The 240,650-nt window shown below is 52.6% G+C and overlaps 5 protein-coding genes and 2 long non-coding RNA genes across 26 annotated transcripts; 2 read left to right on the top strand and 5 right to left on the bottom strand.

The window, feature by feature from the left end:
• Positions 1 to 23,905: 23,905 nt before the first annotated feature.
• On the top strand, positions 23,906 to 25,176 carry LOC123578411. The gene is made up of 2 exons (XR_006702378.1): positions 23,906 to 24,053; positions 25,058 to 25,176. It is a non-coding gene; the product is annotated as an uncharacterized LOC123578411 (long non-coding RNA).
• Positions 25,177 to 28,545: 3,369 nt separating this feature from the next.
• KIFC3 (kinesin family member C3) lies at positions 28,546 to 106,426 on the top strand. 8 transcript variants are annotated; one of them, XM_045442903.1, is made up of 23 exons: positions 28,546 to 28,748; positions 29,998 to 30,505; positions 66,962 to 67,169; positions 69,754 to 69,896; positions 73,754 to 73,892; positions 76,931 to 77,133; positions 94,278 to 94,349; positions 94,489 to 94,554; positions 95,082 to 95,225; positions 95,364 to 95,603; positions 96,128 to 96,301; positions 96,958 to 97,105; positions 97,187 to 97,317; positions 98,477 to 98,588; positions 99,820 to 100,001; positions 100,808 to 100,912; positions 102,615 to 102,745; positions 103,297 to 103,420; positions 103,631 to 103,760; positions 103,851 to 104,080; positions 104,302 to 104,436; positions 104,817 to 104,925; positions 105,727 to 106,426. In XM_045442903.1, the coding sequence occupies exons 2-23, from the start codon at positions 30,275 to 30,277 to the stop codon at positions 105,750 to 105,752; spliced, it is 3,183 nt and encodes a 1,060-aa protein (XP_045298859.1). In that variant the 5' UTR covers positions 28,546 to 28,748; positions 29,998 to 30,274; the 3' UTR covers positions 105,753 to 106,426. The 8 variants fall into 8 exon arrangements, with proteins under 8 accessions (XP_045298859.1, XP_045298857.1, XP_045298856.1 ...); XM_045442901.1 differs by lacking the exons at positions 28,546 to 28,748; positions 29,998 to 30,505 and adding exons at positions 62,970 to 63,105; positions 105,509 to 105,537; XM_045442900.1 differs by lacking the exons at positions 28,546 to 28,748; positions 29,998 to 30,505 and adding an exon at positions 62,970 to 63,105.
• On the bottom strand, positions 61,023 to 65,341 carry LOC123579223. Its single transcript, XR_006702685.1, has 2 exons — positions 64,880 to 65,341; positions 61,023 to 61,832 (listed from the first exon to the last, which is right to left on the bottom strand). It is a non-coding gene; the product is annotated as an uncharacterized LOC123579223 (long non-coding RNA).
• A 988-nt stretch (positions 106,427 to 107,414) lies between the features above and the next one.
• Positions 107,415 to 128,347, bottom strand: KATNB1 (katanin regulatory subunit B1). 2 transcript variants are annotated; one of them, XM_045442909.1, is made up of 20 exons: positions 128,208 to 128,347; positions 126,755 to 127,059; positions 122,463 to 122,593; positions 119,295 to 119,412; positions 113,962 to 114,062; positions 113,297 to 113,338; positions 112,575 to 112,658; positions 112,238 to 112,353; positions 111,740 to 111,811; positions 111,429 to 111,579; positions 111,138 to 111,328; positions 110,893 to 111,023; positions 110,440 to 110,490; positions 109,519 to 109,586; positions 109,260 to 109,379; positions 109,020 to 109,169; positions 108,659 to 108,735; positions 108,504 to 108,578; positions 108,127 to 108,243; positions 107,415 to 107,819 (listed from the first exon to the last, which is right to left on the bottom strand). In XM_045442909.1, exons 2-20 carry the CDS (start codon positions 126,792 to 126,794, stop codon positions 107,687 to 107,689), a joined length of 1,968 nt encoding a protein of 655 aa, XP_045298865.1. In that variant the 5' UTR covers positions 126,795 to 127,059; positions 128,208 to 128,347; the 3' UTR covers positions 107,415 to 107,686. The 2 variants fall into 2 exon arrangements, with proteins under 2 accessions (XP_045298865.1, XP_045298866.1); XM_045442910.1 differs by lacking the exon at positions 128,208 to 128,347 and adding an exon at positions 127,187 to 128,163.
• A 3,119-nt stretch (positions 128,348 to 131,466) lies between these two features.
• DRC7 (dynein regulatory complex subunit 7) lies at positions 131,467 to 153,405 on the bottom strand. Of its 4 annotated transcripts, none has more exons than XM_045442895.1 (18): positions 153,306 to 153,405; positions 149,582 to 149,813; positions 148,765 to 148,939; positions 147,618 to 147,743; positions 146,663 to 146,857; positions 144,796 to 144,954; positions 143,731 to 143,949; positions 140,874 to 141,002; positions 138,502 to 138,574; positions 137,611 to 137,739; positions 137,296 to 137,424; positions 135,563 to 135,783; positions 134,557 to 134,772; positions 133,864 to 133,974; positions 133,664 to 133,774; positions 132,573 to 132,767; positions 131,841 to 131,980; positions 131,467 to 131,748 (listed from the first exon to the last, which is right to left on the bottom strand). In XM_045442895.1, the coding sequence occupies exons 2-18, from the start codon at positions 149,776 to 149,778 to the stop codon at positions 131,655 to 131,657; spliced, it is 2,619 nt and encodes an 872-aa protein (XP_045298851.1). In that variant the 5' UTR covers positions 149,779 to 149,813; positions 153,306 to 153,405; the 3' UTR covers positions 131,467 to 131,654. The 4 variants fall into 4 exon arrangements, with proteins under 4 accessions (XP_045298851.1, XP_045298852.1, XP_045298854.1 ...); XM_045442896.1 differs by having other exon boundaries at positions 146,663 to 146,821; XM_045442898.1 differs by lacking the exons at positions 148,765 to 148,939; positions 153,306 to 153,405 and having other exon boundaries at positions 149,582 to 149,691.
• A 5,243-nt stretch (positions 153,406 to 158,648) lies between these two features.
• Positions 158,649 to 186,567, bottom strand: ADGRG3 (adhesion G protein-coupled receptor G3). The gene is given in 13 exon segments (XM_045442894.1): positions 158,649 to 159,497; positions 161,378 to 161,661; positions 162,973 to 163,066; positions 163,262 to 163,396; positions 163,399 to 163,541; positions 165,578 to 165,690; positions 165,824 to 165,924; positions 166,094 to 166,133; positions 166,658 to 166,792; positions 167,650 to 167,796; positions 169,344 to 169,479; positions 181,586 to 181,745; positions 186,284 to 186,567. Coding segments are annotated over 13 exon segments (1,659 nt in total). The 5' UTR covers positions 186,342 to 186,567; the 3' UTR covers positions 158,649 to 159,384.
• A 3,465-nt stretch (positions 186,568 to 190,032) lies between these two features.
• Positions 190,033 to 229,424, bottom strand: ADGRG1 (adhesion G protein-coupled receptor G1). 9 transcript variants are annotated; one of them, XM_045442885.1, is made up of 14 exons: positions 229,310 to 229,424; positions 201,653 to 201,750; positions 200,453 to 200,890; positions 199,699 to 199,831; positions 198,979 to 199,126; positions 198,304 to 198,435; positions 197,832 to 197,948; positions 197,576 to 197,621; positions 197,230 to 197,333; positions 196,333 to 196,451; positions 194,365 to 194,633; positions 193,309 to 193,417; positions 192,641 to 192,909; positions 190,033 to 191,424 (listed from the first exon to the last, which is right to left on the bottom strand). In XM_045442885.1, exons 2-14 carry the CDS (start codon positions 201,714 to 201,716, stop codon positions 191,294 to 191,296), a joined length of 2,079 nt encoding a protein of 692 aa, XP_045298841.1. In that variant the 5' UTR covers positions 201,717 to 201,750; positions 229,310 to 229,424; the 3' UTR covers positions 190,033 to 191,293. The 9 variants fall into 9 exon arrangements, with proteins under 9 accessions (XP_045298841.1, XP_045298840.1, XP_045298847.1 ...); XM_045442884.1 differs by lacking the exon at positions 229,310 to 229,424 and adding an exon at positions 221,911 to 222,351; XM_045442891.1 differs by lacking the exon at positions 229,310 to 229,424 and adding an exon at positions 221,911 to 222,351 and having other exon boundaries at positions 200,453 to 200,875.
• Positions 229,425 to 240,650: the final 11,226 nt, after the last annotated feature.

The following is a 240,650-nucleotide window of genomic DNA, read 5'->3' as shown; positions in this document are numbered from 1 at the left end:
TTCGATTAACATAATACCTTCTAGTTCCATCCATGTAGTTGCAAATGGCAAGATTTCATTCTTTTTGATTGCCGAGCCGTACTCTATTGTATATATATATACATCTTCTTTATCCATTCATCCATCGATGGACATTTGGGCTCTTTCCATACTTTGGCTATTGTTGATAGTGCTGCTATAAACATTGGATGCATGTGCCCCTTCAAAACAGCATACCTGTATCCCTTGGATAAATACATAGTAGTGCAATTACTGGGTCATAGGGTAGTTCTATTTTTAATTTTTTGAGGAACCTCCATACTGTTTTCCAGAGTGGCTGCACCAGTTTGCATTCCCACCAGCCGTACAAGAGATCCTCATTCTCTGCAACCTTGCCAACATCTGTTGTTGCCCAAATTGTTAATGTTAGCCATTCTGACAGGTGTGAGGTGGTATCTCATTGTGGTTTTCATTTGTATTTCCCTGATGATAAGTGATGTTGAGCATTTTTTCATGTGTCGGTTGGCCATCTGGATGTCTTCTTTGGAGAAATGTCTATTCATGTCTTTTGCCCTTTTCTTCACTGGATTATTTGTTTTTTGGGTGTTGAGTTTGATAAGTTCTTTATAGATTTTGGATACTAACCCTTTATCTGCTATGTTGTTTGCAAATATCTTCTCCCATTCCATTGGTTGCCAAAAGTTTTGCTGATTGTTTCCTTCACCGTCCAGAAGCTTTTTATTTTGATGAGGTCCCAGTAGTTCATTTTTGCTTTTGTTTCCATTGCCTTTGGAGACGTGTTGAGTAAGAAGCTGCTGCAGCCAAGATCAAAGAGGTTGTTGCCTGCTTTCTCCTTGAGGATTTTGAAGGCTTCCTGTCTTTCATTTAGGTCTCTCATCCATTTTGAGTTTATTTTTGTGTATGGTGTAAGAAAGTGGTCCAAGTTCATTCTTCTGCATGTTGCTGTCCAGTTTTCCCAGCACCACTGGCTGAAGAGACTGCCTTTATTGCACTGGATATTCTTTCCTGCTTTATCAAAGATTAGTTGGCCATACTTTGTGGGTCCATTTCTGGGTTCTCTATTCTGTTCCATTGATCTGAGTGTCTGTTTTTGTGCCAGTACCATACTGTGTTGATGATTATAGCTTTGTAGTATAGCTTGAAGTCCGGGATGGTGATGCCTCCTGCTTTGGTTTTCTTTTTCAAGATTGCTTTGGCTATTTGGGGTCTTTTCTGGTTCCATACAAATTTTAGGATTGTTTGTTCTAGCTCTGTGAAGAATGCTGGTGTTATTTAAAAAAATTTTTTTAATGTTTATTTATTTTTGAGAGAGAGAGAGAGACAGACAGATTCACAGTGGGGGAGGGACAGAGAGAGACACACACAGAATCTGAAGCAGGCTCCAAGCTCTGAGCTGTCAGCACAGAGCCCGACACGGGGCTTGAACTCACGAACCGTGAGATCATGATCTGAGCCGAAGTCAGACGCTTAACCAGCTGAGCCAGCCAGGTGCCCCATGGTGTTATTTTGATAGATACTGCATTGAATATGTAGATTGCTTTGGGTAATACTGACATTTTAACAATATTTGTTCTTCCTATCCAGGAACATGGAATATTTTTCCATTTGTTGGTGTCTTCTTCAATTTCTTTCATAAACTTTCTATAGTTTTCAGTGTATAGATTTTTCACCTCTTTGGTTAGATTTATTCCTAGGTATTTTTTGGTGCAATTGTAAATGGGATCGATTCCTTGATTTCTCTTTCTGTTGCTTCATTATTGATGTATAGGAATGCAACAGATTTCTGTGCACTGATTTTATATCCTGCCACTTTGCTGAATTCATGGATCAGTTCTAGTAGTTTTTTGGTGGAATCTTTTGGGTTTTCCATATAGAGTATCATGTCATCTGCAAAGAGTGAAAGTTTGACCTCCTCCTGGCTGATTTGGATGCCTTTTATTTCTTTGTGTTGTCTGATTGCTGAGCCCAAGACTTCCAATACTGTGTTGAATAACAGTTTTGAGAGTGGACATCCCTGTCTTGTTCCTGACCTTAGGGGGAAAGGTCTTAGTTTTTCCCCATTGAGGATGATATTAGCGTTGGGTCTTTCATATATGGCTTTTATGATCTTGAGGTATGATCCTTCTATCCCTACTTTCTTAAGGATTTTTATCAAGAAAGGATGCTGTATTTTGTCAAATACTTTCTCTGCATCTATTGAGAGGATCATATGATTCTTGTCCTTTCTTTTAGTGATGTGATGAATCCCATTAATTGTTTTGTGGATATTGAACCAGCCCTGCATCCCAGGTATAAATTCCACTTGGTCGTAGTGAATAATTTTTTTAATGTATTGTTGGCTAATATCTTGTTGAGGGTTTTTGCATCCATGTTCATCAGGGAAATTGGTCTATAGTTCTCCTTTTTAGTGGTGTCTTTGTCTGGTTCTGGAATCAAGGTAATGCTGGCTTCATAGAAAGAGTTTGGAAGTTTTCCCTCCATTTCTATATTGTGGAACAGCTTCAAGAGAATAGATGTTAACTCTTCCTTAAATGTTTGGTAGAATTCCTCTGGAAAGCCATCTGGCCCTGGACTCTTGTTTTTTGGGAGATTTTTGATTACTAATTTGATTTCTTTACTGATGATGGGTCTGTTCAAATTTTCTATTTTTTCCTGTTTTAGTTTTGGTAGTGTATATGTTTGTATGAATTTGTTCATTTCTTCCAGATTGCCCATTTTATTGGTGTATAATTATTCATAATATTCTCTTATTATTGTTTCTATTTCTGCTGTGCTGGTTGTGATCTCCCCTCTTCCATTCTTGATTTTGTTTATTTGGGTCCTTTCTTTTTTTTCTTTTTGATCAAACTGGCTAATAGTTTATCAATTTTGAAAATTCTTTCAAAGAACCAGCTTCTGGTTTCATTGATCTGTTCTACTGTTGTTTGTTTGTTTGTTTGTTTGTTTTTTGTTGTTGTTTGTTTTTGGTTTTGATAGCATTGATTTCTGCTCTAATCTTTATTATTTCCTGCCTTCTGCTGGTTTGGGGTTTTATTTGCTGTTCTTTTTCCAGCTCATTAAAGTGTAAGATTAGGTTGTGTTTCTGAGACCTTTCTTCCTTCTTTAGGAAGGCCTGGATTGCTATATACTTCCCTCTTATGACCACCTTTGCTGCATCCCAGAGGTTTGGGGATGGGGTGTTATCATTTTAATTGGCTTCCATGTACTTTTTAATTTCCTCTTTAACTTCTTGGTTAACCCATTCATTCTTTAGTAGGATGTTCTTTAGTCTCCAAGTATTTATTATCTTTCCATTTTTTCTTGTGGTTGATTTCGAGTTTCATAGTGTTGTGGTCTGAAAATATGAACGGTATGATCTCAATCTTTTTGTATTTGTTGAGGGCTGATTTGTGTCCTGGTATGTGATCTATTCTGGAGAAAGTTTCATGTGCACTGGAGAAGAATGCATGTTCCGCTGCTTTAGGATGAAATGTTCTGAATATATCTGTTAAGTCCATCTGCTCCAGTGTGTCATTCAAAGCCATTGTTTCCTTGTTGATTTTTCTGCTTAGATGATCTGTCCATTGTTGTAAGTGGGGTGTTGAGGTCCCCTACTATTATGGTATTCTTATCAATGTTTGAGTTTCTTTATGTTTGTGATTAATTAATTTATATATTTGGGTTATTCCACATTTGGAACATAAATGTTTATAATTGTTAGGTCTTCTTGGTGGATAGACCCCTTGATTATGATATAATGCCCTTCTGCATCTCTTGGTACAGTCTTTATTTTAAAGTCTAGATTGTCTGATATAAGTATGGCTACTCTGGCTTTCTTTTGGTGTCCATTAGCATGAAAGATGGTTCTCCATCCCCTTACTTTCAATCTGAAGGTGTCTTTAGGTCTAAAGTGGGTCTCTTGTAAACAACATATAGATGGGTCTTGTTTTCTTATCTATTCTGTTACCCTATGTCTTTTGATTGGAGCATTTAGTCCATTGATGTTTAGAGTGAGTACTGGAAGATATGAATTTATTGTCATTATGTTTCTTGTCGAGTTGGAGTTTCTGGTGGTGTTCTCTGGTCCTTTCTAGTCTTTGTTGCTTTTGGTATTTATTTATTTGTTTTTTATTTTCATCTTTTCTCCCCTCAGAGAGTCCTCCTTAAAATTTCTTGCAGGGCTTATTTCGTGGTCACAAACTCCTTTAATTTTTGTTTGGGAAACTTTTTATCTCTCCTTCTATTTTGAATGACAGCCTTGCTGGATAAAGAATTCTTGGCTGCATATTTTTCTGATTCAGCACATTGAATATATCCTGCCACTCCTTTCTGGCTTGCCAAGTTTCTGTGGATAGGTCTGCCACACACCTGACCTGTCCTCTCTTGTAGGTTAAGGACTGTTTTTCCCTTGCTGCTTTCATGATTCTTTCCTTACCTGAGTATTTTGTGAATTTGACTATGATATGCCTTGTTGATGTCGGTTTTTGTTGAATCTAATGGGATTCAACACTAGATGAATGTGCTCTCTGGATTTTGATGTCTGTGTCTTTCCCCAGGTTAGGAAAGTTTTCAGCTATGATTTGCTCACATAACCCTTCTACCCCCTTTTCTCTCTCTTCATCTTCTGAGACCCCTATGATTCTGATGTTGTTCCTTTTTAATGAGTCACTGATTTCTCTAATTCTTAAATCATGCTCTTTTGCCTTAATCTCCCTTTTTTTCTGCTTCATTGTTCTCCATAAGTTTGTCCTCTGTATCGCTGATTTCTCTGCTCTGCCTCATCCATCCTTGCCACCATGGCATCCATTTGAAATTGCAGCTCAGTTATACCATTTTTTATTTCATCCTGGCTAGCTTTTACTTCTTTTATCTCCACAGAAAGGGATTCGAATCTATTTTCGACTCCAGATAGTCTTCTTATTATCATGATTCTAAATTCTGGTTCAGACATCTTGCTTGCATCTGTGTTAGTTAAGTCCCTGGCTGTCGTGTCTTCCTGCCCTTTCTTTTTGGGTGAATTCCTTCATTTCATCATTTTGAAGGGAGAAAAGGAATTAATGAGGTAAAAACATTTTTTTAATTAAAATAAAAAAATTAAACTTAAAAAACTGAAAACAACACACACACACACACACACACACACACAAATTAAATAAATTATGCTAGATCCTAGGTGTGTTTTTGGTCTGGGTGTTGAAAGGAGCTTGATTAGAGGAAAAAAGGGAAAGAAAAAAAGGAAATCTTTTGAAAATTTGAAAAAATGAATACACTGCAATAGAAATAAAATGAAATGATGGAAGTAAAATAGAATTTGAAAAAATTTACACAAAAGTAAAATATATAGTAGAAAAAAAATAAAAATATTTTTAGTAAAAATTGAAAATAAAAATAAAGTTTTTCTCTTTCTGTATTCAAGAAAAAGAAACGAAAAAGAGAAAAAAAAGAAAAAGAAAAAAGAAAATTGAATAGATGGACCAGCAAACAGACTGAAATACGATTGAACTTACTTTATTTTCCCCTAGAAGTCAAACTATGAATCGCTTTATAGTCCGCAAACTAAGCAGGCAGAGAGACTAGTGTTCCTGAAGAACGAGGTTGGCCCCGTTGGGTGGGGCTTGGTGTAATGGCTCTGTTCTCCACTAGATGGCGCTGCTTAGCTTACTGGGGTGGATTGTGGTGGTGCTTGTTGGTGCGTATGCGCATGCGCGGGATTGGTGACAATGGCGGCACCCAGGTACCCATTCTCTAGGATTGGAACTCTGTTCTACCTGATAAGCAATCCCGCACCCATCCTTTGTCTCTGGCTTCCATCCACTCCCCACTTTCACACTGTCCATGACCAAGCTGTCAGGTTCCCAGGCGGTACCTCCCTCCTGAGTTTCATCTCAGATGCGATTGTGTTTCCTGACCCCTTGTTTCTGAGGGACTGTGGTTTGACTTGCTCTGCCCCTCTGCGGGAGGGTCTCACCGAGAGATGGCCGGGTGTGGGTCTGGAACTTTTGCGGGTCTGTGCTGCCACTGATGCCCAGACTGCGGCCGGGTGCCAGCCCGCCCCAGAAAAAGTTCACGCGATCGTGTAGCAGCAGCGTTTCAGGGGTTGTGGCAAATCACAACATGCATCTGGCACCAGGCTTCACCCCCGATGACCTTGTTCCAGCACCAGCGAATGTGGTTGTTCTCCGGGGTCTGCTGACACCTTTGCCTGTGGGGGGGAGGGGCACACAGCCTCTACCCGATGTCCTGCCAGCAGGGGAACCACCACTCCCCATGCGGCCCGAGGACCGCCCAGACTTCACTCTGCTCCTGGGGACTCGCCCTTCCCACCAGAGCACTGCCAGGTATCAGCTGCGGAGTTTCCGACTCTGCACTCCCCCTGTTACAGAGTCTTAGTGGAATTGAAACCCTCTCCTTTCTCCTTTCTCTCTTTTTAATTCAGTCCCTGCAGCTGTTTCCACTTTTCCACTTTCTCTCCAGCTGCTTTTGGGGGGGTGCTTTTCCCATATTCCACCCTTCCCCCCCCACCCCACCGCCATCTCCTACCTCTCTCTGCAAGCAAAAACAACTCCCTACCCTCCATGGCTTCTCTCTCCCCCAGTTCACCTCTCCATGCCGTGTACCTGCTGAGTTCTGTGGTTTAGGTTGTGCAGATTGTTGTGTTAATCCTCAAATCAGCTTTCTAGGTGTGCAGGATGGGTGTTGATCTGGCTGTACTTCATGGACGCAAAAAAAAAAAAAAATTGATTTTGAAATGAGATTAGCAGTGTCTTAATTTAACTGTGATATTTCATTAAACTTGATGCTTTCACAAAAGTTAGATATTAAATAAATTGAATTTGAGGCTAGCATTATTCTCCAAGCAGAATTAGACTGGGTGATTGCCAAGGTGTGGATGGCATAGCTCAGAATATTGTAATTCTGCAGCTGAAACAGAATCTTTATTTATGTGTGTTGAATCTCTACTAATTTAAAATGTCTCAGTGTTCCCTGTACTGTGGTAGAAAATGAATAGCAAGCTATTTTTTTAACTATATAAATATTTTAAATAAAATTAAAACCAAGAGGCTGTTTAAAATTCCATTATCAAAATATATTTGGCTACCTGGAGTATTTTCATCTGTTTTCTTAGCAAACATGAACACTGCCTTTAAACTCCAGCTTTTATCCTATTACAGTGCATTGTAATTAAAGTATTTAGACAAATGTTCCAGGCTCGTGGGTTCCTTTCAGAAACTGTGTGACAGACCCTTTTGTGAGGAAAACTAAGTTTATTTCCTGGCTCAGACTCCCTAGCTTATTTGTGATTGACATCCTTGGAGCTATCATCCACCCTGCATTCCTGTTTGCGGAGGGATATCCTTGGATATCCTAGGATACCTGTCCATGGACCCTAGGACTCTAAGACCTTGAAAAACAGTCTGGTCAAACCTACTTCTTACAATGACCCCAACTCCATTAGACTTGTCCAGTTCCATGGAGTGCTGATAAACATGGACTCTGGATTCAGACTGCCCAGCTTCCAATCCTAGCTTGACCATGTACCACAGATGACCTGGAACTCTCTGAGCCCCAGCAACCTCATCTAGAAGATGGAGATAATACATTACACTGCACGGGGTCATGCTGATGATCAAATAACACACAGCAGTGCCAGGTCTGAATGGGCACGCGGGGTGAAGCTGGCTTGCCACCCCCCCCTTCCTCTGCTGCAGGTGGGGTACAGTGGAAGCTCCCTGAGAACCTGTGTTCCCTGAATTCTGCCTCTGTCCGGGGTTATACACCCAGAAGAGGTGTGATCACCTCTTCCTTTGTTCTTTAACTGAGAGTTTGTACAAATGCCTGGACATATGTTAATTATACCAATACAAATCACAGTCCTCCCCACCATCCACGAATGTATTTAATCCAATTTCATACAAACACAGACCCTAGGGGCACCTGAGTGGCTCAGTCGTTCAGCATCTGGCTTTGGCTCAGGTCAGGCTCTCATGGTTCGTGAGTTTGAGTCCCACATTTGATGAGCTCGAGCCCCACTTTGGGTGAGCCCCACTTCTCTCTCTCCCCCTGCCCCTCCTGGGATTCTCTCTCTCTCTCTCTGTGTGCCCCTTGCACCCTTGTACCCTCTCTCTCTCTCTCTCGAAAACAAAAACAAAAAAATAGACCCTAAAACACCACACCTCAGGCTTGCTCTCCTAGGATGATGGCTGCTTCCATTCTGGGCTAGGCCCAAGGCAGGCCTTATGGTTGTGTGACCCGCACAGTCACACACGGCCCCATGTTCAGAAGTGTCTCAGGTTTGTTTAATGATCTTCTACCCACCATCTTGAAATTCATAACAGTTTTTGAATAAGGCATCCCACATTTTTATTTTTACTGGGTCCTCCAAATTATAGAGCCTGTCCTTGCTAGGCTAGAGTACCTCCTGATATCTGAAAAGGCCAATGGGAGAGAGAGGGAGAGATGTGTCCTTTTTGTACTCAGCTTTCCCACCCCCTTCTCCCAGCCATAGGGTCCTGCTCCTTTTTGAAACAGTACCTTTCACTCATGCCTTCTGACTCAAACATGGTGACCAGAGCTATGTTGGCTGCCTTTCCAGGGAAGATGAATCCTGAGAGCTACTGCCCCTTCCTTCTTGCTAACAGAACTCTGATTTAGTTTTGTGCAGCAATATGCCAAGCCCCAGGAGATGAAGCCCTGGTGTAAGCCAATCACTGCTCTTCTCATCACTTATGCTAGCTACTCACTTTCCCAGCCTTCCTTGTGGCTAGAGGTGGCCATGTGACCCAGTTCCAACCAAAGGATTATAAAGGGAAGGGTGATGGGAGGCTTCCTTAATAAAAAGGAGCACCCCCTATTTCTGCTATTTATCTTTCTTTCTGCTTGCAATATTGGGGAAAGAATACATTTGGAGCTGCAGCAGCCATTTTGTGATGGAATGGCCAAAGAATCAGAGATGTAGACTGTGACTTGATCGACCAACCACAAACCACTCATCTCCAGAATACTTGTTACATGAGGCAATGAAATAGCTTTATTATTAAGCCATTCTTAGTCATGATCTCTTATCTGCAGCTGAAAACATCCAGCTAGGAGGGCAATGAGACGGCGAGGAAGAGAGAGAAAACAGAAACAGGTGCATCATGGTCCCGACACCCTGACTGCACACACCCTTTGTTCCCGTTGCTCAGATCCCTGTTACTGTCGTGTTCCTGTCCTTCCTGGCCTGGTCTTCAGCTTTTCCTTAATTACATGGGCTACCTTGTGCATTTTGAATAAATTCACCCCAGCCTTAAGTCAGCCAGAGCTAGATTCCATTGCTCACAATGAAAGAAACCTCCCCGATGCAGACAAAAATACTTTGGGGAGTTGTCTGGATGTTAAAAATTCAAGATCTAGGCCACCCACCCTGGGTGTGATTCTTTGGTCCAGTACAGGCCCTTGTGGTTTCTAAATTCAAGCACCAGGAAGAGACCTTCAGAGGAGGGAACGGAGGAGAGAGGAGGCTGTTTTGACCAAGATCAAATTCAAATGCTTCTCTGTGGATGGGAGACCCACTGGGAGGCAGTGATTTACCCCACAAGAAGAACTTGGGTATTAAGGTCCATTTCCCACAGATTCCTCCCAGCTCTCCTGTCCTGCAGAAGGAAGCAGCAGCAGCGATCCTTGAGACAATCCCTCCTCGTTAACAACACTTTAGACTGGTCTGCCTCTGCCTGCTGTGTTTTGTGAGTAAGACTAAGAACACAGTTGATTGTCCTCCCCCTTGTTGGAAGAGCCTTCTCCTTCAATTAGTTTTGTCCACTGTGCTGCTGTGAGGTGATCAGGCCGGGAATTAGTAAACCCAAATTAGAGATGAGGACATCCAAACGTGCTCAGGCAAAGGGATTTATCCTCAGGGAATCCGCAGCCCTGGGCTGGAGGCAGAAACAGCGAAAAGACCCCAGAGGCCACTCTCCCGCCTCTGCGACAGACGTTCAGTGCCACCTCAGCTGGGTAACTTTCATTCATTAAATGAGTATTTCTAAAAATTCTTTCTATGTGCTGAGCACTGTCCTATCATTTTCTGAGCTTTAGGAGTTCTATCTCCAAGCTGGGAGAGAGAAAACAATCCCTCAGGGTGGTCGTGAGAGGATTCAGTGGATGTTTGCTGAGCTCACTGTACCCATATTGCCTTGGTTTGCTCGGGCCGCCGTGACAAAGCACAGACTGACTGGCTTAAATGACAGAAATTTATTTTCTCATAGTTCTGGAGACAGGAATACCCAAGATCGCAGGTTTGGTTTCTGGTGACAGCTGCCTTCCTGGCTTGCAGATGGCCGCTCTCGCACTGTCCTTGCAAAGCCTTTCTTCTGTGCGCATGGAGAGACAGCTTGAGTTCTCTGCTATCTCTACTTATAAGGGCACCACCCCTATTGGCTCAAGGCCCCACCCTTATGACCTCATTAGCCTTAATTATTTCCTCAGAGGTCTCATCTCCAAACACAGCCACACTGGGGGGTTAGGCCTTTACATGGATTGGTGGGGGGACACCTTCGGTCCATAACACATAAGGTATGGGGGTCAACATTTCCCGGATTCAGTATCTGAGCACAGTCTCCAACATCCCTTCAGAAATGAAAAGAAAGGTCTATGTGGCCTTTTAAATTTATTCATTCAGGGGCGCCTAGGTGGCTCAGTCTGTTAAGCGTCTGATTCTTGGTTTTGGCTCAAATCATGATCTCACACTTGGTGAGATCGAACCTGGCGTTGGGCTCTGTGCTGACAGTGTGGAGCCTGCTTGGGATTCTCTTTCTCTCTCTTCTCTCTGCCCCTCCCCTGCTTGCTCACACACATGCTCTCAAAAATAAACTTTAACAAATAAATAAATTTATTCCTTCAATGGACATGAGTTGCTGGTATCTCCCAAGAGGTCACTGTCGTCATAGTAGAGTGTCAAATTTAGCAAATAAAAACACAGGATGCCCAGTTAAATTTCAGTTTCAGATGAAGAATGAATAGAGGTTGGTTGGTTTGTTTGTTTGTTTTTAAAGCATACGTATGGTCCATGCAATGTTTGGGATATGCTTATGCTATTAATTATTTATTATTTATCCCAAATTCACATTTGATTGGGTGTCCTGTATCTCATCTAGCAACTCCACTCAGCTCAGACCAATTGCACTACAAAGGGCTGCAGCCTCTATTGTTGACCTTGGCCCTGAGGCATTCTGGGCACCTCCCAGCCTAGAAAGGCAGGACTAGGCTTGTGATTGGACATATTACTCCCTCCCTTCTCCTGAGCTGGTTGTAACTGGTGGATGAGGAGGGAAAAGATCCACCGCAGTCTAATAACCCAGTCTGTCAGTGTTTGGTTTTTAATGTTCAATGTTATTAATTTTATCCTGAATGCACACATACAAGGTGTTCTGGATCTGAGACAGATTTCTTATTAACCGTCTTAAAGTAAGAAATAAGTATATCACCACCACCCCCAGTTCCTCCAGAACTTACCTCTCACCAGGGGTCAAATGTCCTGTGCCAGGAAAAGTAATGGTTCTCGCTCATAAAGAGGAAGGAGATAGCTCTCACCTCCCTTTATGAAAGACTCTCCTTGGATACTTAATGGGTCTGAAACCTAAATCCAACCCTTTGGTGTGTAAATAGTCTCTCCAGGAGCTAGACCACCTCCGATGTCTCTTTTACCACCTTGTACATTCTCCAAGTTCTCAGACTTCATTCCTTTTGATGTAAATACCTACCTATAGATGTAGCACTGCAGTCTTCCTGTGCCTTGGGGCTTAACCTAGGGCCCTAGGTCCAGCTGGAGCCATTTGGCCCTCTCCCTGAGATAAGAGGAACTTTCCCATCCTCTTAGAAGAGCAATCAACTAGATTAATGACTACAGATCTAATTATCAAGGCATGTGAAGGGCCCCAGGAGGCGAGGGCTTTTACCAGAGCATTAGCACCGGGAAATCCAGGAAAGTTGTATTTCCCCATAACCAATGTGTACAGAAACGTGCATATAGACTGCTGTGGTCAACCCCCCCCCCCCCTTCACATTCCCAAGTTTCTGAAACCAAAGTGTTTTTGCTCCTTAAAGAAAGGGACAAAAGAATTCAATGTGTTTCCAGATGAGTCCAAAAGAATAATTCAGATAAGACTGCAAACTTCCATAGATAAGCCTAAAGTTTTTAAAAGCAAAAGGTTTTAAAATCAGATTTGCCTCATTTCTACAGAGGAAAATATATTGATGACTCTGGGCAAATTTCTAATGAACAGCACTTAGCAGGAAAGAAAGCTGCTGGGAAGGAGTATGAGCCACAAACGTTTGTACCAAAAAATAATATTCTGCATTTTATCGGAAACCATGTTTATCTGAAAGGGTAGAACTGAAGACACAGATAGATCCCCTTTTAAATTACCCTTTTGGAACATTGCACGACAACAATGGAGAAGAGGTTTTGGAAGACAAGGAGATCAGACAACTTTGTATGATCCAGATTTGAATTAACCTGGGGTAATCCTTCCAGCTATGAGTAATGCCCCTGGAGACAGTAAACCGAAACAAGGAATAATGCTTGCTGAATCACAGAATTTCACAGACTTGCTTACAAGGAAATCAAAGGGCACCCACCTGCCAGAAACAGCAGGAGCCTAACCATACATGCCCAAGGTTGCTAACATGAGAGAAATATGAATATTTCTCTTAAATTGTCAGCAAATGCTGGGACAGTGAATAGCACAACCAGAAACAGCACTCAGTGCTCGGGTGCTTGGGGATTGGGAGTGGTTCTCCTTGGCATTTCTTCTTGGTGTTTGTAGAGTATCTAGTAGAAGGGTCCGTTGCTCTCTTAGAGCAGCAAAATGAAACAATGAAGTGGTCAGCTCTAGAGACGTTGTGGGTTTCTCTAATGTTTTGTTTCATCATGAACTTCAGTTTCTGCTGAATGCGTGTTTAAATCTCTTCATCCTCCCTGCATTTGTAAGCTGGATATTTGCGGTATCTTCGATGAGCTTTCTTCTTTTCTTCAAAAATATTTTTTCTTTTTTTAAATGTTTATTTATTTATTTTGAGAGAGAGAGCATGTGCTTGTGAGCTGAGGAGGGAGAGAGAGAGAATCCCAAACAGGCTCCGCACTGTCAGCGCAGAGCCCAACACAGGGCTCGAGCTCACAAACCGAACCATGAGATTATGACCTGAGCCGAAATCAAGAGTCTTAACCAATGGAGCCACCCAGGTGCCCCCACAGTTTGTTTTCTTCCTTGTATTCGGTCGAGGATTTTATTACTTAGCCTAGACTCACTCTCCTCAAGGCCATTAGAATGTGAATGCCATCCACAACGTTCCTATGTTGCGATTGGTTCTTTATTGGGTTTTTGACCTTTAGTCTTGATGTTGCTCGAATTTGGTATTTATAGCACCTCAATGTCCCTGCTTCATCCTAGTCCTCAAGTCCTTGAGCTTGGCCTGGCTGGTCCAGCCTCCACCAGCCCTGGAAACACCATCCTGCGTTTACTTTCCATGAGATGCTGTGTCTAGCTATTTTGGCTCTAGGCTTCTATTCCCTTTCTTATTATTTAAGAACATTTTAGATTTTTATAGTTAGGGAAATTATATGCCATACTCTAGTCCTTGTTTTTTTGAGGTCTACAGTATATACATATATATCCCCAGGCATTGAGACAATGTGTTTTTTGCTTTCCTTCTTTTATTGGGGTCCCAGCACGGCATTTGGTGATTTCCTTTATTTACATTGTGGAACACGCTGAGGTAGTCCACTGTTTTATAACTTTGGGAACATTGGTCTTCATAATACCCTTGAAATTTATTCTATCCAGACAGTTATGTAATTTTTCAAAAATATTGTCTATCTAGGAGAGCCTGGCTGACTCGGTCGGTAGAGCAGGTAACTCTTGATTTTGGTTGGGGTTGTAAGTTTGAGCCCCATGTTGGGTATAGAGATCACTTAAAAATAAAATCTTTTAGGGAAAAAAAAAAGAATATTGCCCATCCAGAGGCTCAGAGTTGCCCATAATTCTGCTCATTTATAATCTCAGGGCTCCGATTCCTCCATTGAATGGATTCCAACCACATAAAAGCACATGCAAAAATGACTTTCAAAGCATACAGCCTTAATTTTAACTGATACTCTGTCTTTGACTTACTAAAGCAGAATAATTTCATTTAAGGACTTGATTTTTTTTTTTTTTTTCCTCCCAAGCAACTCTATTCTTGCCAGGCTTTAACTCCAGGCAGAATGGAGACAAAAATGAATGTTGTTTATATTGATCTATACATTGATGTAAATGGTTAGGTAGCAGTTCAGCCGACAGAAGTGAAAAAAAATAGGAAGACAAAAACCACACTCCATCATATGACGCACATTGTTTGAACAAAAGAAATTATTTCTATTGGATTAGGTAGTTCAATTATCTACTTTCATGTAACTTTCTTTATTATTAACCAAACCCAAAACGAAACACTAGGTACGTCTGGTAGGTGCACAAAGCTTGTAAACCAGAAGTGCTTAGGCAGCCAGGATAAGAAGTGACATTTTTCAGGCTGAGCCTTTGTCATATGATAACCGCTGATCGAGTTGACAGGTCCATTAATCAAGGGACACTTACATCCAGCAAGCTGAAAAGACTGGCCTGAATTGTTGAGTATTCATTACAGGAAAGATAACTCTTATAAAAACCTCTAAGCAGAGCACACTTATCAACAAAAAAGAGGTAATGACTGTGACATCGATAGATCCACAGTTTCCAAATGGAATTTCGGGAGGAAAAAAAATGGGGGAGTTTGGAGACTAAAGAAAGAACACATTTACATTTCAATGGGTGCCAGTCCAGAAGGTAATTTTTCACAAGAACCTAATATATTTTAAGTCCCCATGAAATTAATTGCAGGGGTTTCCCTTAGTTGGATTTTATTATGAAGCTGATGACTTTGCATTGAGCTAGTGGACCTTCTCCCCAAGTGCTTTGGTGACCTATTTGAGCATTGTTAGAATTTAAATTTTTTGTTTATTTTGAGTTTGTTTTTCAAGGCTGTACCTGTGAAACTCTTTTTGAATTTGTCAGGTAAAACTGAGCTGATCCAAATAGAACATATGGTCTTTTATGTAACTGTATTAGATATAAAAGAGATACCTCTAATAAGCTTACAGGTTGAGGCATATATTCAATGGCAGGTAAAATGTAAAAATCAGGCACAGACCTGCCTCCTGAGTCCATCATTCATAACTGCTACATTCTTTTATGTTGTTAATGCCTGAACCAATTGCACCCGGCCAGTCATTCTCTTTCTTCAAAGCTGCCTCCGAATCCGGCCCATTTCATTCTGATTCCAGTCAGAAAAGGGCCAAGTCGTTTTCTGGTTGCAGTTTTTGCCTTTTCCAGACACTTCTAGATTACACATTTCCCAAGACAGAATGCAGAGGTGATATGCCCTAGCAGGGCCCGCTTCCCCCTTTGCGCCGGTGTGCACATACGTTCTTGTCAATGCAAGTGGCCTTGGTTTTGGTTTGGAAGATATGGTCCCTACAGTGGGATGGTCTGGTTTCGGTGTTATACTACATGCGTTTCTGGGGTCGTGCGATAATAATTACTGCATATCAGTGATGTAAGTAGGTGTCAGCCAGTAAGCAGTTAGTGGGAACGGGTTTATAGAGTCATGCGCTCTGCAGATGCAGATTACTTTTTGGCGAATGTGATTATGCTCTACAATGGGATCTGCCTTCAGAGACAGTTTATACATAGGACCGGTCAGTCTTGCTCCCCACTCAAAGGCCCTTCTTCCCTCAAGTGTCTGTAAAGCAGCCACCCTTTTAAATGTTTGCTTTGCCCAGAAGGTGGTCTCAGGAGCACGGCTCCTGGGGACAGATCATACAGCAAAGACACCGCATCATTCTCCTTCAGTTTTCGATTAAAAAAAAACAAAAAACAAAAACCTGTGTTTATTTGTTCCATTGGTTGGTTGAGTCTTGCTTTTGGCAACCAGAAAGTAATTTAGAAAACAAAGATCAGGTTGATAAAATGTTTTGGTGAGTTTTAAGGAGATGTGCCCACGAGCATTCCATAAGCACTAAAGTTTTTGATATTGTTTTCCTTCTCCCAGAATTGTCTTTAATATTTTCTATATTGCTAGTCAACCATATTTGGATTTTTTTTAACGTTTATTTATTTTTGAGAGACAGAGAGATAGAGTATGAACAGGGGAGGGGCAGAAGAAGAGGGAGACACAGAATCTGAAGCAGGCTCCAGGCTGTAAGCTATCAGCACAGAGCCTGACATGGGGTTCGAACTTGTGAACAGCAAGAACATGAACTGAGCTGTGGTCAGACACTTAACCGACTGAGCCACCCAGGTGCCCTGACATGTTTGGGTTTTTAACATTTCTTTCTTCTTCTTCTTTTTAAAGACTTTCTTTTAAAGTTTATTTATTTATTTTTGAGAGAGAGAGAGAGAGAGAGAGAGAGAGAGAGAGAGAACTCAAACGGGGAAGGGGAAGAGAGAATTGAAAGCAGGCTCTACACCACCAGTGCAGAGCCTGATGCAGGGCTTGAACTCATGAGCCGTGAGATCATGACCTGAGCCAAAGTCTGAGGCTTAACCAACTGAGCCACCCAGGCACCCAGGATTTTTAACATTTCTTTCATCACACTCTGGTGAAGGTTAAAAAAAAAAAAAAAAAAAAAGACATTTGAAAAGACATATATACTCTTAATGAAATAATTTGTGCTTTTATTGGGTTTTCAGAGTTCTACACCATTGATTCTTCAAAAGTACATTTCCTCCCAAGGAAAAGAGTTAATCGGGACAAGCGGTGACTTAATAAAGGAACAAGTGGACCACGGCACACAGGTGTTGTTTTCTTGACTTTTTCATGTTTTAAGGATCCTAGTTGGCCGTTTCTTACATGTTCTGAGATTTACTCATGAAGCCATCACCAACAGAAAGGACTCTGAGTCACCCAAGTTGGGCCTCTCGGCTAACTTCACATTTGACCTAATTTCTTGCTGCTTTATAAAATAATTAAGCTCAGGGTTTCCTTCTTGAGCCTACAGTCAGTCCCCATTCCCCAGCCTTTCTCCCCATTGCTACTGGAGCTCTTTATCACTAGATGGTGCTAAGACTCGGGTTATAGCTGCCAGGACTCAGGAGAACAGTTGTTCTGGAGCCCGGCCAGCTGTAATTGGAGAACTGGAAGATTCCTTTAAAGCTCCTTCTGGCAGCACTTTTGTTTCACGAGTGAGGAAATAGAAACTCCGTGAAAATAAGTAATTTGCCAGAGTCTCCTCCACTTCTCCCCTTCTGTTGCTACTTCATTTTGTTTGTTTGTTTCTTGTTTGCTAACAGCTCCCATGTAAACTCATTGCCAGAGAAGGAGCCCGGGAACGAATGTAATTCAGAGAGAGACATGGTCAGATTCAATTCGCAGAAGGAGCATTCTGGCATCTGCAGGGTACTGTTAATTCATTCATTCGTTCACTCATTCATACATCTCCAAAGCAGCTATTGAATACTTACCTTTTGGTTTTTGTTTTTTTAATTTTATTTTGAGAGAGAGTTGGTGGTGGGTGGTGGAGAATTCTAAGCAGGTTCCACGCCAAGAGTGCAGCCTGACTTGGGGCATGATCCCATGACCCTGGGATCGTGACCTGAGCTGAAATCAAGAGTTGGATGCTTAATTAAGCCAACCAGGCACCCCTGGATACTTACCTTTTGTTTTGCACAATGCTAGGCACTGGGAATTAAAAAAAAAAAATTAGACAAGGGTTCTATGAATTCATATTCTCTTAAGAAATACAGAAATGGAAAAAAAAATCACACCCTAAATCAAAGATGCTATAAAAGAGGTGATTATAGTATGCTTTGGTCACTCAGAGGAATGTGCAAGCAGCTGCTTGAGGAGCTGAAAGGGAAGATTTGGGGGAGATAATGTTAGAGGCTGAAGGACACAAGGGCTTGTAGGCTGAGAAATGGGAGGCAGGGAAGAGAGCATGGGGGAAGGTGGCTTGCTGGGGAACTGCAGGCTGTGGCTGAGCCCAAAGGGCAGGGGCAAAGCTGTGGTTGGCAATCCTGGAAGCAGGGAACAGACTCTGAAGCCCTCATCCAAGGTGATTCGGGTTGTAACCAATATCTTTAGAGGCTTGTTACAGGTCTCGTGCTTGATTTACTTACGAAGCATTGATGAAATTAATTTTTAATTAAATGCACATATGACTTGGATGACACCTTTGAAATATTTTTAAAATGCAATTTAATGGCATTCCAAATTAAAGAACAGAAAATCCTCCCATAGAGCGCTCCCCCCATAAAAGGATAAAAGGATGGAGAACCCCTGTTCCTCACCTCCCCCAGCACTGCCTGATAAGAATTAGGGAGAAACAGACCTCCCCTGGCCCCCTTTGTCATCTCCTTCCTCTTCTGGAACATGCTACTGATGTTTTCCTCTTAGCTGTCCAAATCTGCTTCCACCAGAACTTTTCTCTTCTGGCTACCACATTATTTCTCTCTCTTGGACTCACCACGACCAAGACCAGCCGGAAGTGGCCCGCCTTGTGGGTTGCAGGACCTTTTCTTGTAGCTGGAGGGGCAGGACTTTTGCGGCCATTGACGGGGGCTGCTCTGGGTAGGCTCTGAGCTGCCACTTTCCCCTGGAGGGTCTTGTCTTTTTAAGAATCTCCAAGTTCAGAGCCATCCTGTGTTCCCTTTGTCCTACTCAAGCACTAATTATATTTGTTACTACTGTGAACATCACTCAAATTAAACGTCCTGTGAATGGAATTACGTTTCAAATGTGTCCTGGGGGTGAGGATGGGGGTGGGAGGGGCTGTGGGTGGAAAGAGGAGAAGCAGAGGCCTGGATAAAATGAAGACCCTTGAGGGGCGCCTGGGTGGCTGTTGGTTAAGTTTCTGACTTCGGCTCAGGTCATGATCTCATGGTTTGTGAGTTCAAGCCCCGTGACGGCTCTGTGCTGACAGCTCACAGCCTGGAGCCTGCTTCAGATTGTGTCTTCCTCTCTCTCTTCCCCTCCCCCACTCATACTCTGTCTCTCTCTCTCTCTCTCTCTCTCTCTCTCAAAAATAAACATTTAAAAAATTTTTTAAAAATGAGGACCCTTATAATGTTCTAAGCACACGATAATTTCTTTGTTTCATTTGCATAGATTTCCAAGTTCGGTGTTTCCTTTAAGAGGTAATAAAAGTTCCTATTTATCGAGGGCTTACTCCCTTACCAGTGTCAGGCATTTTTAGCATTTTGTCTCTAATCCTCGGGGATCCTCCCCTGCCAAGAAAGTTCACCTCAGCTCCTCTCTTTGGCTCCCCACCATACCCTCAGAGCCTCACTCTGAGCCAGCACATTATGGGGGCTCAGTGAAGGTCTGCCCCTATTGACTGTCCTCATTACAAAGGAGGAAATTCAACTCACTTGTGGGCCCCATTTCTTCATTCACATGTGCATTAACTAAGCACAGTAAAACCCTGGACTGCAAGTAACTTGTTCTGCGAGTGTTCCACAAGATGGGCAAACATTTCTAATGCATTTTAACTTGATAAATGAGCGAAATCTTGCAATACGAGTGACACCGAACATCACATCCTCACAACTGAGCCAATGGTTCTCTCTCTCACTCGGGATTGTGGGTGATTGTCACTGCAATGTCACATTTCTGCAAAATCCTCAAAAGGAGGCAAAAGCAAGTGTCATTGCATAGGTTCCCTGTTAAAATTGCACGAAAAGAAAAAGATTCCATTGAGCCAATAGATAGCAGTGATTCCGTTAATGATGGTGAAAGTCATCCTACACAATAACCCTCCTCTCTCTTGTCTCCCTCACACCAGCCACGAACGTTTTCCAAGGTAAGTGCAGGCTAATTTGTTTATTTTTCTTTAGATTTTGTATTTTCTTTATTATTTTGTATTATATGACAGTATTGTAATCATTTTCATATGGATATTTTTGGGTTGCAGGATGAATTGTCTGAGTTTCCATTATTTCTTATGGGGAAATCCGCTTTGACATACAAGCACTTTGGATTACAAGCATGTTTCCGGAACAAATTACGCTTGCAAACCAAGGTTTTACTGTACTTAGTTTAGAAAGAGGTTAAGGGAAACATCTCTGAGGTGACCTGTGAGGAACAACAGAAGAGATCCCGGACACAGGCAGCCCGAGATAGCCCAGCCCACCAGGATTTGCACCCCGAAGCTCATCCTCACTCTTTGATGGTCCTTACACACTACCGTACTGCCATTCCCTGAGCTGGAGACAACTTTGCCTGTAGGAAAAGGTTATGTTGCTCACATTGTACCCTTGTGCCCGCCCTGCCCCCTTTGTACCATGGTGAACGTGCCACATCACCAGCGACTGCCGGGGAAGTGCCAGCTCCCTGGACCACGGTTCTTCCTGTCACTGGTGACGTCTCCTTGAGAGCTTCCGGGGATGCTCTTCGCCCCAGTAGACCCTGTGGGATCTAGGATACCGACAAGTTAGTCATCAGAGGAATCAGAGGGAAGGACGTTGAGATGAATTGATCATGGTGATGAGTGCAAACACGTAAGTTAATTTCATTCGTATGCCCAGTTTGATTTTCTACCCTTCACTCTGCCCGTATGTGATTTCCTTGGTAGGCACGAGGAGCCCTTCATCTGCCGCACTCATGGTTTACTTGTTTGTGTGTTTGTTGTTTTGTAGGTCACGTATTTTGAAATGAAACCAGTAGTTCAGGGTATTTAGTTACCTACACATTCCCCGCCCCCCGCCCCCATTCTCACTGTCTATCACTCAGGGTGTGGAAGGGGAACGGTGTGGGGGAATTTCTAAGGCCAGTGTAGACAACATAATCTTGGGGTCTGTAGCAGCTCGGTAGGGATGAATGAGCCCCCTGGGGGAGCTTCTGAAAGCTTGGGGTGAGAACAGTTATAATTAGTGTATCTCTTTCACTACTGCCCTTTTTACTCCTAACTAAAGTCAGCATGCCATTTTAACTGCTCTGCCGAACTTTTCTCAAATTTGGAAGTGGAGGCAGGGAAAATAAGCAGAGAGCACACATTAGTGAACTATTTTTGGTGTGTGGAAAATAAGTGTCTTTAGTGAAGACATTTCTGGAAAGGCTTGGTCTCTCCTCTCTGAATCTTTTTGCCCACCCCAGTAAAAGTGGTAGGTAGGGCAGACATGGCTTTGAGAAAATCTAACTCTGAGGTGGCCATGGTCCTATATATTACTTTAAGACTACAAGAATGTAAAGCAAAAGTGTCTGTTTGTTTACCTTCTTTTCCATAAACCCAGAGAATATTTGGTAAAATTTATTTATGCATTTGTCTGTCTTGATACAAATGGACACTAAGTTTGTTTTGAGAATTCAGTTATATATTTTTTTTCTTAAAATTTTCAAGGGAGCGAGGGATACAAAAAAGGTGTGCTTATGAATTCGTGAGCAGTGGAAAGTAAGCGGCGTTTAACGACCCACCAGGAGCAGAATAACAGAGAAAGACAAGGCCGGCTGCCACGTTGCGCACTCCATTTCTCTACGAGTGGTGCCCAAAACTCAACATCGCATGTCCGTCTACTATGGGACAGGAAGGAAAAAATAAAAACAAATGACACAGAAACAATGACAAAACACAAACCTAAAAGCTGTTCAGCTGCTTCTGAACTCTGGGGAAAAGAAAGTTTCATCAAGCGGAAGCGTGCTCTTCATCCTGGGGACATTTTATCGATGGACCTTCGGGTTGCGCAGCGAGGCTCTGAGACCAAACTAAACTACAGTTCTCTGCTTGCTAAGTGTTAAGTTAATTTGAAAAGGCAGAGAAAGGAAATTTTTGTTGGGCTTGGGGGAGGCAGGGGAGGTGGGGTCCAAGGAGACTCTGGGAAGTGAAAAATGAGAGAAGAATCTCAGGAGGCCCAGGCTGAAGTCAGGGGACTGAGAGCAAGGCTCAGAAATACGCTTTCCCAAGGAGGGAGGGCTGGCGTCTCAGGGATGCTGATGCCTGGCCTTCAGGTTCACTCTGTTTCCTGGGGAGGCTGGCAACAACCAGGATAATATGTACTTCCCTCTGGAGTTCCTTGGAAAGACACACGGCACCAGGGAGGGTGGGCCTGCGCCACCCTACCTGGAAAGTAAAGCCTTGACCTATCTTTAGAAAATGGATTTTGGGGCGCCTGGGTGGCGCAGTCGGTTAAACGTCCGACTTCAGCCAGGTCACGATCTCGCGGTCCGTGAGTTCGAGCCCCGCGTCGGGCTCTGGGCTGATGGCTCAGAGCCTGGAGCTTGTTTCCGATTCTGTGTCTCCCTCTCTCTCTGCCCCTCCCCCGTTCATGCTCTGTCTCTCTCTGTCCCAAAAATAAATAAACGTTCAAAAAAAAAAATTAAAAAAAAAAAAAAAAAAAGAAAATGGATTTTATGACGTATGAAATGTTACTGATATTACTAATACCAAATTCTGGGCTCATTGGTTTCCGTGATGCTGGCCTCATAAAGGTACTTGGGAGGTGTCTCGTGCCTATTTTCTGGAAGAGATTGTGCAGAGCAGGTGTGACATCTCCTCTCAATGTTTGGTAGAATTCCCCAGTGAACATCTGGTCCTGAATTTTTGTTTTGTTTGGTTTTGTTTTTCCAGAAGGATTTGACTGTAAATTTAATTTCTTATAACAGATATATAACTGTTTAATGTGTCCATTTCTTCTTGGGTGAGTGTTGGTAATTTGTGGTTTTAAGGAATTGGTCCATTTCATCTAAGTTGTCAAACTTATGTGAGTAGAGTTGCTTGTAATATTTCCTTAGTATTATCCCTGAAATGTCGGCAGGGGGTCTCATTTCTGATATTGGTGGTTTCTGGCTACTCTCTTTTTTCCTTTGTCCATCTGCGTAGAAGTGGATCAGTTTTATTGATCTTTTCAAAAAACTAGCTTTTGGTTTGACTGGCTTTTCTCTATCATTTTTCCAGTTTAAATTTTATTGATTTCTGCTCTTAACTTTATTATTTTCTTGCTTTTGCTTGCTTCAGATTTATTTTATTCTTATCCTTGTTTCTTTTAAAATTTTTTTTCTTTTTGAGAGAGGGAGAGACGGAGTCAAGAGCAGGCTCCAGGCTCTGAGCTGTCAGCACAGAGCCTGTTGCGGGGCTCAAACCCACAAACTGTGAGATTATGACCTGAGCTGAAGTTGGACACTTAACCGACTGAACCACCCAGGTGCCCCTATTCTTATCCTTGTTTCTTAAGGTGGAAGCTTTGCTTTCGGGACTGAGACCTTTTCTAATGTAAACATCTATACATTTGCCTTGAAGCACCTCTTATTTTCATCCCACAAACTTCGTATGTTGCGTTTCCATTTTCATTCCATTTCAAGTATTTTCTTTCTTTTTTTTTTTTTTAATTTTTTTTTTTCAAGGTTTATTTATTTTTGGGACAGAGAGAGACAGAGCATGAACGGGGGAGGGGCAGAGAGAGAGGGAGACACAGAATCGGAAACAGGCTCCAGGCTCTGAGCCATCAGCCCAGAGCCTGACGCGGGGCTCGAACTCACGGACCGCGAGATCGTGACCTGGCTGAAGTCGGACGCTTAACCGACTGTGCCACCCAGGCGCCCCCCAAGTATTTTCCAATTTCTATTGAGACTTCGGCTTCGATTCATGTATTATTTAGAAATGTGTTTACTTTCCAAATACTTAGAGATCTTCCAGATATTTTCTGTTGATTTCTAGTTTAATTCCTATATGGTCAGAGAACATACTTTATGGGATTTAAATTCTTTAACAATTATTAAAGTTTGTTTTATGACCCAGAACACAGTCAATCATGGAGAACCCTCTATGGGCGCTTCAAAAGAATGTGTGTTCTACTGTCACTGGGTGGAATATTCCATAAATGTTAATAAGAGTCAGTTGGCTGATGATGATACTCACTTCTATATCCTTGATGATCTTCTGCCAATTGTTCTATTAATTACTGAGAGATGTGTTGAAGTTTCTAACTATAATTTGGGATTTGTCCATTTTTTTCTTTTAGTTCTGTCAGTTTTTGCTGCCTGCATTTTGAAGCTCTGATCCCAGGGGCATAGGCAGTGAAGATTGTTACATTTTCTTGGTAAGTTGACCCTCTTATCATTATCTAACGTCTGTCTTTTTCCCCGGAAACTTCCTTGCTCTAAATTTGCTTTGTCTGATATTGCTGTAGCCACTCCAGCTTTCTGTCAGCATGGTATATATTTTTCCATCTTTACGCTTTTAATATACCTACATCACTATACGTAAAGTAGGTTTCTTACAGGCAGCATAGTTAGATCTTTTTAAAATTCCAATTTAACAGTTTCTGTCTTTTAATCCATATGTTTAGACTATCTACGTTTAATGTAATTATTGTTATATTTGAATTTAGGTCTACCGTTTTATTATTTGCTTTCTATTGCCCTCTCCAGTTTTTGTTTTTCTATTTACCTTTCCTTTTAGGTTATTTGGACACTTTTTTTTTTTTTGTATACCATTTAAATTTATCTATTGGATGTTTCATTATATTTCTTTGTACAGTTCTCCTATACAAAAAATTTCTTTATTTATATATTAAGGCATGCTAGTTTTAGTTCTATACAAAAAAGTTCTAGATTTTCTATTCAAAGAAATATTCTACAAAAAAATTTTAAACTTTGCACAGTCCACTTAGAATAGATATTCCACCACTTGAAGTGGAATGCAAAAATTCTTTTGGCACGTGTGTTTTCTTTACTCTTTCCCACTTGGGCCCATTGGAACTTACGGAACAATTATTGTTCCTAACATGAATGCGCATTGCACCAACCCCCTTGAAGTAAAAATGAACGTGTAAGACTTCTAGTTAAGCAAAAGGGCTTGAGCATACGCATCTATTTCCATCCCTTCCTGAACCTGAATGAAATGACTGTAAAAGGTGTAAAATGTAAAAACCTATAAGGATGGAGATAATAGAAGAGGGCAAACATTGGACAAAAGGTGTCAAGAAATCTGGACTTAGAAAGACCTGGCATGGAGGAGTGGGCTGATGAGGCATCGAACGCCAAACAGGGATTAAGTCAAAATCTGACTCTGAACAATGAGACCTCTGGCCTCCTCTCTCAGGTCTCAGAATACCGGCGCCCAGGATTCTATCCAACCTCTGCAGGAGATGGGACTATGTGCTTGTGGGGAAATTGACCAGCTCAAGAGAAAGGACCTAATAAAACTGACAATCGAGCCTCTCCAGTGAAATGTCCCAGCCATCACCCGTTAGGAAGCCCTCCAACCAGAAGCTCCACCCACACAAACAGCTTCCAATTGCCTTTGTAATACTCCATCTGTAAATATGAACAGAGAGTCAAGAATAATCTAATAGGAAGTCTGGCTGACAAATAGATACCAACACAAAGCAAACAGGAAAAAAGAAAGAGAAAACAGGCAATCCAGATGGCAGGAGACAGAGAAAGAGAAAACCCAAACCCTATAATTAATAGTCCCAGAGAGATGAGACACAATTGCACGCTTGGAGTGCAATAAATTAATAAATAAATATTCAAAAACCAAGAAAAATCTCTGGGGAATTAAACAAATATGGGGCGCCTGGGTGGCTCAGTTGGTTAAGCGTCTAACTCTCTGTTTTGGCTCAGGTCATGATCTCACAGTTTCATGAGTGTGAGCCCCACATCAGGTTCTGTGCTGACAGCATGGAGCCTGCTTGGGATTCTCTCTCTCTCCCTCTCTCTCTCCCCTGCCCTGCTCATGCTGTTTCTGTCTTAAACTTAAAAAAATATGTGAGGTGGGGGAATCGATAGGTACGTTGGAAGATAGGGTTGAGGAAATTTCTCAGGAGCTGGAACAAGAAGATAGAGATGATACATAGAAGAGAAAAGAAAGGTAGAATCAAATTAGGAATGCCAAAGGGGGATCCAAGGGAATTCCAGAGAAAACCAAGAAAATGGAGGGAAGGAAAATATCAGAGATATAACACAGGAAATTTCCTGAAACCAAAGCATATGAATTTCTAGACTGACGATGTCCTGCTGAGTTCCCAGCACGATGGATGACTCATTCTTTAAAGAAGTCACAAATCTCAGGTGCGTCCTGATATTTTCCCAGTGTGTTTTACTCAGATGTTCATCGCTAAGTGAAGGAGGAAAAGAAAATTCTCTCTCCCTAAATAAAGCTTCCCCCTTAAAAAAATTTCCCATTACAAACAAGAGTGAAAGCCTTTGAATTTTGACGTCATGCTGTGAGGAACTTTAAAGGTAACTCTAGCCAACATCTTCTAGTCCAGAAGCATGAATTTTGTGTCCTTCCCTTCATAAGACAAAAGGTACTAACTGTAGTTTAAAAGGCTATACTGACTTTCAGATTTTTTTTTAAGTTTATTTATTTGGGGAGCGGTGTAGGAGAGGAGCAGAGAGAGAGAGAGAGGGAGAGAGAGAGAATCCCAAGCAGGATCCACCCTGTCAGTACAGAGTCCAACTCGGGTTCCATCTCACAACCTCAAGCTCATGAACTAAGCCAAAATGAACAGTCCGATGCTTAACTGACTGAGCCCACCCAAGCGCCCCCTGACCTTCAGATTCTTAAAGTGCCACTACGTACCCACCGAGCACATTAATAAGTGTTTACCAGAATTCCGTCAGTAACGGCAAAGACAGTGCCTTCACAGATACGCACACAGAGAAGTTTATCACAGTTGACCTGGGGTAAATTTGCCTCGTCATTTTCTACAAGGTAATTTATCGCAATGAACCCGATATGCAAGCAATACGTTGATGCGTGAAAACCTGGGTTTCATTTCTGGGCTTATTTACAACTCACCCTTTCTGCTGGGACCACCAATCACTAAGAAGTTGTTATGGTATTTGCCTTGAATTGGTTAATAGGGTTTTTGTCTCCACCAATAGGAGACCCAGTTTCAGACTAATGGAGCTATAGGTATAAACCTCTGAAGCTTATTGCTAACCTCTTTGCTAATCCCTCCTACCATCTGATCACTCAGTACTATTGTTTTCTGCTTGTTAAAAAGCACATAAAAAGTGGGTTACTTATCATGAATCTGAGGGGAGAACCATTTTAGGACTTTTGGATTCATGTTTCATCGAGGGGAGAAAACGATGACGTTAAATCATCGTAGAATTCTTACAAAGCTTAGTTTTCTGTGACTATTTTCCTTACACAAAATGAAGTTGAAGATCACTGTCTCCAGGGAATCTAAATTCTTTAGATTTTTTTTTTCTTCTAGCAGAATTTTCACAAACATGAACAATTACGTCTGCACCTCCACAGTTTTTCCTTCAGGCTGCCTGAAAGTATCATAAGCATAAAGACGCAGTACATCTTTTTGTTAAAAACACTATGTAGTGATTCTTAGGGTTTCTGTTTAGCGAGAGAGATGCTTTGGTGGTCTGCACACAGAATAGAAAATGAGATTCACTAGGCGTCTTAACACGGGTCCTGAATTTCATCTCTCTGTGTGGTCCTTCTTCAATCAGATAAATCACATCTTGTTCACTCCCAGCTTTATACTAAAGAAAACAATGACTCCCAGACACCTCTTACGTCCCAAGGGCATCAAAATAACAAATGAACACCCAAGGGGACACAAATGAGCTAATAACTCTAGTAGACTCCCCCAAATGTGTGGCGATTTTGAGGTATTGGATAAAAAAATGACTTAATATTAAAACGTGGGTTTCTGATTTATTTTTAAAGACAAAGATGCTACAACAATAAGTTTTCAGATTCTTTTTTTTAAGTCAATTTTTTTTAATGTTTATTTATTTTTGAGAGAGAGAGAGAGTATGAGCGGGGGAGGGGCAGAGAGAGAGGGAGACACAGAATCCGAAGCAGGCTCCGGGCTCTGAGCTGTCAGCACAGAGCCCGATGTGGGGCTTGAACTCACGAGCTGTGCGATCGTGACCTGAGCTGAAGTCGGACACTCAACCGGCTGAGCCACCCAGGTGCCCCAAGTTAATTTTCTTTTTTTTGTAATCTCTACACCCAACGTGGGGCTCAAACTCACAACCCTGAGATCAAGAGGCTCATGCTCTACTGGCTGAGCTAACCAGGTGCCCCCAGAGTGTTTCAAAATTGCTCTGTGAAGGAATCTTCTGGCATCTGGCCTTAATCTGAAATATATACTCTTGAACAATAAGATGAAGGAAAAGAAGCTTTAAAATTCTCTTACACGCTCATCTCTTCGGCAGACCCTCTTACAGGATGTACCTGCCCCGCCTACAACAGAAAGCTGGGCAGGTCCCATCTGTGTTCTGCACGTACAGACTCTATTCGGAGTCGCAAAGGAAAACAAACTCCTTTCGATTGATCATTTCTTTGTTCTGCTCGTAAAAGAGTTACCCCAGGTCATAGTTGGGCTCATGAAATTCATATAAGGAGAAGATTTTCAGAACCCAACACCTGAGTGTTTGTTTGGGGAAGGAAATTACACCTGTCGGAACGGAACGAGTGTGGACCGACGGTGCAGCTTGGGGCCAGCCACGCGAGTGACATTTCTAATCTGCTTTGCGCCTTAACACCCAGATGGAGAGGGAGAGAGAGGAGGGAGACCGGCTGTCTGTGACCAGATTCATTAAAGAGTTGGGGCCAGGATGGGTCGGACAAGAGACGGGGCCGCTCCGGCTTGGAAGGCTACGTTTCCCAGCAGGACACTATATTCCAGCACCTGCAGACAGCTCGCTTCTGCTAGGATCACTCTGTACCGTTCTCTTTCTTCAGCAATCAACATGTTTATTTAGAAAAGCTGACTGCCTGGAAAGCCAGGTTGGAGGCGTCTGGGAGGCCACAGGTAGGGAAAGATGTACCCTACCTCTCTATCTGCTTCTCCCAGCCTGATGTTGGGTTTGGAGCCAGGAGCCCTGCCAACTGAGGACCCAGTGGGTGGAGGGAGTCCTCCATTGCCCAGCCCCATCCAGGGACACGGGTGGAGCTCTCCCTGCACCTAGCTAAGGGCCCCTAGAGGTCAAGGACCTCCCTTCTCTGTTGGAGTGGGGGTGGGCATAAGCTTATAAATCGCTGTGTGGGGGGAGAGGGTGTTTACCTGGTCTCCAGCCCCTCCCTCACTCCCTCTTTCCCTTCTAAGCTCCCTGAAGAGTTGGAAAATCCAAAACGTTTCCTCTGTGCTCTATCTCATCTTGGTTTGACAGAAATTCTGTGTCTCGAAGGGCCTCCCCTTCCTGTCACAACTTTACCGAGCCCCCTCCACGTGCCAGGCTCTGTACAGCTGCCTAAGATACAACGGCAAACAAAATAGGCAAAGATCCCCACCCTGTATGACTTACTCCCCCTCATAGAGAAGAACAGACCTGAACATTAGGTACAACCACTAAGTATATCATTTAGCATGCCAGGGGTATTGAGTGCTATGAAGGTAAAACTAAGGCAAGGTGGGGGACATGGGAGGGCAAAGATGGAAGAAGGGGGTGAGGAATGGTAAGGCCGTCAGGCTCCATCTCCTTGAGAAAAGAATCTGAGCCATGTGGATATCTGGGGAAAGGGTATCCAGGTAGAGGAAACAGTCAGTGCAAAGGCCTTGAGGGTGCCCGGTGGATGTCAAGAGCAGGGTGGAGGAGTGTAGAGCGTTGGCAAGTTCAGAGCAGAGAGGCCTCGAAGGCCCCCGTGAGACTCGGGCATTTACTCCCAAGGGATATGGAGGCCATCAAAGGCTCTGAGCAGGAGTGAGTTGATTTAAGCACGACGGTCTGGCTGCCGAGCCGAGACGTAACAGTAGTGAGTCAGGGACTGGAGCCAACTGTAGGCGTCAGGCAGGGAAGGTGGGAGCTGTGGAGGTGGTGGTGTGAAAGAAAGGAGGAGTCCACAAGTCATGGGAGGGAGGCAGCTACTATTAGCTGGAGTGGGAAGGCTGGGGGTGAAGCAGGATTTGGGGGGAGATGAGAATCAGGGTTCCCTTGTGGACATCTTGCGTTCCCACTTGAATGTCAGGAGCCTAATTAACTTTATTCTTGCCACCCCCCGCCCCCGCCACGCCCCGTTCTGCCACAATACCAATTCTTCTCAAAACCGAATGGACCTCAAAGGAGACACACCGGCTAGAAAACCCAGAAGACAACATTTCAGGACCCTTGCTTGCGACCCAAATCGGTCCCTGGAGGCTGAAGGAGATCCTGCCCTCAAAGCCTTTTAATTGCCGCACTAGAGACTGAATGGCCGCCTTGTTCAGCACCAAAGCTACGTCTGGTCCAGCGAGGAATTGGTGAACCAAGCAGAAAATTCCAGGGCACAGGCTATTACAGGCTCCAATTTGGAAGCTTCTTCTCCCACAGCCTGACAGAGCAAGCCGGGCCACAGGCTGCCATGTTTGTGGTTCCAGCCCTGGTGTGGCTGAGCTCGAACAGCTGGGTCCTGCGGAGGGGGCAGAGAGAGGAGGGGGAGAGAGACCCCAGTGCAGGCCAGGAAGAGGCCCCTGGCTGTCACGGCTGGCACTGGCCTGGACCCTGCATCTCCAACCGAGCTGTCCTTGCCGAGCTTCAAGCCCCCTCCCTAGGAAGCATCCTGGTCTCAGAGCCAACGGGCCACAGTTTACAGGTAAGGACGGCTACCAGATGTTGCCAAGGGGGTTATATTGTCTTTAGATAAAGGAAATAACCTTCTCCAGAAAGGAGCATGGATGTTTTCCTTCAAGTCCTGCAAACACGTCTCAAGGTGGCCAGATTTAGGTATATCTAGTATCTTCTGTACTCAGAAACTCCTGCCAACTGACAAGATTTCACAGAGTACTAGGTTTTTCCTGTGGTGAGTATCTGTTGAGCTAAGGCCGAGTTGAGCACCCAGCTCCGTCACTTCCTGGCCGTAGGACCTTGAGCAAGTTACGTAATCATTCCATGCCTCAGTTTGCTCATTTGTAAAGTGGGGATAATAACACACAGTAATGAGGTAATACATGTGAAGTGCATAGCGCAGCATCTGGTGGAAAGGAAGCGCTCAGTAAATGATTTATATTCACCTTCTGACGATACTATGGTTGGATCTCTGTCAGGTAGTTCAGAACTCTTTGAAAATCCTTTTATCTGAAGCATCTCAATTTGCCTGTGAGATCATCTGTCTTTGAAACTCTTTCTCACAGGGTTTCTCCTACACAGTAAGTGCTCCATGATGTCTATTTAGAGGAATTTGAATACAATTGTGTGGCCCAGCGTGAGGACATTGGCCCTGCCCTATACTGGCTGTGTGACCCTGGGCAAGTCGCACAACATTTCTGAAACCCCAGTGCCTGGACCCTATTCAGATGGGAGTGACGGACCATCTCACTGGGTTGTCACAATGAAAAGAGATAGCAAATGCCAAGGGCTTTGAATAAATGCCCAAGTGACTTGTGTTCTTAAACTGCTTTTATTGAATTGAATTATGAGATGGAGTTATTGAATTTTTATTTCTATTGCTGTTGTTGCCTTATTGTTGATAAAATGGCAGAGCCTGAGACAGGGGTCGATTGGTTTTTGAGTGATGCCCAATTTGTTGCCTGGGATCTCAGTAATTATTTACAAGTTTGGTAACTAGTTCTCCTTGACTGATTGATTGCTTCACTCAGTAAATATGTATTGAACATTTGCTCTGAACCAGGCCCCGTTCCAGGCCGTGAATAGGCCACCACGATTCTCTCCGGGAACTTGCATTCCCTGTAGCTGAGGCAGGCAGGAAACAATTTCAGATGGTGATAAGAGCCATGATGAAAATGAAACACAGAAAGCAAGCAGGTTGAGGGAGGCTGGGCTGGTCAGGGAAGGCCTCTCCCAGGAAGTGACATCTTTAAGACCCGAGGATGGGCAGGAGCCGGCCTTGAGAAAAGAAGGATAAAGGATGGGTATGCGTACATGGAGGGGTGGATGGGGTGGCCCAGATGGGGGAGCACCCACAGCAAAGACCCTGGGGGGGAGGAACCTGGCAGGGTGACAACCCAGAGAGATGCCCGTGTGGCTGGAGAACAAAGGGCAGAGCGCATTAGAGAGATGGACTGGACACGTCCTATGGGACCTCAAGGGCGGTTGTAGGGAATTTGGATTTTATTTTCACGTGATAGGGGGCCACCGGAGGGTTGCAACTCTTCCCCCCAGGTATGGTATGGACCGCTCTCCCACCTTCTCCGGGTCCCAAAAGCCCCTTTCAGCGACGCTTTCCCTGACTACCCTACCTAAAGTTGCAGTCCCACCATTTGAAGCTCTGGACTGAGGTCAGCTGCTCACCGCGCTGCATGGTTCTCCTTCTCTGTGTCATTTTTCTCCACAGCACTTCTTATCCTCCACCACAGTCTATGTTTTACTCTTTAATTTCGGGGGTCATCCCCTCCCTGACAAGCACGAGACGTCTAGCAAGGTCAAGAATTGCTAGAACAGTGCTGGCCCAGAGGAAGTGTGCAAATATTTGTCAGATGAAACCTGAATAAAGTGACAAGCCGTAGATTATGCTTTTACAAGGTCCCTCTGGCTGCCTCGTGGAAGGAGGACTGGGGGACACAGGGAGCCTAGTGAGGCGACTTCCAAAGCCCCCTGGGATGAGGATGGTGAGGGGTGGTCTGGTTTAACATTATCCTGCACGCAGGACCCAGCGCTAACAACTGGGTTGTGGGTTTGGGTAATGAGTTCTCGCTCCAGGATTTTGATTTGAGCGACGGTGGCCATTTCTTGAGACTGAGAAGGCTGGGGAGAAGAGGACGGGGGAGGGGACAATTCGACGGGGGAATCAGCTGAAGGGATCTCTGTAAGATAGCTAAGAGTGCGTTGTCCATGGTAAAAGGTTTTGACGCAAAAAAAGTACTTAAAGCAATGGAGAAACTGTCAGGTGGACAAATGCGTGTTGCACAAGCATCATGCAATTTTAGGTTCAGGAAAAAAAAAAAATCCAAAACCTAGATTGAAATAAGTTTGGGTAAATAAGCTTGACACTTTGATTACATTTGAGTATCAAGCATCAAATAATAATGTTAGCCAAAATGCCTAAAGTTATAAGTCACAGGAAGTGCTTACAAATTTTTTTAATGTTGGGGCGCCTGGGTGGCTCAGTCAGTTGAGCGTCCGACTTCGGCTCAGGTCATGATCTCGCAGTTTGTGACTTCGAGCCCCGCATTGGGCTCTGTGCTGACAGCTCAGAGCCTGGAGCCTGCCTCGGATTCTGTGTTTCCCTCTTTCTCTGCCCCTCCCCCACTCATGCTCTGTCTGTCTCTCTCAAAAATAAATAAACATTAAAAAAAATTAAAAAAATTTTTTTTTTAATTAAAAACAATTTTTTAAAAAATTTTTTTAACGTTTATTTATTTTTGAGACAGGGAGAGACAGCATGAACGGGGGAGGGTCAGAGAGAGACGGAGACACAGAATCTGAAACAGGCTCCAGGCTCTGAACTGTCAGCACAGAGCCTGACGCGGGGCTCGAACTCACGGACCGCGAGATCATGACCTGAGCCGAAGTCGGATGCTTAACCGACTGAGCCACCCAGGCGCCCCTAAAAACAATTTTTTTCATGTTTAGTTATTTTTGAGAGAGCGAGAGAGCACCAATGAGTGAGGGAGCAGGGAGGGGCAGAGAGAGAGAGAGAGAGACACAGAATGCAAGGCAGGCTCCAGGCTCTGAGCTGTCAGCACAGAGCCCTACGCAGGGCTCCAACCCACATTCTGTGAGATCATGACCTGAGCCGAAGGCGGACGCTTAACCGACTGAGACACCCAGACGCCCCTTGGGAAATACTTTAAAATAAACTTCAAAGGCATTTAAAATAAAGTTAGGGAATGACAACGTGGGAGGTGTCCTATTTATAGATTTTTTTTTGGCCTTTCCTTTACAGAGACAATTACAAATAACCTTTAATATTTTAGGAGGTAGGCACCACCCCAGAATAAGTGTTATTTCCCAGAATGCTGCTCTCACTATTTTTTTTTTAATGTTTTTATTTTGAGAGAGAGTGCACAAGCAAGAGAGAGGCAGGGGTGTGGGGGACAGAGGATCCGAGGCAGGCTCCGCGCTGACAACAGAGAGCCCGATGCGGGGCCCAAACTCATGAACCATGAGATGGTGACCTGAGCCAAAGGCAGATGCTCAATGAACTCAGCCACCCAGGGGCCCCTCAGTTGTTTTTTTAAGTAAGCCCTAGCCTGTATGTGGGGCTTGAACTCATGACCCCGAGATCAAGATTCGCATGCTCTGCCACCAACTGAGCCAGCCAGGTCCCCTGCTCTTGGTTTTTTGGAGGAAGCCCACTGAGCTTTTTAGGCCACCCCCACATTTCCCAGAGACCATTTCAACCCAAGTCACCCTTTGCCCCAAGAGCTTCATGCACCTGCCTGCAGTGCTGCTGCCTTTTTGTTGTTTGGTGTTCAAACGACACCACGGACGCTGCAGATCTTTTTATGATGAGATTTTGCGGGAACTATAAAGCTCAGGAGTGGTTTCAGGAGCAAAGATAACAACGCCCAAGCCTGTGAAGAAAGGGATTAAGCCAAGCTATGACACTGGCTAACCTAGATGGGCTTCTAGAAAGCAGGTTGCTTTTTGGAAAATGGAAGCTGCAGCATCATAGCAGTTTCAGCCCCTTCCTTCTTTACGGGGACGTCATCTAAGCACTAGTCCCGCCTGAAGATGTTCCTGCCCCCACGGAAATGATTTGCTGACGGCTCATGTTTTCCCATGCAGAGCTGTGCTTTGCGAACACTGTGTGTTCAGATGCTGGGTAACAGATATGCGTGAAGCCTCGCCTTGGAGAGAAATTGCTGCAGACAAGTGCGGGCAGGGCTGTAACCAGGTGGCCGTGTCGGGAACTCCCGGGGTGTGTTTAGTATTCTGTGTGCGTGGAGGCTTTGAGGGCCCAGCCAGGGCTGCCTCCGGGATTGGGATGCAGCTTGCGGGGCACGTGCACTCCGAATCTCACAGACTGCTCGGAGGAGGTTTGTAGTTAGAACATCAGCTGCTCCTGCAGGTAAATCCTCATTTAATTCCATCTCCAATCGCCGAGCTGGAGGATGTTCCCGTTTCTCTGTTCTTTGTTCCGTGGCAGCAGATTTGCTGATAATGCGTCGTCTGGTGGGGAAAATGATTGCTGTTTGGGTATATCAAAGATGGTCCTGTTCTTTCGGTGGGTTTAGGCTGTGCCATGCTGCCTCCTTGCCTCATCACCCCTCCCCCCCCCCCCCCCCCCCCCCCCACCAACCCCTGTTAATTGACCACAGTTCAGCAAAGCCAACATGGAATAGCCACCCAGGTCTGAAACCAGGCTCTGCCTCAGTCGCTCTGTATGACCGTCTGCCAGAGCCTCAGCATCCCATCCAGGCAATGAAGAAGGTCAAGAGTACCATCGTCTCCACCTCTGTTACACGGTGATGATGCTCTGCCTGTCATGGGTGACACAGGGTTCTCTGTGCCCACTGTCCAAGACCCCGATTCCAAGGACCTTATCTGGGGGCAGTACCAGCCCCCCAATCGTGAACTCTGACCGAGGCAAATGGGCACACCCTCATCCTCCCACATTCCTTGAGGACGCATATCTGTCCACACCTGCCCGGAACAAATGCGGGGAAAATGAAAATGTCAATTAAATGGTTGCCATGGCAACACAATCTCATGTTTGCTGCTACATTTTCAGTGTTGTGATTTTTTTTTTCCTATTGAGCTGATTGAATTCCTGAGTTGCTGCCTGCTTCCCCAACTCTGTCACCCTTTCCAAACACACACTTACACACACATCCACACATGCACACATTCACAAATACACATAATACACGCAGATGACGTTGTCTTTAAAGGACTGAGCTGAAAGCCGGAAGAATGCTTTTGGAGCAAGAGGGCACATTTTTGTGATTTTTCTGTGCCTGTTTGGGGTAGTTCAATGAGATAGAGTTTTCAGCCCAAGAACAGAAAACTCTGCCATGAATTCCTTTTTTGACCATGTATGAATTCAACTTTTGGAGCGGGAGCCTTAGCTCTTTATCAAGAAAAAAAAGAATGCTCTTAGCCCCACCAGGGGACTCTGATGAAGACTGGTAAGATAATGTCTGCAGCTTTCGTGTCCCCCTCACCCCCCGCAGGACTCACCTGTGCACCCGTCCAGGCTCTGGCGTCCAGAGCCACCTGTGTGAGGAGCAAGGGCCTGGGTTGGAATGGAGTTTTCTTGGCCACAATACTCTGAGCAGGTCACTTACTCCTTCGGTTAGGACAAAACGGGCTGAGTAGTGCCCCCTCATTGAGCTGTTCTGAGAATTTCATGAAAGGCCAGAGAAAACGCTGGCATGTAGTAAGCACCCAATAGATGATAGTTCTTATTATAGTCATGTTGGTTATTTCAGAAGATCCACAAAGGAAAATTGTGCTGTCAGCTTGTCATATATCTAGCTGCAAGATTCGTGCTCCCAGTTGCCACACCAGTGTTTTGGCTGCTTTTTGGAACGCGTTCCAGCTTCCTCTTTCATGACGAGCCGGGATACAGTAAAACACACTTTCGAGTCTTCCCCCTCCCTGTGGATAAAGGGGTTGATTTGATTTTGATATTTTTTTTTTTTAAAGTTTATTTATTTTTGGGACAGAGAGAGACAGAGCATGAACGGGGGAGGGGCAGAGAGAGAGGGAAACACAGAATCGGAAACAGGCTCCAGGCTCTGAGCCATCAGCCCAGAGCCCGACGCGGGGCTCGAACTCACGGACCGCGAGATCGTGACCTGGCTGAAGTCGGACGCTTAACCGACTGCGCCACCCAGGCGCCCCTGATTTTGATATTTTTAAATTGTGTGGGTTTTCTTGTGTTTGGTTTTTAAAAATTTTTTCAATGTTTACTATTTGATTGTGATATTTTTAAATTGCGTGGGGTTTTTTGTTTTTGTTTTGTTTTTTAGATTTTTTTTTTTTCAACGTTTATTTATTTTTGGGACAGAGAGAGACAGAGCATGAACGGGGGAGGGTCACAGAGAGAGGGAGACACAGAATCGGAAACAGGCTCCAGGCTCTGAGCCATCAGCCCAGAGCCCGACGCGGGGCTCGAACTCACAGACAGCGAGATCGTGACCTGGCTGAAGTCGGACGCCCAACCGACTGCGCCACCCAGGCGCCCCATGTTTTTTAGATTTTTTTGAAATGTTTATTTATTTTTGAGAGCCTGAGCGGGGGAGGAGCAGAGAGAGAGGGAGACACGGCATCCAAGGCAGGCTCCAGACTCTGGGCTGTCAGCACGGAGCCCGACATGGGGCTCGAACCCACAAACGGTGAGATCATGACCTGGGTCGAAGTCGGACGCTTCACTGACTGAGCCACCCGGGCACCCCTCGTTTTGTTCTTAAAAGAAGATTTTTTTTTTTTCCCTCTGTTGCCAAAACCTTCTGATGACGAAATGGCCTATCACCTACTCAGATACTGGTGCTGAAGTGCCTTGAGGGAAAAGGCAGCATTCTCCCATGACTGTGGCTAGAACAAAAGAGGGCATCTTCCTCTCTCTTACTCATGGGGCGGAGGGGCCCTGCAGGGATCCAGTCAGTCTTGGCAAAGAGGAAAGGAAAGAGGGCGCTTTTGTTGTTGTTGTTGCTTTTTTTATCCTCCTGAGCTTTGCTATCACAGGCAGGTATCTCCCACTCTTTCCTAGATGGACTTCCCTGGGGAAGAACAGGTGGCCTGGTAATAGCAGAAGGCCTGAATATTGCTAATTATCCGCTGCTTCTGCGGAGCCTAGTGGCTTCGAGAGATGCCAATAGGTAACAGCCGGTCGAGGGTACCACCTGGTGTTCTGATTTCACGGAGATTCCAGGATTTTATCTCTTGAAAAAAAAAAAAAGAGATCAAGGTGAATGTTTTACTGAATAACGAATGAATTGTATAATGTGTATAACCTTTGTTTCATTCATTCATTCATTCATTCATATGTTGTTTAAACTGTCAGGGAGTGCAGTTTGCTCAGGGACAAACTAAACTGATGTTTCCCGGGGCACCTGGGTGGCTCAATCCGTTGAGTGTCCAACTTTTGATTTCAGCTAAGGTCATGATCTCAGGGTTGGCAAGATGGAGCCCAGCACTGGGTTCTGCACTGACAGAGAGAAACCTGCTTGGGATTCCCTGTCTCCCTCTCTCTCTGCCCCTCCCCCCTCAAAATAAATAAATTAACACGATAAACTGATGTTTCCTGGGCATAGAACAATTGAAACGAGGAGAGCTCCACTGGGAAACAACACTAAAAGATTAGTTTAACAGATGGTAACCTTTAGCGATTTTTTTAATCAGACAGTATATTCAATAACGTGTTTATAAGCCACAGTGCGCGTATGACTCGAAAGTAAAGTGATAACTGCTTTCCTAATCGTTAAACTAAGTATGTGCCATGAGTATGAAACCACTTGAAAAATTGTTAGTGAAAGGGGCACTTGGCTGGCTCAGTCGGAAGAGCATGGAACTCTTGATCTCGGGGTCGTGAGTTTGAGCCCCACGTCGGGTGTAGAGATTACTAAAAAAAAAAAATACACTTAAAAAAAGGAATTAAAATTGTCATTGAAGGTGTCTAGTTCTGTCCCCAATTTCCCTTGAAGAAGGGTGGCCATAAATTCCTTCTCAGTGATTTTGGAGCCCCTCCCCCTTCCGGGTATCTCCAGAATGAGGAACTCACCAGAGCCAGGGGTCGGGGCTCTGCACCTTCTATGTCACCATTTCTGATGCTGGCATTGTAACTGTTCCAGCCTTTGGGTCCCCCAGGGGGATCCGTGGGGGCTGCTTCCAGGTGGAGCTGGCTTGGGGTGGGGAGCCTGTTACGAGGCTGGAAGTTTCTCCCTGAGGTTCAGCTCTGCCTGGTTGTTGCCTTAGCAGGTGCACGGTCTTCCTCCCCAGCTCAGGGAATCCCCTAGGGTGCTTGGCCCCAGCATCCCCAGAGTGCTCTGACTAAGCTGTCCATGTTCAGGAATTAGGGAGGGGTCCTGGTGGAGTTGATAGGGAGGCCAAAGGCCCCCAAACTTCCCTGTGGCACCACTGCTACCTGTCGCCACTCCCTCTCGCACAGGTGGGAAGGGGAGCCATGGTACCCTCCCCCATTCTGGGCCTCTGGGCTTATACATATATTTTTGAGATGTTATTTTATTTTCTGAAGTTTATTTATTTATTTTGAGAGAGACAGAGACAGCACAAGTGAGTGAGGGGCACATAGAGAGGGAGAGATAGAATCCCAAGCAGGCTCTGTGCTGTCAGCACAGAGCCCTACACAGGGCTCGAGCCCACAAAGCTGTGAGATCATCACCTGAGCTGAAACCAAGAGTCAGACGCTCAACTGACTGAACCACCCAGGTGCCCCTAAGATCTTATTTTTAAGCAATCTCTACACCCAATGTGGGGCTTGAACCCACAACCCCGAGATCGAGAGTCACGTGTTCCACCAACTGAGCCAGCCATGCTCCCCTGGGCTTATGTTTTTGTAAAAAAAGAAGAGAAAAGCCACCCCAAGAGGATTCTGCCAAAGTCCCTCTTTAAAAATACCTTCCCTGGGGTACTTGGGTGGCTCAGTCGGCTGAGTGTCTGACTTCTGATTTCGGCTCAAGTCATGATCTCAGGGTGGTGGGATTGAGCCCTGCGTTGGGGCTGCTCTGTGCTGAGTGTGGAGCCTGCTTAGGATTCTCCCTCTCTCTCCCTCTGCCTTTCTCCCCTGCTTGCGGGGGCACGTGGTCTCACTCTCTCTCTTTCTAAAAAAAAAAATTAAATAAAAATACTTTTCCATAAGCATGAAAAGGGGAATCCTAAGGAAGAGGCTTAGGAGAAGGGGTGATAGCAGAGGATTTGTCTTTACCCAGAGCCTTCTCTTTTTAAAAGGGAAGCATCTGACTACTGCAATTCGTTGTAGTTTTAAAGTCTCTGTGGTGGGGGGCCTGGATGGCGCTGTTGGTTGAGGGTCTGACTCTTGATCTCGGCTCAGGTCGTGATCTCACGGTTCAGGAAATCGAGCCCCGCATCAGGCTCTGCGCTGTCAACACGGAGCCTGCTTGGGATTCTATCTTTCTCCCTCTCCCTCTGCCCCTCCCTCTCTCTCTCTCTCTCTCTCAAAATTAAAGAATAAATTGGGGCGCCTGGGTGGCTCAGTCAGTTAAGCGTCTGATTTTGGCTCAGGTCATGGGTCATGAGTTCGAGCCCCACATCGGGCTCTGTGCTGACAGCTGGAGCCTGGAGCCTGTTTTCGAATGCTGTGTCTCTGTCTCTCTCTGCCCCTCCCCCGTGCACGCTGTGTCTCTCTTTCTCTCAAAAATAAATAAATGTAAAAAAAAATCTTCAAAATAAAAGAATAAGTTAAAATCTCTGCGGCAAGACAGCTCCAAAGGGTCTTGCTACCTGCAATGGGTGTGTGGGAATGTGGGCATTCTGGAAGGACGAAAATGAGCCATTCAGTAAATTATCCCGCCACAAATGTTTCTATTTAATTCCTCTTGTACCCCATCCCCCAGCAAAAAAGGGGAAATCATGAGGATCTAGTTTAGAGTAGTGCAGCTGGCTCTGGAGTGCAGATGACTCAGGGTCCCCTGGTCAACCACACGGAGGGCAGCCCCAGAGGAAGGTCTTGCCCTCATGCATCAGCATCACCCGGGAGCCTGTCAGAGATGCACACTCTCAAGCCCCACTGAATCTTAAGCTGCACTTTAACAACATCCCAGGTGGTTCAAGGGTAATTGGAGAAGCACCCCTCGGGGTGGGGGGGGGGGTTGCTGTCACCTGAGGAGGCTGCCTACAGCCAAGCCCTGCGGGGACACTTGGAGAAGGCCCCATGTGGGGTGAGCGGGGCTCAGCCTGCCTGGCGCGCGCAGATGCGGTTCTGACCATAGCACCAAGCCTGGTGGGAGACAGGCTCGCCTGCTGCTCACCCGAAAGGGACCCTCAGCTCTGCTCATCACTCAGGCCTCTGTTCTAGTTCATGGTTTCAGCCTGACATTGTGTAATCCTGGACTTGCGAGGCTCAAGTGTGGCGTAAGTCACCAGGGCTGGTGAATTTCCGACTCTGGTGACACTTTATTTTTTTTTTTTTTTTAATTTTTTTTTTTTTTCCAACGTTTATTTATTTTTGGGACAGAGAGAGACAGAGCATGAACGGGGAAGGGGCAGAGAGAGAGGGAGACACAGAATCGGAAACAGGCTCCAGGCTCTGAGCCATCAGCCCAGAGCCTGATGCGGGGCTCGAACTCACAGACAGCGAGATCGTGACCTGGCTGAAGTCGGACGCTTAACCGACTGCGCCACCCAGGCGCCCCTCTGGTGACACTTTAATTGGAGACAACCCTCTTCTTTTGTTAGCAAGGTGACTATCTCCTGTTTAAACGGTGCCCTCAAAGACTTGGAGGGAAAATGAGGCTGACCTCACAGTAATAGCAGCTTTGGTGGCTTCTTTAAATGTATCTATGTCCTGGGAAAGCCCACAGCATTCCAATTACCCAAAGCCCTAGGGATGTTGGGATCAATTTTTTTCCTCCCCCCAAAATAAATATTCCTCTGGCTTTTAGTTGCAACCACTTTTTTATACAGCAAGCATTTCCTACACAGGAAGCATCTGACTGTTCTCACTGCAACCCTCTGGGGATGCAGGATTGTTACTATTACCATTTCCCAGAGGGGAAATCAGAGTCAGAGAGGTAAAGTAATTTTCACAAGGTCACACAGCAAACTAAGTGGTAGGGTAGGGACCCTAACCCAGATCTGTGTGACTCCAAAACTAGGGCTCTCTGTCTACCTGGGCTATACCTGAACTTTCAAAGACACAATTTCTACCATTGGTGCAGGCTGTTGACTATTTTCTGTTGGGTGAAGAAGAAAAGCTGGAATGTTCTTCTGGATGATCTTTGTCATTCTTCCCCTGCTTCTCCCAGGCAGGAACTTCCAGGGACTTCTATTGTTCCTCACCTTCTCTTCCCGAATGACCTGCCCCTGAGATGTGACACCTCTGCTCTTACAGTCCCTGCCAGGAGCTGAGCTGGGGAAGTTTGCCCGCCAGGGAGAGTGGCCAGCAGGGTGAGCGTCTATGGCCAAGTAGCCATTCTGCCTGAGGGCCTCCCGGGGACAGGTGCACACTGCAGCTCCCAGGATCACCCTGTGTGCTGCTCCTTTGACACTGGGAGAGAGGCTGGGGCATTTCTTTGAGGGCTCTGGCCTTGGGAAGGGAACAGATTTGGGTTCAGGTGCTGCTTACTCAGAGTGGCATGACGACTTTTGTGAGTCCCAGGCACTTTTGCCTTTGTGGTTCCCTTACTCCACTAAAAAGAAAAATCTGGGGGCGCCTGGGTGGCTCAGTGGGTTGGGTGTCTGACTTTGGCTCAGGTCATGATGTCATGGTTTGTGGGTTCAAGCCCTGCATTGGGGTCTGTGCTGACAGCTCAGAGCCTGGATCTGCTTCGGATTCTGTGGCTCCCTCTCCCTGCCCCTCCCCTGCTCATGCTCTATCTCTCTCTCTCTCACTCAAAAATAAATTTCAGAAAACATTAAAAAAGAAAAGAAAAATGTAAAAATATATCTGCTACTACATTGACGTAAAGATGAATATATTAATGTTATATATGAAAACATTTTCATTATCCTGAAAGTTTATTTTTTCCTTCTCATTTTTCACTGAAATTAAAATATTTTCATGGGCCGCCTAAAAGTCCCGCGGGCCCTGAGCATGGTGCCCACTGCTCCTAGTGGATAAGTCGGCCTTGGGCTTACTAGGTTTGTGGTGACCTTGAGCAAGCCGTTTGACTTTCCTAAGTCTCGGTTTCCTCATCCATAAAATGGGTGTAGCGACAGTGCTTTAATCCATAGCGAGGAGCTTGCGTGGAGCTTGCCCTATGGCACCTGGCATCTGGTTAGTGCTCAGAGGTGCTTGCTGTGGAGGGGTGCTGAGTAACTACCCTGGGGAGGGGCCTGTTCCGCAGGCATTTGCTAAAAGGTCACTGTGGGTAAGGGTTGATGCCGTCCGCCCTGCTTCCCACTCCTGCATCACCAAGTATTAGGGCCGGAAGGGTCGGCAGAGCCTGCCCTCCACCTAGACCCACGAAGAGGCTGGATCTGTCCGGGCAGAGCTGGGACAAGAACCCAGGCTTGGACCCCAGCCCAGAGGCACCGGGCCCCACCCGAGGCTGTCTGTTCAGGGTGCCACCCTCAGGTAGACAATGACTAGCACATCTTCTTGGCAGAGACACGGAGAAGGCTTTGCCACAAACCTCCCTCCCGCCGCCCACGATGCCTCCTTGGCCATTGCCCCGCTCACTCCATCTCCTCGTGGCCACGTCTGCACGTGGGCTGCCTTGTGCGGTGCCCAGCGAGGGCCTGGCCTTTCGAGATGGCGCAGCCCCGGGACGGATCCCTGGCTCTAGCACGGAGCTGCTGGGCAGGTCGCTTCGTGTCAGCTTCCTCACCGGGGAGAGGGACATGGCCACGCTTCCTACGTCACAGGGCAATTGCGAAGGTGACATGAGATGATGCAGGTAAAGCACTTGCTCAGTGACAGGCTTATGTGGGGAATCCGTCACGAGGATGAAAGTAATGGGGAGACGGCAGGGACAGGAAGCTGCTTTCTCCTCCATTCTCCTTCAGAGTCTGCTCACAGGAAAGCCCCTGAGGGGTCCGTGGGCAAAGCGGTCGGCCCCACTGCTTGCCAGTAGTGTGACATCGGGCAAGTACTTCACCTTTTTGTGCCTCAGTTTCCTTACCTGAAAAATGAGATATTCCTAGAGTTTACCTTGAGAGGTTATTAGGAGGGATAAATGAGTTAACACATCTAAGATGCTTACATTGCTACCTGGGATCTAGTGAGTGCCCAGTAGATGGTAGGTATTTTTTTTCTTGGTACACAAGCCACTGAGGCTTTAGCCTTTTAGCTAAGGCCTGAAGGCTTTAGCATTCAGGATGGAACTTTCTAGAACTTACATGAAGTTTTCCAGGAGTGGGAGTTTCCAGTTTCTTCCTCTCTAAAGTGTAAGAGACATGTTCTGTGTCCACAGGAAGGTTCGTAGCTCAGGGAATATAGGGGATCCAACCATGGTGAACTCCAGGAACTTTGAGCGAAGGGGGAAGGAAGGGAAGGGACAATAGGTTTTGAGTATCTCCTCCGTGTCAGGCACTGGGTGGCTCTTGGGTTCTGCTCTAGATTTGTGGATATGGCCCCATGAGAGGTGAGTGGCCCAGGAGACCGTCAGCCAGGCTCTCTGGCTTTAGCACTTGCTATGTCTTCACTGTGGGTAGTGTCCTCAGGCTTAGAGCCAGCTGGACACCAAGATGTGGCCCGTGGCCACTGCCCTAGGGAAGCTCCTGTCTCCCAAGGGTACCAAAATCAGACCCTGAGCCTGTTGACATTAGACCAACCATCCATAGGCTGTTCTCAGTTCTGCTTCCTTATAGATTTTCTCTCGTGGACTCCCTTTCTTCTGATGTGGACCCCGAATGACAGACAATGTGCTCTCTGTATAGTGCTTTCCCGAAGACACTTTTGTTACCCGGAGTCCTTATTGGCTGCCGCCATAAAATATTAATACCTAACTGAGCGTGTGAGCTCCCGAGCCTTCCAGACGCAGGGTCTGGTTTCACAGCCCTGAGGCGGCAGCTGCAGGCAGGGTCAGCAGGAAGCCCCGGGGCCCCAGCGCCTCAGTGGGCCACTGTGAGGAACAGCCCCAGCCCAACACTCCTGCTCAACAGCCACATTCTAGAAATCTGAGGTCAAGGAGCATAACGACAACCGTGAGAGGTATGTACCGTGGTGGATGGAGCGTGATAAAGAATCTGACTTCTGGAATCTGAACTGAATTGTGCTAGCTGTCTCTGTGACTGTCAGCAGAACAAACTGGTTGCTTCCTGTTTAATGACCGAATCAAAGCACACACGCACACGCACACACACACAGAGGTGGTGGTCAGATGCAATTTTCTTACATGCATTCTTTTCCCTAACCCAAGATTTCTCCTCCTCCTCCTCCTCCCCCTCTTCCTCCTCCTCTTCCTCCTCTTCTTCTTTTATTCATTTTTTTGAGAGAGGGAGAGAGAGAATCCCAAATCCCAAGCAGGCTCTGTGCTGTCAGCTCAGTGCCTGATGCGGGACTCAAACTCACGAATCACGAGATCATGACAAGAGCAGAAATCAAGAGTCGGATGCTCAACCAACCCATTGAGCCACCCAGGCACCCCTCCCCTACACCAAGACTTCTTAATGTGGAGTCTGTGAGCTTCCTTCCAGAAATTCAATGCAAAAAAAAATTGCATAGATTTTTTTCTGGAGAGAGGTGTCTTATTTTTCCTTAGATTCTCCAAGGGGTTGAGGGTTCCTACCCAAAATTTTAAAACGCTAGCAGTTCCACTTTTAGGAATACCTACGACTACTTGTGAGAGCAAAGATCCATCCAGGAGGACATTCCTTTTGGAAGCATTGTAATCTAAAAGATTAGAAATAGCTCAATTATCCATCAACAGAGACTGGTTAAGTCAACTGGGTCCATTCACCCTTTGAAAGATACACAGCCTTTGGGGGACAAGTCTCTGTGCGATGTAAAGGGCTCTCCAAGAGGGTTAGGTAAGAAAAGCAAAGTATGCGTGCTTTTTTTCCTGCACGCAGAGTGATATGTGTGCTGTGCTAACATCTGTGGGAGCTTATGTATGGGGTCTATCTCTGGCAAGGATCTGCCAGCCACTGGTTGCCATGATTGTCTCAGAGGGGGCAGATCGGGGGACAGAGGTCAGGGGTGAGGGGGAGTCTTGCTTTTCACCAGAATTTGTACTGTCTAGACTCGTGTGGCATTAAGGCAGTCAAACAAGAAAACAGCCCCACAGGGCAACATGCCAACTTGGCTTGCAAAAGACCCTGAGTGGAGAGAGGCATGTGAATGGCGGAACCGAGACCGGACAGGGGGCAGCTAATTTGGGTGGGCAGCTGCTGCTTCTCTAAATTAAGAAGGTGGCCGAGGTCAAAGCTTGATTCACAGCTGGCTCCGCAGTGGCGTCTCCCTTGCACGGTGTTTAACGGCCTGCTGCGTGCAAGCTCGTATCCTTGTCATTATCACAGCATCGAGGCTTTCATGGATGGAGCTCAAAGCTGGTGTGCAAACTCCATTCACCTGTCTCAGAGCCCTCTGAGGCTGGGAGGCCACAGTGCAGACGCTCAGTATCTGTTGGGGAAGGACAGGGAGGAGGGGACTGTGCAGTGACTCTTGAGGACTGACTCTGGTGCCTTGCCCCACCTCACTCAGGGGGAACGTCCCCAGAGGTCACCTGCGTGCCCAAGGGCCCGGCCCCAGGCAGTCATCAACCTGCCAGGCAGGCTGGGCCGGGGTGAGTGGTGCTGTAGGCCACATTCCTCAGCCATGAAGTGCCCTGTTGACAGAGCCAGAGCTCAGACTAAGGACATCCATCCATCCTTCACAAGTTGGGTTCCAGTTGGTCACAGTGACAGCTGAGTAGGCTTCAGATGCAGGTTAACTATTTGCCTGAGGCTGAGTGAGGTCCTGGTCAGGAGGCGTCAGTGGGGCAGGGCTGGCCTCACCATAGGCTCCAATTTACTCTTGGGGCCTCAGTTGTGATCCAGGCAAAGGGCCGCTTGACCACTTTGAGATCTTGTTGTGAGGCAAAACTTTATTTGCCTGTAAGTCTTGGACCCAGCTCTTGCTGAGTGAGATGAGATGTCTGGCCTGTCTTGTGTTCGCTCACAGCAGCTATGCCCGCAGGGCCCCCCACTTCTGCAGGGAGGCTCACTGGACCCACAGAAGCTCACCTTGCGTCCGCAGTATTCACCCACATGTTGGCCCAGAAATAGGGTGACCCCCCCCCACCCCCCATCACAGTTCACACAGGACTGAGGGATTTCCCAGGATGCAAGACATTCAGGGCTAAAGCCAGGACAGTCCCGAGCCATCCCGGACAGGGGATCACCCTCCCCGGAAGGCTGTCACCAGAGAGACATGCTCCCCTCTGGCAGGGGACTATGCCAGAACTTTGCATCCTTCCGAAGGCAAGGACCATGCATTTCTTCTTCTTTCCCTTTCATAAGTAGACATTTTACAGAAAAATTGCAAGAAAAATACAAACAATTCTGAGATACCCTCCACCTAGATCCCATGAGTGTTAACATTTTACATTTGCTATATCTTTTCTCCCTTTCTCTGAGATTAAAGTTTTTTTTATGTTTATTTATTTTTGAGAGAGAGAGAGCGGAAGCCGGGGAGAGACAGAGAGGGAGGAGGACAGAGGATCCGAAAGGGGCTCTGTGCCGACAACTGAGGGCCCGATGAGGGCTCAAACCCATGAACTGCGAGATCATGACCTGAGCTGAAGTTGGACACTTACCCAACTAGCCAGCCAGGCGCCCTCTCTGTCTCTGAAATTTAAGAATAAGTTGCAGACATGATACTTCAGTATATATTTCCTAAAACCCAGAAATTCTCTTTTCTAACCACTGTATGATGGTCACAAGCAGCCAATTACTGCTGAAGATAATTCTACTATCTAATGTCAATTGTCGATTGTCAATTGTCCCCATAATGCCCTTTATGGCAAAAGGAAATCAAGCTCGGGTCTTGCCTATAGCTGCCATGTCCCTTCAGTCTCCTTTGACTCGAATGGTTCCTGGGGCCCCTGAGGGGCTCAGTCAGTTAAGCGTCTGCCTCTTGATTTCTGCTCAGGTCATCATCTCACAGTTCGTGAGATCAAGTCCCACTTGAGATTCTCTCTCTCCCTTTCCCTCTGCCCCTCCCTTGTTTGTGCTTTCATTCTCTCTCTCTCTCTCTCAAAAATAAACTTTAAAATAGAATGAAAGAAAAATTTTTTTTAAATATTAAAAAAAAAAAAGAACGGTTCCTGAGTTTTTCTTTGTATTTCATGACATTGACCTTTTGGGGGAGGCTAGGCCAGTTTCTTTACAGAATGAAGGCTCTTCTAGCAATGCCTGGCCCATAATTCGCTCCTAGTAAGTGCTACCACACCAGGCTCTCACACACATCGTAGTCATTCATCTCTTCAACAGCCCTTTGAGAGACAACGGTTATATCCCCATTTTGCACCAAGGAAACGGGCTCAAGGAGGTTTGGGGGCTCTCCTGAGGTCATTCAACCAGCAAGAGGTGGGCCCTGATTTTAACCCCAGAGCCCATTTTCCTAACCACTGGGCCACTGTGCCCTGGGGGAATTTTCTTGGTCTTTATTTGCAGATGTTGTTTTTGTTTAACTTCTGGAGCAATGAGGTCAGCAAATTATTGTAAGATCTCCAACCATCCCCTACCTGGAACCCTCCCCCAAGCACCTATGGAGATAAGAAGGATGACCCTTGTACTTCCCCCGGGCCTGTAAGATGCAAGGTGGCAATTAGCTTTAGGAGCCTTGGAGAGATTGCATGCAAATGAGTGCAGAGGATTATGGGATGAAAGTTCACCTTTGAGTCTAACCGCCCCTGCCCCCTCATCCAAGTTATGTTATGGGCTGGAGGAGGACGTGGACTAAGGAGCCCTCCCTGGTCAGGTCTCCGTGTCTGTGGCTATACCTGGAGCAGCAGAGGGTCACATGGCTCCCCTTCCTGCCTCTGCCTCTGCTCAGAGCTGCAGCCTGAGGCAGAGCATCCTCTCAGGGGGTCTGGTCACTCTCCTCCAGGAAGTCCCTCTGGCAGCCCCAGGCATCCTTTACCCTATCCCTGTCCCTGACGCCACTGCCCCCCACCCCCAGAGCAGCTCTCCTCACTGGTGGCACCTGACAGGTGTTTGATACTCATGAATGAATGAAGGAATGAGTGAGTGAAAGTGTGCAGGATGCGTTGGGACCTACTTTTTGTTTGTCACCCTAACAAGTAACTTTTCTTACCAGACTCTTCGTGGTCTCATCTGCCCACTGGTTGGCCACAAGTTCTGGTCTGCACGGCTGTTGAGAAAACAGCCTCCTTTCTGCCTGTTTCTGCCCTTGTTTGTGGCCAGGCAGTCCCTCGTGGCTCATACACTCCTCACCTCTCCCCGATTTCCCCAGCGGCTTCCACTCAGGCCTCGGCCTCATGGGCCGCTCAAGGGCCATCTCAGCTGCTGGCCTGGTCTTTTCCCAGGCTTTCTTTGGGTGATCCATCTGTGACTCTGTATCTCTGTTGAATTCAAGCATTTATTTATTCAACAAATACCTACTGAGCACCCGCTATTGTGGGAGGCACTGTGCTAGGTGCTGGGGGAAGCAGGGGAAAAGACAAAGTCTTTACCTTTTTGAAGGAAGATAATTAAGGAGCGGACAATAAATAAACAGGACAACTGCAGGTTAGGGAAAGTGCTCTGAAGGAAAGATAATCGGAGAGGCGGGGATTAGATAGATGATAACTGGGGACCATTGATACTGGATTGGTGGCCAGGGAAGGCACGGTGAGGAGGGCACAGCAGAGCTGAGATTCTGAGGGTGAGGAGTTAGCATGCACCAAGTTGGTGGAATGGTGTTCTAGGCAGAGGGAACAGTAAATGCGAAGGCCTGGTGGCATGCTTGGGGAACAAGAAGGAAGCCTAAACAGCAAGAACTGAGTTGAGCTGAAGGAGGTCATTGGAGCCAGCCCTGCAGAGCCTCGTTGACCACAGGAAAGAGTTTGGATTCTGTTGTGAGCAACATGGGAAGCCACTGGGGCATTAAAGGCGGAAGGTGATGTGGTCTAGCTTTTCATGTTAGGACCTCTCTGGCTCTCGTGGTGGATCAGAGGAGAGGTCCTCCAGGGTCCTGCCTTCCGGCCTGCACCACTTTGTGTCCCCCCCCCACCCCCTTGCCCTGCATGGCCCGGAGCGCACTGGCTCCCCCGGCTGCTGGTCCTCAGTCTGCCTTTCCTCTTTCAAATCCTCCTCCAGTGCCCCCCACCCCCACATCCCTTGCATGTTCTAAGGTGCTCCCCCATCAGTGGTCATGCTCGCAGCCCTGGACGGTCCCTGAGCGCACTTTCTGCAGAGATCAAGACTGGGGCTCTGGACTCAGAGGCCTGGGACCAAGTCCTGGCTTGGCCACTCGCCAGCAGAGTGAGCTTCCTCGGAGCCTCAGTCTCCTCCTCCGGGAAAGTGGGGGAACCAACAGAGCCTACTTTGTGGGGCGTTTGTGAGGATTAGCGGAAAGTGCTGCACTGTGCCTGCAGCCGGGCCAACGGTGGGCTGTGTCTGTGTCGTGACCCCTCCTGTCTGGGAACGACTGGAGGGACGGTGCCCACTGTATCTCTTGCTGCGGCGGGGCTCCACGGCTTACCTGTGGGCTGTGAGCTCCTTCTGCGGTCTTGACCCGGTTTGCCTCTGCTTGGTAACCGCTTGAACAGCTGGCCTTGCTGCTGGCAGACAGCAGTCTGGGACGAGGGGTGAAACCTGAGGAGGTGAATTTAAGCCGCAGATTTACAATACCTTTTATGGGCTTGGTAAGTGTAGCTGAAGTAAACACAGAATGGGCATTGATCACGCTAGGCAAATGGCCTTGACTGGCGTGGCAGAGCTTTGGAATGTTCCCGTGAGACCCCCATTTGGAGCCTATGTAACAGGGAGTGCTGGGCCTGGGGTCCGAAAATCTGCTACTCGTTAGCTGTGTGACCTTGGTCAAGTTAACTAATGGAGTTTCCATTTCCATATGCTGTAACAGGCCCTCAAGATCTGGTGAGAGGAAAACATGACGATGGCCAGGAGAAGCTTTGTGGCCACTGAACCACTAGGCCCCCATGAGGAGATGGTGATGAGGATGTCTGGCACAATATAGTGTGAGTTGTAGAATCAGAGAGACTGCGTTCCATTCCTGGCTGTGTGACCTTGGGCAAGTTGCTCAACCTCTCTGAGCCTTAGTTTTATTACCTGTAAGATGGGGTTGTTGGGAGAATCACAGGTGATGTACTGGGTTGAATAGTGTCTCCTACAAATTCATGTCCACTTGGAACCTGTGAATGTGACCTTATTTACAAATAGGGTCTTTCTGCAGAGGTTATCGAGTTAAGATGAGCTCATAGTAGATTAGAATGAGCCCTAATCCAATTTGACTGATGTCTTTTATTAGAAAAGGGAAATTTCGACAAAGAATACAGACACACAAAGAGGAGAACACCACATAGACCCGGGTTGTGGTAATTTGTTACAGCAGCCACCGGAAATCCATATACGCGATAATCCAGAAAAAGTGTTCAGTGCGGTACCGGGCATAGGGACACGTATTATTGTTAACATTCTTATCATCTCTGTAGTAATGGTTCAAGGTGGGTTCTGTGATGGCTACAGACTTGGTTGGGGGAGAGTCCTGCCACCCTTCTGCCCTCCAGTCTTGATAGGGGTGAGGGTGGGGTGGTTGTCCAGGCCACGGTCCCCGAAAGCCTTTGCCTGGATGGGGTGGCTGCCTGTGGGGACGGTGGCTGGCTCCCATGAATCTCGGGGGTTATGCTGAGGTTTGGGGGTGGGTCTCCATGAGCCCTTGTTGTGGGGAGGGGTGGTGGCTGCCCCGTGGCTGTGGCCTCCTGGGAGCCGCCTGGTGTGGCAAGAGCCCAGGTCTGGTTTCTGGAGCCCATCTCGGCAGATGCCTCATAAACCTGTCTGGCAACAGCATTCCTCCGACAGCCTGAGCAGCCGGCTGTCACTCCACAGCCCGTTGTGGTTTTGTAACGCGTAGACGAGGAATGTCAGCTGTGACTCACTGAGCCCAGAGTTTCCCCTGTGTAGGCAGAACCCTTGCCTCCTGCCCAGCTTCTGTTCGACGACGGAGGTGGGTCTTCTGAGGCCTCCTTCTGAAGAAACTGAGGGAGGGCCCCGCCTTCCCTGGGGACCTGTCATGGCCTCTGGGTCTGGGTTTGGGTTTCAGGTAAGAGTGGGCAGGGGAGAGAAGTGGCCTGGATGCTTGGTTCTGGCACTTTCTTTGAACTGGCCACTTTATCTTTTAGGGCCTCTGTTTGCTGTAAATGGGGATGTTTTGAGGACATGAGGAGCTATTGGAAGAGGCGGGCGCCCTCCCTCCCCTCTGCCCAACGGCACCAGGCACATTTGTGAATGACTATTAGGAGCAGGTCAAATGGCCGGTGACAGAGTCTGACCACATCCTTCCTGTTTGTGTCCAATAATTTACATCAGGGCCTAGGAAGCCTCAGGGAGAAAAAGGCACAGGAGTCCTGACCACCCCAGGTGAAGTTCAAGGATGAAAAGCCAGTCTGCTGGGCAGGGGTAGCCCGGCTGAGTCTATCACATGGATGCAGGGGCCCCGGGGCAGAGCTCACCACAGGACACGGACTTAATCTGGGTGCCCAGCACTGCCTGTGTGCCCGGGTGGGGCAGTGGCAAAGAAAGGAGCGTGGGGGTTTTGGGGGTGTTTCTGGGAAGCCAGAACATTGCGACGCCATGAACCCAGGCAGCCTTACTGTGGGACAAACCAGGCCAGGCATAGTTGAGACTGCGGACCATTCTCTCCTCTTCCCTGCCACGAATGGAGTGTTTCTCAGAAGTGTGCTTCGCTTTTACTTTTGGACCTGGTGTTTCCAATGTCAAGAGGCAGCAGCACCCCTTTGGGGGTGGCCCCAGCTTCCCTGGTGAGGGGGTTCAGATGTTCAGGTTGAACAGTCAGGCCAGGACCACTGATGTGGTCCCAGCTCAGCCGGTGGGGGTGAATGGCAAAGATCCTTGCAAAGTAGCCCCTAGGGCTTCTGAGAAATGGTGGGGGGTGTGGGGGTCCTAGAATTCACTGGGGTGTTTAGAGCTTGGGGCACGAAGACATGGGGCATTCCTTGAACTGGCAAAACCAACCCTGAAGCTATTTTAGTTATAGACGTATGCAGAATTCTGCCCCCGGTCAACCTCCCAGGACCCTCAGAGCCTCAGTCACCATCCACCCGGGAGGCCTGTTCACCAAGGGGCTCCGAACACTGCAGGGCGGGTTTGAGCAGGGTCTGTTTCTGTCTGTAAAGGCAGGGCTGATGGCAGAAGTGAAAACAGGCCACCCACCCCAGGTCCCCAGCCTCAACCATTTGCTGGCGTCAGCCTCCAAAGATGGAATCATCCCAGCCGGGACAGGGCTGGGCTGAGCACTCTGGAGCGCTTGGAGGGCACTGTTTCCTCTGGAACTCTTTTTCTATTCAAGTCCCCTCCCGTTTTCACCACATTTGAACTTAAGGATCAGGATTTGAGTATCTGTTTCATGCTTGGCTTCGGGACAAAGAATGGCAATAATGTTAGTGGTGGTAATCCTAACAACAGTGATGGTTTCTGCATCTGTAAAATGAGGCAACAGTACCTACTTCCTAGGGTGCTGGAAGGATTAAATGAGATCATGTACATAAAGTACTTAGCACATAATGCCCCGATCATAATAGTGCTTAAGAAATCATGATATTTATTATTATTACGGCTGCCATTTATGAGGACAACGAGGCTCAGAGACATCAGATGCCTTATTAAGGTCACACAGCATAGGAGCTCCATGCCCAAAGGAGGATCCTGATAAGTTCCCCACAAGCTCCGACCCAGTGCACCAAGTGTGTTAAGGGAAGGTTCGGTGGTCCTGGGGGAATTCTGACTGGGTAGTGTCAGGAAGGCGCCATGGAGGTGATATTTCCACTGGGCTGTCATCATGGAGGTACAAAGGTGAAAGGCATAGACACACGGTAAACTCGAGGAACAGAGAGAGCCGCCTTGGGGGGATCGATGAGAAAGAGGGCTGAGCAGGTCAGCTGCAATGGATGATAAAGAGCCTTGAACGCATGCTGAGAATTAACACAGGTGACCAAAAGCACACTGACAGCACCCTTGAGAGGCAGTATGGTGCAGTGGTTCAAGACCTGGACTCTGGAGCCAGCCGCCTGGGGTCAAAGGTACAGAGTGGGGCCGATAGCAATGCACCCCTTAGTAGGAAGAAGCAGGCAAGGGCCCTCAGCCCAGGGCTGGGGTATATTCCCCCTCGGCCTGTATGCCAGGCCCAGCATGGCTTTTATGCCGAGGGAGCATTCAGGTCTCCTCCCTGTGATGAAGCCCACTGCAGAGGACTGAGCCCATCCGGGTGAGGGGTGCCCCGCCCAGATGGCAGCGGCCATCCAGTGCCATTTGCCCCAGGAGGCTCACATAAAGAGGATGTGAGCCGGGGGAGGTCTGTCTGGGAGAGGCGCCTGCAAGGTCATCTGCCTTTGGAGATTTCCACCGGGAGGGAGGCCGTGGCTCCCAGACCCTCTGGGCGTCTCCCTTTTCAACAGCAAGCTGCCCTAACAGCAGGAGTGGATTGGGCTCCTGCCTCTTACGGACCAATTTTGCCCTCATTTTGGGTCCCCTGCACCTGTGCCCCCGGCTCGGGGTCAAGTCTGGGCTGCCGTTGCCTCTGGGACAGCTGCATCCAACTGTTGGCCACTTCTGCCAAGCAGAAGACAGCGGTGCCGGTTTGCAGGGTGGGGGGCAGGTGGTGCCCGGGAGCGCAGGTGTCTCTTGTGCTCGCTTGCTGGTGCACCACAAGGGTTCCAAGCAACCGAGAGAGAGCCCCTGGCCGGCCCCACGTTTCCCAGCCGGGGTCTGTGTCTGGGCCCTCCCGACCGGAGCAACACTGTGCCCCAGCTCAGGGCCTCTTCCGTGACACCTCCCTCTGCATTGGCTTTCACCCATTTTCTTGGCATCCCCACCCTTCTTCCCCTATTCCTCCAGCTCTGCGCCTGCTCTTTCGTTCATGGGTCCTTCGGCCTTCAAGGACAGCAGGAGCTCCTGACACTTCCAGTTAGAACCTGGAGCCACCTCCTGCCACTTGGGTGTCTTCTTCACAGACACCCTCCCCAGGGTCTGGAGCGTGGGTGCTTGGAGGAGAGAGAACCGGGGAAGGGCTGGGTGCCGAGGGTCCCACTCCCAGGAGGTAAATCCCAAAGACAGCTCTGGCCCAACCTCTATGCGGGTCTCCTTCCTCCCTCCCTCCTGCCCTCCTCTTTCCTTTCCTTCCTTCCTACTTTCCTTTCTTCCTTTCTCTCTTAAACAGCTTTACTGGGATATAATTAACATACCATAACATTCACCCATTTAAAGTGTACAATGCAGCGGTTTTTGCATATTCGCAGGGTGTGCAACCATCACCGTAATCTAATTACAGAACATTTCATCACCCCCAAAAGGAACCCCATTAGCAGTCACTCCCCATCCCCACCCCCGCCCCTAACCACTAATCTCCTTACTCCTTACTGGCACTTATTTGTGAAGTGACTGGTAAACAGTGAAGCCGGAACCAGGCTGGAATGACCCCTCCCTTGGCCCAGGCCTTCTGCGGGTAGAATCTTGGAGTCATCCCTTCCATCTTGCCCACTCACTCCCTCATGGCATTGGTGCTGGAAAGGTCACGAGCCCACCCTTCCCATTTATCCAGGGAGTGACATGAGAGCCAGAGCAGGGGAAGAAATCTGCCCAAGGTCCCTCAGTGGTTGGGAACAAGGGCTCCTGCCCCGGAGTACCTGCCTTTTGCAGCGCCCAAAGCCATCTCCCCACAGCTGCCCCCTACTCATGCATGGGCCTCCCCCTAGCCATTCTTAAAACATAGTACCTCAGTTTCTCCAACTATAAAATGGGATGATAACATTGCCTGTGTTGTTGAGAGGATTAAATGAAACCGAAGGCAATCTTTCCTGTAAAGAGTTCAGCCCAGTGCATGGCACTGTTAAAAAACAAAATTCGGGGCAACTGGGTGTCTCGGTCGGTTAAGCGTCTGACTTGGGCTCAGGTCATGATCTTGCGGTTCGTGGGTTTGAGTCCCGCATCAGGCTCTGGGCTGACAGTGCGGAGCCTGCTTGGGATTCTCTCTCTCTCTCTCTCTCTCTCTCTCTCTGCCCCTCCCCTGCTCTCGCTCTCTCTCAAAATAAATAAACTTAAAAAAATATTTTAAAAAATATAAATAAAGAACAAAATTCATCTGAATAAATTTAAAGATCAAATATTTAATGATTGGTGAATCAGGCAGCATCCCAACTAGAAAATGGAAACGAACCCTGTTGAGCTACAGACCAGAAAGGTTTTTAAAGGCAGAGAGGGAATGAGAAAAGAGGAAATTATTAGCAAACAATGCAGTGTTAGGCAAGGTCACCTTTCTAAGGTGTCCGGAAAGGGTCTATCAGCAAATCTAGTGCTGACCAGGAAATTCCTATATTGCCTGGTTACAGATTACATTCTTGGGGGTCAGGGAGTGGAAACTGTAGTCAGATCAAGTTTAGGTCTTGGTGTACTGATACAGGGCCTCTGACACAAGTGACTGCATTTTGGGCCTGTGGTTTTCATTTTCATAACACATAGCTGTCTCTCAGCACAGGCAGACCGAATCAATTTAGATTAAATTCCCGCTGTGGCATTCCAGGCCCTGCGTGCATTCCAGTTGTTTGGGATGGGTGGAGGTTCTCTCTCCCCCCTCCCCCACCCCCCCATCCCTAAGATGACGGATGAAGGCCACTGAAACTAGCGAGCTCCTAGTCATTTCTTCGCCGTCACTGTCACCTGAAGCTGGTGATGTCGGAGGGGCAGGCAGAAGGTTGAGACTTGCCACGATGACTAAGAATGCAGAGCCGTGGGAGTCTGGTTAATCAGCAGCGTCAAAACTTCCTGTGGCTGTTTGCAAACAAGGGCCACCCCCAGAGGCGAGGACCAAAGTGGGGGGGCGGGAGGGGAGGCCTCGGGGCTGCCGCAGAACCTGGGCGAGCGATGCCCGCAGTGCCAAGGGACTGACTGGGTGGTCCGGAGCTGTGGCTGCAGAGCACACGGCTTCCCTTACCTGGAGGCTGCTCTGTGTCCCCCCCCCCCACCCCCCCACCCCCAGGAATGGAAAGCTGACTGCAGATCCCAGAGCCTCTTGAGGGATTCTCTTTCCAGGAGTGACAGACTGACTTACTGTAAGAAGCTACAGAGAAGTGCCCGGCTGGTGTCAGAGCAGGGATAACCTTAGTAACACTAAGGGTCACCTGAAGGGAAACTTCCAGGGTTGTGGGATGGCCCGAGACCCACCTGGGCAGGTGTCTGGGGGCCAAAAAGCAGGCAGGGAGAGGGTGCACTGACTCAGTGCTCCCAGCCCCACCCGGCCCAGCCCAGCAGACAGCAACATTGGCAAACAAAGCAGACACTCCTCCCCTCTTGACAGCCATCATTCAGACATCTTTTTATATGTCTCATGCTGCACAGGGGAACCAGCCGGGGCCGGAATCTCAGATCCAGGAGAAAAACTGTAAATTAGCGTAAGGAATAGTTCTCGTCAGAATTGCTACCAACGACAGCGTAAAGTGTAAATTTGGTACGGCCCCGTCTGATGGCAATCTGGCAACATGTTTAGAATGTGTAAAAAAATGCTCAGATTCTTTATTCAGAAAGCGTTTATGAAATTAACAACACCCCTTCCCCTGGGAATGAACAGGCTGCGCGTAGGGAGATGTCAACAGCAAGGCTGTTTATGCAAGTGAACATTTGGGAGCTACTCACATATCTGACCTCACAGAATGATCAGCTCAGTTGGGGCACAGCCATTCAGGGAATATTATGCAGTCATTTAAAATGATTGTTCTTTCCAGGTGTCTGGCTGGCTCAATCGGTAGAGCATGTGACTCTTGATCTTGGTGTGGTGAGTTTGATCCCTACATTGGGTGTAGAGATTACTTTAAAAAAAGAAAGAAGGAAAGAAAAGGAAAATGATTATTCTTTCCAGTCATTTTTACTGAGCACTGGGCGTGTCCCCAGATACTGGGATCCCAAAGTTGACGGGACCTGGCTTTATCCTCAGTCTGGAGCATGCAGTTCAGAAAAGAGCAGGACATAGTAGAAACAAATAACTCGGAAAATGCTTATTATATGATTTTAAGTGAGAAAAGGCGAAGTAGAAAATTGCATTCACACTTTACCTCCCCCTATACCTGAGCTAGTGTTTGTGGATTACTGAACATGTGCCAGATGCGGGCACATGTTTACCTCTTACAACGATCCACACACAGGGTTAGGTATCAGGGCTACTTCCATTGTCACAGGAAGAAACTGAGGCACAGAGGAAGTGATTGAGCCAGGGTTCAAACCCAGGACTACCTGACCCCTAAACCCAGGTTCAACCATTTTCCTACACGTCTCTCCTTAATAGGGAAATAATGTCTGCTCAAGGTCAAATACTGAAAACAAAACCTGGGCCAATGACAATAAGATAAGGGTGGTGGGATCTGTTTTTTTTCTTTTTCTTTTTCTTTTTTTTTTTTTTTTTTTCCTTCCACTCTTGATTTCTACCACATTTGTGCTGGGGAAAAAAAATGAAGTTAAAAAAAATGCCAGCCACCTAGAATTTGCAGCAGATGGGTAAAAATGAATGGAGAAGCTGAAAAAAAAGTGGGAACGATGTTAATAATGCATGCCTTGGCTTCGAACAAGGAGCTAGAATGATTTAGGAGCAAAAAGCGAAGCGGGGTCAGGGGTTGGGGGGGTGGCGGGGAACGTTTGGGTGAGGAAGACCAGGCAGCTTCTGGATGGCGGGCAGGCAGGATGCGCAGACTCAGGGAGGAGGGGCAGGGGCAGGGGCAGGGGCAGGGGCAGGGCTGATCTCTCATGGCCATTCTTGCTAAATCTTTTTATTACCTGGCGCATGAGTACATATCTTCTCAGTGTTTGCATTCCTCTCATTTTTTTGACTACAGGAAATGATAACGGAAAAAAAAAACCCCTCTGTTTGCTTATCACCCTGGAGTGCCAGGAGAGGTATCTGCCAAATTTTTTCTCAGGTCAGGAAGAGGTTTCAGTTTTCCCTCACCTGAGAGCCCAAGGAAGCACTGCTGGGTTCAATCTCCCTGGCAAATGCAGAAAGGTAGTCACTGTCTAGACATTCTAGGGCAAGGTGGTTTTATTGAGGGAAGAGTTGCTTGGTTCCCTGCAGAGACTTTTGTAAATAGGGGAACTGTTTCCTCTGTTAATACAGCTTTTAGAAAGAAGGCACCCTTGGGCAGGGATGGGGGAGGGGGCGGTGCACAGAGGGAGCTGGAAGGGAGAGGAGAGAGAAAGGTACCAATTGTTCAAGTGTCTATTGAGCATCTAGTGCCTAGAGCTTAGTGTGTAGCAGATGAGAACGACGGGAACTTACAGACCAGCCAAGGGTTGTCCCAGCCCCCACCCCTTCATGTCCACTGAGGAGCGTGGCTTCCTGAAAGCTGGCAGGTGTGAGCCAAGAGCCGAGCCCTCCCTTCCCCCCACCCCCACCCCCCAATATGCTCAGAGGTTAAGGTGCCAAGTCCTGCAGCTGGGAGTCAAACTCATGATTGCAGGGCTGGGTTCAGAACCCATGGGATCCTCCGTGGGATTCCTCCCCAGCTCTTTCTGCGCTGTCCATAACAAACTCTTTCAGGAGCATTGGAACATGTGGCTTCAAAACAGTGGCTAATTGAGTCAGGACTGCTTAAATATTTGACTCCTAACTCTAGAATGTTGCTCTTCAACTTCAAGAAACTGTTACCCAGAATCGTGCAAGGATATATACTTTTCATAACTGCAGGGTGCTCCTTATTGACCACATTGAAATAATTGTTTAAGGATTTATCTCTTATCTCCTTTTGATAAGAATTATCATTAACTTACACAAGAAGAAAGTCTGTTTGCAAATGCTTTAAAGTACCTGTTCTTTCCCTCTGAATTATATGTAATCTATTTACGTAGTCAACGAAAATTTACGTGATACCAGGCACTGTAGGGGTTTTCCTTGGATCAAGTCAGGAAAGGGCCCTGTCCTTCCAGAGCAGTGTAGACAAAAGAGGCCATTATAATCCAGGGTAGTGGTGTGGTGGGGGGATGGGCAGTCAGGAGATATACTGCCTGGGAGGGTCAAAGAGCGTGACCTCTAAGCTTGAAGGACTTGAACAAGCAGGAGTCAGCCAGGTGGGTGGAGGCAGGTGGGAGTCGGTGGAAGGAGAGAGGTCTTCCCAGCAGGGAGAACAGCATTGCAAAGGCCTGGAGGTGATTGAATCTCAAGGTCAATCATTAAAACTGGAAAATCATGGGGCGCCTGGGTGGCGCAGTCAGTTAAGCGTCCGACTTCAGCCAGGTCACGATCTCGCGGTCCGTGAGTTCGAGCCCCGCGTCGGGCTCGGGGCTGATGGCTCAGAGCCTGGAGCCTGTTTCCGATTCTGTGTCTCCCTCTCTCTCTGCCCCTCCCCCGTTCATGCGCTGTCTCTCTCTGTCGCAAAAAAAAAAAATAAATAAACGTTGAAAAAAAATTTGCAAAAAAAACTGGAAAATCATGTAAATCTTAGGTGGGCTTTATTCTAGCTTACTGTGAGAACCAGATCAAACCCAATCCATGTTATTCCCCCTCTTTACTTCCCTCTGGGTGTAGAGGTCTTGGGCTCCTGGCTACGTCTCAGACACAGGCCTGAGAGTGAAGGAGTTTCGGGCTCTTTGAACACAGAGATGGTGCTGCCGTCCCCCGGCTGGAGGGCAGGGTGGATACGAATATGGACCTGCTGTATTTTGCCTACTGCGTCTTGTGTGGCCCTTCCTATGTTTCTATATTTCTGCCAGAAGGTGGGCAGGAGGTCAAGGCCGAAGGCTGAACCGAAAAGTCCTCACTCCTGGGTTCAGGACCTCAGCATTGGGATGGCCAGGTTTCTGGCAAATCTCTACCTTCCCTGTGGCCAGGAGAGAGTTAGCAGCCTCCATATCAAGGCATCAGTGAAGTTTCTGGCATAGAAATGACCTTGAAGTCATTGGTATGTAGTTCTTGGTAACATTTTATATTTTAAACTAAATTCCAACAATCATAAAGCAATTTGCTTTTACATTTCAAGTCAGAGTTTTGTGAGCATTCCAAAAATGTGTCCATCTAATACCTCAATTTTCTTTTTTCTTTGGTGCTTTGATCTTAATAAACTTGCATCTGATATCTGAAACTCATTACATATCATAGTATTATTTGTGTGTACTATGTATTATACATACACACATACCTATGTGTGTAAGGTACATTTATCCTATGAGCTCTGTCACACACTGGGTTTGTGAATGAACTAGTAGAGGCTCAGTTTCCTCTCCTGAAAACTGGGGATATAATGGTGTCCACCTCCTAGGGTGGTCAGGGTTAAATGGGGTCTTGTTTATAAAGAGCTTAGCCCAGTGCCTGGCACAGTGTTAGCTTTGGATAAATGGTAGCTATTATGTGCATACAAAAAAAAAAAAAAGACTACTAAAATGTTGGCAGCACTTATCTCCAGGGGGTGGGATTATGGTTACAATGAACATTTATTACTTTTGCAATCAGAGAAAACGAACAATAAATGTTATTATTAATTTAAAAATCTGTCTTTGGCTTTGTCGGAAGGAACCTGCAGTTAATGTCACTGTACCAGCCTGCAAGTAAGACAAGGCCTCCAGTTTCATATGAGGACTTTAAAGACAAACAACCTTGTTCAGTCGAATAATAGAGACTGTAGCAAAGGGAGATACTTAGTCAGGATTCTAGAGAAATGCTGCCCTCATCCAACCCTGCAGTCCCCCTGACCACTCTTGTCTGGAGAGCAGGCAGGGGGTTCAGAGAAGGTAATTCTCAAATTACAGCCTTCTCTCCTATTGGGAGGTTATCTGGGGTTCTTAGTTGGAAATCTGTAACTCTCCAAGGAACCATTCCAGGAGAGTGACATTTATCCTCTTCTGGGCCTTTACTTGGGTGTCTCAGAAAATAAAACACACATTAGCCCACTTCCAGTAGGGGGATTGTGAGTGTCCTATTCTGGCATCCAAAACAATCTGAGGCCCAGGACCTTGGCTATGTTTCCGGCTGAGATTCTTGACTGCCAGCCCAGTGCCTGGAGCGGCAGGAGATAGAACTCTCCTTGATCTGAATGCCCCACTCCAATCCTCCTTGCACCTCTTGGGCCATGACCTGAGAAGCAGGAAAGAGCCAAGTTGCCCACCCTTTGCCGATTATCTGCAGAACCATCAGCCTGCACTGGGCTGGTTTCTGAGCTTCTTTCTCCTCCTTCTGCACCCTGGAGGGAGAATACTGCTGCAGACTCTGGAGTAAAATGCCGCCTCTGTTTGGGAGACAAAGAACAGAATAGCTCCTCTGGGTCAGCTGTCTCTCCTTGGCTGGCCGGCTCCCTGGCCTCCCCTGTGCTTCTTCTGAGACATAAGGAGGGACTTCTGGGCTACCCTGGGAGCCGCTGCCTGCTCCTGAGTGGTTGCATTCTGGACGTGTTTTCACTGGAGCTCAAAGGAATATTTTACTTTGAAAAATCTTAAGCACTGGAAGACGTTAATTTGGGGGTGGTGCTGTGGCTGGGGAGGCAACAGGCATGTGTATCCTTACTAGAACTAGTGAGAGCATGTGTGCATGAACAGGAGTGGTAACGTGTGACACGCATGCGTACCCATGCATGCTAACCCGAGTGTGAGAAGTGTGTATGAAAGCGTGGACTCAGGTTTAAAAGGATGTGTATGTTACAGTGTTAGAGAACGTATGTGAGCAGGAAGGAGATATGTGCACTAAGGAGCAAGCAGACCATTTGTGGGAAGGCATCAGTCTGAGCGCCAGACCATAACGTGAGTGGGTGTGTAAAGTGAATAAGAACGTGGAAGTGTACACATGTACCATCTAGAGTGTGTGAGAGCATGTGTGAAAGCGTGTGTGTTAGAATGTCAAGAAAACGTGCTCGCGTATGGGAGTTTGTGAAGGGCAGCACGGGAGAAGCCTACGTGTGAGTAGTAACGAGTGTGTGCGAAAGTTCCGTACGAGGGTTAGCAGATGTGCGCGTGTCGGAGTGGAAGTTTACCTGCAAAAGCACGTATGTAGGACTAGCGTGGGGACGTGTGTGAGAACTGAATGTGTGCGTGTGTGCGGACTAGAGCATGTGTGAAGGCATGTATAAGGGAGGTGTGTACTGGCTTACGAGAGCCCATACACGAAAGCACAAGCACGTATGACGCTCCGTGTGCACCAGTGGGTGTGCGCGCACGTGTGCACTAATGTGTGCCGGGCGTGGGGGACCCCGGGGCCGGGCGGGAACATCCGGGCGGAGCGGAGAGGCAGCCGCCGAGTGGGCGGCCGCGCGTGTGAATGTGAGCACGCGCGGGAGAGTGAGCGGGAGCGCGCGCGCGCGCGCCGCCGACCCCCGCCTGGGAAAGAGCCGGTTGCCATGGGAACGCGCCGCGGCCCGAGTTAATCATTTCCTGTGGAAAGTGTGCGGGAGGGGCGGGAGCGGGGCGGGCCGAGGAGGCGGCGGCGTGGAGCTGCCTCCCGCCGGCGGGCCGGGTCGGGCCGAGCCCCGGGCTCTGCGGCGACGCCGGGATCCTGCCTCCGCCAGGCCGGTGAGTCGGGGACCCTGGCGGGCGGGGGGCGGGCTGGGCTCTCGGGGTCCGCCCGGTCCGCTATTCCGGGCGCCGCGTCCGGGCCCGCCTTGTCCGCAGGACCCCCTCCCCTGCCCGGACCCGCTGCGGGGCGCGGGGAAGGCCGGGTGCCGGAGAACCAGCCCTGCGCAGTCGCCAGCCGCCCCCCGCGCCGTCCAGCCGGAGCCGAGGACCTTGCCCACAGCACGGCCTGAGGAAGCACGGCCCTTGGGGTCCGAGCAGCCTCGGGACCCCCCCCCCCCCGCCCCCCTTCCAATCTCTTTGGCCCAAGAGAGCCGGAACCTACCGCGGGAACCGCGTGTCCCGTCCGCGCACCCCCCTCCCTTTACAGAGATCCTCCTGTACCCCCAAGGATCTCTTGAAGGCTGCAGTTTCCAGCCCTCCCACCATGTACGTTCCCTGGGCAGTTCGCTTTCCCCCCTGGAAGGGCAGGGGGAGGGCAGGCCAGCCTGAGGTTGGCAGGAGGGCCTGGGCCAGTGCCCTCCTGGGCAGTAGGGAATTGAGCTACTGACAGCAGCAGCCTAGGGGATCCCAGTAGGGAGAGCAAGCCAGAAGCCACCTCCTTCAACCCCCTGTTGTGAGTTAGAGCAGAACTCTGGCGCAGTGAAGGGCCTGGTCCTGGAAGATTTTAAAGAGGAAGCTGTATTTAAATTCTCAAGTACTCCCCCAGTCCCCAACGTATCTGTCTCAAGGTTGTGGGTCAGCTGTCCCTGACCTTTCACCTTCCCCAGCCCTGAGGCTGAGTGAGCACCTCTCCTTGCCCAGGCACACTCCCCATGCCCTTGATAAAGTAGCTGTCTCCTTGGCCAGAGAGAGTCATTTGCAAGGAATGCAGCCTCAGAATGGGGCTGTATTTGCAGTGACTGGACTTTAGGGACATAGGGTGATGAGTTCTGCTGTCCTTATGGAGCCGAGGTTTTGAAGTCTGTGTTGTCCCGGAAAACCCAGGACGTGTGACTGTGTGCAGGGGAGGGCCCAGCCTCTGTCCAATCTTCCTGACCTTTTCCCCCAGAGAGACTAAGCCCTCCCCAGCAGCAGTATCTGGGCAGTTGTCAAATCTGTCCCTCAATCATTGCAATATCCCTGGTCTGGGGGCAGTGGGGGCTGCACTCTACTGCCATAGCCTAAACAAAGAGGGGCAAATCTGTTCCTCTCTCCAAGCCAGCCCCCCTGCATTCACTCATCCCTGGAGAGAGGGAGATCACTGAAAAATAAAGATTTTCAGTTCCTTGTATATGCCAGTATTGTTCTGAACACTTTATATATGCTTTGTCTAATTCTCATACCAACCCTATAAGGTGGAGTTCTCCCCATTTTCAGATGGAGATAGTAAGACATGGAGAGGCAAAGTAATTCTCCCAAGGTCACACATCTACCAAGTGGCCAAGCTGGGTCTGAACCAGTTTTTGGTCATAGCCACTCCACTACTTGTCCCCATTGCCCCACCCCGTGAGTCCTAAGTTGGTAGAAGCCCCCAGCCTTGGGCTTATTTGAGCCCTGGATACTTTTGACCTTCCCACCCTTCTGGCTGCTAAATTCAGCTGCTTTTTCCTCTTCAGGATCTTGCACACACCCTTCCTCTTTCTTCCTGATATCTTCCTGGCTGCTCCTCTGACTTCCCTTCCAGAAAGCCACAGCAATATTGTCTCCTCCTGTCCCCACCCCTCAGACTTAGAGGATCTCCTTAAAAGTCTTCTCCCTCACCCGTGGAATCGACCTTCAATGCCCATCTCACCTATCCGGTGGCTTTGGCATGTAGGTGGAGCCTCTCTCCCTCCTTGCCCGTTGCAGCTGGTCCTCAGCATTGGTCGTGTGCCCAGCTCCATGCCAAGCAATCTGGAGCAAAGGACATCTGGCTGTTCCCCCTGGTTCCTTCCACTCCACACTGGTCCACATCCATTTTCCTCAGTGGGATCCGGTGCACATATTTGAATTAGTGTCTGCCCTGTCCTGTGGACCATAGTCCAGTAACACTGTACCCAGGAGCTTCCTCCAAGTTGTCTTCCTCAGTCCAGGAGCCTGGCATTCTTCCAGAGCTCAGCTCTGTGACCTTCGGTCACCAGATCTTCTGCCACCCAGCCCTGAACTCTTCTTTGTCTCTCCGTGCTCCGGTTGTTCCTGGCTCTGTTGACCCAGCATGCTCAGATCTCTCCTATTCTCAATACCACATTCTCTGAATTCAGCCTGTCCTCCTCATCCTAGCCAAACTTCCCCAAAAAGAAGGAAGTGGCGGCTTCCTTTAGCCCCGCCCACCTCTTGGGCCTTCCCAGGCCTGCCCTCTGCCCTGCTCCACTGATATGCTCCCTTCAAGAGCCCCAGCCGCTTTCTTCCAGTTTGAGCTCTCTGTGGCGTCACTCACTGGAAACTGACCATCCCCTCCTTCCCACTCACCATCCAGTCACGTCTGAGGACTCTGCACCTGCCTGGTGCTGTTGTCACCTCTGACCTTCCTTCTCCAGCTTTCCTTACCACCCAGAGTGAGCTCTGGTTACCTCTAGTATCACCTTTAGTGATTGTATCCTCACCTGTGGCATTGGGACGCCCAGTAGCCTCTCACCTCCGAGTCTCCTTGTTTTTTTCCAAGATGCAGCCCGAGCTTCTGTCTGCATTTATTTCAGGGCATTCACCCATCAAGCCACTGCCCGGAGCTTAGTGTGGGTGTTGCTGCAGCTCCAGGCTGGGTGGTATGGGACTGCACAGATAGATGATCGTTCTGTGGGCCCCACCCTGGGGAGCCATCCAGGGTCAGGGGAGTGGACACCGATCAACCAGATAATCTTTACTGTCTGGTAGAAAGCAGTCTGCGGCCCAAGTGGCACCATTAGGCAGTCCCCGGGTGCCTGAAACTCCCATTTTAAAACCAAAAGCAAATTCCACATCACCTCCCTGAGCTGACTTGACTTCTTCTGTTAACGGCATCACTGTCTGAGTCTGGGACTGTAGCTTGGTACTTTAAATGCCCTCACAGCTGCTTTGCCACACGATAGGTGCTCCATAAAGACTCGTGTAGTGAATGCTTAAAAGTCTGTCTTGTCTATTGCTCAGTTCATGAGGGACTTCCGGGGCTTTCTATCCAGACCAGTGCTCCCCACCCCATGCCCCCCGTTCTCCCATACCACCTGGTGCTTCCCTGCATTCCTGTTCTGATTGTGAAGGTTTGTTGAAGTGCTTACCACCCTCCTGACAGGGAGCTTTGAGGCCCCATCTCTCCAGATCAAAGAGGACCCCTGGTAGGTGTCTGACACACAGCAGACACCAGATAAATAATTATTAAATGAAGAAGGAATGAATCTTTGCCTCTTACTGCCTGCCAAGTTGTAGCCACAGAGTGAAGGCTAGTTGAATACATGAATGAGTGGACTGTGAAAGAATTTGATATATATAAGCTTAGCTTGTCACTGGCCACAGTCAGGCCCGGTCTGATTACGTTTATGGAGATGCTGTTGACTTTTGCTTCCTCCCTGTGGGGCTGTGACCTGGCGTGGAGGCTGCCAGGCTTCCCGTGGAGGGGCTGAGATGTGAGGTCTCCACAGTGTGCCACAGACACACCTGATGGGCTCCTCACCCACTTCTGAGCCTCCTACTTGGAAAAAAAAAACACCCCGAAATGGTACCGTGTTCTGTCTGTTTTATCCCACAAGCCCCGGGGATCTTTGGGATGGGATGGCGGGAGGGGTCGGGGGTGGAATTGCAGTCGGGGCTGCCCTTCTGGGTAACAGGTGACCCTGTTGCGGATGGCGGGCTCCGATCTGCACCCCCCCCCCCTCGGGGGTGCCGGCCAGCCCGCTTAGTCTCGCCTCCCCTGTTCTGTCCGCAGGCTGCCCGGCGCCCCGACGACGAGGCCGCTGAGCCCCGGGCCATGGTCCCGTCTCGCCGGCCGTGGAACCTGGGAGCCACGCCCTCGCTGCGCGGCCTGTGGAGAGTGGGCCGGGCCCGGGAGCCCGAGCCCGGGATGGCTCGCCCCGCCCCCGCCAGCCCGGCCGCCCGCCCTTTCCCACACACCGGCCCGGGGAGGTTGAGAACTGGTGAGTCCGCATTTTTAAAATGCCTCTTTATTTCCCTTCCTTCCTCCAGATAGCAGCGATGAGGCCGGGCTTTCTCGCAAGTTCCTAGGCTCAGTCAGAGCTGTCAGGTAATTACAGGGTGCCCGGCAGCCCGCGGGCCGGCGCGGAGTCGGAGTCGGGGCGTCAATCTCGCCGGCGCTCCTGCCCCGCGCCCGCCTGTAAAGAGAGGTCCTGGACGCCGAGTTAAACTTCAACGCGGTCGCTGGAGTCGGGGGACAACGCCGCCCAAACCACGCGATCTCCGGCCAGCCGGGTCGGGGCGCTGCGCTGGCGGCCCGTCCTTGGTCCTTGGCCGAGCGCTTGCGGTCTCGCTCCGGTTTCTGCCCGCAGCTGGTAAACAAGGTAGGTGAAGTGGCAGCCCGGTGCCCGGCGCGGCACTGACACCTGATCGCGGCCGGCCCGCCCGCCCGCGGGGGACGTGAGGAGCGGACCGAAGCCGCGCCGGAGCGTGGCCCCGCGGAGTTTGGGTGCCATGCGCTGGGTTTCAGGTGCCATCTGGGGCGGATCCTGTGGGGGCCCCGACAGCAAGTGGGCAGTGAAGGAGTTTGAGTCTGGACCCCTGCTGCCCCTTGGGGGAGTGTCCTTCTTTCTGGGTCATGTCCCCTGGTGCCTCACACGCCAATAAGTGAGCGGCACCTCTGATTTTCAACGCGGACTGGATCATCGGGTCTGGCGCACTACCCCATGACTGTCTCCTGAGCTGAGCTGGGGCAAGTCATCCTGGAAGTGTGGAGGGACAGAGGGGTCTTCAGTCAAGATGTCTTCAGAGGCTTGCTGTCTGTTGTTCTGACCCCCAGAGGAAGGGGGTTAGATTACCAGCCTGTCTGAACTAGCAAATTCCCTCTGGGCCATCAGATCCAAACCCTCTGATGTACAGAAGGGGAAACTGAGGCCCAGAGAGGGCACACAGCAAACTCCTGTTCAGTTCCCTCTCTCCCACCACATTTGTGCCACTGATGGCAGCCAGAGTGATACTCTCCAGAGGTTCTCTGTAGGGGACGGTGAGGCTGGGGATGGCCCCGGGGGGGGGGGGTCTCTGGAAAAAGCTTGGGCTCTTGGGTCAGATAGCCTCAATTGTCTGGAAGGGGATGAAGATGTACTCCACAAGGTTGTCCTAAGGATTACAAGTATAATATGAATGAGTATTGCTTTTCTGGTTAAAAAAAAAAAAGAAAAAAGAAAAGAGCAAAAAGAAAACAAGAAGCAAAAGACGAAAACAGGTTCCTTAGAACACTAAAAAAAACCCTTGAAAAATCAAGAACACAGAAAACCCCAGAAAAAAGTATAAAAAAGAAAATAAAAATTACCTACAAGATCGTTAGTGAACATTCTATATAGTTCCTTCCAATCTTGTGTATGTGCGCATGCATGCATATAAATGAGTATTATGAAGATACAGACTTAGCCACTTTGAAAATTTAAGACAAAGGTCAAATGAAATCCTGTGTGTGAAATGCTAAGCAGAGTGCCTGCCACTGAGTAGGGTTCCGGCCAGCTTGGTTCCCCCCCTCCCCTGCCCACCCCAGCCCCTCTGTCTCCACCCCCACTCTTATCACTACCTTCAGAGGGATAGTCAAACAGAGGGTGGTGGCTCAGCACATGGGACTGGAATACTGGGTCAGCGTGACCCTGGGCATGTTATTAACCCTTCTCAGTTGTGGTCCTGACGGCCTGCATTTGTGGCCACTTTCTGTGTACCTGGCACAGAGTGAGCGTTTTACATGTGTCATTCCGTTTAACCCTCGCCACGGGACTATGAGCTTGGTTCCTTATCCCCATATTCTTGACGAAGAAACTGAGGATCGGGAAGGGCATTAAGGTCTCGGAAGCGCTTGGCCCAGGATATCATTACCCCCCAGCGCGGTGGCTCTGCAGCTTGCCCCTGTGAGGTGCACCCCCCTTCCCATCGCATCCCACCTCACGAGCTGTGGTGGGGGGTTGAGGTGGGGTGTGTGGGATACCCATACCCCACTCAGCTCTTTCCCCCATCCAGTGAGGGAGGCAGTGTGTCAGAGGCTCAAGGGGATGTGCTTTAGCTGGTCCCGAAGATGCTTTTGGAGGCTGGAGGGACCAGGCCACCCGGTGTGGGGTTGGTCTTTATGAAGGCAGGGGAGAAATTGCCACCTAGAGGCAGCCTTGGTAATAAAACCACAGCCCTGGGGTGCACCTCCTGTGAAGGTTGGCACAGCCAAGCAAGCCAGGTTGGTGTCGGCTTCCCTTTGCTGCTCTCTGTAGAGGGTGTTCATGAACGAGCGCCAGCCCCAAAATCCACTGTGGAGGGCGGGGAGCACCCCTCCTGCCCCGGAGGCCTTGGGTGCCTTCCTGAGGAGAAGCTTGGGGTGGCTTTTGGGAAGAAAGGAGCACAGCCCCTGCCTGGTGCCAGGCCTTCCCTCTGAGTAGGTCAGGCGTGTGAGGGCGTGTGAGTCCCTGCTGGCCGCGCCTGGGCCGGCCCGGAGTGTGGGGAAGCAGAACTCAGCCAGGGCCCTGGCCAGCGGTCTTCAGCCAGGGGCCTAGCATCTTACCCATACTCTCTGTCCCGGAACAGGGCGTGGAAAAGATACCCCAGTCAGCGGTGACGAGGACTCCGGTGCCCGAAGCGCAGCTCGCCCGGCCCTAGCTCAGTGCCGGGCCCTCAGTGTGGACTGGGCCGGCCCTGGGAGCCCCCACAGGCTCTACCTGACCGTGCAGGTAAGCACTGGGGCCTTCGGGAAGGTGAGGGCCCAAGCCAGGCTGATGTGTCTTCGCCCTCTGAGCTCCCAGCAGCGGGGTCCCCAGCAGGCTCTCTGGGGAAGCGAGCACTGAGAGCGAGCCGGGGACCTGCCTTGGTAAGCTTCTCACAGCACGCAGAGCCCGGATGGAGCAGTTTGCTTTACTGGGTTATCTCAGGGAAAATCGCAGAGCAGATGACAGAAAGCTTTCAGCCACACCCTGGCTGAGGCGTTAAAGTGAGAACTGCGGGGCTTTCGCTGAGAAGCTCTTAGGAAAACAGGCAGGTTTTGGGGTAGCCCTTAATTCCTACTCAGCATGTTTGTCCGTGGGGCAATACTTGTATTTCCTATTTAACGTGAGGATCCAAAGCCAGACAGAGGACTTTGCCAAAACTTGGATTCTTTTCTCTCGCAGTTATCACCAACTGACTTTCAAAAGACAAATTTTATATATATTTGTATATTTGGTTGTAGAGATCGTACATAATGATAGTAATAATAGCTGCTATTTATGGAACACTGGTTTTGAACCGGGCACCGGTGCCATGTATTATATAGCTCACATTAGTACTCATGGTCCTCGTAACAATCTCAAGACACAGCTACTGTTTTATTGGAGGTGTATGGATGAAATAATGGAGGCCCAGAGAGGTTAAGTAACTTGCTACTGGTCCCACAGCAAGCGGGGATCTGAATAGCTAAGCATGACGTGCTCGATAACATATGGTATAAAAGAATTCACACAGGGATATAACATCTCGAAGCTGAATGTTTTTTCTAGTCCTGCATCTTTTGAGAAATCCACTATTAAGAGTTTGGTGTTTATGTATCTTTCTTATATAATCACTTAATTATATTTATACAATTTTATTATTTATTTTTACAAATTATTCTGTGACTAGCTCTTTCCCTCGACAGGAAATCTGGTGATTTCTTCATGCATGTCAGTATACAGAGAACTACCCCATTCTTTTGAACTGCTTCATAATATTCTACTTCAGGGTTTACCATAGGTTATCTAGCTGGTGCACTGTATTATTTCTGGTTTCAATGAGCTACTTAAATATCGATGCATTCTCACAACTGTGGCTTTGAATAATTTAAGGACGGCACAGGCACTGCACTTTTTAAAGGAATACAGATATTTATGAAGTGCCTCTTCTGTGCCAGGTTCTGCGCTAGGTGCTGGCCCATAACCCAGCGGAGAAATAGACCTGACAGCCTGGCAGGCGTGCCACAAAATAATCAAGTGATCACAAGTGTATGAATGCAAACTGGACAAGGACCATTGACACAGTGATGGAGGATGAATGACCAGAGTCACTTGGGCGGGTTGCAAAGCTCCCTGCCCAAGAAAGATTGCACACAAGAGGGCTCACTTTGAAGAGACATGGGCACATGGGGGGCAGGAGGGAGGGGAAACCCCGGTGCCCTTTGAGGGCATATCCTCCCTCATGCAGATGAAAGTCCTGGGCCTGGGCGGCGTGTGGCCCCAAGTCCTGATCTGAATGTGGCCCAAAGCTTGATGTGGCTTCAGGAGCAGTCTTGGGCTTCAAGGCTTTTCTTGGCCCTTCTTGTGTGGTTCATCTGCCAACTGAACCAAACAGTCCTTCTTTTATGTTAAGGTCTGCAAGAAAAGCAGGTCTGGTGTGGGAACAGTTAAAGAAACTGGAGAAGCCATTTGTTTTTCCTCTGAGTTGAGCCATTGGTAGTTAAATCGGGAGGTGGTCAGAAACCGGCTGCCTCGAGTTGGGCGGTGGCTCTGTTCTTGAATTTTGATTATGGGGTGTTGGGTTGTGGTTGCTGCTGAGTCCTGGGGTCAGCAGATCTGCTGAGAATCTGTGAGAAGCTCCTGTAAGCAACCGGTTTCCATGTTGGTATCCTTCTGGGCCCCCATGAAGCTCTATTGTGTTTATAGTTTGCTTCGAGGACAGGGATGTGGGGCTGAAGGAGGGACCCGGGCACTGTGGGGTGAGCAGGTAGGCTTAATGAACCTCCCCCCTGCCCCAGCCTCTCAAGTAGTTAAAACCTGAGATGCTCCCTCTGAAGGTGCTGCAGAAATCCCCAACCCCCCTGGCGTCCCGGCTGCCCTTCCTGTGGCTTGGCCACCAGGCCAGAAATAGCGTGACCTTTGCTCTGGTCGGCAATTGGAAACTTCCAGCTGCTGCCATTGCCGCCACCGCTGACAAGCCTGCTCGTGATGGTGTGGCAGTTGGTCAAAGGGTGGGGACAAAATAAAGTCGGGGGGGGGGGGAATTTTCCTACATATGAGAGACTGTGTTCGCCACCCTCCCTTCTCAAGTAGAAGGTGAGGTCGAGAGAGAGGGAGTCAGAGACGGTGAACGAGGCTGCTGATGTTGCTCTTTTCCTCTTTTCCATTCTGTTTATTGGATTTGGGGTTACAAAAGTTAAAAAAAAAAAAAAAGGAAGAGTGCAGAAAAAGTACAATGCTAGTGGCTACCTGATATCGAGCCCTTTCTGTGTGCCAGAGGCTTTGAGCACTTTGCACGGTTCCTGCAGTTTCCCTTCACACCAGTGGCGTCAGGGGGCTAGTACTGTTTCTCTTGTAAGAATGGGGAAAATGAAGCTTCAGAGAAGGTAAGTAACTTGCCCAGAGCCACACAGCTCACCTGAGGCGCAGCCATGTTTCACACCCAGCTCTTGCCGACTCCGGACTCAGAACGTTCTTTTAGACAGAACGTTTGTCTTTTCTTTCCAATACAGTGGGCACAAAGACACCAAAAACGTGTCTGTAGGGGCACCCGGCTGGCTCTCAGTCGCATGAGCGTGCAATTCTTGATCTTGGAGTTGTGAGTTCAAGCTCCCTGTTGGGTGTAGATGACTTAAATAAATAAAACTCAAAAAAAAAAAAAAAAAAAAGTGTCTGTAATGCCCCTTCCCAGATAATTTCTATTGACATTAAAAAAAACAAAACAGAACACTGTAGATGCTTATAAGGCTAAAAATAGGTTCAAAGTGAAATGTAAGGACTCTTTGCCCTTTCTCCCCACATTCTCTTAGTTTCTTTTTACTCCCCCAAAAGTTTAAATGATGCACGTTTCTCCTCCTAGTTGCTGCGTCACCTGACCTGCCAGAGACAACCATTGTTTATACAGTTCCCCAGATTTTTTTCAAGGCCTGTTTTATTTCTCTTATCCTCAAATGGGATTGCACTTTGCATGCGGTTCTGCGGCTTGCTTTGGATGTCTTTCTGTGTGAGCTGCAGGTGATCGTCTCCAGATGACTCTTTCTGCCCCTCTCTTCTCTCTCTCCCTGCCTGTCCACCTGTCTGTTCCTCCTTCTTGGCCTCGGTTTCTCCTTGACCAGGAGATGGGGGGCATGGGCTTCCCCTGCTTGTGCGGATTTGTGTGCCCCCCTCTTGGCAGTCTCGAGCTGGGGGCAGCTGACATCGCGGGGGGTGTTGCCCTGAGATTGCCGTGTGCCTGGTGGGGCTGGACAGCCCTGCGAATGGTGGGGCTGTGGGCCCGCAGCAAGTAGGCTGCTGCACTGGTGACTCCCGCCCCACAGAGCCTGCAGGGACAGCCCAGTGAGCTTCACCTGAGAACTTCTAAGTGCCCCAGAACCTTCTTTGCCGGTGCAGATAGCTGGCTGCCGAATGGGGGCCAAGAGAATGCACTGCCACTGTCCTGTCGTGGCATCTGGGCACATTTCCTTCCAGACCCCGGGCCTCATTGTCCTCACCCACTCACACAGCGAGGGCTGGGTCCCTGTGCCCGGGATGCTCCCAGCTCCAGGAGCACACCATCCGCAGGCTCAAGGGCGTCCCCTCCCACCTGTAGTCCCCTTCACGTGAGGATTCTGGTTGTGTCTTGGCAGCAAGCCCTGCTGGACAAGGGGTGCGAGAACAAGAGTCAGGGGACGAAAGAAGAGAAGCTCCTGAAGAGGCAGGCGCCGGGCCCCAGGCGGGACCGGGAGGCCCAGGAAGCTGGTGGCGCCATGAATGTAGAGAAAACAGGTAAAGGAGGTCTGCCCGCCAACCTGGAATAGCCCTCGCTAAAGCTGGCACTGGCAGGGAGGCTGCTGTGGCATTTGGACTGTCCTCACACCCTGTCCTCCTCACCTGGAGGTGGCCCAGCCAATTCCTGGCCACCTTGACGTGGAACTCAGAGACCCCGGCCTGCCCATCCCACTCCAGGGATACCCTCCTCCCACTGCCCGCAGGGCCCCACCAGTGATAAGAGGCTTTGGCCCGTGTGGGCTGGGGTTGAGTTTCCCTGCTTTTTGTCTTTTCCCCAGTGCTTGTCAAAAGCAGGCCAAGGGTGGCAGCCTCAAAGACGCCACGGCCTGTGGAGAGAAGCCTGACCCCATCCCCTTTATCTGTGGATGCGTCAGGGACCCAGAGGCTCTAGGACAGGGCTTTGCTCTGCTCCCTCAAGGCCAGGGTCGAGGAGCCGGTGGCTCCATTCTTCTCTGACCAGGATGACTGGTTCTGGAAGATTCTATGGACCCCCTTTGTGGGGCTTCTCCAGCTCAGGGAAACCTGAGCTCAGTAATTGGGGAAAAAGCATCCTCAGGAGCCCAAAAGGAAGGCCAAGACTGTGTGGAGAAAAAGCAGCTGGTCTTTCCCCTGTTCTCTTCCTCCCGTCACCAGGGGTCAATCTGTGTTTCTGAACTTGCTGTGTGGTGGAAGGAGCCACTCCCTTCTCTGGGGTTGTCCCAGAGCTGCAGTCGCCTGTCTGGCATTCAGGGACAGGTGTTGGGGTCTGGCTGAGGTGTGGGCAGACAGGACTTGGAAAGGGGTGAGCTGTCCAGCCAGTCAGATCGGCTCTCCCAGTTCGTGGAGAAGAGAGAGACCAGTTTCTGTCAAGGGGGTGGACTGAGCCTTGTCAGTGGGGCTGGGGCCAGACTTCCGTCTTCCTGAGCCTAAGGCACAGTGAGCAGGCAGGGTCTCTGAGGCATGCTCTCTTTTAAAACTTGCACTGACATCCAACCCGCTGAGAGGCATGTGGCCTTCTCAGGGCCAAGTCCCATTCACTCCCTGGCCCCCAAGTGCCTCTTCGACCTCGCCTCTCCCTCCCTCCTCTGGCCTTCCCTTAGCTTCTTCAAGGTCTTTTCTCCCCTAGCAAGTGCTCTCTAGGCCCTGTTTCAGCTCCCCTGGCTGTGCCCCTCTGCTGGGGTCAGGATGAACCCCCGTGTGGGCTCCAAGGGCATCTAAGAACCTTCCGAGTGTCCTGGACGAGAAGGACTATTCTGTGTCTTGTTCCAGCCCTATGGTCTGTGGGATGACGCTCACTCACTTCTATGCATCCTTCATGGATCCCAGGCTCCTTTCCCAAGGTTGCCTCACTGGGACCATTGTCCCCACTTCACAAAGGAAGACCCCAAGCCCCCCCTCCCCACACCCCCATCTCCCAGGTGGCAGAGCAAGCTCTCAGGACCTAGAGCCCTGGTGTGTTCCCCACCACACCGTGGCAGTCTGCAAAGGGCTGAGGGCCACGCTGGTCACATGCTGCTCATGGCAGCCCCGCGTGCGGGCCTGGAAGCATCCACCTGACCTCACTCTCTCTAGAACAGATAGCAGAAGCTTGGCCAACTGTGTATGATATGCATGCTGTGTCACATGCAGGCCACACTGCCAGGGCCACTAGCCAACCGGTAACTGAGCCTGCTCCAGCTCTCCAGAGGGTCTCGAGTCGAAGCTATTCCAAGGGATTGTGAGGAAGGGAAAAGCCAGCCCGTGTGTGCTTTACTTGCCCTCTTGAGAGTGGGGCCCGAGATCCCTCAGGGTCTACCCTCCTGGGAGCAGGGCTGTGACATCCCACCCAGCCCGGAAACTCTATTGTGGCTTCTCTGAAGTCTCAGTGAGCGCGCTTGCTGCCTCCCGGTGGGTTGAAGCTGCCAGCAGGGTGTGTGACTTCAGGTGCAGAGTCTGGGGGCCCTCCAGTCCTGCCCCATAGGGCTTTGGCTCCTGGGATGTAGCGTGGGGGAGCCCCGAAGCCTGGCTGCCCTCAGACTGGAGGCTTGGAGACAGCAGGTGCCACTTGTCACACCTTGGACCCTTCTTTCTGCCTCCTGGGGCTTTGGTTGGGTCCCAGTTCAGGCTGCCCAAGGGGAGAGGCAGATCTCCTGCCTTCGGAGCCTCTCCTCTACCCCACTCCTGCACACCCCCTGCTCCTTGCCTGCTCCCCACCTGCAGGGACCATGAGCGTTCTTGGTATCCTCCAGGCAAGCTATGACAGGCATCCCAAGCCCTATTGTCACATCGTGGCCCTTGATTCTGTCTTTGTCCTTCCGTCAGTCTGTCTGTTTCTCTCCTGCTCCTGGTGACAGGACAGTGGAAGGCCGTGGGAGGAGGAGGATTCAGGCTGAGGTACCACCCTCTCCCGCTGGTATTTATCACTCTGTCGTGCCTGTGCAGTCCCTGTGCTCAGCGCAGGTGTCGGCCCCAGAGCGGGCCTGGCTGTGTTCCTGCTCACATGCTGTGTCTGTCTCTGTGCGTCCTGGTCTGGCTGCCCCTTGCACACGCACACCCTCCCCTTGCCCCTTCTCTGTGTGCAGGTGACCACTCCCTGCAGAGGTCAGGGGACAGGCTGGGGAGCCTCTGCCTCTCTTCTGTACTCTAGAGGGGGTTTGGGGTTTAAAGAAATCACGTTTTCCCCCAAGAATAGTGTTTTCTGGGGAGAGAACCCCGGACTCTTAATCAGCTGTTGCCAGAAGGCATGTCTTTCTCAGCTGCGATTCCTTGCGGCCTGGCCACAGGGAGCGTATCGCCCATCAGACCTCGGACACATACTTTGAAGGGAGTCTAGGGCGAAAGTCTCTTGCCTCAGTCCTTATCCAGGCAATTCTGTCTCCCAGAAGCTGCCCACTGAAGCGGCTTCCTCCAGGGCCTGCCCCTGGCCAACCCACGCCGCTGCCGCCCCCAGCCCTCGCCCCGCTGGCTTGCATCCCCTCCCCATCCCTGACGGTCTGCCCTGCCGTGACGGGCCCCCTCTCCTCATCCAGGGTGGGTCCTCTGCTGTCCTTTCTGATCGGCCACTACTTTGCTCATAGGTGGGCGGCTCTTTGGCAGCGGGAGGTGCTCGAGCCTGGCGGGGCCGCCAGGTGCAGCCCCCATGGTGCATAGGATGGTGGAGGCCATGTCCCAGCTGCAGGAGGAGAAAGCCCGGCTACAGGAGGAGCTGGCAGCCCTACAGGAGAGGCTGGCCCTCCGAGACAGTGACCAGCAAGCCACATCCACCCAGCTGCAGAATCAGGTACCTGGGGAGGATGGGATGGGCAGAGGCCACTCCCCCCCGTGGAGCAGATCAGAGGACACTGCGTGGGCCGCCCGGAACCAACCCACCGGGCGGCCGACGTGATGGACAGATAGGGTCTCCTCTCTCGGCTCAGGAATGCATGAGAGGGCAAGGTGGCAAGAGTCAGAGGCCTGGGTCTCCCATCCTGCTCATCCTTGTGCCCCATTCCTCGTGGTTCCGGGGGGCCAGGACGTGCCTCTCCAGGAGTGACAGGCTGTGTGTGTAGATGTGAGGGAAGCAGGGAGGTACAGGGTCGCTCCCAGCCCTCCGGCCGGTGCCGAGTCCACCCCATCTTATTCGGTGCCTTGGACTGGGCAGTCCAAGTGGACAAAAGTCACTGCAGTGGTCACCCCAGGGAAAACTGGTAGGAAAGGAGAGGCTGGTGTGAGTGCATGCGGGAGGAGAAGTGCCCTGGAAGCCTGAACTTCCATTCAGACTCTGGAAGCCAGGGAGGGCCTCAGGTTTATGCTGGCGAGTGCTGTCTCCTTCCTCGGCTGGTCAGGACATTCGGGACCTCGGCTGGTGGGACTGACCGTGGGCCCTCCTTCCCCACCTGCACGTGGACCCCGAGGCCCCTTTCCAGAGGTTCAGCTCCCCACACCCATGGCCACTGTCTGTCTTTTGTGTCTGTCTGAACTTTCCCACTTCCCCAAGGTCCCCCCACCCTCTCTCTACATCATCTCTGCCTTGGATCTGTGCCCTGAGCTGTGGGCCCAGGACTCTCTGTTGACGGGCCCGCCTTCAGCTGGAGCCAAGTTCTTACTCTGTGGTTACCCACCATGTGGACCTTTTGCTTGGGGAGACATCACAGAATACTGTGACTTGTTCTCAGTTCCAAGGAGCAGCAGATTCTTTTTATGCATTTTTAATTTTTATTTTTTAAAGAGGGAGGGAGAAAGAGGGAGCAGGGGAGGGGCAGAGAGAGAATGAGAGAGAATCCTGAGTAGGCTCTATGCTGTCAGCGTGGAGCCTGATGCAGGGCTCGATCTCATGAACCATGAGATCATGACCTGAGTTGAACTCAAGAGTCAGATGCCTAACCCACTGAGCCACCCAGGTGCCCCTATGCATTTTTTAATGTAGGATTTTTTCCCCAGCTTACAGATGTATCCTCTTCTCCGGAACTATCTGTTCTGACCACTTGTTCCTTGCTGGGTTAGGTGGGCCTCCTTGGGGCATCCCTAGTGCCCTGTGTCTCCTTCATACACTGACCCCGTTGTTTGCTGCCTCTGGGCCTGTCTGCCTCACTCTCAGGGGCTCTTCTAGGCAGGGTGATACACTAGCGTTGTGTCACTGTTGCTTCCTTCGGTTCCCGCCTGCCTCTCTCCCTCAGCTGTTTGCTGAGTGCGCGGTGTGCCCTGGGCACCAGACTAACCACTGGGGATGTCCAGGTGGGCAGGTGTGCTCTGGCCTGTGGAGGCTATGGTCCAAGGGAGAATAGACATTTGTTACATGTACCCATGTGAAGTTAGAAGAGCGACAAGGGCTCTGCAGGTGGGCACACACACAGGGCATGAGGGCTTGTACCAGAGGCCTTTGTGAGGGACATCAGGGCCTGGCAGGGAGGTCAGGGACAGCCTCCTTGAGAAAGTGGTGCTGGAGCCAAGGTCTGGCACAAAGCAGAGGAAGGAGGTTCTGAGCTAAGGGAATAGTCTAGTCTGTGCAAAGGGACTGTGGCAGGAGGAGCAAGATATAGGGGCAGAACCAAAGCTTGGGTAGCCCTGTGGGCCTGGGGGCTCGTCCAGGGCCCACCCCACAGGGCACGCCTGGCCCGTGGCAAGAGCTTATCCACAGCTCTTCCTTCCCTGACCTTCTCCAAGATAGAGTATCCAGGCAGTTAATTTTTGAAATAAGTTTTTTTTTTAAAGAGATTTACTGAAATATGACTCACATACCATACAATTCACCCCTTTAAGGTGTACAATTTAAATATATTAAGTATATTGAGATGGTGATACCACCATCACCATCATCCAATGTCAGAACATTTTCATCACCCTAAAAAAGCCTAGTCACCCTCCTTTCCCCCTCCCCCCACACCCCCTGGCAACCGCAGATCTGCTTTCTGTTTGTGTGGACTTGCCTTTCTTGAACATTTCATGTAAATGAAATCATAACCATGTGTGGCCTTTTGTGACTTTAAATGAATTTAAAAAAAAAACATTTTTTCCCTTTCATTAGCAAAGTTGGCTTACTTTGTAGAGGGGAAGTTGAAGGTGAAGGATCTTGGCCTTTTGGTTGTCTTTGTGCCCCCAGGTCTGCAGATATCCCCAGCCCCTGTCCTCTCCCATCCCCGGCCCCTCTGGATGATTGAGAGAATTCAGAATGGTTCTCCGTCTTTGCTCAGGCTTTATCCTTGAACTTCCTGACTGCCAGCTCTTTTCTGAAAACTTCAGGGGGTGCACCTGAAATTCCAGGTCCCTGAGCTACTCTTCGGAAGGTCCGAATCTGTGGAGCTATGTTCAACCACATGGGCCGGGAGCCGGGTTCAAATCCTGACTTTGGACACTGCTCAGTTTCAGCTGTGGGACCTTGGGCTGGTTAATTACCACTCTGCACCTCAGTTTCCTCATCTGTCAAGTGGACATAAAAGCACCTGATGAGATGATCCAGTATTGTGGTTGTTGCTGCCAGCACCACCATCTTTATTGGGAAGAGTTTTGGATTTGGAACCACACAAACAGGGTTCTAGTCCTGGCTGTGCCACTCGCTAGCTGTGCAGCGGTAGGAAGTGACTTCCTCTCTGAGCCTTCGTTTACCATTCTCTAAACTGGGACTAATCAATGTTGCTTCATGGTTATTGGACAGATCAATTGTGAGACTGGACAGAAAAATGGGTGATAAACTGTAAAGTGCTATTGCCTCGTGAGGTATTACTTCTGTGTGCTCTGGTCTTCTGTCTGCCTCACTGTGGTTTGACACAGATTGACCTTCCTCCTCCTCTAAGAAGAAAAGCCCATCAGTGGGGGACACTCTGCCTCACTGTCATGGTGCCTTATTCCCAACCTTTTCCAGACTTGCCTTCTGGGTGTGGCTCTTCCTGAAAGGCAGGGTAGCCTAGTAGTTGAGTTTGAGGGCGCTGTAGTGGGGGTGGTCACTCAGACCCAAGTTTAATCCTAGGTCCACCACTTAGTGGTCAGGTGACCTTGAGCAAGCTGCTTAACTAAGGCTTTCACCTCACCCCACCCCACTCTGAACCATGTCAGAGTTCTCGGTCAGACTTGAAAACACTTTAAACCAAGTCCTTGGCAACCTCCAAATTATCCTTGGTGACCCTGATATCCCTGTGGCCATAATCTTGGGAACAAAAGGGCATATAAAAAGCCGCCTTAACTAAGGCTTAATCTCTTGGAATCTCAATTTCTCTTCCTGTAAAGTGGGGATGATAATAGTGTCTACCTCATAGAATTGGGGATTCGAAGTGATGATCTCAGGAATTCCTGTACCATGCTGGCAAAGCTGACTCAGGAAATGGGGCTGCCATTATCACTGTTGGAACCTGGGCTTTTGGGGGCGGTGGGAGTCTTTTGAGGCTTATGCACTGATAAGTGTCAGATGGCGATAGCTGTATTTACCAGGAGCCCACCGTGCTCCTTGTGGGGAGCACGCGGGCCCAGGCCCTCGGTGCTCAGGAGGACCCAAGCCACAGAGGCCACTGGTCTTGGTCTGGCAACAGGAGAGAGACCGCAGCTGGTCTGGATGACCCTCCCTGATGTTGGCAACTATAGCCCCGGGCCACATGCTATAGCTCCCCTCCCCTTTTGTGGATGTGCCTGGAGCAGTGGCCTCCACACTCCCAAGGCCCTGCCAGTGTTACACGTTCCCAGACTGCCCACCCCCCCCCCCCACCTTATTGCCCCTGAACCTCCAGATAGAAGCTTAAAAAACTGCTCAGAGACCACAGGCTGGTAGACTAGATCTAGCCTTCAAGTGTGTCTGATTTGTTTGCCCTTTTTTTCTTTTTAACCATTAAAAAATTGTGGTAGAATATGCATAACAGAAAATTTATCACCTTAACCATTTATTTATTTATTTATTTATTTCATTTTATTTTTTAAATTTACGTCCAAATTAGTTAGCATATAGTGCAACAATGACTTTAGGAGCAGATTCCTTAATGCTCCTTACCCATTTAGCCCATCCCCCATCCCACACCCCCTCCAGTAACCCTCTGTTTGTTCTCCACATTTAAGAGTCTCTTATGTTTTGTCCCCCTCCCTGTTTTTATATTATATTTGCTTCCCTTCACTTGTGTTCATCTGTTCTGTGTATTAAAGTCCTCATGAGTGAAGTCATATGATATTTGTCTTTCTCTGACTAATTTCAACTAACGTAATAACTTCTAGTTCCATCCATGTAGTTGCAAATGGCGAGATTTCATTCTTTTTGATTGCCTGTGGACATTTGGGCTCTTTACATATTTTGGCTATTGTTGACAGTGCTGACATAAACATTGGGGTGCATGTGTCCCTTTGGAAAAGCATACCTGTATCCCTTGGATAAATATCTAGTAGTGCAATTGCTGGGTCATAGGGTAGTTCTCTTTTTAATTTTTTGAGGAACCTCTATACTGTTTTCCTCAAAATGGCAGCCCCATTTCCTGAGTCAGTTTGCCAGCATGGTACAGGACTTCCTGAGATGATCACTTCGAATCCCCAATTCTATGAGGTAGACACTACTATCATCCCCACTTTACAGGAAGAGAAATTGAGATTCCAAGAGATTAAGCCTTAGTTAAGGTGACTTTTTATATGCCCTTTTGGTCCCAAGATTATGGCCCCAGGGATATCAGAGTGGCTGCACCAAGTTGCCTTCCCAACAACAATGCAAAAGACATCCTCTTTCTCTGCATCCTTGCCAACATCTGTTGTTTCCTGAGTTGTTAATGTTAGCCATTCTGACATACGTGAGGTGGTATCTCATTGTGGTTTTCATTTGTATTTCCCTGATGATGAGTGATGTTGAGCATTTTTTCATATGTCAGTTGGCCATCTGGATGTCTGCTTTGGAGAAGTGTCTATTCATGTCTTTTGCCCATTTCTTCACTGGATTATTTGTTTTTTGGGTGTTGAGTTTGATAAGTTATGGATTTTGGATATTAACCCTTTATCTGCTGTGTTGTTTGCAAATATCTTCTCCCATTCCATCAGTTGCCTTTTAGTTTTGCTGAATGTTTCCTTCACTGTCCAGAAGCTTTTTATTTTGATGAGATCCCAGTAGTTCATTTTTGCTTTTGTTTCTCTTGCCTCCGGAGATGTGTTGAGTAAGAAGTTGCTGCAGCCAAGATCAAAGAGGTTTTTGCCTGCTTTCTCCTCAAAGATTTTGAAGGCTTCCTGTCTTACATTTAGGTCTCATCCATTTTGAGTTTATTTTTGTGTATGGTGTAAGAAAGTGGCCCAGGTTTAATTTTTTGCATGTCGTTGTCCCGTTTTCCCAGCACCACTTGCTGAAGAGACTGTATTGCATTGGATATTCTCTCTTGCTTTGTCAAAGATTAGTTGGCCATGCATTTCTGGGTCCATTTCTGGGTTCTCTATTCTGTTCCATTGATCTGAGTGTCTGTTCTTGTGCCAGTACCATACTGTCTTGATGATTACAGCTTTGTAGTATAGCTTGAAGTCCGGGATGGTGATGCCTCCTGCTTTGGTTTTCTTTTTCAAGATTGCTTTGGCTATTCGGGGTCTTTTCTGGTTCCATACAAATTTTAGAATTGTTTGTTCTAGCTCTGTGAAGAATGCTGGTGTCATTTTGATAGGGATTGCATTGAATATGTAGATTGCTTTGGGTAGTATCGACATTTTAACAATATTTGTTCTTCCTATCCAGAAGCAGGGAATCTTTTTCCATTTTTTTTGTGTCTTCTTCAGTTTCTTTCATAAGCTTCCTATAGTTTTCAGTGTGTAGATTTTTCACCTCTTTGGTTAGATTTCTTCCTAGGTATTTTATGGGTTTTGGTTCAATTGTAAATGGGATTGATTCCTTGATTACTCTTTCTGTTGCTTCATTATTGGTGTGTAGGAATGCAACCGATTTCTGTGCATTGATTTTATATCCTGCAACTTTGCTGAATTCATGAATCAATTCTAGAAGTTTTTTGGTGGAAGCTTTTGGGTTTTCCACGTAGAGTATCATGTCATCTGTGAAGAGTGAAAGTTTGACTTCCTCCTGGTCGATTAGGATGCCTTTTATTTCTTTGTGTTGTTTGATTGCAGAGGCTAAGACTTCCAGTACTATGTTGAATAACAGTGGCGAGAGTGGACATCCCTGTCTTCTTCCTGACCTTAGGGGGAAAGCTCTCAGTTTTTCCCCATTGAGGAGGATATTAGCATTGGGTTTTTCATATATGGCTTTTACTATCTCGAAGTATCATCCTTCTTTCCCTACTTTCTTGAGGGTTTATATCAAGAAAGGATGCTGTATTTTGTCAAATGCTTTCTCTGCATCAATTGAGAGGATCATGTGGTTCTTGTCCTTTCTTTTATTGATGTGATAAATCATGTTGATTGTTTTGCAGATAGTGAACCAGCCCTGCATCCCAGGTATAAATCCCACTTGGTCGGTCATTGTGAATAATTTTTTTAATGTATTGTTGGATCCGGTTGGCTAATATCTTCTTGAGGATTTTTGCATCCATGTTCATCAGGGAAATTGGTCTATAGTTCTCCTTTTTAGTGGGGTCTCTGTCTGGTTTTGGAATCAAAGTAATGCTGGCTTCATAGAAAGATTTGGAAGTTTTCCTTCCATTTCTATTTTTTGGAACGCAGTTTCAAGAGAATAGGTGTTAACTCTTCCTTAAATGGTAGAATTCCCCTGGAAAGCCATCTGACGCTGAACTCTTGCTTTTTGGGAGATTGTTGATTACTAATTTGATTTCTTTACTGGTTATGGGTCTGTTCAAATTTTCTATTTCTTTCTGTTTCAGTTTTGGTAGTGTATATGTTTCTAGGAATTTGTCCATTTCTTCCAGATTGCCCATTTTATTGGCGTATAATTGTTCATAATATTCTCTTATTATTGTTTTTATTTCTGCTGTGTTGGTTGTGATCTCTCTTCTTTCTTTCTTGATTTTATTTATTTGGGTCCTTTCCTTTTTCTTTTTGATGAAACTGGCTAGTGGTTTATCAATTTTGTTAATTCTTTCAAAGACCCAGTTTCTGGTTTCATTGATTTGTTCTACTGTTTGTTTGTTTTTTGGTTTTGATAGTATTAATTTCTGCTCTAATCTTTATTATTTCCTGTCTTCTGCTGGCTTAGGGTTTTATTTGCTGTTCTTTTTCCACTTCTTTAAGGCATAAGGTTAGGTTGTGTACCTGAGATCTTTCTTCCTTCTTTAGGAATGCCTGGATTGCTATATACTTTCCTCTTATGACTGCCTTTCCTGCATCCCAGAGGTTTTGGGTTGTGGTATAATCATTTTCATTGGCTTCCATGAACTTGTTAATTTCCTCTTTAACTTCTTGGTTAGCCAATTCATTCTTTAATAGGATGTTCTTTAGTCTCCAAGTATTTGTTACCTTTCCAAATTTTTTCTTGTGGTTGATTTCGAGTTTCATAGCGCTGTGGTCTGAAAATACCTCGATCTTTTTGTACTTGTTGAGGGCTGTTTTGTTTCCTAGTATGTGGTCTATTCTGGAGAATGTTCCATGGGCACTGGAGAAGAATGTATATTCTGCTGCTTTAGGATGAAATGTTCTGAATATATCTGTTAAGTCCATCTGGTCCAGTGTGTCATTCAAAGCCATTGTTTCCTTGTTGATTTTTTGATTAGATGATCTGTCCATTACTGTGAGTGGGGTGTTGAAGTCCCCTACTATTATGGTGTTACTATCAATGAGTTTCTTTATGTTTGTGATTAATTGATTTATATATTTAGGCTATCCCACATTTGGAACATAAATGTTTACAATTGTTAGGTCTTCTTGGTGGATAGACCCCTTGATTATGATATAATGCCCTTCTGCATCTCTTGGTACAGTCTTTATTTTAAAGTCTAGATTGTCTGTTATAAGTATGGCTACTCTGGCATTCTTTTGGTGACCATTAGCATGATAGATGGTTCCATCCCCTTACTTTCAATCTGAAGGTGTCTTTAGGTCTAAAGTTGGTCTCTTGTAAACAGCATATAGATGGATCTTGTTTTCTTATCCATTCTGTTACCCTATGTCTTTTGATTGGAGCATTTAGTCCATTGATGTTTAGAGTGAGTACTGGAAGATATGAATTTATTGTCATTATGTTGCTTGTCGAGTTGGAGTTTCTGGTGGTGTTCTCTGGTCCTTTCTAGTCTTTGTTGCTTTTGGTCTTTATTTATTTGTTGTTGTTTTTTTTTTCATCTTTTCTCCCCTCAGAGAGTCCCCCTTAAAATTTCCTGCATGGCTGGTTTAGTGGTCACAAACTCCTTTAATTTTTGTTTGTCTGGGAAACTTTTTCACTCTCCTCTATTTTGAATGACAGCCTTGCTGGGTAAATAATTCTTGGCTGCATATTTTTCTGATTCAGCACATTGAATATAACCTGCCACTCTTTTCTGGCCTGCCAAGTTTCTGTGGATAGGTCTGCTGCAAACCTGATCTGTCTTCCGTTGTAGGTTAAGGACTTTTTCCCTCTTGCTGCTTTCATGATTCTTTCCTTGCTTGAGTATTTTGTGAATTTGACTATGATATGCCTTGTTGATTGATGGTCGGCTTTTGTTGAATCTAATGGGAGTCCTCTGTGCTTCCTGGATTTTGATGACTGTATCTTTCCCCGGGTTAGGAAAGTTTTCCGCTATGATTTATACACATAACCCTTCAACCCCTATTTCTCTCTCCTCTTCTTCTGGGACCCCTATGATTCTGATGTTGTTCCTTTTTAATGAGTCACTGATTTCTCTAATTCTTAAATCGTGCTTTAATCTCCCTCTTTTTTTCTACTTCATTATTCTCTATAATTTTGTCCTCTGTATTGCTACTTCTCTGTTCTGTCTCATCCATCCTTGCCTCAGCGGCCTCCATTCAAGATTGCAGCTCAGTTATAGCATTTTTTATTTCATCCTGACTAGCTTTTACTTCTTTTCTCTCCACAGAAAGGGATTCTAATCTATTTTCGACTCTAGCTAGTATTCTTATTATCGTGATTCTAAATTCTGGTTCAGACATCTTGTTTGTATCTGTGTTGGTTAAGTCCTTGGCTGTCGTTTCTTCCTGCTCTTTCTTTTGGGGGGTGAATTCCTTCATTTTGTCACTTTGAAGGGAGAAAAGGAATTAATGAGTTAGAAAAAATTAAAATTAAAAAAATATTAAAATTAAAAAATTAAACACACACACACAAAATCAAATAAATGATGCTAGCTCCTAGGTGTGTTTTGGTCTGGGTGTTGAAAGTGGCTTGATAGGTTAAAGAAAAAAGGCGGGAAAAAGGAAATTGTTTGAAAATTTGAAAAAATGAATACACTGAAGTAGACTAAAATGAAATGATGGAAGTAAAATAGAATTTGAAAAAAATTTACACAAAAGTAAAAAATATAGTAGAAAAAAATGAAAGAAAAATATTTTTAATAAAAATTGAAAATAAAAATGATTTTTTTCTCTTTCTGTATTCAAGAAAAAGAAAGGAAAAAGAAAAAAGAAAAAGAAAGAAAATTGAATAGATGGACCGGTAACAGACTGAAATGCCACTGCAATTACTTCATTTTCATCTAGAAGTCAAACTAGGAAGCACTTTATAGTTCGTAAACTAAGCAGGTGGAGAGACTTGTGTTCCTGAAGAGCGAGGTTGGCCCAGTTGGGCGGGGCTTAGTGTAATGGCTCTGTTATTCACTAGATGGCACTGCTTAGTTTACTGGGGTGGACTGTGGTGGTGCTTGTAGGTGCGTATGCTCATGCGCGGGAGCGGTGAAAATGGCATCAGCCAGCTACCCATTCTCTAGTATCGGAACTCTGTTCTCCCAGATCAGCAATCGTGCACCTGTACTTTGTCTTCAGCTTCCCTCCACGCCCCCCATCCCGCTTTTTCACAGTCTGTGACCAAGCCCCAGGCAGCACCCCTCTCCTGAGTTTTGTCTCAGATGTGGCTGTTTTTCTCGTCCTCTTTCTTCTGAGGGACTGCAGCTTTGACCTGCTTCTTCCCTCTGCAGAGGGTCTCACCAACAATGGCCAGGTGCCGGCCACACCCAGGAATGCTTGCGGGACCGTGCCTGCTGCTGGTGCCCAGACAGTGTGGCCAGGTACCAGCCCTCCCCAGAAAAAGTTTGCAAGATAATGTAGCAGCAGCATTTCAGGGATTATGGGAAATCACAACACACATCTGGCACCAGGCTTCACCCATAACGACTTTGTTCCAGCACCAGTGATGTGGTTGTTCTCTGGGGTCTGCTGGGACCAGGGGGCCTCACAGTCTCTACCAAATGTCCTTCCAGCAGTGGAACCGCTTTTCCCTGTGTGGCCCGAGAACCTCCTGGACCCCACTCTGCTCCTGGGGACTTGCCCTTCCCACCAGAGCACCGCCAGGTATCAAGCTGCGGAGTTTCGGACTCTGCGCTCCCCCTGTTATAGTCTTAATGGAATTTAAACCCTCTTCTTTCTCCTTTCTCCCTTAGTTCAGTCCCTGTGGCTGTTTCCACTTTTCTACTTTGTCTTTAGCTGCTTTTGGAGGGTGCTTTTCCCATATTCTCCTCCCCCGCCTCCATCCTCTCTCCGTGTACAAAAGTGGCTCCCTGCCCTCCACGGCTTCTCTCTCCCCAAGTTCACCTCTCTGTGCCAGGTACCTGCTGAATTTTGTGGTTTAGGTTGTGCAGATTGTTGTGTTAATCCTCAGATCATTTTTCTAGGTGTGCAGGATGGTGTAGTGTTGGTCTGGCTGTATTTCATGGATGCAAGACACACAAAAAAACTTCCATGCTGTTCCACCATCTTGGCTCCCCCTCCCATCTTAACCATTTTTTAGTGTATAGTTAACTGGTATTAAGTATATTCACATTTTTATTCATGTTGCAAACCTGAAACTGTTCCCATTAAATACTAATTTCCCCCTCCCCCCTCCTCCAGCCCCTGGCACTCACCATTCTACTTGCTGTCTCTATGAATTTAGCTCTTCCTGGTACTTAATATAAGTGGAATCACAGTATTTGTCTTTTGGTGACTGGCTCATTTCCCTTAGCATAATGCTTTCCAGGTTCATCCATGTTATTGCAAATGGCAGGATTTCCTGTTTTTAAGGCAGAATAATATTCCATCGTATGGATATACCACACTTTGCTTATCCTTTCATTCATCAGTGGACACTTGGTTTGCTACCACATTGTACCTATTGTGGATAATGCTGCTATGAACATGGGTGTGCAAATATCAATTTTGAGACCCTGCTTTGAATTCCTTTTGGGCAAATACCCATAAGTGGAATGGCTAGACCATATGGTAGTTGCAGTTAAAATTTTTTGAGGAATCCACCATACTGTTTTCCACAGCAGGTACACTGTTTGACATTCCCACCAGCAGTGGGACAAAGGTTCTAATTTCTCCAGATTCTCATCAGTATTTGTTATTTTCTGAGGGTTATTTTTTTTAACTAATAGCCATCATAATGGGTTGAAGTGGTATCTTATTGTGGCTTTGATTTGCATTTCCCTAATGATCAGTGATATTGAACATCTTTTCATGTGCTTATTGGCCATGTGTATATCTTCCTTGGAGAAATGTCCATTCAAGTCCTTTGCCTGTCTTGAATTGGGGTTTTTGGGGTGGAGTTGTAGGGGTTCTCTCTATATTCTGAATATTAACCCCTTATCAGTATACGATTCACAGATAGTTTTTTCCATTCCACAGAGCACCTTTCTACTCTGTGGATGGTATCTTTTGATACACAAAAGGTTTTATTTATCTTGATGAAGCTCAATTTATCTATTTCGCCTTTTGTTGCCTGTGCTGTTGGTGTCCGATCTCAGAAAGCACTGCCAAATCCAGTGCCACGAAGGTTTTCCCCTATGTTTATAGTTTGGTTTTCACATTTAGGTCTTTGATCTATTCTGAGTTAATTTTGTCTGTGGTGTAAGGCAAGGGTCCAATATCATTCTTTTGCATGTGGACATCCAGTTTTCCTGGCACTATTTGTTGAAAAGACTGTCCTTTCCCCCTGGAATGGTCTTGGCACCCATGTCAAAAATCAATTGACCACACATGTGAGGGTTTTTTCTGGGTTCTCTATTCTAGTCCGTTGATCTGTATGTCGGTCTTTATGCCAGTACTTTATTGTTTTCATTGCTGTAGCTTTGTAGTAACTTTTGAAATCAGGAATTGTGCGACCTCTCACTTTCTCTTCTTTGCAAGTATGTTTTGGCTATTTGGGGTTCTTTGAGATTTCATATGAATTTTAGGGTGGATTTTTCTATTTCTGCCAAAAATGCCATTGGAATTTTGATGTGGATTGCATTAAATCTGAAGGACGCTTTGGGTAGTATTGATATCTTAGCAATATGTCAATCCATAACCTGGGATGTCTTTTCATTTATCAGTGCCTTCTTTAATTTATTGAGCAATATTTTATAGTTTTCAATGTACAGATCTTTTGCCTCCTTGATTAAGTTTATTCCTAAGTATTTTATTCTTTCTGATGCAATTGTAAATGGAATTGTTTTCTAAATTTCCTTTTTTGGATTGTCCATTGATATCGTGTAGAAGCACAACAGATTTTTACGTAATGATTTTGTATCCTGTGACTTTGCTGAGTTTATTAGTTCTAATTGGCATCCTTTTTTATTGATCAGATTCGTTGCCAATTTTTATTTTTATTTAATTTTTTAAAATATAATTTATTGTCAAGTTAGCTAACGTGCAGTGTATACAGTATGCCCTTGGCTTTGGGAGTAGATTCCCATGATTCATCGCTTACATACAACACTCAGTGCTCATCCCAACAAGTGTCCTCCTCAATGCCCATCACCCATTACCCCCCCCACCCCCTATCAACCCTCAGTTTGTTCTCTGTATTTAAGAGTCTCTTACGTTGCCTACCTCTCTGTTTGAAACTATTTTTTCCCCTTCCCTTCCCCCATGGTCTTCTGTTAAGTTTTTCAAATTACACATATGAGTGAAAACATATATCTTTCTCTGACTTATTTCACTCAGCATAGTACCCTCTAGTTCCATCCACATTGTTGCAAATGGCAGGATTTCATTCTTTCTTATTGCCAAGTAGTATTCCATTGTGTGTACACACACACACACACACACACACACACACACACACACACCCCACATCTTTTTTTATCCATTTATTTTTTATCCATTTATTGGTTGATGGACATTTGGGCTCTTCCCATACTTTGGCTATTGTTGATGGTGCTGCTGTAAACATTGGAGTACATGTGCCCCTAGGAATCAGCACTCCTGTATCCTTTGGATAAATTCCTAGTAGTGCTATTGCTGGGTCGTAGGGTAATTCTAGTTTTAATTTTTTGAGGAACCTCCACACTGTTTTCCAGAGCCAGTTGCCTATTTTTAAACCTTAGTTAAGTTCACATAAAGATCTGGAATTCCTATTTTGTCAGAATATATTGGAAGACGTGGCACCTCTGGCCCGACAGTCCCACGTGACACCCACATGCCTGGAGCCTTGTAGCAGCTCCTTCCTTAGGCAGAAGTGAGTGTCCTCCTGCTGGTGCCCAGTGGTGCCCCAGCCTCTAGCACCCCTCCTGGCCCCACCCTGCCTGACAGCCTCACTCACAGACCCTGCTCTACCCAGCCCCTTGTGCACTCATTCTTCCTACATGTGTTTACAGAGCACCTGCTATGTGTCAGGCACTGTCCTAGGCACTGGGAATTCGGCACCCACACGACAGACAGATATCTCTGCTCTCACGGGCCTTTATTCTAACAATAGAACTCGCTGTGTGCTGGGGTCTGTCCTAAGCGCTTTACTTACGTTATCTCATTTAATCTCACTTAATGCCCAGGACATCCTTGTAGGGGTAGCCTCACTGTCCTGATGAGGAAAGCAAGAGGCATGGTGAAGTTGAGACTTTTCCAAGGTTATCCAGCGAGTAGGGTGATGTCTATATTAGAAACCTGGGCAGTCAGGCCTGAGAACCCCTGTGCCCGACTGCCCCTCAGTGGCAGAAGGACCTGAATGTGAAAACTTGGCAGTGGGCAGGGCAGGGTGGATGGGGCCAGATGGGCACAGTCAGTCATGTAGCCATATGTCCTGAGAGGGGGAGTGTGTTGGTGACGGGATGGGGGCTTCCAGGGGCCGCCCCTCTGGCCTCTGTTTCCTCACGGTGTTCTGGGTCCCGGGACCTCTTGCCTTTTCGGCTCAGCAACGCCTTGGTCTCGCCACTGGGAGAGCCCTCTTTTCCTCAGAGGACAGACAGCTGGTGATCAAGAGCCAGGCTTGGTGGGAGGTGGGGAGGTAATCAGCAGGTTGTCTCCACTGATGGGAGCAGACAGCTGAGAACACAGACCTGCGCAGGGCAGCCCCACCCTCTACTGGACCCACTTCTGCTGAGAGATGGAAATGTGGGTTTGTGTCAGATGGGCCCCGGCTCCCCGCTCCCACTGAGGCCCTGTGCACCAGGCCCATGACCCAGTTTCTCCGGCTGACAAGGAGCCTGGGCCTGGGAAGGGACGCTGCACAAATCTAGCCTGGTCCCTTGGTCAGCCCTGGGGTTGATATCATACCCTCCTGGGCACCATCACAGCAGCCTGCCGGGGACCTGCTTCCCCTTCGGCCTGGCTCTTTGCCCTCAGGAGTGTGCATGCGGCTTGTCTGCTGTCACTTCTAGTGTTCATTGGGTGTCTACTGCGTGCTGGTCACCTGCCGGGGTCGGGGCTTATGATGAGTAATAGAGAAGGTCCCTCCCCTCTTTGCGGATAGATGCCAGCACGATTGCTGACTCAGAGCCCGGGCGGGTGTGGACGGGATGCCTCTGGGCGCTCTCTCCTGTGGAAGGTCTTCCTCGCTGGTCTGGTTCACCCTCAGCACCCCGCTCTCTGCTCTCACCGCTCCTGAAATAGACCCCTCTGGGTAGAGAGCAATGGCCCCACTCCTGAGCAGCACACATCCTGACTTCTCAGCCCCAAATGCAGCTGGCCTGCCGGGGCACGGTCACCATGCACCACGGCGGTGACTAGTGCCTGACAGGCCACACTGCTGTGTTGGTGGGCCATGTCCCCCACTGTCCGAGACAAGCCAGGAGATGGCTGTCTGACATCTCTGACAAAGGGAGTCTTTTATAGCCTCTTCCTCAACCCCTCACCCTCACCCCTAGCCTGCCCCATTTTGTAGCCACCTCCTTTTGGGGCACCCCTCAGAAATTCCAGGTAGAGCCTAAGAGTGCCCAGAGTTCTGATTGTGATGCAAGAAAGGAGCAGGGGCCTGGGCTACAGGCAGGTGGCAGGCAGGCGTCCTGACCCCGCAAGTAAGCACTTGGAAAACCCCATTCTCGCTGCGTCTGGGGCTGAGTGCTGGTGGCGAGGTCCCAGCACATGCAGCCCGGTGCTGAGGAAGCAGCCTGTCTGAGGCACCTGTTCAGTGCAAGTGGATCTTCCTGGGGTGCTTTCTGAGGGAAGGAAGGGGGGGTGGGGGGACTCAACCTTTCAAAAGGAGGTAGACCCACCTCTATCAGGATGCGGGGAGTGTGTATGAGAGGAGTACGTATTCTTTGAGGCTTACAAGTTACTGAAAAGCATAAAGAATTTGGCAGAATTCTACAGTCCAGAGACTTCTGCTCCTTGGTGTTACATTCGCAATTTTGTTTTCGGACTTTTGACTTAACTATGTTCGGGAGCCTTTCTCCAAGTCACTTAAAACTTCTGCTGACCCTAACCGTGATGACTACGCACTAGCCTGCGTGTACATACGCCATAACTTGCATAACCATTCCCTTAATGCTGGGGATTCACGCTAGTCCCGATTTCACCACCAAGGAATGAAAGGCTGCCTTCTGTGAGGTGTCCCTCACTCCCCTCTAAGGCCGGGGGATCTGAGTGCTCCTCCCACCAGGGTCTCAGCAAAAGGGGGCATCGGAGGTGGCACAGGCCTGGTCTGCATGCTGCCCATGCTACTCACACACTGTTGATGACATCTCAGCCATGTAAAGTGGGGAGATTTGACATACCCCCAAATCCCAACATCTGGCCTGTCTTGAAAGGTCAGACGTTTGGAGACGTGGGCCTGCGTGTCTCCGGCCGCAGCCTGCAGGGAGTGCATTGTGGCTGCCTCCTAGGGGTGGATAGCAGGTATCCAATCCTGCACTGCCCCTCACCTGCCTTACCTGGCCCTGGCTGGCCCCTGCAGGCAGGGGACTTTGTCACCTGTCGCTTAGTAATAAGAACCTAGCGCTTCGTGGTCTGCTTGTGTAAAACCCACCTCTCCTAAGCCCCCGCCGAGTGAGTCTGACTCTCACTGTGCCTTCTCAAGGTGAGGTATGGTAGGGTATGGTCCTCATAGAATGTTCTGCAAGAAAACCGCCAAACGTGCTCTAATGAATGCTGGTGCCAAAGTCATTGGCTGCATTTGCAGTTATCTCCCGAGAGGTTCCTGCAGGTGGGCTGATAGAGAACCAGGGTTTGGGGCCTGTGAGGAGGATGGCCAGTGGGGGGACAGCTCTAGGGGAGGGTCGCCATCCTGGGATGTGCACTCTCGGAACTGGCATCGTGCTTGCCCCCACCCTGGGCTCTGGCTGAGCCAGGCCACCCTTGCCTCCTCACAGAGCGTGCACCCCTCCTCTTTCTAATAGCCTCTGCTGGCCATGGCTCTCCAGCAAGACAGGCTGGGAGCTGGGGTGGACACAGGTCTGAGATGTGCCCTGGTCACTGACAGACCTGTCTCCACAGGCAGATTCACCAGGAACCACTTGAAGTGGAAAAATTTAGGACTTGGGCAAGGACTGATCCAGGTTTTGTAGTGCCTAGAGTTTACAATTTGGAAGCCTTTTTAAGGAAAGATATCTATCTATCTATCTATCTATCGATAGATAGATAGATAGATAGATAGATATACACACACCTAAGTAGACGCAGGGGCCGATGCAAGGCAGGCGTCCTGAGGCCAGCCTTCTGAGTCTCCCAGGGAGCTGCCTCTGGCGTGGGCTTGGTGGTACGCGGGTCACCTCTGCTTTGATTGCTCCCCAGACTTTCCTGAGAGCCCAGGCTACCTGGGTCTTGAAGTGGGAGAGGGTGCTGAAGGCTATTGGGATGGGGCAGGTGTGTGTCACCTGGAGTCCCAGGTGTGGCCTGATGCTTGAACACAGGGAGGGCTGGGGCTGAGAGATCAGGCCTGGGTGTGGGCTGGAGGTGAGGAACAAGGCTCACCGTGACTGTGACTGTGGCTTTGTGCTGGCAGGTGGAAAACCTGAAGGAGAAGCTCATTAGCCAAGCCCAGGAAGTGAGCCGCCTTCGATCAGAGCTGGTGAGGCTCAACACTGCCATCCGAAGGTGGGCGGGGGAGGCGGGGGTTGGCCGGGTCTCATGCAGACTGACCCTTCCAGATGGGATGTGCGACCCCATCTCTCCAGGGCCCTCACGTCCAGCCCAAGCCGGGGCTGCCCGTGTGCCCATCAGACTGCCATCCTGCCTGGGAGACGCTCCCTGAATACTTGTCTCCACTCACTAGGTCCTCAGAGGTCATGTGACCCCCAAAGGGAGGGAGGTTAATTCTCGTTCGCTGATGTAAAATAGGAGTGTGAACTCTGTGTATAAATACGACTTTCTTGTTACTTTCACACTCAGGAAAATAGAATGAACGGGGCGGGGTGAAGTCCGTCCCTCCAGCTCCCCTTTCCTCTGTCTTCTCATTTCCCTCTGGAGCTCCTGCTCTCTTCCCTCCTTCTCCCACCTTTCTCTTTCCCTCTCCTTCTCCCCACCTGTCTCCTCTCTCCCCTGCCCTGGTAATCCTCTCCACCTCATATGCGTCCCCTGTGTTCCGGCCGTCTACAGGGAGGCACGGACTTGGAGAAGCACCGGGACCTGCTGATGGTGGAGAATGAACGGCTGAGGCAGGAGATGCGGCGCTTCGAGGCGGAGCTGCAGGAGCTGCGGGCCAAGCCGGTGGCCCCCTGCACGGGCTGCGAGCACAGCCAGGTGAGCGGGGCTGGCCCTGGCCCCACCCGGTCCCAGAGGGCTCAGTCCCCAACGGTGACCCAGTTCCTCACAGTGACCCCTGCCCACTTGTCTGTCCTTCCCTGGGTCCCGGCGTCGCTCGCCACCGCCTGCCTGCAGGAGAGCGCCCAGCTCCGGGACAAGCTGTCACAGCTGCAGCTGGAGGTGGTGGAGAACAAGGGCATGCTGTCGGAGCTGAACCTGGAGGTGCAGCAGAAGACCGACCGGCTGGCGGAGGTCGAGCTGCGGCTCAAGGACTGCCTGGCCGAGAAGGCGCAGGAGGAGGAGCGGCTGAGCCGGCGCCTCCGGGACAGCCACGAGACCATCGCCAGCCTGCGGGCCCAGTCGCCGCCAATCAAGGTGAGCCGTGGCCACGTGCAGGGCCTCGGGAGCGCCCTCTCCATCCCGCGCCCAGGGCGGGGCCTCCCGGAGGAGGGGCTTAAGCGTCTTGGTGAATGAGGAGGGGCAAGTGGTTGAAGGAATCATTGCAGGTCTGCCCTTAGTCTTGCCCCTTCCTCTCCTTGCTGTCCAGGGCCAGGCGCGTAGCGGGCATCTGGCAACTGAGGCTTGAGGTGCCCGTGCGTGCCAGGCATGGATGTGACGCACCGCGAGATTCTACCTTCATCTTTGCCCTTCTTGTCTGTCCTGTGCCCAGGCTGGGGCCACAGCCAGGCTCTTGGTGGGCTAATTAGATGAGAGCATTCCAGGAGGCCCTTGCAGCATCCTGGAAAGCCAGTACCTCGAGGCCTCTCTAGTTTTTTCTGGGGGCTCTTGGCGGGATGTCCCTGAAGGCCCCTTCCCAAGGCCAGCTGCGTCTCAGGGCCCCCGGGTGAGGTCGGGGCACCTACGCGCCGCCACGCGCCCGTCCCTCCTCCCCCTCACAGTATGTCATCAAGACCGTGGAAGTGGAGTCGTCCAAGACCAAGCAGGCCCTCAGCGAGTCCCAGGCCCGGAACCAGCACCTGCAGGAGCAGGTGGCCATGCAGAGGCAGGTGCTGAAGGAGATGGAGCAGCAGCTGCAGAGCTCGCACCAGATGACCGCGCAGCTCCGGGCGCAGGTGCGTGGGCTGCGGGGGCGCGCGTAGCTGTGGGAGAGCATGCGCACGCCCGGCTGGAGAGAGCATGCGCACGCCCGACTGGAAAGCCAGAGGCGGGCCTTCAACACAGTATGGCGGGTCAGCGCTCCGGGGTCCGACGCACCTGGGTTCCGGTCCCTTCTCTCCCTGCTGGCTGCATGACCAAGGCCAAGTTTTGTTAGTGTCTGTTTCCTCATCTGTAAAATGATGTGATCGCAGAACTCCCCTCCCAGTGGGGCTCAGGGACATAATCTTTAAAGGTTCCTCACACAGGGTCTAGCGCACACGTTCTTAGAAAGGAACCCTGGTCACTACTGTATAACAAGTGCCCTCCCCTGCCCTCCTGGGGCCTGTAGCCTGTGCACCTGTTACGTGCCAGGACCCAGGCTGGTGCCGGGGGTAATGCAAGGAAGTAGCTGCACGGAGCTCCCAGACCTTTTGAGGAGCGAGATGGCCATCTACCCTTCTGTGTGTGTGTCTGTGTGTGTCTATGTGTACATGTAGGGGTCAGTGTTTGCTCACGTGGGCTGTGGGGTAGGTGAGGGGCTTCTTTCTGTCTCTCCCCCCCCCTTCTGAGCTTCTCCCCCCCCCTCCCCCCCCACACACACACACACTGAGCTTCTGGTCTTGGCCATCAGATCGCCATGTACGAGTCAGAGCTGGAGCGGGCACACGGGCAGATGCTGGAGGAGATGCAGTCCCTGGAGGAGGACAAGAACCGGGCCATCGAGGAGGCCTTTGCCAGAGCCCAGGTGGAGATGAAGGCTGTGCACGAGAACCTGGCAGGTGAGCCGGCTGGCCGGGCCCTGGCCTGCCCAGTGCCGTAGCCCCTCCCCCTGTCTACCTTATACCTCTGTGTCCCCATAGGTGTCCGGACCAACCTGCTGACGCTGCAGCCAGCGCTGCGGACCCTCACCAACGACTACAATGGGCTCAAGCGGCAGGTGCGTGGCTTCCCCCTGCTCCTGCAGGAGGCTCTCAAGAGCGTCAAGGCCGAGGTGAGTGCAGCTCATGGCTGAGGGGACGGGGGAGGCTGGGAGAGGCCCTGGAGCCCAGGGCTCCATTCCAAAATGCGGTGAAGCCCCCCGGACAGTAGCCCCCCTGCCTCACCCACACACTGCCACCCCCAGACCCTGTTTGAAAAACACACTGGTCAGGGGCAGGTATTTGGGTATTTGCCTTATTGTGATGCTTTAAACCAAACATATTACATGTATTCTTATATCTCAAACATGCTGCACATATTCTTACATCTGTTAGTTTTGATTTTTTTTAAGCTATACTTGTACAGTATGAGAATAGCCAGCGTCTCTTAAGTGCCTCCTACGTGCTAAGCCTTTTATAGCTGTCAGCTCCTTGAATCTGTACGACAGTCCTGCAGGGTAGAGAGACTGATGTATTTTGGGAATAGAAAATAGTTCTCTTTCTGTGAAAAAAAATTATGTCAGTGATACATGGACGTGGTAGAAAGTTCAAACTATGCAGAAGAGCATCAGAAGAAAAGGAAGGGCCTCCCTCTGCCACCCTGGCCTGCTCCCCAGAGGCGGATGTCTGTCAGAATTTACCCCCCGAGCGTTCTGAGCATGATGAAGCCTGTCGATGCATTTGCGTGCATGTACACACTTCCCTTTTTACCCAACGAAGGGCAACATATGCATGCGCGGTCTGCATTTTGGTCCTTTCCCTCATGAAGTGTAACGTGGAGGTCCGTACCTACCAAGTCCTACAGATCCGCGAATTAGATGGTGTTCTCCCCAGTTTACAGAGGAGAAAAAAGAGGCTCGACGACTGAGATGGTTGCCTGAGGTCCCCCCAGCTGCTTGAGATGAGGGTAGAGCTGGAGTATGGGTCCAGCTGAATCTTGTTGTAGTCAAGTGCTAGTGCTATGAAGTGAGGGCTGAGTCCTGCTGTTTGCTCATCAGCAGAGCAATAAGCCTCGTTGAGACTCAGTTTATTCCTCTGTAAAATGGGCCTGGCAGCAGTACATGCCCACAGGGGCTATTGGATAGAGTTGGCCTGTGACAGCGGACCTCAAGTACTCAGCCCAGGGCGGGAGGCAGTGAGCAGCTGCTGGGGTGGGGGTGGGGAGGTGGCAGGCAGCATGGTAAGCCAGGTCGGTGGAGCCAGCCCGTGACAGCGCTGCGCACCCCCCACCAGATCGGCCAAGCCATCGAGGAGGTCAACAGCAACAACCAGGAGCTCCTGCGCAAGTACCGCCGGGAGCTGCAGCTGCGCAAGAAGTGCCACAATGAGCTCGTGCGGCTGAAAGGTGACCGCCGGGGGTGCTGGGGGGCCCTGGCACAGGGGTCCCAAGCTGGCTCGGAGGTGATGCTCCCCTTCCCCCCAGCCCAGCACCACTCCTTGGAGCTGTGCCCTGCCACCGAGGGGCTGCTGTAGCTCCATCTTTGTAGATCCGGAAACCCAGAGAAGTCGGGGAGCTTGCTCAAACCCGCACGGCTAGTAAATGGTCTGCCCTGGATCTGGACTTGGATCCATCCAACTCTGAAGCCCTCACCCCACTGCCCATGGCAGGTGACCCCTGGACCCCAAGGGGGCCGGGTGGGCTATTGAGGCACTGGGTGGGGTGGCTGGTATGCCGCTTGTTCTGACCAACGGCCTGGCCAAGCTTGAGGGTACCTGTTTGCTACACAAAGGTCTAGGGAGTGCTTGCCGCGTGCCAGGTGCTGTTCCAGACACTGAGACATGGCCGCGAGCCCACACGGATGCTGTCGCTGGCCTCACGATGCTCCCTTCAGCTGGGGCAGCAGTGATCATTAATCACGCAGAGAACCTCAACACTGCCTCTGTTACCGGGGCTGGGGAGGGGCTCTCAGAGCCCCTTAGTGTCTGACAGTCGAGCGTATCAGGGGGCTTCCCGGAGGAGGTGCAGCCAGACCTTGGACCTGGATGGTGAGGTGGAGCGTACAGGTGAAGAAGGTGAAGGTGAAGATTCTGGCTGTAGTGGGGAGTTTGTTCTTCATTCCACTGAGATCCCGCTGAAGGGCTTGAAGCTATCAGATCTATGTGCCCACACACCCCAGGGCTGCCTCGTTGCCTGGTTCTATCTGCCTGATTCCCAGGCCCTGTCCTGGCATCCATGGTGTCCTTTTAGAATGACAGAATAAGTCTCTCGGCTTACTGGAACCCAAGCCCTATCGTATAGAGGAAACTGAAGTCCAGACACATAGAGCATCCATTTGGTATCCCACCCAGACTGGGTGCAGGGCCTGAGCCCCACAATGACCTTTCCTCCCTGTCCCCAGTGTGAAGCTCCCACTCTCAGCTGGCTTGCCCAGGAAGAAAGGGTACTGATACTTGAATTCATGATAGTGTGAGTGACTGATCACAGCTTTGTGGGCTACCTTTCCTTGGGGGGCCTTGCTTAGAAGGCAGCAGGTTCCTGAGCCGCTGGGTTGCTCAGGACACCAGAGGATGCCAGTGTAGAGGCAGTCTGATCTTGACCCAGCCTGTACCCTTCTCTCCTCCCCGACACAATCCAGGGAATATCCGGGTGATTGCTCGTGTCAGGCCAGTCACCAAAGAGGACGGAGAAGGACCCGAAGCGACCAATGCTGTGACCTTCGATGCTGACGATGACTCCATCATCCACCTACTGCACAAAGGAAAGCCCGTGTCCTTTGAGCTGGACAAGGTCTTCTCCCCGCGGGCCTCACAGCAGGACGTGAGTGTGGCCCTGTGAGGAAAGGGACAGAGCAGTGGAGGGTGGGGGGACACACAGGGAGAGATGATGGGAGCATGGACCGAAAGAAGTATAAGAGTGGGGAAGACACGATGGGGAGACATGGGGCACTGGGATGCCTTGCTCCCTCCACTGGAGGAGAGAAGAGGGTGGGAAGCCAAGATTGAAGCTTCTGCAGGGAGGGAGATTCATGCACAGCCTGTGGCACCTACGTGGCCCCGCCCAACCACAGGACTCTGGCGGGCGTTGCTTCTCCAGCCGGGAGCACTTATGTAGGTCTGCCTAGGGACTCCCCCGCTGCTCCTTGGCCCCACTATGGAACCCTTGGCCTGTGAGAGCCATGTGGTCTCAGCCTCCTTCTTTCCTCATCTCTGCCCTGGCTGACTGGCCAGGACTGTCTTGCCTGTGCCCTTCTGTCCCTGTGCTGGGCTTTACCTTTGCCCCACCCTGTCTGCTGGTGTACAGGCAGGCTCTGGGTGCCGGGCACACGCTGGCCTCTGCCTTCAACTCACTGAGCACTCCTTTGGTGCCGGAGAAGTAGAGGTGGGGGCCCCTGAGTTCCAGGGCTGGGCAGCAGGCACTGCCCTGTCTTCCCTTCAATCTTGGCAGCTCGACTGATGCCTATTGTGACTTATTAGTCAGAAATTCTTCCACAGTGAGCCACTCGCCAGTAACAATATGCGTTGTACTGTTACTGAAGGAAAGAGTGGTCAGGGGAGGTGGCTGGACTTGGAAATGGTGGGTGACCCGGGGGGGCTTGCAATCTCCATCCCATGTCACCTCCCCAGGTGTTCCAGGAGGTACAAGCCCTGATCACCTCCTGTATTGACGGCTTCAACGTCTGCATCTTTGCCTATGGCCAGACGGGTGCCGGCAAGACCTACACGATGGAGGTGGGTACCCGCTGCACGGGGCAGGGGCTCGGTGAGGACCCCACCCTGTCGCTGTCCTTGTGTCTGCGGGTTTTGTTTGGTACAGGAGCAGAGCTGGTGGTTATCTGTGTTAGCCTGGGGCACCAGGCCTGAAGAGAGGGGCACCTTGCTCAGGTGGACTTGGGATGGACCCCTGTGGTTCTGGAGGGGCAGGTGTAATGCCCGCAAGCTCTGGCACCAGAGGGGTCTCTGCCTGAGGTTAGAGCCCAGGGCAGACCGCCTCTGCATCTCCCCGGATGGACCTTTGTTTCACCCATGTGCATTTATTGGGATCCTGCCGTATGGCTGCCCTATGCTGGGCCCTGGGGTATGGGGATGGAGGAGGGCAGTCTCTGCTGCTGGGGCCAAGCCCCCTCCAGGAAGGGCAGCGGGAGATGGGAGCTTTGAGGGGAGGAAGAATCTCAACCAGAGGTAAAAATGGAAGGCGGCCCTTGGGGGTTTCTTTGGTTTGTTAGCATGTGCCTGGCTCTTGAGAGGGTGCTGTGTGGTTCTCTGGGAAGGGGTGAGGACAGGTGTCCCAGTGTCTGAGGAGGGGGGTGAGAAGGCTAGACAGGCACCTTTAGGTGACAGGCGGTCATCATGGCTCTTTCCTTCCAGTCTGGGCCCCACTGTTGCCCTCGTTCTGGGATTCGTGAAGACTGGTTAGTGGGGGCCAGGCCAAGCAAGGTGGGGGAGCGAGGGGGTTGGGGGGGCTCCTAACCCTATCTTGGGTGCTCAGAGTTGGGGTGACCCCCAGGAACATCTCTCCTCCAGCAGTGCCTGCCAAGGCCCATGTATATCAGGTGCCGTTCTGGGCGCTGGGCACAGTTTGGCCACAGAGTGTCTGCTCCCGGGAGCCAGCCTACCGGTGGGGAGGCTTCAGTGCTCACAGCACATCGAGCTGTGTCCTGGCAGGTGCCAGGGAGAAAACTTAAAGCTGACTATGAGGAATCAGCAGTGAGGGAGGGATCAGATCAGGTGTTGGTGGGGAAGATAAAGCCATCTCCCCAGGCGGCGGCATTGGAGCCAGCCATGGGGGTGTGTGGGGAAGAGCATTCAGGGACCAGGAACAGCAGGGCTGAGGCCGCGAGGCTGGAGCATGCTAGGGGTACTGAGGCCTGGCAAGGAGGCCTGAGGAACAGACAGGAAGGGGCGTGGGTGGGCTACTTAAGGGGAGGTGACCGCTCAGGTGAAGACTCCAGATTTCTTTCTAGAAGGGCCGGCCAGCCCATCTGGGCTCAGGGCACGCGTGCCTCTGCTTGTGCCCCCCTTCTGCCACCCACAGAGCCCAGCTCATGGCTTCCCTGATGTGAGCCACCCTCTAGGCGGTGGCACGGAGATCATAGGTTCCCAGTGCCCCCTCCCAGGTGGGCCCCCAGGACCAGGTGTGCACCTGGTGCTCAGCGGCCCCTTGTGCAGGGCCGCGTCGGGTGCTTCACCCAGTCCTCTGCTTTACGTCTCAGGCTGGTCCTGGCAGGGCAGTGCCGTGGAAAGGTGGAGAAACTGAGGCCCAAGGCAATGAAGTTGCTTGCAGCTAGTGGAGGGCGTTTTGGGGCGGACCACTAGGCACGGACAGGGAGGCTGGCCCGTGAGGGGTCGCCATAGACACCACATGGGCATCTGCACGGCCCCCCCTTGTGGTGGGGAGAGGCCTGGCTCACTGGGGCCCTGCTTCTGCCCCCAGGGGACCCCTGAGAACCCAGGCATCAACCAGCGAGCCCTGCAGCTGCTCTTCTCCGAGGTGCAGGAGAAGGCGTCCGACTGGGACTACACCATCACCGTCAGCGCTGCCGAGATCTACAACGAGGTCCTCAGGTGGGCGGTTCTGGCGCGGGGCACGACCCGCCCGGTGGCTTTGTGGTCCGCGGGGCCATGCAGAGCTGTGTGTGACGAATGTCGGAGTCGGGGCTACGTGTCCAGATCAGCCCAGGGATCGGGTGGTCCCTGGCCCCTGCCCCACACCAGAGGTGGCAGGGAGAAGGCCTTGCTCTCAGTCCCCCCGGGGCCCCTAGACCAGACCCAGGTGCTGCTTTGCCTGCCAAGTCTACCCAGTCTCCCTGCAGGCTGCACCAGGTGGTGATATGTGAGAGTGAGGGACTTGGGGGTCCCTGCCCGCAAGAGCTCCGTGCATCGTGGGGCGGGAGTAGTGCCACTACAAGACTGGGGGGAACATTTGGCCTCTGCCCCTCAGCAGACTGAGTGCAGGGGAGGAGCTGGAGGAGAGAGGGGCCTAGCCCTATGGTTAAGAAAGGCTTCCTCAGGGTGTGATGGGGTGGGGGAACATTCCAGGTGATGGGGGAGTGGGGTACAGTGCAAGCAGAGGCAGAAGCGGGAGGAGGGAGTGATCGTGTCGTCTGTCCCCGCAGGGACTTGCTGGGGCAGGAGCCCCAAGAGAAGCTGGAGATCCGGCTGTGCCCAGACGGCAGCGGGCAGCTGTACGTGCCGGGGCTGACAGAGTTCCGGGTGCGGAGCGTGGAGGACATCAACAAGGTGCAAGGCCGGGGCACCTGGAGGCAGGGAAGTGCCGGGGAGGCCCCCACGCGCAAGTGGGGCCGGGCGGGAGCAGGACATAGGCAGCCTGTCCGCAGGTTTCCTCCTCTGTAAAGTGCGTAGGGTGAGCCTCCTCGGGGACAGGGTGACTGCGAAGACCTCACTCCAAACCCTGGGCCTCCGCCCTCCCTGCTCCCTGCTCCCTGCCAGGTGTTTGAGTTTGGCCACACCAACCGCACGACCGAGTTCACCAACCTGAACGAGCACAGCTCCCGCTCACACGCCCTGCTCATCGTGACGGTGCGCGGGGTGGACTGCAGCACGGGCCTCCGCACCACGGGTGAGTGAGGGCGCCGGGCGGCCTGGCCGAAGACCCCTGGCACCTGCCCCCACTGGGGCGGCCTCGACCTGCCCGGCACCCTCCCCACAGGGAAGCTGAACCTGGTGGACCTGGCCGGCTCGGAGCGTGTGGGCAAGTCAGGGGCTGAGGGCAGCCGCCTGCGGGAGGCGCAGCACATCAACAAGTCGCTGTCAGCCCTGGGGGACGTCATCGCCGCCCTGCGCTCCCGCCAGGGCCACGTGCCCTTCCGCAACTCTAAACTCACCTACCTGCTGCAGGACTCGCTCAGTGGAGACAGCAAGACCCTCATGGTGGTGCAGGTGAGGGCCTCGGCTGGCCAGGCAGGGTGGCCCTTCGTGTGTCGGGCTTGGCCAGCACCGTGACCAGGGACCCCCTCCCCCTGTGGCCCCCGTACATCAGGCTGTGCAGGGAAGGGACACCCTCGTCCTCTGCAGCTTCAGTCAGTGAGCATGCTGCCCCCTCCAGTTCTGTCAGGGAGGCCTGTTGGCCTGGGTGGAGAGTGAGCTCTCGTGTCCCCTAGGTGTCCCCCGTGGAGAAGAACACCAGCGAGACGCTGTATTCCCTGAAGTTTGCAGAGAGGGTGCGCTCTGTGGAGCTGGGTCCTGGGTCCCGCAGGGCAGAGCTCGGGTCCTGGTCCAGCCAGGAGCACTTGGAGGTATGGTGACTGCCACGGGCCCATCTTGGGCTGGCATGGCCAAGTCAGGGGCAGGAAGGAGGATCTGGGATGGGAGACAGCCTAGAGCGGCGGGAGAGGGAAAGATGCCAGAAGGGAGTGGACCTAGAACTTGAACCTGGGAGCCTTGGTCTGAATATTTCGCCTTGACCTCAGAGATAACCTGGGGAGGTCCCCAGCTGGTTGCCGGGGCTGGGGGGGGGGGGTGGCAGGCGGGTTGCAGGTTGGCACACAGGTGCTCAGTTATAACTCATTTTCTTCTTTACATGTATTATCTCATGTAATTCTTGCACTAACTGAGCACGGTGGAGGCAGGGAGCCAGGACCACGGCCCCCGCCCACCTGCTCACCCCTGCCCACAGTGGGAGCCGGCTTGCCAGACCCCACAGCCCTCGGCACGAGCACACTCAGCCCCCAGCTCCGGGACCACCAGCCGCCCAGGCTCCATCCGGAGGAAGCTGCAGCCCTTGGGTGAGCCTTTAGGGAGTGGGCCAGGGTGGGTGGGTGAGCCTCCCCTACGGGCGGATAGCCACTGGACTGCCCTTGCCTGAATGGACTTTTTGTTTTCCTTTTTTTGTTAAGTTTATAAAACTCATCCAGAACCTGTTTTACCACCTTTTCTAGCCCTGGGAAGTAGTCAGGGCAGACTGTGCTAGATCCATTTCACAGATGGGAAAGCACAGGCTCCCTGGAGAGGGAATAGTGTAAGGAGGAAGCAGCCCTTCGGGCTCCTAGCGGGGCTACTGACTTGAGGCCCAGGACCCAGTTCTCCCAGGCAGGGCTCCAGCAATACACACCTTCCAAAGCAGGCCAGGAACCCCCTGTTCTGGGCCTTGGCTCCTAGGGAGGGTGGGGGGCAGGGCCCAGCCCGTGTCCCGGGTGAGGAGTGAGCCCGGCCGTAGGACTGGAATGCAGAGCTCCAGCCCCCTGCCTGGCCCCACTCACAGAAGGGCCTGGCAGGTGCTAGAGTGCAAAGAGGTAGGGGCAGCAGGATCCTGGGGAGTCCTGGCCCAAGGCAAGCCCACCAGTGAGACGCCTGTTGCTTTGATTTCAGCCTGACGGCTGGGGCTGCAGAGTCTCCAGGTGAGTGTGGGGCCAGTGGCCCGGGCCTACCTGCCCACCTGCCTGGCCATCTTGGGTTGCAGGGCTGTGCCGGGGAGATGGCTGCTCAGGGCTGGGTCCGTCCTGCTGCCTGCTGTTTGTGCGCTTCTGCCTGGCTCCCTCCTGCCCTTATGCACAGAGGCTGACGAACCCCTCCTCCCCCTCCTGCAGGGAAGTCAAGGCCGGTGCCTGTGTGATGGACGTGTCCACCCTATCAGACCAGGGACTGGGTCGTGAGGCCTTGCTGGCCCGCTCCTGCTGTAGCACTGGGAGCCTAGGAGGCAAAGGCCAGGGTGGAGGCACCTCTTCCACCCCGTCTCCACTCAGAGATGAGAAACATGCTCAGAAGGAAATGGTGTCTCTCGTCCGTGGCTGTGGGTTCAAGTGGCACAGGCCGGAAGGGTAGGGATGGCCCACTCTGCCTGGCAGGCCATCAGGGGGCCCTTACGGGGAGGGCAGGAGTATGTGGGAAGGTGGTCCTCTCGCCCAGCCTGGTCTGACTTTCCCCCGCCTGCTGGGCCCCGTCTCTAGTGGGTGCGCTGAGGAGCCCCCGAGGGGCACAGGAACCATGACACCCGGGCAGTTTGGTGGGCACCCTGGGGCAGCCCTGGCCGCACGCGGGCCCTGTGCCGGACATGTACATAGTGTTCTAGGTGTACATAGGGGCACGGCCCTCCCTGCCGAGGGCCGGCCTTTATTTATGGCTGGCAGGAGGCCAGTGGGCGGGGATTCTGCTGCTCCCCTCATCTGCCTGGTACCAGGCTCTCTCCTTGCTCACTGGCCTCTTGACATCTTCCCCCCTTTGAAATCCTATTTAAGAACTTTTGGAAGCTTAGCCATTTTTACTTAAAATAAAAACCTTTTTACACAAGTGTGGTCTCAGTTGGTCTCGTGAGGCCCTGGTCAGATTATGGGGATGAGCCTTTGGCTCCACACTGCTAGCTGGTCACCCACAGCCCTCCTGGCCTCTCCCAAAGACCATGACCGAGTAGGTCCAGTGCCCCCTGGCCACCCTTGTCACAACTGGCCCACCCACACATGTTATCGCCTCCATCCTAGAAGATGGGAAACGATGGCTCTTCAAAGGCTTGAGAGCCACAGCCGGTAGGGCTGGGCTAGCCTGGCTCCCCTCGGTCTTGGCCTTGCCCCTTAAGTGGACCAGCTGTAGGTGGGTGCCAGCCTCCTCCCAGTGCTACCAGACCCCAACCACAAGCTCAGTAACTCCCCACTCCCACCCCCCGCCGTGGGGGTTGTCAGCCTGTACCTGGTCTTGGCCTCGAGGGGGACTGCAGAGGGGCTCAGTGGGGCCCCCTCTCCAACTGGGGCGAATCTACCAGCTGTTGCCAAGGAGCACAAGGGATCAGTGCTGGGGGATCCTGCAGGGAGTGAACACAGTTCAGAGCCCTCATTGGAGGACAGGGCAGCTGCCCTTCCAGTCCTGTCCCTGGAGGCCTCTCAGAGAAGGGGGGGTGGTTTGGGAAGGGAGGTGGGCTCTGTGGCGGCCAACCTGTGAGGCTGGGGTACTGGCACCCTGAAGTTTACAGCTGTGGGCTGGCCCTGGAGGCACCCACAGGACAGCTGGGAGTGTGGCTGAGACAAAGCGATGGGCCGGTGGGGGCGACCCCTTGCCTGTTTCCCTGAGCCATGAAAGGGGGGAGCTGCTGCCCCCCCCCCCCCCATAGGTCTGAACTTGCCCCTTCCTGCAGGCCTGGCACTCTGCTGCCCCCTGCTGGCCACTCTGCCTGGTGCACTGCCTCCAGGAGGGGGAGCGGTCTCCTCCGTGAGGGGCCAGGCAGGCAGCCCTGGGCCTGAGAGAGACACGTGGCCAGAGAATGCCCCTCCAGGCAAACAAACCAGGGAATAGTTACAAATTTAATAAAATCCACCTTATAAATTACAGCAGCAGCCCCAGGGCGCTCTCTGCTGCCCCAAGAAGCGGGAGTTGGCAAAGCTGGGCAGCCACTGCTGGGGAGAAGTTGTCTGAGAGCTCAGGGCTGTGCAGGTGGCCAGTGGGCCAGCGCCACCACCTCCAGGATGGCCGCAGGGCTGCAGCAGAGGCCAGGCAGAGGCTCACGGGCCCAGGAGTGCACAGGGAACAGGAGTGGGGGCTGAGGCCAGACCCAAGAGCTCCTCAGTCCAAACTGGCCATGAGTAGGTGCAGCTCGCGGAAGGCACTGCCGTGGCGGCCACTCAGAGCCGACTTGCTCTTGACGAGGCCACTGATGCTCTTCAGCTGCTTGTAGCAGAGCCGGCACTTGTGTAGCCTGTGGGCAGAGAGGTAGCGCTTGAAGTGCCAGGGCCTCTGTCAGACCACTCCCGCCCTCCTCTTGGAGGCAGGCCAGGACGCAGGACTCATCCAGGCCACGCCTGGGCTCAGGGCAGAGCAGGCCACGGAGCCCGGTCTGCAGCCACCCCCATCCCACGGGGGTAACACGGCCAAGCCACTGTTCCAGGCACAACCTCCTCTATAGGCTGCCTATAGCAAGGCTATCGCTGAGCAGGCTGGGCCCCCAGGCCCGTGGACCCGTGGACCCAGACATCCCAATGCCGACACACGGCTGGGCCCCTCACCTCTCCTCCCGGCTGATGTCCACACCCACAGATGGCGGGGCCGCCAGGATGTCAGTGATCAGGGGCAGAAACCGCTGCAGGATCAGCTTCAGGGAGGTGCAGCCAGTCTGGACATAGCTTCAGAGGCAGATGAATGATGGAGCCACAGACAGAAAGATAAACAGAGAGCAAGGTCCACAAAGACAGAGGGGTAGACGGAGGAACAGGGACAGCACAGGCTTGTTCTCAGCGCAGCCTCTCCCGACTTGGCGGGGACGGTAGAGCTGCAAAGCCGCTTCACATGGGCACCAGCCCTGGGGTCCTTCCCGTCGTCCCCAAAGGAGCCTCTTGCCCCTCCCATCCCTGCCGTGAGGCAGTTGTGGCTTCCCCACGCCTACCTCTCGTACTTGCTCTGCAGAAGCTTCTCGATCTGCGGCAAGACCGTGGTGCACAGGTCCAGCTTCCACAGGGAGCTGGGGAGAGGGCGGGGGACGTGGGCCCTTAGCACCCGGCCTGGCCCGCTCCGCCAGCCCTGTCCACCACAGCGACTTACGCTTTCTGGTTGACAATGTTGAGGAGGTCCACTACCACCGACAGGTCATTGATAGCCACGGCTGAGTCCACCGACGTCTGTGTAAAGACAGCACCTGTCAGAGGGGACCGGGGACACAGCGGCCCCTGCCTGGGTGTGGTGTGATGGACTTTGTCGTGGGGTGTTAACAAGACTGCACCTAAAGTGATGACCGTGAGGCCCACAAGAGGTGTTCGACAAATGGCAGCTTGTGAGGACGATGGTGGCAGAATGGGACATGAAGTCAGCCAGTGTGGTGACAGGGGCCACCCAGCCCCACTGCCCCGCCTTGTGCAGCCTTCTTCTTGGCCAGCCCAACGCCTGGGGGAAAGGTGGTGCTTGCCTTGATGTCACCCGTGGTCCACACGGCCCGCACGGTGTCCAGGTTCTTGTGGCGGCTGGTGAGTACCACGCACATGGTGTCGTGGCCTTTGCGGATCTGCGACATGGCGTCCTCGTCGACCAGCTCCGCCTGCTGGGGGATCTTCACGGCCTGTGTGGGACGGGTGCCCACGTGCTGGCGGTGAAGCTCCGCCCTTGCCCATGGGCCTCCTTCCCGCCCTCAGGTTGGACCCCCACTCACGGGCAGGAAGTCAGAGGCCTTCAGCCCAATGGGCTCATTCCGGGCAGCAGGGATGATGGCAGGCTCGGCCTTGGGTGCAGGAGTGGGAGTGACGACCGGGGGCCGGGGCAGGACCTCGAGCTGGTAGGGTCCAGAGCTCAGCGGGTAGCCAGCCTGAGGCCTCCCTGTCTGCCCACCCCGGCACGGGAGGCCCCGACCATCGCTGGGGACCTCGGCCCCTCTCCCAGCCCCATACTGCGCCCTCTACACCTAGACGTACATTTGGCACCGGGAACTGCGAGTCCATGGGTGGGCTGGGCTTTGCCGCCTCCTTGGCTGTGGCCGTGTCTGGAGGAAAAGAGAAAGGTCTCTGGGTCAGGTCAGGCCAGAGGGACGGGCGGGAAGAAGGCAGGCCTCGTGGTGGACCTCTGGGTGGCGCCTGTTAACTGGGGGAGATGGGCAGGAACCAGTGGGGCAGCTGAGGAAGGAGACATCAGCAGTGGGGAGTTGGGATGGGGGTGGGGGGGAGGGTTAGGTGTGGGAGGCTCCTGGGAAGGCCTGAGGGTGGGGGTCGGACCTGTCCCCTCCCTTTCCACCCACTCCACCACAAGTCTGGCAGAAAGCAGGCATCAAGTACGGTGTGTGGATGGGACCCAGGGAGCTCCCAGGAGTGGCTATCCTGTCACCTCACTGGGAATGGAGTGGGGGTGGGGGTGGGGACATGCAGTGAGTAGATGGTGAGTGGGAAGCACAGGAAATACCACCTTGAGGGCGAATGATGAGATGGCCCCTTGAAGAGGAAGCCAGGTGGAGGAGGGGAGGGACGTGGGGGCTGGCCTCCGGCTCCCAGACCCGCCCCCCTCCCACCTCCCTCCCACCTGCTGCTTTTCCTGGCTCTCTCTTCTCCACCGGCCCACAGGGGCCCTCTCTCAGCACACCACACCCCTGCCTCCACAGCACGTCCCATCCGCAGACCTAGCAGTGTGGCTGGCTGTCTGCCGTCTGTCCTCCTCCCTAGGGTGTGGGCTCTTGGGGGGAGCACCTGCCCGCCTTGCTCATGCTCCATCACCAGGGCCTAGCAGGGGGCCGGCGCACAGCAGGTGCTTTTGGGTGAGCCCAGAGAAACTGGAGATGGTGCCACGGCAGATGAGGCCTGGGGAGCTGGTGACCCTGGGAGGCCAAGCTCCGCTGCCTGACTCACCGTCCTCGGGGGGTGCCGGGAAGGGCTCACTTCTTCGGGGTGGTGTCCGACCTGCAGAGGCAAGGAGGGCTGGGGACTGATAATGGCCAGCCTGGGGCTCCTGCCTGAGCCCTCAGAGCCGGGCTGGCCTGGGACACAGGGGATAGAAGGTGGTCCCCAGGTGCACACACAGCTGCAGACCTGTGACCCCGTTCCTGGTCCCAGGAAACCCCAGGCCTGCGCCCTCCCATCTATTTGCCCCTATGGGGCCTTCCCTTGCTCGGGATGGGCTGGGGCAATGAGTGACTGCGGGGCCTCTGCTGGGGCCTTCAAGACCTGGGACAGAGCCTGGGTTCCAGGTGTAAGCTGGGAATCAAGCTTCGGAAGCACAGCGACATCTACCATAAAGCACCGTTGGCCTCCATGCACAGATGGGGGCCCCGGGCTGGGCAGGGGCCGGGGGGCGGGCCTCACTGATGCTGTTCTTGGGCTGGAAGATCTCGTTGTACTCCTCGGCGTTCTGGATCTCGGCCCGAGACTCCCGCTCGTCCCGGTCATCCTCGCTGCTAGGGCTACGGCGCTCGCTCTCCGAGTTCTGCTTCACCCTGTGGGGCGGGGCCGAGCCGATAGGAGGCTGGCCCGGCCAGCTAGGGCCGGTCCCCCAAAGCCTTCTCAGTGCCGGCCCGCCTCCTGAGCCCTCTGGGGCCTGAGCACCCTACCTCTGCGGCTTGCTGCAGGCCGTGCTGGGCCTCTCATAGATGCGCCGAAGCGGGGCACTAGGGTGGGCTGACTGTTGCGCCAGGGGCCGGCTGTCCTGCACAAGGTCCTGGGCCACGGTGCCTGTCCTGGTGACCCGCGTCAGGTCCACCACATAAGAGGAGACGTTGCTCTGGGAGAAGGCCACACCTATCTGCAGGAAGTGGCAGAGCTGGGGTACGGGAGGGCAGGACCCCAGCAGGGCTGGGGGGGACGTGAGGGCCTGAGGGGGAGGCGGTGGGTGGCTCTCTCACCAGCTGGTCGTTGCAGACAGCCAGGTCGGCCACCTTGCCCCAGCTGACCAGGACCACGTCAAAACAGCGCTCGGGCTCCCAGCCATAGACGCGCAGAGAGTCCTGGCAGCCACTGTACAGGCAGCAGCCATCGGGGTTGAAGAGGACGCTCCTGGGCCAGGCGAGAGTGGGCCGGGGTCCCAACAAGTCCAGGAAGGCTGTGGGGAGCCCCGGACAGAGGGAGCAGAAGCGGGGACGGGAAAGGCCCACCCATACCCACATCCCATGGCCCCGGAGGAGGGCCCAGAACCGCCACCCAGCTGTCTGCGCACCTGACAGGCCCTGGCTCTCCTTCGATGCAGCTCACCACCTGGAACTTCTCCAGATCCCAGAACCGGATGGTCCTGCAAAGGCAGCCAGGCTGTGCCGGGGAGCCGGCGGCCCCGTGCCAGCCTGCATGCGGGCCCGGGGCCTGGAAAGCCCGCTTCTCTGCAAACGCCCGTCCCTCTGGGTTGTGGCCACCAAGAGCAAGGCCTAGGGCCAGGGGTTGACCCTACCCAGGCAGGCGAGGGGCCTTGGCAAGTGGGAGGTGAGCATGGGCTTTAGATCTGGACATGCCATGACGGCCCAGGATGCTGGGGCCCGGGAACCAGGGCTGGGGGTGAGATGGGACCAGGACCCCACCCTGGCGCGGCCGAAGTCCGTTCGGTCTACAGAGCATCACCGGCATAGGACACCTCGGGACAAAGATGGACTGGGACAGAGAGACACACACAGAGGACAGAGATGAGAGGTGGCAGTCATGGGTCACAGGCCTTGCTCCTCCTCACCTGTCAGAGCTGCCAGAAGCCAGGAGGTACTCATTGGGGTGAAACTCCACCACGTTGACAGGCCCCGTATGACCAGGAAACTCGGACATCATCTTGCCAGCAGTCAGATCCCAGAGCTGGGGCAGGGCGGGAGGGAGGTCGGGACCCGGCCTGGGACCTCGTCTGCCCACTCTCCCTCTATTCCCGCCCCGGCTCTTTATCCACGAGCCGCCTTCCGCTCTCCACAGGCTTGGGATATTTGAGCCCGACTGGGGGTGGGGGGGATGGCGGAGGACCCAGGCCGAGCGTGATCAGCAGACCTCAGCCCGCCCCAGGCCCAGGTCAGGCCAGGAGCTACCTTCACTGTGTGGTCATCTGCCGCCGATGCCAACCACTTCCCGTCGGGGCTGAACCGCAGACACCGCACAGCCTGGCTGTGTCCCTGAGGAGAGGACAGAGCGCTGAGCTCACCGTAGGGGCCTAAGGCCCAGCGGGCCTCCCTCCGCACCACCCTGCTCCACCTCGCCCTTGACGAGCAGGCCTGTGAGGGAGGGGTCACGGAGGGTGTCGCAGAGGGACACTTCTCCTCATGCACTCAGGACTCCCAGTCCTGCAGGATGCTCCAGGAAATCCAGATTTATCGGTCATTCATATTAGTTTGGAAAGCAACATATCTCATGCCTCTTTTTGCAGACGTACATGTCCCCTCTTAATGTCAAGGGTTTAAAAACGTCCAAAATTACTTACTAAACTCGGTGCTTCCAAACCCATATGAACAGGAATGCTTTTCACCTAATGACACCTGTCATCTGCCTACAAAGCCAGAGTACGGAGCACAGTTTGGTAAATATGGCTCTGGGAGGATTCATGGAAAGCGGGGGACCCAGGTGGACCGCCCACAGCACTCCTGCTCTGCTCTAGATTCACGTCTCTCACTTGGACCCTCATTTCCCACATCGTCACCCATATGGGACAGAATTCCGCCCTCACCCCACTCCCCGTGCCAGGGTCTGGGCACTACCCCATGCTCCACGCCTGCACGGTGCTCGCGGAATGACCGACAAAGGGCGCCCTCCTTACCCTGTATCGGAAGACACAACCTTTCCTCCTGATGTCCCAGAGCTGTGGGGAGAAGAGCAGAGGGGCAGAGTCAGGACAGGTCATTACCAAGGTGGGCTTGGCCTCGAGGGGCCAAGCTCAGTCCTGGTGCCCAGCTCAGAGGGCGGTGTGCGGCCATGGGCAGAGAGGGGTTCTAGGCACCCCCAGGTCATTATACCCAAAAACGACAGGGTTCTGGAAACTGTTCACTAAAGGTGAGGTGTTTTTTTTTTTTTTTTGCTGAAAATCTTACATTTTAATTTTTATTTCTTTTTGAGAGAGAGAGAGAGAGAGAGAGCTAGTAGGAGGGGCACGGGGACAGAGGGGACAGAGGATCCGAAGCAGGCTCTATGCTGACATCAGTGAGCCCAACATGGGGCTCAGACCCACGAACCATGAGATCATGACCTGAGCCAAAGTCGGATGCTCAGCTGCCCGAGCCACCCAGGTGCCCCAAAGCTGGGCATTCTGAGAATGTCTGGCAAATGTTTCCACATCCCTCTTCCTTGGAAGGTGCAGACACTACCAGAGGGAAGACGCACCCCCCACAGAGCCAAAAGCTACCTGTGTCATCCTCAGGTACGACACACAGCCCAGGGCCCTCTGCTGGCCCAGCGGGAGACACAGGGCACAGAACAGTGTCGCACCTTGATGTTCGTGTCCTGGGAACCTGAGGCTACGAACTCGCCGTACGGGTGGAAATCCAGGCTGCAGATGTTGGCTTTGTGTCCCATAAGTGTGCGAAGAACTGTCAAGGAAGAGAGCAGAGACGGGCATGAGGCGAACGAGACACCCAGTGGGGGAAGGGCTGCCACGTTCACTTGTGTGTGCCTCCGTGGTAACCACACAGCAAACCCAAACAGCGATTTTAAAAATAGGGAGACAGATCAACCAGAGTCCTACCACGCCGACTGATTTTCCTCCTGATAGATGAAGCCACTTCTGTCATTACCTAAGCCCCCAGGAAATGTAGTGCACGCTCCCTGTAGCTCACACCCCTGGGCTCGTCCCAGTGTGTGCTCCCAAGGGCGCTGCCCTAGAGTCAGCAGAGCCGGACAACGATTGCACTCGGTTCACTTACGCTCTCCTGGGCCCCCCCGCCACAGCTGAGGCAGAAGAGGGGTGCAGGAGACGTCCATGCTGGGGGAAAAGCTGCTTGGTTGAAAAGAGAAATCCAGGAAGGCTTTGTGGAGGAGGTGGTATTTGAATAGGACATCAGTGGGTGGAGGATGAGGGAGGATATCAGGCAGAGGGAAAAAGGGGGCAAAGGCCCCAACGACGGCAGTTGGAGGGCATGCCTGGAGTGGCTGTGGTCCTTACACCGGCCCCATGTCCAAGGGATCTGGAGGGTGGCTGTGAGGATGGGACGGGTGCCATGTGAACTGAGAACACAAGGAGGACATGACTGCTGCCCTGGGGAACCTCGGCTCCCATCCGTCAAGCATTTGCGGGCAGCTCGGTGGCCAGGCCCAGCCCGACCCTCAGGCAAACCTTGTGCTTCTATCTCAGAGTATTTCGGGCATGACTCAGATTTGCTTCTTGTCTCTGGCCTCAAGTGTCTTGCTTGTTAAAAGATTTATAATTTCACCACCTGAATGAAACTGATCATCCCGTAAGTGTAGGGGCCAAGGGATGTGGAATCCAGCCATCCTTAGGTTGAGCCAAGGTGAAACAGTTGCCTTGTGAGGTAATGAGTTCTCCGTTGGAGGTGTTCAAGCAGACTCCAAACATAATGCTTTAGGGACAAGAGAGTTGAGCTCCAAGTACTAGGTCAGTTGAACAAACTCTAGCGTATGATTGCCTCCTTCCCTCAAGGTCCAGGTGCAGGACTCTGGAGCCAGACAGAAAAGGGAGCAGTCTGGCTCTGCTCCTTGCTTGCTACGTGACCCTGGGCAATCCCTTACCCCCATCTGAGCCTCGTAATGGTCATGATTAGAGTTAAGAAAGTAGACATAAGGTGCTTAGCACGGGCCTGCATGCAGTAAGTGCTCGATGATGCCAGCTACAGTTATTCTTGTAATTCCTTTCTGCATGAAAGCTGCTTCCTCTGTCCCCCCAATGGAACCTTTGCCCGTCCTCCGGCCTCAGAGCACATATCCTCGTTCTCTGTCTTCTGACACCAGTGATGACTCCTCAGTGCCCATGACCATTTGGGCGCTTCCCTCGTCCCCAGGACATCTGCTGAGCACTTCTGGTGTGTGGAGAACAGCCTGAATGACATCAGCACATTAGCACCGCCCCCAAACACCAACAGGAGGTGGGCGAGGACCTAAGGCTCAGAGGGTGAAGCAGCCTGCCCGAGGCCGGTCAGCAGGGCGCAGAGCCAGAATTTAAAGCAGGCATCGGCGTCCTGAGAAGCATGCTTCACCACGTGACCCTTTACCTGAGTCAAGGGCGCTCATTCGCCTATGGCTCCTAACACGGAGCCAGGTGCACCTAAGGGCAGGATCAAATGAGCTGCTCCGGTCTTTATCTGCCTTGAGGTCAAAGTGCAACCCCCCCCCCCCCCCACCACATCCACCCATCCTACTCGCTGCCACTCTGCAGCAGGCCCTGTCAGGCGCCAAGCTAGGACCGACCCATTTTTAGCTCCTCCAGAGTGTGACGAGGCACACATCTGTTGACATCTGTTGACTAATTCAACCACCACATCTGTTGCCTATCTAATTCAACCACCAAAACCTGAGCAGCCGCCTCTCCCCACTCTCCGGAGCCGTCACATGCCACGGGGGGCTCAGGGGCTGTTTTGCTGGCCAAATCCAGGGCCGAAGGGTACAGACGTGTGCTGGCCCCTGCTCCAGGCCACGCCCACCTCCCAGCCCACTTGCTTTGCACCCCACGGCAAGGCTTCCAAACTCCAGCCCTGCCCCGAGAGGATGTGGCCGGTTCCACCCCTGTGTGGGCCAGATTCGCGAAACGCAGGCTACCTTCCTGTGGGATGGCTGGGCTGACCCACCCTTGCCCTCTGGCTGCGCTGTGGAAAGCAGGCAGGACCACATTCTTCTGGCGTGACTTCTGCCCTTGCTCTTCTGTCCCGGGAGGGCCCCTGGAAGTCCTGCTACTGCAGGGCTCGGTCACAGGATCCCGGAGTCGTGGAGTGGAGGGGCGTCCTGGATCCGTCTGCCCGGTGTTAGGACCTCCAAGGCGTCCTAGCTGAGTAGCCGTTCGACCTCTGCCTAAACCCTCCAGTGATGGGCTGCCTTTCGAGGCAACCCACGTGACAGTCAGGCAGCCCTTTTAGAAGCCCCTGTGCACCTGGGATGCCAACTGGCCCGTTGTTTTCACTTAAGCTGTGATGGGAGGGGTGGAGGTCGGCCTGAGGTCTTAGCTCTTCCCGCCAAGGCTGCTGACGGCAGGTTTCCGTCCCAGCATCGAACTCCCCGAGTGGCAGGGTGAACGGCACTAGGATGGGAGTCTTGATGCCGGGATTTGAGTCCCGGGTTCTGCCACCCCAGCCACCCCTCCTTGGGCCCCACTTCGCCCATGTGTCAAATGAGGGGGCCCTGCCGACCTGGCTCTGCATCAGAATCATCTGGAAGCGTACTGAAAGCCAGATTTGGGCCCACGCCACTGCTGAATCGGGTTCTCTGGGAGTGAGGTCTGGGCCATGTGTTTGTAATGAGCTCCCTGTAGAGTAGCAAACACTGAGAGCCCAGGGCCCGGGAATCCCACGGGTGGTCGGTCTTCATTCTTTGCCTGCCTCGAGCTCCTCACATTTCCCTCATGTGTGAAGTAGTCACGGCTGAGAAAGCGTGGCACCCTTGGCTCCTCCCTTTCGTCCCTTGCTCCTCAGTGGATGGTGAATGGCCGGTGCTGTCCACTGGGATTCCGATCCAGGTAGAGACTTCCCAGGCACACTGCCTTCTGCCCGAGTCGTTCTGCTTTCTCAGCTGGAGCCCAGCCAGCCGGAGCTTGCTCCTCCCCGGGCCCCGGAGTCCAGCAACACCCAAGCACAGCATGCCCTGCCTGGCTCCCGCGTGTGGCCGGGCAGCGGGAACGCACGTGGAGACACTAAGCGCGCAGCCCGGTTTGTTATCTCAGGGGCTTTGTCTTGCACATGCAGCCCATCACCGGGCGGGCAAGCATCACCCAAAAGGCCCAGGGGTGACATCTCTCTTGAGGACCATCTACATAAGAAGACCGCTGTTCTTGAGCACAGAGAACCTGGCCACTGGGCATGCGTGGCTGATGGCTGCTGTCCTACAGCAGAGGTCGAGCACACACCGCAGGAGAGGCCCAGAAAGACCTCTGGGTCTCAACCAGGCAAGGGGGCTCTCTTCTGGAAAAAGCAACCTCAGCAAGACCCCCGTCACAGTTTCCTCTCCCGTCCTTCAGGTACCGGAGGGCCTCCGCCCGGCATGCTGGCACTGGCAAAAAGCAGCGAGAAAACAGGTTTTACTTGGACCTCTCACTGTTGGCCTGCATAGTGTTCTGCAAAAATACTGAACTAGCTGTCAACGTTCAGAAACGGGGGGATTCCACTGAAAGTTCCAGATTCCCAGCTTCTCTTTAAAAAGTCTGTACGGCAGGGCGCCTGGGTGGCTCAGTCGGTTAAGCGTCTGACGTCGGCTCAGGTCATGATCTCGCGGTCTGTGAGTTCGAGCCCCGTGTTGGGCTCTGTGCTGACAGCTCAGAGCCTGGGGCCTGTTTCAGATTCTGTGTCTCCCTCTCTCTCTGACCTTCCCCCATTCATGCTCTGTCTCTCTCTGTCTCAAAAAAAATGAATAAACGTTAAAAAAAAAAAAAAAAGGCAAAATAAATAAATAAATAAAAAGTCTGTACGGCTGGCAACACTGGGCCCAGGCTGCCATGTGGCAGCGCCCCCTTTGAGGGAAGGCAAGACGCCCCACGTGGCCCGGAAGCAAAGGCGCAAGTTTATACACTGAAAGATCCCAGCAAGGATTTAGCATAGGACCAAGGGTCACCACTGCAAAACCTCAGGACACCGGGACAAAGTGCCTGAGAGCAGATACGGGACCCAGGAAACTGCACGCGTCTCCCAACAGCAACCAAACGGGAGCCTAACATGCGATGTCGCCGCACCTTCAAAATTCTGAGGGAAAACTATTTCCGATCTAGAGTTCTACAAACTCCAAAAAATAAATAAACAAGGATGAGGGTAGAATAAAGTCATTTTCAGCCGTGGATGGTCTCGAAAACTGAACCCGTCACGCACCCTCTCTCCGTGAGCTATGAAAGAACGTGCTCCAGCAAAAAGAGGCAGAAAACCAAGGAAGATGGCAAATGTGGACTCTGGCGCAGCCAGGCTCCCGTCACAGAGCTAACTCCTTGACTTCCGTGGGAGGAAGGCAGCAAGAGACGCACAGAAGGGACGGGAGTTGCCACGACACCATGTTCCTCAGAAAAGCAGAGGTAGCGAGACACGAGGCAGAAGGACAGAAGGTTGAGGCCCCTGGAGGATGGGAAGGAGTGAGGTGAAGGCTTCTCATTTCCGTCATGAATATTTGGAGAATGGCCGGCATTTGGCTTTTTAAGCTCTGTACAACTTCTATAAAGATGAAAACCAAGTTCAAACAAACAGAGCACAAGGAGACAGAAGACCTACCCGCCCTAGGACCCATTCCTGCAGGCAACGGTTGCCCAGAGCTGAGAGGCGGCGCCCCCACGTCACGGCGCACGCACCCCGGTTCTCCCCACGGGCCCCCACTTGTTCATGTGTCTCGCGTTAGCCCCTGATGTTCTCCCAGGTTCTGAATCCACACCGACACCCACCCGCCCATCCACAGGTGTCCGGGACATCTCCTGGGAGCCTCCTGGGCGTCAGCACCCGGAGGCAGCAGTGACGTCGCTGCTGCTGGGCTCACAGGGGCGGGCAGTCGCCACCCGGTATGGTCAGGTTTCCAGGAGGGAAGGACCCAACAGAGTCAGGACAGGCTTCCCGGAGGAAGCAGCTCATAGCAGAGCCTGAGACAACATGACTGCAGGCGTACATGTGGGGAAAGCAAGCGCAGATGCCTACTTTTGGCAGCTTCTAGGTCCCAGACGCGGATGGAGCCCGACTGGGAGCCGGCCACAATGAGCTCCTCCGGGGTGTTGAGGCGGACGCTCTCCACTGGGGACGTGTGACCTGTCAGGCTCTGTGGAGAGAGGGTAGCAGCTTCAGGGCACTGTGTGGAGAAGCCCCCGCTGCTGCCCCAGTTTCTGGCTCCCCAGGAAGGGCGTCAGCAAGAGGTGGCTCAGCAGGGAGGCTGTGCTCCACGGAGCCACACCGAGGCTCTCCCACACGCAGGCTGGGCAGCCACTTCTCTGGGCCTCGGCCTCCAGGGCCCAAAGGGAGCCAGAGCCCGGTCACGCTCCAAACCCCTCCCGCTGCCCGGTGTGCCCCAGATGAGGACATCGTTTGCCCAAATGGCCCTGGGCCCCTTACAGGGGAGCCGCTGACCCTCCAGCCCTGAGTCCAAACCACTAAGCTCTGCTTCCACCTAGGCTCTGCTTCCATTCCCACTCTGCCCGGCCATGCTCCTCAGGAGAAACCCTGACAGAACCGAGGCCCAGCTGGCCAATGGCACACACCTCACCCCTCTGGAATGCCTGGATCCCCGGGGGTTGCCCCTGGCGGAAAACCCGGCCACACTCCCAGGCAGGGGCTGGTGGAACCCAGAGAGCTTGGCAGTGACTCTACTGTTAAAAACTCTCATCCAACTCAGCGCAGGCCAAAGCGGGGCAGGGCTGGGGCAGGCCTGGGGCAGGGCTAAGCCAGGTCCCAGCCCAGCCCCTTAGAGGGGTGGGAGGTGCTGGCATTTCCAGCTTTCTGGAGAGAAGGCTGGAATGTGAAGTCCATGGCATCTGTCACTCCCCGCCCAGCACTGACCACCTCGAGGCACAGTGGTGACTCCATCATTGTTTGCTAAGACGATGTTCCGAGGGAGGGGTGGAGATGGCAGGGGAAACTGCTCCCCAGCAGAACTACCCAAAGGCCAGACAGTCACAAGCAGCCTGTGTGACTCACAGACGTCACCAGTAGGAGTATAAATGAGTAGAAACTCCATGGGGGGCCAGTGGGCAAAATGTGTCCACACTTAGAAATGCACATTCCCTGCATGCCACAACCCTACCTCTGGGGGCCTCCTCTGCACGCGCTCAAACACATGGCAAACAAAATAGACACAAGGTCGTTCACTGCAGTGAATCTTTTACACAAAAGACTAGAAGCCATATAAGTGCCCAACGGAGGAAACTGGTCAGCTAAGCTGTGGTCCTCCATGCAACAGAAAGCTTATCACTTGGCCATAAAAATGAATGAGGGAACCGTCCGAATTATAATAAAGACTCATCTTCATGACACTTCAGGCGAGAAAAGGTGAACGGTGTATACAGAATACTGTCTGTATATTAAAAAAACAAAAACAAAAACAATAAGGGGGAAAATTCTGGAAGGATATAAACTAATCAGAAACTGTGCTGTGGTGGTCCGTAGGGAAGAAAGTGGGAATCGGGGGAGGAAAGAAGACCTTTCACTGCTTACCCTGGATCATTTGGATACTGAACTATACGAAGCTCACACATACTCAGAAACACACAAACAGGTAAAAGTGGACCGTCTACAGGGCGCGTAGCATGGGCCTGAATCCGAAGGTGAGCAAGAAGGTGGTGGGGGTGAGGAGCTGAGAGGCCTGGTATGCAGTGTGTAAGCAGGGGAGACATGGGGGGAGGCCTGCAGGCTGACCCCAGCGTAAGAATGGGGTCCCCCACCGTCTGGTGGGGGACGCGAGCATGGGGTCACCTCACGTCCATTTTGGTTGGTCTTTATTGATTCGTTTTCAATCAGTATGTGTTACTTGGGCATTTTGGGGGTGGGGGTAGGACACACTTGAATCCCAAGAATAAAGTGAAGCGAAACAAAGCAATTTCAATTCTGTGCTTTACCCTGGCCCTGATTCAGCTTGGATCTCAGTTCTTGGCTGCATCTCACAGAAATACTGAGGTGATTAAGTTTCTACTAAAAAAAAAAAAAAAAAAAAAAAAAAAAAAAAAATCACTTCCTATCCCTTATCTTTATCTTCACGTGGCCAAGAATCATAAGAATGTTAATACCCTGCGCTGGCAAGGTCGTGGGGGGGGCGGTGGGGAGGGCAGGTCCCCATTCTTCTGGCAAGAATATAAATTGATTTCTGGAGGGCAATTTGGCAATATGTTTCGAAAGCTTTTTAAAAAGTGCACACCCTCAGATAATGCAACCATCGCAGATCTGTTCAAAGATTGAGGTAGATGAGGATGTTCCCCTCTGTGGCTGAGCAGAGCCACAGCACTGGAAATAACCTTTAGGCCGGGAACAGGGCAATGGCTAAGCTAATTCCGGCTCATCCCTACAATGGAATACCCGGAAGTCATTAAAAATCACGCTGTGGAAGGATATTTGTTGACACCGGAAAATGCTCGCAAACAATAAAGACTGTTATCTTTCCAGGCTACAGAGGAATAAGATAGTGCTCCAAAAATATATGGTTATATATTGCCATGATGCGCATGTGTGCACGTTTGCACGTGTGTATATGTATGCCTGTATATGTATCTGTATCAGCACCCAGAAGGGCATAGACCAAAATACCAAGTGTAGTGGTCTTTGGATGATGGAAATAGATATAATTCATTTTTGTATTTTCCTCCTTTATGTTTTCCTGTTTTGGAGGCAGTTCGGGGCAATGAATTCATTGTGTGACTGGGAGAAAGTGTTGTTAAAGAACCAGCTCGCTAATCAGCTTCAACCTGGTGCCCTCAAATCTTTTTTGTGGAAGGAGACAGGGAACGATTCAAAGTAACCTCCGAGCGCGGCTGACAGGTGGGCGGATGGGCCAGCGGGCAAACCTCAATCTTGAGCCCATGGGCTTATTTGAGCTTTCTCACATAGGCTCCCTGGAATTCTGTCCACCAGCAGGGGACTTCCCCATTCCTGAGGGCTAGCTACTGTCCCAGCCATCGGGATTGTCCTGGGCCTCCCTTGAGCAGACGGCTACAGGCCAGGGAGGTGGGCACTGATGTCGTGCTGTGTCCCCCTAGCCTCCGGGTGCCCTAGACCTGACAGAGCCTGCAAAGCCACCTGCTCCCCAAGCCCCGACCCCACCCTGCTCCCCAAGCCCGTCCCCTCCCTGGGCTTTTGTCCTGTTTCCCGCAGGCTAGCGAGGCTCACCATGATGCAGTTGGGTTTGTTGATGGACCATAGGTTGACACGGCAGTCATCTCCACCAGTAGCCAGCAGCCGCCCGGAGGCTTTGCCCAGTACCAGTGAGGACACATTGCTGGCGTGGGCAACAATCTCCTCTACACGAGAAAGGACAGGAGGAAAAGGCATTCAGAGAAGGCGGCCCCTGGTCCTGGCACGTGAAGCCCAGGCGGAGGGCTCTGCCCACTACAGCTCCCCTTTGGTGACACCCTGCCATGAGCCGAGGCCTGGCTGCTAGGACAGGCCTTGCACCTGAGGCAGAAGTGACTATTTCTCAACCTCAGGCATTCCTGTCCCACACTCCGGCCTGACGGTTTTCTCCTTTTCCTGCATATAAACTGATAGTATTTTTATGTTTACCATGCTCAACTTAAAAAAATGACTTGTCTTTTGTATTTAGCTCTTTCTAAATAAAGACAATTAAGCGGTAAAATTCATAAAGTCACGAGATTGATATGTTCATTATACTTTATAATACAAAACAAAAACAATTATTAAAAGAAAAAATATTGACCCACATACCACCTAAGCATCTCTCTGGGGCTGCTTGCTACACACATAAACTCACTTTGAAGAACATACTTGGACCATTCAGGTCAACTCTAGACAAGCTATCTCCAAGTGAGCTCACCCAGGGCTTCAGCCCCCAGCTTTAGAATCATGGACCAGGTTCTGGTCTGAGCTCTGCTACTGTAGGCTGTGTGGCCTTAGAGTAGTCACTTACCCTCTCTGAGGGCTGGGTTCCTCCTCTGGTAAATGGAGGTAATAACAGTGCTTGGTTCATTGAGTTGCTGAGGATTCCCTGAGAACATTCTGTTAAGCCGTGCTCAGTGGTTGTTAGCAAGGCTAAGGCACAGAGAGTGGGCACTGGGGGCCCTGGCAGGCATAGGCGGGTGGGCTGCCTGGGGGTGGGAGGCCCGGGTGTGAGGGGTGGGAGTGAGGGCTGACCAGACAGAGTGGGAGGTATGGCCCCGGTGGGCAGCCATGAGGGCCCCTAGCCAGGACTGCTGAAGCTGCAGAGGGGGAAGCAGATGTAAACCACAGAGGGTGTCATCAGTGCTCCAAAGGGAACAAACATGAGCAAGGAGCTAAGAGGCAGCCCAGGCCTCGAAGCCAGGCCCTAAGTGACTTCCTCCTGGGAATGAGGAGGACAGAGGACAGGTCTCCCCACACCAGCATAGGGAAAACCCCAATATGCCGACGCCCTGAGGCAACCGGGAGGCCGGCTTGGGTGACGCTGAGGAAAAGGGCTTGCGGTCGTTGCCCAGAGGGCCTCTCCTGCGCTCCGGCCTCCACCCTGCCTGGGGGTCTCTGTGGCACTGGCTTCGCACCACAGGGCGGGTGGGAAATGGGGCCCAGGAAGGCTGCTTGTCAGGAAGTGTGGCTCAGAGGGGATGTCATCAAAACTGCCCTGAGGACCAGACCCCAGGCTCACTGTCACAGATGATGCGCCACCTCAGGGCCCCGCCCGGCCAAAGCCCTGCACAGGCTGAGTCCAGCCCCAGCAGAGGCCCAAGTGTCAGCGGAGGCCTCGGGAACCCCATCACTGGACTCAAGGGAGCTGAGTCCCTCCCTAATCTGCATCTCAACTACGGGCAGTTCTGTCCTCTAGACACTGTAGGGACAGATGCCTGGGGTGCTCTGGGGCTTTGGCCACAGACTCTTGTCTGTTCAAGAGCTTCTGTTGGGACCTAGTGACTTCCCAACCCAGAAAGAGAGCACCCACCTTCTCCCTGAGCACTCAGTTCCCAAGCCTTGGGCCTTCTCCCCTTCTCTGAAAACACTCCCTGCATGCACTGCCCTCCACTTGTGACCTACCTAAAGGCCTGGGTGTCTACCTTGGCTCTCACCCTTCCCAGGGAAACCTCTGGCTGGGCTCCACCTCACTGGGCTTTCTTGGGCACACTGCCACCCCTCTCTGGGCCTCAGGACTACTGCCCCTTAATTCATATATAAATGTTTCCTGGGCGGATGCTCCAGGCCCAGCACTGGGGAGAATGTGGGGAACGACAGTGAGAAGGTTCCTGTGTTTATGCTATAGCCTGATCAGATGGGTCCTGGGACATGGCATCCCTCTCGAAGAACCAGAGATGTTGGGGTAAGAAGGATGTGGAGGTTGGGTCTTTCTAGAGGGGCTCAGCTCACTCCCCTCTAAGCAGCCTGACCAGGGTCTCTGGCCTGATTGGAGCCCCTGGAGGAGCCGGGGACCAGCAGGAGAGGGAGGTACACCATGGGCACCAGGCAGAGGAGGCTTCGGCATGGGGCACTGGCCTAAGAACTCTCCCTCTGGCCTGAAGGACAGCAACCACCAATGGCCCAGGCCTGGGTACCGAATTTTAGTGCAAACAAATAAAATTCCTCACAGCATCTCTTGGCAGGCCAGGCTGATGGCTGCTGCTCCACCCTCTGGCCCAGGCCTGTGCCAGTTTCTCAAGCTCAGTTGGCACAACCTGGGCCCCACGTCCGAGCTAGAGCTGGGGACACTGCATTCTGACAGAGGTGCTGAGGATTTGCATCCTAAATGGAAGGTGCAGAGAATTGGGTTTCGATGACCCAAACTGGCCTAGCACCTTCTGATCTTTGCTGGACTCTAAAGCCACAAGGAGCAGGGATCATTTGGCTTTGGGATCTTCAGACAGCTTATACTCATGGCGGCTGCTATGCACATGAACTTGTCAGCAGAACCGACATGCCTGATCATATTACCTCTTGTTTGAACACTTTGATGGCTTGATCTTGCCTTTTAAGATAAAGCCAGGGCCTCAGAAGGGCTGGGGTCCCGTGGACAAGTGCCCCCAAAGGCCCCAACAGCCTCATGTGACACACTCTCTCCACTGCTGTGTGGCAGCCCTCTTTGAGCCCTTCCAACATACCGAGCTTCCTGCCCCAGGGCCTTTGTATGTGCTATTTAAGGCAGCCTAAGCACTCCCCTACCCTGACCATTATCTAGTTAATGGACTTGAAGCACAGGTCTCAGCTTGGAATCAGAGAAGGAGAAATGGAGGGGTGTGGTTATTTGATTCCTGCCTGTTGCTCTCCCCAGGCTCTGAGCCCCGCTGCACAGGGACCTCATCTATTTTGCACGCCACACCCCCCCTCCGGACTGTCTCCTCAGTGCCTGATTCTATGCTCAGGAAAGACCAGCTATGAGGGAATATATAAGCCCCAAAATTACAGAGCCACTCTGTCCAAACTGTACTCTCCTTGGGAGTCCATAACAGGGTTCTCCCAGAACCCTAAGGCTAAGAACAATTTGAAACTGCCCAAACTTCTCATTTTACACATGAGGACACTAAGATCCAGCAAAGGGCTTTGCCCAGGTTCTGAAAACAGCTCAGAGGAGCCTTGCACAGCTTCCGAAAACAGCTCAGGGAGAGCTCATAGCAAAAGGTGACCAGTGTGGGCACAGCAAATCTATGCCAACCAGTTATTATAGGTCAGAGGGACCTTTGGATCCTCAAGATCCTTTCCAGGGGTCCAAGAGAAAACTATTTTCAGAATAACACCGAGATGGTACGTGACTTTTACCCTCTCGTTTGCTCACAAGCATACATGGGATTTTGGGGGGGAAGACATGTGATGACATCATCACAAATGGCATGTTTGACTGTATATGCTTGTGTTTTAAAATGTCTGGGTATTAATTCCTAACGTGTAAATATGGATAACTCCCACAAACAAAAAGCCGTCAGGGTCTTCAACAATTTTTAAGAGTATAAAGAGGTACAAAGATCAAAATGTTTAGAACTGCTAGTGGAGAATAACGTGTAGATGGGTGATGTTGCTGCTCAGTCACATTCCAGACCCTTTTGCCAGCACCCCTCAGCCTCCCCTCTCACCCCCACCCCCGCTCCAAGATGCCCCACCTCATGGGGGAAGCCCGACTCGTGAGATGTCTGCAAATGCCATGAACACCTCTTGGCATTTCTCTAATCCCGCCTGTCAGCCTAACTGCGCTGAGAGCTGCTTTTATGTTCACCACCTCGCTTGGGTCTCACAGCAACTCTGGAATGTAGGTGTGATCATCTCACTACACAGACAGGAAATTAAGCCTCAGAGACGTTAAGTCACCTGCCCAGTGTCACCCAGCTAAGAAGGGCCAAAGTCATGATTTGCCTCCTGGTGTATCTGACTGCAAAGCTGGGAGTCTCTCTCTGTGCCAAGAGCAGGAGACAAAGCTGGGGGTTCTGGCTCTCCAGCAACAAGCAGCTAACAGAATAAACGGGGTGAGCAAGAAAAAAAGAGAGAAAACCACTCACGCAACTTCCAGGCTGTCTTGGTGACCATGGGGGTGGCCATCCTTCAACCGGCTGCACCTGAAGCTCTGCCCACAAAATAGACTGTGCTTTCCTCCAGGGGTGGGGGTGGATCCCCCCCAGGATCCGCCAATCAAGTTGGCAAGGAGTTCCCACACATCCAGGCAGAGGGAATGCCTCGACTCTCAGCTCCGGATTGCCTCCTGGTTTTAAATCATTCACAGCAGCCACAGCAGCAGCCTGTGTGTGCCCGTCAGGATCCTGGGTTGTGGAATGTCAGGCTTGAGCCATCTCAGCTCAACCCTGGGCTGGAACACAGACAGAAACGATGGCTTGTTAGAAAACACTTGGTATGAGTTCGCCAAACTCTGGGCTTGCAGAACTACAGCTGCAGCTCCCTGGATCACCAAGGCCACTTGACAAAGAGACACCCACCAAAGCCACCAGAGCCAGGAGCTGCACTGCCAATCGGGTTTGAGAATCTGGAGGAGGCACCTCAGGCAGGGTGACTTGGGACCCAGGGAAAAAACGTCCTCCCAGATGCCGGGATGATGGGATGGGAGGAGGCTCTGTTCCAGGAGGCTGACCGCCTGAAGTGCAGCAGCCGCAGTGGGGCGGGGAAGACCACATGTCCGCAGTTCAGACAGATCTCTGGGAATGACTGCTGTGTCTGACGCTATGGCAAGGGGGTGGAGTCAGAGGCTAAGCTTATGGGCCCAAGAGAGGCACTCCAGAGACAGGCATTTAAGTCTCCTCTGGGTAGAATCTCAAAGAGGGCCCCGAGGGTCCAATCCCTCCGTTCGTGGCAAGGAAACTACTCCTGGCCCTGGCAATTCCCAAGGACAGACTGGGAACTAGGTCTCCAGTCTGGGCATGAGTCGGTATGACTCCTCAACTCTAAAAGGCCACCTCATGAAGCCTTCTACCCTTTTCTTCCAAGCCTCTTTCCCATGAACCCTCTCCTGTCCGTCCCCTCTCTCCTGGATTCCCCAGTTCTGCCTCTCTAGTCCGCCGTTTGTTCCCTTTCTCCTTGCTGCCTGTGTCCCCCATCCGTGCATATCCTGTCTTCTGGGCTCCCTAACTTGACCCCTGCCTCGCCAGACCCCCTTTATTTCCCTCCCCACTCTGCTATCAGTATCCCCCCATTCATTCACTCTCCTGCTTCCAGTGTCCCCATTCACCGCCCATCCTCCTGCAGACCCCCAGCTCCGCTTCCGGCCTCCCAGGTTTTCTCCTCCGGCCCCCAAGCCCGTCCCGCCAGTCCCGCCCGTCCCGAGGCTGGGGCTGGTCCCACGGCCTCGCCAAATCCTCCCACTCCTCTCGGCTTGCGGGGCACGGGCTCCAATTTCCCCCCGCCCGGAGCTTTCTCCGCCACGGCGCGGCTCGGCCCGGCCTGGAGTGGCCCGGTCCAAGGCCCATAGGCCCCCTTTCCTCCTCGCCCCCTCGCCCACTCCACCTGCAGCTGAGGCTCCGGAGGCCGAGGCTCCTCTCCAGGCGCGACCCCCACTTGCCTCCATCCCCTGCCCTGATTGGCCGCTGCTTGACAACCGACCCTCACAACAAAACCTCCGGCTCAGAGCCCCGCCCTCCTCACCACCCGCACCAATGAGCCGCCGCGAGCGCTCCACCTCCAGCCAGGCTTGACCAATCGAAGAAGGCGCTTCTGCCGCTTTTCCTAAGTACCCGCCCTCTTTTCCTGAATTGGGACTAATCACGAGGAAGGAGAATTCAAGAGCCTCCCCTCAGCTTCTAATTAACCAATGAGGGCTGTCATTTCCTTGGTCCCGCCTCCACCTCAAACTTTCCCTTTCCTTCTCTCCCTCAAACTTAATTCGCGTTTGAAAGCATTTCGAGCCGCCCCCCAATGCCGGCTGCGCCAATCGCTTTAGCAACCGTCCCAATTTAACCAATAAGCTTAAGCCTTATTGGAAAACCCAGTTCCCAAGTAGCCAATGGGGAGGGGACATCGGGAGCAGCGTGAAGCCAAGGACCTTCCATCTTGGAGGGGGGCGAGGAGGTGAAGTTTTATCACTTTGCCGTAGTTCCTGCTCCTTCCCTCTAGTCCGGGCGGTGCTGCGGTGGTCTAAGAACTTTACTCCTCTTCTCTGGCTCGGACTGGAGACCTTCAGGGAGACGGAGCTTGATCCTGGGTGCGAGCCGGGAGTGGAGATCCGGGGTGCTGCCCCACGGCCCGGCGTCGGTGAATAGATGTGTGGGCTGCCACCTTAAAGGCACCACCAACCAGAAATCGGAGAGAGGCCGGCTTCATTTGATTCGTGGGCAGGAAGGGCTTAGGGAAGGGCCGTGACCGGCTGGAGCCGGGGCCCCACACGTGGCCAGGCCGCCTAGGAACCGCTCATTAGGGACTCGAGCCCACTGGTGATGCCCAGGGCCTGGTGCCTAAAGACCACCGAACCTCCCCGTTTATCCACCAGCCGCTCACTGCAGCTCAGGGCAGCTTGATCTCTTGTAACGCACCTGACAATCCTAAGAAGTAGGAATTCCTGTTCCGATTTACGGATAAGGAAACTTGAGGTCCAGATTAACGCGCTTGTAATAGGCCACACGATAAAAAAGAATGGTGTCCGGATTTGAACCGTAGTTGTTAAAGCAAAGTCTGTTGATTTCTCCACGGTACTGCACCCCCTGCCAGAGAGAGGCAGAGGGTCCACCCTCACGTTGTACTTTTGGGAAGTGGGTGGAGAGAGGTATCAAAAGAGGACTAGATGAGCAGAATAAAATCTGATTGATCAAAGCTGTCCACTCTGTATTTCCCCTCAAGTTTTTATTGTGAAAAACTTACCAGAGAAAACTTGCAAAGAATTCTACAATGATGTGTAATAGTTTTAATAGTACAATTCACCTGGTGGATAATCCAACACTTGCTAACGTTTTTCCGTATTTGCTTTGTTCACGTATGTATGTATGTTTGCTGAGTGATTTGAAAGTTGTAAACATCAAGACATTTTGCCCTCAGTGGCACTAAAATGCTGAGCACGTACCTCTTAAGAATAAGGCTCTGGTCCTGATAAGCATTAAATCACCACATTTAAAACAACGGCAACAACAAACTAATAACTCGCTAACATGCAGTCCAGACTTCCCCAATCATCCCCGAAAGCTATGTAAAACTTTTTCTAGCTAGGAAACAAGATTCACCACACCTGGCTCTTTAACTCATTTTGTTCCAGTCCAACTTTTTTTTTTTTTTTTTTAAATAACATTGATCTTTTGAAGAGATTGATCAGGACTTTTACCTTGTAGACTGTCCCACATTATGATTTTGTCTCACTGTTTCCTTCTAGTGTTATTTTTGTTTCTTTCCCTCTGAATTTCCTGTAAATTCGAAGTTAAAACTTGATTAGATTCAGGATCAGCATTTTAAAATACTTTGTACTGAAGTATCATGCACATGCTCCAAAGGGCATAGACTCTTAAGTGTCAAAGTGAGTTTTCACAAACTGAACATGCTCAGGTCAGGAACATTACAAACTTCCCAGAAGCCCCCCATGGTGCTCCCTCACATTCACTAACCCTTATACCCCAAGAGCAGTGATTATTCTGATTTCTAATACCATCAATTAATTTGTCTGGGTCCCCCCCCCCCCCCCATATAAATGGAATCAGGCAGCATGTACTTTTTTGTATCTGGAAATCTTTTGATATTGTATATGAGGAATCTCCATGTGGCTTATAGTTCATGCATTTTCACTGAGCCTAGAGTTTCTCAACCTTACCATTACTGATATTTTAGGCTAGATCCTTTTTTGTAGCAGGGAGCTGTCCTGTGCATTGTAGAATGTTTAACAGTATGCCTGGGCTCTACACACTAGAAGCCAGGAGCATTCCCATACAGTTATGACAAAAATCTCTCAAGACCACAATATATGTCTCCATTCTACTCTTGATGTGCATTTGGGTTCTTTCCAGCTTGGTACTAATAATAGTGCTGCCATGAATGTTCTAGTACATGCCTTTTAGTGGATGTATATGTGCATCTTGGTTGAGTTGTTCATCATTCTTGTTCATTGGATGAGCGGGTGAATAGACGGATGGGGGAGCGTGGATGGATGGGTGGATGGGTGGATGGAGTGGAACCTAGGAGCAGAATTGTTGGGCCAAAGCTTAGTCCTAGATATCTCCAGTTTCCAAAGTGGTTGTACAGATTGACCCTTCCACTGGGAAAGCTACGGGAGAGTTCCATTTGCTTCTTATCCTCCTGACACGTATTCATGGCATATATACTGGTGGGTTTGCGGTGGCATTTCATATCCCTGATGACTAATGAATTTGACACTTTCATGTGTTTCTTGGCCACGTTTTAAGCTAACATTGAGTGCTTTCTAAGTGCCGTTTCCAGCCCTCTGATTTACAAGTGTTATGGAAGACAACAACGCCATCCCATTTCACAGATGGCTAAATAGTAGTTGGTAAGAAGAGGAGCTGGGGGCTGTTCCTGGCAGTCTAATATGGAGCCCCCAGGTCCTGGAGCATGCACCTTGGCTTTGCCATTCCCACATTGTCAGCTGGGCCACCCTAGCCACATTGAGATCTAACCAGTTGTTTGAAGGTGGCTGTGGGACCATCTGCAGAGGTGCCGCAAAGACTCAACATTCCAATGGGAAGACGGACAGGAAGCAAATAAGGAAGGTGGCCAAGGTGAGTGGGCAGGGGGTGGCCCCTAGGCTATAAAGACTAAACATGAGGTACAAGCAGCAAATTCAAAGTGTGTTTATTTACAGGAAGGTCATGAGAAGCAGGAACAGACAGGGCCACAGGGAGGCGGTGTGGCAGTGAGGTCGCCCAAGTGGACTGTCATTTTCTGGGAGTGGGGGGCACAGGGGCCAGGCTGTGGGGGAGGTTTCTTGCCCTGGCAGCTTTGGCCAAGGCCCCATGGCGGGCATCAGACAAAGACTTTCATGAACTCCACCAGGCGTGGGTCCTTGTAGAGCTTTTCCTCCAGAGCCAAGTACTTCAGCGGGGCCAGCTCCTTGTGCCTGAAATCAGAGGCAGGAACAGGAGGTGGTGAGGGTTCACAACGCTCTGCTCCAGCCTCCTAAGGGTCCTGTCCGACTCCCCCGTCCCTCACCGGTTGAGCCGCTGCTCCAGGATGCGGATGCGGAACATGGCCTGAGAGCAGTAACTCAGATACAAGTCCTCGTCCTCGACCGTCAGGGTCACCTGGTTCTCCTGGTACCACTGCTGCTTCTTCTGCAGCTCCTGGGTCTCCTGCGGACATGGGGAGCAGAGAGCAGAGGAGTCGATGAGGGCCGGCCTTGCTACCGCCATCCACAGAAGCCAGAGCGGCAGAGGCAGGGGCCACACAATGTCTTGCGTGGGAGCCAGTGGGGGGTCACATTTAGAGAGGTGTCGTGTTCATGAGGAGCAGGCCTCAAGACTGAGAGCCTGGTGAACAAGTTTCCAATATTTTCAGAGCTTCCAATTCCTTGTCTGCAGAATGAAGGGCACTGTATACCCTTGCACACACCAGAGAGCATTGTGTGCAGGTTAAAGGAGATAATGCATGGAAACTACATGGCACGTAGCTGAATATGAAATGCAGCGAGGACTAGGGGTTGTTATAATGTACCACCCCTCCATCCACCCCCCACCCCTCCACCTCTCCACCCCTCCCTCCCCGCTTCCACCCAGCAAACAACAAGGAAGGACAACTCAGTCTTCTGGAAAATTCCAAGCAATGATTGACTCCTTCCCCCTCACTTCTCCCTCAAAAGTGTGGAGATGGCGAGCAGACAGCCCCGGGTCCATTTTCTGGACGAGGATGCCGAGGTTCCCTCCCCTGCCCAGGCCCTGGCCGCACCTTCTCGAACCGGGCCTGGATGAGGTTGGCCTTGTCGATGAGCCGCTGCTTAAAGTCACTGAGGCACTCGTCCTTGACACGCATGGCTTGCCAACGTGTCATCTTCTCACTCGGCGGGAGCTGTGCCAGGAAGGGGGCCAGATAGTCCAGCTGGGCCTCCACCTGCCGCAGGTGTTCCTCGTGCATCACGCGCTCCTGTGGGGTGGGGGGGAGGGTCAGCTGGACGAGCAGAAGCCGCAGGGACCTCCCGACCAGCTCTGCATCAACATGTGACGACACAAAACTAGGCCTTAAATCGAGATCCCAGGGCCCGGTGCCGCTGGGACGGAGCCCGCGGAGGGGCTCTTCGTGCCGGCCCTCGTAGCAGTGGTCACAGTCGGTAACAGCCAACTCTGCATACCTGAATTCACATCTCTCTGCCTGAGCCCCAGCAAATAACCAACGCTCAGCCGATGCTTGTTCAATAAATGGTAATAAATGGTGATCATAGTAACGGTAAATCAAAAACTGCCAATAACTCCCTTCTTTTTCTCTCTCACCCCCAGTCTTCTAGCCTGTATCGGCTGAGAACCAGTGAGTGGTCTGATGCCCTATCCTGCCTCGACAACTCCAAACTATTGTCAGAAATCTCCACACTTGGCGGGTGAAGGAGATTTAGAAGCTGGCCTCGAAAACCCAGCTGGGCCTTGCAACCCGAGGGTATCACCCGAAAGTCCTGTGCGGCAGGTGCCCGAGAACTCAGGCCTGTGGCCAGAGTGGGCTCCCTGGGGCTACCGGCCCAGGTCCTGACCTTGAGGGGAGCCCTGGGTGGAGGTGGGTACACGATTTCCATTATTTTCCCATGCGGCAGAGGCCTTGGCTTGGCCACAGCCCCTGGAGGTGGGGGGAGACCTTCTGGCTCCTGAGCACCCTTTGGTGTTCATCACAGAAATGGTCAGCTCAACAGAAAGGAGGACCACAATGGTGTCAATAGCTTTGTCCCCTATAAGGAGCTCCCTGGCAGAGTCCCTGATTGTCCTCACTGTCCTGGAGGCCTGGGGGGCAGCGGTGTCCAGGAAAAGCCAGGGCCTGGGCCAGGACACGAGGCTCACCATGGCCTCCCGATACTCTTTGATCTTCTCGTTGCGCTTGGTGTCATAGATGGAGATGGTCAGCCTGTGCTCCTCCTCCTCCTCCTCTCGAAGCTTCAGGATCTCCAGCACCTAAATTGGAAAGGGGGGGATGGCATGGATAAGACACCCTCTACCCTTGCCTCCTCCCACCCACCCACCCACCCTCACCATGGGACCACCTCCAGCTCCGACTCCCAGGCCTGATGTCTGGACAACTTCTCCTCATTCTTCAGCTTCATCATGGCCTCATACTGGTAGAGAAGCTTCTTGGTGTGCTCCATGGGCTCCACCTGGGACAACCACAACCACAGTGACAAGGAGAAGCAGCAATGGCTAGGGTCATGGGCAGACTCTGGAGCCAGACTGCTTGGGTTCAAATCTTCCCTTGCCGTTTTCTAGCTGTGTGACAACAAGCAACGTGCTTGACCTCTCTGGGCCTCAACTTCTTCATCTATGAAAGTATAGATTATAAAAGAAGGTGAACTGGAAGCTCAGAGGGACTAAGGAATGTGCCAGAAGAGTGAGGAAAGCCAGCTCCTCAGAGGTGGTAGGACTTTCTCCTACTCCAGTGTTGGTCCTGGGATCCGGGGTCAGCTTGGTCTAGGACTGGGGGGGGGGGGTGACGAGTAAGGAGAGTAGCCTGCTGGGTTGCCTTTCTAGATGGAGAAAGGGCAGATTTTCAGAGGAGCTGCAAAGATGAAGGTCCCCAGATGGGAGCTCTTGATTTTCCCAAGGGGCAGAGATGAACTTCCGGGCTGGGAACCACGAGTTTCCATCCCAGTTTCCCCAAGTCATTGGGATGGCACAGAGGGCCCCGGGAACTTCTCCTCACCCACCCGGCCCACCCGGGCCAGCCACGGCGCCCAGGCCACCTCAAAGCTGATACACATGTCGGGCGTCATGATGATCTTGCTGCCCTTGTTGTCCACCTCGGAGCGCCGCAGGAACTCGCGCTTGGAGGCCGTGATGTGGTCGTCACGGCAGTGGTAGCGCAGCTGGATGCGCTCCTCCGAGATGAGAAACACGCGTTCCGCCACATCCTCATCCGCAGGCTGCTCGGGGTTGCGGGCAAACCGCTCTGTGATTTTCTGGGAGGCCAGATCGTCATAGGATGGGAGGTGGGGAAGGGGCTCTCTGTGCACACCCCTGAGGGTGGAAGTAAAGGACAATCGGACACTGGGCTTTGGGGGCTTTTGGGACTTTGTATGGAGCAGTCCTTCCCAGCCAGACAGTGGCTCTCTGGCTCCGTGGGTTCTCAGCACCCGGCCACCTCAGCCCTGTATGGTGCGGCATTTCTTCTCTAGCTCTCTCCACAAGATTCTATTTGCTCACCTCCAGAGATGGGGAGCTCACCACCTCTCCAAGCACCCTGCTTTATCATTAAACAGCCCTTACTTCCAGGAAGAGCCTCTTTGGTATACAGCCGTTAAACACAGTTGCCAAATAATTTGTAATGATGTAGAGGAAAAAGCGCACAATTTAATGTCAAGTGAGTGATGCAGGGATTCTATGTTCCCTCGCACACACACACCACACACACACCTCAGGTAGACTTAGACTCTCAAAACCAAACCTATTAACACATGGCAATATCTGAGAGATACCATCCCGAGATACTTTTCCTTTTCTTGTTATATTTTTCCATATTTTCTAAATGTTTGGTCACGAGTGTGCACTTCTTATAATAGTAAGGAAGTAACACATCCATGGCCCAGTGGCTGAGGGCACAGCCTGGCATCTGACAGCCTCAGGGTCACAAAACAGGAGAGGGCACTTGGGAAAGATGTGGCTCCGGAGTCAGAGCTGTCCCCACCCCAGGGTCACCTCAGCCTGCCGGAGAGAGTGGGCACCCTATCCCCAGGCCCAGTGAGTGCTCACCACAATCGGCCGGGGGTTTGACTCTGCACTGTTCAGAGACAACTTCTTGACCCTGTCCCCGAAACTGACATGGCGATAGGAGAGGAAGTCAGACCGTCCTCGGTAATACTCCGTCATTGTCTTCGATGTCTCCTCCCGCTTTACCAGGCCGTCCACACGGGCTCTGTCATAAAACTCCATGGTGCGGTCCGTTTCAGGCTGCATAGACTTGTACGAGTGCACTGTAGTGGGAGACAGGGTCCGGGAGGTCAGCAGGGTGAGACCAGGAGCTCTGGCCACTGGCTTGAGAACCCAACCCCAGACCCCAGGGACAAGGCATGCCCGTGAATGCTCATGGATGACCACGAGTTCTTTTTTTTTTTTTTTTTTTTTTAATTTTTTTTTTCAACGTTTATTTATTTTTGGGACAGAGAGAGACAGAGCATGAACAGGGGAGGGGCAGAGAGAGAGGGAGACACAGAATCGGAAACAGGCTCCAGGCTCTGAGCCATCAGCCCAGAGCCTGACGCGGGGCTCGAACTCACGGACCGCGAGATCGTGACCTGGCTGAAGTCGGACGCTTAACCGACTGCGCCACCCAGGCGCCCCGGATGACCACGAGTTCTGTAACCAATCCCCTACTGCTGAGTATTTAGGTTGCCTCTGTCTTTTTCGTTATTATAAACGACACCATGTTGAACATCTGCATCATGCATTTTTCATTCTTGCCCATTATTTGCTCAGGACAAATACCAGCAGTAGCACTGCTGGTCAAAAAGCATACATAGTTGAGGGGCACCTGGGTGGCTCAGTTAGTTGAGCGTCCTACTTCGGCTCAGGTCTGTGATCTTGCCGTTCGTAGGTTCAAGCCCCGTGTCGGGCTCTGTGCTGACAGCTCCGAGCCTGGAGCCTGCTTCGGATTCTGTGTCTCCCTCTCTCTCTCCCTCTCCCCTGCTCATGCTCTGTCTGTCTGTCTCTCTCTCCCTCAAAAATAAATTAAAAAATCATTAAAAAATTTTTTTAGAAAGCATCGTTGGAAGCTACTATTGATTATTTTGCCCAACTGCTTTCCAGGGACATTGCACCAGTTTTCTGTCCTACCAACAGTGACAGGGGGCAAGTGTGTTTGCTCACACCCAGTAGGACCATTTTCTTCATCTTTGCCAACATGAGGCTCATAAGATGGTCCCTTATGGATTTCCTTCCTTCCTTTCTTCCTTTTCTTTCTTTTCACTTCAACTACCAAGTGAGATTGATAATTTTTTTTAAGATGTATATTGACACTGTGTTTTTCTTTTGTGAGTCTTCGGTTAGGGCCGTTGATTCTCTCCCAACACATGTCCTTCCCTCACTTCCCAGACTCTGGGGCTCATGGCCACACCTCCGCCTCCTGCTGCATCGTCCTTGCAGAGCACATTCATTGGTTTTACTGCTCAGCATTCTGACCCCTTGGAAATGTGACACCACCCCCCACCCCTCCCCGTGTGCCTAGGCCTAGCCACAGAATGGGCCCCGCGGCCCTAGTTTTGACTTTCCTGGAGGGACATTTGTCACATTTCCTTGGATTTTCTGCACTTCCCCTGACCTCCCACACATCTGATTTGCTCAGGGAGGCAGAGGCGAAGTACACTGCTTGCCGCCTAAGAGCCCTGCGGATGCCTGGGTACTGGCTCCTCCCAGCACAGGCCAGCCACATGGAGGCTGCTCCAGGAATGAGAAGCGTCCCCACCCCGGCCTCCCAGCCGGACACTCACCACGCAGAGCCTGGGGGTGGCCTGGCTTGAAGTAGTCGACATTCAGGCCTGTGCTCTTGTCTATGTGTTTCAGCTCCAACATGTCCTCCCGATTCTGAAACCACTCCTTTATCTCCAAAGTCTTGGTACCTGCGGGGCGCGATGGGTGCTTGGTGCAGCCAGGCCGGCTCCCCTGGCCTCCGTCCACCCTGCCCAGCACAGAGGCCGGCAGGGCCCACACTCACACCGAGAGAGTGGCAGCGACGTGCCCAAGGTCACACACCGGGATGGGGACCCCGGCTCTCCTGCTCCCACGGGTGGGGCTGCCCCCCTTACACTCCAAGTCCTCGTAGGTGGTGAGGCGGCACACGAGGCCGTTGCTGTTGAGATATGGGGCCCACTTCTCCAGCTTCGCCCTCTTGTACTGGATCACCTTCTTTCCATTTGGGCAGCGGGTCTCGAAAGCTGCAGAAACAGAGCAGGCTGGGGTCGCTCCTCCCCAGATCAGGGCGGTGGGGGGGGGGACCGGAAGGCCACCCTCCCCGCCCTCCCCAGCCACTCATCTAGTCGCTGTCCGCTGTGCTGTCTGCTTAACTCCAGGCCCCCAGCCCACTGCAGGGAGATGGAGGAAAGTGGTCACCAGGGTGGTTCTGCCCCGGGGGACTTCTCAGGTTTGAGCCTGGCCGTGGGAGCTGTGACCTACCACACCACTCACCCACTGCCAGGACTTGGCCTGTGCAGGTCTCCCTGCTGGAAACACTCTCTGCCGGGAGGCTGGGCCGGGTGTTCCTCCCCTGGTTCCCATGAAGCCCCCTCTAGCCCTTCCCACCTATTAGAATAGCCCATGCCCTCACCGTGGGTCTGGGCACACCCAGACAGGCACCTCAGCACCCAGTAGATGCCGGCATGGGACACAAGTGTCCCTGCCCTCCTGCTTTCTCTGCCTGCTCCTCCTGGTCCTGACACCTCCACTCCCCTGTGCCACCTGTACTATGCTTGGCCTCGTCCTGGCAGGGAGGGTGCGGGAGGGGAATGACTGTGTCCTGGTCCCCTGTCCTCTATCACCCACCCTGTGTCACCCAGCACAGCTTAACTGAGCCCCCTCCCGCATGCCAGGTGTCAGGCCCTCGGCCACAGAGCTACTGCATGTAGCAGGAAGGAAGGACATGGGTGCGACAGAAGGCAGAAGGCACCTGGGGAGGTGGGTGAACACATACGTGCATATACCTTCTGGGGAGATCTCAATCTGCTCCACCCATGAGGGCGGCATGTCGAAACTCTTATCCTTGTCCTCCTTGCCCTGTTGGGAGAGGGCGGAGGGGGCAGGCTCTGGTCAGGGCTGGGCCTTAGAGCGGCAGTTAGAGGCAGAGCCTCTGTCTTGCCCCCCAGGGCCAAGCCACAGTGGCCATCAGCTCCCCCAGGGGAGCCAGAGGTCACGGACGGTTCTGACCTGGCGTGACCCAAGGTAGAGAGGAAGAGGGGGTGGCTCAGGAGCCCTCCCTTGACCGCCTGGCTAGGACAGGAATCCCCTGCCCTGCGTGCCCCACCTCCTGTCAGTCAGCACGGGCACCGGGAACAGCTACGCATCCTTCCTTAAGAAAGGGGCTTCTGGAGTCAGGTGGACCCAAGCCCCACCCTCCATCTGACACCAGCTTGGCGTCCTGGGGGAGTAAGTCCCTTAACTGCTCTGAGCCTGTTTCCTAACTGTTAACTGGACCCCGTGGGAGGACTAACTGATAGAATATACAGGGACGCCTGGGTGGCTAAGTCGGCGAAGCGTCTGACTCTTGATTTCGGTTCAGGTCATGATCTCACGGTTCTTGGGATTAAGCCCCAAGTCTGGCTCTGTGCTGACAGCTCAGAGCCTGCTTGGGATTCTCTCCCTCTCCCTCTGTCTCTGCCCCTCCCCTGCTCATGCTCTCTTTCTCTCTCTCAAAATAGATAAATAAACATTTACTAAAAAAAGAATGTACATAAACCACTAAGGCGCTGCCTAGCTACTGTTTTTTTTCCCCCTCTTCAAGCCTTAGTTTCCCCATCTGTAAAATAAGGACTGGTCTACACAAATGGTCCTCAAGCTAGGTAACCACAGAAACGTGGATAAGATTTTCTCAATGTAAAACTGTTCTCCCACAAACATGGCTCACACCTCTGCCTCTTGTTCATCTAATCTGTGCTCCCTGGAGGCCAGCAGGGGGCGCCTGTGTCCCAGGATTTAGGGCACACGGAGGCTCTCTGGTCTCCAGAGATGAGGACGATGAGACAAGTTCGTCGTACCTATGGTCTCCTTTTGTCCCTGAGCAGTCCCAAGAGGTAGAACAGAGTCACTATTCAGAACCCAAACTTGGGAGTCAGACTGTCAGATTCCAGGTTCAAGCCCCAGCTCTGTCACTTACAGGCCATTTACCATTGGGTAAGTTACTTCACCCCTGTGTTAAGTCTTCTTGTCTGTAAAATGGGATGATGATAATCATGAAGGATCATACGAACACCCACCTCACCAGGTGGTTGTAAAGGCGTGGACGAGTTAGTTCAGGTCAAGTGCCTCCTGGCACTTAGGGTCAATCGAATGTTACTGGGGTGGGCTGAACTGTGTCCCCCTAATCATGCCCCAAAACCAGTACCTCAGGATGTGGCTACATTTGCAGACAGGATCTTTAAAGAGGTAGTTAAATTAAAACTAGGCCATTAATCCAACGTGACTGGGTCCTTGTGAGAAGAGATTAAGACACACACACAGAGGAAAGACCGCACGAGGACCCAGAGAGAAGACAGCCATTTGCAAGTCAAGGAGAGAGGCTTCAGCAGAAGTCAACATGCCCGCACCTTGATCTTGGACTTCCAGCCTCCAGAACTGTGAGAAAATTAATTTCTGTTGTTCAAGCCCCCCAGTGTGTGGCACTTTGTCATGACACCTCTAGCAAACTGATACACCTGGTACTATAACTGACCCCACTCCCCCATTGTACACACACATGGGGAAAATGAAGCTCTCCATGACTGGGAAGTTTGCCAAGGTGTCGCAGCCAACAGCTAAGGCCTCTGGGCCCCTGACCTCCAGGCACGGGTCCTCACAGAGACCTGCCTGGAAGGCCCCCGGCCAGGATATAGGAGAGGGGATGTTGATGCCGTGGGGAAGGCCCCAGGTCAATGGGCTGATTAGACAGACAGAGAAAGGCCTGGAAGCATGTGAGGGGGACCGTGGTGGCTATGCAGGAAGGTCTGGAAGTGAGGCCAGGGCTTGTGGGCATGGTCCCATCACCCTACTGCGGGGCACATGCTCTTAACAGAAGCAGGGCAACCACTGACCAAGGTGGGCTGTGTGTGGGGCAGGAGCCATGGATGCAAGTCTCAGCCCTTCCCTACCCCACTGGGTGTCCCAGGCAAGTCAGTGGACCTGCCTGGGCCTGAGTTTGCCCATCTGTAAAATGAGAGCAGGGTCCAGGCCCTTCTGCTTTGAGGGATCTATAACTGGTCTGTCTGGAACATTCCCCACCAATACACATACACGTGGTGGGGAACAGGGGTCAGGTCGGCCTGAAGCAAGACGGGGCGTGAAGACCCCGTCCCACCGCCCAGCCCGCGCTGCTGAGACTCACCAGGTTTTCCACATTGTCGTCATCATTCAACCCATCTTCCTCTTCCTCAGTCAAGGACAGGTGAGACTTCTCGGTCCCCAAGAGCAGGTACTCCCATCTCACAGGGTCTCCCAGGTCAAAGACCAAGTCCTGGTGGGGGAAGGATTGTCTGAGTGCACCCCACCGCCAGCACACCCCCTCCTGTTCCACGCGGTAGCGGGGAACAGCCGTATCCGGAGTAGAGGAGGGACCTGGGCCAGGGTCTCAGGGCGGCAGAATGTCGGTTCCAGGCCACCTCTCAGAGGTCACGCCCATCCTCCTCATTTCAACAGGGAAACTGAACCCCGCTGTCCAATCTCCCTGCGAAGACAATCCCGCTGTTGGTCTCTGTGAGACTTGGCCACTCTCTGGCCCGGGACGGTCCTGGATATGGGGCTTATCCTGCTGCGTCGGCAGGGGAGGGGGTGTCCCAGGCGGTGTTCAGAGCAGATGCAGGCCAGCAAGACTTTACGGATGGGGAAATGGTGGGTTTGAGAAAGGGCCAACTCATGGTTTCTACCCGTGCCAGGGAGAAAGGAACCAGGCAGGCACATGCAGAACTGTATAGAGGAGGCAGGCGGGAATCTCTCCTCCGTGGGGGGGGGGGGGGGGGGGGGGGGGTGGCTCTCACCTTTTCGGCCCAGCCTACCTGAGCCTGGGTTCACCTGCCAGATAACTCCCAGCAGATGGGGGCACTCAATGTCCCAATCTACCTCCCCAGGATGGCACCCCCTGACCCCAACACCCCCAGAATCAGTGTCCCAGAGGGAGGTCAAAGGCTTAAGAATAGCTTCCCACAAAGGATTTCAACATGACGCTGTCCTGAAGGCAGCTCTGATCTGAGACCACCCTGAGTCCTGGGGGGCTCTTACTCTGCTCTAGCTGGGAGGTGGGGGGAGAGGAACGAGGAACATAGTGGAGGGCAGGGAGGGAGAGAACTGTCCGCAGATGTAGTAGTGACCGCGGATAGTCAAGGCTTAGAGGAGAGGAAGCTAACCACACAGATGTTTACATTTCTTTAAAGCACGTCCTCCATTCCATCACCTTGGTAACTAGAAGCAGTAGTTAGATGTTCTGATACTTTAAGTTCTGTTTCCACAGAGAAAGCATACATGAATGGACAACCACCACATCCGTGAGCCTGGGGTGTGTTTGCACCAGCCAGTTTCTGTGTGGGTGCCTCGCGTGGCTCTCCGTTCTCAATGTCATTTCAGGGTCGTCCAAAGGAACAGAGCAGCCGCTCCCACTCTCCCCTGGCAGAAGTGACAGCCAGTGTCATGATCTATTTCTTCATGGCCTCACTTGGTGATGCAGTACAGCCTCTCTGGCTTCGCTTTCCACCAGACCACCCTTCCATCTCCACCTCATCTCATCATCTTGTGCTATCCCCGCCACAGATTTCCTTCTCCTGGCACTAGTGCAGAGCATGCTGGGAGGGAGAGGCTGAGGACCTTCAGTCCAGTCTGGGAGGGGGCGAAGGAGGACTGTAAGCAGCCTCTAAGGGTCCATTAGCCTTTAGAGGGCACTGACCGCCATGGCAGTTAGGAGCCTGGGCTCTGGGGGAGGGCAGTCTGGGCGCTGCGCTATCTGTGTGGTGGGGTAGAAGCTCTTTCTGTAAAATGAGAGTAACAATAGCTAACATTTGTTGCACAGGTAGGGACTATTCTAAGCATCTACTGCACATCTACCCCACAGCGTTGTGAAGTCAGTGAGAGCCAAGCCTGGAATCAGGCTGAGAGGCCAGCGTGGTGACGGGAGGGGGGGCTGGGCTGATCCTCACTTCGATCAAGGCACAAGTCTCCCCATCTCAGAACATCTGACTTCCACACAGGGTGACTTGCACTGGGGCACAGGTGCATCAATTCTGCCCATCTGCCACAGGGGTGACAGCAGTCCCCTTGGACAGGGTCACCTTGGAATAGGGGGCAAAGGGCCCAGGATCCACCTTTGGGAAACTGGCCTGGTTGGAAATGGAGGAATTTGGAAACAACAAAAGAGCACAGGATGTGGAGCCTGGAGACTGTGTCTCATTTGTGTACAGCACAATGAATTTCTAGAAACTGAATGCACTCTGGTTCCCTGCACCCAGATTAAGAAATAGAACATTGCCCACACTCCAGAAAGTCCTTTTGTGTCCAGTTACGACTCTCCCTCTCCCCCAAACGTGTGCATGTATTTTTAACTTACGTGTCACTGAATTTTATATATATATATGTATATATACATATATATATATATATATGTACACACACACATATACATATCTACACATATGTGTATACATATCTACACACACATTCATGGGAATTCATTGGACTGTACACTTAGGATGAGTATATTTTCTGCATGAGTATATTTTTCTACACTTTAATACATTGTTTTAAAAAATCACTCATATAGGGGCACCTGGGTGGCTCAGTCGGTTGAGCGTCCAACTTCAGCTCAGGTCAGGATCTCACAGTTCGTGAGTTCCAGCCCCGCGTCAGGCTCTGTTCTGACAGCTCAGAGCCTGGAATCTGTTTCAGATTCTGTGTCTCCCTCTCTCTGCCCCTCTCCCACTCACACTCTGTCTCTCTCTATCTCTCAAAAATGAATAAACGTTAAAAAATCACTCATATAAACAACAATCCACTTTTTATAAGGATACACAAATCAAGAGAGAGACAATAATATTAGAATGGTTATTTATGGACAAAGGACTGGGCTATGGGGACTCAGCTAATGGGGAAAGTCTGAAGCTCGGTGGTGGCCAGCTCACCCCACAGGTCACTCCCCTAGCACACCCCCCACCCCCGCCCGACTGTGCCTGTCACATCGCCCCCGCCCCCTGGCCCAGTACCTTGCAGCAGTTCCAACAGTCCTGCATGTTGACCCAGTAATTCTTATGGTTCCAGAGGCTCTCGATGCCCAGGAAGTGGTCGTCCTGGGTGCTGTAGCTGCGTGCCGTGAATGGGTCGATAAAAAAACTCTCAGGCACCTCACGCTTCCCCGACAACACCAGGACCCAGGAGTGCACACGTAGGCCATGCAGGGGGTCAGTCTTTGCTTTCTCCACATCCTGCACAGGAAAGGTGGGTGACCATGGGCCAAGGGGTGGGAAGGGGGGTGTCAGGGGCCCAAACATCTCCCCAGGGCTGGGGAACCAGCAGGCGAGCCAATTTCTGACCCTGACGGCAGCACTGGCTGACTGCATGACCTTAAGGACATCACCCCCCTTCTGAGCCTGTTTTCTTATCTGTAAAATGGGACGGTCTGAGTTTATCTGTAGTTTACAAACTGGGCCCTTTGTAGTCCCGAAGTATCTGGGATTTACTGGCTTTCTGCGTTGTGATTCTGGGTGAGATATCATCCAAAGGAAGGTGGAGGGGTACTGTGTGGCCTCTTTGTCTTCTTCCCTCTGGAAGAAGTGTGACTGTGTCATGTTCTTCTTTGTATCCCCAGTGCCTGGACCACAGGAGATGCTAGTAGATACTATATGGAAGCGAAGGATGGGAGGGAGGGAGGAAAAGAGTGGGGGGCGGGGGCGGGGAGATGAGAGTGTGGATGCATGGATGCATGGAAGGAGAGCCGGGAGGATGGATGGGAGGATCCAGACCTGGGATGATGGGAACCAGGGAGGATGGATGAGGAGTATATACAGGTAGTGAAAGAGTCTGGAACAAGGAGGACACCAGAGTCTAGCACAGAAAGGCTGGCTCCAGGCAGCAGAGCTCTCTGACATTAGAAACCCGTGGCAGAAGCTGGCTGACCACCAGTGGGAGCTTCCCCCATGGCTGGACTGATGTGGGGGATGGTGAGGCGGGAGGAGGGGATGCGGACCCGGGTGTGTGGATCTGTGTCGGTTTACAGTTGCCAGCGGCCTCTCCCGGAGGACTGAGTGCAGGGGCTGAGGATGCGGACCCACCAGGAGGCGCTCTTCCTCCTCCCTCAGCCGCCTCTCCTCCTCCGCTTTGATCTCCTTCTGCTTCTTTGTCTCCTGCTCTTGCTGGAACCTGCTGGTCAGGTCCCTGGGCGGTTTAATGGCGTACTTCTTAGGTGGTACCTTTTCTTCCTCCTGGACCACCTGTCTCCCAACGAGAGAAGGATCAGTGGCCCTGCGTCGCCTGCCCCACTGACCAGGAGATCACAGCTGCTCCTGGAGTCCCCAGGCTTTCTGGCCCTAAATGCGAGAGCCTCAGCTCCCATTCCCTGACTTCAGGCTCTTCTGTAGAATGGGACGGGAATAAGAACCTTCTCTCGGGCTTGTTCTGAGACCTAAAGACAGGAAAACGCCCACGGGAGGTGCCAGGCGCGGCAGAGCTCAGGAGATGAGATTTTCACCCCTTCGCCCCCAAATGCCCTTATTAGCTATGATCTGGATCTGACCCAGAAAGCGGGAGAATTGTCAGGAGTCGGACTTCCCAGATTCTGGCATTGGAGGGTGTCTCGTGTTGACCTAAAGACTCTTCTGGGCTAGGGAGGAGAAGAAAGCCTGTGTGCGTGCACGCACGCGTGTACAAATGTGTGCCAGGTGGTCAGCACAGTGTCGAGGGGAGAACACCGCAGAGGCTGCGGAGGGGGCCTGCCACAGTGAAGAGGGAAAATGGCCAGTCTCCGCAGCTGCCCATCAGCCAGGTGGGGCCTCAGCCCCTGTCTCCGTTCACCAGCCGTGTGGCTTCGGCCACGTTAGTCCATCTCTCTGTTCATCTCTACATACTCGTCTGTGAAACAGGAGAGATAACACCCACCACACAGCGCTGTTGTGAGGGGAAGCCACGTCAACGGACGTGAAAGCGGTTTGTAAACCTGAAAGTTCTCTGCATCTAGTAGCTATTCTATCACTTTAATTATTAACATTTTGGCTGGGGTAAGTGGCCCGAGTGTGGGCTCCCAGGCCTGCGGAAGCCAAGCGGAAGGCAAGGCGGCCTTCGCTCCATCTTCCTGGGGGAGGTGGGCCTGTGAGAGCAAGACTCTCACCCGGTGCCTCCCTCCAGCAGAGCACCAGCCCCAGGGCCCCCGGGAGCTCGCTCAGGTGTGACACAGGTGCACATGCATAGTGCTGGAGGCCCCAGGCCCCCCGATGCCCTGTCCTGAGCTGCAGACACCCACGGGGGCTTAACTCTGATCACAGAGCCCTGGAGTCAATCCAGTTCCCCAATAGCATTTTCTGTCTGTACCGTGGCTATTTCCCAAAATGCAGAGATGCTTTTGGAATCCTAAAATTAAATTCATTTCAGAGCGTCTCTTGTGTTCACAGCAGCCTCTGGCCAGTTGGGAGCTGTCATGTCAACAGATATAAAAACACACCCACCACCTGCTGGAGAGTTGGTGACAATTTTTTTGCTGTTAAAAAGGGGTCTTTTGAATTGGGAGGAAATAGTGGGGCGGAGGGGGTGGGGGAGGAGAGCGAACTAAATGCCCATTTGTCTGTTTTTTTCCTTACATGAAAACGGCTAGGGGGATTTTTATCAAACACGGAGGATATATCTGGGAGAGACTGACTTTAGAAGCCAGTGGAAGCCGGCGGCAGTCACAGAATTCACCTGGTGGGGAACAGCCGCTTGGAAGTGAGTTAGGACAAGGGAAGGAGGACAGCGATTCGGGGAGCCGGGCTGTGTGTGCTGAGACACCGGGACAGACACACCAGGACAGACACACCGGCAGCGTGAATGAAGTCCGGGGCAGCGGGGGGCTGCTTGTGGGGCCGGGAAGGGGCAGGAAGGGAGGGGACGCGCGCTGCGTCACCAATGGCACGCCTTGCGGGATGCCCGGGGCAGCACGAGCCCCCGTACCTCCTGGTGCTTCACGGTGAGCGGGCACACGTCCCGCGTCAGGTCCATTTGACACATGTCCTGTGAGCCGTAGCCGTTGACACAGTAGGCGTCGTAGCCAGCGCCGAGGAGCATGGAGCAGAGCAGCGTACTGAAGTCGAAGCAGTTCCCCTCCTGGTACTTGAGCACCGTGGTCGGGGAGTACAGGTGGGAGGGCTGGCCGCAGAGGGCTAGTCAGCGCAGCCGCCCCGCAGCACCCCTACCTGTCCTCCCACAGGCGAGCAGCCTGGTGTTAGGGCCAATGCGCATGCGGGACCCCTCCCCACCCCAGGCTCCTCCCCTTTGTCAGGCCGAAGAGCCTACCGAGAATGGGATGGAAACCTCGAACCATGTGTAGAAACTGCAATCCACATTTGCCTATAATTTTAAGTGGCTGTGGACTTCCTGATAGGAAAGACCATCTGGACTAGTTAGAAGCTTCTGGTCTAATGCTCTCTGATTGGTCGTTTTACGGTTTTATCCAAAGTTGTCCTCACTTCTTCTGATCGAAGGATCTTGCCTTTCTCCCCTCTCCCTGTGCATCTATCCCTCTCTCCCTGTCTCCCTCCATGATCAGTGGGAAAGACATTGAGCTAGACAGAAGCCCAACGATGAGGCTGGGGGTCACAACCAGCAAGGCCCTCCCCTCTCTCCTTTTCTCACCTCCTCAAGTCGTGAGAGGAAGACTCTGAAGGCAGAAGGAGGCAAAGGAGGCAAAGAGGTAGGAGCCAGGAGACCAGGCTTGCTGTGTGACCTCAGGCAAGTGGCCCTCCCTCTCTGGGCCCATTTCCCCACCCCACCCTAGAGGGGTCTCTGAGGGGCTCAGACCAGATGCAGTATGGCCTGTGGTGTGAGCCTCACTGAGCCTCCTTCGCCATATCCCTGGCTTCCCCTCCTAGGTCCCATGGGCCTAAGGATGCAGCCAAGGGTGGCTTACCGGCTTGAGGGGGTCCGGCAGGGGCACCATGGAGAGAAAGTCTGAGACGAACTGGGCACAGCTGTCCCAGTTGTAGAGCTCAGGGTAGGGCATCAGTGTGGGTCGGATGGTTGTGCTCACGAACTTCTGCAAGGGGAGAGACCACAGACCCCCGGAGGGCTTTCTACCTGGGGGTTGGTGGGGGGAGGCCAGCACTCCCAGCAAGCCAGAGCCCTGGGTGGGGAGGCTCTCTAGGCCTCTGCCCCTCCAGCCCAGATGCCAAATAAGCTTGTGCTCTGCTGAGTGCTGCCAGACCAGGCACCACCTCCTGATCCCCCAACAGCCCTGTAAGTCAGGCCCAGTGGCAGATGGGGAAACTGAGGCTCTGAGAGGTGAGCTGACTTGTTCAGGTTCACAGTCAGTAGCAGATCTGGCCTGTCTGGCTCTTGACCACCACCCAGTGCGAGGGAGCTAGTGCTACCCCTTTGAGGGGCTGCTGTCACCCCAGGGCCCATGGCCCAGTCCTCCGTGGTCTCCCTGCAGATTCGAAGAAGGCCCGCCAGCATAGGATGTCACATGGCCCCACCTGTGCAGGCCCGCTGATTGCTCCAGGGGAAATGCACACCTGGGGTTACCAGATCAAGAGAAGCGGGAGCTGGGACCCGTATGGGAATCACTGAGTTTCAAATGCTGGCAGCTAATACCAATGTTAAAAATTACCATGCGGACCAAATAAAACAGTCTGTGGGTCCCTATCAGCCTGTGAGCTGCTGTTTTGCAACCTTTGCATTCATCCTATGCCATTCCACCTAGAGATGGGGGAAACTGAGGCCCAGAGACACTCAGGATGTGCTTGGGTTACAGGGCTGGAGGGAAGGAGGCCAGGGCTTGGGTCCCACTCTATCTCATCTTATTTCTCTGCCCTTCCCTGGACAGAGCTGGGGTCCGGGGCTGGAGACTGCACCAGGTGTCTAGCTGTCCCGTAGCTGGCGTGGGGTCTCCAGGCCCCCAAAGGCCCCCGGGGTGATTCACATCGACTCTGCTGAGGTCTGCTGGCATTTGGATTTATGCTGTCCCCGGATATAAACTCTGACCCATGAGCTTTGGCCCACCTCCCTCCACCCTCTGCTCTCCAGCCCTTGCCCTACCCTCCACGACCCGGCCTTACAGGCACGTCGCACTCGTTCAGTGGGTGCAGGAAGAGGGGCACGCGGTCTGGGCACAGGTGGCTGTACTGGCGGGAGAAGCTGTCTGCCACCTGCAGCAAGTGTTCCTCCTTGAGCGTGTTGCTTTGGTAGGAGAGGGGTAGCTTGGAGATGTTGATAGTGTCCTTGGTAAAGGTCCTGTGCCCGTAAGAGGGGTGGCATTAGTCCGTGTGAGGCTACGCCTGGCACACAGGGAACCATCAACCCACCCTAGCTGCCGTTGGCTCTATCCTTTCCTCATTTAATCCTCACAGCTGCCTAGAAGCATCATCATCCTGTGCACTTTTATTTTTTTTTATTTTTATTTTTTCAACATTTATTTATTTTTTTTGGGACAGAGAGAGACAGAGCATGAACGGGGGAGGGGCAGAGAGAGAGGGAGACACAGAATCGGAAACAGGCTCCAGGCTCTGAGCCATCAGCCCAGAGCCTGACGCGGGGCTCGAACTCACGGACCGCGAGATCGTGACCTGGCTGAAGTCGGACGCTTAACCGACTGCGCCACCCAGGCGCCCCCATCCTGTGCACTTTTAAATAGAAACGGGAACGGAGGCACAGAGGTTGAATGACTCACCCAGAGTCACACGGCTACTGAGGGGAAGAGAGGGGACTTGGACCAGGCTGATTGAAAGCAGAGCCCTCCTTCATATCTGCCTCCCTCTATGTCCGGTCCTGCCTCCCAGCCCTAGGGCCACCGTTCTGTCTGGCTCTTCTCTCACCCAGCCCTGGTCTGACCTTCATCAGGGCCGCCAGGCCCGAAACCCCCACCCTGGCACGCACGAGAGCTTCTCCGGGATGGCCATCTCAATGTCTGACAGCTTCTTCTCCAGGTCTCTGAGCATCTCCTGTGTCATGGGGGCTTCCTCCCTCCGCACCTCCATCGGCCTCACCACCTTCTCGCCCCTCTCAGCCCGCACGGCCGCCTCCTCCCGCTCGGCCTCCTCCTCCTCCTCCACTTTCTCCTTCAGGACCTCCATCCTGGCACGTCTCTGGCTGCCTAGAGGCGGAATGTCTGTGGGAGGGATAAATGCACTCAGAATGGCCCACTTCGGCCACCAAGACCACCTGTGTCTCTGGGAGGTGGTTTAGAGGGGGGACAAGTGAGCCCCTCTTAAACTTCTCTTCTATTGGGGAGAGTCTTGCTTGGTGCTGGCATGCCTGTAACACCTTTCTGACATGTGCAGACCTCTCTTAAAAACAAAGACACAGCAGGCCACAGGTTGAAAGCTATTGTCAAGGCCAGAGTAGGTCCTGATCCAAACTTACTAATGCTGCTTGCCAACCTTCCCTCCATCCCTCCTTCCCTCCTCCCTCCATTCTTTCTTTCTCTCTCCCTTCCTTCCTTCCTTCCTTTTCTTTTTTCTTCCTTCCTTCCTTCCTTCCTTTCTTCCTTTTCTTCTTTCTTTCTTTCTTTCTTTCTTTCTTTCTTTCTTTCTTTCTTTCTTTCTCCTGAAAGTACCTTCTCTTTATGGCAAGCAACACTAATACCATAGGGGTTACAATGGTATTATGAAGTTTCCTATTAAGATAGACTTATTAAGTCGGACAAGTGAATTGGAAAATTATTCATAACAGTAAGGTGATATGGAATATGATGAAAGGAGAAAGAAGGAAGGAAAAAAAAGTAACATCACCAAATTCGGAGCCGAGGCACAGAGAAGGCAAGGGCAGGGCACCCGGCCAGGGGGCAGGTATGTGGGGTGTGACATAGCCTGTACTCTCTGGGCCAAGCCCTTTGTCAGCCCACAGGATGGAGGTCTTTTGGGGAGCCACATTGAGATGACATTTGTGCTCATGTGCCCTAGGGAAGCCCTCACCCGCAGCCACAAGGCAAAGCCTCACTGCAGTGGACCACTAGTTGCCTCCCCAAAGATCCAGTCCCCTCTCCCATATGTGGCAGAACCCCAATTTCACTGGTGGCAACAATGTGCTCGGTTTGAAATGTTCAGCTCCCGGCCTCACTTGCAGCTGGGGGTGGCCTCGGCGATGTGAACCCGGTTCTGGCCACTGAGATGTGAGTCCAAGTTGTCAGATGGTAAAGTGCAGGACCCAGCTGGCACGGACTGTTTGCCCTTCTCTTCTTCCTGCATAAAGCAGGAGGTGGGACAGCCAATGCCTGATTGTGAGATGACCACACATGAGGACCAAAGCTGCCTGCTAAGGACAGCAGAGTGGAGAGACAGGGGGATCTGGGGTCCCAAACGGAACCCTGGCGGCCCTGAGTGCCACCTCCAGACTTCCCGTCATGTGAGAAAATCCAGGCTCTGCTTATGGAAGTGGCCATGTCGGGTTCCTGTTACACCAGCCCAGCTGATCCAATGGCCTCCTCCCTCCTGACTCCATCTCCAGTCTTTGGTATTTGCAGTGCTCTACCTCAAATGTCCCATTTCTTTATGGCACATAAGGCAAAGGTCCAGAGGGGAGGGAAACCAACCCAATGCCCAGGGTGTGGTGGAGTGGGAACAGGGGAGAAAAGAGCAGGGTCTCCCCAGATTTGGGTGGAGCCAGGATCCGGGGGGGGCAAAAGGGACCAGGAGGTAAAGGCTGGGCCCACCTCCCCACTCCAATCCCTATCTGGAGCCTCAGCTTCTTGGGGAGGCAAACTGACCGCCAGCCTGGCTAAACGGAGAACTTGGCTGTGCCATCAGTTTCTGCTGGGGCCTTGGGCCACTCCCTGCCCATTTCTAGGCCTCGTTTTCCCTTTCTGCAACATGAAAGGAGAGACAGATGTTTTCTGTCCCATGCTGACATTCTGTAGGACTTAGGACCCAGTAATGCACCTGTTACTGGAGGTCAGCCCACTTGAGGCCCAGGTGGCCGACATCACGGTGGAGGCCTGTGTCTAGCAGGCTCACTCAGGACCCCAGTTCTCTGCAGGCAAACCTCCCACTGTGCCTGCCAGCCCCACAGCACAGCCCAATGCTCAGATCTGTTTGTCTGCCCCTTGGGCGCGAGAGTATTCCTCCACAGGGAGGACAGTAATAATCATCACTAGGTGCTTACTGTGTACCCGATACCTACTGTGTGCCAGGCACCGTGCTAAGGGCTTCCCAGAGATAATCCCACACATCCTGCAATGAGTCAGTGAGATCCCAGAAAATATGTATTGGTCTGTGCCTCAGTTCCTGGCACAGAGCTCCAGAAACGCTTGGAATTTTCTGAGTGATGAGAGCACAGGGAGCATCTTTTGTTCTGACAAGGGGACTCTGGGTGGGCTGTGGATGGGGCTGGTCGCCGCGAAGGCCATGCTATGCTTAGAAGCTCAGAATATTCAGCCCCACGACCCCCCACTTCTCTAAAGAGAGGAGAGCGGTTTGGAAATGAAGTTAATAATTGATGGTGCTAAATGAGGAAGCCTCCATAAAATACCAGCCGGAGGGGGTTTGGAGAGTTGCCAGGTGGGTGAACCTATCCACCTATATGACACCACCACCCCCACAGGGACGGAAGCTCCTGTGCCTAGGTCCCTTCCGGACCTCACCCTATTACCTCTTCATCTAGCTACTCATCTGTATCCTTTTTGGATCCTTCAATAAACTGATGAATGCAAGTAAGTGTTTCCCTGAGTTCTGTGAGCCATTTGAGCAAATTAATCAAACCTGAGGAAGGCGTCATGGGCACCAACCTCCAATTTGTGACCAAGGAAGACAGAAGTTGTGGGTAAACCTAGGGACCTACTACTTGAGATCGGTGTCTGAGGTGGATGGGCCATCTTGTGGGACTTAGCCCTGAATCTGTGGGGTCTGATTCTATCTCCAGGTAGATAGTGTCAGAATTGAGTTACGTTGTAGGACACCCAGCTCACAGAGAATTGCTTGGTGAGTCACCCATTTGGTGACCAGAAGCGTCAGGGGTGAAGTGTCCCATGTGAGTAGTAAAGGAGAAACACAGGAGATAGGACACTGAATTGAGTTTTTCCATTACGGACTCTAAGAAGCAGACAGTGCTAGGATACCCACTTTGCAGATGAAAAAATTGAGTCCTAGAGAGGTTAAGTGCAGTGCCTAAGGTCACAGAGCTAGTAAGTAGCAGATCTGGGGTTAGAAGCCATATATTTCTGGCCTTGAAAACCAGGCACTTAAGGGCCTACTGAGATGGGAAAGTTCTAGAAGGGATGAGGCGGGGGGAGTGGGAGAGGTAAGTAAAGATAGAAATGGGGATAAGGCCAAGGTATCTGTGGGCTGCAGAGGGTTACAACTGTGACAGGCACTGAGATGGGCCCTGAGCCCAAGGTCACAGAACACCTTTATCAGAGGTGGAGCTGAGCTAAAAACTCCCCAAACCAGACTGCCTCCTCAGCTACAGCCCAGTGTGGGGAGGGCAGTCCCTGCCCAGAGGCCCTGCCCAACCCACGCAGGCCCTTTTCTGCACCCGTCCCTGGCAGCAGCCTACACACACACACACACACACACACACACACACACACACCCTTTCCCCAGAAAGATCAGGGCTGGAAGCCCCCCAAGCAGAAAAAGCCCCCTCCCACCACCACCCTACTTCTTACCCTGCCACCAGCTACCTCAGGTCCTGGGCTCCCTCCTCACCCCTCTGAGAACAGCCTGTACCATCTGTTAGCCCATCTCCATGGTAACAGCTTTCGGAAGCTGAGGACAGGTTCTGGGAGAGGAGGCCTCTGGGAAATGTAGTCTGTCACTGTCCCGGCCTCGGTCCGGAAGACCATCTGCTATAGGTCCCTCAGCGAGCGACAGGCTGGAGCCAGTTCGTGCCAGTTTGCAAGAGCTGATTGTTAAAATTGCAGAAATGTTTGCAAGCCCGTTGACAAACAGCCACGATTACACATTAAATTAGAAAAACTTGTAAATAAATAGGTTATATTAAAGCAAAGGTAATTAATACTCAAAATTCATCACTTGTTAATTATTTTACTACCTTTCTCTAGCATGTATGTTCTTGGAGTTGTTTGCTACTATTGTATCTCTATAATGGAAATAGGCAATGGTGAGCTCCTCTGTATCTCTTCCCAGCTTCTCTTCAGTGATGTCATACCAACGGCTTAAAATTGGCCATGGGGTTACTTACACCACAGAACCAGCCTGCCTAGCTGAGGCCTGGGTTCTAGTCCACCCTGGGCCTCTGACTTAGTGTCTAACTCATGGGACAGGGAAAACTTATCCAGAAGGTTAGTGGTCTATAAAAATTAATTCTAATTGCTTTCAAATTCAGAAAAAAAAATGAATAGACTAATAATAAGTATATAATTATGAGTCCACTCTGGATTGTATTCGTCTTTGTACCGATGAGGTAAAAAAAATATATTTTTACTCTTTTGTTATTGGAGGAAGAAGCCCACAAAAGTTGTAAAGCACCCTGTGGGGTGTGGGGGGCCGCTTCTGGAGAAACACCGTCCTGACAAGTTTACACAGTTGCTGCTGCTGGGGGAAACATAACAATAACCTCAATTCTCAATAATAAATCATGATTTTAAATTCTGGCTGGAATATTATGCAGTCACGAAAAATAAAGTGTGAAGGATAAATTAAACTGTCGTGGGACCGTGTGCCCTGCAATTACCCCTGAGGAATCTGCCTGGGGTGAGGGCAGGCAGGGAGGAGCGAAAGGTAAACACAGGGTGTGTCAGGCTAGTCTCATTTCTTTTGTATATTTCTTTATTCTTTTTTATCCTCATACCCACTCCAATTATCTGATTTTTTTTTTAAAGTTTATTCATTTATTTTGAGGGAGGGAGGGGGAGAGAGAGGGGGAGAGGGAGAATCCCAAGCAGAGAGCCTGATGCGGAGCTCAATAATGAACTGTGGGATCATGACCTGAGCTGAAAATGGAGAGTCAGAAAGGTGACTGACTGAGCCACCCAGGCGCCCCACCCCATTCTCTGACCTTTATAGGCAGCCATTCTGATACATTTTTTTTTGTTTCAAAATGAGCATTCTTTTGCACGTTGTTGTTTTTAACTCAGGTAAGTGATACAGTGTTACTACCTCCTCTGTTTCTTATATTGTTACTAAAAACTGCCTTTTTAGATCCGTCCATGTGGCTGTGTGTCTGCTGTAGGGATTCATTCTATTCTCCCTGTGATGGACCCCACCTCCCCTTTGCCACCAGCTCCTTTCCACTACAAATAATGCCATAAATAATGCCACACACCCGTCCTTGGTCGTGTCCCTTCTAGGCATGTAAGAATGTTCCTCTGGGGTCAATAACCAGGAGCAGGATTGCTGGATAATGAGTAGCAGCACCCCATTTACTCCAGGCCATGAAACCTACACCCTACACAACCTCCACAATGCCCGAGGAAGCCTAGTACCCTCGCCCACGCCAGCATCCATACTATCCAGCTTCCTATCATGCGTCTGCCAGTTTAATAGGGATACAATGAGGTCCCTCTGTCATCTTAACGTGCAACTCTGTGATCACTCATGACTTTAAAATTTGTTTTAAATTTTATTTTTGAGAGAAAGAGAGAGAGAGAGCAGGGGAAGGGCAGAGAGAGAGACACACACATACAGAATCTGAAGCAGGCTCACAGTCTGAGCTGTCAGCACAGAGCCTGCCCTGGGGCTTGAACTCATGAACCGTGAGAGCTCATGACCTGAGCTGAAGTCGGACGCCAACCGACTGAGCCACCCAGGAGCCCCTTTTTAAAAAAAAAAAAATTGGGGGGGGGACACCTGGGTGGCTCAGTCAGTTGAGCGTCTGACTTCAGCTCAGGTCATGATCTCTTGGCTTTGGGTTCAAGCCCCGCATTGGGCTCTGTGCTGACATCTCAGAGCCTGGAGCCTGCTCGGATTCTGTGTCTCCTGCTCTCTCTGCCCCTCCCCCACTCGTTCTCTCTCTCTCTCTCTCTCTCTCTCTCTCTCTCTCTCAAAAAAATAAACATTAAAAAAATTTTTTAATTTTTTTTAATGTTTGTGGTCACTGATGACTTTAAATGTGTCTTCACGTGCTAAATTCTTACTTTTAGATACTGTCTTCTCTGAAGTTGCCTTATAAAACCTCAGCCCATTTTTCTGTATTAGGGAAGTATCCTTGCTTTGATCTGCAGGCCTTCGAGATGTTAATCTCTGGCTTCAGATGTTGCAAATACCTCGCCCTATTCTGTCCCATGCTGGCTAACATCGCCTATGGTGTCTTCCATGGAACAACAACAAAAAAACTCCATAACTTTGATGTACTTAAACTCACCAGGTTTTTGGTCTGATGTTTCGTGCTTATCGTTTTTTGTTTGAGAAGTCCTTCCTTGTCCTGAGGTCACAAAGCTATTTTACTGCATTCACTTTATAGTTTTGCCATTTTGTTTAGAACCTTTACTCTGCCTGGAGCCCATCTCTGGATGAGGAGTTAGATATGGATCCCGTTTTATTTTTCTTCATATAATAAGCCAGTTTTCCAACACCATCATCAGACCATCTGTCCCTTACTGGTGATGCCACTAGTATTGTGTCTTAAGTCCCCCAGGTGTATATAAGTCTGTTGCTGAGCCCTTCATTCTCTTCCACTGGCCTTCATGCCTATCCCTGCTCAGACCCCATGTTGGATTTACCATGATGGCCTCGTAATATCTTTCTACCAAGTCTTCTTTCCATGCCCCCTTTCACTAAGGGTGACTAGCTATTTGAGGCCTATATGCCTCCAAATGAATTTTAGAGTACATTTTTGGGAAGTCTAAACAATCCTTTGGAATCTATTAGAACTGTATTGTATTCATAGGTTAATTTGTGAAGAACTTTTGTCTTTCGATATTAAGTTATCCATCTGGCACAGAGCCAGTATGTCTTATTTCCTGTACATTTGTTATAATGTAATGAAAAATACAAGGAATGAAGAAGCAGGGGCAGAACAGGAAGAACCAGCCATGGAGGCATGCTGGGGGACCCTCCTGGCAGCACACAGATGGCCACTGCAGCCCAGGGCCTGAGAAGCTGGTGGCCCAAGCAAAGCTCTGGCTTAGTCACTTTCACGCTGGGCCGGGGGTCCGGGCACTGGGCTCTCTGCCATATCTCTTTGAAGCCTCATCCATTCCGTGGGGCAATTACTGCTCTCCCTGCTTTATGGGTTCAGTAGGTGAGGAATTGGCCCAAGGCCAGTTGCAGAGGAAGAATTTAGTCCAGACAGGCTGACCTCAGACTTTGTGCTTTTAATCATGGTGCTGTCCACCTCCTAGTTTGCTACTGGATCGCGTGGTGATAGTGGAACCCCATCCATCCTCACCGGGCCTTGGGGTGCCTTTTGGCCATCACTCCACCTGGCCTTAGTACATGCTCAGCTGGACACTCAGAGTCACTTTTGCAGTGACCCCAAGTAATGACGGACCCCGGCCCCCCTGCCCCTGCCTGGCCCTGGGGTAGACAGACAGCTGGAAAAGGAACACATGCCTGCCATCGACCACGTCTTCCCATCTTCCCTCTCCAGCTGCACCAGGAAACCCCGCGCATTTGGGACTCGTGGTTCGGCTGCCCCCACATCCGACTGGGAAAGCCAGAGCCCGGGGGTTTCCGCTGAGACTCAGGGGCCAGGACTGAAGCAATAATTCTTGAACCCAGGAAATGCTCTAGGAGGAAGCATCAGCAACCCAGAGAAGCCTCACTCTGCATCAGCCCAGCTTGGAGAATAGCCTTGGACAGGTTGCTAGATGTCTCCTGGCCTCCATTTTCTCCTCCCCACACAGGGCTGGTCTACTCGGCAGAGCTGTAGAAGGAATCTGGAAGGGATTTTTAAGGTTCACACCTCTCCTATTTTACACACAGGTCGCAAAGGTTCCCGTTTCACACAAGGGTTCCACCTGATCTTTCTGTGAGCCTCAGGGGTCTCTAATTCCTGCTGTGTCTGTACCGGGCACTTTACTTTTGTCCCTTCACTTAATGCTCTCAAGTCGGGGCAAGAATTTGATGATTTCCGTTCTATGGATGGGGCACCTGAGGCTCAGAGAGGTGAGGCGACACACCCAACATCACACAGCCCCTAAGTGGCAGAGGCAGGCCTGTCAGACAATGAAGCAGCCGTGGAATACAAAGGTTTGTGCTCAGAAACTCTGAGACTTTGAGGTAAGAGGGCCACGACCTTCAGCGTGAGAAATTGGTGTCAGTGAAAGAAAGTAAGTCCCCAGACCCACCAAGTTTGTCCACAAAAACTGATATACTGTGGCCCGGCTGATGCAAGGTCCACACCCTAGAATTTCCCTTCCAGGAACACAGCGACTTGCATAAAGCGAGGGCCCCTGCCTTCCTGTCGTTCATCTGTTTGTTGGGCGGGAGGAGGGAGAAGGGAGGGCGTCCACTCAGCATAGTCATCTGGGAGCCGGAGATGGCTGGCGGCCCAGAGGCTGTGGGGGACGGTCTGATAACAATAGCTTCTCACCTACAGCAGGTGCTTGACCTTGGCCAAGCCCGCTGGGGAGGGTGGGGGTGAGTAGGGAAGGTGAGATGTCCCCAGTGGTTCGGAACTCAAGGCTAGACTTGGGGCGTGATCGTGGGCAGTGGGGCGGGCCAGGGGGCTGCTGTCTTTCTGTCCCCTCCACTCTTGTTTTCTTTCTTTGTGTTGGTTTATCTGTTAATTCCCTCTCTCTAGCTGGCTTTCTCTCTCTCTTATCTCTGTCTCTTTTGTTTCCTACTGAGGAAACCAGAACAGTTGCGAAACGGAGGCCCAGCCACTGGAGGTGACGTACCCAAGCCAGGCCTGGCCTGACACACTCCCCTGGCTCCGAACCATGCAGGCTGATGCCAAACTCACACATCCATCTATTCAGACAACAGATATTTATTTGGGGCCTGAAACGTGCCAGGCTCGGGCTGGGCTGAACCGGTGAATGAGGCTGATGGACCTGCTTGATAGGAGCTCAGGTTCTGGGGGCAATGCCTGCCCTCTCTCTGCTCAGCCCAGCCCTCTCCCCTGCCCTGCCCCTCGGCCCTCAGGTGTGCGGAGCTCTGGACCATCTGCCTTCCACCTCACTATGACAGCAGATCAGAGGTCAGGCCACACATGTGGCGGGCAGGGTGGGGAGGGGAGCCTGCTTATGGTATCACACCCACTATTGAGTAAGTGGCATGCTCTGAAATTCGGTGTCCCCAGACAGCTGGAGGGTGGGAGGCCCCCGGTGGCAGGGGCTCCTGCCTATCTATCCATAGATAGACCCAAACCTCCAGTGCACAACTGTCCAAGTGCCTGAGAACAGGCAGCCAGAGGGTGGGGTTGTGAGAGGGCAGCGGTAAGAGGGAGAAGAGGAGAGGCTGGGACTCCTTCAAGGGGCAATTCTGATAACAGAGTCCCCTGTGACTAAAACCAGAGGTGGCCAGTGGCAGAGATAAGCTGTTTTGCTCTGTAGGCAGATGGTGCAGGTACAGGTGAGGGCACTGCTCTATGCTGGCAGCGGTCTTCAGACTCTCGCAATCCCGGATTTGTGGACTCTAGGACCCGTGGAAGTATCTGGATGGAACCACTGAGGCCAGGTGGTCCAAACTGGCCCCCATCCCCTCCCTTCCCCAGCCACATTGTACAAACATAGAAACTGAAGGCCAGAAGGAGGCAAGGAGCAGCCTGAGTTCACACGGGGAGTCAGAGCCGAGTCCACAATGTGCGGCCGGCTCCCAGCCTGACCGCACGGAGGCCCCCTATTCTTGAGACGCGGTGTGGACCTGGTCGATTCTGGCGGTGCCAGAAGAGGAGGACACGGCAGTCCGGCTGGGGAAGTAGAGCACGGCGAACCAGCAGAAGATGAAGACACCTGTCAGGAAGGAGAAGGACCGGATGAGCTTGGGGTCGGACCGGCAGGGCGCTGGGCAGCCTGGCTGGCGGCCGCCCGGAGGAGAAATCTCTCCACTGCAAAAGCTCAAGAACGTATGGAAAAATCAGGCAAAAACGAAGCCAACCCCTGAAAGAGAACCAAATGGGAATCTTGGAAATGAAAAGCGGAGGCCATGAAATCACGTATGCGTACACCTATCACAGAAAAGAAAGAGCAGGATAAAGGCATTTTCAGACATACAGAACAGCCACCACTATGGTGACCTTCCTCTACCCGCCTCCACGAAGGATGATTACAGGATGCACCCCAGCAGGAAGAAGGGGGAAGGTGGGAGCTGTCAGAAGTGTACCAAGTACAGACATTGATAGAAAAGTTAAAACTCTGTGTGTGCTTCAAAGAAGTTTACGCCGCAAGTTTTAACCACGATGGACTATTGAGAAGCGTTCAAGGGCAGCTGAAGTGTAGGGACTGTTGCGTTTGGGAGGAAGAGAGATGGACTGAGACCCGCACACTCAGCTGAGACAACTCGGTAGGGGGAAGCGTTCAGGCGTCAATATTCAGAGCAACCTCCAGAAGAATAATGATATAATCTAGTTTCGAGGTGTGTCCCTCCCCAGCCCCAGATGTTCCAGATGTGGGCTCCTGTTTCTTCCCCCGGGGATCGTCTCAGAGAGCCTGCTGTTGCTGAACAGAGTCCACACAGACCGAAGGCCTACTGTGTCCCCCACAAGTACTGTCTCAGGTACTCATTATGAAGTCTGGTGAGATGCCTGGGTGGCTCGGTCAGTCAAGCGTCTGACTTTGGCTCAGGTCATGATCTCACGGTTCATGGGTTCGAGCCCCGAGTTGGGCTCTGTGCTGTCAGCGTGGACCCACTTCGGATCCTTGGTCTCCCTCTCTCTCTGCCCCTCCACTGCTTGTGTTCTCTCTCTCTCTCTCTCTCTCTCTCTCTCTCACTGTCTCCCTCAAAAATAAGTAAACATTTTAAAGACTTTAAAAAATAAGATGGGGGCGCCTGGGTGGCTCAGTCAGTTAAGCATCTGACTTCTGCTCAAGTCACAATCTCGTGGTCTGTGTGTTCGAGCCCCACGTCGGGCTCTGTGCTGACAGCTCAGAGCCTGCTTGGGATTCTCTCTCTCTCCTCTCTGCACATCCCCTGTACTCTCTCGCTCTTCGTCTCAAAAATAAATACATTAATTATTTACCAAGCTGTGTGTATGGCACAGTGTGAGGAGCGAAGAGGATGGGGGGACCGTCACCCACAGCCTGGGCGCCTTCTCCTCTGCTGGGAAATCAGAGGGAGGACGGGGTGGGGAGCAGGAACACACCTACCCATCGTTTCCTCCGCTAATCACTTCCTTCTGCCAGCACAACTCCTTACAGACTGTCCATGTCATGTGGCCATCACATCACGTGACCCTGCCCTACAGGTCACAGCTGACTGGACCAAGATGTCTCAGTCTGATCCTTGACTCTCCTAAAAACACGGACCGGACTGAATCAGAGCACCCTCCCTAGACAGAGGTCACGGACGGTGGAAGAAGCCGTCTGCAAGCCTGGGTAGGAAGGGACAGAAGGGACAGAGGACAGAAGGGACAGACAGAAGGTGAGAGACTACACGCAGCTCCAGAGAAAAAGACGGAGGCGGTATCTGCTTTGGTTTGGGTGGCTTTTCCTGACTCTGGTACCCATTCCCACGAGGCCGGTCAGCCTTCCCGTCCTGGGGTCCTTGGGAGAGCCCTTGATTTGAGCCAGCCTGAGTGGAATCCTGTTTCTCGCCATCTGCCTCCTCCCCATGCCCCCAAAGCACCCCCTTGCAGGTGAGGCAACCCACCACCGCCCTGGCCCGGAAGCCTCACCTTGCAGGGAGTTGAACAGCGCGAAGACATAGATGGTGGATCGGCCCAGGGGCGTGAGGATGGCCAGCCACCAGGTCACACCCACCAGGCTCGAGAGGCCCAGCACGGTGAGCACTCCCTTCCAGTTCGGTCCCTGCTCCTTGCCTGCTGTGGCAGTCGACAGAGTGAAGATCTTCCAGGCCACCAGGCCCAGGACCACAGCGCTGAAGAGGCAGGTGATAAGGAAGTAGCCGTGGACGGTGACGTAGAGGGCAGAGACAGCGGTCTTCTCGCGGAACCAGCACCTGGAGGCAGTAGATGGCCCCTGGGATTGGAGAGGTGGCCCTGTCCAGCAAGCCCCACGCAGTCTTCCCTAACTGACCTTCTGTGCTCAAGAAGACGCCTTCCCCCACTGCTACCCACCAACCCCCTATTCTCCTGGGAAGGGGCTGTCAAAAGGCTCCTGTCTGCCATCTCTTTAGGCCAGCGAGGGCAGGGGCACCTGGGTGGCTCAGCCGGTTGAGCGTCCGACTTCGGCTCAGGTCGTGATCTCGCGGTTTGTGAGTTTGAGCCCCATGGTGGGTGCTGACAGTTCAGAGCCCGGAACCTGCTTCAGATTCTGTGTCTCCCTCTCTCTCTGTCCCTCTCCTACTTGTGCTCTGTCCCTCTCTCAAAAATAAACATTAAAAAAATAATAAAAATAAAATTCTTCCTAGACCAGCGAGTGCAAAGGGGCAAATTTAGGCCCAAAGACATGTTTCATTTGCCCCACATCATGTTGTTAAACAATTGAATTAACAACCACCCTTTAAAAAGTGGGAGGCTTGGTGTAAGCATCCAGATTTCTGCTTCTCTTGTAAAACAACACCCAGCAGCTCTGTGGATGCCCTCCAGAGGGACGATAGATGGGTGTGTGACTCCCAGTCTACTGCAGTCTCCCCCTGGGCCACTGCGTGCGCTTATGTTACCTCTCTAGCCCCTGTGGCCCCTGCATTTGAGGTCCTGGGAACAAGACCAAGGCCCCACCAGCCTCTCTTAGCACAGAGCCATGGGCCCGGGGAAGGCATTCTGGGGGAGGCTCAGCTCAGCCCCGTGCAACACGCACTGCAGGGCAAAAGGTGTGAAAGAATATGTTCATCACACCTCATTGTACAGATGAGGAGACTGAGGCCCTGGGAGGGGCCAGGCTAGGCCACACAGCAATTCAGAGGCAGAGCCCAGAGAGAACCAGGGCTGTCACCAATGTTGGGCAGGCTGTGTCCTGCACAAGGGCAGCTGGCTGAGGGCGCAGGTGGGGCTGAGCCCCTGGCATGACAGGTTGGCAGAGCACCTTTTTAAATTTGCCCAAAGGTACCATATGCGCCGGTGGTGGCCCAGGCTAGAGCAAGGCATCCTGCCTCAGCTCGCTTTCCTCCATTTCAGACCCCCTGTCTCACTGAGCTTTCTCCATCCAGTCCTCAGTTTACCACTCCAGGCCATGAGCTAGCTGGAGGATCCTTTGCCTTGACTTACTCAGTCTCTCTTCCCAGGATTCCCTCCTCTCCCCACATCCCTCTGGCCCAGATATGTGCAGCCAGGGACCTGATGTCACCCCTGCTCCCACAGCCACCACTCACAGCTCCAGCGTGGCCATGTTCTTCTTGTCGCGGATGGCATAGTAGCCATAGCTGTTGGCGCTCCCGGTGCCAATGACGATCAGGGCAGGCAGGCCTGTGCACAACAGGAGGGGCTGCGGCATTGCTGGGCTCCCTTGGCATGTCCTCCTCCCAAATCCCCTCCAGCGGCCCATCCCCCAGGTCCTGAGCCTGTACAGCAGAGGGAGCCCCTTCTCTGCCCTAGGCGGCTCTCCCTCCTGTCCCCCTCCCAGGGCCAGCCATGCTCACTGCCTGTCTGAGCTGTACCTACCCCAGCCCACGAAGCTCAGCTTCAGGAAATAGTGCCCAAAGTAGGTGTTGAAGACCTTGATGACGAGCAGGTAGAGGTGGAAGGCTTCCAGGCCCATCCAGGTAAAGGTACAGAGTAGGAAATAGTGGAAGATGGCCCCCGGGCCCAGCAGGTGGCATCTGACCGCTCACGGCCATGCCCCACATTGATGAAGAAGGCTAGATTCAGGAGAAACAAGCTAATGCTCAGGGCCACGTGGACCTTGGGGGCATCTTCTGACTTGAACCGCTGCCGGTAGAACCTGGGGTGAGAAGGGCCAATGAGAGGCTGCAAGAGGACGCAGCTCCCTTGGGGCACCGCGGCCTCTCCATTCCACCTCCTCTGTTCCTCCCCTGCCAGCAGCTGGAGTGCAGATGCTGTCCGGTTCAGGTGCAGAAGCCATCTCATGGCCCTCAGGGTCCTGTGGGGTCCAGATCCTGCTGGCCTCATCCCTTGACTCAACGCTCTGGCCAAACTGCATTCCTTGCAGTTCCCTGAGCGCATTCTGCTTTTCCACACCTCCCGGACTTTGCCCCTGCTCTTCCCTCTGCTCTCAATGCCTTTCCCTACTCTTCCTTCAAAACTTCCCCGGGCCTTTCCTTCTGAGGAAGCTGTCTCTGACTGCCACTTATTCCAGGCTGATTTGGAAGTTTCCCGCAGCTCACTGTTGCCAACCCCCTCCTCTCTGGCTGCGACCTCGGGCTAGCACAGTAGGCCGGAGCCAGCCTTGCGTGCATTTGGTTGAGTGAGTAGATGGACTGCGGGACTGGGCACGGGTGCATGAGGCTGGGACGTCGTAGGGAGAATGAGGCCCGGAGAGGGCCGGAGGCTCACTCCCTGTCCGTGGAGTTCACACTCTGAATTCCTAGCAAACAGATCCCCAGGGCTCTCACTGGAGGGATGAGAGCCCAGGGCTGCCTGGACAGGAGCATGAGGCATAATGTGCATCTCACCTGAGACGCCAGGGCCCACCCTCGAGAGCTGGTGACGATTCCTTCTGGCGCTCCAAGCCGGGCTCACAGGGTCCAGCGGCGCGGCCAGCTGGCAGGTCATGCTCAGCTTGTTGGGGATGGGGGCTGTGTCCCAGGCGGGGGCTTGGTTGGGGACAGGGGTGGCACCGCTCACACTCACGGCTTGCTCTGAGACGGAGGGAGTGGGGCTGCTGGGGGCTGCAGCCCAGGCCCGCATGGTGACAGAGGCAGAGAGGTATGTGGAAAAGGGCAGTCAGAGGGCCCCAGACCGAGTCAGGAGACCCCAGGGCTGCTCCAGGTCAGTTACGGGTGGGGAGGCTGGGGTCCAGGGCAGGCTGGGGCATGTGGCTGCTCCCACAGGCTCCTTCAAGCCCACAGTTCCTGTGGGTCCCTCGGCCATGGCCTGGACCCAGAGAACCTGAGCACAGGCCAGTGATCTCTGCCTGTCCGGCACCCAGTCCTCCTTCTGGAACAGGTTTCCCTGAGGAACCCCCTTTCCCGCTCTCAGCCCTGCAGTTTGGCTGAGGTTGACCCTTTGTTAGTTCAAATAAAAGCAGGCACATGACCTGGCTTGGCCAATCAGTGTAACCCACCCCTTGACCACAGTGACCTGTTCCATCATGGGCAAATGGTTCAGGTCAGAGCAAAACTCAACTCTGGTATACACGGGATAAAATTGCATAGAAATACACACACACACACACACACACACACACACGCACAGAGGAAGGAATGCATGTAAAAAATTGTGGAAACTGTATTCTAGTTAGTAGCACTGTACCAATGCCAATTTCCTGGTTTGGGTATTAATACTACAGTTATATAAAATGTTATCACTGGAAAAAACTGGGACTCTATGTAGTATATTTGCAACTTCCTGTTAGTCTATAACAATTTCAAAATAAAATGTTAAAAGAAAAAGGCTTTAATTCTGGAACTTCATTTAGAAAATTCACTGCTTAGGCAGACAAGCCTGGGACTCCCTGAGTGTGAAGAAGCTGCTTGACAAGGCTGACAAAGGAGAGAGCAAACTTGGGAGAAGCAGAGGGAGAGCAAGTCTTTTGAGCCCCTGGATCCAACCGTGCCTGAAGGCTGCCTTACAGGAACCACACATTCCCCATTATATTTGAGTGACTTTGAGTTCCTGCCACTTTCAACTGAAATAACTCTGACACATTTCAACCCCCAACCCCATTTTACAGATGAGGAAACTAGGGTTTGGAGAGGATATCTATAATGCTGCACAAGCAGTGTACTTTCTAGCCTGCACCTCTCCTGACTTTCAGGACAAGAGGGAGACATGGGGTGGGGGGGGGGGGTCACCCACCTCAGGGCAGCATACAGGAGAACAGTGAAGGCCAGGAAGATCATCGAGGCTCCACAGCCAGCCTGGGAAATGCGAATGAGGGCCTGCACCGTGGCCCGGTCCAAGATCGGCCTCTGTGGGCAACACCCCCGGAACCGGAACCGCATCAGTCAGAGGCCAGGCCCCACACATCCCAAAGCCCCTGGCCCCTGCCAGGCAGCCTCGGTGCCTCCAGAACTGCTGGGATCAGGGCGGGTGAGCTGTTACCAGCAGCAAAGCGAAGAAGGTCAGGTGGTCACAGCGACAGACAGTCCTCTTGGCGCTGAGCTCTGTGGAGCAGCCTGTGGAAGACCAGTCTCCTGTTGACCCTGGAGAGGAAGGGAGGGGAACATAGGAGAGTGTATGGGAATATGGGGGAGTGGCGGGGACCTGAGAGGAGGGGAGGGGAACAGAGAGGAAGGAAGGGAGGGGGAGGGGCCCTGCCGGTGGCGTTCTGCCCCCCACCTCGCCAAGGGAGCCCGCACTCTCCCTGCCTACCTTTAGTCACATCCCAGAATACACAGCTGAAGGTCATGTTCTGAAACCAGAGAATGGGCATCAGGGTGGAGGCATGGGGCAGTTGGGAGAGGAGAGAGGGCCGAGGAGAGTGTGGGGAGAGGAGGGGAGAGGACAGCGTGCTCCCCCACCCCCCGCTGAGTGCGCATTGGGTAGAAAGCAAGGCTCACCCCGTGGGTCACACAGGACCATGGGCTGCACCATTTGGAGTGCCGTGGACCAGCGCGTGAGAGGCGTGGGGCTGTGAGGGGGAGGGTTGCATGTCTGTGTGCGTGTGCCTTTGAGGGAGCATGTATGTGGGTGGCATGCTGGTGGGTTTGCCAGGCCCTATGTGCACGCCCAAAAGCACGAGTGGGAGGGGACCTGGGGGTCAAATGGACATTCGTGTGCAGGTGGCATGTGTCCCTGGGCACAGCCGTGTGTACGGTCTTTGCGGCTTCTGCCGGGTGGAGGTGCAGAGTCCTATGCATGTCTGCCTGTGTGCTTGTGGGTGACCACCCGCCTGTCTGCCCCTTAGTAGCTGCCAGGCCCGGACTGGGGGCTCACAGAGGGTGGGCGCTGGTGGGAGAAGGTGATCTCCAAAGGCTCAGCCAGCCTGCTGACAGATATATTGCCCAAACTCAAGCCCACCAGGCGGTTGTTCAACACGCTGCTGCTGTCCTCCAGGCTGAGCTCAGGGCCCTGTGGAGGGAGATGGGGAGCTGGGCTTAGGAAGGGGCTGTCCCAACCAAACTCTGTGGGGGTTCCTGGGAACGTCCAGGACCCATCACCCTTGCCTAGAGAGTAAAGTCTGTGGCTAGGGGACCAGGGGACCGAGGGATCATGGGCGACTTTCCTCCTGCTGCTCCCTGTAGTCCCCTGCCCAGGCTGGACCCCAATGAGCCCAACACCCCAGGCCAAACGGTCACAAAGCCATGCGGCCAACAGCTCTCCATTGCCGGCCCCAGGGCTCCTCTGCCCACTTAGGTGGAGGAGCGTAGGGCTAGAAGAAAGACCAGCTGTCCCACTGGAGGGCAGTGGGTGCCTACGGGGGGTGAGCACCGGCCCACACCAGCACTCATCGTGCACTCTGTCTACACGTGAGTGGATTACACACCTCTGGACAGGCATGCCTGGTACACATTTGCAAGAACCTGGGTACCCTCGCTTGTGTGGACATGGTCACACAGGAGCACAGGCGATTACATACACACCAGGAGTCTGAAAGAATATGCGCATCTGTACATGCACAAGGACACACAAGGGGACATGAATGCTCGGGATACACGTACAGGTCCAACCAAGGACACTGGTGCGTGGGGTCCAAACATCTGAGTGTGTGTGACCAGTGTGAGTTTGCAGTGCATAGACTCCGAGGACAGAAGCCTGGGATGACCTTGGGCTGCTTTAGAAACGTTCTCCGGAGGCTCATCACCTCCTCCATCCCCGTTGGGACCCACAGCAAAGACCCGAGAGAGGGCAAGCTGGGGCACAGGTCCCTGGTGAACCGAGCACTGACCCACTGAGCTGCCCTGAGCCTCCATCAGGCCTCTCCTCACCTTAAAGAGATTCCCTGGACCGATGTCCAGGAGCGTGATGGCCAGCCGGACCACCGACCTGCTGTCCTGCAGGGATTCAAAGAGACTCCGGGGCAGCCGGACTCTGTCGGGGGGCTCATGCTCCTCCTCTGTCACTGGCCTTGGAACCTGTAACCACAGACCCCGCAGATCCCGTCTTTCCCCCAGGGTTCCAAGACACCCGTCTTGTCATTCCCCTAGTTGGGAGGGGAAACTGAGGCATTGGGTGGAGGGATGGTGCCCTAGGGCATCACTCTGAGAGGCAGGACACCTGGAGGCACACTGCAAGCTCTGCTCTGTCCAGACTGTGAGCCCCTGGACAAGCCCCAGCCTCACGGACCCTCAGTTTTCCCAATATGGAGAATGGAGCTAACATGTTGCCTGTGTGGCCACCCATCAGGGTCAGGCCCAAAGAAGTCGGTGAAGTTCAGTTTACAAGTGTGAGGGAGGGTCGGCCAGCTTCCTGCCAGCCCTTGTAATTACATAGGGCTTTATGGTGATGGTGTCTGGCTTCTGAAGCAGGAATAACTGGAAAGAATAAAGTCCCCAGAAAGGGAGACCATGAGAGCAGAGGCAGAGAATACAAAACACATAGAATGTGATTTCCCCCCTGCCTGACGACATATTTGGTAAAAGCTGAGAATGGTTAAAATACTAAATTTCATTGGTAATTTGTTCATTCTCTGACCTCACTGGTCCACTGGGCTGCAGCCGGGTCCCAACTGGTCCTGCCTCAAAAGCACCCCGTGGACACTGGAACAGGAGGAGCTAAGGGTAGGAGGCGAGAGCCCCACCTTTGTCCTTCCCATCTGGACCCTTGTCAAAGAACATGGGGGTGGTCTCTGGGGTCAGCGGGTGCCCCCAAGCAGAGGGCTCAGCTGCTTGGGTCACATAAATAAAGGGTTGGGAAAGGTCTTCTCTTTCATCACTCCTTTTCCAGACAGACCTAGAAGTACCTTGATGATAGCCAACTTGTCTGCTGCCTGAACATCATCCTCAGCTTCCCTCCTTAAGGGAGTGAAGTCCCTGCACCCAGGACTCCCTGTGCATTATCTCACTTGCTCCCCCCACAACCTTGAAAGTGGGCACTACTGTCACCGTTTTTACAGATTGGGGAAACCAAAGCTCAGAAGATTTCGGTCTTGAGCTCAGTATCACATTAGCTGGTAAAGGGCAGCGCCGGGATTTGAATCCAGACCAGTGTAAATCTAGAGTCTGCCTGTGGGGCCCTTTGCAGTATGGTGAGGTGCGCCTTTACCTGGTTTCAAATGTGTTCCTTGGGAGGGAGGGCAGAAGGGAACCTCTGACCTTGGAGGAGCCTTAGTGCTCATCTTACAGAATAGGGCTCCGGGGCCCAGAGACAGGAAGAGGTTTCCTGGAGGACACCTAGGGAGGGGGTGGGGAGCCCAGGACTGGAACCCAGATGCCCTGACTCTCAATTTGATGACCTTCCCTATGCGTCTTCCTCCACCCTGGGTAATCTGTCACCAGGATCCACTCATCCCAGTAACTCCCTAGCACCCATTAGCAAAGTGGCAGAGCACTACCAAATGGGACAGGCGAGGGATATAGTTTGGTGGGCACCAAGCACAGACCAGGAGTCTCTCAAAATTCTGAAAAATACGTCTGAGGGAAATGGAGCCAGAAACAGCCAACAGGGACAGGGACCTCTTCACCTGGGAAGGCGTCAGAGAGAAGAGCAGGTCTTCTGAGATGTTGGTGCTGACACTCTGGACAACAGCCTTCAAAAAAGACGTATTCACTATCCCCATCTGATTTTCCACCAGATGGAACTCGTATTTCAGCCAGTATCTGCAAAGGGCCGGGAATCAGGGAGAATAGATAGAGTCTTGCAGGCTGGGATTACGCACTCACCTGGTCCCCAGCCTGGATGACAAGGAAGCCACCATCAGGTTCCTGGGGGAGGAGGGGTGACCCAGAATATCAAAGAAAAGACCCTGGGATCACGGCGGGAGAAGCAGGGTGTCGTGAGAGCAAGCCAGGCTCGTTCTGGGAGATTCCGGCCAGTAGTCCCTCTGAATAGTTTATGTGTTTGTCTTTTTTGGTAACAATATATACGTAACGTAAAGTTTACCATTTTAACCGTTTTAAAGTACACGATTCAGCGGCATTAAATACATTCACAGTGTTGTGTGACCACCATCGCTACCTAACTCTGGAACGTTCTCATCCCTCCAGAAGGAAACCCTCTACCCATGAAGCAGCCATCCTTTCCCTCTTCCCTCAGCCCCTTGCAAACACTAATCTGTGAATTTGCCTGTCTAGAAGTTTCTTATAAACGGAATTGTATATCTGGTCTTTGTGTCTGGCTTCTTTCATTTAGCATGTTCTTAAGGTTCATACATGTTGTATAAGAATGTGTAAGTATTCCATTCCTTGTTATGGATGAATAAAACGCCATTCTATAAATATACCACATTTTCTATATACACTTATCCATTGATGGACATTTGGGTTGTTTCCACTTTTTGCCTATGATACCCAGGGCTGCTTGTATTCAAGTACAAGCTTTTGCTTGAGGACTTGTTTGGAATTCTTTGGGGGTATATACCTAGGAGTGGAATTGCTGGGTCATATGGCAGTTCTGTGTTTAACTTCTCGAGGAAGTGGCAAACTGCTCTCCACGGCTGTACCAGTTGACATTTTCACACCAACGTGGCAAACTGCTCTCCACGGCTGTACCAGTTGACATTTTCACACCAACGCTCAAGGGCTCCGTTTCTCCACATCCTTGCCAACGCTTGACATTTTCATTTTATGTTCTTTTGTTTGCAATGATAGCCATCCCAGTAAGTGTGAAGTAGTATCTCATTGTGGTTTTAATTTGCATTCCCCTAATGACTAATGATGGTGAGCACCTTTTCATGTACTTAGTGGTCTTTGTATATCTTCCTTATATAATCCTCTGAGTATTTCAAACAGTAGGATGATAATTGCGTGGCATGAGTGCCAACTCACATTTATTGAGCGCTGGCTACATACTGGGAATTCGCCCTCTAAAGGCTGAACTGTATGGGAAATGGCTTATGGGCACTGAACCAGTGTTAGAAGTATAGAGAACACAAAAGTTAATTGCCATTTATTTTATCACAGCCCCTTTGCCATCAGCTAAAAGCAACCCCCACCCCCCGCGTCCCCCCTACTTTCCACGGTACTGAAAGATCCCCGTGACCAGAGTTCCTTTTCCTAAGCTGGGGTCCTGAGGTGTGCTGCCTACCTTTCCTTAGCGACTCTGAATACGTGAGGGCTGAGGTAGCAATGGGAGGGAAGGGGATACAGCCAGATTCAACCAGATCAAGGCTGTTGGAAAGGAGTAGCTAAGGAGAGCCTGCCAGGGAGACAAAACGGAGGCTTTATATTGCACACTATAGAGAGTAACCCATGCAAATATGTGCAAATGTGTTTAGGTGGGGCAGGCAATTAGAACACCATCCAGCTAGAAAGAGTGGGGTGAGGTTGTCAAAATCTGATTGAGCTACACTGAGTCTAGCTTTTTATTTACCCTTTAAAATTTTAAACAAAAAATACCATGATTTTCATTGTTACCAAATAAAATAAATTCAATATTTTTTGTGCACTTAATTGTATCTCTCTTTCTATGTGTGTGTGTACGTGTGTGTGTGTTTAAAAATCTTTGACCTCACAAAACAACTCAATTCACTTAAAAAAATATTTTCAATGTTTATTTATTTTTGAGAGAGAGACAGAGAGACAGAGTGTGAGCAAGGGAGGGGCAGAGAGAGAGAGGGAGACACAGAACTCACACAGAACTCAAAGCAGGCTCCAGGCTCTGAGCTGTCAGCACAGAGCCCGAGGTGGGACTCAAACTCACAAACTGTGAGATCATGACCTGAGCCAAAGTTGGATGCTTAATCAACTGAGCCACCCAGGTGCCCTGCTCCCAATTCACTTTCTTAAGGGAAGATTTCCTGATCTAGTTTCCAGAGCACTTTTAAAAATTGTTTTAGTTGTGAAATGTAACATAGAATCAAAAAGTCTAATGCATATATGTAAAGTTGAATTTTTAATTACAAAGTTGATACCCATTTAAACATCATATTCTTTGTCTGCTATTAACATAGCTACTCGGATATCTTTGGTTCATGTTTGCATGATACGTGTTTTCCCACATTGTGCCTGTTTTTACATTGTTAAGTGGTGGGAGTTTCAACAGCTTGCCTTTTATTAACCTCCCTAGGAGGGGATATCTCGATGTTCTCCAGACCTCTGAATACCTAGGAAATTCCCTGAAGGGAGGGGCCCCTGAACTCTTGTGGGGTTTATTTGCCATGTTCTAGTTCACTTTCATCTTCCTAAGGCATCTTAACTACTTGCCACTTTCTGCTCATCAGATCCAATCAACATAATGTTGTCCATAAAGCAGACCAGGGTGATGCTCTATAGAAGGTCAGGATTAATACAGTCTCTGTGAACTATATGACAGAGATCAAGAGAATTGACATAGCCCTGAGGAAACTGTGCAGTATACTGTTGGTTTTGCCAGGTAGAAGTAAACTGCTTCCAGTAGCCCTTGAAAATTAGTATGGAAAAAAGTGCATTAGCCATGGAGTAGCTACATATCAATTGCCAAGGGAGGTGTGTTGATTTGTTTGAGTAAACGTACTCATCTGGGACAGGAGCTGCAATTGGACAGCAGCTGCTGGTGGTGACCACCTGATTAGTGTAAGACAGTCCAGAGTCATTCTCCAACACCCACCTGACTTATGGTGAGGTAAATGGAGTTATGGGAGCCATCACCACCCCTGCATCTTTCAAGTCTTTCCTGGTGACATTAATCTCTGCAGTTCTCCCCAGGGAGGTAGTTTGGTTTCTGGTTTACTATCTTGGTTGGGAGATGACATTCCAAATCTTCCATTTAGCCCATCAATGGAATGCTCTTCCAGAACAATTCAATGGAGAAAGCATTCTTTTCAACAAATAGTGCCGTAACCATTAGACATCTAAATGCAAAAATTAATAATAACTAATAATAATATAAAGTTAGACATTTACCTCACCCTGTGCACAAAAAATTAACTCTAATTGCATAACCTAATTATAAGAGCTAAAACCATATACACTTGTAGAAGACAACTTAGAAAAATCTGTAGCTAGATGAACATCTCTTTGATACGATATCAAACACACACACACACACACACACACACACACACACACACACATTTAAATTTGACTTCCTCAGGGCGCCTGGGTGGCTCAGTCAGTTGAGCGTCCGAATTCAGCTCAGGTCATATCTCATGGTTTGTGAGTTCGAGCCTTGCGTCAGGCTCTGTGCTGACAGCTCAGAGCATTGGAGCCTGCTTCAGATTCTGTCTCCTTCTCTCTCTGCCCCTCCCCACTTGTGCTCTGTCTCTCTGTCTCTCAAAAATAAGTAAATGTAAAAAAAATTTTAAATTTGACTTCCTCAAAATTAAATGTTTTTGATTTTCAAAAGACATTGTTAAGAAACAAAAAGACAAGACATACACTGGGAGAAAATATTTGTAAATCATACATCTGATAAAGGACTTGCATCCAGAATATAGAAAGGATTCTTAAAACTCAATAGTGAGAAGATAAAACCCAATTTAAAAGAAGAGGGAAAGGTCGGCAGGTCAACAGTGGGCAGAGAAGTAGGGGGACCCGAAGTTCTCTTGTCCCTCAAACGCAGCAGTATTGAGGCTAGAGGATTTGGAATTCCAAGAATCTGGGCTGAAGAGTGACAGAAACGTCTCTAGGGGCCCACGGGGACAACTTGGCGGGCCATAGGTGCATGATTGTGAACTGGGAGAGATAAGACAAGTGATGTAGGAATGGAGGGCAGGGATCCCCTTCTGTGCAGAGACAAAAGGAAGAGAAAGATAGGCTGTGGAAGTGTGGGATTGTATTTGGACAAGAGAAAAACCACGGACCGGGGATCGGAAAAAAACAGAAAAAGATCCAATTTCTAACTTTGGGGTTTTCCCCAGACTGGGGCCAGCTGCCCAGTTCACATGCCTGCGGGGAGGGGAACCAGCCCTGGGCTCAGTAGCCAGCTCAGAGGCACAGTCTGTGGTTGGTCGGAGAAAGCAATCCCCTCCCTGGAGGGCAGTGGAAGAAGGCAAAGAGCTGTTCCAAGGACAAAAGACCCTGCTTGCACCCACCAGCCAGAGACCCTTTGCCGGCTGGGCGGAGTGGCACTATCCCGGAACCAGGGCGTGCGGGGCAGGATCCTTTAAGACATTGGGGTTTGCATCCCAGCATCTGGGAGGAATGGGAGACTGTGGAGTGGAACTAATGGGCCTGCTCACGCCTGCACAGCACTGTGAGGACGGCCTGAACAGAGTGGTTTGGGTCACCCAGTCCGGGGAGGAGAGACTGGGGTGTCACCATTTTTCTTCCCATCACCAACAAAGTGGGGCTTCAGGAACAGACAGGGGGCTGGCAGTGGAGGCAGAACCTGCCTGCACCAAACCACACCCCTCCATGCCTGGTAACTGTGTATCCACTAGAGCAAGACTGACACTGACCTCCCCCAGCGGCCCCTCCTCCAGACCAGCACAGCCACCGGTTCCAAAGCACCATCAGATATCAGTCCAGTGGTTTTGCATCTTCTGACTTAATTCTTGGTCAGTTCTTATTACATATATATATTTTTTTCTTTTCGTCTTCTTATTTCTTCCCTTCTCTAGTCTGGTTACTCTGGCCGTTGGTTTGTTTAAGCAGACGTAATTAATCTATTTGTTTTAAACCTCTTCTGTACCTCCTTCTTCTTTATTCTCCTCTCTCTCTCTCTCTCTCTCTCTGGATTAAGTTGTATAGTTACTCTCCGTGGTCAATTTTCTTTTCTTTTTCCCCACCCCTGTCATTTCTCTCTTTGTATGGGATAAGGCTTCTTCCGCAACCACCAACCCCGTTTTTTAAAAATTTTTTTCCAGGGTTACTTCAATGAACAAATCAAAACACACCTGATGGAAGGTCCAAACCACCACTACGAGTAGAGAGATAAAGCAACCAGAGTCACAACAGCAGACAGCACACAACACACTCCAAAAACACCTCCTGAAGGGCCAGGCCCTGGACGGCATATGACCCCTTTTTAATATAGTAGTGCTCACAGGTGCAGGACACATAACAAGCTATTAAAACACATAAAGACAGAAAACTAGCCAAAATGATGAAATGGAAGAGTTCTCCTCAAAAGAAATTCCAGGAAGAAATGATAGCTAAGGAATTGCTCAAAACAGATATAAACAATATAGCTGATCAAGAATTTAGTATAATAGTCATAAGATTAATTGCTGGGCTTGAAAAAAGCATAGAAGACAGCAGCAAATCTGCTGCTGCAGAGATCAAGAAACTAAGAAATGGTCACAACGAATGAAGAAATGATGTAAATGAGGTGCAAAATAAACTAGACGCAGTGACAGCAAGGATGGAAGAGGCAGAGGGGAGAATAAGTGAAATAGAAGATAAAATTATGGAAAATGATGAAGCCAAGAAAAAGAGGGAAAAAAATACTGGACCACAAGGAGAGAATTAGAGAACTAAGTGACTCAATGAAATGGAATAATATCCGTATCATAGGAGTTAAAGTAGAAGAAAAGAGAGAGAAAGGGGCAGAAGGTGTACTTGAACAAATTACAGCTGAGAACTTCCCTAAACTGGAAAAGGAAGCAGACATCCAAATCCAGGAGGCACAGAGAACTCCCTTCAGATTCAACAAGAATAGGTCTTCTCTATGGTATATCATAGTGAAACTGGCAAAATCCAAAGATAAAGAGAGAATTCTGAAAGCAGCTAGGGACAAATGGGCCTTAACCTACCAGGATAAACACATAAGGGTAGTAGCAGACCTGTCCACTGAAACTTGGCAGGCCAGAGGGAGTGGCAGGAAATATTCAATGTGCTGAATAGGAAATATATGCAGCCAAGAATCCTTTATCCAGCAAGCCTGTCATTCAGAATAGAAGGAGATAAAGGCTTTTCCAGACAAACAAAAGCTGAAGGAGTTCTTTACGCTAAACCAGCCCTGCAAGAGATCCTAAGGGGGACTCTGTGAGTGGAGTGCTGCAAAGACTACAAAGGACCAGAGACATCACCACAAGCATGAAACCTACAGATAACCCAATGACACTAAATCCAGATCTTTCAATAGTAACGCTGAATGTAAATGGACTAAATGCTCCAATCAAAAGACATAGGGTATCAGAATGGATTAAAAAAAAAAAAGATCCATCTATATGCTGTTGACAAGAGACCCATTTTAGACCTGAGGACACCTGCAGATTAAATGTGAGGGGATGGAGAACCATCTGTCATGCTCCTGGAAGTCAAAAGAAAGATGGAGTAGTCATACTTAAATCAGACCAACTAGATTTTAAACTAAAGGCCGTAACAAGAGACGAAGAAGGGCATTATATCAGAATTATGGGGTCTATCCATCAAGAAGAGCTAACAATTATAAATGTTTATGCCCCCAATTGAAAGAACACAAATATATAAATCAATTAATCACAAACATAAGCACTCTTATTGCTAAGAATACAGTAATTGCAGGAGACTTTAATGCTCCACTTATAGCAATGGACAGATTATCTAGGCAGAAAATCAATAAAGAAACAATGGCTTTGAATGATACACTGGACCAGAGAAACTTGACAGATATATTACGAACTTTTCATCCAAAAGCAGCAGAATACACATTCTTCTCAAGTACACATGGAACATTCTCCAAGATAGATCACATACTGGGTCACAAAACAGCCTTCAATAAATATAAAAGAATTGAGATCATACCATGCATATTTTCAGATCACAATGCTATGAAACTTGAAATCAACCACAAGAAAAGGTTTGGAAAATGTCCAAATGCATTGAGGTTAAAGAACATCCTACTAAAGAATAAATGCGAATTAAAGAAGAAATTAAAAAATATATGGAAGCAAATGAAAATGAAACCATGACAGTCCAAACCCTCTGGGATGCAGCAAAGACAGTCCTAAGAGGAAAATACATTGTAATCCAGGCCTATCTGAAGAAACAAGAAAAATCCCAAATACAAAATCTAACAGCACACCTAAAGGAACTAGAAGCAGAACAACAAAGAAACCTCAAACCCATCAGAAGAAGAGAAATAATAAAGATAAGAGCAGAAATAAACAATATAGAATCCAGGGGCATCTGGGTGGCTCAGTCAGTTAAGAGTCCAACTTTGGCTCAGGTCATGATCTCACGGCTTGTGGATTTGAGCCCCGAGTCAGGCTCTGTGCTGACAGCTCAGAGCCTGGAGCCTGCTTTGGATTCTGTGTCTCCCTCTCTCTCTGCCCCTTCCCAGCTCATGCTCTGTCTCTCTCTCTCTTTCAAAAATAAATAAATGTTAAAAAAATTTTTTAAAGAAATTGAAGAAGACACAAAGAAATGGAAAAACATTCCATGCTCATGGATTTGAAGAACAAATATTGTTAAAATGTGAATACTACCCAAAGCAGTTTATACATTCAGTGCAATCCCAATCAAAATTGCACATGCATTCTTCTCAGAGCTGGAACAAACAATCCTAAAATTTGTATGGAACCACAAAAGACCCCGAGTAGCCAAAGTAATGTTGAAAAAGAAAACCAAAACTGGAGACACCACAATTCTGGGCTTTAGTCTCTACTACAAAGCTGTAATCCTCAAGATAGTATGGTATTGGCATGAAAACAGACACACAGACAAATGGAGTAGAATGGAGAACCCAGAATTGGGCCCACAAATGTATGGCCAATAATCTTTGAAAAAGCAGGAAAGAGTATCCAATGGAAAAAAATCTCTTTAGCAAATGGTGCTGGGAGAACTGGGCAACAACATGCAGAAGAGTGAAACTGGACCACTTTCTTACTATACACAAAAATAAACTCAAAATGAATGAAAGACCTAAATGTGAGATAGGAAACCATCAAAATCCTAGAGGAGAAAATGGGCAACAACCTCTTTGACCTCAACTGCAGCAATTTCTTGCTTGACACATCTCCAAAGCCAAGGGAAGTAAAAGCAAAAATGAACTATTGGGACCTCATCAAGATAAAAAGCTTCTGCACTGCAAAGGAAACAATCAACAAAACTAAAAGACAATGGATGGAATGGAAGATATTTGCAAATGACATATCAGATAAAGGGTTAGTATCTAAAATCTATAAAGAACTTATCAAACTCACACCCAAAAAACAATCAAGTGAAGAAAAGACATGAATAGACACTTTTCCAAAGAAGACATCCAGGGGCGCCTGGGTGGCGCAGTCGGTTAAGCGTCCGACTTCAGCCAGGTCACGATCTCACGGTCCGTGAGTTCAAGCCCCGCGTCAGGCTCTGGGCTGATGGCTCAGAGCCTGGAGCCTGTTTCCGATTCTGTGTTTCCCTCTCTCTCTGCCCCTCCCCCGTTCATGCTCTGTCTCTCTCTGTCCCAAAAATAAATAAACGTTGAAAAAAAAAATTAAAAAAAAAAAAAAAGAAGACATCCAGATGGCCAACAGACACATGAAAAGATGCTCAACATCACTCATCATCAGGGAAATACAAATCAAAACCACACTGAGATACCACCTTACACCAGTCAGAGTGGCTAACATGAACAAATCAGGAAACAACAGATACTGGCAAGGATGTGGAGAAACGGGAACCCTCTTGCACCGCTGGTGGGAATGCAAACCGGTGCAGCTGCTCTGGAAAACAGTATGGAGGTTCCTCAAAAAATTAAAAATAGAACTACTCTATGACCCAGCAATAGCACTGCTGGGAATTTATCCAAAGGATACAGGACTGCTGATGCATAAGGGCACATGTACCCCAATGTTTATAGCAGCACTTTCAACAGTAGCCAGTAGCCAAGTTATGGGAGGAGCCCAAATGTCAACTGATGAATGGATAAAGATGATGTGGTTTATATATACAATGGAATACTACTTGGCAATGAGAAAGAATGAAATCTTGCCATTTGCAACAATGTGGATGGAGCTGGAGGGTATCATGCTGAATGAAATAAGTCAGTCAGAGAAAGACAGATATCACATGTTTTCACTCATATGTGAAATTTGAGAAACTTAACAGAAGACCATGGGGGAAGTGAAGGGGGGAAATAGTTTCAAACAGAGAGGGAGGCAAACCATAAAAGACCCTTAAATACAGAGAACAAACTGAGGGTTGATTGGGGGGGGGGGGAGGGGAGAGGGGGAAATGGGTGATGGGCATTGAGGGGGGCACTTGTTGGGATGAGCACTGGGTGTTGTATGTAAGCGATGAATCATGAGAATCTACCTCAAAACCAAGAGCACACTGTATACACTGTAAGTTAGCCAACTTAACAATAAATTATATTTAAAAAAATTTTTTTAATGAAAGATGAGGGAAATATTTGAATAATCATTTCACCAAAGAAAAGATACAAATGGCTAATACGCACATGAAAAGATGTTCAACATCATTGGTCATTTGTGAAACACAAATTAAAACCACAGTGAAATACAACTCACACTCACTGGATTTGCAACTGACAAGGTTGCAAAGATGTATTAGACCTGCAGTCCTTTTGCATGCTGATGGAAAAGCAAATGATACACTTTGAGGAATAGTCAGGCAGTTTTTTAAAAGCTAAACATATGCTTACCAGATATCCCTGCAATTCTGTTCCTAGGTATTTACCCAAAAGAAATGAAAACATATGTCTACAAAGATTTGAATTCAAACGTTCATGGCAGCATTATTCATAATCACCAAACTGGAAATCATTCAAATGTCCATCAACTGATGAATGGATAAACAAAATGTAGTATGCCCACACAAGGGAATATTACTCAGTAATAAAAAAAGAACTATTGATACAAGCTAATATATGAATATAACTCAAAACCATGGTAAGTGAAGGAAGCAAGATTTAAAAGACAACATATTGTATGAGTCCCTTATGGAAAATATCCAGAAAAGGCAAATATATAGGGTAGAAAGCAGATCAGTGGTTGACTGTGGCTGGGTATATGAGCAGGGATTGTCTGCAAACAGGTATGAGGGTACTTTTGGGGCTGATGCAAGTGTTATTAAAATGATCATATTAATGGTTCCACACACTGCATAATATACCATAAATTATCGAACTGTACCCTAACAATGTATAGATTGAATGGTACATAAATTATACCTTAATAAAGCTATCAAAATTAATAAAAAGAAATGAGATACCACTATATCCTTTCCAGAATGGCTAAACTTAAAATGACTGGTAATACCAAGCATTGCAAAGGTGTGGGATAACTGGAATGCCCACACATTACTGGTGGGAATGTAAACTGATATGGCCACCACGGAAAATTATGGCAACGCTTACTAAAATTCATCATACCTTTGACATCGATTCCCTTCTAGGTATTTACTCAAGAGAAATGAATGTATATGTTCATGAAAAGACCTGTACGAAAATGTTGATGGCAAGATAGATTTTAAAAATTCATGGCAGTGTTATTCATAATAGGCCCTATTACGGACAAAATGTTTGTGCCTTCTCCCTAAATTCCTATGTTGAAATGAGTTGATGGCCAGACCCACTTCAGAGGGTTGTGAAGATAAAGGAGGTAACTTGGTTAACTGATGACTTGGGAACAGAATCCACATCTTCTGATCCCAGAGCCCCTGCTTTTTCCAAAGGGTTTATCCCCATCATAAAAGAGCACAGACAGGAGAGCACAGACAGGAGAGCACAGGCTATCCCTGAATAGCCTCCCAGAGCTAAGAAGCTACTGTCACAGGTGCCGGTGGGAATGGGAGTGTTTTCAGGCCCCTGAAATGACATAGTTCAATCAGATTGCCATCTTAACACCGAGCATGAGAACACAGGCTTTTCACTCATTTTTTTTTTTTTTCAGCAAGCATGAATTGAGTGCCAGCTATGAGGTTGTCCTGCATGTCTTAGAAGAATTCAATTATAGCCGGCTTTGATTGGAGGGGAGAGAGGCAAACATTTTTGGAGATGATTCTTAGAGACGTCGTATTCTAAACCCCTTCTCCCTCAACCCACTCTCTCTAATTTTTTGGCCTTATCAGTCTCTTGGTCTTACTGATTCTGCGTCATACGGTGTTTCTAATTCATCCCTCCTTTCCAGGTGCACAGGGCTAATTGGTGCTGCTGGTGGTGATTTAGCACCTACCCAGGTGATTCACTCCTACGCAGACACTGTGATTGCATCCTGGTCCATGTCTCTTCCTGCACCACCACCCTTGTATCCTTCCCTGAAACCGGAGTGATCTTTCTGAAGTGCGAAATTGACTATGCTTTTCTTCTGTTTAAAAACCTGTCCTTGCTCTGCTTCCTCCCACATTAGTACGGCTTACGCGACCCTTCACGCTTTGGTCCCTGCTTGTATTTCTAGTCTCTCCCCTACCCGGCCCACCTCCCCATTGTTGCCTGCATCCCCAGAATGTCACTCTTTCACATTTCAAAGCAGTGTGGTTCTCCCCCCCAACACTCCTGAAGTTCTGCTGCCTGTATCCCCTAACATTGCTTGGGTCCAATTAGAAAACTCCCATGGAGTCTTCAAAGCCTTTTCCTGAGTTGCCTCCTCTGTGAAGCCTTGGCAGTCTTCCTTTGAGCTAAGCCGGCACCTTGTCCACCCTTTTGTCTGATCACACTCTAGAATCATCATCATTTGGGCCCCTGTCTGACCCTCCACAATGGTAGGAACAGGGGCTGATTCGTCCCTGCATCCCCTGGATCAGAAAGGTCTCAGTGAGTAGATTGGAGGGAATGTGGGTGTCAACGGGGTGGAAAGGTGAGATGGCAGCCTCACTTTCTGGAGCCGTGGGGGCTGATAGCTCTGTCTCTTCCTAACAGCCTCCCTGCCACCCTTGAAGGAGCCCCAGATCCCTGCTCTAGCTCAGAGGGCCCCCTTACCTCTGTAAGTTTTTCAGGTTGCAGGGTTCATTCCCTGACTGCCTGCATTTTGTGAAGCAGCCAGCTGTGTTCTCCAGGTGGAAGGGCTCATAGTCGCCCTCGTTGATGAGCCCCAGGCAGACGTTTCTCGGTTGCTCCAGGATCTCAGAATTTTCCATACCTGAAGGGGGGATGCAGAAGGTGGGAAGGGTCTGGGTAGGGAGGCAGCAAGGGCGAGAAGTAGAGGGTAAGATGCTCAGGCCCCAGGGTCTGGTCATGTGGGCTGAAATTCCAGCTCCACCCATCTACGCTAACTAAGCACACTTGAGCTGGACTCAGTTTCCCAAGCAAAAGGAGATACTACCCCTGACCTCACAGGGCCGGTGGGATGCTTTGGGGGAAAGTGTGTACAAAGGGCTTGGCACATGGCTCCTATTACCCTTTACCACCTCCTCCCGGGAGCCTGCTGGGCTTTCCACAGTTGTTCCATATCAGACATTCCAAAGCCCTTGCAACTGTGGCCTAATGGTATAACCCTTGGGCATATTCTGTCTCAGTTTGCCTTATTCCCCCACGTTCTCATTACAACCCTCACAGGCTACCTCCTGGGGTAGGGGGAGAACACAGCAAACTGAGGGCCCCTGGGGCCCAGTGACTTGAGTGAGGTCACCAGCTAGCTGAGGGGCAGCTCCGGGGCGACAGACCAGCTTCCGTGACTTCTCGCTCAGTTCCCCTTTCACCTGGCACGGGGCACGGAATGGAAGTTCTGAGTCATTTACTCGCTGTGTGACCTCAGGGACACTTAAACTTTTATGTTTCCATTTAAACTCTCTGAGGCTCCATCTTCTCATCAGCTAAATGGGGCTAATAGTACCTTCCTTTTGAGTTTGGGGAAGGATTAGAGTTCAAACACATAAAGGGTATCGCTCATCGTAGATGTACAGAGAGTCAGTATTCCTTATTCCAGAAGGTGAGAATTTCATTGTAAAACCGACTCTTTATGTATTTGTGTATTTATGCTGGGTGTATGTATATGTATACATATTTACCTGTCTCTCAACAAAATTAATACACGAACAGAGGTTTGTTTTCTTTTTTAAAAAAACCGTACAGGGCACCTAGGCAGCTCAGTCGGTTAAGCATCCAACTTCAGCTACGGTCATGATCTCACGGTCTGTGAGTTCGAGCCCTGCTCCAGGGTCTGTGCTGACAGGCCAGAGCCTGGAATCTGCTTCAGATTCTGCGTCTCCCTCTCTCTCTGCCCCTCCCCCTCTCATGCCCTGTACCTCTCTCTGTCTCTCTCAAAAATAAATAAACATTAACAAAAATTTAAATAAAAAAATACATTAAACTGTACACAAGGACATAAAATGAAAAGTAAAACTCCCTGCAGTTCCCAGGTCACACTCCAGAGTTCACGACCCTTTGCAATTTACTGCACAACCTTGCAGAAATTTCCTATGTGTAGGCGAGTGTTGTGATATAAATCATTTTAAAATGTACGTGACTGGGATCGCTCAGCAATATATGTTGAAGAGCTTTCCACGTCGGCACCTGCCGATACGTGTCTTTCTGTGGACATTTGAACGCTGTTCCTTCCGTTAGGTGGGTCTTGTGACCCTTGTTCAACCGCTCCTCTGTTGGCCGGCTTTTAAGGTTGTCGCTCTTTTTTTTTTTTTCCTGTTTTGAACAACACTGCTTACCTCTTGTCAGCCTGTGTTAAGAATTCATAGAAAACATTGCTATCATAGGAATATCTGGGTCAAAATGCTGAGCTTTTAAAAATTGGTGGGTGTTACCAAATTTCCTTCTAAAGGGGATGCACCTATTTCTACCTGCAGCAAACGGGGTGGCTATGCCACATGTTCCTAATCCTAGACTTCACCAAACCTGCAAGCCTTTGCCAACCTGAGGAGTAAAATTATATTTTTGTTTGAACTTAAGAAGGAGTCGGAGCATCTATTTGTATGTTTTTTCCTGTGAACGGCATTGTTTTATCCGTTTTCCATTTGTGGGGGTGTCTTGACAACCTGTGCACCTTGGCCTTTCCGATGGGCACACCAGGAACGGTTGAGGGGGGGCTACCTCTAGGACGTGCAGTGCTAAGGGTGAGGTGGGTGGGGCGACATTTACTTTTCATTTCTTGTACCTTTCTCTGGTGTGTGGGTTCTTTTTCAAGAAATCACACAGAACATGACTTTCGCAATAGAAGAAACAAGCTAATTTTTAAGATAGAGACACAGATAATGGCAGATCAAAGTTAGAGTAATGTAGGGCTTTAAAAATTACATTTTAGGGGCACCTGGGTGGCTCAGTCGGTTAAACATCCGACTCTCCGTTTCGGCTCAGATCATGAGCTCGCGGTTCATGAGTTCGAGCCCTGCATTGGGCTCTGCACTGGCAGCACGGAGTCTGCTTGGGATTCTCTCTCTCTCTCTCTCTCTCTCTCTCTCTCTCTCTCTCTCTCTCTCCTTCTCTCTCTGACCTCCCCCAACTTGCGCCATCTCTCTCTCTCTCAAAATAAATAAACTTTGAAACATTACATTTTAGAGTGGATTTCATAATAATCAGATCTATGATGACAGTGTTTTAAGTAACCTATAAAGAAACTTTAACTTTCTGTTCGATTGTAAAAATATTCATGACACCGTTTAATGGGAAGAAGCAAATGCTCAATGAGCATGTGTATAATATGATCTACATTTGCTTTTTAAATAAAGGAGGAAGAGAGAGAGAAAAGAGGGAAAAAGAGAGAGGGGGAGAGAGAGGAGAGGGAAAGGGAGTGGGGGTGCCATTCTCTATGTAATCCTAGACCTCTTTGTGCCCGAGGGGTCCCAAATGGGTGCTGGGCACAGGTGGCACCCCGGCGGGTGTTAACACAGCCGCCCTCCTGCCTGCCTCAAAATGTTAGCACAGTCGTGTATGTGAAGCTTTTGGCGAGGGCAGAAAAGATGATTAAATATCTTTTTGCGTGAATATTTTTTGAAGACACTGGAAGCATTTAGTCCAGACAGAGACAGCCTGAACCAGGCCCGTGTGAGATGATGACAGTCCCCACCTCAAGACCTACACTACACTTCCCCATCCTGATCTGCCCCAGGAGCTGGCCTCCAGGAACCACCTCGATCCATGGTCAAGTGGGAAGCAGGCCGGAAGTCAGAGGGCAGTTTTTGCCCCTCCCTACAGCTCAGCATCAGGCGACTGCTTTTCTCTGCCACAGCCCAGCCTCGTTGGCTCAGGGCCTGGCCCTGCAAAGAAGTCACTATCAGTGTTTATCGAATGAATCAATCAAGGAGCAGACAATGCTGAGTAACCCATAAATATCCACAAAGAAGGAGACTTACCTTTACATATAAACATATAAATCTCTCAGGCCTCCTCATACTATTCAAATGGCTGATGCTTTGCCCAAACGGGAGCTCCCACATCGACCATAGAATAAACCCAGTCACTGTGGGGAGCCTCGAAGCCCCAACCAGCGTAGTTACCGCTTTTGTGAAGGGCCCGGGGTCCTTATGGTGCCCGCTGAGACTGGACAATAGCCACCACTGGTTATCGTGGTGGCCGGGGAGGGGGTCAATCTGTGAAGCATTCTGCCTGACGGCCTGTTCTGCCAGGAGGACAACATCATCATTCCCCCCCTTTTTTGAGTCGACTGAACTTTTCACTTTGCCGAATCTCCCAACATTGAAGAGAAAAAGGTTCTTTGAAGCCCAAAGAGCTTGACCCCATGTGACCCCATGACCCCACGAAAGCCACATGACCTCGTGTTGGACAGACACGTAAGGGGACCGGCATGCAGGCCACTCACTGAGTCAGGAGCAAAACAGGAGAATGGGGTGTCTGGGTGGCTCAGTCGATTAAGCGTCCAACTCTTGATTTCTGCTCAGGCCATGATCTCACTCTTGTGGGAGTGTGCCCCTGCCTCAGGCTCTGCGCTCTCAGCATGGAGCCTGCTTGACACTCTCTCTCTCTCCTCTCTCTCTGCCTCTCCCTCTCTTCCTCTCAAAATAAACTTCAAAAACTTGTAAAATAACAACACTAAAGAACAAAACAGGAGGGGCACACAGGGCACTGAGCTGGGAGCACCCCTTCTGCCCGAGAGGGTCACTGCAGACATCACAGGGTGCCAAGGAGGGTGAGAGCTGGCCAGGTGGGCCAGGTGTGGGCTCAGATTTCCCGGGAGAGAGTACAGCAAGGGCAAGACCTGGGGTCCTCAAACTGCTCTGGAGAACCACCACGTATGCAAGGCTGATAGCGGGTGAGGGGCGGAAAGCCTTGTTCCCGGCTTGGCTCACCGGAGACTAGGAGGCCATTGCCGGGTCAGGGAGAGGAGAGCTGGCGGGGGCAGGGGGAGCCATGGGGGAGCTCGGTGCAAGCCCCACCTGGCCTCAGCCTCCAGAAGTCCTGTCCCCTCCCCCAGGAGCTCAGAGGCCAGCTGGATATGAGCGTGTCCACGGCCCAGTTGTGTCCCAGAGCCAGGCCCGCCAGGAAACCACAGCCCAGAGTAGGGGCGGGAGGAGATCACCTGAGACCCAGGCTGACTCGAGTTCATCATGACGACGTCTAACTCAGGATGAGGTGAGAGAAGGTGCAGAGGCTGGCAGAATGGTCTCCTTGGACACACATGCTCAAGACACCCCGACCGTACCCCCTCCCCGGCCCCTATCCCTCGGTGTCCCGGGCTCGGGAAGAGGGGATGAGGAACCAGCCGCTCACCTGAGGCCCAGAGCAGGAGCGGGAGAAACAGGACCCTCAGGGCCCCGGGTGTCACCATCCTTGGCCAGCCTTGTCCGCGCTGGCCGGAGCCCGGTGTCTATGTGTCCCTCTGGCCCCAGGCTCTGCTGTGCGGCCTGCCTCCACCCCCTCCCCCCACGCAGCGTCACGGCTTCCTGTGGCCTCTTTCTCAGCCTTCCTGCTCCATGGCACCATCGGTTGGGTTGTGAAAGGTGAGCGTGGGGAACTGGCCAGCCCTCCTGTCTCCCCCCACTCTGCGACCGCCTGCAGAGGGGGCCGCTGCACCCACCCAGGGACGCTGCCGGGCGCTGTGAAGTTGGGGTCCAGCCCAGCGGCCGCAGAGGCCTCCGCGCCCAAGTGGACGCCTGGGGATGGTGAGGGGCACAGGCTTTCGAGTCAGGCACACCGAGCGCAGACCCTCCTCTCACAAGCTGGGGCCTCTCTGAGCTTGTTCCTTCCTCTGTAAGGCAAATACAGTAATAGGGCTGCTGCAGAGAGCCGTGCTGGGGTTTGAGGACACCTGTAATACACCAGGCACACAGCCTGGCTGCAGGGATAGGGATGGTACTCAGGCTCCTTCACTCATGCTTATGGCTTGAACGAGACCAGGATCAAGGCCATGCCTGCTGGGGTCCTGGGAGCAGCAGAGGGCTGGCCCTGGAGGCCCCGGCACCACTCTGCCTCCTACCAGACTGGATAACAGGAGATGTGGGATGGGGTGGGCAGGAGCATGGGCTCTGGGGTTGGTCAGGCCTGGGCGTACATCTGTCCTGGCCACTTCCTGGCTGGGTGAGCTCGGGTGAGCTGTCTGCTGCTCGGGCCCTCTCACAAGACATGCGGAGAACTCATGAGATCATGCGTGTGGAATTGTCCAGGCCAGGGGGCGGGGGGTGGCCACCATCACTATCTCCTTACACGACTGTCAGTTCTTCACAATTACTGTCATATCGCCCAGCTGGTCACGGGTGGCCCAGACAGGAAGTGGGGGCAGCAAACACACATGGAGTGCAGCATGAGGGAAGGGGAGGGGCTGACCACTCAGGCCCCAGCTCTGGGGACTCCAAGGAAGCCGTGCAGATGAGGCCAGGGCCCTTGGCATGGTCCCACGGTCACTGCAAGATCAAAGTCCGAGAGCATCCCACCAAGAAGGTGCATCAGGACGAGCATCTCCTACCTCACGGCCAGAGCTAGATGTGCTCCACCTCGAGGGTCTGAGGACCACCTCCCTGGCCCCTTCCCCTTCCTCCCAGACAGTGTCTAGACAGGATTCAGTCCCCCACTGGGCCCTCTGGGCCTGGCGGGGCCGGGGGGAGGTTGGGGAGAGGATGTCGGGGTCACTCATGGGGCGTGGGTGACAGGTGGGAATCTGGCATGGAGCCCCAGGCACTTCCTCTGCAGGGAAGGCTTCGGGGCAGACAGGAACCACTGGGCCTGTCCCGCCTCCTTCCCAGCTGCAGCCAGGTGACAAGGGCTGGACAAGCGCTTTGTGAAGTGTGGACTTGCTGGGTCCCCAGTGGAAACCCGTCCTGGTGCCGGGGCCCTCAAAGGGGCTCACAGGTGCCTGTTTGTGAAGAAGGGTCCAGAAGGAGGGACCCAGACCATCCAGCACACCTGGAAAGACAGGACCAGGGGTCTAGGAAAGTGGCAAAAGATGGCTGGGCAGGGCCAGAGTGAGGGCTACCCCTCTGGGGCCCCACCGGGGCTGGGGACTGCCTTGGAGCCATGGACAAAGCCCTGGGACCCCCAAAGCCCAGGGCAAATGGAACTGCAGTTTCCCTGTCACCTCCACTGCTTGTCCCCATGGCTCCAGATGGGCTCCAGTCTCCTGGGCAGGCCTGGCCAGCGTTCACCTTCTAGTCACTTCCATCCATCCGTTTCTCATGCCAGAGCAATGTCTCCACACGCAAACCTGGTCATGTCCATCTGAGAACAGCGGTCCTGCTGTCCAAGGCCCTACGGCCCAGGGAATAAGGACCATCAGGGGGCCCATCTAGCACCTATCTTAAGTAGATGGGATCCAACCCTCGAGAGGCCCCTCCTTGCTACCTGAGCCAGCCTCAAAGCCAGAGCCTAATGTTCAAGAATTCTCTGAAGTGGGAGAATTTGTTTGAAGGGAGTGCCATCTGCCTGGGGAAGGGGGCTGAGTCCTTTCTTTGCCTCCTGAGGATGGGGGAAGGCGCCCCCCCCCAGGTCTAGCCAAGTGACGGGGCCCCAAGTGACCCTCATTCAGAGAGACTGAGCAGTCTGCGAGGAGGGAGCTGGCTCTGACCCCCCTGAGCTGCCCAAGCAGGTCACTGCGGGCAAGGCTTCCCTCTGTCCTCAGGACTTGCCGAAAGGTGGAGGCAGACGACAATGAGAGAGGGGACAGGAACAGAGGAGCTTCGGAAAAGAGGCAGGTGCAAGGAGGTCCCATGTGCTGAGGTCCGTGCAGGTCCCCAGATCCCACATTCATGCCATCAGAGGGCACTGCCGGTCTACCCCCGGCGGCTAAGGTGGCTTTGTACCCATCCCGTCCAACTCCAGACCCTGGTGCCATTTTTCCCAGCCCGTGATCCCCCTGGAGCAGCCAGATGATGAGGAAGGAGACTGTGCAGGGCAGAAGCTCAGGGAGGGCCTGGGATGGACCTGCGCTGGGCTATGAGACCTGGATGCAACTAGCAGTGATCACTCGCCAGTGCTCTCTACTGAGTGGGGACAGAAACCTACCCGGTCTGCCTCTCCTCTGCCATGGCACGGGCACAGCAGACTGGACGCAACCAGTTTGGAGGTAGCGATGGGAGGCAAGTCTGATCATTTCTTCTTGCAGCCCATCAGCTACACACTGGCCCACAAACTGGCTACATACATCACGCAGCCAGCCAAGGGCTGAATTTAGTCCCAAAGCTGATTTCTTTTGGCCAGTGAATTTTTTGGATGAGCCAAATCTTTAAACCAGGGGATTCTGTACCCCCACAGCCTGGATTTCTTTATTCTTCCTTTTTAAAAAAAATGCTTCTTTATTTATTTTGAGAGAGAGAGAGACAGAGACAGGGAAAGCAGGGGAGGGACAGAGAGAGAGGGAGAGAGCCCGATGCGGGGCTCAAACTAATGAACTGTGAGGTCATGACCTGGGCAAAATCAAGAGCCGGACGCTTAACTGACTGAGCCCCCCAGGCGCCCCTGGATTTCCGATTTATCATAAAAGGAGGGTGGTCTGGCTACCCGGGCCCTCATCCCTGCGTGGTGGTAGGCGACTGGAGCTGAGTGGCTCCCTCGGCATCGGGCTTGTAATCTTTAATCCACCACAGACCCCAGCAACCCCCACTGCTTCCCCAACACTGACGCCAAGTTACCATTTATCCCCCACTCGTCCTGGTGGATAAAGTTTCCAGCGGTTGATTCTTTTTCACACGCAGCCTTCTTCTCTCATTCCTGTTTCCCGATTGGCCCCAGGGTGTTTGTATCAGTGACTCTTTTTTTTTTTTTTTTCAACGTTTATTTATTTTTGGGACAGAGAGAGACAGAGCATGAACGGGGGAGGGGCAGAGAGAGAGGGAGACACAGAATCGGAAACAGGCTCCAGGCTCCGAGCCATCAGCCCAGAGCCTGACGCGGGGCTCGAACTCACGGACCGCAAGATCGTGACCTGGCTGAAGTCGGACGCTTAACCGACTGCGCCACACAGGCGCCCCTGTATCAGTGACTCTTAATAGAAGCACAGAAGGAAGCTCGGAAGGAAGTGCTCCAAACTGTTTGCATTGGTTTGTTAGGTGATAACAAGAGATGATTTTTATTTTCTTCTGTGTACTCTTCTACAGTTTCCAGATTCTCTACAACAAACGTCTACTTCTTTAAATTCAAAAGACAAATGAGATAGCAGTACTTAAAAAGAAAGGCCTCCACATCTTTAAGGCGGAGATCCAGATCAAATGCTGCCTCCTACAGGAAGTCTTCCTGGGTCCCCAGCAAGAAACGATGGCTCTGCTAACCCTACACCTGTAGCTCCGACCCTTTAGGAGCACGTTGGGCTCTAGGCCAGGGTCACCAGGGGAAGCACGTCTCAGTCTTCTGGGGCACTGGGGCAGAAACAATTCTGCGTTGCTGTGCCCCACAGTTCTTGCCACAAGAGGGCTTCGAGAGAGGCTGAGGGCCCCTGTGAGGGATGGGCTTGGCAGTGGTGAGCAAGGGTGATGCAGCTTATAGAAAGGCCCAGATGGACAGACAGACCTGGCCCAGCCCATAATGTCTATACTCTGCCTGAGTCAAGGGCAGGCAAAAGTCCGTGCAGTAGATAGAGGTTTACGGCAGGCACCAGACAGCTCTTGGAAACCACAACCCAAAATACAGCATTGGGCCTGGGGGCCCCCAGGGGACCCCCTAGGGCTGAGTGGAGGGCTGGAGAGGGCGGGCTGGGGAGGATGACGGAGGGCCCTGGGCTCCGAGGTAGAGGCGATGTTGCCCAGGAGGGGGCTCTCCTCCAGAGGTCTGGCTCAAAGCTCTGCCCCAACCCCACATGCCCTGAGTACCACTCTCAGGCTAACATAACAGGACTGCTGAGCGCCCTCATGGTGATCACCAGAGACAGAACAGCTATGGCACATTTCTGTCCTGGGTGGGGGCATAGGACCAAGGTTGCCACCGGGCCTCACAGGCCCGGGACCTGACCTTCGGGCCGTGAGGGCTCCCATCGCCAGCCACGAGGGCCAGGCCCAGCGGCGGTGACTTAAGAACAGCCTTCGGCCCCCAGCGAGGACAGCAGCGGGACGGTCCCACTCCTGAGCCCCATGTGAGCTGGACCTGAGAGCCGAGCAGTCTGCAGGCCAATTCAGAAAGCCCAGCCTGGGGGTCTGGCTGCCAAGGGCAACCGTCCCCTCACTCTGAGGTCCCTGGGCCTTCTTCTCAAGTCTCCGGCTGACCCTGAAGTGTCCGGCCTGGCTGTGGGGACGGCGGGCGGCGGTGAGGAGAGGCCGCAACTCGGTTTCCTCACACAGCTCCTGGAAGGTGGCTGGTGGCCTAGATGCGGCTGGACGAGGTGCTGCCCGAGCTGATGGGGAGCCTGGCACTGTCCGAGCTGCTCTTCAGAGGGGAGGGCCCGCTCTGGGCCTGCAGCCGCATGGACCAGTACCAGAGGAAGATGAGGAAGCCTGTGGGCAGCAGGGGGGCACAAGGGTCAGTAGGCTGGGGGCAGCACTGCCCTTCTCCGTCCTCCCTCCCCAGCCTACCAGCACCCATGTGATCCAGGGGAGCACCTGTTACATGTTAGACACCGTGTGATTCCCTGGGCCCCGTCTCATGTTATTCTCACGAGATCCTTATGAGGTCAGGCCTGTTTGTTACTCTTCTGTGTCACTAATGAGGAAACTGAGGCCCAGGGAGATAAGGGGACTTGGCTGAGGCAGGAGTTAAACAGCGGTGTTCAGGTTCCAGAGCCTACCCGTTTAAGCACCTCTCGGCCAGAACACAGGGGGGTGTGTGTGTATGTGTATGTGTCTGTCTGTCTGTCGGTCGGTCGTGGCAGGGCGGGGGATGGTAGAGGGGTGCAGGTAGAAGGGACCCTGTGGCATCAGGCCCAGGCCCTTGTGACCCAGCCCCTCTGCTCCTCTCCCCTCACCACCTCCCCTCTCCCCTCCCCCCGCCCCCCACTAACCCTTTCGCCTCACTCCCCCTCACTATTCTTTCAACACACGACCAAATTCCAGCCTCAAGACCTTTGCTCCCTCAGCCTGGCCCACTCTCCTTAGGCCGGACCGCCTCAGCCTGTGGCGTGCACACCCTCTCTGGGCTTCTGTTACAATGTAGATCTGATTCGGCACGTCCACACTGCTAGCAGGCTTCCCACAGTGTTGATGCCCACAGTGCAAGGAACACACACAGAGTAACAAGGCTCTTGATCTCTCCCCGGCTGGACCCTTCCGTTGTCTTCAGATACCTCCTACAGAGGCCTCCCTGGCCACCCTCCCCAAAGCGGCCCCCACCCCAGCCCAGATGGTCTGCCCACCACATCACCCACTGTTACTGCCCTAGTCTCCGAGATCCCCTCAGATGGCTGCTTGGTCCATGCAAGCAGGGGGCTGCTTGGCCCCTCAGATGATTTCTTGTCATGCTTGGTCTTTCCCACCAGAGATGAGCTCCATGGAGGGAAGGCCCTGACCCAGCCAGTTCAAGGCTTAACATAGGGCCTACACATAGTAGGTACTCAATGAAGACTTGTCAACTACGGCCAGGATGGCCCCATTTTCTGCATGGGAAGACTGAGGCCCAGAGAAGTGAACCTTTCAGGTTGGGTCAGATCTCCCCTGCCCAGGGCTCCACATACAGGCACCCTGCCCAGGCCAGGGGTGGGGTCTTCTCCGTGCCTACCTTGGAAGGAGGTGATGATGCTGAAGAAGTAGAGAACGACCAGCTGGAAGGTGCCAGAAGCAAAGGAGAAGAAGATCAGGGCCCAGGGCAGACCGAGGACCAGGCTGAGACCGAGCAGCGTCAGCACGTGGGGCCACTTCTGGGCGTGGGGGCGCAGCCGCAGGATCTGCACCACCATGGTGCCCAGCATGGCAGTGTTGAACAGAAACACCAGGCTGAAGAGGCCCAGGTTGGTGACATGGCTGACCAGGGAGTCCCGGATCCAGCACCTGCGGGCGGAGATGGGAGGGCTCAGCGCACGACGGGGCCGCACCGTGCTTCCTGGGCCATGGGTGTGCACCACGGTGATCCCCAGAGCCAGGGAGCTGTGACTGACCCACAGGGGGGGCTTATTTTCTTTTTAATTCTTTCTAATTCGTGCCTTCATCCGCTCTAACCTATATTCCCGCTCACAAAGGAAAGAAACCGAGGCGCTGCGCGAGGTCACCTGGTGAGCGATGGGCAAATCCAGGCCTGTGCTCACCCTCCCTGACCCTCCAGCCACTGCCGGGCTCCAGCAGCCCTGGCACCCAGGAGTCCCCTGGTGAGCGTGGCCCAGGCCCAGGCCGCTCTCTGGCCTCTGCACCCCAAGGCCCCTCTCTCCGCCCCCGCCGCACACAGCCACTCACATGGAAGGGTAGATGACACTCTCCGGAGTCCTCTGCACAGCCAGGATGATGGAGCCATAGTTGTTCTTGTCTACCAGTGCCACCAATGTCACCAGGAAGACGGGGAAGCCTGAGGGCAGCAGAGCATAGGGTTCCATCTCCCACCCTCCCCTGCCCTCTGGCAAGGCCTTCGGACCCTCCCCTTCCCCCCGCTCCAGTTTGGGTTTCCCACAGAGAGCCCCAGCCCTGCTTCCCCCCACCATCCTGGGGGCCCATGGGAGAAAGGGCCCGCGCGTCCCCGCTGAGGGGCAGGACATCACAGGGAGAGGTAGGGGACACCGGGAGGGGAGGCCTCCCAGCGCCTTCACTGGGCCTTGACCTTGTCCATGGGCTAGAGATTGAGAGCTCTCCAGAAGTGGTCTCCCACCACCAAACACCTGCATGTCGACACAGAGCCAGCTCTGAAGGAATTTTATGTAAATCAATGGAGTGAACCAAACAAGGGCCAGATGAGAAACACAAGAGGAGTGGCAAACTGGGTCAGGGACATGCGGAGGTTGGCGGGCCTGTGCAACATCCACTTGTGATGTGTCCCTGGGCCCAGACCTGACTGAGAGGTCTGGGCTGTAGGTAACTTGGGTTGTCTTAGCCAAGGACAGATGCCAGAGCTATGGGGAATCTGTTACCTGAAGCTTCAGAGGATCCACAGACAGAGCCACTTCCAGCCTGGGTGATTTAGGTGAGTGGAGGACTGGATTACAGTCCATTCACCCCCAACTGGGTGCCTTTGAGCAATGCACAACCTGCACATCCATACGTGGTGGCTATGTCAGCAAACCCCCCTTTTAAAAGAGTGAGCAATGTGGAGAAATATGTGTTTCTTGGGGCAGTGCTCACCATCTCATCTTCCTAAAGGGGACCTTAACCTGCAGCCCAGGTAAAGAACACCTGTGGGTGGGTGGGTGGGTAAAAGGAAACGGTGAGGGAGCAGTCAGAGAGGTAAGCAAAGAAGCCCGGGTCTTTGCCACGTAGCAGAGGCAGGTCCGGAGGGCCCACCAGCACCCTCTACCAACTTACCCCAGCCCACGATGCTCAGCTTGAGCAAGTAGCCAGGGACATAGGTGCCAAAGACCTCGACCACGAGTCGGTAGAGGTTGTAACCCTCGAGGCCCATCCAGGAGAGGCAGGCGAGCAGAGAGAAGTGCAGGAAGACGGCGCTGGCCCGGCAGCCAGCCTCGGAGCCTGCCAGGGCCACGGGCTCACTCAGCAGGAAGCTCACATCCAGCAGGAAGACAGCCAGCAGTAGGTTCATGTGCACCTTGATGGTGTAATCCCGAGTCTTCCTCCTGCGCAGGGGAGGGGGTGGGGGCAGGTCACCCTGGTGGCCAGCTTGGGAAGGTCGGGGCAGCCTTCCCAGGGCACACACATTCGCACCCTATCTTATTCCTATGGCTGCAGCTAGGTCGTCCCCACTTGTCCCCGTGCACCTACCGTGTGCCCAGCAGCCACAGGCTGAGGCACCGTGTGCCCCTGTAACAGCAGATTTAGCCAGACAGAGCCAGTGAGACAAATCCAGCCAGATTTGTCAAGAGACAACCAGAGAGTCAACCAGAGGCTCCCAAAGTTGGAGGGGAAAGACCTTGGATTTGCTGCTGTGTTTGGAGAATCCGTGCCACCCATGTTCTGTGTCCACCTGTCTGTCTGCACGACCATGCGTCTGTGAGGCTGTGAATGTATGTGCGTGCGTGCGTGTGTGTGTGTGTGTGTGTGTGTGTGTGTGCATGTCTGCCTGTCTGTCTTCAGGTTTGCAAATGTGTGTGTGTGCACAGTCCAGCCCCGCTCTGATGATCCAGGGCACTGTCGGCCTTTCCTCCCCGGGTCCCCACACCCCCAACTGCACTCTGCCTGGCACCATCCACCACATGTTCCAGCGGGCACAACAGAACAGCCTCGCCCCCCACCCTAACTCCAGGTACCACCTTGGGCCGGTCCCTTCCCCCTCACCCTCAGTTTGCCCATCTATGAAATGGGGGGACGGCCACTTTGCAGGGTAAAGCGTCTGGCACAGATAAAATGCTCAGTCCCTGAGGTTTCCTGTCCTTGTCCTTGGGCACTTTTGTGACTGATGAGTAGCTGCCGGGAGGCTTGTGGTCCTGCCCCCTGCCCTCCCCTGAGCCTGCCAGTTGTCCCTTGTCACCCACCGCGTGCACAGCTGTGGGCTCACATATGCACACGCATGCACACAGCTCACCCTCCCTTCCTCCCAGTCAAGAACACCCACAGGGTTTAGAGCGTCTGCCCTCTGCCCAAACGAGTCCAGGCCCTGATTGCAGGTGGACCTCAAATTAGGCCAAGCCTGGCACTGACGGTCCGGACCCGTCCACACAGCCGGTCTGAGGATGGGCGAAGGCACTCTCCACCAAACGCTTCCCATGGGGCACCTTCTCCCTCAAGGCACCCAAGTGACTGCCGTGGACTCACAGAAGCCTCCATCGGGGGATGGGAGAGGCTTTGTGAAACTCGAATGCCTGCAGGGGTTCTGCAGAATCAGATACCTGGACCCAGCCTGCCTGGGTTTAAGGCCGCCTCTGCCACTTCCTTGCTGTGTGACCGCAGGCAAGTCATCACTTACCCTCTCTGAGCTCTCTCTCATAAGGCCCTTGTGAGACTGAAGCGATTTTGTGCTCGTAAAGCACTCAGAACAGTGTGTAGCCCGTGGGAAGCTCACAATCATATTATCATGTGTCTCCAGCAGTGACACATCTGATTATTCAAAGGCAGAAATCGAGAGTTTGACGTCACCCCTCTCGATTTTCGATGCTGGCAGACAATGAAGATGGTAAGTGCTAGGTCGTCCCAACACCACAGATCTGAGCAGGACGTACAGCCCCCGGGGCCAGCTGACCGCGCCTCCCAGGGCGCCTGAGACCGCAGGCACATTTTGCGGGGGGGCCAAGCCAGTCCCCAGGGTGGGCCTCGGGGGTGGTGGGGTCCCAGAATGAAGGTTCTCCCCCCTCCCTGTTTCCCGCCCCTGCCAGGCCTTACCTGGAGCAGAGGTAGGCGGCGATGGTGAGGACGCAGGCCAGAGCGGAGATGACACAGCCCACGTAGGAGAGGAGGGTCAGGTAGTGCTTGTGTATGGCATCTACCTCCACGGAGGCGACCTGGGTCCACGACACGGGCCAGGACTGGCCTCAGCGTCCCCAACTCGACACTGAGGGTTTGCCCCAGGGGGAGGGGTGGGCCTCAGGCATCTATGAACCACCGCCACCCCAACCGGAGCAGAGCGTGGCCCCGTGAGTGCGTTATTTGGACGGGGGGGCGGGGGGTGGCGGTGGCGGTAGGGGTCTGTACTTTTCGTTCACCACGTCCTCACAACGGTCAAGAACCCTCCACTAGGGGATCCCTTCTCCGGCCCGGCACTCCTTGTTTTTCTACAACCTTCGTCACCGGAGTGAGCCTCCCATGAGAGACTGGGCACCCCACACCCGGGAGAGCCCGGGAAGCCCACTCCGATCCCGCAGAAGCTGGGTCCCAAGATTCTGGGAGGGTGAACCTAGGACTCAAAGCTTCTGTGCCCTCGGGAACCCTGAAGTCCGCTGTGAGGGCCTCCACAATGGGCCTCAGTATCCCCTTGAGGGCTCACTGGAAATGTACTCATGGCCCTGCCCCAGTCTGTGGAATTAGGATTCTCAGTTAGGGCCAGGGCTCTGCATTTTTATCATGCACCAACATTTGGGAATAAAGAGCAGCTTTTTTACTAACTAGCTGTGTGACCTTGGGTGAACTGCTTAACCTCTCTGAACTTAGGTTTCCTTATCTACATAATGGGACGGCGGCAGGAGGCACCTCGGGGGTTGGTGTGAGGAATGAACAACACGTATGTGCAAAGTGGCTGGCATCCAGCCCGTGGTATGGCTGCGGGGCAGGAGCACTGCTCACCATCAGCACCGCAAAGTAGGTCAGGTGGTTGCAGAGGCAGGACGTCTGCGTCTCTCTCCTGATGGTCTCACACCCCGCGTCACTCCAGCTCCCCGGGCTGCTCACTGAGGAGGGGTTCCGTGGGGCTCTCATCAAGCCCAGTCCTTTAGGACCCCACTGGACACCCCGAAACGCACGATCGCATCACTGCTCCAAGCCTTTGCAAACATCCACTCTGCCGTCATTCCTTCTTCAAAGCTCACCTTTCTCCGGGAAACCCTCCCTGGTTAACCCCATCTTCCCCACCCTCCGAGACCCCCTTTCTCCTCCAGATGCCTGCCCAGTTCAGGGACCCCTCCACACTCACATGTCAGGTCTTCAACCCAGAATACACACTGGAGAGTCACGTTCTTCTGCCGGGACAAGAAAGGAAGAGTGGACCCCATCACAGTCTTCTCCTTTCTGGGCCAGGCTGAGGAAGTCAGCGTCAGGCCACCACCCCGCTTGCACCTGACTGTCTGGTGCCCTCAGCCAGCGGGTCATTTTGTTAAAGGTGAGTGATTCAGAAGGCAGGGCAGAAAAGGAAGGACCCTCGTGTCCTTGGTTGGTTTGCTCCCACTCACCGGCTGTGGCTGATGCTGGAAGGTGAGCGTCACAGGCTCCGAGAGGTTGGCTACTTTGGTGTTCTGCACAACGATACCCAAGACCTTCTCACCCAAGACTTGGCTAGAATTCTTGTCCTAGATATATGGGATGGGGGAAGAAAGTGGGGGGGGGGGTGGTGGTGAGGCCTGAAGGCTGAGAAGAAAGGCCAAGGAATTTCCTGGTTTCTCTAGACTCCCACATGCTGCTCCGACATGCGGAGGCCCCCTCTGTAAACAATTCCTGCACATGTAGTCATTTACACTGTAGTGAAAACAACATAATTTAGCCTTCTCCGGGGGAGATTTGCACGTCACGGTCCATTTTCTGACTTTACAAGGAAAGGCTCTGACTTGCGGAGGACGGGGCCTGGCTCCACGCCTGCCTTCCACCTCCCCACCAGACAGAGACCGCTTTTCCCCAGGGGAGGGCGCAAGGATGTGGGCCCCGTACCTGGAACAGGGCTTGACTGCTGAAGTCCACCAGAAGCAGCCTCTTTTCAGCCTCCCCCCTCCGGCCTTTGGTCTTCTGGAAGAGCACGCGGGGCAGGAGCACCGAGTACTCCCGGATCTCGCTCTGTGCCTCCTGCGGACCAGAGTCCCTGCGGGGCTCAGCCGGCGGTGGGCTCCTAGGTCTCCTGGACACGCACCCCCAACACCTCCCTGGATGCTGCCACCTCCAAGCCCACCTCCTTCAGGAAGCCCTCCTGTCCTTGGCTCCAGTGCCAGCTGGGGAGCCTTGTGGTTAGAGCCCAGGGCTCCAGGGGGATTCACGCAATGTCGTGCTGTCTGGGCCTCAGACGCCAGTGCTGCAGACGGCACCCCAGGTGGCAGGATGTGAGGACTCCCAGCTCCCAGCCCCTCAAGGGGCAGCCTTGAGACTGAGGCGCACCCGCAGGCACGTTGGGACTGGTCTTCTGTTCACACGGGGGTGCCATAGGTGCCTCTGATGCCGCCCCCCCCCCACCTCTGTCCCCACCCCTGGGGAGGGTCCTCTGCCATGGGGTAGCCACTAACAGGGTATTCCCTGGGCCGGAGACCTTCCTTGTCAGCACACATCTGGCTCCCAGAGTGCTCACGCCTCCACATCTGTTTCCTGCCCCGGCCAGCCTGGCCCCTGCCTCCTGACCTCAAGCCTGGAGTGGATGTGCAGGTCCTGGAGGCTGGCTGTGGGCTGGAGCTTCCACACCGTGGCGTTGACCAGGTCCTCCTCGAAGGACAGGGTGTCCCCCGTGAACTTCACAGAGGTCAGCTTCGACTCCAGGGTCTGCAGCTGCCTAGCAGGGGGAGAAGGGGTGGAGAGGTTGATCAAGGCGGGTAGGGAGACGGAGCAAGAAGGGGAGAAGGGGCAGATACACCAGAAAGAGGCAGGCAGAGGGTGGGGGGTGGGAGGGAGAGAAAACAGCCCTCTGGTGCTGGCGCAGGAGAGAGTAACCTGCGGGAGGGGGGGCGGGGGGGCAGGGGTGGGGTGAGAGGAAGCTGGATCATCAGAGCAAACAGGAAAGGGGAGGCTATCCTGAGCACCAGGTTCCGGGCCCAGCTCTGCCTGGACTGACCCCCTCTTGGCCATGGAGGAGCCCTGCCCATCTCTGGGCCTCAGTCTGCCAAGCTCTCAAACGGGCCCATCAGGTCTCCTTTCTTGGTGGGGAAGAGGGCTTGGGTGGCCGTCGTGGGATGACTCAGTGTGATAGTTTTGACAAAGGCTTGGCCTGAGGGCTGTATTTCCATTCCTCCAGGAGGAGGTGGGAAGATGAAGGGAATGTTCCAGCCCCAGGAGAGGCTTCCTCCATCCTGTCTCCTGCTCCAGGTCACCGTCCCGCCCACCTCCGGGTCTGGGGGCCACGCTTACTGGCTGGCAGGGGTGGACGAGGGCCTCCTCGAGGTCTTTCCGGGGTGCTTCAGAAGCTGGCTGAGCAGCTCAAGGTCTCTTTTCAGCTCACATATGTCCACCGAGGCATTGTGGGAGGCCTTCTGCGGGGGATCTGGAGCAGAGGACAGACAGACAGGCCTGAGGCTAGTGAAGGAGGTGCCACACCGCCATACTCCCATTTAACCCACACATGACTCTGAAGGCCTCCAACCCCAGTTCTACGGAGGATGAAACTGAGGCTCCAAGACGTGGGGTGGAGTCCCCCAAGGTCACCCCGAAGCCAGCCAGACGGGGGCTCTGCCACATGGAGCCTTCCCGCAACTCCAGCCCCAGCAGGGTAGGCTGGGACACAGCTACCCAGGTGTCCTTCTGCCTACACACCTGGGCCGAGAGGGCCCATCCCAGGAGGGTTCTTGGGGCGGGGGGCTTGTGTGGCCTCTGGCTCCTGACACCCGGTCCTGTCTTTCTGTTCTCTCTGCTCCCACCCTGGTCAAGCCTCATCTTCCTTCGCCTGGACCTTCCCTGCAGCCTCTGGATGGGACTTTGCCCCTCTACCTTCACCCCCTACCTTCCCACAAACCTCCTGAAGCACATCTTGGATCACACCCCTCCCCTCCTCAGACACCTTCAATGGCTCCCCAGTGCCCGGGAACAAAGCTACGCTCTGCGGCCCAGGCCACTGCCCAGACTCCAGGCCTTTGCGCAAGTTCCTTCTGCCTGGAGGTCGCCTTACCGTGGAAGGAGAAGGTGAAGCCAGCAGCACTGGGCAGACTGGTATTCTGGGGGCTCCACCAGGAGCTGACAGAGGTGGCGAGCAGTGGGGGACCCTGGGCCAGGCTCTCCTTCTGGTGCCGGAAGCACAGGAGTCTAGAGGCTTGGTCACTCAGCAAGAAGTCGTTCTTGCCATAGCGAAGATGAAATTTCCCAGCATGGCGGTTCCAGTAGAGGCAGAAGTGGTAGAGGCCCCTGGGGTCGGGGAAGAATCGGGAGGTCGGGAGGGCTCCCGCGAAGGGGGCGTAGATCGTGAGGGCTTCCTCGGAGTTCTTGATGGAGATGTGCAGGTCTGATGTCTGCCTGTAATGGAGGCTGCTCTTCTCTGTCTGATTCCTCTGGCCACAGAAACGGAAGTCTTCACGGGGGCTCCTGCCACGGGCACCTGAGGAGGGAAAGACTATAGACGGGACTCTCCGGCAGGGAGCAGCCAGGGGCAGAAGAGGGGGGCAGGCCTTGGGCCCAGAATACAGGATCCCGGTGCCTGGGACTCACACACGTTCCACGGGCCTATACCTCCAAGGTCTACAAAAATGTGAATGTGCCCTGCTCACAAATGATGAAAAGAACTAAAAAGTAATGATAATTTCAAAGGCGAAAACAATTTTTTAATGTTTATTTATTTATTTTGTGAGAGAGCACAAGCAGGAGGAGGGGCAGAGAGAGATGGAGAGGGAGAAGATCCCATGAGGGTTCTGAGCTGTCAGCACAGAGCCTGACATGAGGCTCAAACTCACAAACTGTGAGATCATGACCTGAGCTGAAGTCAAGAGTCAGACCTTAACCAACTAAGCCACCCGGGTGCCCCAAAGGCAAAAAAAAAAAAAAAAAAAAAAAAAAAAAAGGCAATAAAATACTTCCTGAGGCCATGCCTACCATAGACAGTTGTGCAGGCTGTGCACTGCACAAGGATGTTCTGGCTGCAGAAGTGAGTGGGGCCAAAACCCAATCCATGTTCCCCATCCCAAACTGTGCACTGTGGGGCTGCATCTGCCAGAAAGAAGGGGTCCCTTTTTCTGCAAGATACCGTCCACTTGCTAAACTGTGTCTAAAGTCCCGTGCCTGCCCAAAGGGGTTCGTGGATATGCTGGCAGCTGTCCCAGACATGGGGGCATTTTAATGTAAATCATAACGGTCCCACAGCGTCTCCAAGATAGCCTACCTTGAACCAGGAAGAGCAGACCCAGCAGGAGCAGTGCCGTCTGCAGTAGCACTTGGGTGGCCATCTTCCTCCCCAAAGTCACCCTGAGAAGTCACCGCCTGAAAGAGGCCAGGAGTGTTAGCCGGGGCCAGCCCCGCAAGGTGGTTGGGCCGGCCCTGCAGAGGGGAAAGCCAGTGTAGCTTGGGTGGGTATGGGATGTGAGGTGGGGAAGCAAGTGTGGATACAGTCCGTGGACCTCGCCAGAGCTGCCAGAAGCTGAGCATCAAGGGGCGGCAGCTGTCCAGAGCCCGGCTGAGTTCAAGTCCTGGCTCCTCCCCTCACGTGCTGCACGACCCTGTGTAAGTCACAGAAAATGGGGCCAATAGGACTTCCCTCCAGACCCAGCAGCGATGGGTAATCTTGGCCAGAATCTGGTGGGAAAGGCTTCCCAGGACCACCTGGAACCACCCCACCACCCTGCCCCTCCAGGCCTGGGGGAGATGCAGCAGAAAGGGGGCCCTCCGGCTTCTCCTCCAGGAACCTCACCATCATCATCCCCAAGACCCAGTTCAGAGGACACCTCCTTCAGGAAGCCTTCTTCACCTCCCTCTACGGTCAGTCCTGGCCTCCTTTGCTTCCCACTACTGGCCAGGGCCTCCTCTGCCTCTAGGCAGTGCCGGATGGTGTACCCCTTCCTCCGCTATCGAGGGAGCCCCTGGTCCATCTCTACCGACAGGGCCGAGTGCACTGAGCTTGTGGGACAAAGGCCGGGCGGTTGGAGGGGTGAGGGAAATGGAGTGAAGCATCAGTGCACCCACAGCGCCCTCTGCAGGGAACAGAGGAAAAGGGTGCTTCCTGTCATGACCACCGGGGGGAGCCAGGTCCCAGCCCTCCCCCCCAGCACCCCCCCCTCCCCCACAGCTGGAAACACCAAGTGTGTTCAGTCTGACAAGGACACGCTGACAGTACCGCCCAGCTCCCCGCCCAGCTCCACCCCAGCGTGGAGTGGGCCCTCGGAATCCCCAGGATCTCTATTGGCCGAGAGCCAGTCTGCCAGCCTGTGCTCTCCCACCGCACCTCTGTGCCTGTATTAATCCTCGCTTCAACCCCGTGGAGTGGGCCCTGTTCTTGGCCCATTTCACAGACAGGGAATCTGAAGCCCAAGGGGTTAAACGACCTGGCCAAGATTACCCAGAGGCCAGGGCTTTCCTCACCCGGTCGGGACTGTGGGGCCTGGCAGGGAACCTGCACGCCTGGCGCTCAGAGAGAGATGCCAGGTGGCTTGGTGCTCACCACTGCCAGCCGGCCCTGTGACTGAGCTGGGAGCTGACAGACACAGACAGGCATCTTCATTGCATGGGTACCTGCATATGGCTGTGGCCGCAGATACAATCATCCGTCACAAGCCAGACAAAGGGAAGCCTAGAAAACTGGGTGCACCCAAGGAGTCTAAGTTCAGGAGAAGCCAAGGGGGGCTTCCAGGATGAGGTGGCTTTCAGACAGAATATTTGAGGGTAGCATTCGAGGGACAGGTGGCCCCGGCAGGAGCTCATTGTCTCCTTCCTTGAACCCCTGGCCCCCTGAAGCTAGAGCCAGGCTCCTATGTCCCACCATGCATAAGGGAACCCCAATTTTTTAGACCTTGTCAGTTCAGACCGTGTCATCATCTTGCCTCAGTGGCATCACAGGACCCCTCAGAAGAAGCATATGAGGGGCTCCTGGGTGGCTCAGTTGGTTCAGCGTCTGACTCTTGACTTGGCTCAGGTCAAGATCTCATAGTTCGAGCCCCGCGTAGGGCTCTGTGCTGACAGCGCGGAGCCTGCTTGGGATTCTCTCTCCCTCTCTCTGCCCTTTCCCGGCTTGTGTGCAGGCGTGCGCCCTCTCTCAAAATAAATAAACTTTTTAAAAACAATGTTCTTTTTAACACATATGAAAGCGTTTTAGGGAAAGGCCACTGTTGCCCACGTTGTGATTTTTTAGATTTCACCTTGTGTTCTCTCTGAGCATTTTGCCTCCTTTCGAAACTGCCTCCTGTCACCTCAGGCCCGCAGGAGGAAACCCAGCATCCGGAGACAGCAGCATGTCCGGACCCCTTTCTTTTCTGCCAGTCCCTGTTGCTGTCTACCTCTGATCCCTGATCCAAACGTCACCTCCTCCAGGCAGCCCCCCTCACAGTGGCCACGGCTCTATACTTGTGAACTCGTAGCTGACGGGTCACTTGCAAATTTGGTCCAAATCTCCATGTTATGGTATTCGGATTCAAGGCCCAGGGAGGGCTAATGGCTTCCTGACATGACCCAGCAAGCAAGGATGGGGCTCGCCAAAACCCACGTCTCTCTTTGGCCGGCTGACTGTTCAGAGTGAGCTCCCGCTACTGGTAGACGAGGGCCCAGGACAGCGCAGAATCATCCACATGGCATCAACCCTCCCAGATTGAGCTTCAAGAGCAAAAAGGCCAAGACGAAGAAGAGAACTTCTAGTCACTGGAGGGGCATGAGCGAGGCCGCACCCCTGTGAGTACCATGGAAGGGACTCACTCACAGATACAGGCCCAGCTGCACGACCCTGACACTTCCAGGCTCGTCTCCACTCCGTCTTAGCTGTTTCAACAGTCCCCACGGACATTTTGGGGATTTGAGTGGGAGGGTCTGCCTGGCTTCCTTTAACCCACTCTCAGGCAGTGGAGAGGACTCTGGAGCCAGACTGTCTGCGTTCGACTTCCAGTTTTCCTGCTCACTTGCTGTGTGCCCTCGGGCTACTTACTCTCCCTCTCTGGGCCTCCTGCAAATGAACTGATGCTTGTAAAGGACTTAGAACAGGACCCTGCATGTGGTAGGCGCCATGGGTGTCAGATAAATAACTCTGTGTGCTTTCTGACCAGCTAACGCCTGACCCTAAGTCAACCCCCGGCCTTCCTCCCACCCCTCCCTCCCTCCATGCCCCCTGCCTTCTGGCCCTGGCCAGCTCAGCCTCCAGAGCACCTTGACAGGAAATTCTTAGAGCATGAAACTTCCCATCCGGGAGTGCAATGGGGAGACCGAAACCCCACCCTTGTAGCCTGGACCCGAGGCTGTTCACAGAACAGAAGATAGGAGACGGGAGAGTGGGACAGGGGACAATGAGAAGATTCCAGCCCCTACCTGGAAGGGGGAGGGCACTGCCCAGCTTGTTCACTTAGCACCTTCCCATCTCCACTTCACGCAACAGAGAACCCCGCCCACTGCCCATCTCATCACACCCTCCTCCCTCCCTCCCCCCGCTGCCCATGGGCAGGGGGGATCCCCACCGTCTGCCCCCTGTACACACACCCGCCACCCCACTCAGCCCACATCAGCATCCTCGATGGGGGCCACACTCCCCCAGCACCTCCTGTGGGGCTGCAGAATGCCCTAGTCACCACCCTGGGTGCCCCCCACTTGGCTCAGCCCAGAGGGAGGGATCCAGTGCTTTGGAGGCTGAACCCCAGACTCAGCAACCAGCGGCCCCTACGTGGACCTCTACACAGACCATGTGGACAGAACCTCGTCCCTGGCCTTGGGACCTGTGGACCGGCAGAGCGGGACCGAGTTTGGCCACCAAGTACTCCTCAAACCAACCATCGGCCCGCAGGCAAGACCCCCGTGAAACCTCACACAGCACTGGGCCAGGACTGGGGAGTTGAGGGGGGCTATCCCAGCAGCAGCACCACGCCGATCTCTGTGGTGGGGTCACCTGCGCTGTCACGTGAAATCCCCAGAGCCGCTGTGTCAGATTGGTCCTACCGTTTGGCCATTCTACAGACCAGGAAACTGAGGCTAGGGAAGGGCCGTCCGATCCAAGGTCACTCCAGGTGGAGCCAAGATACAGGCCTGGGTCTCGCTCTGGAGGGTTCCTTGCAGAAGTGGTATGGGCAGAGGTCCTAGAGATACGTGCTCCCCTGGCTTTGGGAGATCCCCCCCCCCCACTTCAAAAAAGGAGAGAAAAATGAGGGGGGTGGCCAAGACCACCGGCAGTGCAGACAATTCCAGCCTGGGAGAGGGGGTTTGGGGGCCAAACCTCAGGAGAGACCTCCCCCACCTCTGGAGCAGCTGCCCTTGACTTCAGGCCTTCCGTAAACACACGCAGAGAACAGAACGGTCCAGCCCAGCTTAACACAATGGGTTAGCATCACAGGGTCCCCAAGGTCTCCAAGGACACTAGTGGAGGGTGGCCACGGCTCGTCTAAGTTGACACTTCCCCCACCCCCACCCCCACCCCGGGCCCTGCTGGCCCCAAGAGGCCTGGCTTCAGCTCAGGCCCAGCCCTGCCCATCCTCACGATGCGGGAGGGGGCAGTGGGCAGGGGACCCGTGGCTCACTTTCTCCCCCCCGGGGCCTGAGTCACTTCCTCTGCCATCCGTGTAGAGCCACGAGTCACCGCTGGCCCAGTCCAGGCTCCTGGAAAACCCATTTCCTCGGAGGATGGAGGTGGAAGCTGAGTGGACGGGACCTGATCGGGCTTGGGGTTAACCCTTCCTGGGCAGGCACCTCTCCAACATATCCGGCTGGGCTGATGCCCAGACCTGCTCCCCCACTGCTTTCCTCCTTCCCGTCACACACCCTGATGACCGCAAACACCTCGGTGCCACCTCCAGACCGACCCTTTACCAGGAATGCCTGCCCCATCCCTAGGACGACCCAACCCACCCACTGGGACTCAGTTAAGACACACCCTCCCCATGAAGTGTTCCCTATCAGAATTAACTATGTGTTCCTGGGGGGAGGGGGAGCCCTCCATTCTATATGGTCCCCACTGCCACAAGACTTCATTCCAGAGGTGCCCAGACTCACCCGAGGGCCAGAATCATGCCAGGGAGTTCACTAAAATGCATTTCACACGCCCCGCACTCTGAGGATCAGAGGCAGCAGGTCCGGGGTGGGAGTGGGGAGTCTGGCTTTAACAAGCATCCCATGGATTGAGACTCCGAGGGCTTGGAATCATGGGTGACAAGCCTGGGCTAACGGTAACCGTGTTTTACAGAGAAAGTCAGAGACAACAGGGGCCCAGCCCCAGATCACTCAGCCGCTGAATGGCAATGGCTGGGCTGGGGGCAAGGACATGTCGTGTTCCTCTGCGGTTCACCTGGCGTTTAGCAGGGTGCCAGGAACCTGGAAGGGGCCTCCCAAAGGACAGAAGGGAGCAGGAGGGCATGGGTGGAAGGGGAGCGCTGGAGTGGGTTTTCGGGCGTGAGCCCCATCTGGCCCTCCCTGGGGGTGGGACAGAAGGGAGAGGACCCAGCTCGGCTTTCCAGCTCCAGCCTGGATCCTTAGATGCTCTCCAGTAGGTGGGGGGCAGCATGGTGCTTCGGGCTACCCCCCTGAGCCCCTTGCAGGGGGCTTAGGAAAGAAGGATTTGACCCAGGACAGGGAAAAGGAGAGGGTGGGTGAGCATGAAACCTTGCGAGTGTAAGCATGCATGCGAATGCGAATGCGTGTGCACACACGTGAGTGCAAGTATGCAGAGGAGCAAGGAGAAAGCCGAAGACGGCTGGGAGTGGGGGCGGCTGGGAGTGGGGGCAGGTCAGCTCTGTGGGGGAGGAACAGAGGGCTGCTCAGACCTCAAAGGGCAGCCGGGAAGGCAGTTAGAACAGAACAGAGAGCAGACGCCTGCAGGTGTTTCCTCTGTGGGGGGTGGGCTGGGGGGCTGAAGACCCTCCACTGGTGCTTTCCAAATTACTTGATCAAAGTAAATCTTACTGGGGCACCAGGGTGGCTCAGTTAAGCATCCAACTTCGGCTCAGGCCATCATGACCTTGTGGTTTGAGGGTTTGAGCCCCATGCTGGGCTCTGTGCTGACAGCTCGGAGCCTGGAGCCTGCTTCGGATTCTGTGTCTCCCTCTCTCTCTGCCGCTCCCCCCACCTCTCATAAATAAACATTTAAAAAAATCATTAAGAAGTAAATCTCACTTAGAAACACCATGTATCCAACAAATCAAAGGGCGAGTCCCCGGAGTCCTGAGAGGGACCCAGGGCCACAGCCCCCTCCTCGCCCAGCCCTCCACACTCTGCCGGGGATCACTGTCTCCTCCCTCTGCTCCCGTTCCCCAACTGGGAACTGGGAACAGGCAGCTGTGCTCAAGCTAGGGGACCACCTAGGCCGGAGGATCACCCTGGAAGGGTGTTCTGGGATGGCTGGGGGAAACAGTGACTTCAGGTGTCAGGAATTCTTCTACAATAAAGGAGAGTAAAAATGAAGCTAGCTGCTGGCTGCCAGAGGCTGGCGGATGCCAAGGCTGTGCCCACTCACTGCCCCACTCACCGCCTGGGGTGAATCCGGCATTCTTGCACAGGACCTGCCGGAGGGCCGACCCTACCCGCACAGCCCCACAGCCCCACCTCCCCGCGGCTTCTGGTCCAGCCAAGCCCTTAGGCCACGACTCCCTCCGCGTGCCCAGATGGGCCCTGGCCCTGTGGGGAGACCGAGGAAGGGGAGAAGCAGAGAGTTCCCTGCGAGGGGGGAAGGAAAGGGTCTGTCCATGTAGAAGGACACTGAGTCCTCCCCAAGAGCCAGTTACCAAAGCCACACACCCTGCAGCCTGTCAGCAGAACACTCACTTAGGAGGCCTCAGGGGGTCCAACAGAGAGTTGCCACTCGACCAGAGGCGAGCCCAGGCTTGGGGGTTCCCTCCTCCGAGCCTTTCCACACACCAGTCCTCCTCCCTGATGGCAGCCTTGAGATGTATCTCATGCCCTGGGCCTCGGGCCGCTACTCCCTTTCCCCACTGCCCCCGCACTCTGGCCCCACGCCACATGGCGGGTGGGGTTGAACAGGGTCTGTCTGGCACAGGGGGAGGAACCCCGGAATCCAAGGACAGGGAGGACGGCAGCTCCATTTGGCAAGTGCTCAATTTGTGCCGGCATCGTGCAAAGCATTGCGCAAATTATCACTCAGCCCCCAACATAAGTCTGTGAGGCAAGTGCTATCATTACCCCCACTTTTTTTAACGTTTCTTTAATTTTGAGAGAGAGAGAGCGCACGAGAGTGGGGAGGGGCAGAGAGTGGGGGACAGAGGATGCCAAGCAGACCCTGTACTGACAGCAGCGAGCCCAATGTGGGGCTCAGACCCACAAACCGCAAGATCATGACCTGAGCCAAAGTCAGATGCTTAACCGACTGAGCTCCCCAGTCTCCCCATTACCCCCACTTTAAAGATAATGAAACTGATGTTCAAAGAGGTTAGGTGATGCCTAAGATCACGTAGCAAGTAAGCATCCAAGCCAGGTCTCAAACCCAAGGCCTCCCAACCCCAAAGCCATGCTTTTTGTCATTGTGGTCTCCAGAGTCCTATCCCTTCGAGGAGACTGTCTCCCCATCTTTACCAAGCAGTAACTTGCCAGAGTACTTTCTAAGAAGTGCTAGTTCCCAGTTAGAGAAATGCTGCAGGCCCTGTTTGGTCTTATGTATTAGCACATCAAAGGCTCTGATAAGTCCTGCAAAAAGAAAATCCACAGAGCTTGGTTGGGCTTAGTTTCCCAGCCCACTGTGATGGTGTATCTTTTTTAGCACGAGCACCTGTTGTCAACATGAGAAACATGTTGCTCTCAAAAATCTTGACTCCACACACATAAGAAACCTGTCAGCAACCTCCCTTCCAGCTTCCAGCCCTTCCCCTCCCCTCTTAGGCCACTAGCTAGCCTGAGGTGGGCTGTGGGAGCCATTCAGGCTGTGATGTTCCCCAGGGCAACTCATCACCATCCTTGACTCTTCCAGGCAACAGGTCCCCAGGGAGCTGGAGGTGTGTGAGGCCCCATCCCACCTCCCTTAGGCTGGCAGCAGCAGCTCTTGAGGAAAGGGGACACTGCCAGCTCCGTCCCCAGGTTAGCCATTCCATTAAAGTCAGCCACAGCCAGCTGGGCTCTCAGCCTCGCTTCAAGCAGCTGTGACACTTAAAAGGCTGGAATTGAGAGGGAAGGAGGGAGAGAAGGGCGGAGAGGGAGAAAGAAAGAGACAAATGAACATGCCAGAGCTTTTAGAAGCTGAGAATTAAAGCCTCTTATAATTTGAGAATGGATTATAGGGACCTGCCACCTAAAGAAGACAAGAAATCAGAAGAGTCCCAGATCTGGCCCAGGCTGGGTTTGGGCTCAGGCGCCAGGATTTCCCAAAGGCAGTCCAGGGACCCTGGTGCCAGCTCCGTGCTGCCGGCACGTTGTGCGGCCCCCTGCCAAGTCTCCCCGCCGCCCTGTCCCCAGGGAGCAGTTGAGGCTGGACTCTAGGACCCCAGGGCACACCCTGTCGGCACCTGCCCAGGGAATGCAGACTCCCAGAGCAGAGTTGGCGGGAGTTAGATGTGCAAGGTCCAGACCTGGCCCCGGGAACTTTCAGCCAGCCTGTCCCCTCTGTGAGCCTCAGTTTCCTCCAGTGTTAAGTGGCTGACTGTGAGCCCTGTCCCTGCCGCCAACCACCCCCCCCCCCCCTCAAAGTCTTCTCTATAGCCCAGGCCCTCAGGATGCTTACAGGGAAGGGCAGGGCTTACCTCCCAGGTGACAGAAAGGAACAAAGAAGACGCTGGGCCCCTCTCCTCCTGGCCAGACTCTCTTCCCTCTCAAACCACAGGGCAGACCTCAGTTGTCTGGCTGAAATGTTCCTTCCCCATCTGTGTTCCCACACTGCTCAAGGCCAGGCCTGCGAGGTCAGCACAGCTACCTCCTTGCTCTGGGGGCTACAGGTCAGCTAGGCTGGGCCTGGCAGAAAGCCCGTCTTCGGGGTATAGGACCCTCGCATTTCGAAGGCCAGCCACCAACCCTCCCTTTCTTCCCTCTTCCTCCGGTCCCCGCTCCTGGCTGAGAGGACAGCGGGACACACAGCCTCCTCCCCCAACAAGGCTGGGGGCCTGGTCAAGGCTGAGGGACCAGCCCCCTCTGGGGAAGGGCAGCGGACGGACGCACAGACCAGGATCGCATCCAGCTTGCGCTCCCACGGCAGGCACCACCCAGGACCGCTGGGTCCTCCACCCCCATTCGCACACCTCAAGGGCGGTGTGCCCGCTACCTCCCGTAACAAAGGCAACATGAATTAAGTTCTTTGGAAACGCCAGATTTGATTCTAAGCTCTTTACCCAAAGTAACCCTCATCCTCCCCCAAACCTTAAGAGACAAGTACCATTACGCTCATTTGACAAATAAGGAAACTGAGACCTATAGCCAGCGAGTGGTGGAGACGAGATGCTGCTCCCAGGACCTGGCTCCAGAAGGGATGCTCTTGTTCCTGCAGCCCATTTCCCCTTGACCTTACCTGGCTGCTAGAAAAGGCTTCTCTTTAAAACTCACAGAAGAGATGCTCCAAAATGTGTTTCCTTGGGGTTAGCTGAACACCCTTCCCCTGAGGGTCCAGGGGACCCCCATGCCCATCATGGAGCATGGCTCCTGCCAGCCCAGCCAGGGACACAGCCTCCCAACACCTCTCAGAGGCTTATCTTTAATCATTGGGGGTGGAGCCCACAGAGTGACCGAGGGGAGGGTTGTGGGGCCCTTACTCTCAACCATTCCTCCCTGTTCCTGAGCTGCTCTCGAATCGAACTGACGAATCCCTCTTAGCGTAGCATCTGTGACTCTCCCAGGGTCCCTGGTGCCACCTAGCTCCACCCCCACCCCACCCATCAGCTATAGGTGTTGGGGAGAAAGGGGAGATGGGGAAGAGGGATGGAGGGAGAGAAGAAAGAGAGGGGGAAGGGAAGGAGGAGGAGAGGAGCAGGGGAGGGGGAGGTAAAGGAGGGGAGGGAGATGAAGGAAAAGGGAAGGGGAGGGGGAGGAGAAGGAAGCAGGACCAGGAGTGAGAGGGATGGAGGGAAGACAGGAGGAGGGGAAGAATCGTACCTGGAACTCCGCCTTTGTGGCACCGAGTGGACTGCAAGGGCATAAAGAGCGCGAACGCGAGAGCAAAGGGTTGGCCTCCCTTGCAGACTGCTGCCTGCTGGGGAGGTGGCTCAGTCTCCGTGAGGAGGATTTCCAAGCAGAGCCACCCCAGCCCCTGCCCCCTCCCTGGAGCTTCAAACAAAGCGGGCAGCCAGGGAAGACGGGCTGCAAGCCCCAGCCACCGGGCCCGGGAGAAGGGGCGCAGGTGACAGCAGCCCCTGGCAACCGTTTCCCTGGCAACCGTTGGCAGCTGCAGGAAGGCAACTACGTCACTCCCCGGCTCCGACCCAGCACAGCACAAGCCCCCTAACTTGTCTGGTACCCAAGTCTCCAGACTCAGATGCTGCCCTGGGTCCAGCAGGGAGAGCTGGCGGGGGGAGGTTATAGAGAGCACCGGAGGCCACCTGCCTAAGTTTGTCAGCACTGACTTTAAACCAAATCCTTTTAGGACCCGGTGGGGGCTACTCTTGTCACCCAAGAGGCTTACTGTCAGCTGCATTTGCCCCTGGGGGTTGCCAGTCTGTGGCCTTGACCTCATCCCAAGCTGGACACCCCTCTAGCCTCCCCCACAAACCATTGGCTGTCAGAAGTACAGAATGTGTACCTACTTCCCTAGAAGAGTCTTAGGGGGCCACCTGCTCCAGGAAGCCTTCCTAAGTTGTCAGACCCCACCAGGAATCTTCCTTCTGAGTTATCCTTAGGGCTGGGGAGCTTCCCCCTGGCTTTCTTTCAGAGAGTTTTCTGAGGGCCAGGAGTGGGTCAGACTCTCCTTTCTGTGATCCAGAGTAAGTACCAGTGCGGGGAGGGAAGAGAACAGAGGCAAAGCTTCCGAAACCCCTTCTATGTGCCAGATACTACGCCAGGCATTTTGGAGATCGATTTCTACCACTCTCCGAGGTCAGCCCTGTTGAAGCTCTCTTACAGATGGGGAAGCAGAGGCTCAGGGAAGTGAGGTGGCCAGGTCAAAGCCGCCCAGCTGGCAAAGGAGGGGTGTGGGTCTCAAACCAAGATCTCCTCTGAGACATGGAGACATCAAGACCAAATGTCCCTCTGATGCTTGACTAATCCTGCCCCCCATCCAGTGGACATCTGAACTTAATTTGATCACCTCCAGTGATAGGGAGCTCACCTCCTCCCAAGAGGGCACATCACTGTGACCTCTAAAAAGTCCTCCATAGCCAGTGAGTCAAAGAGGAAAGGACATCAAAGGCACGGGTGGCCTCCACGTGCCAGACAGGCCAGGGAAGGGAACCAGGGACAGACGTCTCGGCTGGAGTTTTGGCTCCAGAGCAGCGGCAGATCAGAGACAGGGTGGCGCTGTTCAGGGGGCTAAGGGGCTAGGGTCGCAGCCAAGCAGCTATAAACACTTTCCCAGAACAAGTGGGGAACCCCCTTGGCAATCACACGCAAAGGGGACGGAGGGGCTTTGCGGTGGTTTCTGGCAGAGGCCATGGGAAAGGCAGCAGGGCTTGGGGCCAGGGGGATGGTGTGCCCATGCACCCTCACACCTCCTCCCCCACCCATGGACCAGGGCCAGGAGGCAGCTATTGTCTTGCCACTGGCCCAGAGCTGTGTCCCATTCAGGCACTATTTTTGGCCCCGGGAGGAAGAGGAAAAGAAAGCAAAGAAAGGAGCTGCTGTTCTCAGTGGAACCTTCGCCCGGAAAGGATTCTAGAGCCTGCTGCGCCAGAGAAGGGAGTCACTGTTGGATCAGAAGATTCTGTGCTTAAAAAGAGTTGGCAGGGGGCTGCAGTTCAGGGGAGCCAGGGGAGGACGCAGATGGGGTCCCCCTGGCCTTTTACACACACTTGGTGCTCACTAACTGCAGCGACAAGCGGGGAAACAGAGGCGAAACATCCCAGGTCCCACCGAAAGTCTCCAAGCACTTGCGATGACAAAAATACCTACAATAGCTCATAGGTCATTGCCGCCCTGAGCCAAGTCTCTGCCAAAGACATTGACAATGGTCTTGACACTGATGACCAGAGTGGAGGTGTGTGGGACAAAAAATGAGGCTCCTTTTACAAATCAGACAGCTGAGGCTCAGGGAGCAGCATGGCTGCCAAAATAAGCTAGTGACTCCACACCACTCTCTCTCCACCTTAATGCCACCCACTCCCTGCTGAGTTCACCAACTAGGCAGCACACTAGCCTTCTTTCTATCCTCAGACACACCTCAGGGCCTTTGCATGTGTTTTCCCCGAAGCATAGCACATTCTTTCCTGGACCCATTCTCTGATTGGTTTCTTTTCTTCTCAGTCCTTACTTCAAATATCTCCTCCCCCAAGAAGCCATCCATGATTACCCAACCAAAATTATCCTCCCTGTCATCACTCTCTTCCATATCGCCTTATCTTCTTAACTTTACAGCACTCAACACTGTCAGATGATCCTCCAATTAGCTTACTTGGTCTCCATTTCTCAACATTTACCCTGTCTCGTCTGTCTGGCTCACCACCTGTAGCTCCCGCCCTAGCAGGAGTCTGGCCCCCAGTAGACACTCAATGACTACTCGTTAAATACACGAATGAATGACCAGAGCTGGGATTCTAACCAGGTCAGGCAGGCTCCAAGCCTCTTGCCAATAGGAGCCAATTCCCGATGCTATAGATTTGAGCCAAAAGTGCCACTTGCGGCAGGGGGTTCCAGCACTGAGCCATCCCGACTCCCCAGCGTCTGACTGGTCAGGGGCATACGTACCTCTGCCAAGTGCTTGGCCAGAGAGGGACTCCCAAGACTACACAGCTTGAGAATAGGGATGGGACCTGAAACTCCAGCCCAGCATTTCCTTCAATACATGGCTGCCTGGTAAAGGCTCTGAAAAGTCCTACAATGCAGAAGCTTGCAAGATCAAGCCTTTTCTAAATCATTGGCACCAAAACAGACTTTCAAAGTTGCTAGATTAGATGATGTCTGAGATGCCACCTAAATTCGTGATCACTGAACCTTGGGTTTTCTCTTGACACAAAGGCAAAGTTATTAACGTCAGGCCCCTGATGTTAACCACTCACTCCTCTGGCCCAGGGCTAAGAGGGGGCCCAGGGAGGAATTTGCCAGTGAAGGTGGGTCCCATTCCCACTTCTGCAAATGCTTAACTTCCATCTGGACTCCTGTGGGCTCCCCAAGGTGGAGCAGGGATGGGAAACAGCACATGTCTGTGGCCACGGAGGACCCTGGGGTCTAGGAACCTGGGGGTGGGCATATCCCAAGGGCCAGCACGCACAGACTCACAAGGCTGCTGGGGCAGGGAAGGGAACCACGTGGGTGCACAAACCATATGAACTGCACCTGACTTCCATAATGCACATGCCCACTCTAGGAGGGGACACCATTATGCCCATTTTACAGCTAAGGAAACTGAGGCTCGGAGAGAAGAAGTCGCTTGCCCAGGGTTACACAGCTGGCAAGACTGGACTCCAATCCAGCTCTATACACTCCCTTAGCTGCACTGTCCCCGTTGCTCCGTGTGGCCCCCCAGGCCCCAGTCCTGGCATCTCCAGGACATGGAGAGGAAGCGTCAGCCACTCTAGGGAGGTGGATATGCAGGTCTACAAGGCTGTGCTACATCCAAAACTTCACAGCCTGGGAACAGGGGCCAGGCCCCCTCCTGCCCACACCCATGGGGTCTGCAAACACTCCTACCCTCCCTGGATGGCAGTTACTGTGGCTTCCAGCTCTGTGAAAGAGGGAACGCAAGTTGGGGAGCCGAGGCAGGACTCCCAGGCGTGCTGACACCTGCTGCAGAGTCTCCGTGGGAAAGTACCGGCTGTCCCCCCAGCCACAGCTAGTGATGGGTACTGCGCCCTGGCCCGGCGCCCCCTTTGCCAGGCCAGGCACCAGGACCCGGGCGTCCTTGGCTCCCAGCCCAGGAGCTGGAGAGCAGACCCTGTCCATCTGGTCTGAGGTGTGTGCATAGGCGGCAGGGCCCAGGAGGCTGTGGCAGGCTCAGCCACAGACATACGATAAATACAGCTTTGAGGAAAGCGCGTGAGGACTCCTTCTGGCCCTGCCTGCTGCCCTTAGCTCTCTCGTGAGGCTCTGTCACATGCAAGTGTGTGGGAGGGGCTAGAACCACAGAGTTGGGAACACCCGTACCCAGGCACAGGTCCATGGGATAGGGAGAGCAAGGGACAGCATCAGCTCCCTGATGATTGGGGGGGGGGGGTTCCCCCTTTCTGACCCCTCCATCACAGCCTCCTGTCTCAGTTGGTCCCTGAGCCCCGATGCCCTCACACCCGGTGCACCTTCACCTGGCACACTGGATGATTAGGCGGACAATGGGAGCGTCCCAAAGATGCCACTGGATGGGTGCTAATGGTGGAAGTCTGGACACAGTGACAGGCAAGGCTGTGGAGGCACCACCCGCCCACAAACACCATCTGATGCCATTAGGATGACCAGTGGGCTGGCTGCTCAGGGACCTAATGCCTGGGGAGAATGTGGGAATTGGGTGCCTCTCCCGCCCACGGCCAGAAAAGCTCCGGGCTGGAAGGAGCCGTGAAGAACCTCACACTCTGCTCAAGCTCCCTCTACACTTCCCTGCCAAACTTAAACGCTTGCAGGGACGGGGAGCTCACTACCGCAAATGGGTGCAGCCATCTGTGGTGCTGTGGGAAACAGCCCAGCCCTGTGCTCAGGCCCCCACTGCCACTGACTGGCCAGGGAACTTGACACCTGCTTCCTCATCTGTGAAGTGTGGATAAAGATTCAAATCTCCAAGGGCCAGCAGCACCCAGGACTGAACGAGGGTCTTTGTAGGCAGTGCAACTGTATGTCCTAGGTAGGAGTGGGGGTGGTGATGAGTCTCTCTGGGGTTTGGCGCATGCCCAGATGGTGACACAGCCGGTGGAGCACTGGGCAGAGGGCGCCAGGCCAAACGTGACTCAGTTGCTCCAGTCGGCCCCTGGGGCTCACCCCTCCCTCACATTTGTCACCATGAAGACAGGTGGGTCTGGGCAGTTGTCCCCCCTGCCACAGGGTCAGAGACCCAAGGTACTAACCACAGAGCCCTCCCTGAGAGCCATACTTGGCCAGGGACCCAGAGGGGGTCAGCCACCCAGCGCAGGCAAGGGGCCAAGAGGCCAAGGGAACTCAGACCAGCGGAGAAGTAACCACAGAGTGCTGCCCTAGGAAACCCGCCCAGCTTGAACTCAGGCCTCCCGTACAGGCCCAGCACAGTGGCCAAGCGGGTCAGTCCCTGGGCCACAGAGAAGAGCAGGAGGGAGCCCCATTCTTGAAGAATGCATGCCAGCAGACCAAGACCCCCCTAGATGGGGGCGTCCAAGGCCCCACGGGCTCTCCGGTGCCTGGCGACTTTCCCAATGATGTCATGGGGGCCCAGGGCTAATGCTCCAGGATGAACTCACTGTTGCTTCCTAAGGTCTTGGTGGTGGCCCGGAACAGTGGCAACGACAAGATCGCTTATGGCGTGCCAGGCACTACACTCAGCACCTAAAATTTAGTGGCTCACTTAACCTTCTCAAGGTGCCATTACCATTCTCATTTTTTTTTTTTTAACGTTTATTTATTTTTGAGACAGAGAGAGACAGAGCATGAACGGGGGAAGGTCAGAGAGAGAGGGAGACACAGAATCCGAAGCAGGCTCCAGGCTCTGAGTTGTCAGCACAGAGCCCGACGCGGGGCTCGAACTCACGGACCGCGAGATCCCGACCTGAGCCGAAGCTGGACGCTTAACTGACTGAGCCACCCAGGCGCCCCTGCCATCCTCGTTTTTAAGATGGGGCAAACAAGGCACAGAGAGACTAATACACCTGTCCAAGTTCACACAGTTGATGGAGCTGGGACAAAGCCAGACAGCCCCAGGGCCACCATGCTGCTTCTCTTGGGGAACAGCTGAACTGGATGACAGAGGAGCAAAGGTCTGGGACAACTGGACGTGGGGGTCTACTGCCCGTGGGGCCCTACGTGTTTAGCCATCTCAGCTAATCCCCACAGGGTCCTCTAGAGATACCAGAGACTTAGGTACCTTCATCCCCATTTTACAGCCTGAGTAATGAGGCTTTGAGAGACAGAGCTTCCTGCTCAAGGTCACTTTTCAAGGATTGGAACCTAGTTCTAACTTGGCCACCATGTGACCCTGAAGACAAAACCTTCAGCCCACGTTTAGGAAGGCCTCTCAAAGCTGCACAACGTGCTTAGGACACACTTTGCCCCCATCGGCTGCCCCAAATTCCAGCAACCACCCTGCCAGGGGGTGGCACTCTCCTCTCCACCTATAGCGAGGACACTGAGGTCCAGGGAGGTTGCACCCTTGGGCCCCTGTAGCCCTCTGCTCTCCCCCCTGGGCCTGGAGAGCCAAGGCCAGGGCTTCTGGGAGGGGGAAGGCAGAGGCCTGAGGACAGGGCAGAGATCTGAGAGGTCTCTCTCGTCTCTCATTGTTGTCATTGTCGTGCTCATCTCCAGAGTTAGTTTAAGTGGCCCTGAGCCTGGGGAGCCAGCCTGGAGCCATTAGCTGAGAACCACCAGCCTCTTTCAGGGAGCTGGAGCTGGGCTGGCTTCCAGACAGCGAGGCCCCCGCCCCGGGCCGCCTCCCTGTAATGCAGAGCCCTGTCCTCCGATGCCCAGAGGCCCCCCCGGCTTCTCTGGGGCTACGCTTTTATCTCTGCCTGCCTGCAACTGCCAAGCACGCGCAGACTGTCTGAGTCCGAGCCTGCAGCCGCTCAAGAGCCCGGTGCCCACGCCACTGACCTCCACACCACAGCACAAGTGAGGCAGGAGGAGGAAGGGGTAGGTTCTGCCAGAGCCCAGGCGGCCCCGGCTCTCCCCAGGGGGGAGGCAGGATGAAGCACCCAATCCTCCCCTTCCCCCCCTACTGTTGCCGGTTGTTACAAGTTGTCTCCGGGCCTCAGTGCACCCATCTGCCCGCCGTGGAGATCATATGACAAAGACGAACGTTTATGGGGCCAGGCGCTATGCTAGACACTTTCCCGCATTAACTCCTTAACGTTCACAACTGCCCCCCAACATAGACACTACGGCTATCCGCTTTTTCCAGGTAAGGAAACCAGGGCAGACACCCCAGTTCACACAACCAGAGGGGAACGAAGCCAGGATTCTCCCCAGGTAAACCGGCCTTGCTGTCTCTGTGGGTCCTGACACCTTAGCGGACCGTGGGCTCAGCAGTGGCAGGGATGGGGTTTGAGACAGGGGCACATGCCCTCTGGCACCCAGCGCGGAGCCCGGTCTGGTCGAGGAGCCCCCTCCTGACTGAGGGGCCAGGAGAGCACAGTGGACGAGATCTCGCACTCTGCAGCCCCAAAGACCAGCACTTACTCATGGGTAAGCCTCCTGTGCCTCAGGGTCCTCGTCTCTCAAGCAGGCACACCAGGGGCACGTGCCTCACAGGAATGAAGGCTGTGCAAAGCGCGGAGCCCAGGGCCCAGCGGGGTCTGAGGCCGGGAAGGGCCAGGATGTTCCGGCCCCGGCCAAACCACTGGGATCCAGGGAGAGTTGGGAGGTTAAGGGACCCGGGCAGGTGCCTCAGCCCACCTGTGCCCCGGCAGGCTGGCACCCGGCAGGGGTCACATACTGGTGTCCCAAACTCCTCCCACACCCTCAGCCCTGCTCCCCAGCAGCCCAGGCCTGACCCCAGAATCTGCAGGGCTCCGCAAGGGCCTCGAGGAACTCCTGGTGAGGCATGCCGACCGGCGGAGGGTAAGCCTGGAGAGGCGGAGGCCCAGCCAGCCCCTCCCCGCCGTTCGAGGGACCCCTCTGTGCCAGCCCTGCCCCACTTCCCACTCGCCATCTGCCTGGTCCCTGGGCGCCTGCGTCCCTGATGATGTGCTCACGTGATGCCCCATCTGCCGTGAATCAGAAGGCAGGGTCCACAGGGCCTCCCCGAGGACGGGACTGCGGGTGCCAGGCCTGCTCGGGCTCTGGTTCAGGGGGAGGGGCGGCACTGGGCTTCGGGGCTGTGTTGCCACATTTTCCCATCTCCCCACCTGCACCCCGGACACCCCCGCTGCCTCCTCCACGCCCTGCCTCAGAGCCCTGCCCCGACTCTTCCCCCCTGCCGTGTAGAAGCCCACCTGTGCCTGCATCCCCCAAACGGGCACTGCCCCCAGCACCCACCACCCAGCACTTACCACCCACACCCACACCCACACGCAGCTCTTGCTGAGGATGAAGCAGCCTGTGGCCCGGCTCAGCTGGAGCACGGTCCACGTGGCCCCTTCGTGGCTGTGCCTGCCCCCCTCACCCCTCCCGTCTCTGTCCTGCCCGGCCCTGCTAGGAAGGCGATCCCCGCAGCACAGAGACCCCACCACCGCTCTAGTGCCTCCCTCATCCGCTGTCCCTTCAGCTGAGCGGCCACCTCCCCCTCCGTCCCCACAGCCATGAAGCTGCCTTTTCAAGCAAGAGCCCTGAGCCCTACAGCCTGGGCTTCGGGCAGCCAGGCCACGGCGCATCATAGCCCTGCCCTCCCCATCCTGTCGGGGTCACAGCCAGAGCACCCAGCCCCCACCCAGCACCCATCTGACCTGGCTGTTGGCTGCTGTGCTGCCCACGTCATCCTGCCATCCCTCCTCCGCAGAGCAGATCGAGACCTGCCAGCCTGGCCCTGCAGGCCCCATAAAGTGACCCGTGCCAGGTCTCCAGTGCCATCATCTGCCCCATTTCCAGGCTCGCATCATTCCGAGACCTTCTCTATGCAACTGCCTCTGCCCGAATGCCCCGCGCCCCACCCTCCCAGAGGCACACCAGCCCTCTCCACCACTCTCCAAGCCCAGCCAGGTCCTCCCAGCCCAGAAAGTTCTCTCCCCCTCTTGGCAACATTTTGACACTCCTCAGCCTCAGGTCCTAGCTATCTTGTTTGTCTGTGGCCCTTGCAAGATGGGGTGTCACGGCCAGGCTGACCAGCCCCTGCCCAGCAGCCCAGGGCCCTGAAGCCAGCAGCAAGAGTGTGCACAGGCCGCCCGGCACAGCGTCTCCCTCACAGGCTGGGCCTGGGGTGGTGTCTTTCACAAGCCGACACTCTCGGAGCCAAGCCCCAGGACCACTGGAGGCAGGACATCTATCATCATGCCTACACACCCATTTAGCAGCTGAGACAACTGAGGCCCAAAGAGAGAGGCAAGGCAAGGTGCTATGACTGAGGCAGACCCGTATCTCAGGTCCCCAGGGTCCCCACAGCAAAGGGGGATTAGGTCCGGCCTCAAAACGAGTCCAACCTCTAGATGTCGGCAGAGAAGGTCCCCTAGGACCCCGGCCTGGGCTGGGGAACCAACTCAGCAGCTAGCGGCTCTCACTGCCAGGAGATGCTTCTTCCCACTCAGTCTCCAACCCCAAGAAAGCACCTCCGCCCTCAGGGTACCCACAGTGAGGGGGCAGGGGCCCTGGTGTTGGGTCTGGGCCACTCATGGGTTCTAAGACACCTTGTTTATCTCATTCACTGCCCCCACCCCCAGGATATCATACACACAGCAGGCACTCAATAAATGTTCAGGTGAATAACTTCTTTGGCCCTCTGGAGCTGCAGAGGCTGTTCTTACCCACCCGCCTAGGCCAGGTCGGGACTGCTCCAGGCAGGATGGGCATTGGGGGGTACGGTGAGAGGTGCCCGTCTCAGTATATGCCCCCCAGCCCTCCTCAGTAAAGTGAGCACCAGTTCCTCCTGTGGGGCCACCAGAGACCTCAGCTCGGCACCACAGGAAGGAGGCTGGTTGGGGAAGAGGCAAGAACGGGGTCCAGCAGATCCCCCAGGGCGGGCGCTGCGGTGGCACCTGGAGAGAAAGCCCTATCAGTTCCACACAGATGGGGGCGCCGGGGTCTGGAGGTTAGTGGGCAGCGGGCTCCAGCCTCAGCTTCCACTTCCCCATGTATCTGCCCCTAGTTCTCAGGACCCTCTCTCACTCCCCACGTTCAGACCTCATGGCCGGGACTACCTCCTCCCGAGAGTGGCCTGTGTGGTGAAGAGTCAGACTGCCCCTGGCTCACTGGGGGACCCGGGACCCAGCCCTGGACATCTGTGAGCCAAACTGTGCACGAGAGCCCTGTCTTCCCTCGGACTGGACCCCGGTTCTTTATCCCCGGACTTGGTACCTGACGTTGGGTAGGCCACCTGAGAGCCTGAGTTCTCCCATCTGTGCAGTGGGAGCAGGAATGGGGAGTTGTCTCACAGCCCAGAGAGCAGACCCCAGCTTGCTGGGTCCTGTGACAATACCACTCTGAGCCTCAGTTTCTCTAGTTAACAAAGGACTGGTGGTTCTGAGAGATTCCATCCTGTGGGGCCCCGTTCCCTTCTCAGACACCTCCCTGTCCGTCTACCCCCAACACTGGAGACCCCGCACAGCCGCGTTCACCCGGGCTGGCTGCCCCCAAGAGGCCTCCCCCTACCCTCTGCCGCACAGCTCCCTCCTCCCTCCTGCTGTCACACCCTTGATCTGGTACCTGGTGCCGGAGGAAGGTCCTGTGTGGGACCAGGCAGCTGGAACGCCTTTCAAGTCCCACTTCAGAGGCTTAGCCCCCCAGCCAGGGTCAGGCTGCCCCCAGTGGGCAGGCTGGTGAGTGTGGGAGGCACCCAGCTCCTCTCTTGCAGCAGAGCAAGGCGGGCAGGCAGCTGCGGAGGCAGGCGAGGCGGCGAGGCTGCGACTGTTTGTGGGGGGACGGCCCCCTCCTGCCCCAGTCGGGCTCCTCCCTCTTCCCTAGCTTGGCTGGGATGACGGGACCATACGTGAGTCACGGATTTCTCAGAGGGGGCAGGGCTGAGAGAGCTCAGGCGGTGACCCTGGGGGATGCCCATGACTCAGCGCTGGGCAAGGGGGCACCTCAGCCTCACCACCCACCGATCCTGGCAGACAGGTGCCAGGCTTCGCGGACAGACAGCCCCGCCTGGGGATAACTCTGCCTCCCTGCCCTCCATCTGTCGCTTCCCCAGGGCTCTTCTCCCCAAAGTTCCCGCAGAGAGGCTAGGGTTGCCATGGTGACAGGCCACTCAGATGCTGCCCACCGCACTCCCCCCCCCCCCGGCCCCGCCTCAGGCCCAGGCGACAACTGCCCCTTCCTGAAGGACAGTCCAGCCTCCTTAGCAGCAGACAGGAGCCGGCGCTGACCGGCAGAGCGGAAGGCACTGGGGGAGGGGGGGTGTCAAGTGGTTTGGCACGTGGCCACCCAGGCCACGCACAACTGACCACCTGACCTTGAGACTTCCTTGAGCCTCAGTCCTCACAGCAAAGGGACTCATCTCAATGCTTCCCGGGTTCCAACATTCTAAGACTCCCGTTCTAGATTCTGAGACCCCAGGGGCTTCCGGAAAGATCCCTGTTAGTACATCTGCTGGGCCAAAGGGGAAACTGAGGCCCGGGTGAAGAATCACTCCTGCTGGCTCCAAAAGCTCAAGGGGAGAAACTGGGATTGGGGCTGATGCCTACATTCCCTTCTGGCCACTGGCCTCTGTCAGCAGCTCCCTCCCACGGCTAAGGTTAATAGCCACCCTAGGAGTCAGGAAGCTTCGGATGGCTCATGGCCCGCCCTGCGCCCTGTGGAGCAGGGACTCCCTGTCGTCTCTCATCCCCACACGACTCCCAAGTCAAAGGTGCTATAAGAATTTCACAACATAATGAGGGTAAGTGGTGACAGCAATAATAATAACAGTAATAATAATGATTACATTTACTGACCACTTACTACATTCCAGAATCTTGCCTCACACCACACCATCACCATAGCACCACAGGACAGTGGCGAGGAGGGAAATACATTGCTCAGGCCAGTGCCCGGCACTTGAGGAGCCCTCAGTAAATATTTGCCGTGAATGTGGCAATGACAAAGGGAGAGCACAAGGCCGAGAAATGCAGCTCAGAGAAGGGAATTAACTTGCCCAAGGCCACAGAGCTGGGAAGTGGCAGAGTGGGGATGCAGGCCCGGGAGGTCTGGCTACACATGGCTCTCCCGACCACTCATGAATCCAGCCTCCCCAGACCTCTGGCGTGGGGCCTGGGCACAGCAGGTGCTCAGGGCACCGTAGGCCCCTTCTCTCATGTGGGGATCTGCATTCTAAAAGAGGGACCTGAAAAAGTCACGTGATATAGCACGAATGGAAGTTTTTTAGGCAGTCCAGGAGGCCGGGGATCTGCTGCGGGGGAAATGCACCCCTCACTTGCCTGCATAGATCCTGCTGCAGGGAGGAGAAAGGCAATAAAGCTCATGGTGGGGTGCAGGGAGGCCCTGATGTCAGAGCTTCCAGTGAGCAGCGCTTTGCTCTCCAAGTGATCAGCCCCCTGGCGGCCTGTGGCGGATGCCCAGGGCAGGCGGGCACTGTAGGCACTTGCTCATTGCTGGGCCTGGAGGGGCAGTTCACACTTGGTGGGAGGAGGTGGGGGGAGGGGGGAGGGGGCAGGAAACAACAGAGAAGAAAAGTGGGTTATCCAGGAAAGGATGTGGGGTCCCTGACATGCAGTGTTCCTGAGCAAGTTACCACCTCTAAGCCTCAGGGTCTCCAAGGTCTGTCCTTCAGGGCCAGGCCACCGGTAGCTGGGGCAGCCTCAGCTGTTCCCCGGGGGCCACGCCGGCAGGGAAGCAGGCCCTCCCGAGACACACACACACACACACACACACACACACACACACACACACCACAGAGGGTGCTGACCAGCGGGACATGGGTGGAGTGTTGGGGGCGCCACTCTCTCCGCATGAGGCAGGGGCACCCTAAGCTGGACATCTGAGCGAGGGACTCAGAAGCCAGGAGCCAGCTGCCACTCTGGCCACACAGGAAAGGCCTATGTGGTGGGCCGGCCAGGGTAGCAGAGAGCTTGCCAAAGCTCTGTCTGCCCTATCACCACCGGGCTTCTCAGAGACCTACTACGTGCTGGGCACTGTGCCAGGCTCCAGAGCAGGGATGGGCAGCAGGCCCACCCAGCCCCGAGTCTGGCTCACATCAGGGTGATGTTGGGAGTTCGTTACTGGTATCGCAGAGCTCCCAGCCTCAAAAATGAGCAACCAAGTAAATTATTATTAGTTACAATAGTACCTATTATTAGTATTAATAACAGGACTGCTAATAGGTACTGTGTCCATAGGGCTCACTGTGTAAGATGCTCTGTTCTATGTGGATCATTCTCATTTCACCCCCCCCAATACCTGTGGGCTGGGTGCCACTGGTATTTTAGAGACGCAGAGTAATTCCACGAGGAAAAGCCTGGTTTGGACTCTAAGGCTTTACACCAGCAGTGCGGACAGAGGGCAGGTCTGGTGGGGCGTGGAGAACATGGAGGCAGAGGGAGGTGTTGGGGGGACACTTTGATCCAAGAAACCAGAAGCAGGGCTAGGACCCTTACCCCACACACATGAAGACAGAGGGAGAGAAGAGATGTTAGGAACTGCCTTGAAGATTGGGCGGGTGCTGGATGGGGTACAGAGCTGGCAGGCAGGGAAGAGGCTGCCCTTGGATACAGCAGAATGGGGGTGCCCCCGTGACATGTGGGGGAGCCTTCCAACAGGCCCCTGGAAACACATCGCTGGGGCTCAGGGGCTCAGGGCTGGGATCCCCTAAGCTCAGAGAAGGTCACGTGCATTACTGACTGGTGACAGAGGCCAGAGGAGCGGGAGGGAGTGCCAGAAGGTGAAGGTGCAAAAGGGTCTTCATTTTGAGGGATGGAGAGGCTGGAAGCCTGGGCTCTGGGCTCAGGCCAACTAGCTTCTCCTCCCGGCTCCGCCAGCAGGGTGACTCAGGCACCGTCTCTCCAGCCATCCACCTTCTCCCCTACAGAGTGGAGACAATGCTGATAATAATTAACAAGGCCACATGCATAAAGCAACACAGCCCAGGCATGAATGAGCACCCCTGATGTGTTTGCAAGGACTTGACTGTCCAGAGCAGGCTGAACATGAAACAGACACAGGGCTGCGACCATGCATGGCCCCCAGGACAGGGATAAGCCGACTGAGCTCCACGGAGCCCACTGCGACAGAGCCGGGAGGAGAGGCTCTACCCTTCTCCGTCTCTCAGCCCCCAGCCAGGGCCATGTGAGTGAGCCTTAAAGACGGTGAAGAGCTGTGCCCACCTGTGGGAAGGGTCACGGGCAACCGTCACCTGCATGGCGGTGGGTTTTTATTGGACAAGAGCACTTGCAGCCCAGGCTTCTCCCTTTGCAAGCTGAGTGGCCTCATCAAGCATTGAGCACCACGCCTGGCCGTAGTAGGTGCTCGATAAATAATGGCCAATGTCGTTGCGGTTATCATAAGGTCAACACAAATGCCAAAGGCCTGGCCCTCCACAGTTTGTGAAGTCCGCTCACGTCCAGCATCTCCTCTACAAAACAGTGGTGATTGTTCCCATTTAACAGAGATGGAAACTGAGGCTCAAAAAGAGAACCTTCCCGAAGCCTCACAGAACATCAGCAGCAGAGCCAAGACTTGAACCTGGGGTCCTGGGATCCAGACCATGTGCTTTGTGGCCAGTACTCCCAGACACCTCCCTGTTCATTCCCGTGGGAAAGCCTCCTGGCCCCAGGCGCGGGGGCAGCTGTAGCCCCATGATAACACCATCTCCCGTCACACCCGCCCCAGGGCCCGGCAGGGATGGCATTGCCCATGTGACTCAGCCGCCCTCACAAAGGGAGCTGTGTGCCCTGTGCCTTAGGCCTGCCTCCCCCACCCGTGCTCATCCCCTGGCTGGAGGAGGAATAGGGAGTCCGACGTATCCAAGACTTGGGGAGAGCAAGGGGCACTGTAGGCCATTAAAATGTGACAGATCTAATAGAGATTCAAGCCCAGGCTTGGGATGTAAGAGGTCGGTGCCAGCTTCCAGAGGGAAGGCAAGGCCAGGCACACAGGAGGGTAGAGACTGCCCAGGTTCCACGCCTGTTTTTCTGAGACCTTATTTGGAGCTCCAAGAACAGACTCAACCCAGCTGGCTCCCTTGGGGGTGGAGCTGAGGCACCTGCCCACATTTACCTGCATCAGATTTCAAAAGCTCTGGAGCTTGTGGTCAGGGAAAAGACACTCCCCGATTGCCAGCAGGGCTCCTGAAGACACCTGTCCCCAGCACTGCTCTTTTCCCACCCCTTCCCCCAGGAGGCTTGAGACGCAGAACCCATGCACCCCTACTGAGCACGGTGTGCCAGGCAAGTGACTTGCGTTTTCCTCCCACAACTCCAACAAGGAGGCCTTGCCCCATGTGCTAAGGAGGAGACTGAGGCTCAGAGGGGAAAGAGAGCCAGCCCAAGGTCACACAGGATTTGAGCCAGGATCTAACTTCAAGGCCTGAAACTCCTCCAGTCCCTCCTTCCTGGTTCCAGTAGCATCTTGACCTCATGCGATCAAGAAGTGGCCTTGGGCCCAGCACAGACAGGCAGGCAGACAGACAGCCCCCCACCCCCACGGTCACCCTGTTCCTGTCCTGCCGGGAGGGGACCGCTACAGAAGGCAAATGCTTACAGAGTGCAGGCTGGCTGGGCATCCAGGGACCACCCCTGCTGACCTCGCCAGGAGGCAGGCACACCTAGGTGCCCAGCGGCCTGAGACAGAAGGTAGACAGAGCTGCCACCCCCTCTTTCCAGGCATGACGGAATGTCTGACCTCAGCCCAGCCTCCAGTCGCAGTTGGCAAGAGGGTTGGATCCAGCCAGAACAGGCCTGGAAGGTCATTCTAGCCACACTCCCGCCTCTCAGCCTTCAGAAGCCCCTGAGCCCAGGGCAAGGATGGGCCCACCAAAGATGCACCCCAAGCTCTCTCCCCACCCCACTTCCATGCCCGGCCAGCCCAGACCACTCTTGCCATGGGAAACAGGTGCAGGGACAGGCATGTAGAGGCCTGGATTCCTCAAGGGAGGCCCTAGCCATCTGTAAACATCAGCCCCCCACCCCTTTGTAGCTCCGGAGATTGGAGCTAGGTGGGCTGGGTGGCGCCTTCCCACTTGGCCTCCGGAGCCAGCAGTACAGCCCCTCCTCAGAGTGACAGCTGGGAGGGACCGCTCTTCCCCTTGGAACCCCGGGTGCCCTGCTCAGGCCTGGGGGAGACCCAGCGACTGGGAGGCTCCAAACTGCCCCTCGCTCCACCTAGACGCCTCCCAGCACGGTCCCAAAGTCCTTCAAATAGCACAGCACGAAACCCAACACCAAATTGTTCCCCTCTGAGCTTTCTGTGCCTCAGTATCCCCAGGTGTAAAATGGGGACACCAGGCCTTCTCACAGCAATAACAGGTGTTGTCACTACCCCAGGCTCTCTTTTAAAGGCAACTTCCCTCAATGGGGTGAGGGGTAGTACCCGGAAGAGACTTCTAACTCCTCCTCCTCCCTGTTCAGACGGGAGGGCTGGGACAGGCCACCAGCTGATGTCTCCACGGCTGTGCTCCTTCTGTCAGCAACCCCCTGGGCCCTGGCCTGTGAGGTTTGGGCAGCAGCTGCTTGGACACCCAAGACTTAAGCCAGAGGCCTCTGGTCCAGCAGTGAGGCATTGTAGCTCCCGGGCCAAGGGAGGCAAATGAGGCCCGGAGAGGTCTGGCGAGTACCCATCAGGTGGCACAGCAGTGTACAAAGAGGCAACATTTGCTTTGTCTTGACAATGACTACGTGCCATCTCACTTGACGGCCATAGGGTCCCCAGGGCCCGGGATCTCGCCTTTGCACGGGGCCGTGCAACGGTGCTGGCTGCAGGAGGCCCACCTGGAGAGTCCACAGGAGGGGGCCGCAGTTTCCTCACCCGGGAATCCGGCTTGCACGGCTTGTCTTTCAGTAAAACAAGGAGCCGGGGTTGGACATGTTTTGTGGACAGCCCACAGAGCGCCCCGCAGCGCCTCCCGGGAGCACGGCCTTCTGCACATGCCTCCTTCCCAGCAGCCAGGCAGCTGCCGGGGTCCCCCCTAAGTGCGGGGGCGCAGCTGGCTCAGGAGGCATAATGGAGCACAAATGACAGCCACTCACTAGTGAGGGCTGGCTAATTAACAGAGGGATCGTGGGGGGCCCGTTTTGCCGCCCACACACCGCAAGGGAGCCGAGTGGGTAGGAGCAGAGCTGGCCAGGAGCCAGGCTCCTCCCATCTGCAGCAACCCGCTTCTTGTCTGGCTGATGTGTGGGGCTGGGAGACCGGGAAGGCTGCGGGGGGGGGGGGGGGGGGGGGCACGGGGTGGGGGGGACCTGCTCCACTCTGTTTTTAGACCGTGGCCCTTGCCTAGCCCCCTTGCCCAGCCCCCCTCTGGGTGCAGAAACCACCCAGAGAAGGAAAGCCTGGCCCTAGAGCCCAGGAGGCACAGCGGGGCCGGGCCCTTGCCTCCACGGCGGCTCTCCTGTCCCTGTGTATCCTCAGCCACCATATAGGGGTCTCATCGCAGAGGCCTGAGGGGTCCGGAGAGAGGCAAAGAATCCTGGGCATGGGCCCGGTCCCCTCCACTCAGCTGACCAGGGCGAGGCTGCCTTTCTCTTCCTTGTCAAAAGTCACATAACCTGGGCCAGCCTGCTCCCAAACCGGTTTCCCCTGGGATCCCAGGAGGAAACAGGCTGTGGGTGGCTGGAAGCAGGCAGAGGCCCTGGGTGCAGCCTCCTGCCTCCCCACATAAGCATTAGGGCTCCAGCCTCACCTTGGACCTCAACCTTATGTAGTCGCCCCGCCAGCTTCCCTGTGCCAAAACAACCACCACGCCTGCCCGGCAAAGGTTGACCTCAGGACAGCCAGGGCCTCCGAATCAACCCAGGACCCTGCGCAGACCAAGGGCCAGGCCTCCCACATGTCCTCAGGGCATTGAACTAGACCTGAGAGCCTGCCGAGGTCAAGCAGGCCAGGCTGGGAGTCAAACTCTGCTGAATTTTCCTGTCCCGTCCTCCACCATAAACAGCCAACAGCAGTTTCTTACCTCTGAGTCTGGGCACGCCAGGCGCCAATGGCCGGACTCTGCCTCCTCCCCTTCCACCTTCTCCTAGGGCTCACGGGCACCCAGCGGGAGCCTGTCTGGGCAAGCTGTCCCAGGTAAGGCCCCGCCTGCCTGTCTTGCCATTTCCGGTTGGCTGCCACCTCCCTCTGTCATTCCTGGATTTCCCGGCAGGCGCTGACCTGGTCCCACTGGGTGCTGAGCGCCCTCGCCCCTGGCCTCAGCCTTCGGTGGGTTTTCAGCACTTCTACTGAACGCGTGGGCTGCTGGCCCACCCATGGCCCCCGGATGAGCCTGGGGGAGTCACCTCTGGGGGATACTGCCCCATCATATGTAATTACCACCTCTGTGAGTTCCCTCCTGCCTCCTTCCTGAGCTCAGACCCCACCTGAAGCCTGGGCCCAGGCTCACCTGCCTATAATAAAAACAAGTCAGCAGACCGAAGCCGGCTGGAGGCTGGAGGTGAGGGGGTGCGGTGGGAGGATGGGGAACGGGGTACACAGTCTCTACTCTCAGAACATCCAGCCTCCTGCAGGACACAAAGCAGGAACTGAGTCAGACAAAAGGTGGGGGCAGGGATGGGAGCTTCTTCCTAAGGAGTGGGGGGGCAGCTGCTCCAGGTACCCACGGGCGTACAGAGGCAAGTGGTCCAGGCGGGCTCTGCCCCACCTAAGAGGCTCCCACGGGGGCCCTGGGAACACCCCTCCCAGCCTCCTCCTGGACCACTGGCCCCTAGGCCTGCCTGGCCAGCCCCAGCCCCAGGCCCACCCTTTGGCCTCACCTCAGACCTCCAGTTCTCCGGGCACGGAGGTCTTTTCAAGGTTCTTACAGCCAGGAACCCCTTTCCCCAGGTGACTTCTGATTCCAGCCCCCACCTCCGGTATCCTTAGTATCGAGACCTGAGCCATCACCTCTTCCAGGAAGCCACCAAGGCATCAACTCACTCAACAAAGCCTGTATGCTGTGCCGCTGTGGACTGCCCTGTGCCCTGGGAAACTTCCCTCGCCTCTCCCCTCCTCTCTATCTGTGTGCCCTGCCAGGTCACCAAACCCGAGCCCCGGCACAGGCCCAGATGCAGAGAAATTCTGAGTGACTGGTGGATGACAGAGGAAGTGTGGGAAGACGGAATGGCTGATGAGCAAGTGGGAAAGTGGACAGGTGGATGGACTCAGCCATGCATTTAGCGAGTGCTTATTGAGGACCTGTTGCATGCTGGGCACTGTTCTGGGCTCTGGGGATACATCAGTGAACAAAATGCAAAAATCTCTGCCCTCTTAGAGCTGGAGGGGGAGATAAAGAAGTAATTAACAAGCAAATAAATGTGAAATATATCCAGTGGTAAGAACTATGGAGCAAAGAAAAGCAAGTGGAGGGGAAAGAGATGGAAGAGAAGGCTTGGTTTCACCTCTCTCTGAGCACGGGCTGAACATGGCAAGGGAGGCCGACTGCACAATGTCTGGAGTGAGAGCATTCCAGGTGGCAGGCACAGCACATGCAAAGGTCCGGTGGTGGGTGGGCACTTGGTGTACCTAAGGAACAAGGAGGAGGTGGGCAGAGCTGAATGAAAGAAGCAAGGTAGACATGAGAGGAGGGAGGTGAAAGAAAGCCGGATAGACAGATGGACAGAAAGGGAATGGGGTGGAGCCAGGTCTGGACAAGTGTTAGAGAACTCCAATCCCAAGGGTTAGGCCCTATTGGCCACAGCTCAGACCCACTGGAGTTCCTCAGATCACCCCCTCACCTCTCTTCCCTGGGCAAATTTCCAGCTGCTATACTGCCTCTGCTCTGCCCATGGGCACACACGCATGCCTGCTTTGCTCAGCAGGAAGCTGCGGGCCCCCGCCACCCCCATGGGCTGAGCACAGATGAGGGGACACTAGAGAGACAAACAGGCCTGCAGGAAGACGGCCTGACTCTCAAAGCCCCAGGATTTCCCCAGGGCCCTGAACGCTGTACCCACAGCCCCAGAGATGCCACCCACCCTGATAAGGACACCAGGGGAGTCCCAGTGACTCCTTGTATACCCGTTGGTGACTCCCCTACTCCCGACACCCAAGCTCCATACCCGCACCCTACTCTGCCCTCAGGCCCCCTGACAATGATGCAATTGCCAAGCCCGACCAAGACAGATGGGGCTGGGACTGGAGCCTTGGGCTCCACCCTCATTCGCTGGCGTACTGGGTAGTTGCTTAACCTCTCTGTGCCTTAGGTCATCTATTAAATGAGAACACATGCCTTTGCCCTGCTTGCCTTCCAGAGGAAAAGGGATGGGGTCAGCAATGTGCCCTGCCAGAGGAGGTATCTGAGGAGCATGTGTGGGGCTGGGGGCTTGGTCTCAAGGACTGCCCCACCCCCATCCAGGACTCCTCCTCACTCCACCCTATGAGATAGGACCCACTTTTTTTTTTTTTTTTAATTTTTTTTTTTCAACGTTTATTTATTTTTGGGACAGAGAGAGACAGAGCATGAACGGGGGAGGGGCAGAGAGAGAGGGAGACACAGAATCGGAAACAGGCTCCAGGCTCTGAGCCATCAGCCCAGAGCCTGACGCGGGGCTCGAACTCACGGACCGTGAGATCGTGACCTGGCTAAAGTCGGACGCTTAACCGACTGCGCCACCCAGGCGCCCCAGGACCCACTTTTTAATGCAGGTTTTACAAGTAAAGCTGAGGGGTAGGGGTTGGGAAGTGTTAAGTAACACATGTGAGGTCATACCCAGGAGGTCCGATCCAGGACTGGGACCCTTCATCTGTCCCTGGGTAAGCCCAGCCTCCCTTTGCTCCCCCGCCCCAGCCCTGCTCAGTGGGGAGCCTCACGCAGTACCGACTCCTTCTTTATCTGGGCATGTGGGAAGTGTGGAGGGGCATGAAGGGCTCCCCAGCTCTGACAACTCATGCTCTAGGAGGACCATAGGCTTAGCCTCCACACTCCCTGTGAGAGCTAATGCTGCCCACAAAATCAGGAAGTGAGCTCTCCATCTCTGGGGGGAACCAACGAGGTGCTCAGCTGGGGTATCACAGAGAAGACACCCACCACATCCCTGGGGAAGACTACATGGTCTCTAAACTCACTTTCTACTCACAGGTTAATTCACATGGGCCATTTTTACCACTTCGTGTGTTTGCTCACTCAACTGATAACGACTAGGTGCCAGCACCTTATGTTTTGGGACACACAGGGCCCACAGGGCAGGCAACATAGCAGCAACTGGGTGAGGGGCTCTGAGCGGGCTGCCCGGGTGCTGGGGCCAGCTTCACTTGCCAGTCACATTACCTCCCTTAGCCTTGCTTTGCTTGTCTGCAAAATGGGATGACAGACAGAGTATCTGTCCACGAAGTTGTTGAGAGGAGTAAATGGAAAAATGTTAAAGTGCTTCCAACGGCGGCTGGCACGCAGATTTAAATTCCAGACTTTTTTTTTTTTTCTTTTGAGAGAGAGCAGGGGAGGAACAGAGAGAGTGAGAGAGAATCCCAAGCAGGCTCTGCACTGTCAGTGCAGAACCCCCACACAGGGCTCGAGCTCAGGGACCGTGAGATCATGACCTGAGCCGAGATCAAGAGGCTGACACTTAACCGACTGAGACACCCAGGTGCCCCTAAGCTCCGGACCTTTTTAAAGCCCCTTCTGGTCCTTGCTGTGGCCCCTCTGTTGAGTGGAGTTGGCCTCTGCTCCTCCCATTAGAATGAGAGCAACACTTACCTCCATGTTGGCCACATCCGAAAGAAGGTGATCTCCAGAGCCAGATGTGAGGGTACAGGCCCACAGCTCTTTAGCCCCGCCAGCCTCACTGTGCTGGGTGGGCTCCCGCTCTTGAGAAAGGAAGTGGAGAGACAGCCAAGGGCGTTCTCCTGCTGCCCTCTGATGAGTTCGTTCTCCACCGCCTGCATCATTTTAGTCACTCCCACCTTCTAGGTGCCTCTACCTGATTGCCCATCTGCACCCCGTTCTGGAGATCAGCTCTGGGGCTGCTACCCACCGGCCGTATGCTGCAGAGCAGGTCAGGGCCCTCCTCTGAGCCTCGGTGTTCCCCATCTGTGAAATGGGAAGAATAAAAGGACCCATCCTGCAGTGTTTTCAAATGAATGACATGAGGAGCCAGGGCAGAAACCATCTGAAATGTACTATGCCAGCCAAGACTCATTTCACTGTCCCAGCAACTCAGGGGAGTGTCCGACCCCACTTCACAGGTGAGGGGACTGAGAGCAACCCAAAGAGTCAGCGCAATGGCCTCAGGCCACATCCTTGGCTTCCGTGACATGTGGGAGCCATCCTCGTGCAGGTCTGCCTCGTGTCAAACTGACTCGGTTCTACCAGGGTTGGTAGTGGGGCAAATGAGTCACCTCCTCCTGGGACATTTTCAGACAGGCCTCCCCATGTCTCCTCAGAGTCAGCCTTCATTGTGTACAAACCAAACACAGGAAATGGGTACAAAGGAAATGTCAAGGCCGTGGGGGCAGGGAGGCTGCGGGCTGAGAACAGGGCAGCTCGTGCTGGGTCTATCTCTGTGAGAAGCATCAAGAGCATCTCATCCAGCCCCAGGGTAGGACTGACTTGCCCATGGGTCTCTCCCTGAGACCTGGTGTCCCTCCTCTCTCCAGACCTCCCACTCCCATCTCTGCCTAGAGAAATTTCACTTACCCCCTTGTATGGCCCATTTCAAATGTCCTCTCTTCCAGGAAGCCCTCTTGGAGTTATCCCATCCTTTCCTCCAGGAAGTCAGCCTCTGAGTCTCTGAACCTTGGAAGTCTTGCACTTTACCTGCACGAACACTAACACCCAACTCTCTTGAGCACCTCCGCGCATGCCAGGCTCTTTCCTAAAACTGAATGGATTCACTCATTGAATCTCCATCGCCATCTTATGAAGGAGGTACTGTTATTACAGAACAGAGACTGAGGCCCAAAGGGCTTTAGTAACCCATCCTAGAGCACATCACTAATGAGTGCCAGAGCCAGGGTTTGAACCCACATTTCTGTTGGAGCGTGACGTATCTGTGTCATCCAGCCCCTCAGTAAATGGATTTGATTCATTCACTCGGCAAACTTTTTCCAAGGTCTCATCAAGTGCCAGGCCTCATGCTGGTTTTGTGGACAGGAGATGGATACCACCTCTGCCTTCATAGAGCTTATATTACAGTGTGATGGAATGAGCGATAAAAAAAAATCAATGAAGTCATTAATTAAGCAAGTAATTCAAGATGTCTGAGGACACATAATGACATATAATGCAAGGACAATGAAGAAACCAAACCAAAAACCAAAAGGACAAAGCTGGCATGCAACAGGGAACCTGCTTTAGCCAGGTAATCATGGAAGTCTTCTTGGAGGGGGTGACATTTGTAACAAGGTCCTGATGGATAAAGAGAAGCCAGCCTTGGAAAGGTTGGGGCCTGGGGCACAGAGTGGGCCTGGGGCATAAGGAACAGCATATGCAAAGGCATGGAGAGGGGAATGAGCTCAGAGAGTTGGGGAAAGAGGCAGCTGCTAAGTGTGGCTGCAGCAGGGGGGCAGGAGAGATGGGGCCAAAGAGCAGGACCGTGAAGACAAGGATGGAGGTGCAATCTTCGTCCCCAAGAAGGGGGACGCCATGGGTGGGTTTATTTATTTTTTTTTTTTTAATTTTTTTTCAACGTTTATTTATTTTTGGGACAGAGAGAGAGCATGAACAGGGGAGGGGCAGAGAGAGAGGGAGACACAGAATCGGAAACAGGCTCCAGGCTCTGAGCCATCAGCCCAGAGCCTGACGCGGGGCTCGAACTCACGGACCGCGAGATCGTGACCTGGCTGAAGTCGGACGCTTAACCGACTGCGCCACCCAGGCGCCCCCATGGGCGGGTTTAAACAGGAGTAAAGGGATCAATACACATTTCAAGGGAGAGTAGCTGAAGGACTAGACTCTGCCCTGATTAGGTCAAGGCTCTTGGTCAAGGCTGGGTCAAGACGGGACCCGGTGCTTCCGGGTCAGCCTGCATCCCAGGCCAGCCTGCATCCCAGGCCAGCCCTGCTCAAGAGTTCAGCTGCTAACATTACCACAGGAAGCTAAGAGAGAGAGGTACCAGGCACTAAGCAGGAACCCCGCAGAAGTACCCTAGGGCAGTGGCCTCCCACGCCCTCCGTGCGGGAGACACTGACTCTAGTCCAACCACAGAGCTAGAAGGCAAGCAGCCATCCGTCCATCAAGCAGTCTGTCTGTCCATCTACCCATTAGCCCTCTGCAGCCTTGGGCCCGGAGCTGGTCTTCCAGCCCCCACCGGTGCTGAGCTGCTAAAATGTAACAACTGGCTCTCTGAGTATTGTTTGCACGCCAACACTGACGTTTTCCTTTACACTGCCAAGACAAAAGTGAAATGACAAAGACATGTCAGAACCCCACTTGTCCATCAAGGTCATGAGTGGTGTTTTTTGCAGAACTGGACAATAGTCTTCAAATACTGGAATCCTTGCGGATTCTGATCATGGCTTTTGACACACTGCTGAAGGGGAGAACCGTTTTCAGTCTTTTGTGCTATTCATGATGTAGTGACCACAGACATGACACTGGAACGAACGTGCCTGATTTCCATTTCCTCCGCCCCCCGCCTTACGTCTAGCTAGACAGCCAACAAAAGGGCAACTCAGGGCCTGATCTGTAGCGTTTGCAGGTTTCTGTGGTGTAAGTACTCCACGTGGCCAGTGTCAGGATACAAGCATTGACCGTGGACTTGGGGCCACAGCTCAGCATTCTATGATATTTCTGCCATACCAGAACCATAGGCGTCAGTAACCTCAGAAACACGATCAGTGTGCTGGGGCCGCTGTGACACAGCAGCACAGACTGGGCGACTTAAACAACAGAGATGTAACGTCTCAGAGTTCTGGAGGCTAGAAGTCCAAGATCAAGGTCCCCGTAGGATTGGTTCCTCCTGCAGGCTGTGAGGGGGAACCTGTGGCATGCTCTCCCCTCACCTCTAGTGGTTCACTGGCCACCTTTGGCGTTTTCGGCTTTGAAGAAGCATCCCCCTGATCTCTGCCTTCACCTTCAGGCAGCATTCTCCCGATGTGTCTATATCCAAATGTCCCCTTTTATAAGACACCGGTCGTACGGAACTAGGGCCCACCCTACACACCTCATAATAACTCGATCACCACTGTAAAGACCCCATCTCCAGGTAAGGTCACATCCTGAGGCACTGAGAGGTAGGACTCTGCCATATGAATTGCAGGGAGGGACACAACTCAACCCTTAACGGATGTAGCAAAATGTGGCATAATAATTAGAAAGTAGGGGCGCCTGGGTGGCTCAGTCGGTTAAGCGTCGGACTTCGGCTCAGGTCACGATCTCGCAGTCCGCGAGTTCGAGCCCCGCGTCGGGCTCTGGGCTGATGGCTCAGAGCCTGGAGCCTGCTTCCAATTCTGTGTCTCCCTCTCTCTCTGCCCCTCCCCTGTTCATGCTCTGTCTCTCTCTGTCTCAAAAATAAATAAAAAAAAAACATTAAAAAAAATAATTAGAAAGTAATACACATGTACATTTAATATATATTAAAATATATTTTTTAAATTTTCTTAATGTTTATTTTTGAGGGGGGGGGCGGGGCAGAGACAGAGAGGGAGAGGGAGACACAGAATCCGAAGCAGGCTCCAGGTTCTGAGCTGTCAGCACAGAGCCCGACGCGGGCTTCAAACTCATGAACTGTGAGATCATGACCTGAGCTGAAGTCAGACGCTTAATGGACTGAGCCACCCGGGGGCCCCACGTGTGATTTAATTCTTAATAGTGGCTGTGTTTGACGATCAACTCCTACGAGCCCGTACGAGCAGGCTCCAACACACCACAGGCCCTCGCCACTGCCCTCAGCCCTGTCCCAATTTCCTGGCTGACCCCCTCTGCAGACTCAGATGAGGGACCGGTCAGGAGAGTGGGGTTGACTCACGTACATCTCCACACCCAAAGCCCATCTTCTCCCACCCGGGGAGGGGTTCCTGAGGGAAGAACGCTCAGTGACGAGCCGTGGTCACGAGGCTGCCCAGCCTGACCAGCCAAGAAGGGAAAGAGTGCAGGGGTCCAACACCAGGCAATGACTCGGAAAGCACATTGTGCTCTGTGCCCCTAGGGTGACCGATTGTCTCCATTTGCCCGGGGCAACAGATGGACTGTCCCTGCTTTAGCACTAAAAGCTCTGCATCCCAGGAAACCAAGGCAAACCGAGATAGTTGGCCACTCTCGCCTCACGGTCATATGGCCGTGACCAAAATAGCTCTTACTGCTAAGTTCAGTGAAAATCAGCAGAAAACGAAGGTGATGTCTCTCCCCGTCTCAGGAGTTTTATGTGTCTGCTCTGAGGCAGGGCTGGCACCAGGGGCTACTCAGAAAATGCTCCTGTATGGAGCGAACGGTGGGGTCGACGTTATGTCCAGCCTAAAGGTGGCAGGGGTGTAGGGGAAGGAGAGGGGTGGGGCGAATGCAGGACACCGGAGCAGGCTCAGATCTTACCTTTATCACATGCTAGCTGTGTGACTTGAGGAGATGACCTGACAGCTCCGTGCCTCAGTTTCCCTATCTGCAGCCCATCCCTGCTTCACTGGCCGGTCGTGCAGGTTCAGTGAGAGCAGCCACGGAAAGCGAGGTGTGTGACCCGCGGCAAGTGCTTCAGCGATGCTGCCGGGAGGGGAAGCCAGCGGCTAGGATGGTGGGGGGCTCTTCCCATTTTCGAATTATTTCCACGATGGCCGTTCTAACGTAGTTTGTACAACAAAAACAGAACTGAATGAACACCTTGGTATCTATGTGCATGTGTATATAAACAGAGCCTGAAACCCAATGTTGGACTGTGGTGGAGGGGGTAGTGGGGCCTGCTCCTGGGACGCTGCGGCCGGCCCCAGAGCCGCCACTCCTGGAGGGGTTACCTTTAGGACAGCTGACAGGCACTGTGATTGGTGCGTCTCTGAACTTATCCAATCCGTGTCAGAACTAAGCCTGAGAAGACAGCTCCACTTGAGGAAATAGCAGGTACGCGGTAGAAGCTCCTGACACAGAGAGGGCGTCTGTGTTTACAGGGCAGCCCAGCACGGACACGGCCACAGCTAGCACCGTGGAACTCCCCTCCAACTTGGGGCTGTCCCAGCCCCGGAGGCGGGGAAGCGGGGGGAGCCCGTCTTCTTACACAGACGGGGGCAGCCGCGCCCTCTCAGTTGGCTTTTCCACTTGTCTCTGAGCTCTGTCCCGAGGATAAGTACGTCCTGTGTGTGGTGGGGTGAGGGAGGCACCTAAGGTAGAAAATTTAAGGAGGTGCTCGCTGTCAGATGCCAATGACCCTGCAGCTCCCTCTAACTCTCCACGACTCTGTCAGGCAGACTGTTCTTATCCCATTGCATAGTTAAAACAACAAAATAAAGGGCTCAGAGAGCACGGGTTACTTGCCCTGAAGAGTGACAGAACCAACATTTGAACCCAGGCCTGCCATGTTCTAGCAGCTACTTGTTTAAGCACTGAGCCATCCTCCCCGCCGAGCACAGGGGCACTTGGCTAAGCCTCAGCAGACCGGTGTGGCAAAAAGCACCCTGAAGCTCAGTTTGCAGGCTGGGAGCTAGGGTCCCAACTCCGGCCAGGCTCACTGGGTGACTCTGATCTGTTCGGCCGGCCTCAGCTTCCCGGTCCGCAGAAGCTGATGGCTGCGCTGGGCTAAGAGTTACAAATGTAGTGCCCTCAGGGGCCAGCCAAGCCAAGCAGTGACAGCAGGTAAGAAGTGGGGCAGGGAGAATATGGGCCCGTGTTCTCAAATGACGCTCGACTGGAACAAACCATCACTTGAAGGGCTTTGGGCACCGTATAGCCTGACTCTTCAGTTTTTCAAGAGAAGCCAGATATCTGATTTTTTTTTTTTTTCTTTTGGTGACATCTACATGGTTAAAAGTTGGGAGTTCATTCAAATGGATGTAAAGCCCTTTGAGAATCAATCAAGACCCATTTAGGGACAGACACGATCCATGGGCCTCCAGCTAACAACCCCTAGATTTCAAGTCAGATGGTTTGGGTATTTGCCAAGAGCCACTGTGCCTTCTAGAGGAAGGACCCATAGCTCCTCAGAATATCATCCCCTAGTTTCCCTTGCTGCTTAGTGTGGCCACAGAACCAAGAGCACCCATCTGCCCGCCGTGGAGATCATATGACAAAGACGAACGTTTATACGGGCCAGGCGCTATGCTAGACGCTTTACTGCATTAACTCCTTAACGTTCACAACTGCCCCCCAACATAGACACTACGGCTATCCGCTTTTTCCAGGTAAGGAAACCGGGGCAGACACCCCAGTTCACACAACCAGAGGAGAACGAAGCCAGAATTCTCCCCAGGTAAACCGGCCTTGCTGTCTCTGTGGGTCCTGACACCCTAGCGGACCGTGGGCTCGGCAGTGGCAGGGATGGGGTTTGAGACAGGGGCACATGCCCTCTGGCACCCAGCGCGGAGCCCGGTCTGGTCGAGGAGCCCCCTCCTGACTGAGGGGCCAGGAGAGCACAGTGGACGAGATCTCGCACTCTGCAGCCCCAAAGACCAGCACTTACTCATGGGTAAGCCTCCTGTGCCTCAGGGTCCTCGTCTCTCAAGCAGGCACACCAGGGGCACGTGCCTCACAGGAATGAAGGGTGTGCAAAGCGCGGAGCCCAGGGCCCAGCGGGGTCTGAGGCCGGGAAGGGCCAGGATGTTCCGGCCCTGGCCAAACCACTGGGATCCAGGGAGAGTTGGGAGGTTAAGGGACCCGGGCAGGTGCCTCAGCCCACCTGTGCCCCGGCAGGCTGGCACCCGGCAGGGGTCACATACTGGTGTCCCAAACTCCTCCCACACCCTCAGCCCTGCTCCCCAGCAGCCCAGGCCTGACCCCAGAATCTGCAGGGCTCCGCAAGGGCCTCGAGGAACTCCTGGTGAGGCATGCCGACCGGCGGAGGGTAAGCCTGGAGAGGCGGAGGCCCAGCCAGCCCCTCCCCGCCGTTCGAGGGACCCCTCTGTGCCAGCCCTGCCCCACTTCCCACTCGCCATCTGCCTGGTCCCTGGGCGCCTGCGTCCCTGATGATGTGCTCACGTGATGCCCCATCTGCCGTGAATCAGAAGGCAGGGTCCACAGGGCCTCCCCGAGGACGGGACTGCGGGTGCCAGGCCTGCTCGGGCTCTGGTTCAGGGGGAGGGGCGGCACTGGGCTTCGGGGCTGTGTTGCCACATTTTCCCATCTCCCCACCTGCACCCCGGACACCCCCGCTGCCTCCTCCACGCCCTGCCTCAGAGCCCTGCCCCGACTCTTCCCCCCTGCCGTGTAGAAGCCCACCTATGCCTGCATCCCCCAAACGGGCACTGCCCCC

Source organism: Leopardus geoffroyi, chromosome E2 (assembly GCF_018350155.1).
Source record: "Leopardus geoffroyi isolate Oge1 chromosome E2, O.geoffroyi_Oge1_pat1.0, whole genome shotgun sequence".
Taxonomy (NCBI): Eukaryota; Metazoa; Chordata; class Mammalia; order Carnivora; family Felidae; genus Leopardus; species Leopardus geoffroyi.
This window is presented reverse-complemented; position numbering and strand designations above follow the sequence as displayed.

Coding starts and splice junctions, on each gene's coding strand:
- DRC7 (XM_045442895.1), bottom strand. CDS start 149,778: ATGGAGGTCCTGAAGGAGAAAGTGGAGGAGGAGGAGGAGGCCGAGCGG. Junction 137,740..138,501: donor GATTGAGATCTCCCCAGAAG/GTATATGCACGT, acceptor CTGTTTCTGCAG/CTTTCGAGACCCGCTGCCCA. Junction 131,749..131,840: donor CTGGAGCAGCGGCTCAACCG/GTGAGGGACGGG, acceptor CTCTGATTTCAG/GCACAAGGAGCTGGCCCCGC.
- KIFC3 (XM_045442903.1), top strand. CDS start 30,275: ATGTTTGTGGTTCCAGCCCTGGTGTGGCTGAGCTCGAACAGCTGGGTC. Junction 73,893..76,930: donor CATGAATGTAGAGAAAACAG/GTAAAGGAGGTC, acceptor CTTTGCTCATAG/GTGGGCGGCTCTTTGGCAGC. Junction 104,437..104,816: donor CCAGCCAGGAGCACTTGGAG/GTATGGTGACTG, acceptor CCCTGCCCACAG/TGGGAGCCGGCTTGCCAGAC.
- KATNB1 (XM_045442909.1), bottom strand. CDS start 126,794: ATGGCCACCCCCATGGTCACCAAGACAGCCTGGAAGTTGC. Junction 119,413..122,462: donor ACAAACCCAACTGCATCATG/GTGAGCCTCGCT, acceptor CTCTCTCCACAG/AGCCTGACAGGTCACACGTC. Junction 109,170..109,259: donor AGGCCTCTGACTTCCTGCCC/GTGAGTGGGGGT, acceptor CGTCCCACACAG/GCCGTGAAGATCCCCCAGCA.
- ADGRG1 (XM_045442885.1), bottom strand. CDS start 201,716: ATGGCCACCCAAGTGCTACTGCAGACGGCACTGCTCCTGCTGGGTCTG. Junction 200,891..201,652: donor TCTGCTCTTCCTGGTTCAAG/GTAGGCTATCTT, acceptor TCCCGTCTATAG/TCTTTCCCTCCTCAGGTGCC. Junction 191,425..192,640: donor CATCATCACCTCCTTCCAAG/GTAGGCACGGAG, acceptor TGCTGCCCACAG/GCTTCCTCATCTTCCTCTGG.